This window comes from Lepidochelys olivacea (genome assembly GCF_965140295.1).
Source record: "Lepidochelys olivacea isolate rLepOli2 genome assembly, chromosome: 10".
Taxonomy (NCBI): Eukaryota; Metazoa; Chordata; order Testudines; family Cheloniidae; genus Lepidochelys; species Lepidochelys olivacea.
In genome coordinates this window covers 66705391-66993748 of record NC_140420.1, presented here as the reverse complement: position 1 = coordinate 66993748, position 288358 = coordinate 66705391, and the positions used below count along the sequence as shown (strand labels likewise).

Here is a 288358-nt window from a genome sequence, read left to right as displayed (position 1 = left end):
CCCCGCCCAGGAGTCTGTACCCTCCGCAGGGCCTCCTTGGCCCCAAGCAGGTGCCCCTTCAGGGCCTTCCTGCGGAACTCGTGCAGGTTCTCGAAGTACTCGGCCTCCTGCTGCTGGTCCTGGGCGAAGAGCGAGTCCAGCACCACCCTGCGGCCGCACAGCTCCAGCGCCCACCCCAGGTAGCGCTCCAGCCCGCGGCACAGCGCCTCCAGCTCGGCCTCCTCCAGCTCCGGCCCGCTGGGGAAGAGCAGCGTCCACAGGCTGCCGCTGCTCTGGCCGGGCAGCACTGGGGGCAGCTGGGGGAAGCAGGGCTCCAGCCGCTCGCTCAGCGCCGCCAGCTGCTGGTGCACGCCCAGCAGGGCCTGCGCCGAGAACAGGCCGGCCCAGCTCTGCTGCTGCTCGCGAGCCGGCGTCTCCTCGCCCCCTTCCCCGGCTGCCCGGCCGGCCGCCCCGCGCTGCTGCTCCTGCAGGGTGCGGTTGTGGCAGGTCACCGCGAACTTGCTCTCGACCTCGTTCCAGCCCACGAGGAAGCGCAGCTTGTGCGGCTCGGGCTCGGCGAACGCGTTCTCCCGGATGGCCACCCAGCCCTCCAGGCTGTCGGGCTGCGGCTCGGCCGCCATGGCCCAGCCCCGGGCAGGCGGCTCAGAGCCCGGCCAGGCTGCCAGAACCGCCGCCCGCGGGCTCCTCTCGCTGCCCCCGCCCGCGGGCCCCAACGTTCCGCCCCCTGCTACTTTGTATCACCCGGAGCGAAACAGAAAGTGACATTTCTTAAAGGGCAGCGCGGGGAGGGGGGAGAAGTATGCGGGAGGGATAGACGTCACCGGAGCCGCTGCTTTTGATTGGTTTCTTGGCCTGGGGGAGGAGCCAAAGAGTTGCCCTAGGAAGTGGAGCCCATTGAAAAAGGAGATGCTCCTGGGAGGCGTAGTCAGCCCGTGTCCTTTAAAAGGAGGGGCTGTGAGGCTGGGATAATTGGTCCCACTTGAAAAAAAAATAAACAGGCAGGCCTGCACACACTCCTCCCTCTTAAATGTAGTTCACATTCCCTGATTTAAACCAGAATCAAAATTGCAGTTGATATGAATAATTAGGGTGACCATATTTCCCTATGCTAAATATGGGACACCGGGTAAAATTACTGGTATTCAAGTGAGTTCAATGGCAATCAATCAGAACTATGCAGTAGAAACGTTCAAATTAACATCAAGTTGACTGAGCCCCTGCCAAAAAGAAATACTGTGTAATTGGATTCTTTTTATTTACCTTCTTATCTGTAAGGCTTTAGGGTTCAAAAGAGGAGGGGTGACACACACACACCTACACACCTCACACACACAGGGAGCGGTTACACGCAAACACTCCTGTACTCCTCCCTCATGCAGGGGGAGTGACAGACCAACTCGACCCTCCCTGCCTGGCGCTCTCCGTTCTCCGTACCTGGCTGGGCCCCTGGGACAGACCTGCCTAGGCTGACCAGATAGCAAGTGTGAAAAATCGGTACAGGGGGTGGGGGGGGGGTAATAGGAGCCTCTCTAAGAAAAAGTCCCAAATATTGGGACTGTCCCTACAAAATCGGGACATCTGGTCACCCTAGACCTGCCTCTCCTGGTACCTGGCGCCACGTCTTCCCAGGGCAACGTGTGTGTGTGGGCACATAGGGTCACATGCCCCCGCCCAGATTTCTGCCAGGGTTCACACCAGAATGTGGCCAGCAGCAGCCTTTCGGCACTATGCAGGAGGGAAGGGACAGGAGCTGCTTCCAGGCTGCAGGGGAGATGGAGGGAAGGGATGACCTCGCCCATGTCTTTGCAGAGCTCATCTCTTCCCTCCCTAACCCTTGTGACTGGAAGCAGCTTGTCTCTTCCTGCCCACACAGTGTGGAAAGGTAGCTAACACCTCCAGGCTGCTGCTGGCCACTGACACAACCCAGCCACCTCCTGTCCCCTGGCTACAGCATGGGCAGGAAGGGGTTAAGCCCTAAGAATGCATTGTGCACCAAGGCCCAAGGAACCTGACTGCAGGGGCTTCAGCAAACCTGGCCAGAGGGGTGGCTCAGCAGGGGATGGTGCCTAGTGGATGGAGCAGCCCCAGGCTCCCTGGGGGCAGGACCCAGGGAGTGGGCGGGGGGGTGGGGGAACAGGTGAAGAGGGTAATAAGCCCCTGCCTGGGGGGACTGCTGTGGAGCTTGCAGGTTTGGGGTGTGAACAGGCTGGAAATCCCCCCCTCCCCCGACACTCCAGAGCTTAGCTGAGGGTTGGAGAGGCTTCCCCATCCCAGCACTGTGCGGGACTTTGGCACATGCTGGACTTGGCTCCTCCTGGCCAGTGCCTCGGGACAGAGGGTCTTGGGCTTTCCCAGGGTGCCAGCCCAGCCAGAGGCAATGAGGGAAGGAAGGAGCCTGCCGGCCAGCCTGTTGATGAGCGCTGGGAGCAGGATGCACCATGCCGGGGAGGGGGAGGGGGCGATATAGAGGAACAGCAGGGATGGGGGCGGGGGGACGAAGGGGCAAAGCCGGGAGAGGACAGCTAGAGAAGGAGCACATAAAGGGTCGATGGGTGGGCAGCAGCCAGTGCTGGCCAGAAACGGGATGGGGGCGGTGCCATTGATAAGATGCCAAAATCTTAACAACCGGTTCCCTCCTCGCCCCACAAGGGGGTCGTTGTCCACCCCCGCCCCCAGACTTCTGCCCCATCCAACCCCCCGCATTCCTTGATGCCCCCCCCGGACCCCAGCCCCATCCACCCCCCTCCGCTGTCCCCTGACTGGCCCCAGAACAGGGCAGGAGGGTCTCATGGACCACCGTAGTGGGTGCCCACTCCATCCCTAAGAGCCGGAGGGACCTGCTGGGGGGCGAGGTGGGGAGTCCCGGCGGTGCTTACCTGGGGCAGCTCCCAGGAAGCATCCGGCAGGTCCCTCTGGTTCCTAGTGGTGGGAGAGCGTAGCTAGCGGGGGAGCAGACGCTCCCCTCACTGATCACATTAAAAGTGGCGTCTTAGGCGCCGACTCCATGAGGTGAGCTGGGGTGGGGAGCGATTCTCCTGTGCGGTCCCCGCCCCCCCCCCCGGGTTACCTGCTGCAGCGTGGGCGGCCCTCCTCGCGCCCCCTGCCTCATCTCACCTCCGCCTCCCTGGGCCTGAGTGCGAAGCTGCCGCTTGCTTCTCAGCCTGTCCCGGCTTCCCGCGCGAACAGCTGATTCGCAGGAAGCCTGGGGGGGTGGAGAAGCAGAGTGGGGTGGCGCGTTCAGGGGAGGAGGCGGAGTGGAGGTGAGCTGGGGCCGGGGAGCTGCCGGTGGGTGCTCTGCACCCACCAAAATTTCCCAAATTTTCCTGGAGCACCCATGGAGTTGGCGCCTAAGGCGCCACTTTTGGCCAGTTAAATTTAGAAGCCCTTTTAGAACCAGTTGTCCCTCAAGGAACAACCGGTTCTGAAAGGGCTTCTAAATTTAACAACCGGTTCCAGCAAACTTGTTCCAGCGAACCGGCTCCAGATCACCACTGGGCGGGACCCTGCTGGCTGAGAGCCGGCACACAGTGGGGGCTGCGCTGGTGGACCAGCAGGGGGAGCAGCTGGTCCCACGTGCTGCAGCTTTGCCCTGCCACCAGCCTTGCACACTCACCCCCATTGTCAGCCACTGGACCCCCCACTCACCACTGTTGGGCGGGCAACTGGCAAGCAGGGATCCGGCCAGCAGCAGGACCTGCCAGTACTGATTGGGGGGGTGAGGAGGTACAGAGAAAATATGGGACAATTTGCCTGTTTTTAAGAAAAAGTTGGGACACTTGCAGGAGTGCTTAAATACAGGGCTGTCCCTTTAAAAATGGGACATCTGGCCACCCTAAAGATAATGAAAGCACCTGCAGTTCCATGGTACAGTCACTATAGCACAAACATATAGCACAGATAGCGCAAACGATACTCAGTTTAGGAAACAGAGAGATTTTCATGCTATGCATTGTGAACGAGTGTGTCATAGAGAATTACGTTAATGTAACATTGAGAAATTATGCTCAATCAAGAATCATGAAATACATAGTCACTTCCACTTTCACAGCATCTTAGAATTAGTTTGCCCATAGTTGAAACACAGCCATCTCTGGTTCTGGGCTCACCCACTGCCTCAGTTTCTTCTCGAATTGTCACCTGACTGTCTTCCTCTCTAGTATACTACCATCTTTCCCTGTGACACAAGTAGTAGGCCTTTCAGCAGAAACTATGTAATCTGTTTGCCAATAACTGTAGTATTTGAGACCCAGATCCTCAAATATATTTAGATACCTAATTCCTCTTGCTTTTAACGTTGTTGTAGCCATGTTGGCCCAGGATATGAGATACTAGGTGGGTCAGGTAATATCTCTAACTGGACCAACTTCTGGTGGTGGAATAGACAAGTTTTTGAGCTAATCCTAAAGAATAATCCTAAACCTGAAAGCTTGTCTCTTCCACCAACAGAAGATGGTCCAGTAAAAGATATTACTTGACTGGAATATCTGGACCCATGGGAAGGAAACCCTGGAAGAATTCCACCATGATTTCAATAGCTTCCACCCCACCATCAACCTCAGCCTGGACCAATCTACAAGGGAGGTCCACTTCCTAGACACCACGGTGCAAATAAGTGATGGTCACATTAACACCACCCTATACCGAAAACCCACCGACCGCTATGCCTACCTTCATGCCTCCAGCTTCCATCCTGGACACACCACACGATCCATTGTCTACAACCAAGCGCTGAGGTACAACCACATTTGCTCTAACCCCTCAGACAGAGAGCAACACCTACAAGATCTTCACCAAGCATTCTCAAAACTACAATACCCACACGAGGAAATAAGGAAACAGATCAACAGAGCCAGACATGTACCCAGAAGCCTCCTGCTGCAAGACAAGCCCAAGAAAGAAACCAACAGAACTCCACTGGCCATCACATACAGTCCTCAGCTAAAACCTCTCCAACGCATCATCAGTGATCTACAACCCATCCTGGACAACGATCTCTCACTTTCACAGGTCTTGGGAGGCAGGCCAGTCCTTGCCCACAGACAACCCGCCAACCTGAAGCATATTCTCACCAGCAACTACACACCGCACCATAGTAACTCTAACTCAGGAACCAATCCATGCAACAAACCTCGATGCCAACTCTGCCCACATATCTACACAGTGACACCATTACAGGACCTAACCAGATCAGCCACACCATCACCGGTTCATTCACCTGCACGTCCACCAATGTAATCTACGCCCTCATGTGCCAGCAATGCCCCTCTGCTATGTACATCAGCCAAACTGGACAGTCCCTACGTAAAAGGATAAATGGACACAAATCAGATATTAGGAATGGCAATATACAAAAACCTGTAAGAGAACACTTCAACCTCCCTGGACACACAATAGCAGATTTAAAGGTAACCATCCTGCAGCAAAAAAACTTCAGGACCAGACTTCAAAGAGAAACTGCTGAGCTTCAGTTCTTTTGCAAATTTGACACCATCAGCTCAGGATTAAACAAAGACTGTGAATGGCTCGCCACCTACAAAAGCAGTTTCTCCTCCCTTGGTGTTCACGCCTCAACTGCTAGAAGAGGGCCTCATCCTCCCTGATTGAACTAACCTCGTTACCCCTAGCCTGATTCTTGCTTACATATTTATACCTGCCTCTGGAAATTTCCACTACATGAATCCGACGAAGTGGGTATTCACCCATGAAAGCTCATGCTCCAATATGTCTGTTAGACTATAAGGTGCCATAGGACTCTTTGCCACTTTTACAGAACCAGACTAACATGGCTACCCCTCTGATACTTGACTCACCTTCTCTCCGTCATTGATTTCAATGGTAGTTAGGCAACTAGATACCATTGAGGAGCTGGGCCTCATTGCTTTCCATATAAAATCAATAGCAATTGTGAAGTCAGTAATGGAGAGAGATCAATACACTTTACCCAGGATATGTGATAAATATAATTGCATAGATAACTGATACTTTATTAATAAAAATCACTAATTCAAAATGCATTGTCTTTTAGACATAGAAGAGAAAATATAAAGTGGTATAGAAGTGTATAGCAAGTCTAGAACCTGATTCTGGAAATAATGGGACTAGTTAGGTGAGTACAATTGCTCACATGTGAAAATGTTTAGAAGGTTATGATCTTCAGTTGCAGTCATACAACACTGTTGTGAAGTTATCAGCTCTTATAAATTAAGGCGGATAGGGCAGGTTCATTTGATGGACGGGAGATTACAATGATGTAGTTAGAAAAGGAGTACTTGTGGCACCTTAGAGACTAACCAATTTATTACAATACCCACACGAGGAAATAAGGAAACTTAAGCTTTCGTGAGCTACAGCTCACTTCATCGGATGCATACTGTGGAAAGTGTAGAAGATCTTTTTATACACACAGACCATGAAAAAAATGGGTGTTTATCACTACAAAAGGTTTTCTCTCTCCCCACCCCACTCTCCTGCTGGTAATAGCTTATCTAAAGTGATCACTCTCCTTACAATGTATATGATAATCAAGGTGGGCCATTTCCAGCAAAAATCCAGGTTTCTCCCCCCCCCAACCCACTTGGATTTTTTTTCATGGTCTGTGTGTATAAAAACATCTTCTGTATTTTCGACAGTATGCATCTGACGAAGTGAGCTGTAGCTCACGAAAGCTTATGCTCAAATAAATTGGTTAGTCTCTAAGGTGCCACAAGTACTCCTTTTCTTTTTGCGAATACAGACTAACACGGCTGTTACTCTGAAACCTGTCAATGATGTAGTTGCAATTCGGCACTATGTTCTCTCAACCTGAATGTCTCAGCATGATATTAAGAGGATGCTGCTACTAGAAATGGTAATTTTTGGATGAAAGATAATACTGGGCTGGGGTCAGAATGATGGAAAGGGTGATAGTACTTTGCCCCCAATCCCAGAGCTGCTAAATGTTTCTGCAAAAATCAGCAGCAAAAGAGTTAACAATGTTGATATTTAAATTGTCATCATTAGCATTCAGCATTAATACCCCTTTGATGTAAAAGGAGGAAACCCACACCTCTCTTAAAGCTAGTGTCCCTATCTACTGTTCTGTAGACCGAAACAGCACTGCATCAGTTCAAATTCTGAAGATTGTCTCAGCCGTCATACTTTAAAAGGGAAGCACAAATTATAGAGAAACTTACGGGGTCACTAGGAAAGTGCCGGTATAGCACACCAATGCATAAAAACTCAATCTGAGCCCTGTATTGAGGCCTGACCATTTGTGATCATTGACACAAAACAGTGACAGGATCAAGTGAGAAGAGCAAGTATAGAACTTGCCTACTTTCGAATGGATACATTTACCTCATCAACAAAACACATTTCCCTCCAAATTGAGTAATTTGAAGTACGCAAAAAATGAACCAGAGTGAGTGCGGGTCAAAGGCAGCTCTGTGCAGAGGGTAAGCACAAGGCTTAACTCCCACTTACAGCTCCTTTTTTAAAAGGTTAAGTAGGACTTAGGTAGTACAGAGCCCTGCTGCAGGCACTGTACAGTGGTGAATTTCAGCAAATATTCTGTTGTGGCCTTCCAAAATAACGGCATGCGCCATGAGTGCCAGTTTTGCATCAGGATGACCCTAAGGGGGTTACTCCAGATTTACACAAGATAACCAAGAGCAAAATTTGGTTCTAATCTGAAAATTAATACAGACAATCTTGACAAAATACTGAGAATGGCTGCAACTAAGGCTGCACCATTAATGTGGAAATATTTCCTCTCTGACTTCAAAAATACCAGAGGAGATGCCAGGAGTCTATGCAGAATGAGCCTCGCCACACTGGGAGTCAGTTCATAATTCATCACTTAGTGGATAAACAGCAGGAGTGAGAGGAAGAATGAGAGGAAGAAACACAAAAATAATGTGAAGTAGAGAATTCTCCTTTGTGAGCCTGTGTGGCCAGTGAAACACAAAATAGATATTTCTGAGGCTACAATAACTGCACTGTCCTTTTAAACACAAAACTGCCAGTCGCTCAAGGCTTATACAAGAGAGGAAATGGGTAAATAATTTGCAAGGCATTCAAGAACGTCTGCAATTAATGCTTGCTCTGTAGCTTGTCTGCAAGCTACAGAGTATTACATACTTCAGTTTCAGTTGATTTGTTTGGACACATAAGTCACAAGGGCTACTGCAATCTAAATAATTTCTAATAATTATTATTAATGATATAGGGGCTGTTCTTTGATCAGATATACCAGTGCACTCCACTTACCTATCTAGCAGCTGCTTTCTTTGTCATTTTCAGCCTCCAGATAGTCTTAAGATGTATGTACTGGTACAGTATTAATAGAAATAAATGTATTTAAAAATATATATACAAATTAATTACTTGTACCATAATGTTTTCTAAGATCTGATCTAGCTTCCCATTGAACTAAATGGCAGTACTTCTACTGGCTGAAGTGGGAGCAGGATTGTGCCTTTTAAACTTTTATAAAGAAGCTAACAGATATTTAAACTTAACCAGGTCAGTGCATGCATGCATGAGTGTGTGTGTGTGTGAGAGAGAGAGAATATATGTTCCCTACATAAGGTATAAGAAATGTTACTTACTCTTGACTCACTACCTTGTAAAACATGTCTAGGTTCACCGACAGACATCTCAGACACTTTTAATAATATCAGCAGAGTTCTCTATTTTTAAGGGAGCATTGCATAATTGTTTAAAGTACTTCAAGCCTGGGTACCCCACAAAATTTTTGGAGTCATTTTTTCAGTGTATGACATTCTTCCTGGTGACACTTGAGTAGTGTGCAGCTGAATGACAGCTGGGGCAGACCTATATTTGTCACTGTTGCTCATAGCTGACATGTCATTTGAGAAACTGTCTAGAATTACTTTAATATGTCTTCCAGCTGCAGTCACAGGAAGCTGGCAGGGAATTACCTTCATGTGAATAAATTTTTGCTAGGAAAAATAGATGTGATGTTTGGTTCATCTCGGTTATAAGAAGAATTTATGGATTCTTAAGATAAGAAGGCAAGTTTTTAGGTAGTAAGAGTTCATCTTTTCTTATAAGTTTTGTATTGTTGAACCTCAAGGACTTTAAACATACTGCACTGTAATTGTATCTATGTTTGTAAATTGAGCAAACCACATAATCCAGAAAGTTTTTTGGCAGGAGAGTTCCAGACACTTTTAATTATACTTGTTTTAATTTATGTAATTGAATTACAACATACTAGGCAAAATACTTGCTATTTTGGTTTTGGATTTAGCAGCAGATAATTTATAGTTTGTAAAACAGAATGTTTGGTTGTTAAATTATGAAAAACCTTTGCAGAAGTTAGACTTCTCAATATATTTCAAAACTATTGTCCTGTTTAATATTTTAATATTGCATGACTCCCAAGATATAAATGTGATTTATTTTATTGCCTGTGCCATATATAATATGGTCTGCCTTTTATCAATATTTTTAGGTACCGTAAAATGTGTTAAGTCAAAGTTCAACTTTCATATCTTCAATGACTGTGTTTGTATATAAAAGCAGAGGCTAGACTATGTTCTCAGTTACACCAACGTAACTCTGGAGAATGGAATATTTTCCACAGAAATTCTCACCAGTTCACCTCTAAAGTGATAGTAATATTTAATGTCTATTAAGCCAAGATCCCTGTGAACCAATCATTTTGCTGGGAATTGGCTGTTATTCCATGATACATGTTTTAAAAGGGAAAATTTAATCTCTCACAAAAGCAGAGAAAAAAAGTCTTAATAAAACATTGTTAGCCAATTAACTGCCAGGAAATCAATAAAATCACAGAAAAAAATGTGAATGAATAGGAGCTAATGGAAACTGTAAGAGCTTTAAATGGCAATTTGGAAACCTCCCAAAGGTTGTAGCTTCTAAAAGAACAGTACTTGTGGCACCTTGGAGACTAACAAATTTCTTTGAGCATAAGCTTTCATGAGCTACAGCTCACTTCATCGGATGCATGCAGTAGAAAATACAGTAGAGGGATTTTATATACACAAAGAACATGAAACAATGGGTGTTACTATACACACTGTAATGAGAGTGATCAGGTAAGGTAAGCTATTACCAGCAGGAGAGAAAAAAAACCTTTTGTAGTGATAACACTTCAATCTCTCTGGTCACTCAATTACAGACCTAAAAGTGGCAATTCTTCAACAAAAACACTTCAAAAACAGACTCCAAGAGAGACTGCTGAATTGGAATTAATTTGCAAACTGGACACCATTAAATTAGGCTTGAATAAAGACTGGGAGTGGATGTGTCATTACACAAAGTAAAACTATTTCCCCATGTTTATTTCCCTGCGCCCACACTGTTCCTCACACATTCTTGTCAACTGCTGGAAATAGCCCACCTTGATTATCACTACAAAAGGTTTTTTTTCTCTCCTGCTGGTAATAGCTCACCTTACCTGATCACCCATTGTTTCATGTTCTCTGTGTATATAAAATCTCCCCACTGTATTTTCCACTGCATGCATCTGATGAAGTGAGCTGTAGCTCACGAAAACTTATGCTCAAATAAATTTGTTAGTCTCTAAGGTGCCACAAGTTCTCTTTTTCTTTTTGCGGATACAGACTAACACGGCTGTTACTCTGAAACCTGTCATTATGCAAGCTTCTAAAATGGCTTCAATAAGCTTGATGATGACTGACAGTTTTGATTCTTTCTGTGAGAGGAAGAAACCCACATTGTCATTTTAGGAGCCTTAAAATGCCTAATTGAGGTGTGACTAGATAGAGAATGTAACTGTGATATATGTTCATTAACATGCAATGGAAATGTTTGAACTAACACTTGAAGCATTTCTACAAACTCTTTAACCATATCAATAAACCGCTGGAGACAAAAACAAAAGTATTTATGCTCTCCATGGCCATGATCTTATTAGTGCTGATGAGCTGCATGGTGTTATAGTGAATTTTCAAACCTGACAGAGCACACCAAATGTTCTCTGAATATTAACATAAATTCTTATTATGATATTAATTCCAGGCTTGCTAGAAGACCAGGGGTGGGGACTGTTCAATAAAAGATGAGAGGACTTTTGCAAAACACAGTAGGAGGTTGTGAGGTGGAGTGCATTACTTCAGTAAAACAGGATGCTTTTATGCCATGATGAACAACATGTACATACAGCTTCAGTAACTGGGTGTCTCCATGCCTCTACGTGTCTATAGATACAGAAATAGTTTGATACATATGTAGGAATCTATACAAATGTATTTAGAAAATTATACTTAAATTACATGCAATTCCTCCAACCCCCCAAAAAACCCAACGTTAAAAGAACATTATGCACGTTGTAAAGTCAAGCACTCAAAAGTCAACCTCTGGGCGGACCAGCACTAGAGGTGGGTGAGACACTCTTTGCTAGATATTTGCTGACAGCAGAGGGATGCTGAGACTCAGGAATCTTGGGTTCCATTCAAGGCTCTGGTGGGTAGTGTGCTCTGGTGGGCACGGACTCTTCTGCCCATTTCCTCCAAACACAACCCCCTTCTACGCAGTCTTCTTCAGTATGTCTCTGTCCCAGGCCTGTCTTTCCTCCACCCAGACAATTCCACTCCACAGGCTTCTCATCCCAGTTCTCCCTTCCTGGTTCTTCATGCAGTCTGTCTCTCTTCACCACCCTGGCCTCTGGTCATCCCACCACTTGCTCGCATTCTTTATCTGCACTGCTTCCCAGTTCCAAGATCAATCCCCAGGCTCCTTGTCCAATTTCAGTATGTCCCCTCTAGCTCTTTGTCCCAGTCTCTTTGCCCAGCCAGTCCCAGTTTTCCCATTGCACTCTGGCTCCTTATTAGATCTGTCTCGCCTTCCCCTTCACTTCTTTCCCCTTGCCCCACAGATTCTCAGTCCCAGTCTCCTCCAGGCACCTCATCTACCCCTCCCCATCCCACTCCCAATTACTGGCTCGTAGTCCCCCCATGGCTTCCCTCCATGGCTCCCAGTCCAGTCTCCTTGCCCAGCCAATCCCAGTCTCTTTGTACAAATCTACTCCTTCCTTCATCCTCACAGGTCCATCTTTTGTCCTCTCTGCATTTGATTCAGGCAGTTTTCTCCTTTGAGCTGCCTGGACCCAGCACAGGGGTCACCGAGAGCAAGGAGAGACAAGTTCCCTCCATGCACTCAGTTCAGGGGCATAGAGCTGGTGCGCTTCACAGCAGCCCACAGCTGCAATTGCAGGGAAATTCCTTTTCAGCCCCAGGCTGGAGCATGCCCAGCGCAGATGGGCATTTAGTTGTTAAAATCTAAGAAGTCTACGGAGCATGTCTTACAGTTCTCTACTTGACACGTTGGTTCATTAGCACAAACTGTGGAGTTACACTTTTAGCTCTGGAGGTCCCCCAGTTTAGTCCCTGGTATTGGCCCCACCTGGCAACTGACACGTTACCATTATCCAATATAATAACAGAAGGATGTGACAAAACTGCTTTTCAAGATGTTCGTATTGTGTCACTCCTGCATGTCACCTTGACTAGGCTGTTCTTCCCCCTGTTCTGCTGGAAACTCTGGTTGCCACTAGCCACTTCCGCAGAACATCTTTCTCCATTTTTTCTTTCTGTCCCCATGCAAACAAGAGGCCTTAGGTGTGTTTTGGATCAGCCATGGCAGATCCATTGAGAAAAGTGGAGCCCTGCTGGGAAATCCATCTACTAACTCTGGTATTTTCTAGGCAGGGCCTAGGTCCAGATCAACAGCAGTCCTAAACACAACCTCTTCTGTCTGTGCGTTTTAAAGCAAACACCTGACTAATTCTTTTCTTTTTATTCTGAAGGACTAAAACACATTTCATCTGGTCATCTGGAAGGCCTTATTGGGGATACAGTACTGCTGTCATTCAGCCCTGCCATTGCAATGGAGAATGAAATTGTTTTCAGTAGTGATACAGCAGCTTTAGATCCAGCCACTGATCCATCAGAGTCCATGATGTTTCCAGAATCTAATGAAAATGAGCCTGAAGGCTTAACGTTTTATCACATGGATCTCTATGAATCAAATGGAAGATTAGAAATCTTTCCTGAAGAGCCAGCTGGAAGTGGAGATGGGGCTCTGGGCGAAACCAGCCAAGAGTCAACAGGGCCAGGGGAAGATTTCTGCAGTTCTGACCAAAGTGCATATGACTTGGAAAAGGAAGTTGATGAACTAACAAAACTATATGGACTTGATGAGGATAAAGAAATAGAGCAGGAGCTTCTTGGTGGGAATATAGCTACGTCTGGGATTTTAGAGAGCAAAGAGACACCAGCTCACAAGGAAGGCGTAGCAGCAGGATCATATGACTCCACATATAATGCACCAAAGAGCAGTTCACCAGTAAACGGCTCTCAGCATAAAAAACATATGGAAAGCACAGAGGAACAGGAATGTCTTGGCCACGATTCTGAAGATGAATCTCAACACCTACACAATGGGAAAGCGTATGATGAGTTGCATAATCATGAACATTCCGAAGAAGAGCTTAGGAGGGCTGGCTGGCAAGATGAGAAAAGTATTCAGCCAAACAGTGAAGAGGAAGCTGCTGATATTTATTGTGCTACCTGCAAGATTCCAATTAGAGCCTTTGACAAATTGTTTGGTGACCATAAGGACCATGAGGTGACCCAGCTTGCCAATGCAGTGGAAAGTGCAAAGGTAAGAATTATCCAAGTGGTCTCTTCCATTATTCTGCATATCTGTTAAATAGTATTCAAGCCTATTAATAACAATGCTTGGTTTGGTAGGAGGAGATTCAGAAAAACATGTGTAAATTAGAAGAACAAGTTACTGAAATGGAAAACTTTGCCAGTCACTTGGAGGAAATTTTCATCACTGTAGAGGTAAGCAATTTGCTCTTTGGTTAACTCCACAATGTGGGACCAACTGAGTACACAGCTGCTTTGACAAGACTGCAGTGTTCACTTTTACACAGGATGAGAAATTACAGCAATAGAGGCCATGGTTACCGAGCACAAAATGTAACATGATACAATGCACTGCAGTATCCTGGCTTATTCCAGCACATCCCAGGGTGCCTGGCCCCGACAGTGGAAAATCTGAGTGAAGGGAGGTTGCAGTAGCACAAGGTAGCTGAGGGTGGCTACAGCCAGGCAGCGCTGCCTAAACAGTAAAAAGCTGCTGGCAAGGAAGCCCAGATTTCCACTTAAATCTTCCCTCCTACTGGACCCCCCACTTCAGGAGAGTAAGGATACAAGCATTAGCTGCTCAGCTCCCCTAGAGTGAATGCATGAATCCCCAATGGGGTGCTACGGTTCCCCCCAGTGCAAATATATAGGTGGAAACACCTACTTATTATAACTGGAATGTGCACCTATTTGTGTTTCTAGTTTTTATTTTAGAGGCTAGTTTTATTATATTTTTTGTATTATTTTTATTATACTTTCCTATGTTTGTATTATATCTGGAATGAATGTCTAACATCCCCAGTGCATTGTCGGGGGTGAGGGAGTTTAATAAATAGCGGTTATAAAATATGGTCATTATTTATAATCTAATGATAATATTACAGTCTAGTAACTATTTATCTGTAACAAAATTGTCTCCATTGTAACAATCACTTTGATTTGATACCAGCAAGATTTTCCTTCTTACTGACCTCAGTGGGCTTTGGCTCGGGCTTTAGATGAATAAAATAAAACCCAAATGACTTCCAGGAGAATTTTGGGCGCCAAGAGCAGAACTTCGAGATGCATTACAATGAAGTGATGCAAACGCTAACTCAGAGATATGAAGAAAAGGTAGAAGGCCTTGGGGAAGAGAAGAAACAGAAGCTAGAAGCCTTGTATGGGCAACTGGTCAGTTGTGGAGAAAATCTTGACACCTGTAAGGAGCTGATGGAAACAATTCAGGAGCTGTGCAAGGACAAGGAGAAAGCTGATTTTATAAAGGTAAAGTAATTAAACTGGCATGACCCCTTAAGGATGGTCTATTTCCTCACAATTCTGTCTAGTCAAGAGTCGAAGGCTCCAGCACTAAGATCATGAGTGATTGAATTTCCATAGAACATTCAAAGCTGGTCATGCACTCTACTTGCCAGTTTTATGATGATGTGAGTGCTCCAGGTGCTTTGCACATAGTACTAACTTAATCATGATAAATTCAACATTACTAACATGCATCAGCAGAGGTCTGTCACTGGTAAACTCAATGATTCATGAGTATCATTCTGACTTGGGGAAAATACTGTTTGTTCTCCAGGTCTAACTACTTAGGAAACTTTTGAAGTGCTTAGCAGTGTTCATTGCCGCATGCAGTCTTAGCTTTCTAGCTCTAGTTTGGGCTCACAGAGGCAGATTAATGCTTCAGTAGGATGTTGTTCCCCCTCACTCTGTTTTGCTCATTTTGCCAGGAAGTTCAAATATGCAGTTAAATAGGAGGCCCCAACTGCACACACTAGGGACTCCTGCAAAATGATTAATGAAACCTGCCGTTGAAGCAACTTAGAGAAATATTTTTCTTTGACAGGTGCTCCTCCTCTAACCATATATCACTTGAAGTCCAACCTCATGGATCTCTTCTATTTTGATCTGGCTTATTGAGCGCTTTTCATGATCTGACATTCCCCTTTTCTGCTGCTTCATTGAGAATAGCCTGAAGCAGTTTTGCGTTGGCCCTAGTAACCATTTTTTCAGTCTCTTCTGAGGTCAGCATGCTCCCCTTATGTAGCGTGGAGGGGAGGAAATTGATGTTGATCACAAGCTCATGCAGCCAGCAGGTTCAGGCATGCTGCTCAGATTGAGATGAGCAGCACATGCTGTGACCTGGAACCTCCCTGGGCTGCATCTCTATATTATAGATGAGAGTGGCCACAGCCTGCCTCACTGAATTCAAATCAGGGTGGCCCTCAGACTCCTGGAAAATCACCAGCCTGCCCTCAGTTAGGCAAAGTTTGGGCAGCTTTGTCTTTTATTAATGGGTGGTGCTCAGTCTTCATCAAATAAGTGTCCATCACAGGGAGTGGGGAGCATTGTTATTTCTACGGGAAAAGGAGCCAGATCGTTCAACAAATGTATCTTCCCTTCATATCTGCAAAGAACATCCAGATCTCTCCACAGATTTTCCCTTTCACCTCCAAGATGCTGCTTGTTCCTGCTTGAGACAATCTGTGGGCATGATAGCAAGTCTTGATTTAGTAGAAGCTGGGTATGTGGGGACGGAGGTTGGTTGGTGCTGATTTACATCCCATGCAATCCTACTGCAAACTAGCTCAGGATCTGGTCAGCTGAAAATAAGAGTAAGCCTGAACTTCATTCTTGGGATCAGAAGTGTTATGAGAAAACAAGCTCTATAGTTCTATGTGGCAGCATTTAGAACAAAATCAGTCAGACGAATCTGGTGTTGTATAGTCTGCATTTGGGTTAATAAGCTAAATTGGTCCTGCATCCGTGGAAGACTTTCTCTTTTTCTCTCTCTTTTTTATAGGCTGCAGTACCCGTGGTGGACAGGTAATATCAGTAGTATTTTGTTTTGCTTTTCACTCCTTCTCTTCCAAAATAATTTTCTGAAAATGCTAATGTTGGGCATCCTGTGTTCTCAAGTATTTACTGATTTTGTGACAACGCTCTATCTTTGGTAAGGGTGCACTGAATGTTACTGAAGCTCGGAGTTAGAGGTCTGCAAATCTTTCATCATTCTAGTTTAAACTGCTGCTGGAAAAGTCTCCAAAACAAGATTAACAGCTTGAAACTGATTCTGAACTAATTTAATAAAGCACATCTATAAGAGACATAGCATAACTAAATCAGTGTCACTTTGCTTTAGTGATAGAAAACTGATTGCAGTGACTGAAAAACAGGATTGCTCAAGTCTTACAGAAATGCTCTGGATACAAAATCTGCCTAAACTGGGCTCTCTACATTCACAGATTCGTAACAAGCTTATTTATACATTAATAAGGAGGTTTAGTAAATGCAGCCGGGGTGCTCAAAACTGATAGCATGAAATATAGTAATGGTCAGAAAAGAGCCCTGGGATATGCCAAATCAAATGCGAAATGTATGTTTTAATTCATTTCAGTCCATCATAAAAACAAGTAGAAGAAAAAAGGGTCGCCTTCTTCTTTTTAACAATTGTATACCACCTAGTCCAATGAGGCCCTGTCCTGACTACTGTAATATGAATAATAAGCAAGAATGCAGTTTTTGGAGGCAACAGCTCGCTTCCTTCAGAATTAGAGCTTTAGTGGAAAATGTTCTCTATCACCTGCTTACTGGGACCACCCTATCTAGCATGCCAGCCAAACCAATGCAAGACCAAGAATGACAAGGGGATGGACTGTAAGAACGAGCTGCAGGATTTGGCCCAATTTGGATATAACGAAATGTGAGCACTAATCTTATGCAGGTTCGAGAATACATTTCTGAATACATGATGTGAGCAAGTGACAAATGGAAGCCAAGGTATGTCTTGTGCAACCACCTAGACATTATTTAAGAAAGGACTTTGCTCTCTTTTAAGTGTGTCAGATAAGGCAGCTTCTTTATTGAATGGTAAAATAAAGAGCTCTCTCTTCTTGTTAACACTGATGTTGTAGCCTGAAGGATCTCTCAGAGAGGATGGTACTATCATCTTATAGGAATTAGACTCTTTTACACTTACAGGCTGAGAGAATTTTTAAAAAAAGATATGGATTTAGAGCTTTCAACACTGCCAGACTTTGAAGACACAGTCATAGATTTCTCTGATGTTCAGCAACTAATGGATTCCATTAATACCATCGCAGGTATGCATTCTATTTGATCCTTATTTCAATCCTATTTAAAACTCATTATCAATGTCATGTTGAATGGAAGCCTATTATTTACTCCTGGGGGAATTCTGCATCACTGCGCATGGGCAGAATTCATGGCCCCCGCAGATTTCTTTGCTTGCCCGCAGAAGAATGACTTCTGATGGGGAAGCAAAGGGAAGCTGCAAGAGCAGTCATGCGCCCATTCCCTGGCAGTGCAGACAGGTTGGTTTGGGCACCTAGAGCAGACACATAAATCACCACCTCGGTGCGGGGGGTAGGGCTGGGCAGTCGTGTGTGAGAGAGAGACACACACACTCTGTCCCTCTTGCTCGCTCTTGCAGCATGCTTGGTGTGGAGGGGCAGGGCTTTGGGGTGTTTCTGACGAGGTAGGTATGGGGCAGGCTCTGTTCTCTCAGGCAGAGGAGAATGTAGCAGCCTGTCTGCTTCGTGAATTGTTCCCATTGTTCGTAGTGAATTCCCTCAGGAGTATAAAACAGGTGTAAAAATTTCAAAATTGGTGTAAAGGAGCTTTATTGTAAAGGACAGTATAGCCTTATGCTGCTTTAGTGATTAGAACTGGTCTAAATTTTTGCACTGAAAAAAATGTGCTCCATGAACTGTTTTCTATTGACCTTTTTGGAGATGGTCAGTTGCCACTATAAATTGTGAGTTTGATCCCCAGCCCTCACTTGCTCTTCAGTTGCCTATGATGTAACAGTGAGCATATGGCTGTATATATTGGTTGACTAATAATTAGAACAGGGGTCTCAAATATGCGGCTCGCGGGGTTATTTTCGCGGCCTGACAGCTCCCCGTGCCCCCCAGCATTTACCTAGAGCAGCTCTGGCCCGGTGCGCACCAGGGGCAGGGCAGGCTCCCCGCCCTGCCCCTGCGCCGCTCTGGGAAGCGGCCAGGACCTGAGGGGGAGCACAGGGGTCTGTGTGTTGCCCTGGCCGCTCCTCCAGATACCTCCCCCAAAGCTCCCATTGGCCGTGGTTCCCCGTTCCCAGCCAATGGGAGCTGCGGGGGGCAGTGCCTGGAGGTGCGGCCAGGACAACACATAGACCCCTGTGCCCCCGCCCTTCGCAAGGTTCCAGCCGCTTTCCAGAGTGGCGTGGAGGCAGGGCGGGCAGGCGGGGAGCCTGCCCTGCCCCAGTGTGCACCGGGCTGGACCCCCTGAACCCCTCCTGCAGCCGAACCCCCTGCCACACCCCTCCTGCACCCCGACCCCCTGCTCTGAGCCCCCTGCTACACCCCACACCCCTCCTGCACCCGAACCCCCTGCCCTGAGCCCCCTGCTGCATCCTGCCCCCCTCCTGCATCCCCTGAGAAGTGGGTTCAGAGTTTTCTCAGCCTTTCCTTGAAGTAGCAGTGGTGCTGACTCTGTAACAAACTTGTCTTTCCTTCTAGCTCATTGTACTAAATGGAGATTAATAAAAAAACAAAAAGCAAAAGTTTAAAACGGTCTGAACCACTTCTCTCAATTAATCAGATATCAGTTGCCTGCTCTCCTGATGTTACCCTGTAGTTCTCCAGTCATCCCTGGACTTCACAAAGGAAAACAGGGTCCATAAGGTTTGACTTTCTAATGATTAAAAAAAAATCCCCTTTGAAAATAAGATCTTTCAGGCCTTCTTTATATATCATAAAGAGTCAGAAAAGGCATGGCCCTTTTTTTTTCTTTTTGCTGGTCACCTTTAAAAAGTTTTATTGAAATGTTTGTCATGTAACCTGTTTGCCCTTGAGCATTATGCAAGCCAAGTGTTTGACATGTTCCCTCACATTTGTGCATTCAACATTACCTCCAGAGGCTCCTAAATACCAGAACTAAAAGCTTTATCTGTGCAGATCACTACAGACTTCTCTGCTGCAGCATCCTTCATCCTGTTAGCTCTGCATCCTGTGTGGTATGAGACAGCTTCCAGTTTTCGCTCCCTTTTTCACTAAGAGTAAAATTCACCTATATGCACAGGCCCAGCGGCTCTCAGGCTAATGCCTGAGACAACCAAGTTTAGGGAGCTGCCTTAGGCTGAGGTTTATGTTTTTGTTGATTTAAAGCAAATCCCAGGAAGTGGGCGAGTTTGGACCAAACACTAGGGGCCTGGTTCTCATTCCCACTAGTTTTACACACCGACTTTAATGGTGTTACGCATGATGCACACCAATGTTAGCCCTGGTCTACATTGGGGGGGGGGGGGATTGATCTAAGTAACGCAACTTCAGCTACGTGAATAATGTACTTAGACTGACGTACCGTGGTGTCCTCACCGCGGTGAGTCGACTGCTGCCGCTCCCCCGTCGACTCCGCCTGCGCCTCTCGCGGCAGTGGAGTGGAGTACAGGAGTCGACGGGGGAGCGCTCGGGGGTCGATTTATCACGTCTAGACTAGACGCGATGAATCGATCCCCGCTGGATCGATTGCTGCCCTCCGATCTGGCGGGTAGTGTAGACATACCCTCTGTGAGGGTAGAATCAGGCCCAGTGTATGTAGACTCTAATCAGAGTCAGGGCTCTGTGTTAACATGGGGCTGGTTTATGCTGTGCAGGTGAGTGTGTGTGTGTGTAAACTGTAGCACGTTCTAAGTGTTGCACTCTAACAGTTCCGTGTAGACCCTGCTGATGGGCTCTGAAAAGTTCCCTCATCAATATAGTACTGTTCGAAATGGGACTATGTCAATGCACACTAGGTACCTTTTTGGTTTTTCTCTGTTAGTAAACTACCATGCTTCCACAGAGGGAAAGTACCCTCATGCCATTTAATGTTAAAGAGGGAAAGATCCTGTTCCTCTCATCACTGTTTTGGGTTCATAAACTGATATATCTGTCTTCATTTCAGCTCCTTCTGCTCCGGTGATAAATCCCCAAGCTCTCAACTCAGCGACTGGCACCTCTGTGAGAGTATGCTGGGGCCTATTCTCAGATGACACTGTCGAATTCTACCAGCTATATTATAAACAAGTCAGTGACGACACACCTAGTGAGGAGCAAGCTGGTAAGATGGGACACATGTAGATTCCAGTTCAGAAAGCAAGTGGCTTCTGAAACTATTTTCTACACCAGTCTCAAAAATGGTTTAAGTCAACACAGCTCTACCTGCTGCTGCTAGTGCTCCGGGGATGGGTAGCTGATCTAACTTGAGGTATTTTAGAGCACAGATCACCAGATTATCTATGTGTCAACTTAAAAACCCACAATCATTTTGCAGTTTAGCTCAATACCAGCAATAAGCTGCAACTCTCCCCTCCTGCCCAGCCACCCCAGTTACAAAACTGCGTTAGCTGATACTGTTTGGACCACTTGTCAAAAACTGTTCCAGAGCACTGTCAATTTTCCAGCATAGATGGAGGCCTGAGAGTGCTGAATGGGCTGTTTAGAAAGGAAAGACAAACCCATGTAAACTTTACAAGATCCAAATTACGAAAACAACATTCTTTGAATGGCCTCTGCACATTTCCACTGTTCGGATAAATTGACAGTGCATGGGAATGTGTACAGTCCACTCTGAAGAAGCTCCAGTGACCAGTGAGTGACCTTCATCTTTAGCCATTAATTTTTGTTTTGTTTGAGTAGTATTAATACTAGAGAAGATGATATTTCATTGCATTAATGTACCCATATATGACAGATGGATGAGGGCACCAACAACTGTACCACGACTGAGTTAGCAATGTGATCTCAGAGCTAGTTGAATGGACAAGACCGAAGGATGGTGTGACACGCAGCTCAGAGGCACAATAAAAAGCAATGTTTTCCAGCAGTCGGGGCGGTGGTTCAGAAGGATGATTGTCTGTGTAAAGGAACTGCATGAATACCTGGTGTTTTTCATTTCAGAGCTTATGCTAAAGGTGAAAGAAACATACTGCACAGTAACTAACCTGGTGCCAAATACACAATATGAATTTTGGGCCAGTGCTTTAAATACCGCCGGCGTCAGCCCAGTGAGTGAAAGAGCAGTTTACGTGACAGGTAAATGTACTTCATGACTATAATATGAGTAAATGACTTTAGTATTGAAGTTAATGACAACTCTCTGGACTTTATAATAATAATAATAATAATAATATTTTATTCAAAAGGATTCTGCTGGCTTGGTGCCTTTAGTGCGGTGTAACTCCATTGGCTTCAGCGCCGTTACTCCTGATTTACACTAGAATAATAGAAAATAAGCATGAGGCCCATTATACTCATTTTAGAGACGGAAAACTGAAGCTCAGAGGTTAAATGACTTATTCAAATACACAAAACAAGGTATTGGCTAAGCTGAGAATGGAACCCAGCTTTGCTGATTCCTACATCTAAGTAATGGACAATGCTACTCTCTCTTTACAGGTTTGTAAAATGTTTGCCATTTTGTCCATCAAGTCACACTTCGTAATTGCAGGGCAGTAAGGTAGATTTTGATTAGCGATTAGACAGAGCCACAACGTTCAGATCCAGATCTGAGCATCCCTAAATATTGGTATGTTCAGGTCCAGGGTTTTGGTTCAGCCCATCGTAGAGTGAGGCAGCCAGTCATAATAGCTGGATTTGGCTCCTAACTCCACCAAAATTCAGGAGTGCTTAGGTTTAATTTAAACATTTTTTTAAAAGTAAACGTGAGTGCAAGGAGCACTTTTGAATAGGCAACGCTGTCAGACTAGAGGCAATTTAAGTAGAGTCTGTGTAATGCCTCATAAAATCTGAAATGCATCAGAATCAAGCACAGTCCCTGGTTTGCTGTTCTGTTTCCTAACACATTGGCATCTAACTCCCCAAGAGCAATTTAAAGCGAGAAGTCCTCTCTCCAGAAGATCTCCTAGGACCTTAGGATAGCTGGCTGATGCTCTGTTGTTTTAAATTAATAATCCATGCAGTGAAGATAAAGGACAATGGCAAGGATAAACCAGCATGAAAAAGAACAGGAGTGCTGGACCAGCGAGCATTCACATTTCTTTCTGATCAGTTGTTTCGTGGTTGTTATCATAACTTTAACAGGTCAAAGAACGCTTCTGACTAGCACCAGCATTTATCTACCCGAGAGTTTTCTGTACATTGGGGAGGTCATGAATGAGTTTCTTTTAGCATTTAATATCAATTCTGTGGAAATTAAACAACAACCTAAGAATGTTATTTACAAAGCATGCTTATAGAAAATCCCGTAACAAAATGGCTTAGAATCTATTTTATTTACATTTTAGCTCCTTCACCTCCTATCATTAAAAGAAAAGAGAGCCGAAGCTGTGAAAATGCAGCACTGGTGTGCTGGGAATCTGGAAACATGAATCCTGTTGACTCCTACACAGTTGAATTGTCCAAACTAACAAATGGAGAGAATGGAGATATCATTACAGAGTGAGTCAGCCATCTATCACACAGACTGGGGATATGAAACAATCCCTTGTCATATGGCATGCAGTATATTTCAAAGCACTTTTAGGTTGAAAAGATGAGACAATATACCCTGAAATATACGAGTGGATGATGCACAGCACAAGCGTTGGAGAATCATGAGCGTGTTCCCTGACTGGATAAATTCTACGCCTATTAGTATTTTGGTGTGAACACATACAGAAAGCAAACTTAAAATTTGCTTTCCATAGAAGAGAGGAGTCACTTTCTGTGACGTTGGTAAAGTTGATTGCACAAATGTCTATGCAAAGTGAATTTACAAGGGATTAGAATGTGGGTGAAGTGCAGTAATTTTAAAATCTGAATAAACAGGCATTTCCCCCTCCTATATTCACTTGGGTAGCAGCTATGCTGGAAAGAGTAAAATAAATGGTTCTAGGTTTAAAGAGAAGCTAACCATTTAATTGTATTTTTTGGAAAATAGCTTCAAAAGAATTTACCTTTATTTTGCATCTTATAATTTTCCATTTATTTATTTTCTACAGATCTATTGTTGGAATTCCTAATTGTGAAGCTCTAATTCAGCTGGAGCCAGGACAAAGTTATATTATCTCTGTAAGAGCTGTAAACATGGGTGGTCCCAGTGAGAGAAGTGAACCTGGCTCTATCCACACCACAGGTGCTGTGATAAATCTCTAATTAGCTTTAAGAGCCTGATCCAAAGCCCACTGAAATCAATGGAAAGATTGCCACTGATTTCAACAGGCTATGGATCAGGCCCTAAATCTCTTGCGGCTAGTTACACTTCTGGTAATTCTTGTGAACTGAACTTCTTGTAATAGTAAACATATCATTTTAACTCTACATTTCAAAATGATGTTTGTGGATTATATTTGTTGCTTTAAAATTACGGAGGTTTTAAAATGCTGCTGAGAGACTAGATCAACCCAGTGACCCTGGGTATTGCCCAACTATCCATGAACCTACACCATGTCAAATGTTGACATGCAGACAAACCAGGAGGGCTAGTTGGTAATTTTACTTCACGCCTAAAGTTACTGCCTCATAAAAATGGCACTTCTGGGAATTACGGAAGAATCAGTCAATCAGCACTTTTCATAATAGTTACGCAAATCCCTCCTGCACAGAATTTCTATTATTGGCCATGAGGATGATTATGTGGTCTGGTTCCCTTTACTCCACAATCGTAATCATGTTATTTTCAAGTGTGTGGCATTTCAACCTCTATAAATCAATCTAGGCTTGACGTCTGTTTGCGCTGCGTGTTTGCTTTCAGTAACACATACCAATAATTGCCATGCTGTTGCTTGTATTGTATATGCATTGAAGTAACTGCATTTTGATTATGCTGATTTCTCTTGGGATTAGTGCCAAGAGATTTATCTTCACAAAGTCTACATTATGCAAACTCCTGATATTACTGGAAACTGGAAACACAAAATTGGAATGCTAGCAATGTCATTAGCAGTGAAAATGGATTCCCAAGGTTATCATCAGAAAGTGCTTTTGCTAGCGATGAAACAAACACTTTCATTATTACCCCTGCAACACATGTTGCTCTTCTCCAGCATGCCTTGGACACAAAGCATCCCTGCTGCACCAATGCCAGGATTAGGGGCTGGCTCATGGGAGACAGGGACAAAGGTTGTTTTATGCTACTTATGCACTTCCCCTTTGCTGGGCTGGCCAAAAGCTGCTTTGGCCCCTGATCAGGTTAAAGCAGCCTGAGGACTGCTCTAACTTACATCCAGTTGCCTATAAACTAGGCATTGTCCTGGAGTCTCCAGGAATTAAAGATTAATCTTTAATTAAAGATTATGTCAAGTGATAAAACCTCCAGGAAAATGTCCAACCAAAACTGGCAACCCTACTACAAACTCTAGGTGCCATGGTGGTAGTTAGGAGTAACTGGAGCTCAGCAGCCTTCACCATCCCTCCATACTCCCTAAAATATCCTGGCATACCCCTTGCCCTGAGTGTTCCTGCAGCCAGCTAAGCCTTCTCCGCAATTGCCAGTGAACCTCCTTTCCCCTCCCTCCCCCCGCAGGTAGGAGTTCCTCGGGAAGCACCTACCATTGCTGGATAGCCACTTCACACCAGTGGAACCAATGTACAGTAGCTGCACTGCAAAAATGAACTGGGCCCCATGTTTCTCTCTTTCTCTGCTGGTTATAACAGCATTAAAATAAATACAGAAAAGCATCCTTTTGTTTCTGCTGGATGGGCAGCTTCAGATTTGCTCAGTTTTGTTAGTGTGTCATCTGTGCAGTGGCAGTGACCCAGCAGGTCTTACCTGCTACCTACAGTAAGATTCTAATGCAAAAAGTTCTTGACCCTACTGTGAATTTCTGAGCCCTGCTTGGGCCTCTCTGTGCTGTTTGTGGATCTCCCCAGCAGGAGATTCTCCTTGCATAGGGGAATTCCTAGGTGGTCCAGTGCACCGTCTAGCTCCAGATTCCCAGAAATAGGACAGCAAATGCATTGTGCTCTGGTGATCCCCTGCTGGCACACTGATCCATTGGGGCCATACTCAGTGAGGACTAGTTTGGAGCAATCCTACATTAGGGGCCGAAAAGACCCTGAACTGGGGAGTTTCAAATGGCTCCACTGCAATTTCTGCAACCAGCACTTACAGGTAGCAGTTGAGGATTGAGGCCATACTAAGGTGAATAATTTAAACCTCTTTCCCAAGTCAATATTTTTAAAAAATACCTTTTGGATTATGATGGAGATGAGCCAAAACTGGAACTGCAAAACCCACTCCACTGTATTTCTGAGAGGGTGTAACATCTTAATACTCGGTTCTCAACCCAAATCCTGGCTTTCAGTCCTAGGCCAGATGAGGCCTGTTTTCGGTATCAGGGTGGCTGTGGACAGAGATGTGTTGATAAGCTTTTGGCCCGTAATGGAGGAAACTCACAAGATCAGCCTCTGACCCATTTCCAGTTCCCTAATTAACCCTAACCTGGATCCAGACACTGCTCTCTAGCCTGGTGCTAGTTTATGTATATGTTACTTAATGCAATTTCTAGGTGTTGAGACAAATAAATTACAACCATTCTGCTCTCTTGTAGGCACTTACTTTTATCTTAATGAGGACACTGCCCATCCTTTGCTGTCTGTTCTAGAAGATGGATTAACAATTGCTTGCAGTGAAATAGAAAACCTGGAATGTGATTTGCCCTTCCGTGATAACGGTTTTACAAGGTACATGTAAGAATTTAGCACTCACAGTAGATGTACTTTTTTCATAGCTGGTTGTTTCTGTTTACTTGCAATCATTTTAAATTCTCTTCAAAGGGTTTACTGACTTGATATCCCTTTTTATGTTCAAATTAGGCACAGATTAACCTCTACCATGCCAAATGAAAGCCTCAGGGCTGCATGTTGCTCTTTTAGCGCTGTGTATATAATATATAGTGGTCTCATTTTTCAAAAGTGCCAATAGATGCCTCCATTTTTGGGTTCCAAACGCAAGGCACCTTAGAGGGGCCAGATTTTTCAGTGCTGAGCACTTGCTCTTTGAAAATTAGGTCCCTTTATGGCATTTCAAATTGGGCCACCAAAATCACTAGTCACTTTGGAACGTGGTGAATAAGAGCCAGTGGTGGGTGAAACTTATCACACAACTTTTTTTCAAGTATAAAATGCAGATTCAGCAACACTGAAGCATCTAGTAAATTAATGTGGATTGCACAGAATTGTCACAGTAAATACAAATGAAACCATTTAGTTTAGATATTTTCAAAACAAAACACTGATTTTTTTCAGTTAGAAACAACTTTGAGTTTAAAATCTCCTTTAGTTATATTTAAAAAACAATAACAACGGTTACAAATGGTCAAAGTTTAAAAAAAAATCTTTAACAAGATTTTGTCAAAACAAAATATTTCATTCAACCCGAAAGGCAATTTCTTCTGATTTTTCGATTTGCTGAACATTTCAAAAAATGTCATTATTGATTCAACATGAAATAAATGTTTGTTTCGATTTTATGGACTTGCCTGTGAACCACAAAATCAAAAACAAAATTGTTTTAAACTCACTTCAGTGTTAGCTCTCCAGCACGCCCAGAATAGGGGAGACAGGTAGTGTCAAGCCACCTTTTGCCTCTACACCATGCATGGGCTGAGCATAGCTTGGGAACTGAGACTCTGACCCTCAGACATTCTCAAAAAGCCCGAATTTTTGGACTTAGTCCCTTTTCAGAGCAGAACTCCTTTAAACGGCTTCCAGGCTCTGTTTCTCTGCCCCAGCCATTCAGAGGGACGTTGTTATTGAACTTCACATTTTTTTGCTTGTTGTTCATTTTGTAGCATCATTAGAATTTCCTCTATGATTGCTTCAGCTTGTGTTATATAAATTATATCATCCTTCTCATTGCATGACACTTGCGCACCGAGACTGATCTCTTGCCTTGAAACTCATTTCCCTTTTAATTCTGCACAGAGCCCAAAGCCCAAAGATGAATGTCACAGAAACTACTCAAAATCATACGCTCTTAATCCGGCAGCAGTGGGATTTGAAAATTAGCATAATTACTAGATATTTTTTTGAATACAGTGATCCAACATTTGCACACTTCATAGGCTTCAAGAGGTAGTGGGAGTTCCCTTCCTCCCTCCCCTATTACTAAACACTGCCAAAGTTGCCATGGCAATGCCACCTCTCACGTAATGGAACACAGGGATGTGTCTATGAGTCCTCATTCTTGCTTTTCATGGATAGTGATATTTGGGGCTGTTTTTATCTGTTGCTATTGAAAGGAAAACACCTAACCTGCTTCTTACTAATGATTAACTATGCCTAAAATTTTCAAAAATGCCCAATTGACATAGGAGCCTAAATCTCATTTTCAACACTGACTTAGGTACTAAGGCCCAGATCCTCACAGGTATTCAGATGCATTAGGGCCAGATTTTTAAAGGTATTAAGTTGCCTAAAGATACAGAGGTGCCCCTAGTAGAATTTTCAAAAGTGCAGAGGTGTCTAACTCCCACTGATTTCAACATCTTTAGGTGCCTAAATATATTTTAAAATCTGGTCCTTAGGAACCTAAGATTCATTGAAAATTTGTGCAATTTAGTAGCCTAAGGGCCAGATTTACAAAGGTATTTAGGCACCCACAGATGAAGATAGGTGCCCAGAGGGACTGACAAATGTGCTTAAGCAGATTAGGAATTTTCAACTGGAGTTAGGGTTCAGAGTGGTAGCTGTGTTAGTCTGTATCAGCAAAAAACAACGAGGAGTCCTTGTGGCACCTTAGAGACTAACAAATGTATTTGGGCATAAGCTTTCGTGGGCTAAAACCCACTTCATCAGATGTATGGAGTGGAAAATACAGTAGCAGGCATATATACACAGTACATGAAAAGATGGGAGTTGCCTTACCAAGTACAGGGTCAGTGCTAACGAGACAATTCAATTAATAGAAGAATACCACAGGAGGAAAAATCATTTTGTAGTGGTAATGAGGGTGGCCCATTTCAAACAGTTGACAAGAAGGTGTGAGTAGCAGTAGAGGGATGAGTCATTACAAAAATTAATTTCCCCATACTGTCCCACAAGGACTCCTTGTTGTTTTTTTTTCAATAGGAGTTAGGTGCCTGTCTCCCTTGGTTTCAGTCGAGTTGACCACCTAAATATATTTGAAGATCGGGGCCTAAGTACTTCTGAAAATGGGATTCAGGCTCCAATTGTTCCCCTCTTGCTTAAACTACAGCCCAAAATATCTATTTTTATTAATAATTCTGAGATTCATTTTTAAAAACTGGAATCTAGAGGCATTCATTTAAATGACATTAGTCTTAGCATTTCAACTCAGCCCAATCAGGAGTCCGGAGTGCTAGGCCAAATCTGAAAGATGTGTCACTGGCCACTCTCAGAGGCAAGATATTAGACTATACGAATCACTGGTCTGGTCCAGAATGGGAATTCCCATGTGCCTGTGCATATGTGAGGGCCCCCCCATCCTAGCACCCTCCTCCCATGTGCAGAACAGTAGTTAGCCCAGAGAATTTGGACCTCAGTGTTTTGATTTCGAGCCAAAAATTAGGCCTTTTTATATTTAAAAGAACCAACCCACCATTGCCCATGTGAAGCATGCATTTGGTACAGCCATACAGAGTCCATTTCCAGGAACTGTCAGGTAAATATCACAGAAGCAGTTTGGACACTGCATTAGTACTGGGGGTGGAAGCACAAAACTTAGCCCTTTTATGGAAAATATCAGGTCTTTTTGCCCATAGATGAGTGTGTAACTAGATGGCACAATGGTAAAGGAACTAGGAGCTAGAAAAAAGAACAGGAGTACTTATGGCACCTTAGCGACTAACAAATTTATTAGAGCATAAGCTTTTGTGGGCTACAGCCCACTTCATCGGATGCATAGAATGGAACATATAGTAAGACGAGAGAGTTTTTTTTTTCTCCTGATAATAGCTCATCTTAATTAATTAGCCTCTTTCAGTTGGTATGGCTACTTATATATATATACACACATACAGAGAACATGAAAAGGTGGAAGTAGCCATACCAACTGAAAGAGGTTAATTAATTAAGATGAGCTATTATCAGGAGAAAAAAAAAACTTTTGTAGTGATCATCAAGATGGCCCATTTAGACAGTTGACAAGAAGGTGTGAGGATACTTAACATGGGGAAATAGATTCAATATGTGTAATGACCCAGCCACTCCCAGTCTCTATTCAAACCCAAGTTAATGGTATCTAGTTTGCATATTAATTCAAGCTCAGCAGTTTCTCATTGGAGTCTGTTTTTGAAGCTTTTCTGTTGCAAAATTGCCACCTTTAAGTCTGTTACTGACTGACTGACCAGAGAGGTTGAAGTGTTCTCCTACCGGTTTTTGAATGTTATGATTCCTGATGTCAGGTTTGGGTCCATTTATTCTTTTGCGTAGAGACTGTCCGGTTTGGCCAATGTACATGGCAGAGGGGCATTGCTGGCTCACAATGGCATATATCACATTGGTAGAGCCCCTGATGGCGTGGCTAATGTGATTAGGTCCTATGATGGTGTCACTTGAATAAATATGTGGACAGAGTTGGCATTGGGCTTTTTTGCAAGGATAGGTTCCTGGGTTAGTGTTTTTGTTGTATTGAGTTTTGTTGAGTATTTGCTTCAGGTTGGGGGGCTGTCTGTAAGTGAGAACATCTGTGAGAGTGAGGGATCATTTTTCAGGATAGCTTATAGATCTTTGATGATGCGCTGGAGAGGTTTTAGTTGGGGGCTGAAGGTGACAGCTAGTGGCGTTCTGTTATTTTCTTTGTTGGGCCTGTCCTGTACTAGGTGACTTCTGGCTACTCTCCTGGCTCTGTCAATCTGTTTCTTCACTTCAGCAGGTGGGTATTGTAGTTGTAAGAATGCTTGATAGAGATCTTGTAGGTGTTTGTCTCTGTCTGAGGGATTGGAGCATTTGTGGTTGTATCTTAGAGCTTGGCTGTAGACAATGGACCGTGTGGTGTGTCCTGGATGGAAGCTGGAGGCATGTAGGTAAATATAGCGGTCAGTAGGTTTCTGGTATAGGGTGGTGTTTATGTGACCATCGCTTATTAGCACAGTAGTGTCCAGGAAATGGACTGCTTGTGTGGATTGGTCTAGGCTGAGATTGATGGTGGGATGGAAATTGTTGAAATCATAGTGGAATTCCTCAAGGGCTTCTTTTCCATGGGTCCAGATGATGATGATGTCATCAACGTAGCACAAGTAGAGTAGAGGTATTAGGGGACGGGAGCTGAGGAAGTGTGTTCTAAGTTAGCCATAAAAATGTTGGCATACTGTGGGACTATGTGGGTACCTGTAGCAGTGCCGCTGACTTGAAGGTATATTTTGTCTCCAAATGTGAAATAGTTGTGGGGGAGGACAAAGTCACAAAGGTGAGCCACCAGGTTTGCCATGACATTATCGGGGATACTGTTCCTGATAGCCTGTAGTCCAATTTTGTGTGGAATGTTGGTGTAGAGGGCTTCTATGTATCCGATGAAGTGGGCTGTAGCCCATGAAAGCTTATGCTCAAATAAATTGGTTAGTCTCTAAGGTGCCACAAGTACCCCTGTTCTTTTTGCGGATACAGACTAACACGGCTGCTACTCTGACACCTGTCATTATGCTAGGAGCTAGAAGATTCTCTCCATTAAAGTCAATCTGATGATTCTGAATGCGAGTTCAGACATCATCCAAGGGGCTCTTTTATGCTGCACATAAACAGCTGGCTCTCGCACATTAATAATTCTGAACTCTGAGACTGAGTTTTGGAAGCTGCTGTGAACTCTCTAAACCCTTTATTATGCCAGGAACTGGAAATGGCGCCTGTGCCAAAATCACTAATACAAATGCTGTAAGGAAATTACGCAGCAAACTTTTTTCTGAAAGTTTATGTAATCTGAAACCAAATAACGCATGTCCTAACCCTCTACATCAGACGGGCTTGCCATGCTGGCTTCTCAACCTGAATTACCATGGTAATATGTTGTTCCCAGGTGCTTGCACACCTTTTCTGGCATGTCCTCCCCTTCTCCCCTCCCCCACTCCCAAACTCATACAAAATGCAGGAGCAAGAATACTTATCTGAAGTCAAATTTCAACAGTCTTTCTCTGGTCTTGAGGCATTTACTTGAGCTTCTAATGAACTAGAGAACTACTTTAAGTAGTTGCTGCTTAGGTGTTGCATGGCCTAGGAATCTCTCTCACGGCTTATGCCCCTCTTCATTCATTAAGCTCCCAGCATGCCGGGATTTTAATCATGCCTAGAAGCAGCTGAGTTCTGTACTTTTGCCAGCTAAGCCCTTTGCCTTTGTAATGTACTTCCATAAAATAAAAGCCCAGCCTCCAAATCCGCAATTAAAACTTATTTGTGTGATTTATCACTAGCTCTGCTCTGTGACATTGACATGAAGTGGGCTACAACATTGATCTTTCCAGGGGAAGACTGAATACAGTTGGCTAGCCCTTCAGGACTCACTGCCCTTGATTAAGTGTAGTTGAGAAGTTTAAGTAAAATACACATTGCTAAAGGCACTAAACAAATTAACGGGGCCTCTGTGTAGAGGCCCCATGGGCCAATGAGATATAAAGACAAGTTTAAGAGGGAACAAATTCAGAGGCAGTTTTGACACCCATTCTGCTCTGCATACAAATATGGGGTTAGAGTCTGTCACTCTGACTCTTACTGAGTCTTATCCTATTAATTAAATAGCCCCATTACTTCTAGAGTGAGTGTGTGTGTGTGAGAGTGAGAGAGAGAACTGGAAGGTAACAGTAAAGCCCTGGCTGCATGGGAAGAAATACACATTTGTAGCTAAGGGTTAGCTTGGCCACGTCCCCTTTTCCCTGCTACACTGACAGCAAGGATTATATTGGAAGGGTCCCAATCTTGCTTCCAGACTACAAGCAGATCATGACTGCTCTGGGCCAGTTAAGCAGATGTCGGACTTGATTCTGCTGGCAGTGTGGCACAACGTGGCTGTGCCATACTAGAGGATTAGACCCTGGGTTTCTGTGGATTTTACCTTTACTACAATAACCAGCCTGTGGAATTTTTAGCTAAAAAACACCCTGATGGAACTGTGGCTCTTATAAAGCCTGATCCTGCACCACTACAGTCAAAGGGAGTTTTGGTATTGACTTCAATGAGTGCAAGATCAAGACCCCACGAAAGCACATTTGTCTGGCTCGATGCTGCTTGCTGTATGCGCTCCTGGAAATGAATGCACAGTGAACAGAAACTGAAGCTTATTGCTAAAACAGTCTCTCACACGAGCCTGATTTATCTGGCCTTTTAGTTATGGCATGTTAAACTCCATCATGTTCACTCTGGTAAAACAACGGTGTGTGCAACCTGTATCTTGGGTCTCTGTTTCTAGCAAATTACTATTTGGCCTACAACCAAAAAATATATGCTGCTGTTCTCTCTCTTCCTGTAAGATTTTGGCATACACTTTTATTGTATGCTATAAAACACATAGACATACATCTAATGAAATGTTAAAGGTTTAATAGGATGAGTAAATACTTCCTTTGTATTCTCTGCGCCAGATCCTCAGCTGGTGTAAACTGGAATAGTTCCACTGACTTCAGGAGAGCTGTATCGGTTTATGCTCGCTGAGGAGCTAACCCTCTTTGTTGACAAGTCAGTTGGATCCACTTTTATTTGTAAATATTTAATATTTGTGCGGAAGAGTTAAGCATTTTAAATAGTATGCATATAAAACCACATGCTCCAATTTTCCTTCCCCAGATGTATCGCTATCCTGGGAAGCATGATACCATTCCAAGGGAAACATTACTGGGAGGTGAAAGTTGATGAAAATATGGAATACAGAGTTGGCGTGGCTTTTGAAAATACTCACAGACACGGATACCTGGGGGCAAACAGCTCCTCCTGGTGCATGAGACATATTGTTACACCAGCAAGGTAAACACTCTAGGCTGCATCATTCCAGATCCTTCAGGAGCCATAGCTAAGAAAGTTGTATGTGGCATCCAGTGATGGGCAGATTAAAAGAAGCCTAAGCCAGCCCTTGAACAGTGTGGTTGTGAATTTCCATCTTTGGCTCTGTGAACCAGTAATGGAACAATATTTTGGAAACTTTATACAAAGGTCTTTTAAGCTGCTTAATGGTTCTAGTCATCAGCAGCCACCTCTCCACGAAGTGGGCCATCCCACATTTAAATCCAAACAAAACCTGTGCTGTAAAAGTTCGTCACAGACCCCCTTTTAGGTTATTCAAACCCCAACTGGAAAGAGCCCAGGTGACGGATCCCATTTAAACTGTAAATGATGCAGGTATTTGGCTAAACCCGGAAGTACAAAATTTATTTGATTCGTTTTCCCCGCCTTCCCTCCAGAGGCACTTAATGGACATAACTAGATGCAAGGTGTCTTTCCTGCTCCTCAGCTAAGCCTGCAGATCAGGACCCAGAGAGAACCCAGAGTGCTCCTGAGCACAAGGACCATTGCCTGGGTAGCACTTCCAGTGGTATAACATGGCTCCAAGGAGGCTGTGACAGCTGTAGTCTAGTGCCTCCTTTGGGCCACTCACCAAACTGCTGTAAGGGGATCCAGCCGCTAGCTCCCCATGTATTCAAAGCCTCTGGAGTCTCAGCAGAGCCCAGGCACTGTCCATTTCTTGAGGTCCCTAGGCATGCTCTCAGGGTGGAGATCCTCTATCTAGCACGTCCTCATGAGAGTTGCAACCATGGAATCCATCCCAGACACAGCCTCACCCCATAGAGTAAACACAGACTCTCCCAGAATCCACCTGAAGGTGTAAGCTTTCTGGTTTACCTCTTCTTCAAGGCAGCACATGACAGGCATAGCATATAATAAACAGACTCTTTGCACAGGAATCCATGCACTTTTGCTCCTTAATAGCATGAGAAACAGGCAGATCTATACAAAAATAATAAAATTTACGCACATTTCCCTGCCTCATTTTACTCACCAGTCCAGAGCATTCTTTGGGCTGGGGCCATCCAGGGTTCTTCTGTTGCAGTGCATGGCTTGGACTCCAAAACATAGAGCTTTCTACCCCCAGCTTGCCTATTCCGACTGGCCAGTCTGTCCCCTTCCCCTCTCCTGCCCCTAAACTTCCTGTGTGTGTCTCTCTGAGTCTTCCCCCAGCAAGACCTTCTATCACCTCCTGCTTTGGGACCTCTCTCTCTCTCTCTCTCAATTTGTGCTGCTTGGGGAATTTCAACTCTCTCTACTCCCCCACTCACTTCAGCCAAGGGGATGAAGCATCTGCCAGCTCCAGGCAACCTCCTTAGCAAATCCAGTGCCCCATGTTGCTTCATCCTGACTGGACGGTAGCTGTGTTCTAATGACCCATCATTGCCTCTGATCTGGTGGACACATGACACAACCCTGCCAGCCAGTGGTGGATACACAGCAACAGAGGGGCATTCATGATACAGCAGTTTTCACAACAACAACTTTGCCATAAGAAAAGGAGTACTTGTGGCACCTTAGAGACTAACCAATTTATTTGAGCACAAGCTTTCGTGAGCTACAGCTCACTTCATCGGATGCATACCATGGAAAGTGTAGAAGATCTTTTTATATACACACAAAGCATGAAAAAATACCTCCTCCCACCCCACTCTCCAGCTGCTAATAGCTTATCTAAAGTGATCACTCTCCTTACAATGTGTATGATAATCAAGGTGGGCCATTTCCAGCACAAATCCAGGGTTTAACAAGAACGTTGGGGGGGGGGGGGGGAAACAAGGGAAAATAGGTTACCTTGCATAATGACTTAGCCACTCCCAGTCTCTATTCAAGCCTAAGTTAATTGTATCAAATTTGCAAATGAATTCCAATCAACAGTTTCTTGCTGGAGTCTGGATTTGAAGTTTTTTTGTTATAATATCACAACTTTCATGTCTGTAATCGCATGACCAGAGAGATTGAAGTGTTCTCTGACTGGTTTATGAATGTTCTAATTCTTGACATCTGATTTGTGTCCATTATGCAAGGTAACCTATTTCCCCTTGTTTTTTCCTACCCCCCCCCCCCCCCCAACGTTCTTGTTAAACCCTGGATTTGTGCTGGAAATGGCTCACCTTGATTATCATACACATTGTAAGGAGAGTGATCACTTTAGATAAGCTATTAGCAGCAGGAGAGTGGGGTGGGAGGAGGTATTTTTTCATGCTTTGTGTGTATATAAAAAGATCTTCTACACTTCCCACAGTATGCATCCGATGAAGTGAGCTGTAGCTCACGAAAGCTTATGCTCAAATAAATTGGTTAGTCTCTAAGGTGCCACAAGTACTCCTTTTCTTTTTGCGAATACAGACTAACACGGCTGTTACTCTGAAACTTAACTTTGCCATAGCAACCAGAATTCATAAGTCATAAACAGGTTCCATAAATCATCCCCAAGACCTTTGCTTCCCGATGAGCAGGTGGGAGATGCAGCACACTGCACTGGTCTGCAGCAAGCGTAAAGAGCACTCCCTGAGGCATTCCCCCTGCGTACCTCGCCCAGGGCACCACTGCTGAGGGAGTCCCCGTGCTCACCACCATTCAATGGAACAAGAAGCTTGATTTGGACCCCAGCTAGGCGAGCACCTCTCACACAGAAAGGGCTGCTGCTCGCTCTTAGGCCAGACCTACCAAATTACCTCTTCTGCTCCTGCAAGGAGGCTAGTTTGATTTCCCTGCTAAATGTGGCTAATACGTGCAGTTAGTGACTCTGGAGGAATCTCATGAATAAAGACTTTAGGGGGTGGGAAGATAAACTGACATGGGCAAGGCTCTTTCTGAGTCACTTCCAGGCCCTGCTTCTGGGAACACTTAGGGAAAGCAGGCTGCCTTCGAGAATGGGCTGGGAGGAGCGGGTGGTGAGAGAAGAAGCTGTCCCTTCTGAAATGCTGCATCACTTCACTGCTGCTACTGAAAAACAGTTCCCATTTCACTCCAAAGTACTCCCACAGGAACAAAGGCTGCGTGCTCTCAATCTCGACAGTTAAAAGGCCTGTGTTTCTGGGTGCAGCGCTCTGCACTGGGGGTCTGATATACAAGTGTCTGAGCAGCTGTTAAAGGAAGTCTCCTTTATTTGAATGTGACTTAATGGAGGAGAAAAGGTCTGACTTCGTTACAAACACCTGACTCAGTAAGCACTGAAATCAGAACACCATTTGCTTGTGATTTTTAGTTGTATCTCAGGAGTCATGACTTAAAGAGATCATCATCTAGTAAATGAATATGCACAGCTAGAACTGAGTGGGTTTTCTCAGCAGCACCATTCTGGTTAAATTAGGAGTTCTTTTGGGACAAGTGGCCAGAGATGCAATTTAGAAAATACAGCTTTACAACCAGAGCTAGTTACTTTGGATGCCATCAACCCCTCCACTAAATTAGACAATCTTTGCTCAGTGGGCAAAATTCCTCCATCTGCTAACAGGAGCGAGCAATATCAGTACCCCCAAAGGAGCAGGGAACATAGTTCAGCATCATCTACATCCCTGGAGCACCTTCTACAGGACTTGGGATCTGGGGATAATAGGGCTGGATCTAGAGAGGGTGGAGTAGCACAACAGTGGTTCTTTAGACCATGCTCCTTGCCAGAGCCTGCAGCTATCCAACTGCAGAGCTGAGCAGGGGATAAAGCTGCTCTAAGCAAGATTAACTTCTAGTGGATTCTACTGTGCAGCTGGAAGGAAAAGTAGCTGGTACCGCATAACTCCTGTATGGAGGGGGCGGCTTCTGAAGTTGTACACATGCCTATTGCACCTCAGGTCAGCCGCTCATTTGAGGCCAAACCCCTGCGCATTTAGTAGGGATGGGGGAAAAACATCAGAGGTCATAGCCCCCACCTTGATTTTTCCCAGATGGGGAGAATTTGGGCCTGTGTAAAGATTGTAAGATTGCAGCGGATAACTATATAGGTCTGCAATTTTAAAGAGACTGTTCATGCTGTGGGTGGGGTGAGACAGTCTGTACATAGTGTATGTACAGCCCTGCTCTACCCAGTGTGCAAGGAGGGACGGTCCATACATTGTGGGGTGGGGCCGCCCACAGCTATCCTGTGGGCAGAATGGGATGGTGGTGCAGGGCTGTCTGTACATTGTGGGTGAGGCAGGGCTGTACATACACTGTGGGAAGCAGCTTCCCTCTACAAGGGGCAGGGTGCAGACAATTGTTCATTTCTTCCTATTTTAATTTGCAGGCACAAGTATGAATTTTTGCACAGTGGGACAACGCCAGACATTAGGATTACAATTCCCCCCAAGAGGATTGGCATTCTGCTGGACTACGACAACTGGAAACTGTCTTTTTTTAATCTGGATATTGCACAGCACCTTTATACATTCAACAGTCACTTCCAGCATTACGTGCACCCCTGTTTTGCTTTAGAAAAGCCTGGGTTCCTAAGGATATGTAATGGCATTGCGATGCCCACATCTATTACTCTTTTATGATCTATGGCTTGAGTGGCAGCTGCTGAGCATGGCACATCTGTGCGTAACAAACTGACAAAAGCCTTATATCACAATCATTTTCACCCTTTTATGTACATACTGTTTATGCTTCAGCGAATAATTAAAGGCCCAATACTGCATGCAGAACTCCTATGGAAGGCACCATCAGCTGAAGGCTTGCAGAATCAAGCCTGCAGACCGCGATATCTGTCCTATGTCATTCAGAGGCTTCATAAGCTCAGAAAGTTTCTCACTCACTGGAGGAGGACAGGCTCCTGCTAGCACACTAAAAATAGCAGTGTGGACACTGTGGCTTGGGCTGGAGCTCATGCTCTCAGGTCTAGGTAGCAGGAATATTTCTACCTGAGCTGGGAGCTCAGTCCCACCTGTAGTGTAGACATACCCTTATAAGCTTGTGATTGTTCACAGAAAGAGAGGAAATAGCTCCAGGGATTGAGATCCTGGGAAACGGAAGTCTCTTCCTTTTAAAGGCACTGGTCTGAATCCAGCCCAAGCTAATAATGACAAGCAGTTGGTCAATGGGAAGTTAGTCAGTAGGGTCAGCCCTGTTCTTAGTGGAGAAAAATTCAGATCACAAGAGCCATCACACTTAGCTCCATTGTCAGCTATCTCTAAACAGGCATGGAGATTTACCTTCCTTGACCTTTCTAGAGGTGATCGCATGAGCTGAGCTTTGACCCCCTACTCGTGTAGCTATATCCATGCTAACTCACTAAAACATAGCAGGATAGCTGGGGGAGCACAGGCGGTGACTCAGGCTTGACACTCAAGTACACACCCACCCAGACACTCTGGGTATGTCATGAGGTGGCTAGCCTGAGGCACCATCCGTGTTACCCCTGCTACATCTATGCATGCACACCTACCAGCTAAAATGCAGAGGTACCCAGAGTGAGGATGGCAGTCTGCATTGTTTTTATGCACAAGGAACTCCAGTATCTTTTGACGATTGTTTCTTACACAAAAGCAAGTGATTTCTATTCTCGTTTATGTTTAACAAAGAGCTAGGAAAGAGCTGTACAAAGATGACCAGAAAAGCAATGGGGTTAATCACCACACAGTTGTCAGATGAAGCCAAACATGCTCATAATTTACACAAATACCATAAAGCTAATCTTAAAGTCAAGTATTTTGCAGCTGCATGAAGTCTATGAAACAAGATAATCAAATATGTCTCACTCTCAAGTGAATCGGCAGCTTTTGCCTCTGAGGCCTTGTGAAATAATCAACCATGCATTATACGCTCAGTCATTAAACATTTTACAAAATGCCCATGCTTCTCATTCAGTTTTTCAGCAAAACTGCAGACTAGCACTTCATGGCACTATGCTGCCTGCAAATAAAAGCCGCAGGCATCATTTTTAGCATGCGCTACCTAGCCACACTCATCCTTAGATGCCAACTGTACTGCCACTCACAAATCTATTCTTACTTACACACCTCACAACTGCAGCAAGGGGGAATAGAATCGAGGAGCTTGTCTTTGATGTTGTGCCCTTGGTGTGAGGGCTCCCCAACCCAGGTTTGAAATACTCTGACCCAACATTTGATTTCAGTTGCAATTTATTTGTTTGGACTTCACTTAGGAATAACATCAGGCCTTCCAGTACCTTAAAGTGTGCTTTCTATCCAGCTGTAAGACCTGGAGGGATTCCAGCTTTAGGTAGCTTCACAAGTGCATCAAAGCTATTTACATTAAATCAAGAATAATTAGCTGAGATGCAGTAATGCAGATTTATTTAGTATTCATATTACAAAATAATTGGTACAGCTTTACATACCAGAGAATGCTCCAAGAATGAAACAAGTCTGTAAAATACACATTCCATAGGAATAAATATACACCTTGAAAAACCAGATACCAGCATTACAGGAGTTAGAGAAACAATTCAGATGGGTGCTGACAATTTAAGATGAAGGCAATGACTGCTGCTAGCTCCTCTCTGAAGATGTCTGGTAATACTAATCTATCAAGGCACAGTACCACCTTTTAGCGTTTATCCTAGCAACAACCCACAGATTCTAAGGTCAGAAGGGACCATTGTGATCATCTGATTTCCTGTATAATACGGCTGGAGAATTTCACCTAGTAATTCTGGCATTAAGCCAAATAATTTGCAGTTGGCCAAGAGCACATATTTTAGAAAGACATCCAGGTCCAGATTCTTAGCTGGTGCAAACTGTCTTAGTTCCATTGATTTCAGAGCTATGATAATTTACACCAGCTGAGAATCTGTCTCTTAAATCTTGATTTAAAGACTTCAAGTGATGGGGTCTCCATCACATCCCTTGGAAAGTTGTTCCAATAGCTAATTACCCTCACTTAAAAAAGTGCGTCACTTCCAGTTTGAATTTGTCCAGCTTCAACTTCCAGCCATTGGACCTTGTTATGCTCCTATCCGCCAAATTTAAGAGTCCTCCACAATCAGACATCTTCTCCCATGTTGAAGGAAAAACTAATCAAAATCTGGAAGGAGAAAAAAAACAAAACAAAAGACAACATACGAGACGTATTAAGATGACTGAATAACCTCCTAAGGAGGCAGCATTAACCATGTCACTTAAGGCAGAAGGAGAAGCTTTCCCAAAATAGGCCTTCTAAATGACTGCTGGCTTCCATCCAGACACAGGTGTTCTCCTTGTCCTAGGCTCGAATGATGCCACTCACCACTAACAGCTTTACATCCTAAGGAATCTTTCATCCAGATCTACTTTCTTGCACCATCCGTGTATTCTTTAGTCCACAGCAATCAAGAACCTGGCCCAGAACATATTCCAGCTGGTAAGCAGTCATCAGAGTCCATAACACTTCCCTACCTCCCCAGGATTCATCTTTGTGAGGGGCTCAGATTGCTCTGGCAATGGGGGCCTGGGGAAGAACAGTACCTAGGTCATTGTGTTGCTTGCTTTATGACTCTGCAGGATGGAGCAAGCCTGCTGGTTTACTATTGAATTGGATGCTGAGCACAATAAGATTCTGTGTTCACTATAGGGGATGGCACACGACTGGCAAAGACAGCCACAGAAACATCTAAAAAAGAACAAATACACAGCAATTAGCTACCAGGTTACCAACAACAGAGGAGATGAACTTGCTGAGTTTTGCTTAATAAAAACGTCAGCGGGTGGCTGTAGCCCAAGCATCTTTCTCAGGAATCCAAAGTGATTTGTTGCTTGCTTAAATATTTATAAAGCAGAAGAAGAGGCAGAAGCAACCTGAGTTTTTTAAAACCAGCTGTCACTATGAGTAATCTTTAAACACGTCCCTCTGTATTTAAGACACCATTTCCATTACAAGATCTATTGAGCTCTAGGAAGTTTCACCAGCCCAGAGTTTTTGCACATGTGCTCGCTGCAGAAGAGACAGTTCAGTGCATCTTTACACAAGATAATGAGGGCCCGCCCCCCTACAGACTGAAACCTGCATTTGAAAATAATGGATGAGGTTCCCACTGGAGCTAGAATGGGTTTTTACTTGTTAACCATGGCAGTCCCACAGAAGGCTAATAACACTGCCATTCAGGTTTATTTGATAGAAGAATGGTACTGTTAGAACATTTGCTTACTTATTGATTTAAGTGCCCGAACCATTCCTTTGGGCAGGAAGATTATTTGAATAAAGCAAAACCAATTCTCCCCTCTGGACTGGCTAATGAAAGTTTGGCTCACTGTCAGAATAGCCAATGTAAAAGAACACCAGCAAATTTAAAACAAGCCGTGCTTCTCTCTGAAAACGGCTTGCTCACTTCTCTTACATCACCACCCAAGGCTAATATCTCCTGAGCTACGTCGATATTTTCTTTACAGCCTCAATTTACTTTGTGCATTTGACAGCACAAAACCAAATTCATCCTCACACAAGTGCAGCACTGAAGGACGGTGGTTTGTGCCCTTCCTGTTTAGGAGATGGTGCAGTCCCCCGCATAGGCTAAGCTCAACCCCAAAGGCTACCCTAACTTGTATTCCCGGTAATATAGCAGGAAGGAATTGCCAGCGTGTACAACCACCCCAGCTCTTCCCACCTCTGACCTGCCCCAGATCCACCCCAGAATGTCCCTGGACTGGGAACTTCTTCCAGGGAAGCCCAAAGGCTCCTGTGCTGGTGCTGTTTACCAGGGGCAAGAGGTACAGCCCCTTTGGGCAAGCATAGCAGCTGCAAAAGACTGTAGGACAACACTGACCGTGGCCCTTTATGGCTAGGAAGTGTCACTGTATACTCAGTTAGCTTCCCCTTTTGGTTCATGAGGGGGTCTCTGCAGAGCAAGAGGGGAGGAAAAAACCCATTTTGATGAGCAGGAAAATGACAGTAAGGCCACAAACCCTGGCAGGAGGCTGAGAAACAGGGATAATACCCAAAGCTACTCCTTTATTCTTTAATTGACTAGATTACAAGCTTCCTGTAATTGCTAAAGAGCAGGCTGGATTCATTCTCGCTTTAAATGCAATAAATGCTCTGTTGAGCACATGACTCTCTGGGCTGGTATTTGGACTAAATTTGTGTTAGGATTTTAGAGAATGTCAAAATAATTTTACTTTTTAGATTTCTCTTCACAGTTCTTCACAGGGATATTTTACTCTATTACTCTAGAATGACAAGGATGTGATCAACAATATGGGATTAGGTTACTGAGAAAGCATATTTATAACCAACAGATGGAGGGGGATCTCTTTTCTAAAAATCTATCCCCTGAAGTGGCTCAATTTTTTTTTAATAGCACCTCCTCATCATTGTAATATTTGAGTACTTCACACATATTAACAAATTTACCCCCACACTACCCTCCATGGTAAGGTAAGACCAACACCACTTTGCAGATGGGAAAACCGAGATACACAGAGGTCCTAGGCATTACAATAATACAAATAATAATGATAAATAAGTTACCCAGGGTCATACAGGGAGTCTATGGCAGAGCAGGGGATTAACTCCAGATCTCACGAATCTCAGAACAGTGCCTTAACTGCAAGAGTCTCCTTCCTCCCTGATTGAGCACACTAAGAGTATGTCTTCACTACCCATCTAGACATGATAAATCGACCCCCCCGAGAGCTTCTCCCGTTGACTCCTGTACTCCAGTGCCGCGAGAGGCGCAGGCAGAGTCAACAGGGAGCGGCTGCAGTCGACTCAGGGTAGTGGAGACACCACGGTAAGTCGATCTAAGTATGTCGACTTCAGCCACGGTATTCACATAGCTGAAGTTGCCTAACTTAGATCAACCCCCCCGTGTAGACCAGGGTTAAGGCGCTAGGTATTTTTGTTACCAATGGTACCAAATATTTAGTGCCAGTCAATCTACAGTAACTGTTGCTATTTCATCTGAATTGTCCACTGCTAATTCAAAGCACCAGTACACAATGTCGCTTGAGGGCATCAAATGATGCTGTTTTAAAAGACTGCATTTTGTGGACATGAAGCACGAATCTCAAATCCAAGAGACAGTCACTAACCAAGGCTACTAAGGAAACAATTACAGCTTGCAACTGGTTAACAATCTTTTTTCCATCCCATTTCTGTCACCATCCAGTCAGACGAGGAGCCTGGATTAAAGGGCTCTAGAATGCTACAAGCAAACAAATCCAGGTTACACAACATACAAAAGGCCAATAGTGTAAATTTAACAACGTGTAATGTGACAGGCTTTAACACAATGCCACTGGTGAAAGGTAAATGGAATTTTAAAATTCCTTCTGTTTTAACAAGATAATTAGTTCTTACAGACACACACAAGGGCACTTTCTTTACAATACTTGATGTTTTACTTGGCAGCATCGCTTTAACTGCCATAAGAATTTCCAAAATAAAGTGAACAGTCACTGTTGGTAGCTTAAGTAGGTCCTGACTCCATCTCCGAGACAGGCCCTGTTCTTCTACCATTTGATTTAGGAGGATAGTATCAGTAGAGTCAACATGACTTCACTGGCTCTACTTTCTTAGTCCTCCCAGTGAACATCAGTAAAACTCCTCAGAGCAGATCCAGGAATTGAATCCAGCTCTCCTGCATCAGAGGCCAGCGCCATAACTCACTTGCCTTCCACACTCCCCTTGGGAGCTGCTGCTTAACCCTCCTTTTTTCTATAAAAGAATCAATAGGTTTGAAGCCCATAGGCATTTTTATACTCACTTGATCAATAATATTTACCTCTGATAACCATATTACAGTATTATGCTTTGGAGAGATATATTAAAACAGACATAAACTGTGCAGAAGGCACCATAGTAATGGAACAAACTCTTATTTAATATTCAGATTTAACCCATAGTCTGCATCCCACTAACAGCTGACCACATAAATTTCACTGAACTGGTTTCACGGTCATTGGAAAGGCCCCGTCTACACAGAAGTTTTTGCCCTCTTACAGTTGAATTAACACTAGCGTAGCTCCACTGGTGCTAGAAGGAGTGTATACAGGGCTCAGGTGTTTTCCCTACTGCATCACCAACACATGCTGTAGGAGTTATAGCCATGGTTATGGTGGTTAAACCTCCACTGGCCGGTTTTTACTAGTGCACTGCATTGCTACCACAAGTGGAGCTGGAATGGAGCTAGTCCTATAGCATGAGAGTTTCACAAAAGCCTGTGTGGACACAAGCGTGAACTTAGTGTGAACTGTAACACCTGAGACGGTGCAGTGATGGCTGCATGGACACCAAGCCAGTCTGAGCGTCCCCTTGACATTGCTTCGGTCTTTATGAGTGCTTTTCTGGACCAATGCACCCCCAACAGCAAGAACCCAATAGACATTATGAAGAATAATTGGCTCCTGCAGCACTTACCTTTCCAATTTGAGAAAACAGTGAGGTCAGAGAAGCTTCTATACTAGCTGGCAAGGGGCCCAGTGCAGCCACTGTTGGAAGCAATGCAGAGACATTGAAGTGACAGAAGGGATTTCTCCAGCGTGTCTACAAGTCATGTGGGCAGATCGCATCAATTGATGCGCCTAGAATGTATACCATAAAGACAGACAGTTACAAATAAGAAGGTATTCTAAGTCTTACTATACAGCAAACTTAACAATCACACAATCACACACAGCCTCTTTACCACACAAGAGGGTGCTAGAGACTGAGCAGCAGTCACCATCTGTCTCAAGATGAATGCAGTTTTATTGCTATTAAAAGGCCAAACCTTTAAGCAAAATTAATTTGACTTACAAAGCGTGGTTCTTTTTCAAGCTCTTTTATGGTGGTAGACCGACTTGCAAAACTGCATTTATTTCTGTAGCTCATACAGGGATTAGTTTTGCTAGCAGAGAGTGATGGGTGGATAAGTTCAAAAGAGGCATATTCATCCCTGTGCTGGAAGGGACAGAATGAGATGGTTTGCACCACCCTTATTCTATAGCTGGGGGGCTGGTCCATCTCTCAGTTGAGCTCCTCCTTCAATGGTCCCTCTGTGACTTTGCAAGGTGCAGAATTGTTGAGGTGCAGGCCCCGCCCATGCCTCTTCCTTCCTCTAATCTGCCCATAATTCACTTCTGCCTGGGAAAAATGAAGAGAGCCCACAATTTTTACTGTGTTACTGTGCGCCTGCTATTACTTTCCTGTGGACCTTCCCCAGGTGACAGAAGTTGCTCGGCAGAAGATTCAAGGCTGCTTCTTGTCATCACTATCTTTAAGGTCATTTTATTTCTAGCCAGTTTCAGTCATGCTTAAGGAAAACATACACATTTTGTTGGTTTTTGATAGAAAGAAGAGTTTAAAAAAAAAAATCCTGACCAAGTTTATTTTTCCCTGTACCAGGATAAGACAGTAATTACTGGGATGATCCTCTATGTGCCTTGCTGCCCTATTAATTTTCTAGTAAAATTAGCACAAAATGTTTCCTATGATCAGTTTATGCCCAGGTTGCTGAGACTACCCCCATAATTAAACCCACTCCATGCCTGATAAATCCTACACGTTTTTGTTATGGATAGGCAATCACCTGGAACAAGAGATTACGCCACCTCTGCAGAGTTAAGACAGATGCTGTTGTGACATAAGGTAACATTTTCTGTGATTTAGGAGCATAAGTCTTACTGAAAGTCAGTGGGACTCAGGCTCCCAAGTGACATCTGAAAATACGAATTAGGCACCTAAGTCACTTAGGCACTTCTCAAAATTATACTCTTTGGCCGGAACACACAATTTCTTAAATATGCGCCTTTAATAGGACAAACAGAACTACATATTAGAATATAGATGCACCTATGCATGCTAGATAGCCATACACTGCCATTATCAGACTTGTGGTGAAGCAGAGCCCAGTCTTTTCATTGCTTATTTCAAAATCTAAAAAAAAACCAAAGAACACCCACACATTTCTGGACCTTCTGGTTGCGTGCATGACTTCATTCAAACCCTAACTCAAGACAGTGTCTGGCTGCAGATTACAAAGACTGACTCAGACAGGAACACTTATTCACACTTTCACTCAGCACTTTTCAGCGGAGATTCCATGCTGGTCTTTCCAGGAGTCGCAGTCCAGGGGGCCTCCAGGATTGTGAGCTGCTGTACCAGAGCGCCCACCTTTATACTACGTCCAGTGTCCACTGACGGTAAATTCTAGGGAAGAAAACCCCAGTGAAGACAAGGCCTGAGTGTCACTGTGAAACTAAGAGCATGGACAAAAAAAAATTTTAAAAATAAGACAAGACCCCGTGAAAGCTACACACAGAACTACCACGATCCAGGTAGATTTCCCGCCTCCCTAGCAACTGTCTACACCGTCAAATTAACCGTTTCAAGGGCCCACATTAAGCAATACTGCCCTGACCTCTGCGAGCACAACACCAGCTAGAACCACGCTACTGAACGGCGCGCAGCCACGGGAGGGCCAGGCCGCCCCAGCCCGCTCACATGGCCGCCCCCCAAGGCGAGAAGGCTCCGTTACGCCAGGGCCGAGCTGCAAGGGCCAGGCGGCTCCTCCAGCCAGCCGGCCGGCGGCCTCCGAGCTCACCCAGCGAAGGGGGCAGCTGCTCTCCAGCGGATAAAATACCAGCGACCTAACGCCCAGCACATGCGAGGCCAAAAATACCCCCCTGCGCAGAGGTGGGGCCACGCTTTCCCCCCCGTCGGTGTCGATCTCCGGGGCAGCCCCCCGGCCGGCCCCTCCCGTACCTCGATCCCGCCTGGCCTCGGGTCTGCGGGAGCCTGGGGCCCGAGGCCTCCCCTCGTGGCCAGGGGCAGAGGCGAGGCCTTTGTGGGGCTGCGCAGAGCGGGAGGCCCAGGACTGAGCTGCAGCGCGGCCTGGCACCCGGGGAGCGGGGGGGGGGGGGTCCGGAGCCACCGCCACGGGCGCTCCGCGGGGGCGGGGGGGGTGGCTCCCGTGCCGGGGCGGAGACGCGCAGCCCCGCGGATCCAGAGCGCGGCCGGGCCGGAGCCCGTCCCTGCTGCCGCCGCCCCGTCACCGCCGCCGGTGGGGGAGACGCGGGGGCGAGGAGGCCGCGGGGGCACTTACGGGGGCCGGCTCCGCTCGCTCCTGCACGCGCGGCCGGTTGCAAAGGCGCCGCGCGCTGCAGCGACTTCCGGCTTCCCGCCGCCGGGCCTCGCGCGCTCGCCCGGCAGCCGCCCCCCCCTCCAGCAGCGGCGGAGCCCAGGCGGGAGCCGCACGCGGCCGCTCCCGGGGAGGGGAGGGGGGATGCGAGAGAGCCTTGACTCGGGGCGTGACCCATTCCCCACCTCTGCCTGCAACAGCCTGGTCCGCCAAGCCGCGACTGGCCCTCGGGAGGGGGGTGGGGAACGTCTTTTGTGAACCCCCCCGCAGCAGCCTGTTGCCTGCCGGAGCGCTAGGGCCCGTGGGAATTTGGTCCCTAAAGCCCCCCAGGGCCGAGGCCGCGTGCGGGGCGCTGTTTGGGTTGGCGCGTTAGCCGTGATCCCGGGTGTGGGGGGAGCTGTTTTTGTTCGTTTTACACACTGTGGTGACTTTAAAAAGTGCAGCTTCTCGGGGTTGTGTTCGGGTTAGCTGTAAATCACTGTAAATGCCTGCACCGCCGCCAAGATTTCTAAACTTGAGTGCCGCCGGAAATTTTTCAAAGGTGCTGACCACACACAGCTGTGATTAACTTCCAGGGGAACTGCATACGCAGCCCTTTGAGAAACGGGCCCTTGGTCTAGGTTCCTCAGGCCCGGATGCGACAAACCCCGAAAACACACGTTTAATTTTATGCAAGTGCAAAATAAACAGGCTAGAGGAGACTTAAATACGGATTGAGGGCACATTTTTCAAAACGCACCTAGGGATTTAGGATGTTACAATTAGAGAGCCACATGGGCCTTGTTAAGGACCCACCCTCTGCAAATCAGCATCTTTTGAGGTGTTTCAGGTTAGACACCCAACATCACTACTCACCTTTGAAAATGTTGGCCTAGGAGCCTAATTTTAGGGACCCAGGTTTGACATTTTTGCTCTAGATAAATAGAGCTGGGTGGGAAGGGTGCTCAGATGGACAGCAGTAGATGGACCTGGGTAGCTAGATCGTTTTCATTCTCACCTTTGCTGCTGCAGTTTGTCTGGCCAGGGCAAAGGTAGAACAGTTTACACTGAGCATTTGATTAAACTTAATACAGGAGCTTAGATTTTGTCAGAAGAGCCTACCTTTTTGGCAGCCACAATTTCCTTGTATAGTTCTTTTGGTGTTTTAGCCCTTTGTCTACAAACCTCACAGGGGCTTAACCGTAGTTAATGAGATCCTGTCGTGGGAAGGAACATTACAACTGCTGCTCACATGTATTTTCAGAGAAAGGCATCCGTACGGCCCCATAACTAAAGTAAAACATTCCCCAAGACAGGATAATTATACATTTCATGCCAATTCTCAATGGTGGCACCGTCACTGGCTTTCTGATAAGCATCTGCTTAGATCTCACTCCTTCCTCCTTTATCACATTCTGTGGGAGGCTGCCAGGGCCCACGTAACAAATTGCTACTGTTCAGACACCACAACCAGTAATTAGAAAAGTTGATTTACAGTGGAGCACAGCGGCAATCTCTGACTGCAAAGGAAGAGGCAGCTAAGTTTAGAATTTGGAGAAAGCCAAAGGGCAGTCACACAGACAGTTCTTCAAGGATAGTGCAGGTTCGAGCAGAGAGGGAACTATGAGTTAGACAAATCCAGATTCTTATTTCTGCACCTACTGGTAGAGTTCCTGATCTTCGTTTCCCTGGCAGGCCAAGCTTTTTGTTGCTTCAAAACCAGTAACTACAGCGTCCAAGACTGCTGACAGTTTCAGGTGGATTGGGTGCTAAAGACCATTTTGATTTTGTTTTTAAACTTTGGGTAACTTTTCTTTTGTGAATACACCCACAAACCTTTCTTCTCAAGATACTTTTAGATCCCTAGAGAATAATTCCCTTATTATATTTACAGTATTTTCTTTGTCATAAAATTGCAGAGAGTCACTTTAAATCTTTGCTTTGATGCTGAACTGCACGTAGATGGCAGCAATAAATCCATTCATATATTGTGCTGGTGCAGAGTCAGAAATATTTCATGATTTCCTATGTTATAAAACTCTTGTTCAAATAAATATGTCCCATAAGCATTGTGCTTGTCTATTTATAGTCTGGATTTGTAAAACTTCCTTTTAGTAGGGGTCAGTAGCAGAGCTGCTCTTCCCAGTTCTCCTGTGCTGTTTTATTCTGCCACCAGCTCCACTACAAAGAGAAATTCATGAACACAGAAAGTTTCATTTTGAAATCCGCTGGGCAGTGCAGAGCCAACTGAAGCAAACAGTGAAAGGGAGGAGGGCGTAGTGCTTAGATAAATCTGAACAGACTGAGCCTTGGGGGTACGTCTTCACTAGCTGGCCCAGGTGGGAATACGGGTTAGAACCCCAGTTCTGCTTTCATTTGGGCTAGTAACTTGCCCACCTTGGAATGAGGATGCAGGCTAAATCACTTGAGTGCTGATACTCCTTCAGTGTCTTCCCACAATTCCCTGTGTGCCCAGAGGACAAACAAGTGCTCCCACAGTTCACTAGAAAAGAATCAAAGGGCAGGTCAGCTTAATGAGCACAAAACACTATGAGATATACCCAGTGGTGAGCTGGAGCTGGTTGTTAAATTTAGAAGCCCTTTTAGAACCTGTTGTCCTGCGAGGGACAACCTGTTCTAAAAAGGCTTCTAAATTTAACAACCGGCCAAAAGTGGCGCCTTAGGCCCCACCTCCGTGGGTGCTCCGGGGCTGGAGCACCCACGGGGAGAATTTGGTGGGTGCAGAGCACCCACCGACAGCTCCTCGCCTGGCCCCAGCTCACCTCACCTCCGCCTCTGCCTTCTCCCCTGAACGCACCACCCCACTCTGCTTCTCTGCCCGCCGCCCCCCCCCACTTCCTGTGAATCAGCTGTTTGTGCGGAAAGTCTGGGAGGGCTGAGAAGCAAGCGGCAGCTTCACACTCAGGCCCAGGGAGGAGGAGGCAGAGCAGAGGGGGCGCGAGGAGGGCCGTCTGCGCCGGAGCAGGTAACCAGGGGGGTGCGCAGGGCAACCGCTCTGTGCCCTAGCTCACCTCCGCCGCCCTGGGCCTAAGCGCGAAGCCACCACTTGCTTCTCAGCCCTCGCAGGCTTCCCGCCAAACAGCTGATTTGCGAGAAACTGGGGGGGTCGGGGCAGGCGCGTTCAGGGGAGGAGGCGGAGCAGAGGTGAGCTGGGGCCAGGCACAGGGCGGGGAACTGCCGGTGGGTGCTCTGTTTAATCAAATTTTCCCTGTGGGTGCTCCATCCCTGGAGCGCCCACGGAGTTGGTGCCTAAGGTGCCACTTTTGATGTGATCGGTGGGGGGAGCGGCTGCTCCCCCACCCCTAGGAGCCAGAGGGTCCTGCCGGATGTTTCCTGGGAGCCACCCCAGGTAAGCACCGCTGGGACTCCCCACCTCGCCCCCCGACAGGTCCCTCTGGCTCTTAGGGGTAGGGCGTGATGGGCACCCACTACGGTGGCCCACGAGACCCTCCTGCCTGGTTCTGGGGGCAGTAAGGAGACAGGGGTGGGAGTGGATGTGGCAGAGGTCCCAGGGGGTGGGCCACGACCCCCTCCTGGGGTGAAGAGGGAACCTGTTGTTAAGATTTTGACAGCTCATCACTGGATATACCCCCTGAAGTCCTACTGACACACACAGGTGAGTGCAGCACCAGTGTGTACAGAGTAACTTCAGTGAGCTAGGCTAACTTAGGTTCTGTGCTGATTGCCCCAGTCCCTGGTATAAGCAAATTGCACCTGCAGAAAAGGAGAGTTGGCCATCAGCCTTCTGGAAAATGACTATTGCTCCAAATGCTGCTGAAACCTGATACAATAAACACTTTGCTTCCCACCCCACATGCTAGGCTATCAAAGAGCAAAGGCTCTTTCAAGCCTGTGCTAACTATTGACTGTTCTATTATTAACTTGCGGCAATTTGAGGGGGGTGGGCAGGGGCTTTGACTGCTCTGATATTAAAGCTTTAAAGAAGAGAAAGAGGCCACAGTATTGACCGGTGATGACGCTGCTTGCAGATAAAATCTGTCCGTTTTGTCTGCAGACCCTCAATGTAACTTCAGTGGCCTGACTTCACTGAAGCTTAAGTCTGATTTATGAGTTACAGCTTTTTCCACTCTGATCCCTCAGAGCTTGAACTTTGTTCTTCAGCAACACCCCCTCATGAGCATGGGGGAAAAGGTCACTTCTCTCCCATTCCCTTACATGGAAGTGCAGGGCCTACAATGATTTTTATGCCAATTCCACTAAGCCCCAATCTTCTGAGCATGCTCAGAGAGCTCACTCACATCGACACATGAGAAAGGGCTCTCAGATGCAGTCTAACTTCCTTACAGTCCATCAGTCTTAGAAGAAAACTTGTTTCTGGCTCACGTCTACCAGAATTTTACAAGCACCATTTTCTAGACCTAGCATCGTGATGGCTGCAACCTGCTCTCTTGCTCTGCAGGCATCTCTATATTAACTCTCGATTTGATACATATTCTTAAATATGCCCATCAGGCAAAAGGGGCACCCCCTCATATAGATCAATCTATTTTATCTAGCAATAGATGTAGACTTTTTAGCTTTTTCCATGTGTGACAAAGGCATCACACACCCGATTTCTGAGGCTGTTATGTCTCTTTGATTGGTTGCCTTCTTTATGATGCCAGTATCTCTTGAGTGAAACTGTGTAACTGACTTGGGATTCAGATCTTCCCAGTGCCTTGACATGACTTTACTCCAGTGTCCAAGGCCAGTGTTTGGATCCCTAACATAATAGCCTTTTCGGTTATGGGTGAAATAATAGCTGTATTTCAAGCTCTCGTAGAAGGCTCTAACTGCTGTCACCTTTATTTGTAGCAAGAGCAAAGAGTTAAACTTGTATATACACATGTACTTTTATAGACAATTTTGGAGAAAAACGATACCTTATTATTTATATACCGTAGCACCTAGAAGCCCTAGTCATAAGCCCTGTTGCTGCCCCTTTGTTTTGTTTGTTGATATTAATTATTGCCACATAACATGCATTTTAAATGGCTCACCAAAGGTAACATGCATTAGACAGAACGGTTCCAGAAGATGGGGGCGGCAGATCGGGGAGCATTTAAACATTAACTGGATGGGAGCCAATAGAAAAATGAAAAGGTCAGATTGTGCATGGTAAAAGGCCTTAGGTGAGAAGAAGGAAGATTAATATTAATTGGAGGACTGGCCTAACCTTTGGACAGTCAAAAGCAAGCATTGCATGGGGGTAATAACAGCATGAAAAGTACATTCCTAGGTAGAAACTTTCCTGGTTCTGAGACAGTCTCTCGAGCACTGTGGTCTACCCCTGTTTGGGGTACAAAAAACTTGACAACTAGTTTATTGTGGAAAATAGTGTCTTGTTGATGTGAAACCATCTCAAAATTTCCATAGTCTCAGGGATGTGTTATAACACACAGATGATATAATCACAGTGCCCTTTTTGTATGATAAGAAGTGAGGAGCTAATTCTCAAATGAAAAGCAAACACAAAAACCAACCAACAAAATAAGGCACCTTTTGTAAAAGGACCTTATCTGCCATAGGAAAAGTTAGACCAATATTTCACAATTGGTGCAGCTCCACCAGCAATATCAGTGTTGGAAGTGCCAGAGTAGAAAGAGCACAGGTGTTTGTACCATTGTAACGCTGCAGGGTTAGACCAACAGCAGTAAATACACTTCTGGCCTGTCTGTGCTTGGTCTCACACCATTGCTATCACCAGAGGAGCTGCACCAATGGTTAAAAAAGGTCCACTAGCTGCTAGTGTAGACATACCACAGAGGCAACTGACAGTCAAGTAAAGCTACACATATCCTAGGTACTTTGTTTTTGAAGGTGAAGCCATTGTCTTAGAAAATCTGCATAATTTCAGCTAGACCAGGCTTCATAGTTCCTTTATGGCCTTTCTTCTCTAGAAAGTGTCCCACAGTTCTGAGACCAGGTATGTGCAAGACACACCTAATGAGTTCCCAATAGGACTGATTCGAGAAACACCAATTCTGAAATCTGGGAACACAAACCTTAAGACATAGAAGTTAACTGGAATGTATGGGATGGGTCTGAACTTTACTCAGCCTTGATATTTGCAGGCTCAGGACAGAGCTATGTAAATGTAGAGTCTGTGTGTCAGAGATCCGTCTAATGGCAGATTTACCCTAGGAAGCCAAAAAGACCGAAGAGATGGATCTGTTAGTAAGTAACAATGCCCATTGAATCAGATTCTGAGCTCAGCTAAAATCGCTGTAAAAGTGGAGGCCATGTTAGTCTGTATCCGCAAAAAGAAAAGGAGGACTTGTGGCACCTTAGAGACTAACAAATTTATTTGAGCATAAGCTTTCGTGAGTGAAAGGTGCCACAGGTCCTCCTTTTCTTTTTGTAAAAGTGGAGTATCTATGTTAAAATCAGTGGAGTTAACCCCCAAGTGACTGAGCTCAGAATATGGTCTGATATAATTGGAAAGGTATTTTGCTTAGGGAAATTGGGGATTGTATGTGTACTTCTAAGGTTGATCTAACTTTTTCAACCCCTCAGCTAGGAACACGACAGCCTCTGGTTTCAGCAGGGGCAACACAAATATTACATTGTTAAGATTTACTGAGCCAGCATTAAATATGTCACTGATGTTTAACTAACTAAACACAGTTAGACATATACTCTGATGATACTCTGATGTGGTTCAAAGAACATTTGCTATTAAACAGCTTATTTTAAAATACATACATGTTTTTTTCCTTTCTGCCTGTGATGATAGAGTGGGGAGAGCTTTCTGAATTTGGCTTGTCAGATTTTTGTCATAACACAGGACAGTACATTCACACTGATACTGCCAGTGATTTTGTGGTGAGCAAAATTTCAATCGGTAGTGATATTTCACAGGAAACTTTCTATTTGGACACATGGATTTTTCTTTCTCTGAAAGTAACATCAAAAGCCAGTTCTTCTGATGTACTGTACTTCACAGAAATACTGTCTAGGTTGAGCTGCCTGCTTCTGTTCCTGATATCTGTACTCACAGGTACATTATTACAGTCTCGTTTTCTCATAAATTTAAAGCCAGAAGGGAACACTATCATCTCCTGCATCACACAGGCCAGAGAATTTCACCAAATGAATCTTGCAGCATGTCCACATCTGCTGTTTGAGCTACAGCATAACTTAAACAACATAAAAAAACCAACGAAAACATTTGTAAACAGAATACTTAAAGGCACTCCCTCCGCAGTTAAGGTTATCTCCATGCTAAATTTCAGCATTCAATCCCAGCTGTTTTAGCTATTGAACTGTTTAAACATAGTTACAAGAACTTTTTCATTACCAAAGCATTCCTGTCCCCCACCTTAAGGTAAAAAATGGTTAAAACATTTTTTCTCAATACTTCCCCCCAAAAAATCAACAAACAAAGGTAAATAGCTTGTTTGAAAACCTGGAAGGGATATAAAACCTCATGCTTCAGGGCATATACCAGACTCTTTTTGATGGGGTCAGGAAGAAATTTTCCCAAGGGTCAGGCTGATCAATAATTGTAAATTTTGGGCTTTCTTTCATCTCATTCTGAAATAGCTGGTGCTGCCCACTGCTGCAGATAAGATACAGGGCTAGATGGGCCCCTTATGGGTTTTGGGGAGGCAATTCTGATGCTTCCAAAATTCTTGTTGTAGATAATATTGGCTGCAGGAAGGACCGTTTGTTTCTCTGCAGCTTTTACCATAGCTTTGTAATGCTGTTGTGACAAACAATATGAAATTAATGGTCTTATAAAACTCTTCTCCCTCTTTCTTCATGAGGCAACATGGCTTGGTGAAGAACACACTGGGCTGTCTCTGCCGTTAACTCACTGTGTGAATTCAGGCAAGACACTTCACTTCTCTGTTTCTCCATTTCCCCATCTGTAAAATGGGGATAACACTGCTTACCCACCTGAAGATTGCTATATAATTGCTAACGCTCAGAACAATCTGCAGAAGGCAGAGCCATGTGTTTCTAGGCATATAATACTTTCCCAGCTGCAGTAAGAGACTGATATTCCGAGTGCATTTTATGCTTTTACCAATAAGGAAAGCCAGTCTGACAGATTTTTATGGCTGAAGACACAATATGCCACCTTCTAGGAGCTAGAAAACTGTGTGAGGACTAGGATGACATCATTCCACTTGTACTCCAGGCTGAAACTTGGCATTCAGCGTATTGGACAAGTAGCAGGCTGAGCTGAGAACAGTTTATGTAATGAACACCATTGAAAGATTTACATGAAATACCACTTTGGAATATTAAAGCGAGACCAGACCAAATTCTCACTTGAGCATTTACTAAGCTCCCTCTTTGGTTTCCAATGGAGGTGGCAAACTTTTTCATTTCTTGTCCTTAACTGTTCAATATCATTGTTGAGAGATGATGCAGTCCATTCCAGAAGAAATGTGTTTGATTGGTGGTCGAAGTGATGCCTGTTAATTACTGTGGAATGAAAGCTAAATTATCTTATTACTAGCAGTAATAGTTACATTGAGCCTTCCCCTTATAAAGCTAGTGGGGAAGAGAGGAAATCAAACTACGACAGAATCAGACTTCAGCAAGTGTCCATGGTTCACAATATTTGTTAATATTCCCCATTATCCCCTCAATCACATTATCATAAAGGATCAGTATACACAACTCACTCAGATTTACCTCCATGAATCCAATACACAAGGATAGTTTAAAAGACTCTCCCACTCTCCACCCCAACATACACACGGACCAATGACAATAAACTGCTCATGAGTTGCCCTTCCCCCCCAGATTCCAGGTTTAAGGGTCCCACCCAGTACATGGCATTTCTCCATCCTTACTATAGCTTGGACATAAAAACCAAAAACCCAACACACTTGTGCCAGCCTATTTGGTAACTGACTTCCCCAGACACACAGCAGGGTGTGCCACATACTGGATGGCAGGATTCAGACCCAAGATAACGCCAGGGTATTTGAGCTTTGACTAGCTCCCATTGGAGTTAATGGGAGTCTTTCCCCAGAGTTGAATCAGGTCATATAAACAAAAATAGCAAGCAGAGAAGCTGAGGGAGAAATTTGTTCCTGAGGCACAGGTTGGAAAGTCAGAAGACCTGGGTTCTGTCTCTGGCTCCGCCTGAGTCACTCGGCCCACTCACTCAAAGATATTTAGGTGCTATCTCCCACTGAAATCCACTTTCTGTATCCCAGATGCTCCACTTGTAAACTAGGGAAATAATACATATCTACCTGATAAGGGTGCTGACAGGCTAAATTCAGTAAGGTTTGCCAGCCGTTTTGAACGTCTCAGATGGAAGATGATAAATAAGGGCAAAATATTCATATTAATTTGATGGAGATGCTTTGTACTTATAACATTCAGTACAGGTAGCTGCAGATACCAATCAGTGGAGTTACACCAGGGATGTGTTTGGCCCACAGCTTCAGCAAGACAAAACCATCTGAAACCCTCTGAAATCCTTTTTCCAACAGCATAGGCCACACAGAAGCGCAGCACCAACGTAAAAGCTTGTTTTCTGCCCCCAAACGTTGTCAGAATGAAATGCAATAGTTCCTGGGATCGTTTAACAGGAGCCCCTGGGATCGCCATACCTGGGAGGCATGATGTCACACATCAGCAAAGAGATTATTTGTTTTCAGTTTGTCACTAGCTCTGAGACTTTGTTTCACAGTGCACCTCACAGAATGAATCAAACCCTCCGACCCTCAAAAGAAGAGCATGACTGGCTGCAGATTCTCTTGCAGATTTCTTTCTCTGCCACCCCCCCTCCCCCAAATGCATTGGTGGATTAGTAGATAGAAGAAAACATAATAATTAACTTTTTCTTATAGAAGAGCAGCATCATTTTTGCTTGAATTCCTTCTTGCTCACGCTACGTCTCCCCGAACGTAGTAACACTGATGTCTATTAAGACAAGTAGAACATACACAGAAAGGCAATGGAGCAAAACCAGGCATCCATTCCATTTCAGGTGATTTTTATTTTATGTTCAACCACTGAAAAATTGTTGCACGAAGGACTGTTTTGTCCATAATGAAGAGTTTGGTTGGACAGCTTCTGCCTTGTTTCTTTTGTTGTAAGAAACAAATTTACTTCTCACCGTACTACATCTGTCTACTGATAAGTCTGAGATTTTCCTCTAGGCTGGCTCATTGATGGATACAATATTTTTGCTACGTAAGATGGAAGATCATAATAGTTTCTCCTGTTCTGCCTTATTATCCTCCGGTATCTTAAGTGGCTCGTCAAAGTTAACACAGGCGTAAGCAGCCGTGTTGTTAGACTGGAAAGCTGCATCCTGCAAGCTGAGCAAATCATTCTTAAGGGGTGAGTTATTCACTGAATTTTTGTGCTGCATCCTGTTTAAAGACATGAAACCCTGAAGATATAAAAAGAACCCTTCATTGTTCTGTCTACATTAACATTTAGTTGTGTTTATTAACATGTGCTAAACCATGGATAAAAATTCAATGTAGACAGACTCTGCATTATTTAAACTTGCTCAGAGCAGGCCTAGCCATAGTTGGGAATAATTTCAAACAAGTTCTTGAATTTATTCCAATGTAGATACATGCCCGTGGCAGATAAAAACACCAACAGTCAGCTGGAGCCTTGCCACACCAGCATCTTTCCTGCCACCAGTGGAGAAGCATCAGTGCAAGCATCAATGGCAAAGTACTCAGGAAAGAGAATGGTGGCGTCACAGCCGAAAAGGTGTCCAGAAGCCAGGGAGTTTGCAATGACGTTGTATAATCTGGGAAATCCACAAAAGCAACTGGATGGCTCAGGAACTGGCATTGGGATGCAGAGCTTTTCACCTGTAGGTCACTGGTTCTAGACCAGTTGAGTGTGACTGGAAGTTATCACCCGCTGGAGATTTCACATGGAGGACTTCCAACTGCATGTCAGCCTGGAGTCTCCCCAGCACAAAATCCCATCTTTTTCTTCCAATAAGGAATAAGACACGGACATTTGTCAGAAAGCGCTTTACACAATGTATGTTTCACACATCCCTCTGAGCCTCAACCTGCTTCCCCAGCAGCAAACACATGATGTAACTCTCAGAAGTCTTTTCTGTGAAAGTTTGTCCCTGGATGCAGAGGCTTATGGGACAGTAGGTTTGTCTTTGGTTTTCTGATAGGAACGTATTGTTTGTTTGAGTGGAACTGAAGTTAAAGTTGTCTGGATTTAATTGTTTTTTCCCTTTGTGAAAGGAGTTTGGCATTGTGTGGCTTAAACTGCAGAACCAGAAAGAAATGGAGATAGTGGGAAAAGTGAAGCACTACAAGGAGATGCCAAAAAGACAGAGGCTGAGACTAGGAAGATGCTGATTTTACCCCAACTCTTTTAAAAATTAAAATAAAATTGGCCCCGTGGCCCCTTCTGAATCCAGGTTTTTTTATTAAACAAAAAAAAACCAACAACACCTTCCTCTGTGCCCCTCCAGAGCTAACCAATCGCTATCTTCTGCCCTGCATTTACAAAACTGCAATAGAATCAGTTAGGATCATCTATTCTTTTCTAATACAACTAAGGGCCCCATCTCTGATCTTGGGCTTTCCTGATCACTTAGCTGCAGACAAGGGAGAAAATCCCTGGGTGGAGGTTGAAGAGGGAAGGGGCAGAGAGCTGGCAGCAATGGGCTGAAAGATAGAAATAGTCTCAATTCATAGGCCCCGATTCTTGGGTCTGGCTGAGTTGTGCTTGCCACAAGTTCTGAAAGGAGGTGTGGGACGTGGCGGATAAATGCAGCTTTGTGCTATCTTCGCATCTCTTTGATCCTGGGGCTCCTGGCACAACTTTAGAGCAGCCTCAGGACGGCATTAAGTTTTGCTGAGCTTCATATGGCTCCAAGAGATCATTCCAGAAGCTGGGGATTGCTGGAGTGCAGTAGCATTCTAGCTGCATCCCCCTGCACTGAAGGAAGCTTTCGACATCTGGTCTTTAGGACTGAGATGGCTGTAGGGCTAGGGAGGAAAGAGGAGTGGGTACTGCAGAAACAGAGTGAAAGAGAATCTTGCGGTTGACGGAGAGAAGGCGTGAACTGCCAGGCTGGCGAGGAAAGGAGACTATATTCAGTGGGTGCCTGGGGTGGGAAGATGTTTTAGGAGAGGGGTCAGACACAGTGGTGGCTGTGGGTCACATTTAGCTGTAACCTACTCCTGGTGACAGTAAGTCTTAGATGGGAAAAGGCAGGAACAGACCTGCATTCAGTGGCTGCAAATTAGGTGATTATGAAGGATTGTTTTATATCAGATTAAATTATTGTACATCAGTATGGCTGTAAATCTGTCTGGTCCGGTAGGCTGGTTAGCATGGCTCCATGCACGATGGTAATGGTGTTAATGACTCAGTGTGAATTTCAGGGAATTAAATGTATTGATCAGATCATTTCAGTGATGATGCCTCATACATTTATAACAGGAAAGCAAATTAATCATTTTTACCAAACGTTAATACAACTCAGTGCCTTAACTATGCTTATGAAGAAATACTGACCCTTAGATGTTAAGATGCTGTTGACCCAGGTGTTGTTCTTGTTATTACACTGCAATTACTCCCTCCACATCGTATGCTTTCCACTGCAGACGATCTGATGAAGCCATTATCAATCTTTTTGCTCATGTAGTCAGCATGAACCTTTTTGCTGAATCACCCACATGAGCCCCTATGTAATGGGAGGGCCGTGAACAAACCACAACAGAATCAAAAGAAACCTTTATATGAAAAAAAAGACACAATATTACCAGGAAAACAAGTAATCTGGCAGCTGAATGGCCGCCTTCTCTTCCAGGCCTTCTATGCAAAAGTAGATGATGAATGGGGTTGCAGATGTCTTGGTTCCTGACAAAAATAAGAGGCACAACTCCTGATCCCTCTGCAGGAAGCATCCCTGTCCCTTAAACTGGAATCATCAGCAAGTTTTACAAGGACCGGAATCACTCAACACTATTATTATTAGCATCTAGGAACCCCAGTCAAGATTCAGGGCCCTCCTGGTACTAGGCACTGTACAAGCATATAACAAAGAAGACAATCCCTGCACCAGACAGCTCACAATCTACACATGCAACGGGTGGACAACACACATAGGCAGGGGTAGGCTGGGAGGAAGATGTGACAATGATGCAGAGTTTAGCAGCAAAGCAGAAGTCACAGCTCTTCCTTGGCCTAGCCAGTGCCTGAGGGTAGTGACCTGTAGGCATCACAGCAAAGGCAGGTTTTAAGGTGGAATTTAACAAAGAACAAGGTGGAGGCGCTATGAATGTTCATGGGAGTTTTCCTCATGCATGTGGGATGGCACAGGAGAATGTGGGCCATCAAGGACAATGGCTCGATAAGTTAATATGTCTTAGGTAGGATGGAGCTAGCTGGCAAAGGGCCTTAAAGGCAAAGACCAGGAACTTGTGTTTGATTCGGGGGGGGGGGCAGGGGGGAGCAGCAGCAACATACAAATGGGTGCGTGATGTGGTTGGAGCAGCGAGCCAGATCCCTCCTTTATACTTCTCTGCAGCTCAAAATATCCCACCTCAAAAGCATATGTGAACAGGAGCCTTTCCCAACCTGTTCCAAAATAGAGTCCACCCACACTGTGGGCAGGGTCAAATCTCACCCCCTCCCTGGGCAGTGACTGTAGTAACTAAAACACAAAGTCACCAATAACATAACAAAATTCAGCTCAAACCCCTCCCTCTCAGGGCTGGCTGCTCCCAGGATGCCACCCTCAGGACTGCTCAGCCCACGCTCTCCAGCATCACTCCTGCCTCCATTACCTCAGGCAGGGTAGGAGCTGCCTCAGTCAGCAGAACCTGATTAACTCTTGCCTGCCAAATGAACACCTGCTAACGGAGTGTTCCAGGCCAATTCTACCCACCTCTTACCCTTCCTCACCTGAAATAGGCAACTACAGCATCTTAAACCAACCATCAACAGCAATAGCCAATTAGCAATATATCCTATATCCGGCACCAGGATCAAAAGGCACCCCGCCACCCTCGCCCGCAGACTGAACACATGTACACCAAGCATTTCTGGTTTGGGCTACGTGCCCACTGCAGACTGTATTGATGTAAGTCACAGCCTCCGGTACCAAAGCTTGGCTGTCTGCCTGGGCATAAATTGCTGCAACTCCTGCTATCTCCTTTCTCCATGGCATATTCAACACCTCACCCCTGCTTTCACCGATAATATCCACACTATTGCTCATAGCATCCCAACAGACAGCACCTTGTCACCTTCAGCCACTCGAAACAAACCCGAGCAGAATTGAACCTGGATCTTCTATTGCCCAAGTGAGCACCCAGAACAGGGGACAATCCGTCCTCTGCAGGGACAGAGCACAACATGTGCACAACATGTGTTCTCAGAAAGCTGTGATGGGCACAGCTCAGTCACACAGTTCTCGATGGCAAATTCTGACTCTAGATGGCAAGCCAAAAACAAAACAAAACAAAACAAAACAAAACACGCCCCCCCAAACCCAGCAAGTGATACTTTTAAAAGAAATTGTTTAGTTTCACATATCTACCTGATAGTGTGCAAATTAAAAAGAAAGAAAGAAAGAAAATATTTCAAATAAAATTGCTAGAACTTTGACACTTCTTAAAATATACATTTTATTATTTTCTGGTGTTTGCTGTGAATGTTTCATTCAAATGGTGAAGGTATACAACCTTTACAAACTTCTGGAGTTAAAGTTTTGGGTTTTTTTTTCACCGCAGAGGAAAATATATTGGCTATAAAAGGTTTAAATTCATTAAATATTTAGTTTTACCCCCCTCATCTATGCTGTGGAATGCTTTGTAGAAATACTGTATAAAATAAGGCAGACTTTTGATAGGGATTTTAATTAGAAAATTACAGGGAAGAAAAAAAAATTAACATCCCAACTTATTATTATTATTATTATTATTATTTTACCAAGAATAGCAACTTTGGGAAGATCTTGTGGTCACTAGTAGGGAGTGAGAGAGAACTGCTGGAGTTCTGGTGCTTATACAGTATGCATTTCTTGTTTATTTTACTACTCTCCAGTGAGACCTTTTAATAAAACTTATTTTAATTAACATAAAATCAGACAATATTTAAACATACACATCTATCCTTACAGTGCAATAAAAATGTGTCATTGTATAGTATTTTGTATTTGAATTATGAAAATAAAAGGTCTGTACATCAATTAAATGTATATTGATGAGTATGAATCATGTAAATTTGTAATGCATCTAAAGTTGGCTTTGGCTTTTAAGTATTTATAAATTCATAGAAAATATTGAACATCTAACAAAATAAATAAAACATATTTTAATAATAGATGCTAACGATCAACTTCAAAAATTCTTGTGTTATTTTTTACATTTGCTACTAAATTTCTTTAAGAGAACTCACTTTCAGTAGTGCTCAGAAGTGAATGATTGCACCTTCTGTGATGTGAAAAAATAGAGTACATCTATTTTTCATAGATCAAAAACTCCTTCATGAAGAGTTGCATTTTAAATGTCCGACTGGTATATGTAACTGTTCTTAAGTGCTTATAAAAAGCATGGAGCTTTCTCATAAAAGCTGTGAGTCACTATTAACAGATACTTCTCCTTCACTTGCAGATTTGAGGACTAAGCAAAATCTTCTATAGGACACCCCTTTTCATGAGGATATCTTCAAGCTTCACGTACTGGTATGAAGATAATGCAAAAATATGTTCACTAGTAGACCCTCTTCAGTACAGGTACTGCAGCAATCCAGTGTAATTCAGCTTGATAAGTTCATTTCATTTGAGTCCATACACGGCAGTTTGCAGGAGTCAGCTGCTGACCTCATGTTCTCTTGAATGTGAAAGGTCCATAAGCACATGGGTTAGCCTTACTGTAATACTGAAGGGATCAAAACTAATTTGAAATCACATGAACAAAAGTGAGCTTGAGTAAATAGGCATCTGGACAGGTAAGTTACACTCTGTGGTCTAATTGCTCTTCAGGTGGTGGTCGAACGCTCCGTAGCTTTTTGTCATCTAGACCTTTCCAGTATTTAAAGTTATTGTCCAGATGCTGCAGCAAATTTGGTAGGTCTGCAAATGCTAGGAAAGAAAAGACACAATGTAGTCAGCCAGCAGAACTGAAATGGTTCCATGATTCTACTTGCTTAAATATAATTTGAAATATGTGAGGAACTGTATTAAGTGGGATGGTTTAAATCTGTTACATTGATATTGAAATGGTTCTTGTCTTAAGCTCTCATCATTACTTCTGCATCTTCCCAGGAGAGTTACAACAATACTATAAGTATATTTAGCAATTGTATTGCAATCAGGAAAGCACCAATTTTCTATCAAGGACATAGTTACTGTGACTGTAACTATTATGCTTAATAAAATTCCAGTTACATGCACAGCTGATTTGCCATTTATGAGGCCTGATCTACGCCGGGGGGGGGGGGGGAAGGGGGAATCGATCTAAGTTACACAATTTCAGCTACATGAATAACGTAGCTGAAGTCGAAGTACTTAGATCTACTTACCACGGTGTCTTCACTGTGGTAAGTTGACTGCTGACGCTCCCCCGTTGATTCCACCAGCGCCTCTCGCTCCGGTGGGGTACTGGAGTCAACGGGAGAGCGCTCGGCAGTTGATTTATCGTGTCTTCACTAGTCGCGATAAATTGACCCCTGCTGGATCGATCGCTCCGGAGGTAAGTGTAGACATGCCCTGAGTGTGTCATAATTCTGACTACTTTTAATCACTAATGACAGCAATGGAGAAGAAATGGTTGATATACTGTAAGCAGTTCTCAAAAGGAATTCAACCTGTTTTTTCTATAGCATTTTCAAGCATTAGAAAATTGTTAAAAATAATTCAAAAAAATATGTGGGTCAGGTGAATATGCATAGTGTGGTAACAAAGTGAGCTCACTTAACATGCCCTGTTCCTTTATGGAAAGCAAGCTAGCCATTTAATAACTGAGAAGAAACTAAATTTTGCCTGAAGTTCACCTATTAAATGAAGTCATAAGAATTATTCATAGCAATGTCAAAATACATGTTAGCATTAATTAAGCTATTGGGTTTACTTGAAATGTAGCAAATTTCCATATTTTTTTTCCATTGGAGTCACAATGCAGCAGTTTTATCTCATAGTACTCTCAAAGGCTTATGATACAAAATATATTGTAGAAGCTTGCTTACCATCCCAAGCATCAAACATATCTGTGATGAAGTAATCAATGAAGGATATTTGGGATTTGGGGATGCTACAAGTATTTCTGTCAAAAACAGGCATCACCACAGGTAAACTCTGTCTTTTTTCTTCATCAGTCTGCAAAGAAAAGATTTTGTGATTATTTGGCTGACAAGTTATACAAGTGAACTCCTGCTAGCAGCAGACTGCTGGCCACCAACTAGTGCATGCAGCTGCTTAATAAAAGGAGTAGCATCGTATGAACAGACTCAATCTAATCACGTATATGTTCAGGAGCAACAGAACACTGAACAATGCCTCCTATTGGCTCCCACAAAGTGACACAGTTACCACCTTCCAGATCTATACACAAAGCTAGTTTTGTGGCACTTTGAAACTTTTTTTTAAAACTATGACTGTTTTGGAGCCAAAGATGCTCCATAATTGCCAGTCTCCACCAGAAATGGAGTTTCAAACTTACCATAAGGCAGGAAAATATCTTACAAAACATTTCTTTTACTTCTGAGGAACACAGGCCTCAATTCTGTAATGACAGAAGACCAGACAATCCCCACCAAAACCTCAGCCTCCTAAGGGCTTGCTCCAACATGACTTTATTCCTTGCTGTCTCCTTATGTGCTCCCTCACTAACACTTGTACTCTATCATAATATCCATGAGATAGAGCCCCGCATAAGGCCCTTTTCCTCCACAAGCCACGAATGGAGTGCATTTTTAGGCAAAACAAATTGCAAATTGAAGAATCTAGAAACTTAATTTTTTTCAGATTATACTGCAGTGCAGTCAGCTTCCATATGTTCACAGATATGGGGCCCTGCGTTAATGTATATTGGTGAGCAACTAATATAAAATATAAACAAATTAATAGTGTAGCCTTAAGATCTTGTTTGGATATAAGTAGAGTCAGTTTACTGATTCCTCCCATCCTATCAAAAGAAGTGCTCAGGTAGAATTTCTAGCCTTCTCCAGCTATCTTACCTGTGCAAAGTACTCCTCAGAGATGCGACCAGCCCACTCAATGCACTGCTCTAGAGGTCTGCATGGATTGGAAATGTCAGCGCACTTTATCAACATACGTTTGATAAGTATGCGATTTTCAGGAGACGTGAGAACGTTTTTGACTGAATCTCCATCACCATTATTACTCTGCAACATTTCAAAATTAAAAACAACAAATCAGCATTTTCTGTAAACAGACATTAAAACATTTTCTACTTCACGAATGTTTCCAGTGTATACCACAGGGACCCAGTCCTGCATTCCTTTCATGCTTCACTGAAGACAATTCCGGGTGCTCAAATGCATCAAATCAAGAGGAAGGATGGTTGTGTGGTTAAGGCACTGGACTGGGACTCTGGAGCTCTAGGTTCCATTCCTGGCACTGTCACAGACCTAGTATGTGAGCTTGGATAAGTCACTGAGTCTCTCTGTGGCTCCAGTCCCATCTCAGGAGTGCTGTGAGGATAAATTCATTAATGTGCAGATAGTACAAAGGCCATGTAACTACATAGACAGATGTATATCATTTTCCATTGCAGGATTAAGATGATAATTGAAAAAACCTCCACAAAAACACACAGAGTTACATGTTAGCAGTGGAGCAACCAACTGTTTAGGAAAAGGCGAGGATTAGATGCATGCCCGTTCAGTGCTAGCAGGTCTCATTATCATGAGTACAAACTACGGTGACAGCAGTACTGAGCCCAGGGGCCAGCTCCCACTTCCCATCCCATGCACCTTCCGCCTCCCTCCAGTCAGCCCTCCAGTCCCTGGCTTGCTTGGCCAATAATGCAAATTATCTGCTTTTTGATTTCATCGCTATCAGATAAATTAATTAAGAAATGCTGCTTTTGATTAGCTTTTTCCTACCCTGCAGTTACGGCAAGAGTGGCTAAGGGACACTTGCTTGGAATATGTGCATAGCCTGCACTATGTATGTTTCTGTCCTGTGGGACAGTTCACACAATTGACAGCTGCAAGACTGGTTCGGCCTTTTATGAGCTGGGGCTGAAGCTACCTTTACTGTGGAGCTCTGATTAAAATTGTTTCTAAGAGTAGGGTATCAAGGCTGAGATGCCTAAAAATCCACCTAAAAGAGCACAGCATAGCTTGAGCTGTTGCCTGGTGGTAAGTCTACACTGCAAAAAAAAAAAAAAAAAATACTCGCAGCAGTGAATCTCAGAGCCCAGGTCAACTGACTTGGGCTGGCACTGCTGGGCTAAAAATAGCAGTGTAGACCTTCAGGCTTTGTCTGGAGCCCAAACGTCTACATTGCAATGTTTAGCCCTGTAACGCTAGCCCATGTCAGTTAACTCAGGTTCTGAGACTCACCGTTGTGGGTCTTTTTTATTTTTTGCAGTGTAGACGTACCCTGGGTTAGCTGCGGATAATGGATTAAAATGTCGTGCCATCAATAATAATAATAATAATATTTAGCTATCACTTCCCATGCATAAATCTCCAAGTGCTTCACAAAGGAAGGGACGTCACAGTATTTTCCATTGATAGCTGGGGAAATTAAGGCTCAGAAAGGTGAAGTGACTTGCCCAAGGTGACACAGCAGAACTGGGAATAGAACCAAGTTATCATAGGTCCTAGGCCAGAGTCAGATTCACTTGTCCACCATGTCTCCCAAGAAACAAGCTTTTGTTCTGTTTTCCTAATTTTGTACCTTGCCCTCATTTGATCTCCATTGATCTTTAAACACAAAGTGTGGCTGCTGCATATGGAGTAGTCACTTCAGCTGTTCCTTCACTGATCTAACTCTACTTTGGGCCCACTCCAACCCCTGCTGAAGTGAGTGGAAAAACTGCCATTGACTTCAGCTGGAGTTGGATGAGGTCCTTTGTGAGGAATGCAAATGTGAAGCATGGTAGCACATCTTCCTTCACATCCCTCTTTAATTCTCTCCTTTGCTGAGATGCCTACAAAATACTTGACAATGGCTAGGCTGCTAGTGTGCTAAGACGATAGCCTATCATGTTGACCAACATTGTTTCCTTCTACTTCTCTGTCTATCTGCATCCATCTGTTATATCTTACCTTATATTTTGATTGTAAGCTCTCTGGAGCAGGGACCATCTTTTTTTCTATGTTTGCACAGTGCCTAACACAATGGGGTTCTGGTCCACTCCTGGGGCTTCTAGCATTATGGTAATTGTGACAATTAAACACTAATAATTCAGCCAGCTCCTACATCTATTTGTACAAGAGGTACCAACTAGGCAGAATTCCACACTCCATTGCACAAAAGTAAACACCATGTTGAGGTCAGCCAGGGTGAAATCTGAATTTCCCACTGTTCTGATCTTTTACTAGTGCACATTGTTAATTACAGGGAAGAAAGTTCTTCCTGCAGGGCCACACTGATAAACCACAACAAAACCAAATTAGACACTGGTGCTTTTAAAAAAATGTTAACTCCTGAAAACGATTAGAGATCATTCAGTAAATGACAGCAGAGATCAATAGGTACATCTCCAGGAGCTGAGAAAGGATTTTTGCTTCTATGATCTAGAACCTGTCCAAACCAAAGCTATGGTTCTACTCAGAGGATGCGGCTGTCTTGGGAATAGATTCTGCTAACAGAGCTCAGTTCCAGCGTCCTGCTGAGAGAACAGAGGTGTCTCTGCAGGCTAGATCTAGGCTTCCTGTCACAAGCTTAAGTGACATCATAAAGGGAAATAGGAGGATAAAGGATGCTGGAGCTGAGATGGATTTTGTCAGTTTATGACACAAAAGAAGACAGGAAGCAAACCTAACAAGTTCTCATCATGGCCCATTGAACAAACACGTACAGAAAGGACTACAAAAGGGGAACTGTCCCATATGGAACAAACAGTTGGCAGCTCGCCAACAAACATTCCCTTGAGTCACAGCTGTGATCCAAAGCCAAGCTCAGAGAATCACGCTGCCATTGCTACCAAATACAGGACCAAACTCAAGAGAAGATCTGCTGGAGTGTAGTGTCCTGCCAATAACAAGCCCTGCACATGAGTGGTTTTACCCACTCAAACATCGCAAATGTTTTTACAGGAGTCTGCAGGATGGAGAAATGCACAGCTTGAATGAGGGAAACACTTTGATTTGATTATTTAAGTAAAACAGCTGATTAAGCCCTATTTTTCTCCAGAAAATGTGCATGCAGGTCAAACTGCTAGGAATGAGACCAGACCCTTTGGCACAGGTTTTGCCCCTGAAATCAATGAGGCTGCACAGGATGTAAGCTAGGGCAGCATTTAGACTTGGTTTGACCTCAGTCTAACCTGTATGTGTGTAGGGCTTGTCACTGCTGCCATTTGATCTCACAGAGGTGTGTGATATTGTAAGCCCCTTCCCCCCACCCAGACAACTTTCTTCCCAGCTCAGACTGTGACTGTCGCTGCAGAAGCGGTGAGTGAAGTGGAGCCCTAGCTCTGCCCTCCTTGCTGCTGGGCGAGGCTCACAGGAAGGAATAAGCTGCTCCATGCAGAGGTGTGAAGTACTTTACTCCTCCTCAGAGCAAAGGAGCAGCAGCCTGGGAGGAATTGTGACTGTCGAGTCCGTTCGTACTCTGTTCTGCTCCCGGGACCGTGCAGCTGTGCGCTACACTTTCCTTTCTCAGAGCAGCTTGAAAACCTCAGACTAGCCCTTAACCTCATTACATTTCTGTTGCATTCGTGGATGCTAAGCTAATATAACACCTGGACATTGTGTAGCCTAACAGATAAAGGGCCTGGCTTATATTTCACAGGTGTTTATTTAACATCCACTTGGGGGTTGTGTTATTATTTTAAAAATTCTTTATCTTTTTATTTGTAGTGTCAAAAGGATCCTATGTTCCAAGCACTACTTATAATTACCTTTATTATCCAAAAATACTCCGCAATTACCCAAAACATGTTAATAATCCCTTTACTGGAGGAACAAAATAATATTCAGTATCTAGTCTGTGCTGTACAACAATTTGCAGAAGTGTGTTTTTGCAGCTTGATGCTTCTTTTATCAAAAGTTTTGACTGTTTTGACTTCTGTAACTCTGCCAGAGGTTCTGGGTATATTACAGGAGTGGGTGGGCAAGTTTCTCTGGCCTGCAATGTGCAAGAACTAAGACTAGATGATCACGATGGTCCCTTCTGGCCATAAAGTCTATGGAAGTTATTTTTTCATGTTCATTAAATTCCTGGAATTGAATAGATTGGGTTTTAGCCTAAAAATTCTCTATCGGTTTTACTGGCCATATATGTCTATTAAAGTATCTATCAGCATTTTCCAAATAAAAACAATTAAAGAGAGTTTGATTATTTCTTACCACAGTTCCTAAGTAAAATATAAGTTCTGATAAAAAACACTGTGCAAAACATAAATTACTAAATAAATTACAAAAAAGGCAAAATGGAAGAGAGACTGTTTGATAGTTTAAAGATATAATTTTAGCCTGGGCTGGTACTGCTGCCCATTATTAAGATTGCCTGACGCTATCTATTATAAGACCCTGTGTTTTCAGTTGCTTGTAACTTTGCCAAACTTTAATCGTTTGGTCTGAAATATTTCCTAGCTGGTGTATGGTTCAGGCTGAAATGTTTTGGAAAATTCCAGCCATTTCTAAAAACAAGGTAAAGGAAAAAAATGTTGGTTTTGCCAGTATTCAAAAATTCTGGCAACCTTTTCTTTGAGAAGCTCTAGTTCCCCCATGCTTTGGAGCAGGGATTTGAAATTTGGCAAGAGGTGGCCTTTGAGTCAAGGATATGCCTTTGCCATCCCTGTGAAAATCCGCCCAAATTTGGCCAAGTTGTAAGCATTTGAAAAAAATCACTGTTCACACAAGCTCAGTAGAGACTTGCTAGAGCTTCACAGCTTAATTCCTCACAGACTCCGTCTACGCTGATCTTGCTCCAGCCTAGGGCTGAGCAGGTCTTTCCTTGTAATTGAAGTTCCTGGCTGCTCTGGGCCATGCCAAATCCAAGTCCAGAGCTGACAGCAGGGAGCCTGCCTCTCCCCTGCTATCAATGACACCCCAACTCCTCACCCCTGCTGGGCCGTGCAGAGGAGAAAGCTGCATGATTTAAATGCAGAGTGGACAAGAGCCAGGTCTGGGATCGGGTAGGCAGGTTATGCTTGGACAAGATCCAGGGTGTTTATGCTTGGGACTGCAGGTTGAGGGAGAGGGAAACTGGGACAGGGAGTTTATGGGGGAGACTGGGACTCGCTGAACAAGGCGATTGGACTGGGAGCTACGGTAGGGCAGAGGAGATTGGAACTGGTTGGGCAAGGAAACTGGGACTGAGAACCAGTGATGGAGTGAAAACAAGTGAGCAGCGAGGGAAGATAAATCTTATGAGGAGACAGGATGCGGGGTGAGGGAAGAATTGAGACTGGCTGGGCAAAGAGGCTAGGACCAGGAGCCCGGTGGTGGAGGAACACTAATTGGATGAAAAAACCCCACCAGTATGTGATTATGTAAATAAAGACCATATCACAGCGTAAAAGGGTCGCATGTGTGAATTCAGGTTGTACATGTCATGGCATTCTGGTAGTTCTTAACTTTTGAATACTTGACTTTGCAACCTTAATAATGTTCTTCTAATGCAGTTTGTGTGTGTGATATATCTATAGAAGCAGCCATATTACAAAATATTTAGTTACTGAAATGATCAAACTAAATACACAAAATTATGTGAACTTGGCCCCCTTGAGATACATCTGTGAGCTAGTTTTGTTCTTTTCTTGGGTCTGGTAGCAGGAGACAGGCATCTTGATACACATGGCTCATGGACAGTCAACTTGTTAAGTACATAAGGCCTGATCCAATGCCCACTGAAATCACTAGGTGTCTTTCTATGACTTCAGTAGGAAACGGATCAAGCCCACCATTGATCGGAGTAAGCTGGCTGGGAATAATACCGATTTACCAGCATTTCTCCTGCTTTATTCAGGACAGCAGTATACTACAGAGACTTTGGCTTCACACTAAAAATTCACCCAGTTCCATTTGCATCATTAGGATGCCAAGAGCAGAGCTAACTCCCACATGACAAAGCTTGCTCTCTTCCCCCTTGCTCCAAATACCTTGAGAGAGAGCATGACTGTACAGATAGCATATGGGTGAATACCAGACCTGTGTCTCCCCTAATCATAGAATATCAGGGTTGGAAGGGACCTCAGGAGGTCATCTAGTCCAACCCCCTGCTCAAAAGCAGGACCCATCCCCAATTATATCATCCCAGCCAAGGCTTTGTCAAGCCTGACCTTAAAAACTTCTAAGGAAGGAGATTCCACCACCTCCCTAGGCAACGCATTCCAGTGTTTCACCACCCTCCTAGTGAAAAAGTTTTTCCTAATATCCAACCTAAACCTCCCCCACTGCAACTTGAGACCATTACTCCTTGTCCTGTCCTCTTCCACCACTGAGAATAGTCTAGAACCATCCTCTCTGGAACTACCTCTCAGGTAGTTGAAAGCAGCTATCAAATCCCCCCATTCTTCTCTTCTGCAGACTAATCTCTTATGCCACAGAAGCACTGCACCCACTGTTCAGCACAGAGGTCACAGCTACGGCTTTATAAAAACTGCTCTGACTACATCAGGAAAACATGTTTAAAACCATTTCAGCTACTGTAATGGGGCTTTGCCAGCTGTGCTGTTGGGGTATAAACTTTGATATAAGAGCTTTTGAAACTCTTCTCTTTGCAAAAACCATTCCAACAAAATTGCACTCCGCACACCCTGGCAACAGAACGACTAGCTGCAGCTGTTATTCAGACTGGTTTGTTTGTTTTTGTTTTTTAAAGAATGATTTCCTAACAGGCAATTTTGTAGAGTCCACAGGATTCTAGTTGGCTACTGATTGTGCCTATATGATACTCAATGCCACAATCGTATCTTCTGCCCACTTTCTTTTAAAAAAAATCTTTAAAAGACTCAACACTGCTGCCAGACTGACAGCACTGAAAACGGCTGTCTTTTATCTACAGAGCACGTGCCATGTGGTCAGCTCAGCATACACATCCCCACACTGCTCCACAATGGGCCCACATCCTGACCCTGAGCATCCAACTCTTAAGAATGTAATTCAATCTCTGTTCCCACTCAGTCCTTGGCAGGGCCAGATTTACACCTTGGGCGCCCCTAGGTGCAGGGGCTCAGAGCCCCACCCCACCGCCTGCGGCAGCTCGGAGCAGCAGGGTTACCTTGCTGCCCACAGCAACTTGGAGCTCTGGGGGTCCCTGCTGCCCACAGCGTCTCAGAGCTCCTAACCGCTGCAGGCAGTGGTGGTACCCCGACACTTTTAACTTTTAGGTACTCCGCTGCTCACAGAACCCCAACTGCCCAGCACCCTCACACAGCCCCACTACAACTTCCCAGTGCCCCACACAGATCCCCCACTGCCCAGCACCCCGCACCCCCTCACCGCCTGGAGTCCCCCCCCGCCAAGCCCCCCCCCAGAGACCCACTCTCCCAAGTCATGCCCCCGGGCCGCACTCATTGGCCCCACTCTGTCCGTCGGGCTGAGTGAGGAGCACTTCAGCTGGGCTACATGGGGCTGTCTCCCCCTCAACAGGCCCCACCCACTGCTGGGACCCGGGAGCAGCAAAATTTGAAATTTTAGGTGCCCCTAGAATGCTGGCGCCCCATGGCACATGCCCACTGTGCCTAATGGGAAATCCGGCCCTGGTCCTTGGCCCCTTTGCAGAAAAGGCCAACAGTGATACCAGTCACTGCCAACTGTGATGATGGGACACTTGCCATCTTTCCAGAAGGGACACTTGCCATCTCCTCTGGGTGCTGGAGGGGGACCCACACTATATCTCATAAAGCAGGGGCTCCAGGCCGGGGGGGTGTGGAAGGGGATCCTGGGGCATAGGCATAGTTTTACTTCTATTTTGGGCGGGGCAAGGGCTGTCAGGGCTCGAGCCACCTCCGCACAGCAGGGTCCAGGGAAGCAGTGCCACCTACACCCCCTGACTCACTCAGGAGGCCACCCAGCCTGTCTGGGCTACGGGGGGACACAACCAAAAAATACTCAAAGCGGGGACTCAGTTCAAAAAGTTTGAAAACGGCTCAGGGTGCAGGGAGGGGGTAGCTAGGGGCTGTGTACAGGCAGGGGGGCTCCCAGTGTAGCTCCCACCTTCAGCAGGCAGGTGGGGGTGCTGGGGGTCCCGGCTTCAGTCCCCTGCTGCTCCTAGCTTGGGGAAGGGAGGTTTGCCGGCTTCAGCCCCACGTCACTCCTGGCTTTGGGGGCTTGGGGATGGGGGTCCGCCTTCAGCCCCACACCACTCCCGGCTGGGGAAGGGGGAGGTGCCGGCTTCAGCCCCGCGCCGCTCTCGGCCTCAGAGCACCGGATTTCAGCTGCAGGGCTCTGCGGCCCCCCCGAAAGGGCTTGTAGACCCCCAGGGGGCCACAGACCCCTGGCTGAGAACCGCTGTCATAAAGGTTACTACGCAATCATCAAATGTTAGTAGCCAAAAGGTGTTTGGATTACCACCCATTTCACTTTTTCTGGAATCATCCCATTTTTAACAAGAAAATCTGTTTCCTATAAGCACTCTGATGCATTAATGGGTCCCAAACACACTGCTGGCTCTGAGAAAACATCACCATATTGCAGTGTAAGTGATGTCCAAATTAGTCCCATTAACCTGCAAAAATGTGATGACTGGGCTAGACTTTTGTGCATTCAGACCAGTGACTTAGAGGTGAAAGACTCTCTCTGTATTTCCAGTGGGCCAATCACCATACTGTCTAGGTCAGAGGTGGGCAAACTTTTTGGCCCAAGGGCCACATCGGGGTTGCAAAAATGTATGTAGGGCTGGGTAGGGAAAACTGTGCCTCCCCAAACAGCCTGGCCCCCGCCCCCTATCTGCCCTCTGACTGCCCCCCTCAGAATGCCCGACCCATCCAACCCCCCTGCTCCTTGTCCCCTGATTGCCCCCTCCCGGGACCCCCCCGCCCCTAACCACTCCCTCGGGACCTCACCCCCTATCCAACCCCCCCTGCTCCCTGTCCCCTGACTGCCCCGACCCCTATCCACACCCCTGCCCCCTGACAGGCCTCCTGGGACTCCCATGTCTATCCAACCCCCCTGCTCCCGTCCCCTGACCAACCCCCCCCGAACCTTTGCCCCATCCAACCACCCCGTCCCCTGACTGCCCCTGGGACCCCCTGCCCCTTATCCAACCCCCCACCCCCACCCCGCTCTCTTACCATGCCGCTCAGAGCAGCAGGAGCTCACAGCCCCGCTGGAGCCAGCCACGCTGCCGCGCTGCCTGGCAGAAGCGGTGGGCCAGAGTGCCGGTGGTGTAGTGCGGTGAGGCGAGGCTGCGGGGGAGGGGGGCAGGGGTTAGCCTCCCCGGCCAGGAGCTCAAGGGCCGGGCAGGACGGTCCCGCAGGCCGGATGTGGCCCGCTGGCCGTAGTTTGCCCACCTCTGGTCTAGGTACATCCTGTTACCAGTAGCTCGAGTGCCTCAAATCCCTTTTGTCTGCCTGTTAATTAAAGGAGAATTTGTCGTTTTACTTACCCCATTTTCTTCTAGTGCTGCCAAGGGTTTATTAATGCTGTTGACAAATTTGTTGACATGCTCAAAGTGCTTTGTCATTTCTGTTGCTAGGACCATGTCAATAATGGCTTGACGTAGGGTTCGATATTCATTCCTGTTTAAAAAAGGAAACAATTAGACATGAGGACTCATTCACTAAGGGCTGCTTGCTTAAACTAACCGAATCCCTCTGAAAAAAATACTATAGAGCAAATATACCAGAGACGGGTAGGGGAAGGGAGAGACAGAGAGAAGGGGCTGGTAAGCTGAATCTGTGCTATACAAATGCATTCCTTTTGTACAGTGGTGCGCAGTGAATTATATACCATAGGGGACAGTTTTGTCTCTCTAAGAGCTGCACATGCTGGATGGGAGAGGAGAAGCCAACTCCTCAGCAGCGCTGCCAGGAGACACTATGTCTGCACATGCCTCCCATGGTGTTCTGGCAGCACACTTAGCAGAGGGTCTTGCTTCAGCCAAGCTTCCCCCATCACTTTCTTGCTAACACAGCTAGATGAGTAGGAAGAGTGGAGCTATGGCCATGCTCCCACCCCAAAATGCAGCAGCCTCTACATTTAGCCATCAGCCAGCCATATTACACCTGCCAACTGGTCTGGTGTGCTGAGGGGAAGGGGCTCCCCTTTCCACCCAGCTACGAGCACAGGTCAGCCATTGCTTGACCCTAGATGTAGAATGACATAAAATGGGTTTTAAAAGGGGCACTGACACCAATTTACAAGCAACCAGATTCGCCCTTATTTTAAGGCTATAAAAACAACGAAAAGTGTTCATATTGAGAGTGACATTGTAAGCTCCTTGTTCTGTGTTTGGGCAGTGCCTCGGACAGTGAGGTCTTGGTCCATGCCTAGGGCTCCTAGGTTCTGTGGCAATACAAATCATCATCATCAACATTATCATTTAGATTTTGGCATTCTCTGCGGTATGAGAGAGATCGGTATTGTTTCATGAGCAAACCGATCAAGGGGCTAACTCCACCCTCCAGAAGCTGTGATTTTCCTCTGGCATTTTTTTATGTTGCCGTAAGATATGTAGAATAAGAATATTGTGGTTAATGGACTGATAAATGTCCCATATTTTCAACTCACCTCTCCATGTTTTTAAAGATATTGCATTTATCATCCCGTGTGGTGAGCTGGAAAGCCAATGCGGCATGATGGCTCTCTAGCACCGCGGTGTCATTGTACAGGATTGCTAGTTCACTCCCCGCATTGCACAGGAAGGAGTTTGTTCTTCCTGGGTGATCCACGTCATGGACAGTGGCAGCAATGAGAGCAGCAACCTCATCAATTGGATCCAGAGTTTGCTGAAAAGAGAAGCCGGGGACATTTAGGTTTCCTGGAAGAATCACTAGAAATCCTGCACTGGTCCTTAAAGGTTAAACTGAACTGCTTAGAGACAAAAGGCAGGATTCTGCAGATTGCTTAGGGATAGATGTTCTAAAGAGCCATGGAAAGTTCATTGTATGCTTCATGCAACTTTGCATGACATTTTTGGACATTTTGTGCCCTCCAGATCTTACTTTATTCACAATTTGGACAAAATGCATCAAACTTGGAAAACTGAGATTCCATGTTCTGCCATGGCAGAAACCACCTTCACTAAAAAATGAGTATTCTGACCTGGAAAAAGGTCTGTTGCTGCTCAAAAATAGTTCGGTTTTGACAAAAAACAGGCCCATTTTTGGCAAACAAACAAACAAACAAACAAATAATCATGTACTATAGGCCCATTTTTGCTGAGTTCAGAATCAGCTATGGCAGATGGGTTCTGCAGGATGAGTGAAGATGTACTTTCCTGTCTAAGAGAAGTCTCAGTCCCATGGCCGGGCCAGCAGCCTGACTAAGTGGCAGGCTATGCAGTGCAATAGTTATCTCTGTTAATTTTGACTACTGGAGATAATTACTTTCTCAATGATGCTTTGAACCCATTCCCATGGCCCAGGTGCAAGACATTCCTTATTTTCTGGTGGAGCCTCAATCCTTCTCACTGGCTCTGGGGCTGAATTTTCTGGAGTTAATATGTTCTGATCTTTTTCCTACTGTAAGGCTGGGGGGTTTGGGTCTCTTTACATCTGCAAGCTTCTTGGGATGCACCATCCACTGTGCTTTATGTCTAAAATTGTGCAGCTTTTGTTTCAGCCTTAGAAGGTCTTTAGTAGCAGAGAGCAGGAAATCTGCATGTTCTCAGCACTGCCCTCTTTCATATGGTACAGCAGTCACTTTGACCCATTTTGGGCATTTATGGGAAGTGTGAGTATCTACAATTCACTCAGTTCTCTTACTTCAATGGAAGTTCAGCCTGAATAGAGACTTCAGGATTTGGTCCTAAAAATTAGCCATCAAAGCAATGCATTGAATTATCCACCAATATACAACAGTCCTCCATAAAAAAGCCACAATTTCCCAAAGAAATATGCACTCCATTAAATGTGGTTCTATTGACAGCGACACAAGCATGTGTTAACTTGGGGTTTGTCTATATGGCCCTGGTGTGCAGACTACAGGAGTGAGAGCTGCAGTGTGCAATAAAGTTTTGTGCTGTAAACTGCCCTGCATGGACACGGTTTCAAACAGGACTATGTTAGCATGAATTAGGTGCTAGCAGGGTCTACAGGGGTAGTTACAGCGCAACACTCTAGTGTGAGCTGCAACTTACACTGTAGGGCCATATAGACAAGCCCTCAGTTGTAGCAGGTCCACTTGCATTGCTAGCGTTAACGGGTCCTTCTACGACACACACCAATTGTAGAGGTTAATTAGTACTTGCATCAGCAACCTATGGAAACCAACAAACCAACCACATTGGGGCCATCAGGAACAGCTTATAAACTCCAGCTTTATTTGGATTATCAAAATTTCAGATCAACAAACCAGCACCTGCTTGCAATACTTCTTTCATGATACCTGGACATACAGCGAGAAGAAGAACAGTGTAGCCAGGGCTGACACAGTCCAGGTGGAAATCCAGGATGCTTTCTTTATCTATGTACTGTCCCTTATAGACACTATGGGGCAACAGCAATGTGTCCCAGGCTTATTCCCTTTGTTTGATGAGATCGCTATGCTCTGTCCAGTTTTGGATGAATTTACAGTCCATCATACATTGATGTCACATTGCTAATCTTAGTTCTATCATGCTAAACCCTACTGCACACCACTGAAAACACAGTTCTACAAACACTGTTTCATTATTTTGGGGCTCAGATATGACTTTTCTTAATGCTCAATCAAGAATCTGGCCCAGAAATACTGCAGTAAAGTGACAACCCTTATTCACACATGACTTGGCATGTAGACCCAATAGGTCTATTCAAGGAGTAAGATATTACTCAGTGTGAGTACGGGTGTCAGAATCCGGCATTCTTCTACTAGGTTAAGCTTGAATTGCTGTTAACAAAACTGGGCAGCCTGTAACTGCTCAGATACATGCAGTATCTCCTTTGCTTTTGTTTATTACAATTTTTCTTTTCCTGTGCATCCTGCAGATGAATAAAAAACTTTTTCAAAAAGGGAAGGGCAGTCACACTTCTTTGTCATTGGAACGATTCCAGATCACATCTGTTTGTCACAGATATTCACGGGAAGGCAACCAAACCTTTGGCAACTTGAGGATTGAAAACTTCCAGTGAAATTCTCTCTCCTCCTTGGGGTATATTGCCTCAGAGTTGGCCTCTGGAGAGCAGGTTAATGAACTGCAGCTCCAGGTTATAATACATGCACCAGTTTTAATGAGAGGTTAGAAATTTGTTTACAATCACAAATGATGCCCCTTTGAGCAAGGTTCCACCGCTAACAATAGGCTCAGGGAGACCAATTCAGGATAGGAAGTTTGGTCCAAAGCTGTGGCAGAGAAGCACCCAAAGCCACAGGGCATGTGTATGTAAGTGTGGCTGTAGTTTACCTTTGCACTCCCCAGATCCCAGGCCAGCTGTATGCCAGTCTGTTCCCCCAGTATATTTTAGAGCAGTTCTAAAATATTGCACTAGCAGCCAATGGTCTTGTAAAGGATTCTCTCACCGCAGGAGCACCTCTGCTGGCTGGACATGGCACAGCGGCTGTCTCCCTGTAAGGTGCACCCTGCTGATAGTTGCTCTGTTGTTGTGGTGGTCTCTCTTCCCGCAACTTGTCCCTCCAGCCAGGTTATACTTTAGTCCACCCCTTCTGGTGTAACAAAGAGTCCAACCCAGCTGCAGTCCAGTGACCTTGCAGCAGGTCTTCCGCCTGTCTCTGGGCTTCACAGTCCTTACACCCATTACTTCAGGAGGTTTCACCTCATCTTATTCAGTGGCTAGTAGGGGAATCCAGGCCCACCCTCTACTCTGGGCTCCAGCCCAGGGACCCTGTAACTGGAAGTCAAGGTCTTCTCCCTCAGACTTCTTGCTGCCTCCTTGTACTGCTGCCTACCTCTTCTGTTCCCCCAGAGAGTGACTGCAGACTCTCTCTCCACAGCCCCTTTCTGCTGCAAACATCCTGGCTTCATAGTCACTAGCTCCTGCCCAGCTGATCTTCACGTTCAGTTAAGCCTGGCTTTCCCTCCACATGCAGCCAGGCTCGTCTAAGGCCCACACAAACCCTGTCAGACATACCCAATCACAGGCCCCAGTGGATCAATATGATCACAGGGCATAAAGAAACCCCAGACATGTTTCCTTTTTTGCTGCCACACCACTCATGTTCGCAATAGCAAAGGGCCAGGTTTGGCATTGGAGCTGCTATGCTTTCTCCATGACACCTGGGTATCCCCTAGATGGGGGTGATCCTCCTGGGAAAGGACAGACAGGGAACAAGGCTGCTTTGTTCTGATGGTGTGGTGCAAAGCAGCCTTAAATGGGCTTATATTTTAAAGACCTATTGGAGAGTGTATTCCCAATGGGAAAATGTTGCTCACCCATTTGACTTTCACACTGCTGGGGTGACTGTAACGGATGGTTTTCTTTTAAAAGAAGGCTCTCTCTACCTCCTTCCAAGTACAGCCCAGCTCTGTGGTGCTAGAAACTACTACCAGACATAATTTCTCATCTAATATAATACAGGTCAGCTCCTCAGCTGGTGTAAATCCACATAGCTTCCTTGACTTCACAAGTGCTATGCTGATTTACATCAGCTGAAGACCTGGCCCTGTATATCAGTTATTAGGGTTGATTTCTGCTAATGTTCCCACCACTCATGTATTTTCCACCTCTACTGTATTTCTTATAACCCTAAACTTACCTTTACCCTTTCTTTGGATAAGAAATAGGCAGTGGCATGCAGGACATCTGCAGAATGAGTAGAATTATGATAGGAGTTGGAGGAATGGTAGTTGGCTTCAATAACTTGTAACCACGACCTCAGAGTTGATTCTGAACAGTTTAGGAATTCACAGATTCCAAAGCGAGCAAACATTTTGAGACCAAGATAAACCAAAGGCCTGGAGAGAAAAACAAACAGAAAGTTTTAAAACAAATGAGTTAGATAGAAGGAAAACTAGACAGAGCAAATGAGACTAGCAGAGAAAGCATTTTTAAACTGTTGATATGTCAGATTAAGTATAAAAGTTCAACTGTTCATAAAAATATACTCAAGATTTGTAGAAAGCTTCCGCCTAACCACAATGTTTGGGACTGATACTTCTGGAAGTTCCTGAGAATTATTAAAATACTGAACAGGTTCTATCCTCCTGGTAAATCCATTTGCAATTTTTGTTTCAGGGGGTCTTCTGCCTCTCTCAGGGCTCTGTACCCCCCCGCCAGCCTACCCTCAAGATTCCATGGCTCATCAAACTTCCTGCAGTAGAGAGAGACTAGAGGTGATGCAGTGCTTGCTGCTCAGGGAGAAGAGGCGCTACTCATGCCCCTCCAGTCTATTCACATTGTTCTTCAAATATCCCACCGTTGCTGTATCAGGGTTACAGCTCCACCAGAAGGAGTGCTAGAGCCCGCCAGTCAGTGGTACCTGGCTTCTGTTAGAGCTCCCACTCTTGCTAATGTTGGGGGAGCTGCAGCAGTGGTAGTGCAAAGGTGGGACATTTGGAAGATCGAGATTAAAACTAACACCACAGTGCAGACAAGGTCAGAGTGTCAGCACGCTCTCTCCAGCACTCCTTGCTCATGCCAGCTCAGGAAGCAACAGCTGGAATGCAGGAATCAAGCCCCACATTGTACTAGAGAACAAAAATCACAGGGCAATTAAAGCAGCCTGGAATAATGTCTAATCCCAAAGCAGAGAGCAAGCAGTATTTTCGATCCAAGAGAGAGGAAATATTGGTATAGAGGTGTACAGCCTGTTCAGGAAGGCCAGACAGAGAATGAAGGGAGGAGGTGTTGCATTATACATCAAGAATATATATACAGGGCTGTCCCTACCCATACGCAAAGTACGCAGCTGCGTGCTGCTCCAGACCCCTGCTCTGCCTCTTCCCCATGGCCCGCACCCCTGCTCCACCCCCACCCTGCCTCTCCCCACCCCTGCTCCGCCCCAGCCCTGCCCCCACCCCCCTGAGGACTGCAGCAGGGTCGGGCTGCACTCACTGGCTGTGGGAAGTGCAGCGACCCGGACCTGGCCCCAGCCCCCTCTGCGCCACCGGTGAGTGCTGGGGGGCGGTTTACCCTTGCCCCCCCAGTCTCAAGGCTGGGAGCCAGGGGAGTAGAGTGGAGCAGGTTGGGGCCGGGTCGCTCCACTTCCCGCCGCCCCGTGAGTGCAGGGACCCTGCACTCATGGGGCGGCGGGAAGTGGAGCGACCCGGCCCCAACCTACTCCACTCTGCCAGCTCATGCGGGGGGGCGGTTTCCCCCTGCCTCCAAAGCCTGCTCCTGCCCCCCGCAGAGGCTGGGGGCTGCGTAGGGCACCAAAATGGCTAGGGATGGCCCTGAATATATACACATGTTCTGAGGTCCAAAAGAAGGTTAGAGGCAAACCAGCTGAAATTCTCTAGGTAAAGATAAAAAGGGAAACAAAATAGGGGTGATGTCATGGGTAGGGTCTATTACAGACTACCAAATCAAGAAGAGGAGGTGGATGAAGCCTTTCTAGAACAAAAAGAAAGAGCCAAAACACAAGACCTGATAGTAATGGGGGCCATTATCTATACTGATATCTGTTGGAAAAATAATATGGCAAAACACGAAATTTCCAATACGTTCTTGGAATGTATCAGGGACAAATTTTTGTTTTCAGAAAATGGAGGAAGTAACCGGGGGGGGGGGCGGGGGGGAGACTTTTGAGACTTGATTCTAACCAACAGAGAGGAATTGGTTCCGAATTTCAAGGTGGAAGGCACTTTGGGTAAAAGTGACCATGAAATGATAGATTTCATGATTCTAAGCAAAGGAAGGAATCGGAGAATCAGAATACAAAGAATAGCAGACTTCAAAAAACAGACTTCAATGAACTCAGAGAACTGGCAGGTAAGGTCCTCTGGGAAGAAAATCTCAGCGATAAAGAAGTTCAGGAGAACTGGCAATTTCCCAAGGACATAATATTAAAGGCAGAACTACACACTATCATGATCTGAAAGAAAGACAGGAAGAACAGTAAGAGGCCAATATGGCTCAATCAGGTGCTCTTTAATGACCTGAAAATCAAAAAGGAATCCTACAAAAAGGGGAAACATGGATGAATTGCTAAGGAGGCATATAAAAGAATAGCACAAGCGTGTAGGGACAAAATCAGAAAGGCTAAGCCACAAAATGGCAAGGGACATAAAAGGCAATGAGAAGAGGTTCTTTAAATACATTAGGAGCAGGAGGAAGATGAAGAAAAGTGCAGGTCCACTGCTTAGCAGGGAAGGAGAGCTAATAACTGATGACATCAAGAAGGCTGAGGTGTTTAATGCCTATTTTGCTTTAGTCTTCACTAAAAAGGTTAATGATGACCGGATACTCAGTAGAATTAACATTAACAAGGGGAAGGAACACAAACCAAAATAGAGAAAGAACAAATTAAAGACTATTTAGATAAATTAGACGTATTCCAGTTGGCAGGGCCTTATGAAATTCATCCTAAGATACTTAAGGAACAGGCTGAAGCAATCTTGGAACTATTAGCAACTATATTCACAAACTTATGGAGGAATGGTGAAGTCCCAGAGGACTGGAGAAGGGCAAACATTGTACCTGCAGCATTAAAAAGGGGAACAAAGAGGACCCGGAGAATTATAGACCTGTCAGCCTAACTTTAATACCCGGAGAAATACTGGAAACACTCATCTGTGACAGGTTTCAGAGTAGCAGCCGTGTTAGTCTGTATCTGCAAAAGGAAAAGGAGGACTTGTGGCACCTTAGAGACTAACAAATTTATTTGAGCATAAGCTTTCATGAGCAACAGCTCACTTCCTGTAGCTCACGAAAGCTTATACTCAAATAAATTGTTAGTCTCTAAGGTGCCACAAGTCCTCCTTTTCTTTTTACTCATTTGTGAGTACCTAGATCAGTGGTTCTCAACCTATTTACCATTGTGGGCTGCATATGCAGCTCTCTGTGTGTTATGTGGGCCTCATCCACACAATATATATACTACCTGCACATCTACAAAAAAACCCCAACATTTAATATTTGTCATATGACAATAATATGGTTCAAATCGATATAGCACCTTTCATTTCAACACTGGCAAATGTCTACCACAAGCATTTTAAATGAGCAAAATAAGTCAAAACGTTACCTGTTAAAATGAATTAGTTTATTGTGAGGGTGGTATGGCATATTGCCACCCTCGCTTCTGCGCTGCTGTTGGGCTGAGTGCCTGGAGAGCACAGCTTCAGAACCCGCCTGCCAAGTGGGGGTACTCCCCCAGCCAGAGACTGACCCTGCGCACCCAGTCCCCACCATGCATCCAGCTCCCCATGAACCCAGGGACTGTTCCCCACCTCCACCCCAACCCCCCCCTCCCCCTCCAGCCAGGGAATTCCCCCAATCATGCAACCTCACTGGGACTGTCCCCCCGGCATCCAGACCGGCCCCAACACTGGGCTGGCACACTTGCCTTTCCTGCAGAAATAGGGTGCTCTGACCAAGGCAGAATGGCTCCCTCAGAGACTGTCCCCTCCAGCATCCAGTCCGCCACCTAGGAATTGCTCCCCATGCACCCAGTATCCCCCCCAAGGACTGCCCCCCAGCACTCAATGCCCCCATCCAGGGAGTGTGCCCCAGTTTCTAACCCCCTATCCAAATCCCTTGCATTTGCTGTGATGCTGGGAGCATCTTTCCCAGACCTGAAGAAGAGCTCTGTATGGCTCGAAAGCTTGTCTCTCTCACCAACGGTAGGCATGTTTGAAAGTTTTGGTCTACTTAAATACTATCACCATAACATGCTACAACATCTGGCCTTTAAATCAAACTATCCTCACATGTGTGGAAGCTAGGAGAGTTATTACTATATAGCATTAGTAGGCAGAGAGCTCACTATGCTTCTGTATCAGGGAACTGTCACTCTTACAGCACTGAGTTTAAATTTAATGAGCTTTTTGTCTTGGCACCACTTCCATATGACTACTTGGACTTGAAAAAGAGCACTAATAACTTATTCACAGCTGTGATTCACAGAACGCTCACTTGAATTTTCTTAACAAATGGTTAGCTTTTATTTAAACGTAGAAAGGATATGAAAGAACATGTGAGCAATCTAAATTATAATTCTTTTAATTAGAGAAAGCTGCAACAATCTATCACCTTTTGCCTTTTCCCAGTAGAAACACAGAAACTACCTAAAAAGAAAAGGAGTACTTGTGGCACCTTAGAGACTAATACATTTGTTAGTTTCTAAGGTGCCACAAGTACTCCTTTTCTTTTTGCGGATACAGAGTAACACGGCTGCTACTCTGAAACCAGAAACTACCTAGTTAGCCTATACATATTGACGGTGACATAATTAACTCTTCATTAACTGCAAAGTTCACATGTAACACATTAATTCACATCGACTGACTACCATTTGTTTAAAAGTATTTGTATCTGTAACCTCTTTACTTATGGAAACATAAGGCAAAGGAAAAGGCATAACATTTTGGACATAAGTTTCTCCATTTGCAATAAAATATAAAGTTACAATGTCATTTTAAGGAATAATAAAACATCAGATTTTTTCCAAATGCATATGTTTGTTTTTTGGTGTTTTTTTTTTTTTGGGGAGGAGGTGGATTTTGTTGTGATGTGTTTTGGGGGATTTTTTTGTGTGTGGCTTATGCAGAAAAGAGCTTAAATAAACCTGGGTAAAGATAAAGGGCTTCAACCTGAAAGTAAGATAATCAGTACTTTGCAGGATCTAGCCCCTAAATTATAATCTTTTGGAATCTCAAATCACATCAGAAGAAACATAGAACAGATGTAATAGATTTCCAAAAGTATATTTCACCTTTAGGCCAAGACAAAGCATAGAAAATTTCAGCCCCACAGGGAAATTTTAACAGGTATCAACAAGTAAAAACAGAGATTTATAATGAAGTTATAGGGTTAATTATTGCATTTACTGCTACTGAAGTATATTAGAATCTGTTACAACTCTTGCAATGACAGATAAGGAGTCTGTACGTTGCAGTATGAACAAAAGTGTAGTTTGTTGAGTTTATAGAATTGGGGCCCTTCTTCTACTCCCAGTTGAAGTCAACGTTTTTAGAAATAGATACACTCTGGCTACAAGGAACAGAAATAAGGTGTGATCTATCAACCCTTTCTGTAAGCTCAGTAAACTGACACTGCACGTAGTTTGTAGTTCAAAATGGATATAATTTGGATCCCCAGACTCCAACAGCCAGATCTGTCAAGATTTTTTCTAATAATGTGAAAAGAAAGGGACGGCTTGCAAAATGGCGTTGCCTTTTTTCAAAGCCTCATCAAAAGATATATGAGGGCTTCAGATCCAGCCAGTATTTCTCTGTAGAAATCTTCAGAAAATAAATTTGTGATAATGCAGAAGGTACTTAAAAGTATGGGAAGCAAGTAAGAAGGCAAGAGACATGCGCAAATGAGGAAGTTACACACGTTCTCCTTTTGAAAAAAGGGATCCCAATTTGAAAAGTAGAGAAAAAGAAATTAAAATGCTGAGTATGATGATGAAGCAGCAGCTAATTCTTGGTAGCTTTAACTGGCAATTCTTTTGCCTTACTAACCTTTTATGGGTTGCAGCCTCCAGTTCAAAGATATCAAAGTCCCAGTATTCTTCATTTTCCATTGCTTGTGCTATCCGTGGTGGGATGTCATTAAGGGAGATAGGGGAGATCAAACTGCCAGGAACCTGATGAGTTTCTGTTAAGGAATATATTTGGGGAATAAAATTAATTTACTATGATACAACTTTTACTAAACACTGTGGCTTCTCTTCTCTGAAAAACCTTAAACATTCTGAGCAATTCCGCTGCTGCTGTTTGTAATGCAGTAGAAAATTGCGTATAAATAAAAAAATAAAAAGTCCTTGGAACATTTGATCAAACCATTTGCTATGTTTCTGAAATCTGTTAGATCACAATTTTTAGCATCCCCAAAACTGCAAAGAGAAAACTTACGTTTTGCTGACAATATGTATTCATTCCCTGATAATCTTCGTAAACCATCCTGTTAAATAAAAATTGATTAATCAAAAAAGTTCTCATGTACTCTCTGTTCCAAATGTAAAGTACTGTTATCTAACATGGCACTAAGTAATAGTGCAACGATTCTACATAAGCTTGACTATGTCCTGTTTCAGCCTTAGAAGCTATCTTATCTGTCTTTGTCTAGATCAAAATGTTTTAGATATGCCTATACAAATACTTCGCCACCTTGGTAGATCATAATGGAAGGAAGATAGCAAGATGCAGATCACAAAATTAACTAGGTTCTATCTGAGCAGTAATTTCTTAAGCCCGGTATTGTGGTTTCAGACAATATGCCCAAAGCAAAAAATCTGCTTCCATCTTTTTGTATGTGCTATCTGGACCTTGGGTCTGGATGTGTCCACGCACTACCTGTAGAGCAAGTGGGTGAGCAGTAGTAGGAAACAGGCAGAGGGTTGGCTCCACCCACCTCTCCTGGAAGCCCAGTACAGTGGCTCTTGTGACTTGCTGCTAGTTCAGGCCAGCAACATTTTACTGTGGGCAAGGAGAAAGCAGGAAGGAAATGTGCCTCAGAGATATATACCTGAGTGTCAGTGCCTCCCTTGTTTAATTCTGGGGTGGTATTTAAAGACACAATCTTGCCCTTAGTGGTTAAAATAAACAGAATTATGTATTTGATATTTACCCTTAAACTCATCAGTTTAACAATATTGGATCAATTCCTGCTTGCTTCACAGATGCAAGCAGGATTTAGCCCAACATCTTTTAGATGTAGTGAATTAATGTTGGCCCTGTATGTATAAACTAGTTGTTAAAAAAAACCCTTTATAAACACACCTTTCTAACTTACTAATAACATTATATGACTAGTGTACAACAGAGGCAAATCTAGATGCCATATCTGACCTGTGTAATGTCTGCACTTATAAGAATTATTACATCTAGTTTCTATTTTAAGGTTTGTAAGTAAATTAGTCTGGAGTTTTGTGACTTATGGGGAAGGCTGTCCTGCTGTTAAAGCAAGTTAAACATTTCTTCAATAGCACTGCTGTGACACAAATATTCAAGACACCAGACTCAGAGTGTCCTTGAGAATAAAGGGCTAGATTTTGTTACAGTTGAGATACCAGATCCGATTACAGCTGGCAAATCTATGTTCTGATTTTGAATGCCATTCCCACATTGAGTTTAATAACATTCAAATAATAATAGCCTAAATGACACACAGAGACAGTCTCTTGTACATGAGATCATCATCATATTCCTATTATGCCTCTGGCATTTAGGGCAGTGATGAAGCTCCTCCACTCCTGTCTGTTTCTGGCAAGTCTTTCAATGGTTCCCCAGCTGTGCCCCAGGTTTTTCAGCTCGGCTTCCACAGCTCTTTGCCATGTCGTTTTCCGGCAGCCTCGTTTTTCACTTGCCTTCAGGTGTCCATCTTATTGCTACTCTAGTGATGGAATCAGTTTCCATCCGAAGCACATGACCAATCCATCTCCAATGACTCCTGGCAACGATGGTGCTCAGATCCTCTTGGCTGCACTGTGTCAATAGATCTAGGTTTGAGATTGTTCTGGTCCAAAAGATACGGAGGATTTTTCGGAGGCAGGTTGTATGGAATGAAGACAGTTTGGACATGTCATATTTTCTCATTCCCCAGCATTCTGCACTATAACGTAGTGTTGAAAGTACGCAGCTCTGATAAATCTTGAGTTTGGTTCTGGTGTTGTATTTTGCTGATTTCCAGACTGTATTTAAACTCCTGAAGGCATTCCTGGCTTTATTGATTTTGTTCCGGATGTCCTAGCTTATTCCACCTTCCTGGCTGATGGTGCTGCCCAAGTATGTGAATGTTTCTACATTGGTGAGAACATAGTTCTCTATCTGTACTGGTGATAGTGAGGCAATATTAAAGGTCATGATATCTGTCTTATTGCGATTGATGTTCAGTCCAATTTGCTGGCTGAATGGGTTGAGTCAAGGTGTTTTTTCTTGTATATCATGTTGGGTATGTGATAGAAGAGCGAAGTCCAGGTCTTCAAGGGATGAGAAGAGTTTTTTGCCATGTCTTCTGTTGTACACCGCATTACCCAGTCGATGGCAATATTGAAAGGATTGCAGACATGACACACCCCTGACGTACTCCTGTTTTGACTTCAAAACTGAGCTCACTGCAATCAACACTGCATGTAAAGTTGAAATAGAAGCTTTTGATGACATTGATTATATGGAAAGGAATTCCGTATGCCTGCAGAATGAACCATAGGCTGGTCCTGTGAATGCTATCAAAAGCCTTCTCGAAGTCTATGAAATGTATGTAGAGTTGCTGTTGCCATTCTAAGCACTGTTCTATTTATGCTTCGTAGAGTGAAGATCTTGTCTGTGCATCCACGCCCTTTCTGAAAACCAGCTTGCTCTTTTCTGAGAACACTATCAACTGCCTATAATATATGCTGGACTACGATCTTACACCAGGGATCGGCAACCTTTGGCATGCGGCCCATCCGGAAAATCCGCTGGCAGGCCGGGATGGTTTGTTTACCTGCAGCATCTGCAGGTTCGGCCAATCGCAGCTCCCACTGGCTGTGATTCACCATACCAAGCCAATGGGGGCTGCGGGAAGTGGCGTGGGCTGAGGGATATGCTGGCTACCACTTCCCGCAGCCCCCATTGGCCTGGAACGGCGAACCATGGCCAGTGGGAGCTGTGATCGGCCGAACCTGCGGACGCTGCGGGTAAACAAACCGGCCCAGCCCGCCAGTGGATTTCCCTGACAGGCTGCGTGCCAAAGGTTGCCGATCCATCTTACAACCATACTTCGCTTGGCAGAGATAAAAGTGTGATACCCCGCTAGTTATTACAATCACTGAGAGTTCCTTTCTTTGGCATCTTCACTATAACCCCATTGGTCCACTCATCTGGCACTTTTTCCCTTTCCCAGACTGATGTAAATAGAGGGACCAGGATAGATACTGCTAATTTAGGATTTACCTTGAACAATTCTGCATTCAAGTTATCCTTGCCAGGAGCTTTCCTATTTTTTAAGGATCTGATGGCTTGAATAATCTCTTTCTTAGTTGGGGTGTCTGTGTTGATATCAAGATCTTCTTCTGCTTCCTGGATGTTTGCTTCCTCTTTAGGCGACTCCCTGTTCAGCAATTCTTTGAAATGCTCTGTCCAGCACATTTCTTGTTCTTCTTTGGTTATTAGTAGGTGTCCTTGTTTGTTCCTGATGAGAGAGTTTGTTGGTGTCTGCCATTTACCATGGATAAGCCGTGTCATTTTGTAGATGGTTCCTTGTTCACCATGAGCAGCTGCATCCTCTGCTTGTGTTGCCAGATTATCAATATAATGCCGTTTGTACATGAGATGGAATAATTTAATCTTTCATCTTCAACTCCTTTGCTGAACAAATGTTTCTTGTAGATCATTTTCAAAATCAATATATACTATACATTCATCCTCTGAAACATCCCTTCTCTGACTCTCCCTTTGCCTTGTAAAAGTTTTTGTTCTATATCCAGTGAGGATTTTGTATATTATGGTACACTAACTTTCTGTGAATCCTTATGCCATATGATCATGGACTGACGTTGAGGGTTGTGTGGGATCAGAACACACATTTGCAGAGGTTGGTTCAGATGGAATGAAGTGAGCAATGAGTCAGTGATATGTACCAATTCAAAGAGTAGATGCAAAGGCCACTTAAGCTGTAGGCAAACTAGACAACTGCCTCAGGGTGGCAGATTTCTGGGAGAAGCAATTTTACATGGGGATGCAGACTGGTCTACAGGGGCACGAAGTGCAGAGAGCACTAACGTGTGGTGCTCTAATGCCCCATATAGATCCTGCTGGTGCGAGCTACACTGATGTAGTCTGTTCAGGTCAGGCAGGCCGCAGGGCAGCTGGGCTCAGAGAGACCTCTGTGCGTGTGCACTACAGGAGAGCCAGACTTGACAGTGGAAAGCAGCCTCCTGTCTCACTGGGCTTGGAAGGGAAGATGTGGGGTTGACTGGGCACCAGCCATCTGGCCCCGACAGGGAGTGAGAGTGAACTGGGGGCACCCCTGCCTTCCAACCTCCTGCAGGCAGCCACTACTCCTCCCCAACCTCCCTCACAACCCCCCTCCCCCGACCTCTGTAGGCACCTGCACCCACCCTATGCCTCCCCCAGAAGCCTGCCCCCTCCACCTCCTGCACAATCTCCCCTGCCTCCCATGCGTGCATCATATGATAAAGTTTGGGCTCCCAACTTACGCACAGAACTTTAATACGTATACTTGAGTAGTCCATTAATAAAAAGAATCAAGGGACCTGATCCTCCTTTCACTTGTAACAGTGTAAATCAGGAGTGATTCCATTCAAATCAATGGAGTTACACTGATGTAAACTGAAGTAAGTGCACGGAGAATCCAGGCCCCAGCATTTATGTCAGCAATTGTTTGCCATCATATGTACTCACTGTCATTAATCCTCCAACGAGATCATTCGTATGTGGATCTTCATCTTTTGTCCCAAGTTGTGGAGAGTATAACTCAGTGGTTCTTAGAATCTCCAACACTCGATCTAAAGCTTCTGCGACAGGCATGGGACTGCTTTCTTGTGCAGCATTGATAATATTTATTACCTAGGTTAATATAAGAAACTCTTGAAATTTAGAAGTGATTGAAGAAAAGAGAGATTCTCAGTGACTAATATGAGAAGTCATCGCTACTAAACATAGCAGTATTTAATCCAGATCGTGTAGAACTACTGTGAAATCTCTAGGGGATCAATAGTGAAACACTGAGTTTTTTTATTGACTTTGGGAGCAGGATCAAGGTTTTAAAGAGGCCATTCTTATTAGGCAACTTCCTGTCTTAAGATACTGGCCCAAAGTATCTCCAAACAGATCCAGTACAATCCTCTTCTATCTTTATCAGAAAGTCACTTTATTAAGCAACTGATATTTGTTGGTCTCTTGAGTGGTTTCTTGAGATACATTACAACACAGGCACTGACTCTGTGGGTGCTCCGGGGCTTGAACATCCACAGGAAAAAAATAGTGGGTGCTCAGCACCAATCAGCTGTTTGGTGGCTGGGGGAGGGCAGAGAGCAGGGAGTGTCAGGCAGGTGAGGGCCTCAGGGGAGGGGTTGGAGTGGAGTGGGAAGAGGCAGAGTGAGAGTGGGGCCTCGGGAGAGGGGGCAGAGTGGGGGCAGGACCTGAGGCAGAGCACCCCCAGGGAAAAATAAAAGTCAGCCCCTATGCATTACAATGAATATGTATGTAAGGGAAATCCAGTCCCTTCCTTTGCATGGGCAGAGTGCTTCCAGGCAACAGAACCAGTGTGACTGTGCTAAAGTGGGAGCTGAATGTGGAGAGAGATGCAGAGGGTGCACACCCCTATGTGGCAGGCAGAGGGGACAGGCAGGGGACAGTATGGGCAGGCAAGGGTGGATTGGGAACAGAGCATTTGCCACTTCCTGGATCTTCCCAGTCACTCACTGTGGGAGATGGGAGGAAGGGAAGACATGGTGTAAGGGCCAGCATAAGCTTCTACAGCCATTGCATGTGGCCCAGCTACTCAGGCCAGGTGTTGTGCAGAGGGTTTCTGCCATAGTATTTCAGAAAAAAAATCCAAGTAAATTCTGATTGTCTGACTTCATGAACACCAGCAATGGTGCATTACCTTGGTGATGGGTGCTTCAATAGTCATGGAATGTATCCTGGCCATTGAGGAGTGTCGCCTCTGTGAACTGCCTGTGCAGAAAACAAAGCAAAATGAGCACCCTGATTGAAATGACAATGCATGACATCCAGAGTTAGCCAAGAATTCCTCGTTTGCCATGACCTTCAGGACCACCTATAACAGCATGCATATGCACACATGTCCTGCTATGCTGATTAGGATGCCCACATAGATGCACGCTGAATCACCAACAAAACAGAACAGAGATAAGTAGCCATAATGGCCTGGCAAGATAGTTGCTGTTTTTATATTTTAAATATTTTATAAAATGTTCAGCCACAAGCGCCATATGTACGTTGCTTTTGGGGGGGCGAGGAGGGGCCTGTAATACTACAAGGGTGTAATACATGACAAGACACAATGAGTCAGATCATCAACTGGTGTAAATCAGTGTAGGTTCTTTGAACTTAATGCAGTGATGAGGAGCTATGCCAACTGAGATTCTAGCCCGTAACAACCGATGTTATTAATCAGGGACTGGAAAACATACATCTTTTGTGTCAATTAGCAATTTTTGGCAGCAAAGACCAATCTAGGCTACTTCCTGTTTTGTAACCTGTAAGATGTGGCTACTTCTCTGCTACTCTTTGTGCTGAGCACATCTTCAGCATCAGAATCCAGGCTATTTTTGTAGCAATGGTCAAAGTCTGGTGAAAATTAGAAGTAAATCTGTTACTTCAAATTTTCACCAGACTTTGACCGTTGCCTAGAATGTACTGATACACGTTTTAACAGAAGCTTTATAAACACCAGCAAAACCCTGCAGTATGTGAAGGGTAAAATGCCATGATGAAGTGTAACTCCCTGATGTATGACACAACACAGTGCAAATAAAGCAAACAAAAAATAAGAAGAAATTTAACTTTGACTTTCATGGGAAGAATAAGTAGGGAAACTAGAACAAACCCCAATACTTGTGGGGGCCCCAGAATCTGCTACCTTTACTAATGATGAAGAGTAACTTACTTTGTGAGTAGCTCTATGAATTCTATGGGATTACTCATGACAGTAAGTGCTACCCAACGTTAGTAAGGGGTGGCGGAATCTGGCCTTTCGTTTCTAAAGGTTTCAAAAAAGTAGTATAAAAAATATTGTTCAGAGGCAAAACACATGGGGTAGTTGCATAAATATGAAATATTCATGGCTTGGGGGTTTTTAAAAGCCATGTGAAAAATATACAAACATCCACTTATCTAACATACCATCACTTCCTCTTGAGGTTGTGGATCTGACATCGAGCGATCCTTTCCTCCTATCTTTGTGTCGGCAAGTCTGAATATCTGTGGAGACATCAATGTTATACAATGACTGCAACAAAGGCTCTTCCCAGATTATATGTTAAAGGAAACTAAAGACAGGTAAAAGCTTGGTAGCAGCGGAACAACATGCATAATGCTACAGTTGGTTGGAAAACAGCTTCTTAGAACTGTATTCACACTGGTCTTGCCATGGATACTCCCACGTCATAGTCTCTGAATGCTGCTCTTGCCTCAAGCAAAGACGCAAAAGTATATGGCCTTTGTGTAGAGGATCAAAGAGCACCGAGAGTCCTCTCTTAACCCACTGCATTGGTGCAGAATGGTGTTCAGCCACAGCACTGCCAGTAATAGAGCTGCAGAAGTCAGAGGGACCCTGAAAATCCATTACGGATCTAGAGAGACAAGGTGGGTGAGGTAATACATTCTACCGGACCAACTTCTGTTGGTGAGAGAGACAAGCTTCCGAACTACACAGAGCTCCTCCTTAGGTCCTATGGGTTTACACAGTGGTGAAGCTGATGATCATTTCCCTATCCCACCCCTACCAACCCCTCAAACTCCGGGCGGAGTCTGCATTGTCTTTAAGGCTACCCCCTGAACTAGATGTGTTTCATGCCAGAGGCAGAAAGCATTTGGCTCTAAGGCAAGATAGAAACTTCAGTAGACAAGAGTTCTCTGACGTCTGAATATTCCACATCTTAGAAAATCACCACTAAATGGCTTCATGCAAGAGTTGTTGGACTGTACAAATAATAATACTTAGTAAGCCAACCTTGACATATGTATAGACATTACCTACTTAATCCTCAGAACAGCCTATGGGAGGGAGTCTGTTCTCCCTGTTTTACAGATGGGGGAACTGAAAGGCAGATAAAGTGACGTAAGTCACTAGGGCAATTTCTGAGCTCATTTAGGCCCACACAGTCCCATTGCATGTGGGTTAATTAGCACAGTCCCATTGCATGTGGGTTAATTAGCAGAGAAAGTGGTTACACAAGGATAACTGAGGACAGGGTTTGGCCCATTGCTTGTTTTTTAGTTTTAATTGACTCATACCAGTTAAATGTTTGTCTGTGAGCTGAGATTGCCTAAGGCAGGGGATGGGGGCATTACTGCTGAGTACAACAAGGAGCAGACAGAGAGTTGCAGTTTAGGACTCTAAGTGTGGGTGGACATACTCCTTCATCCCTTCAAAGGAACTAGTTTAGGCTGGGAAGATCAAAAGGGGAGCTGAATTATAAGCAGAGCCCAAGGGCTTGGCAGAGAGGAGAGGATGAACAAAGGATTTATTTTAAGTCCTCTAAAGTGCCAATACTGGAGGGGCAAATCCCAGCACTGATGGGGTATGTGTGTCTGAAGACCGCCAGGCAGGAGAGAGTAGAGTTAGACAGCAAAATCCCCTGTGGCTGCTTGTACAGAACGCCCTGGAGTGCTAGGGTGTTGCTTTCTTCTGATTTACTCCCTAAGCTACCTCATTGTTCCCCCACACCCTCCAATGGAAGATGGCTTCCACCAGAGGCACATGAGGAATGTGGGTTTGATCCCTCTGCTTTTCTGTTTGTAGCAGAAAGTGGAATAGCATAACTTGGTCCCACACACCTCCTGCTTCAGGTGGAAAGGAGGCTAGAGGCACACGGGCTATATGGGTACCTTTGTTAAAATGTACTGCTGTCTCCTGCAGCACTGCCCCAGATCCTGAAGTGGCATTACTGGAAGCTGTAATGTTTGGGGCAAATCCTGCTAGAATACTTCAGTATTTTTTTTAAAGGGGAGGAGGCAGTTATCTGGGTTTTAATTTAAATTAAATAAAAAACCAACTGGGAGTTTCCTAATCATAATTGTTCAGAATATAAACAGATTGATTTGGGATTGAAACCACCCTGTAAACTCTGGAACTCTAAGGCCCATAGAAGCCCAGGCGAGTTTTGCCATGAACTTCAATGGGAGCAGGACCAAGCCCTAAATGATGTGCATTCATCATCATATCCATCCATGTGCAATATCCCAAAATAGCAAAAGCAACAGATCTTTAATAAAGAAGCAAAAGGTGCATGCCATGAATTATATTAGCCATGACGTAATTCCATCTCGATGGTGTCCTTGACATTTCTAATCTAGTCATAGAGATTGCATCAACTACACTACCTACGATTGGAATGTGAAATAGAGCCAAATGTGGTACCCACTCTTGGTTCTAACACAGACACATTACATTTTCAAGGTTTGTTTGATTTATGTTACTGCTGAAACAAATTTGCCTGGCATAGATAACTCGCATTTATTTTGTCTCCCCCAGGAATACATTTTATTGCTATCTAAATATTATTGTTTTCACTGCGCTTTGTAACCCGTGTTTGAGTCTGATCTTAGCGAATCTATCTAATCTTTTCCTGCATACATCCCATGCTTCTTGTGACAAAAATGCAATCACGTACCTGTCTGAGATTCAGCCTGAACACGTTCACATATTCTTTCTGCCTACAAATCAATATAAGAAAATCCAGTTAATCAATTTCCTGATCACGCTGTGATATTTTCTGCTTAAACTAAAATGGACAAGTCACCTTTTTTCTTACCTTATTGTTGTCATTGCACAGTCTACTAATTGACACATAGTGTCTAATCTTTCTGTAGGCAAAAAACAATGCGTTATTGTCGCACCAATTCCCAGCTCTGATTCACATCTAGCGGCATTTTAAATTTACAAGATCCATACTAGCAATAAATCCATCCAGAACAAATCGTACTCTGTGAGGGCATGGAACCAATGCAGTTCAGCTGCACGGGAGGGCAGGAGGGAGGGAGGGTGGGTGGGATGTGTGTGCTGTATAGCCATGCTATGTGGGCTCATTCTCTGCTGCTGCTGGGGGAAGTTTAGGTGTATGATGTGGCTGGTGCATCTGCAATGATGTAGGTCCAGACAGACAGATTATAGGGATTAGGGGTGGAGCAGTCACCTAGGCTAGTACCATCCTAAATGCCTCCAGATCGGCATGACACTCCCTGTGCCAACCACATTTGCTTTGTACTCAGGTAATGTATACATGAGTATGGGTCCATCTCCTTTGCTTTGTATCACAAGCTGCCAGATGCTTTTGCTCCACTGATGGAAAATAGAGAGTATGAATTACTACCGAGGGATGCCAGCAATTTAAAACATCCCACTTCTTCTGCCTATAAAGAGTGGAGTTTCCACTGCTCACTTAATTAACCTATAATGTTTGTTGGATAGGAAAGAAGTTGCATATAACCTTTCCTTCATGGTAAGACAGATCAACTGAGAAGGGAGGGACATACAAAACTGGGGGTTTCCGGAGGAACGTGTACTCTTATATCATCAAGCCCATATTATTTTAATAACTCTGCATGTTTTCCACTGGCATCACCTAGGAAGAAGCATCACAACTAGCAAGTGATGATAATCAATGGAGGAACTGGACTGCCTGATGCTTCAGTAGAATAGGAGGAACTAAGGCATAAGGTAAGGTGCATGTTTGGAAAATTCCCAGAGAGTTTGGGGATTGCTACAATATGTGCCAGCTGGTCCCCCTTTCTTTATTGAAATTGCATAGGTGGACTTACCATAAATGTTCTAATAATCAATATTTACCATTCTGCTCTAAACGTCTCAGTCAATGGCCGAATGGAAGTGCTGGAAAACGGGAATTTTGCCTGAGTAAGGAATGTTAGCTCCCTTTGGGCCAAGTTCACCTGGGATGTAAGTGTAAAGGACCTACACAGATCCAGTCGCTGCACCACAGAACCAGTCTGCACACCAGCCTTGCATAGGCCAGCATGGATGGAGATGATGGGAGGGAACACAGGCTCTAGGTTTATGTGGCCCCTCCAGTGGCCTCAACACAAGGCATAATGGGAGCACGCACCACTCTATCCCGCAGGCTGGAATAATAGTCACAGGGAGTTTGGCCCAAACCCTGGCTCTGCACTGGGGTTTGGATTTCACTTCCCTTGCATACAGTGCAATTAGCAGAGCATTATGTGAGTAAAGTGGATTTTACCCTGAGAACTTAAGTGGTGGATCTGTCCCACTGCAAGCTTCCAGCTCTGCAGGGATGAATTTCACTTAGAAAGCAATAAAGACTGATGCAAGACCCACTGAAGCCAATGGGAGTTTCTGACTTCATTGAGCACTGTATCATACCTCAAATACATATTGACAAGGTACTTAACTTTTGCACTTACCCTCCCTGTCCGACGACAGGTATTATCTTCACATTTTGTTGTATGCTATCTCCATTTTTCTTTTTGGCGTAATACATTCCTTGCCATTCCTGCAAAAGTAGTCCAAGGATAATTACATTCAATTAAGTAATTAACAAACATAAGGCTATTTTTTACAAATTCCTCTTCATTTATTACTGCCAAGAGAGTCAGGAAAAAAATAAAAACAAATCTAAATTTGATATATTTTCATTTAAATCTGCTTTGCAATCCCAGACCTAGACATTCATTCTTGGGGGTCGTAGAGGCAATGCATGTGTCAGAGAAACATGGACGCAAAAAGAAGAAATATGAAAGAAGAGGAACTGAAGATGCAACTGGGGCTGAGGGTTCTCACTCCACTTACAAATGACTCATTCTTTTAGCTCATTGGAGAAATTATCCACCTCTCCAGAAAACTCAGACAGCCTCTCCCTTTGCCCAAGTATGTTATTTATAAAAACAAATTTAAGAAAATTAAACTCCAAAATAATTTCACACAATTTTGAAGCTGAATTCCAAAGACAGAAAACATGAGACATTTTTTGTATATATAATAGCACACTGACCAGTGAACTAGTTGATGGGCTCCAGAGGAGTCCAACTCTGGAGGGGTTGAAACATGCTTACTTCTTGATCTCTGAAGTTAGCATTGTAGTTATAATAGATCCACACTCTTGGGTTTCAGGCTAATGGGTGAGTAGAGCTTCTCAGAAAATGCCTGGGTTTTTTTCTGCCAAACATTTCAACTTTTTGTCAAAAATCCAAAAAATGGAAAGCTTTTGGTTTTCAGGATTTGTTGTTGTTTTTTTTAAATAATAGTCAAAAATTTCTATGGAAAGCAGAAACTTCTAGTGAAGGTTGCAGTTACTTGAAAACCCAATTTTCTGTCAAAAAATAGCTTAGATGTAAAATTTTTGGTCAGCCCTGGATACAATTTTCAGAAACTGACTATTTGCCCTCCTGTTTTAAACCTATATTTTTAAAGGACATCCTGTTAAAAAAATCTTTTTTTATTCATTGATTCTAAAGACAGAAGGGACCATTATCTGATCTCCTGTATAACAGGTGGCAGATTTCACCCAGTTACTCCTATTATTATTATTTTCATATATCTAACTCAGCAACTTCTACTTAAAGCAGAGGCTGTTCTATGTATTGGGGAATAGAAGAAACTCCACAAGTGAGACTGGCACAAACAGATGTTGTACATCCCATATTTGTCCAGTAGAATTCTTTTTCTTTCTCTGTAGCTTTCATCAGTCTTCTCCCACAATCCTGTCCCCATTCTGTCTGCTTTCTGTTCCACTGTTCACTTGACTTCTCTCCCACTCTCCTCTTTTTGTTCCTTTTTCCATAGCGTAATGCAAAACCAGTAACATTCAGTATGAAGCAGTCTGTGGACCCATGATATCTGAGTGGATTCAAAGTCATAACGACAAGTTTGTCCATCCTAGCATAAATTTAAAGAGAAAAAGAGTCTAGAAAATCTGGGTCCAAGAGCGTCCAACAATGAACTGATCATAATGGTCCCTTCTGACCTAAATATCTATGAATCTATGAATCTATGAACAACAATTTGACTGCTTACTGTATATGGGCGTCATCCAAAGCCCAGTGAAGTCACAGGGAGTCTTTTAATTGATCAGGTTTTCTATGCATATGTGTATCCATGTTAGGGTGACCAGATAGCAAGTGTGAAAAATTTGGACCGGGGGGGGGGGTAATAGGAGCTATATAAGAAAAAGACCTAAAAATCGGGACTGTCCCTATAAAATCGGGACACCTGGTCACCCTAATCCATGTGCACATACACACAGTACAGAATACTGTATATACACACCTACATTTATCCTTATATCGGAGAGAAACCAATAGACAGATGGGCCAAGACTGCACAGGCATAACTGAGGGTAGAATTTGCCCTACATTTTAATGCACTTTGCACTGGGGAGGGAGAACCAACAAGTAACGAATCCAGCATGCATAAGGACTGCATAATGACAAGCAGTGTGGGGAGGAAGTTGAGGAATGAAAAAAAAACAAAACAAAAACCAAACCTGAAAGGTTTTTCCATGCCTCTCTCTGAGAAAAGAACCGTGCACAACAAATTGGGAATCAAGCATAATATCTTCTCCCATATGTTGCATGAGGAATATAAATGAGGACTAAGCAAACATTACACAGTTCTATGCTCTTGGAATTAAAATGATACATAGCAATAGTTCCCTGACAACCAGGATAAGGGAGAGAAGAGTAATCAATCTCTAAACCCAGATAATAAGGTCAGAATATGCATAAAGGGATGAAGTCATAATGCATGGATTGAATAATTGTAGAGTTGCAAGTGCCTTCCCCTCATGTCAGAATAGAAGTAGTCACTAATGGATTTTGCTTCATATTTAAGAGGCAAAATTCACAGTTGTAATGTCTGAAAAAAACAAGAAAACCTTGAAAGGTAACATGTGGAGGAGAAGGGTCAGAAGAATTCAGTTCTGGTCTAAGACAAACACCAGCCATTAGGTAAAGTTCTTATAAGGATATTACATAAACATATTTTAAGAACTCCATATGCTTTCTCCAAGAACCTCTGTCAGCCAGCTAAATAGAGAATATGTACCTCTCGACATATGCCTTCAACTGAGCTCATCCTTATGAATGAATTACTGTCCTAGAAATACGGTGTCACAGTCACTTCAGCGTGGCCTAATGTTCTGGTGTTAAAATAAAGACTAAGAACGTCTGGTGTAAGTAGAAAAGAAAGGATCAATAACATCCTTGATATGATAATCTGCTGCTCTACTGATACCTTTGGAAGGCAATGCTTCATTACCCAGTAAGACACCAAAGCTCATTGTAAACCAAAGCTCAATGTCAAGCACAAAATCTTCCACAATGTGATCTGAGTCCAGGGAAGGGCCACTGAGTTTGGTTCATTTTTCATATAAAATTGCACACAGTGTGCACCCTTACAAACTACTCACTTGCCTTAGACAACTAAATAACTTCCCCTATAGTTTGCAGGATATATATTCCTCTGTGGAGTAACTTCCAAGCAGTGAGAGAAATTGGGTGCCTTGTCTGAATTATCAAAAGGTATCTCATGAGGGCTGGTCTACACTACCGCTTAAGTCAATGTAACTTACGTCACTCAGGGGTGTGAAAAAGACATCCCTCTGAGCAACGTAAGTTACATCAATCTAAGCGCTGTCCACAGGGACACTATGTCGGTGGGAAATACTCTCGCTGTGGTGTAGATTTGTCCTCACTTTATGAAAAGTGAAAATATCTCAAATAAAGATTTTTTTGTCCCAGATCATAGGGATCAGATGCAGCAAAACTTCTAGTCAGATGTGATCAGCTGGTTCAGATTTCACCTCAGTGGATCTAATTTGATTCATTCAACGAGTTAAGAATATGCAAGTGTTGTGTCTTAATTTCTTAAATTCGAACAGAAGGAAAATGCCCTTTTATAGCGCTGGTCTCTTGTGAGTACAGCCAGCATATGTTAATCAAAGACATCTTTTTACTTGGCTCTACAATATCATTCCTGATCACTGTATACTACATGGATTGTCCAAGTCCATTTGCTAAAACATCCCTTGCTTTACTGTGTAAAATGCCAATCAAATACTGTTTGAAGATGCTAAACTTGGCCACAGATTAATGTTTCTCAACAAAGGAGTTAAAATGCTACAGGTGTGGATGAACAGGCATAGATCCATCTTGGATCCCATTGTACAACTAGAAACATTTTCCCCAAATCTCTGGCGCAGCTCTATCAAAAATTCTGGTTTGTTACTGTGTTTGTTATGATACCATACCACGTAGTCTCAAACTGGGAAGGGTTCGTCTCATCATGAGATAAGAACTCCTACTGTGTGCTGGATGATCAGAAAACATCAGAGCACGGGTTTTTGTCTGGGCTAGAGAAATTGCTTGGTATATTGTAAGCTAGTGTAATCAAGTTACAGTGCTCACATATTTGGTTGCTAACAGGAAGCAGTCTTTTTTCATATGTACAAAGAAATCACAAACATGGAGGGAGACAGATAAATCAAATCAGATTTATCTTGACACAACCAAAACTTTTTGGAGAATGTTATTCCTTCCGGACACAAGTTTGTTTCAAATTCTCCTGGAACAATTCAGTATAAAAAAACTTTCAAAGTATTGTGATCTTTCAAACGTTGAACCACACAGTAAAATTGCATCCGCAAATGTTGTCTGGAAGAACTCTTTTTGTGTTAATAGGTAAAATTCTACATTTTTACAATCTCTATAGATTACAATCTGTTAAGTGTCCCAATGGCAAAGAAGAAGACATATGTAACAAATACAGATCTACATCGAGGAGAGTTCAAGACCTTCCAGAAATGCAGGCTTTAAAGTTTAATATCTCATTAATATTCACAGAGGGGTGTCCTGAAATCAGTATACTAAAACATGAAAATCTTGACAGCTCCATACTTAGAGGAAAATATTACTCAGTATTAGTTGTTGTTTTTTTACCATGAGTAGTCTAAAAATACATTTCTGTTAGAGGCATTTTTGTTATTACATTAAAAATAACTGAAAATGTGATAATTGGATATCTTGAATAGTAGATGCTGTAGTCATGCGGCCCAATAGAACTAACTGATCTGTATTCTTAACTTAATGACCACCACATAATGGTATCAGACCTGTACCACGTGCCTTTATTTGGATGCACCTTCACAGAGGCAACAGAACTGTGAAGTACCATCATTTTAGCCCTTGGATGTCTCTTGGATCCGTTCCAGCACTCCAGTCAATATCCAGACACTTGACAGTTTCATGTTCAGATGCACATTCCATCTGCACAGAGACACATCATTGCCTTTCTAGACAAATACTCATGTTACTACCTTGATGTACACAGTGTGACTAATCACATCTTTGTGCTGGTGTCTTGATGCATCAATGCCTAGATGTAAATAACACTAGTAATTCATTTTAACATCTCACCACACTGTCAATAATGTGGTGTTTCCCAGCAGACAGCTAGTGTGACCCAATTAGCTACCCTGACTCAGCCTTGTGTATATGCCATGGCACATCTTTGCAAATGCATCTGATTCAGAAAATTCCTCATGTTATCACCATGAACAGTGTCTCCTTAGACAGGGTACCATGACATATCTTTTCACTGGCCTCAGAAGGCATTTAGGCTTTGCTGTCAAGATGCAAATGTCAGCTCCGAGACATGCTAGGATGCACACTCACATAGTGCCACAACAATAATACAGTCAAAGGAACACCATAATGCTATGAGGCAGTCTGCAAAATCTCTGGTATCAACCTCCATATCTGGACTTTGAAGCCATCTGACTTCCCTGCACTTCCTTGGTGCAACAAATATTTCTAATGGAAATCCACTAGCGAGTTCCTTAGTCATTAGAGAACTACCTCTCTTGGGTAAGAAAAGAGCCTAGCAGTTGGAAGCTGATATGTCCCTTTAGGGTGATAGCAATTACATGCCTCTCTCCCAAGGTTTCTAAATTCTGAGCTTGCTAATCAGCTACAATGTATCATGTTGAAAATGGAGTGTGGTTCTGTTCTAATCTACCGGCCACTGGACAACTTGTTCTTTCATATCAAGTTACCTGATTTTCCTTATTCTCCACCTCCCTTTTAGGTTTTCACACCTTTTGGTGCATGCAGCATATGCCCCAAATATGTAAAGCGAGTAATACACATACATGTAACACACGTTACATAGAAACAACACAGGAGAGTGTTTTACTCTCTTACTTTTCCATGCAACTTAACTGAAAGTAACCTTTACAAAAAGGAAAATGTAATTCTTGATGAGATCCAAACCTCTTTAAACTCAGTTCAGTTCCCATTCTAGAAATGCATTACTCCATCTTATCACTTTCTTACACTATACATTACACAGCTTTATGTTTTGACAATGTCAAAAACATTTTTTTACTGCTGATAAGAATTTTCCCACCAACATAGAATATTTATTGTTCTCAGAGATTTCTTTTAATTGTTTTTCACCATTATTAAGCATACCAAATATGGGATACAATGAAGGGGCGCATGGGCACATATGTACTCGCACAAACACACCTACACAAATTGAATGAGAAGATTTAAATCATGTGGGATTCATTTCTTTAGCATCAGTAAGATTGTCCACACCCTCAGACCCACAATTTAAAGCATTTGGAGTTACAACAATGAGAGTGAGATAACACACAAGATTGGTTTTCAACGCAAGTAAAATAGAATCTACAGTAAGGAGCAGCGCTCCAAGACCCAGTGCAGCAAAGTACCAGTGGGAGTTGAGGAGTATGTGGCTCTCCTCTGTACCTTGCAGGATTGAGCCCATAATTATTGCAGTTGAGAGGACTAGACTAAGCCTGCTCCCACTGAAGTCAATAAGATGAATGCGATTGACTTCAGTGGGAAGAGGATTGGACCCCAGGTTAGTATGTTAGTGCCAAATCCTGCTAGTCACAACTAGTCTCATTGACTTCAACGGGATTACTTGCGTGAGTAAGCAAACAACACAGGTTACATACCTGTAAACTCCTTGTTGTGTTTTATGCATGGACAATTATCACTCATACAGGCAGTGTGTAATAATATCATGGAATGATAAATGATATTATACGGCTACTTACCTTTCCTATCTTTATGCAGGAATTAATAGTATCTAGGAAATCAGCTTTTTTTTCATTTATAGGCACTTCAGTTAATTCCTTTCCTATTAATTCACCTATCTGATAGCCCATCGCTGTTTCAAATGCAGGATTTACGTACTGTGAAATAAAACCAAAGCTCATTAAACACAATACTTAAAGGAAGAAAGTCAAGACAGACCTGCATTTTGACCTACCTTGTTAATACCTAGTGGTATGTTTACTAAGCTGAAATAAACGTCTTTGTATGTATTATTCATAAAACATACACTTCAATTTTTTTAGCACAACAAAACAAAAATCCAGTCCAGAAGCCTGGCGCTCTTACAAAACAAGCCTGTGTGCGCACATGAGCAGAGAGAGGGGGAAATATATTTTGTTATGGAAATACAACATAGTTTTGCATTTCTAAGAAGTTATTATAGACAACAAATACTCTTGAAAAATTAATCCTTTCAAACTGAGACCAATCTCAGTGTTGTGAAAGACACAAACAGGATGACGAGATTTTGTAGGGCAGAGGAGTATTAACCAGTAATGTTGCTAAATTCTGTCTTTTCTTTATATGAACCAGCTAAGGACTGGGGGGGGGGGTCTCTGGGCCCCACACAAAGCTCAAGAAAATGGGCTGTGTGAAGGGGAATCTAAGAGTGCTGGGAGGCAGGAATCCTTCTCCATAAACTGAAGGTGCTTGATGATGGGCGGGGGGCACAATTTAAAGGTTTGGCCCCATCCAACAGCTTGAGTCATGTCTCCCCAAGCACCCACCCCCTCTTACCCTCAGCGGCCCTTCCCTGCAGCTCCCAGATATTAGCTCTGCATGGAGAGGTACTGGCAAACAGCTGGGAGCTGCAGGGCAGGGCTGCTGCTTTAGCTCTACAGGGAGAGGCAAAAGCAGCGGCTCTCCCTGCAGCTCCCAACTTGCTGGTTTGAGCCCCAGTGTGTACAGAGGGATGGATTCAAGTCTTCAAGGACAATGAGCTTCAAGGAAATGAGTTTTGTGATTTTATTCTAGTCACTTGGGGACATTTGCTGAAACTTGACTAAAACTTACACTCAGGGGCCTTGCTGCACTTGGAATTAGCTTCGCTTGCCGTTAGGTTTTAAAGAAAAATTAAATTAATTTACAACACTTTAGGAAAAGAAAGTTTATAAAACCGTGGCTGTGTTCACCAGCAGTTATCAGCAGCATATGAAATGAGCATCACAAAAAGACTGAGAGCCAGATCTGCAGCATAACCGCAAAGATTACTTATTTTTTAAAATGTACTTGGTTTATACAGGATATTTTAAACTGAGGAAATTGTACATGAGAGCTGAATTCGTCTCATCTGTTTAGAACTATTAGGTCATATGCTTGAACCTCTTTTAAAGAAAGAGTACATATCATTGTGGATGAAATAAAATTTAGTGAACCCACAGAACAATATTTTATGCTTATAAAAATAACTAGAACAAACCTGTATCACATGGTCTTCACTTGTGATCTCAATGGCTTCTTGACTTTTTTCGAGTGCTGTAAATATTGAATTACAAGCCCTTGTAGACAGAAAAAAACCCAATGAATTAGATTTAATTTACGTGTCTCTTACAATCTATATAAAATATCATACAAAGAAAAAACACAAATTCTGGCAGGAGTTTGTGCTTTAGGGATTAATAGGGACATACTTCTTTGGCTAACTAACTTTCTGTAATGAGCATCCATACAGTAAGAAGAAATCTTCTTTTTTGGATGAGAATAAATTTGGCCTTTTTTATTGTTGATGTTTTCTCGAAATTGGTACAATTACCTTAGTTTAAATTGTGCCCGCACTTCTCCAAATTCCAGCTGAATTAGCTCATTGTAACAGGCCATGATATTGGAATTTTCTACATATCTCTGTAAATGAAAAGTTAGAAAGTTGACTTTTCTGTCAATAAAGATATGCTGTTTTAAAGAAAAAATAAATTATGAATGACAGCAGGGATGCATAAAATTAACACATTCACAAGTAAAGAGCTCTAGAAACTTTTATCAGGGATTTAACACTAACATTAACATTTCCTCCAGGTGTTACAGTTTGAAAAAAGCAATAGAAAATAAAATGTAACAACAAGATAAAAACAGCATGCTGTGTCAATGTGACTATCAACAAAGTTAATAAACAGGATCAAACTAATTTCTGTTAAAATTATTTGTCTTCATGCTGTTTAATTTAAATAACAATTAAATCATATTGTTAATAAAAAAAAGTCAAATTTCAACACTAAGTTTACATGGTGTTTAGCTTTCTAGGTCATAATTTCCTGGATAGAAACAAACAATGTTACAAACAAACAAACAAACTGTTACATGACAAGATATTAGCCCTTGCCTGGTGTGTATTCATTTTGGGCCTGAAGCAAGGCCTAAGGAAGTCAACAGAAAGACTCCCATTGACTTTGGTGGGTTTTGATTCAGACTCTTTATGTGTTTGGCCAAAGGGCTTTTCTACACATGAAGCTGTTCCTGATTAACTGTTCCCAGATAACTCCATGGGTGGACACATATTCTGTAATAAAAGTGCCATCTTCCTATTTAATTTAACCAAAGTGGGTTAAACTAAACAGGTACAAGGAACTCTTATTCCAGAATAAGCCTGTCCATGCATGGAGTTATGGCACTTCAAATACATCCCCTACGTTAATCAGAAACAACTTCCAAGTGCAGACAAGCCCTTTGAATCTTCATTCGTGCTAAAGTGCCATGGACTTCAAGGGGAGTTGATGAGGAGTAAGAATTGCAGGAATGGGTTCTAGAAAGATAATGCCAAGGCTGTCAAGCCCCTAATCCTGAAAATACTTAAGCACTCTGCATAACTTTACTTATCTGAGTAGTCCCTCTGAAGTCACTGGATCTACTCAGATGCATAAAATTACTCCCATCCTTTAGCATTTGCAGCATTGAGGTCTAACTACAAATAAGGACAGGGATGCAAAAGCGCTATGACAGAGTAGTAAACAAACTAGTGAACATGCACCATGCATCTTACTATAAATCATGCACTTTTTGTTCCATTGTCAGCTTAATGTACTGAAGAATCCACCTAACTTACACACTAATAAGCACCAAGCCTGCTTAATTGGGATAGTTGCCAGGGAACAGATTCAGTGTAATGCATTCCAGATGACTCTAAACCAGTGGTTCCCAAACTTGTTCTGCCGCTTGTGCAGGGAAAGCCCCTGGCAGGCCGGGCCGGTTTGTTTACCTGCCGCATCCACAGGTTCGGCCGATCGCAGCTTCCACTGGCCGCGGTTCGCTGCTCCAGGCCAATGGGAGCTGCTGGAAGCGGCGGCCAGTACGTCCCTCAGCCCGTGCTGCTTCCAGCAGCTCCCATTGGCCTGGAGCAGCAAACTACTGCTCTAAACAATAGATAAGAGCACCTGACAATGTTTGAACCCAGTTTACAGGTGAGAATTTGTATTTGATAGAACATCCTATGGGAAATTGATGCTATGTTCACTACAAGTTACTTCCCTGCTCTGTTACCGTATGGCTACTAATGGGTCAGTCTGGCCCATATATACTTATGAAATGAAGTGTAATGCTTTTAAATTTCTTTTAAAATCAGCATATAAAAAGTCTCTGATAGTTAGGATGATCTTGGAAGTGGTCATGTTTCTGTTTCCATTGGGATATGCTAGCTCAGGAGGAGACAATATAGAACAATGGACTAGAGAAGGTGAGGCTTTGCAGACTGGACTACTGACAAACTGGACCACTGAAAACCAAACCGCAACACAGCTTCTCATATTACATCATAGTTCACACATTACAGAACGATCCAGGGGATGACAATACATACGCACCCTTGTGAAGCCTGCTGCAATCAGTGGCAATATTGATGACTCCTCCCGATCACTATGTCTGTCAAAACAGAATGACAAAGTCAGAAATGCTTCTTTTGCTGATTCAGTCTTGGTCCCACAAAGAATCCTTAGCAGGATTGGGGCCTAAAACACACACTATGTAGCCAAGCATTACAGTTTTGTTATTGTAAATCAAATACACTTCTTGTGCTTTGATAAACATCTTGAATGTTAAGTTTAATTTTCAGTAAATGTTACGTCAAAATTATCATTTCCATTTTCAAGTATGCTCCCTAACTTTTTTGCAACACAAAAATCAATGCTTCATGCCAACAGACTTAAGAAATCGCTTGACTAGTCCATGTTTTTCTATACTCGACTCTTTACTGTTGTTGCTACCCTTGGCTAATGGAAAATATGGGGAAATTGAAAGTTGACATGGCCAACTGGTTTCAAAAGGTGACTAGTGATTTTGGGTGCCTCAAATCTTGGATGTCTAACTTGGGACATTCAGTAGGGCCTGGTTTTCCAAAGTCAGGTGCTCAGCACTTTCTGAATATCAGGACTCTTTAAGGTGTGACAAGGTGGATACCCATAAAAAGAGGCACCAAAATCACTCATTATTTTTGAAAATCTTGGCCATATAATCTTTCAATATTTAAAAAAATATGTGTATATCTTGGGATGGGAGAAGTTGGAGGAATGGCAATTGTTTTAGGTTTGGTTAAAAAGTATATCAGAGGTAAGGGAGGCTGGTGAAGCAGGTGATGTAATTGCTTGCATTTAAATAGTTCTTCTGATTTGAAAACCTCAGGGCACTCTAAGTGGGTATAATTCCTCTCTTTTACAGATGGGAAAACTGAGGCATAGCAAAATTAAGGGACTTGCCCAAGGTGAGACAGAGTCAGTGGCAGATTAGAGAATAGATCTAGGTATCTTAGCTTCCAGTGAGACAGCTGCTGGAATAATGTGCTCAGTTCTGGTGCCCAGAATTCAAGAAGGATGCTGATAAATTGGAGGGGGTTCATTGGCACAAAAATGGTTTTTCTACAGTAAGATAATTGACACATGATCAATAGCTCCCAGTAAAATCCTAAATGGACATAAGGCATTTGCATTTACCGTCAGGTTGCTAGGCGAAGTCAAGCACTATACTCCCTGCCTGTGGCTGGCTCACTTTGTTTATCTTGCGCTAAAAGTCCAGTGCCTTGTCTTGCCACGTTCTTACGGTGGGATAGCTAACATGTGTTAGTTATACCATGGTAAAAACACACCTTTATCTTTGGTCAGTGAAGACACAGCCGTACAATGTACTATTCAGTAGAAAATCGGTCCCATGGCATGTCTACACTGCAATAGGAGGTGATCCGCAGCTTGGGAAGGCATATCCACGCTTGCTTTCATCTAGCTAGCATGGCTAAAAATAGCAGTGAAGACCTGGCAGCACAGGCTTCAGCATGGTCTGTATAAGCCTGCCCCACACCCTGGATATGTATTTGCATTGCTAGCCTGTGCAAGGGTCCATGCTGCTGCAACATCCCTGCTAGTTTTAGCTGGGCTTCCTAGATTAAACCTTGCACAGGTACATAGGCACCGACTCCAGGCATGCTCCGGGGCTGGAGCACCCATGGGGAAAAAATTAGTGGGTGCTCTACACCCACTGGCACCCAAGCTCCCCTCCCCACCCTGCCCCACCTCACCTCCTCCTCCGCCACCTCCTCCCCTGAGCGCTCCGCATCCCCGCTCCTCCACCTACCTCCCAGCGCTTGCCGCCGCCAAACAGCTATAGCAAGCCCCAGGAGGGACGGGGGAGGAGCAGGAAAGAGGCGGGGCTGGAGTGGGGATTTGGGGAAGGAGTCGGAATAGGGGCAGGGAGGGGTCGGAGTTGGGGCGGGGACTTTGAGGAAGGGGTTAGAATGGGGGTGGGAGGAGCTGGGGCAGGGGTGGAGTCGGGGTGGGGCCAGGGGCAGAGAGGGGTCGAGCACCTCTCTCTCTCTCTCTCTCTCTCCCTCCCTTATTTTCTTTTTTCCCCTTTAAATTACTCGCATAAAAGCCAATCCAGCTTTAAGGACTGCCATGGCTGTGTATGTGACCTAGTTGTCACAGTCATAAGATTTGCCAGCAGCTTCCTTTGCCGTGGCCTAAAGTGCCACCTGCCAGCTTATTTTTCTTTTGGCCAATGCTTCTTTCTGCTAAGATTGTACTCCAAACACAGTGCAGTGGAATCAAACAAGAGAAAAAGAGGAGGAAGTAGTCAAGATCAAGACTGTCTAAGTGGGGGGGGTGATTCATTAGGCCGGGACAGAGGCAGCCATTGGGCCTGACTTCAGCAGAAAGGTAAGGAATACTAACAGAGCTGGATCTGTAGTGGAGAGGAGGAGTTGGAGAGACTAGAACAGAGGGTGGGTAAAGGTGGCTGGACAACCCTCCCAGAGGCTTTCACTGAAACAGCAACAAAACTAGTTTCAGGAGAACAAGCAAGACTAGCAGGACAGGACTTCAGTACAGGGGTAATCCTAGCAAACTAGGACAAATGGTCTCCCTAGACAGCAGTGAACAAAGCATCCACTCAAAGAGGTCATGGAGAAGGGATGAGAGGTGACAGGCCTACTGGGCAGTTTAGTATCTAGGGATACTGACAGCTACAAGGAGGGTCTTCCATGAGTTGTAAAACATTCAGCCTTGAGAAGGATCCACAGCTTGGCACACAGTGCTATGTTTTTTGGTCAAATCATGTTCTTAAAAGTTTCAGTGATATGGGGGTGGGGGGAGGGAATATCTCGTGCAATGCAGAAATCAAAAGGCAAGGCTACACCCCTCCTGCAGCAGAGGATGGTGAACACAGTACCCAGTAGAAATATAGTGTCACCAACACAATAAAGTGTTCTAATTTAGAGCTATTGTTCTAGTATTTACAATGATTAGATTCACATTCATTTGATTGTTTATGTTGGAAAATAAAGATATTTGCAATTTACCTTCGTACTACACCAATTATGACTGTATTTTCTGAGGCTTTAGTTGTTCTGATAGACCTTAAAATAAAGAAACAAGATCACTTAACATTTCTGTAGTTCATCTTCAATAAATCCTACAGTGTCTTTAGAAAATCCCTTTCTTAAATGCTTAATTCTAAAAAAACCAAAACCAAATCAAAACTGAGTCCCCAGCTTGTTTGGTAATTACAAAAGAAGACTATGTTGAGCAGTTTATGAGTATCAGTGGAAAAAACAACATGCAAATTGTAGATTAGTCCAGATTTTGGCCAAGCCCTGGTGAGGAAATAGCAAATATATTCCCCTCACAAATGACATGAAACCCATATCGACACTACATTCACAATGCTCCATTCCAAAAGAAGCCATGCAGTTATGCATGTTTCAGACTTGTCCTCGATCAGTTATTGAGCATTTTACTCTGCTGAAGAATTGAGTGGTAAAAATTTAACCAAGGGAACATCAGTGCTCTCCTGCCTTCTCCTGACAGATCTTAAACTAATTCCTTTATTTTAACAAGAAGTAAAGCATTTGTCCCAGTGCCCTGACCCCACTGCACTCACCTGCAGTCAGAACTCTGACCCCTGCACCCCCATCCCTATCAGATATTTAGTCTAGACATGCTCCCAGGGAGTATTTCACTAGAAAGTCAGTGAAAACAAGACACTGCTGCATTTTCAGACCTTGAAGAGCTATGAAAGAATATTTCTCCCCCTATTCATGTGCTATAGTAGTTGGTGGGGGTTGTTTTGGAGTAAATTTGTAATACAAGACTTTTGAGAAAGATTATGTATTTCAGGCCAGATTTGCAAACACTGTAGGTGTGCAATTGTGCACACAAAATATTGCCTCATTTGCACATGTAGTTGCATGGGAAATTTCAAGAAATTGAGCATACAAACAGAGGTGCTGGAACAATTTTTATAGAGGGGGTGCAGAGAGCCATTGAATCAAACTGTACATCCAGTATATAATGGAAATCACTTTAAGCCAAGGGGTGTGGCAGCACCGCCAGTTCCAGCACCTAGGCATATAAATGGCTAATTAAATGAATTTATGTATGGAATTCCCAGATTTCTGTGTACAAATTAGGCATGCAACTGTGGGTCTAAGCGTTTGAAACTCCAGCACTTCAGCCTCACTTTGTCTATAAAGTCTCAGCAGTTGTTTATTGCTTTGCAAATGACAAATCAATTGTGTACACCCCTCAGGTATCATTGCTTTTTGCACCTTTCTAAATTTTTATCAAAAAGCTAATATATAAATGACAAATTTGTGGTGACAGATTCACTATAATTTTATACATTCTTCCTGCCTAAAATCACATTCTGAGTTTTCCATCTATTCCTTTATAATAAAAACACTATTTTTCAAATTCCATTGTTATGGAACTTACCTGCATAGAGCTTCTGCATCAAAATATCTGGAATGTCTATGGTCGATAATAATAATTTCATGCTGTTTATCCAGAAAACATTCCAGTGCAGATTCAGGTGTCCTGGCAATATTACACCGAAACCCAGCCTTCTCACAGGCCCAACAGAACCCGTTACTCTGGTTATCTTCTTTGGCAAACACTAAAAGTACCTGAGTCAAAGAAACAGAGTGAATCACGTTTAAAAGATCTTTAAATATACAGTACAGCTGCTATTTCTACAAGTCCTAAACCACTTTATGAAAACTTTAGTGAAGTCCATTTAGAAGATTTATGTACAATATTTAATAAGATTGTTTTTGATAGAGCCAAAGGAATATTTTAATGGGAACACTATTAAAACTAGAATACAGTTTGTGTAATAAGACTAAACATATGGTTTATCATAGAAATAGTCTGTGATATGCCCTTTTACAGATATACAAGTAACTTTCATTCATTTTGCTTGCTTTGACCCCGTTCCAGCAAAGTAGTTAAAATGGGTGTCATTGTAAGCATGTGAGCAGTCCCAGGCACATGCTTAAGGGCTTTGCTGGACTGGGCCTTAGTACAGGATGTCCACTTGCTAACACTGCTGGAATCACAGACTAAATAATTTGTGGGGAAATCTGCACAGATGCTGCAGTGGCATGATGGAAAACAAGTTGTGCCTTCCATCTCATCCTGACTCCCCTAAAATATTGTGACTAGCAAGAACTATGGGAGTCCTGGTGAGCTCATGGGGTTCTGAGGTCAAGGACGGTATTCCTATGCATGCAGCTTGCCCCAGCTATGACTCTTGCAATTCATTCCAAAGGGAGTGTGCTGTGGTTAAAATAAAAATCTGAGAGTCAGGAATTCTGGGACCTAGGGCTGGCTTGGTCACAAACTCATGCCGTAACCTTTGGCAAGGTTAGTGTCTCTGTGCTTCAGTTTCTTTTTTCTTTGAAATGGGGATAAGAATGCTTACCCACTTCATATGGGTGTGGGGAGGCTTAATTCCTTCATGTTTGTATGGTGTTCGGATAACCACGATGGAAGGTGCTATAGAAGTTGAAGAGGGCCAGATCCAAAGGTCATTAAAGTCTACAGAAAAACTGCCATTGACTGAAACAGGCTTTGCATCAGGATGACACTGTGTAGGGAGTGAGGAAGAGGCTTTATTTGGGCTGTTTGCAGACAGAATACAGGCCTTTAATTAATGCTGCTTTTGCAGATAATACAACGTGTGTGTCCATTTTTGGAAAGGGGCAATAAAGTCACTTTCAGAATTTGGCTATTGTCACACAACACCAAAACTTTCAGTAATTTAATCAAACTACAGTAAGATATGTATACTCTGGTCAAACAATAATGTATAGCTTCTGTAACTCACACCACATCCTGCTGAACTTTATACTTCTGGGCTATTTTAAGAATTCCAGCAGTAGTTACACTTTGGACCCAGTTGGCGGAATGTCTATCAATAAATCTTAACAGTTACATGTAGTGCATATTTTTGTAAGAGTGAAGGACTTTGTGTTCATTTAACTCAGATTCCTTTTATAGCAACCAATAGTAGTTTATGCTAAACTCTCTGTAAAAACATGTAATAGTTTGGGCTATTTTTAGTGAAAGTTAATTTATAACAATCTTAAGAAAGGAAGGATCATTTTGTAGCAAAAAGCACAGAACAGCCATCAGCAGATCTGGGTTGTATTCCTGGCTCTGCCATAGATTTGAAGTCGTTTAACCTCTCTATACCTCAGTATCCCTATCTGTAAAATGCAGATAATAATATTTAGCTACCTCCCCTGGGTATTATGAGGCTTGATTTATTGAACCATTACTAGATGGAAATGGTAGAATTGTCAACAATAATGCAGAAAAGATGGACGTGTGCAAGAAATATTTCTGCCCTCGTTTGGGGCAAAAGCAGGATGATGTATTCAGTCATATGATGATGAAATACTCTCCAGTCCAACTGTAACCAGCAAGGGTGTTAAACAGCAGCTACTGAACATTAGACATTTTAAAATCTGCACGTCCAGCTAACTTGCATCCAAGCATTTTAAAAGAGATGGCTGAAGAGCTCTCTGGACCATTAATGCAGATTTGCAACAAGTCTTGGAACAGTGAGGAAGTTGCAGGGGACTGGAAGAAAGCTAACGTAGTGCCAATATTTAAGAGAGATCAATGGGACAACCTGGGCAGTAGTTCTGTCAGCGTGACATTGATCCTGCGCAAAATAATAAAACAGCTGATATAGGATTTGATCAATAAAGAATTAAAGGAGTGTAATATAATTATTGCCTATTAGCATGAGTTTGTAGAAAACAGATCATGTCAAACTAACTTGATATCTTTTTTTGGTGAGATTATTAATTGGATTGAAAAAGGTAATAGTGTTGATGTAATATATTTCGATTTCTGTAAAGCATTTGACTTCATACCACACAGCATTTTAATTAAGAAACTAGGAAGATACAAAATCAACATGACACATATTAAATTAATTAAAAACTAGCTAACTGATAGGTCTCAAAATGTTATCGGAAATGAAGAATCATTATCAAGAGTATGTATTTCTAGTGGGATCTCAAAGGAAGCACTTTTTGGCCCCACACACTAACATATCTATCAATGACTCTGGAAGAAACTAGAACATCATTACTGATAAAAATTGCAGATATACAAAGATTGAGGGAGTGGTGAATAATGAAGAGGACAGGTCACTGATACCGATCGATCTGGATCACTTTGTAAGAGGGACACAAGCAAACAATATGTGTTTTAATAAAGCTAAATGTACGTGTATACATCTAAGAACTAAGAATGCAGGTAATACTTACAGGATGGGGGACTCTATCCTGGAAAATGGTGACCCACAAGTCTTTTTCAGACTCATGATGGCTTGACGGCTAATCAGTTGAACATGAGCTCCCATTGCAATGCCGTGGCCAAAACAGCTACTGTGATCCATTGGATATATAACAACAGGGGAATACTGACTAGAAGTAGAGAGGTTACATTACCTCTGTATTTGGCACTGATGTGACCAGTACGGGAATAATGTGTCCAGTTGTGGAATCATAGTTCAAGAAATACTGGAGAGTTTTAGAGAAGAGCCATGGCAATGATTAAAGGATAGAAGAACATGACATCCAAGATACGGTTACGGGGAACTTGATCAAAGTCTATAAGTACCTATGCGGGAAACAGAAATCTGATAATGGAGGGCTCTTCACTCTAGAAGATAAAACTATAACAGGATTCAATGGCTGTAAATTGAAGCTAAGCAAATTCAAACTTGAAACAAGGTGTAAAATTTTAAAATGAGGGTAATTAACCAATGCTGTGGTGGATTGCCCATCACTGGAAATTTTTCAGTCAAGATTGGATTTTTTTTTTCTAAAAGAGATGATCTCATTCAAAGAGTAATTAATACAGGGAAGTCCTATAAAAGTCCTGGGTTATGCAAGAGGTCAGATTAGATGATCACAATGGTCCTTTCTGGCCTTATGAGCTATGAATGAATCTATAAATGAATCTGTGCAGCAAGAGAGGTAGTGGACTCCAGGATGACACTAGGTTATAGGCTTGAGTTACAAGGAGAACTGTGGTGTTGTCAATGGTGACAGAGAAATAGGGAGTAGGAAGGACTTGGGAAGATGAGTTCAGCCTTTGCCATATTATTAAGTATAAACTGATACCATCTGAATGGATAATATTACTTAGAGATGGGGTGTAGAGGGAGAAGATGCGTGGAGCATTGATGGACCCCTATGGGATACCCATGGAAAGGGTGAGGGGGTGAAGAGGTGGATTCACCAAGAGAAGTACTGATGGAACAACCAGAGCAGCAGGAGGAGAACCAAGGGAGGATGGAGTTGCACAAGCTGAGAGAGGATGAGGCATCAGGAAGGAGGCTATGCTCAGCAGTATTAAGTGCAGTCGAAAGCTCAAAGAGGATGAAGGATGGGGCAGAGGGTCTGAGATTTGTCCATTTAGATTATTAAAGAGCAACCTTGTTCAGAGCAGTTTCAGGAGAGTGAAGTGTAGTGGTTGAGAACCAGATTGGACTGGAATATAGGTGGAAGTGGAGAACAGAAACGAGGAGAAATAGTTGTAGATATCATGTTCAGTAAGTTGAGAGATGCCGGGGAGAAGGGAGAGAGGCTGGAAATAGGGTGGGGATTTATTTTAGGATGGGAAAACTTACAGAGTGCTGTATCTGTTAGATAACATGCTTGTTGCCTGGCACGCCAAAATGCCCTGGGGAAGGGTTGTGCGCACAAAATGGATCCAGTCACAAACATTACCCTGCTGAAAATTTGGTCTTTGGTTTGAGCTGTGAAATATTTATTTGAACATCAATGTGCATACCATAAATTACAGGACAAATGCAGTGTGATAATCATGAAACTTCACCTTAGTTTCAGCATTTCCTAAAGTGTTACCTGAAGTTGATCTTGGTGGAGTCTCATAGGGCCAAACTGCACATCTGTCACTGCTGCCTACAAAAAAGAAGAGAATTTTTTAACACGTACCTGCTCATGGAGGAAGGAAAATCAGCTCTCTAAAAGAAGAGCTCTCTTATTTACCACTGGGTCACAAATATATTGCTATCATTATCAGCCCATCTGTCTATAAGGGTTTTGTGTTGCTTTTAGAAATTCCTATTCAGTGTAACAACAACAAGGTTACAAATCAACGAGCAGGTTACAGTCACTTTCTTATTGTCATCTGAAACATAAAGCTGTGTATTAGTCTTGTGCGTATGCTAGACAGCTCATTAATTTTCTGTATTCTCAGTATTATTTAAGCTGTTCCACAACACAGGCAAATGTTTAGAAAAAGCTTTCTTTTAAAAATGTAAATAAGCATTTAATTCACAAAAGAAAAGTAAAAGTATGTAACTGGGTGATGGGTGTCCACCCCACACAGGACTGGAAGGGGTTCAGAAGACCAGGCAGGCCAATTAACTGCACAGACTGCACCTGGAGGGAGAGCTAGAGGGCAGGGAACTGATAGAAAGCAGGCTCAGCTGGGCAGGAACAGGCAGGGCCTATAAAGCCAGGAAGCTGGCAACAGACAAGGGCTGCTGAGAAAGAGCAATCACTCCTTGGGTAGAGGGAAGAAGGTTTGGAGCAAGTACACCCAGAGATCGTGGTGGGAAATGAGTGGTAGGAAGCAGTCCAGGGAAGGAGCAATGAGGGCTGGGAGAATAAAGCCCAGAACTGCTCAGTTGAGGCAGTGAATGGGAATACTGCATAGGGCTGCTGAAGGAAAGACTTTGATATATCCCAGTAAGGGGAAAAAATGCTGAGCGACCTGCCCAGAGGGCTGAGTCATGAGGAGGACGCTGTGCTTCCTGGGACAAGAGAGGAGCTGCAGACCTGAGAGAGAGGGAGTGTGACTGGGTACGACCGTGGTGATGGGCATTGACCTGATGAGCTAATCCCCAGAGCACCCAGGAGGAGGTGCCAGACTAGTGGTGAGTGGTGTGGCCCATCACACTCTGCTTTAGAAACCTTATCAGTAATGGATTTCACTACAAAATGAGGAGAGCTTGAAAGCTGTACAAATAAATATGCACACTTCACTTCCCAAAGTATGCTCTGATGCATTATTTCCCAAGGCCATGCTGGTGGAGACCATGAGAGCCTTCAGAAACTGAAGGCTGCAGAACTCTGAGATAAGTATTTAAAGGCACGTATGTTTAAAATTCACTTCTACTCTGAAAAGTGATTGTAAAATGCCACTGCGGTGTGCTATGTACACTGTGTGTCAGTGATTTCCATATTGAGTGTACATGGATTACACATGAAAAGAATAATTTTCTAAGTGCCAATTTAGCTTGGGATCCGAGAGTCAAGCTAGGATCTTTCCTTCTCTTGCATCATTACAAGTAATGATGATCAGGTGTGTCTGCTGCTCTTACTAGCTCTACCTACTAACTAACTGTCTTTGATACTATAGACTATTAGCAAAAAGAAAAGGAGAACTTGTGGCACCTTAGAGACTAACCAATTTATTTGAGCATGAGCTTTCGTGAGCTACAGCTCACTTCATCGGATGCATGCCGTGCAGTTTCCACGGCATGCATCCGATGAAGTGAGCTGTAGCTCACGAAAGCTCATGCTCAAATAAATTGGTTAGTCTCTAAGGTGCCACAAGTACTCCTTTTCTTTTTGCGAATACAGACTAACACGGCTGTTACTCTGAAACCTGTCATTATGCAAGGCACTGCATTTAGCCGTATGGAGTGGAAATCTATCAACTGCATGAAAAAACTTGTACAGATACAGACAGACATCATCTTCCTTTCCAAAGGCAGTTTCCACGGCATGCATCCGATGAAGTGAGCTGTAGCTCACGAAAGCTCATGCTCAAATAAATTGGTTAGTCTCTAAGGTGCCACAAGTACTCCTTTTCTTTTTGCGAATACAGACTAACACGGCTGTTACTCTGAAACCTATAGACTATTAGGCATTATTGCCTGAAGACGGGAACAGGAGTAAATGGAATGGCTCTTAAGTGGCTTTGGGCTAGATTTTCAAAGGTATTTAGGTGCCTAAAGATGTACATAGGTGCCTAGTGGGATTTTCAGATGTGCTTATGCACCTATCTGCATCTTGAAGGGCCAAAATACCTTTAAAAATCTGGCCTTTTGTATTTTTGGTCTCTGAGGGTGCATCTACACAGCAAAACCAAAACATAGCAGCAGCAAGTCTCAGCGCCGGGGTGAACTGACTCGGGCTCTCACTGAGGGACTAAAAACAGCAGTGTAGATGTTTGGGCTCAGGCTGGAACCTGGTCTGCAAGACCCATCCTCTCCCCCTCCCGCAGTTTCAGAGCCTGGTCTCCAGCCTGAGCCATTTTTAGCTCTGCAGTGCAAGCCCAAGTCAGTTCACCCAGGCTCTGAGACTTACTGTCGCACGGTTGTTGTTGGGGTTTTTTTGGCTGTTGATGATGTATCCTGAGAGAGAGAACACAAACAATTAATAAAGAATTCTCTTGATATAAAAGGGGAACTAAAGTCCAGCTGGTTCTTGCTTAGCTGCCGAGCTAACTGGGGTAAAAAAGCAGAAGAAACTTATTTTTGGCAATGTAGTAAACAAAGAGGACTTGGGATCATATACACCCAAGGAACAGATCTGTTGAGTACAGAGGTGGCATTTTTACATTGTTTTTTTTTTTTTCAGAGTAAAACCACACTTTAAGATCAGATTTAATCCTTTGCAGTCTAGAATTTTTCCAATAAGTAATTTTAAAGAACCATCATTACATCCCATATACCACATAAAAACCTTTTAAAATTACATGCTCTTTTCTCTCTATGACCTTATTGCTCCATTGCATAGCCTGTAAGGCTCTTCATGTGAGCTTTTATTTATCAATTTGGAAATCACCAATATAAATGTAAATGAGAGAGAAATATGAGGCGAGGAAAATGCCAGTGCAACACCTGAGAAAACAATACAGGAACAGTTTATGCCTTTGTTATTAAAGTGGGGCTTTAACAGTGACTGTAAAATCGACATAGAGAGGGTTCCAGATTTACTTTCTCAATAACTTCCAGATCAGATTTATTCACTTTAAACACTCCCGAAAGGTGATTCTTCTCATTGCAAACACTGAAAATTCTTCCTGGGATGTGAAAAATCAAGCTGGTTTGTTCTGCTTCTCACCTCATCACCACTTAAGGATTTTACACTAAGAAATTAGCTGGTACTGTAGTTGTTAATGCATGAGGCAGATGCAAATCCATCTTTCTGTGCCATCGTTTTATTGGCTTTGTGGTGCTAACAGCCGTAACTGTGGTGCTAATCAGTAAACTCAGCAGAAATGCCTGGAGGACATACAGGGAGAATATCTATAGAGGAAGAGTTGCCATATTTACAGTCACTTTTCTGAGCATAACCACACTTTACATTACATTTTGAAAGATTTATTTTTGTGCATTCAGGCTGCCAGCAGAAAGTGTTTTCAATTTTAACTAACAACGGCTTTGAGCTGTAAGGTTCAGACCAGAGCTGAACTTTCCCAAAGTTTACAGGTATTTAGAACCCATGCCAAGTCTAATGTTAAACAGTAAGATACAATTACTGCTGCCAGCTATTGCTTTCATTTGCTCCTTTCTTCTACAAGTTTGAGTAAATTTAATGCTCATAGAAGCATTAAAAGACCAACAGTCTGATCCTGCATGGAATCAGGCACACTCAACTTCCGTTGACTTCTGTGGGGGTTAAAGAAGCCCAGCATCTCTCAGGAGGTGTTCTGCACTTAGCAGGATTGGGTCCTAATAGCAATGGTTGGAGCCCGGCACAGTCAGAACTGTGTTGGCAGGCTCTGTGCAGTTTTTCCCATACAGATCTCCCAATCCATCACCTCAATTTCATCTGAAACTCCTGATTATTTCAGGCCAGAACTTCCCTTAAGTAGACACTATCAACCACGATCAGTTATGTCCTATTTCACCGTAGTTTTGAAATGGGCATGCATGGAACGAATTCCTGTTCACTCTGCTCGAACAGATAGTCTCATGAGAACAATGGAACTAGTCACTACAATAAGCCAAGCAGGAGTTGTCCAACAGGGAGTTAGCGGAGTCTACAAAATACCTTTTTTGCCAAACTGATGTTTAAGCTCCACTTACAGACACCACCTGCATGTGATAAACTATCTTGTTACATGTTAACTTTCTGTCCCAGGTGGAAGAAAAATCCTCTTCTGCATCTCAGCTGGAAAATTTTGGTGCAGCCTGGTTAATTCTTAATCTGGTTGAAATCTGTTCAAATAACTTGATTAATCATTTCAATTCATTAAAACCAGTGAGAGTCTTTCAATCGACTTTAGTGGGAACTAGACTGAGGGCTCTGTGCCTTACAAAGCACTATGCTTGCTATGGAGGGTTTGCAAAATCTGGACCCTAAATTGCTGTCACTGAAATTGCTGGTAAAATAATTCAGAAATAAGTGAATGTTCGGTAAACACACAACTGAAATAAGCTTAAAACAGACTGGCCCAAACAACTGTGACTGCTCTGATTAAAGTACAACCAACTAGATGGTGACCTGATGTAACCTATTAAAACATTTCAGATTTCTTCTTACTATGAGTCCTCCTTCACAACTCTGCCAGAGCAGAATCTACAGGGAAGACCTACTCATGTTTTTTCATTCCTACAGAGAGAAAACCCTAATATGAACTTGCTCATGGAATACTTCTCGTAAAGAACAAAGAGCAGAAATGGCAGGATAACTCTATGTGCTAGTTATGGTGATATACTACTTGGTTAGAATGTAGGACACATCAAAAGTGCCTACATGCCGTAGGGTTCCTGCTTACCAGATTTCTCATATCTTGGCTGAGTCTAAAATACCTCTGTTGCCATTCCTAATTGGAGGGCAGAGCTAACCCTCAAAAGAGGCAGAGTCAGCTGGAATAAAAGCCTTTGGCTATTAACTACCAAACAGTATTCACGTTAAAGAGACGCAACTATATTATTTCTGCAGGCTGATTTTTTTTTAAAATATTTCCTGAAGTTTTTGTGTGATGCTTTAATCCAGGCCCCTGGCTCGCCCAATGTATCCATGGCCTTCAGAGGCATGGCTGCCGCCTCTGCTACAGACCAACCTGTTCAGGAGAGGGAATATTGGAGCAGCGGAGTAGTAGGGAGAAAAAGTGCTCATAAAAATGAATCCGCCACAATCTGCAACTACTCTATCACTTCCTTTCAGACTCTCCACCAACAACTGGCTGCACATTCAATGGAAGTTACTTTTTGCCCCCACACAGTCCCTGTGGACCACATAGGCCCACCAGTAATCTCTCCTCCCTACTCATCTCTGCAGGAGTCTCCAGACTGCTGCTGATCTCCCCCTCCTCAAAGGTCACAGCTTTCATGAGGACACATGGGAAGCCGCAGGGTTTGGTACTAGATGATTACCTTTATTGAGAATTTTGCTGTCTACTTACGTGAATAAAGAAGTGAGACACACTTGCTCGATATTATCAACCGTGCAGCCACTTTTATTAAATGGACTACATATGGGCAGTGCTTACAGGGAACCTAGGGTTTAGGATTCAGCCAATAATGAGGATATTTCTGATAACAGTTTAGCACTAAGTAACTGTTGGTTCATCTAAGCTTTACTACAAGTCTCAAGCCTAACATTTGTTCCCATTAAAATGTCTGATAGTGATACAATAATGAGTGGTATTTTAGTACTAAACCATAATATATTAATTGTATAATATGCCCAACTAACAAGTAGTCTTTCCTAAATACAGCACTATGACAAATTAGAACCATAGAATCATAGAATAACAGAGTTGGAAGGGACCTCTGGAGGCCATCTAGTCCAACCTGCTGCCCAGAGCAGGACCAATCCCAACTAAATCATCCCAGCCAGGGCTTTGTCAAGCCTAACCTTAAAAACTTCTAAGGAAGGGGATTCCACCTTAAAAGACCAACAGTCTTTTGAATGGTAACGCATTCCAGTGTTTCACCACCCTCCTAGTGAACAAGTTTTTCCTAATATCCAACCTAAATCTCCCCCACTGTAACTTGAGACCATTCATTATTCCTTGTACTGTCATCTGCTATCACTGAGAATAGTCTAGATCCATCCACTTTGGATCCACCTTTCAGGTAGTTAAAAGCAGCTATCAAATCCCCCCTCCTTCTTCTCTTCCATAGACTAAACAGTTCCCTCAGCCTCTCTTCATAAGTCATGTGTTCCAGACCCCTAATCATTTTTGTTGCCCTTCGCTGGACTCTCTCCAATTTCTCCACATCCTTCTTGTAGTGTGGGGCCCAAAACTGGACACAGTACTGCAGATGAGGCCTCACCAGTGTCGAATAGAGGGGAACAATCACGTCCCTTGATCTGCTGGCAATGCCCCTACTTATATACCCCAAAATGCCATTGGCCTTCTTGGCAACAAGGGCACACTGCTGACTCATATCCAGCTTCTCGTCCACTGTCACCCCTAGGTCCTTCTCTGCAGAACTGCTGCCTAGCCATTCGGTCCCTAGTCTGTAGCGGTGCATTGGATTCTTCCGTCCTAAGTGCAGGACTCTGCACTTGTCCTTGTTGAACCTCATCAGATTTCTTTTGGCTCAATCCTCCAATTTGTCTAGGTCCCTCTGTATCCTATCCCTACCCTCCAGGGTATCTACCACTCCTTCCAGTTTAGTGTCATCCGCAAACTTGCTGAGGGTGCAATCCACACCATCCTCCATATCATTAATGAAGAAATTGAACAAAACCGGCCCCAGGACCGACCCTTGGGGCACTCCGCTAGATACCGGCTGCCAACTAGACATGGAGCCATTGATCACTACCCGTTGAGCCCGACAATCTAACCAACTTTCTACCCACCTTGTAGTGCATCCATCCAGCCCATACTACTTTAACTTGCTGACAAGAATACTGTGGGAGACTGTGTCAAAAGCTTTGCTAAAGTCGCAGAATAACAACTCCACTGCTTTCCCTTCATCCGCAGAACCAGTTATCTCATCATAGAAGGCAATTAGATTAGTCAGGCATGAATTTCCCTTGGTGAATCCATGCTGACTGTTCCTGATCACTTTCCTCTCCTATAAGTGCTTCAGGATTGATTCCTTGAGGACATGCTCCACGATTTTTCCAGGTACTGAGGTGAGGCTGACTGGCCTGTAGTTCCCAGGATCCTCCTTCTTCCATTTTTTAAAGATTGGAACTACATTAGCCTTTTTCCAGTCTTCTGGGACTTCCCCTGATCGCCATGAGTTTTCAAAGATAATGGCCAATGGCTCTGCAATCACATCTGCCAACTCCTTTAGCACTCTCGGATGCAACGCATCCGGCCCCATGGACTTGTGCAGGTCCAGTTTTTCTAAATAGTCCCAAACCACTTCTTTCTCCACAGAGGGCTGGCCACCTCCTCCCCATGCTGTGCTGCCCAGTGCAGTAGTCTGGGAGCTGACCTTGTTTGTGAAGACAGAGGCAAAAAAAGCATTGAGTACATTAGCTTTTTCCACATCCTCTGTCACTAGGTTGCCTCCCTCATTCAGTAAGGGGCTCACACTTTCCTTGGCTTTCTTCTTATTGCTAACATACCTGAAGAAACCCTTCTTGTTACTCCTAACATCTCTTGCTAGCTGCAGCTCCAGGTGTGATTTGGCCTTCCTGGTTTCACTCCTGCAAGCCCAAGCAATATTTTTATACCCATCCCTGGTCATTTGTCCAATCTTCCACTTCCTGTAAGCCTCTTTTTTGTGTTTAAGATCAGCAAGGATTTCACTGTTAAGCCAAGCTGGTCGCCTGCCATATTAACTATTCTTCCTACACATCGGAATGGTTTGTCCCTGTAACCTCAATAAGGATTCTTTAAAATACAGCCAGCTCTCCTGGACTCTATTCTCCCAGGGGATCTTGCCCATCAGTTCCCTGAGGAAGTCAAAGTCTGCTTTTCTGAAGTCCAGGGTCCGTATTCTGCTGCTTTCCTTTCTTCCTTGTTCCAATTATTCCAATGCTTAAAAGCAAGTATGTTCTGAATATAAATACTTCATCATGCATGTGTTGTTTTTACCAGACTTGCTCTAGCAAAATTGAAATATAGTTTATTAATGGAGCACAATAGGCTATACTACCTCATACACAAACATAGCAATGCTGTGAGTAAACTTACCAAACTGGATGTACAGGGTTACTAGTGGAGAGTTTTAAAATGTATCCAAAATGACTGTATATTAAGTCAGTGGGCTTGCAATATCAGAACTTATTCATCACATATAACATTTCTTCTTTATAGTCTTAATAGTCTATTGCCAGCAATATTAATCATTTTACTGATATTTTAAAATTGTATAAATATATTTTAATTTAATTTTGAAATATACTCTTGAATATTGCCTCTGTGTATATGTACATTATTAATCATCACAAATAAGAATTGACTAATTTCATCTAAATTTATAAATATTCAATCCCAAAATTAAGATGTAAGCATACGGGCCAGTTCAAATGTTCCAAATTTGGTTTTTCGATTTAAAAACCTGGATTAATTTTACATGAACTCTTTACATTTTTTTTTAAACCGGCTTTAGTAAGCTTAAACATACCCATCCCATCAAGCAAAAGCCCAAGTGAACAGACAGACTTCAGGTCACACCCTGACAGCCAACTGATCCAGGATCAATCAACTCAAGAGGGTGAAATGAATTCCAAAGACAAGAGCTGTCCCCCCAAAAATCTCAGCCAACACTTTCAGCATCATGGGTCTGTTCACATGAGTAGCCCTCCTGGATCTCAACTGACAAGACAGTATATTAGAGAGCTCTCGAGACAGCTAAGATCCACACTACATAGGACACCAGTATATGGATTTTACCTGCAAGTGGAAAAGGCGTTATGCTGTCTGTGGCTAACACCTCCAGGCAAGCAGTTCTCCATGGTCAATACCAGCTGTAGCTTCTGACTACTGGATTTTAATCCATTTTTTTCCTGTATAACATTTCCTTCTCACCTTCTGAAACCTATGTACACTGCTCGTATCCTGAACTCTGCACATTTACACATTCCTTGCAAAATTCCCATTGAACTTGAATGTGTAGGGACTTTAAGATTTGTCCTATTATTTTCTGTACTCATTCTAAGTATTTAACATCAATATTGTGCATTGTAGTACATGATATCTTTTTAATATAACAATACAAAATATTAGTAAAAGCTGCACGCCAACTCTGGCGGAGTTGATGTTCTCAAACACCATCATTAGTGCTTAACAACATAAAAGGAGCCTTACAATACATTGGCTGAATTCTGCAGTGTAAATCCAGAATAACTTCATGGACTAAAATGAAATCACTCTAGAGTACAGTGTAAATCTAGATTTACACCACTGTAAAAATGAGGTCAGAATCTGGCCCCCATGCACATATTCTCTTTGTTATTTTGAGGCAACAGTATTCATAAGAGAGAACAAAAAGGGAACAAAAAGTCCCAGGTTGTTTTACCTTAGCTCAACAGATTCAAGGACCAAGATAAGAAGAACCCTTGGAGTTAAGATGAATGCTGTCAGTTATTCTTAATAGAATTCCAGAGACACAGCCCTGAGAGGCAATTAGTTTACAGAAAACTTCTGTTCAATGTAGATCAAGTGTGTTAATTTCAGCACTTAATTTAACTTTCTTACATGTATCTTTCACAAAAGACCTAGACAAATGATAAAGAATCTCAAATATTCAGACTGTATATTTTTGACCCAATACAATTTGCTTTGATAAAATCTAGAATTTACATTAGCTTGGTCAGTTCCCTATCTGGTCTATGTTGGCGCTGCTCCATCAAAAGAACAATGACAATTAAAACCAGCTGAATATCTGAGGATCAGCTGAGGATCTGGTCCAATGTCTTTTCACTTTAATATACCATATATTTTAAATCATTCTTAATTTAACATTCTGATACTAGTGTTTAGCAACATAAACGACAATGTAGGCAGGGTGATGCATGAGCCAACTGAATAATATGGGCCTAGATGAGGAGTTATTCCCGATTAACTATTCCTGTTTAACTGTGTGTGTGGACATTCAGCGTGGATTAAGCTAATTTGGAATAAGGCACTCTTATTCTGGAATAAGAGTGTCCACACATGGAGTTAATCAGAAATAATTAATCCACTTTAAAATAATACATACCTTATTCCAGATTAATTTTCATGTGTAGACAAGCCCTTGATTTAATTTTCACTACTGTTCACTTACTCCATTTTTAAAATGTTATGTACAATTCAGAGACCCTTTTAGTTTTGTATAGATCAAGAGGGCCAAAGTCTGGCCTCAGATCAACACACTAGTACATCATTAACAGTAAGTGATATGGCAAACAGAAACAGAGCTTTGTTGAATGTCCCAAGAGGGAATACTGAGTGGGAGTCATGTGCATGGATATGAGGCAAGAATTTGGCCCTAAATGATTTAAGAAGCCTATTTAACAGATATTTATTAATAAATTGTGGACAGTCCAATTGAAAGTCTTTAGTAAGTCAATGCTTGTACATCACGTTCCATATGTAAAGCATTTTATGCATTCTAACTATTATAAGTTTTCTGTTTGTTTTTAAATATTCTGTGACTGATTCCAGGTTGCACTACTCCAGTTTAACACCAGTGTCACTCCAATGAGATCAGCAGTGTTACAGTAGCCCAAAGTTGGAGTCATGCAATGGTAAATTAGGGTCTTGTACACTTCTTGTACACTTTTGGGAAACTGAGAATGCTGAATTTGTTCCTTATACATTTCCTCCGTGTGGATTCAGGAACTTTCTCTTTATAGCATTGTAAGCTTGGAGCTAATAGAAATGAATCATTCCATTTTTGTCAGGAAAAGTTAATTATGCTATCCAAACTGACTTATTATTTGTAATGTGATAGCACTTAGGGTCCCAGTCATGGATCAATGGCTCATTATGCTAGGTGCTGACCAGACACGCTTCATAAAGACAGTCAAAGTTTATTATTTAAAGGTAAGAACTGTTTCACAAAGCAGGCTAGAAGGTTTCTAGAAAGCCAATTACTTGTAAAGTTGTGCAGCAGAATACTTCATAAAATAAAATGCAACAAAAGAACACTTAGCACCTCTACAGCACTCTTTATCCATAGATGTCACAGATGATATTTATGTGTCTATACACAGCATCACCAAAATGTTTCTGTTGTAACTAGGTATTTGTCCTGTAGCAAGGTGACTAGGTCTCTTTCATGCAAATGTACCCCATGGATGGAATAATTATTCATAATGTACAAGCCAGAAAAAATCATCCATTAATAAATCTAAGTGAAAATCTGACAGGCACTTGTCTGATCAACTGCACCTCCCTTTCCACCACAAGCCTTTATTTGAGAGGTTATTCAAATGGAAACCCCACCTTTGAGTTATTATTCACCTTAGCCATATTCTTAAACTCCACAGAAAGTCTGAGAAGATAGTTGCTGTATCACTGTGCTTTCAAACTCGAAGGGTTACACTGTGCTTTTAGCCTCAGCCTTGCCCAAGGGGGTGGTGCACAGAATGCTCTGGGGAAGCACAGTTCCCTCCCTGTTAGTCTTTAAGGTGCCATCAGACTCCTAGTTCCCTCCCGGTTTCCCCCTTGGAATGGTGCTGCTGACCTATACCACAAATTATGACATCCCCTGCACGGACTCAGCTCAGGAGTCTAGTAAATTGAGGGCGTGCAGCCATGGACCTGCTCCTTTCCACATTTCTGCTCCAGTGACGGTTAAGCAGGCACACAGCACTGCTTACTCCTGTGCTCCAGGACCCAAGATCCAGGTAGCCCACACAACACTGGTGGGAATTCTGACTCTCCCTTACTATATGTGGGCATGTAGCCAAAGCCACAAGGTAGCCCTAAGGAATAACACTGATTTTCTCTCTATATAACAGCAAGGATGTTGAGCAGCGAATAGCATTCTCGCAAAAAGCAGCGTTCAAATCAAATGTTGGATTTGCTTCAACATCTGCCCAACCTGGAAGCCCTTTACTGATCTGTATACAACACTCCACTAAACATTAGCACTTTGCATTTAAAGCAAGAGAAACATGAAACAAAAGCTAGCTCACACTTCTAGAGATCTGACCATCTTTTGGGCTGCCTTCTTAGGCAAGTTAACATTGTTGCATTTAAAGTAGAAACAGGCCTGACATGCAACATTCAGATCTGGATCTGAACAACCCAAAAGTTTGGGGTCTTAATTCAGGATCCCACTGAGAAGTGTGTGTGTGTGAGAGAGAGAGAGAGAGAGAGAGAGAGAGACACACACACACACACACACACAGGGGTGTGAACTTTGTACATTCTGGATCCCTGGAATACTTAGTACACTGTGGCCACATATTTCTATGTGGTCAGGCCACGCTGAAAAGCATTTGGAGTTAAATCCTGCACTAAAGAGAGAAACAGCAGCTCAATGACCTGTCTTGTATTTTAGAAGAAAATTTAAAACCCTATAATAATGGTTTTCTATACATAGGCTGCAGAAATAGCTGTCACTATCAATGCAAAAACAGCCTTAAGGACACTTTTAGCTCTACAGAGTTCTGCAAAGTCAAGTACACTTCAGGGTATAACTTCTGAAGAAATATCTCTGAAGACTCTAGAAAGCTGTAAGGGCAACATGAACAAACAATGCACACTACATAGAAATGTAATTATTTTAAATGAGAAAAGGACATTTATGGGAAGGAGTGCCTGCCCCTTATTTAGATCACATTGAAAGAATGCCAGATAGGAATGCGCCAGATTAGTTCTATTTTATAATCGTGCTCATCTCCATAGCATCTAGGCATCTTTGGTGAATAGGGGCTGCTTGCAGGAGCAAATCATAGCTGTTGACCGTTATCATGAGGTCATCTTTTACAAGCTGCATACCAGTGTCTCGCTGGAAAACCTGCCTAGCTCTCTGAGAACTCTATTCTCTTATTTTCCCGGAACTCAGAGCCCTTCTCTGTTTTTTTCTTTGCATGCTGGATCAAGAGCTCTCCTGCTGTCTGAGTGTCACACAATGCTTCAGAGGCAGCTGGATAACGGTGTGTGGCTAGAAATTCCCATAGGCATCTAAGGCCTACTTCCTTCTCTCTTTTTCCTCCTCATCTGACAAGGCTAGAGCTGCTCAAGGCTCCCACTAGGTGAAGACACACATAACTGAGCTCTGGAAGCTAGCAAACCCTTATATATGGAGGATGACATCACTAAAAAGTTTCAAAATACTGTCCTTCTGTCTCCATCTGCTGGCGAGGAGGAACTATACCCAACTATCTGGACAGGAATAGAAGACTGAAGAGAGATTAGTGTTTAGTTTTGGCTGGTGATGAACCAAGAAACCTTTAAATATAGGGTATTAAAGATGTTTGGGACCATGGCATTCTGAACAGTGGAGAATAAATCCAGTGAGAGTTTTCTCAACTTTTGTCTAACTGGAACAGTACTTTTCATTCACCTTCCACTGCCTTAGGTGTATTAATTTTACAGGCAGATTGAGAACTGCCCTTTCCTTCTTCTTTTGCAGACCCTCAGTACAAACAGTACATTCTTTTGGCCCTGAGGAAAATTCTTGCTGCTTGCATTTTAACAGTTGCACTGCACTGCACTCTGGAAGATTTAAATATGTCACAGTAGTTCTATTGTTTAATAGTATTAAAACTGTTTATCCTCTTGTAATTCTGCAGATGCCTAAAGATCCTGGAGTACAACAACAAGCTCTAATTTGTTTCAGATCCACCTACTATATTTCTTCTTTCTACTGGGGACCACTTGCTAGCTCTGTTTTGAAGGTGATCACAGAGTTGCCAGGATGCAAAAGACCTCTGCTACCATCCTGGTGAGTTTTAAGGTATTCATTTATTATTTTTTATATGCATTTCTATGGCATTCACTGTCATAGCACTTGTACTTGAATGGGCTTCACTGACTACAAAAGACATTTTCAAGTCTATGAGGGAAATTTACAGTTATTTTTCTATGCCAGGTATATTTTTCATGCCTTAATGCATCAATAGTGCAATAATCATAAATGAACCAGGAAAAAGAAAGAAAGATAGACATAGCTCCTACGCAGAAATAGCAAATACTGGTCAAAGCTGACTGTGAGTCAGCCAGGCTCTTTTGCTGTTTTTTAGTTTGTCCTAAACTAGGAAGCTTTTCTTATTTAAGGAACAAACCTGATTCCCAAGGTGCTGAGTACCCATTGAAGTAAATGGGTACTTGGCATATCTGAAAAGCAGGTAAACAGTACATTTAAAAAAAAACATAGGTATGTCCATATATAGAAAAAACAGGTCTAACACAAACTGCCCCAGGTGGGGGACTATTGGGGCCAGAGCTCTTTTGGGGCTTGCAGGCCGCTGATCAGATGGCACTGGTGGCCAGGGGATCTGTACACCCCTGACAATACTTCATGGGGAATCACCATGAGGAAATCTTTGAAAATTTCTTCATAAAAATTCACCTCCTGAGGCTTTGACTGTGGGAGGACACAATCCGGGCCAATGTCTAAACCTGAATGTTTTCTACATGATGGTATATGGCACCATAAGGCCACAGCTTTGGGAACAGAATTCATTTTCTGACCAATTGGTAAAGGCCTGCTGCAAACTGTAATCTGCTAATAGCCAGGCAGGTGGCTTGCTGAGATCGCTGGTCCTGACTGGCTGAGAACAGCACAAAACCTATGATTATTGTTACCTCCTCGCTGGCTCACTTGTTTTGTCTCACCCACCTATACCTTGACTTTTAAACTGTAAGCTCCTTAGGGCAGGGATTGTCAGCTGTGCATGTAAAACACCTAACCAAACAGAGCCCAGATCTCCTTGGCCTCTAGGTACTACCACAATGCAAATGTTAAATAGCGATAATAAACACTTCAAACTTCAGGATTTTTGTTTAATTAAACCCTACCTTTTCTGTCCTAAGCACAACATATAATTGCTTATTTACTTTGGAAAATAAAGAATACTTTAAAGAGTAGATTTATTATCCTCTAGAACTACGGCTTTTTAAAGAAGCATATAATAAAAAGTTGAGAATTATTTGTACTTCTGAATTGTCCTTTCATTCAAAAATAGGCAGATCTTTTCTGTTTGCGGCAGTGTTGTTCTACCACAGGCAAATCCAGATGGGGCATTGTTGTTAGAAAGAAGATAGACAGGGATCTCTTCCTCCCTTGAATGGCTAGAGGCTCATTCTCTAACCAGGGGAAAGAGGTCAGATTTTTAAAGGTATTTAGGCATTGCCAAACTCAGTATGGCAATGCCTTACTGATGTAGCAGGCTACATCAGTTCAGCATTACAATGTTGAGCACAGCAATGCCTAAATACCTTTAAAAATCTGTGTCTGAGTTACTAGCTTCACCTTATGCAGATGCTTGTTCATTTCTGTGGACTACAGGGGAGTTTGAAACAGGACACTGGTCTTGTACTCAAGTCTGATACAGTAGCACACAATGCCTCTGCCAGCCCACAGAGCTGGTTAAATATTACACTCTGACATAACTGAAAATGGTATCATTATACTTTACTGAAGGTTTTGATCCCATTTATTCAATCCTCCTGCACTCTAAGGGAAGGTTCACTATAATTAGAATTGCAGTCAGCATAGTTCAATACATTAAAGCAACTTGAGATTTTCCTTCTACTGCTCTTATAAACAGAATTTTACTCTATTTGAGTTTGTCGTAGGCATACTCTACTTTTAAACTAAAAAAGCCTTTGCTGAAGAAATGCTTTAGCTATGTAGCTTTTGACTCTTAACTAGTTTATGTACATTCTGTATACAAGAGATGTTCTGGTACAAAAAAATTGCTGGCTCCGCAGAAGAAGTGGCTATTCATGTAAGATGATGCATTATTCAGCATGTTTCTTTCTAATAAACAGAAATTCCTACCTGGCCAATATGTTACCATCCTCCTGGTGAAGCCTCACAGAAGGACTTGTATCTATAACAACTCAGCTCTCAGCAGACTTAGTTTCCCTCTAGACCTCTCCTTCTACTAAACAAGTCATCAGCAACTTAAAACACTACATACTGGTACTCCGAAAAACAAGTTCAGCTAATAAGATTGAATAGTACCAAATAGACATCAGTAAAGATTATGGGTGAAATACTGGCACCATTGATTAATAGCAAAACTTCCATTGACTGCAATAGGACCAGGATTTCCCCATACGTGTTACTGCTGTGTTTTCCGTGGTAAATACATGCAATAAGTGTATAAATAATATAGATATGCTGAACGCTACTGATATAACTTATCAGCTACACCATTATATAACATCACATTGAGGCATGAAGGAAAGAGAGGTCAGTTTTCCAGCCTGAATAATTTGGAGGTATCTTTACTGATGAGATGCTTATATAACCACCCATTATACTTTCAGGACTGCCTCTAGTGTGGGGCCAGAACCTTCATAAAGACTCTTGGTGCAGGTGGGAAGATCCCATTCAAAAATGTTAAAGGAAATAAAATAAAACAAGAGGGTGCAGAAACCTGCCACAGGCCCTGCACATGAAGAAGTGTAGAGCATCTTCACTGGGATGAACTGATTGTATGGATTACTGAATTTAGAGATTTTTAGTTGCATCCATGTAAACTGCACAGGTATACAGGTGTGCAAAATATCTAGCATGTGTTTGTGTGCAGGGTAGCCAGGTAAATGCAGGATCCATTTGTGTAATTTACACAGCTACATTTGAAATGGTTCCTTCAGGTACTTTATCAGCTTTTCCAAGCTGTGAGTCCACCTGAACCATCCAGAGGTTCTTTTCAAAACAAACTGGCTGAGTTAAATCCTACACACTGTTCATTTTTATAAAATGGGCCTTTTCTGTCCCCGTGGGAGGGCTGTAATATTTGTACTTGTCGTTGCCTAGACTAAACTTGTGCAGCAAGGCAGCTTTTTAAAGTTATTACTACCTACTGCTTTCAGCACAATCTTCCACGGCATGCATCCGATGAAGTGAGCTGTAGCTCACGAAAGCCTATGCTCAGATAAATGTGTTAGTCTCTAAGGTGCCACAAATCCGCCTGTTCTTTTTGCGGATACAGACTGACAGGGCTGCTACTCTGAAACCAGCACAATTTTGTCAATCTTGTCCATAAGATCATTTGCTGAGAAACAAGAATTCTGTTCTGTGAAAAAGTTCAAGGTTTTGGAATTTGTTTTCATTCCACATCAGGATGAAAGTGAGACCTTTTGAATTTTTTTTGCAACAAAACAAGAAAGAGAAAGCTATTTGCCCCAGAATAACAAACGGCCCAGTGCTTAGGGCACTCACCTGGGAGGTGGAACCACATTCATTTCTTTACTCTGCCTGATTCGGAGTGGGGAATACAACCCTCATCCCAAGTGAGTGCCCTAAACAACTGGCCATTCTGAGTTCAAGCTCTCTCTCTGACCAGAAACTGCCTCCTGGACCTGAGAAACCTTCCCTACTAAAGTTTAGTCAAAACCAATGTGTCTGTGAAAAGTTTCAGTTTTGACAAATCAGCATTTTCTAACTAAAACTATAACATTTTGACAAAAAATTCATGACCACTTTTACTAAATTTGCAAAGTTGGGTCTTATGCTGTTTTTACATAATAGGAGACTTTGGAAGCAACCTCCTGTGCATGCAATAGCTAAAAAACCTGAAGAACTCACACACTGCAGAGTTCACACTGCAGATTTAACAATGTGCTAGGAAAAGTCTATGCAATTCTGTCATGTCCTAAAAAACTCCGTACTACCATGTAGCCTAACAATGAAGTTTTAATTAGCACAAATAATGGTAAATGAGGAGGAGAAGAAGCCATTAGAGAGAGAGAGAGGCTTCAGCACACAGAGTATCATAAAATGGTGCTAACATAACACATGCAATGCATGTCTAGCTTCGGCGACAGAGGGCCACTGCCCAGCAACCATCTCCTTTGAGGCACATATTCTGATAAGATGGAAGAACTTTGAATCAGTTGTGAGACAATCCAAAATATTTTTCCAAACTGATCATTACTGTCTCACTTTGCTGATTTTTTTCAAAGTCAGGATGCAGTGGGTCTAAGAATACTACTGGAAGTGGGAAAGAATGACACCAAAGTATGAGAATAAACAAGAGAAAATAGACTTTAAAGTCCCGTCTGGTGACACCATTAACAAGTTCACAGGCACCATTTCCTCCTTCCTCTCCTGCACCAAGTGTTTCTTCCTAGACAGTGATCCAGGCTGCTGATAGCTTTGGAAGGGAGCTTTTACCAGAAATTTTAGCAGGAAACGTTTCACTGTAAGCCTCAGTGTCTTCCCTTGGGCAAGACAGAAGTTATATCTGCCCAACTGAACATAGGAGACTCAAAGCAGCTCACATCTGCCTGCAACAAAAGGAGAAACTTTCAGATCTCTCTCTAGCAATGCTGAGTAAGATAACAGCTGTACTGATTTCTGTCTTTTAAAGCAATGGTATATTACAGCAATGTGTAGAGCACCCAGCAATTCTGTTCCCAAAATATCCAGGCTATTGGAGTTCTCTTGGGTAATGAAGAATTAGACCTGATTTCACATACTGCTGTTATAACCATACAGCTAAGGGTAGCCTACAATTCCTCCTTACCTGTAAGGGGTTAAGAAGCTCAAATAATCTGGCTGGCACCTGACCAAAAGGACCAATGGGGAAAGAAGATACTTTCAAATCTTGGGGGGAGGTTTTGTTGTGTGTGTTCTCTTGGGAAGCAGAGAAGCATCAGGTCAGAAAACTTCTTCTCCTATAAACCATCCTAAAAGTCTCTCATATTACAAAAATTGTAAGTAAAAGCCAGGCAAGGCGTGTGAGATTATCTTTTGTTCTGCTTGTGAATTTTTTCTCTGCTGGAGGGAGGTTTATTCCTGGTTTTTGAAATTTTGAAACTAAGCCTAGAGGAAGTTCTGCTGTGTTTTTGAATCTTTTGTTACCCTATAAAGTTATTTTCCACCCTGATTTTACAGAGGTGATTTTTACCTTTTTTTTTAAATTAAATAAAATCCTTCTTTTAAGAACCTGACTGATTTCTCTATTGTCCTAAGACCCAGGGGTTTGGGTATGTGATCACTTTGTAACCCATTGGTTAGGATATTATTCTCAAGCCTCCCCAGGAAAGGGGGTGTAAAGGCTTGGGGGGATATTTTGGGGGAATAGGAACTCCAAGTGGTCCTTTCCCTGATTCTTTGTTAAATCACTTGGTGGTGGCAGCGTACCCTCCAAGGGCAAAGAATTTGTGCCTTGGGGAAGTTTTAACCTAAGCTGCTAGAAATAAGCTTAGGGGGTCTTTCATGCGGGTCCCCACATCTGTACCCTAGAGTTCAGAGTGGGGAGGGAACCCTGACAACGGCAAAACCTAATGTGACATTTCTTCAGCTGGATATAGAAAAGGAAGCCCATTAGTGTACATTAGTTTTAGTAAAAATATTACTGCATTCCTATAAGCCAATTTAATGGGAAAAGAAGCCTGCGGGAAACGGTAATTATAACATGAAAGAACTACCCAGATATTAGGGAGAAATAAAGAGTTTTCTTTCTTGAATGAAGTCCAATGTCACAAGTCAAGGAACAGAAAAACTGGGACAGACTAAGGAGTCTATCACCAGTTCCAATAAGGGTTGAGGCTGCCCAGCTCCCGTGCTGTTTTGAAGAATTAAAAGAAAAATGTATCTACAAACCTGTTGAGGAATTACCTAGATTAGACTCTTAGGAAGTTATTCTGCTTAGATGGGTCACCAGCTCATCTCTTTTTCTTCTGCTGCTAGGAGTTTTAAACATAAGGCTGTAATAGTTATCACAGCCAGAGGAGAGAAACAGTGTTTTGGTTGTGAAAGTTTTTTTTTTTTCAATCACAGGAAATTTCATTTAATATGTTTTATGCACTTGTATGTTTCTTTGAGCCAGGAGAAATGTCCTGACCCCAATGATATTGGCAGTTTTTTCTTGATCTCTCTGTCCTTCTTACCCAAGACAAAACAGATGGTGTTCTGCTGAACGGTTTTGTTTTCCGTTCTGTAGTGCTACATTGCATCAGTCAGATATTTTGACTAACTATTAGAATCAGTAATGTGTATGGTCTACACAGCTGCCCTGAAACTTTAGGAACAACAGACATTTGCATTGAGCACAAATTGACTGAGAGTTTGGGATTTGGACGTTCTCTGCACTTTTACTACTTTTTCATTTTTCCTGTTTAATTAGAGCCAATATGTCATACTCTGGGTGACTTCAAAATATGTTATGAAATGCATCATTTCATCCAGTTATTCTCTGTAACGTAAATTTGTTAAAAAGCAATGAATGGCTTGTTTAAATACACTACCTCCTGTAAGATTGTAGAAAAAATTAGGGGTGGCACCAAATAACCACCCATTACACACAACTTGCTCACATGGTGTTCTTAACAAAACAAATCAACAAAATCTGCAGGCCATATAATAAGGGTGTCTGCAGAAATACTTTCTGGCTGAAGCAAGTATGGTTTTCTGTGGTTTTGCCATATGTTCAACCATTTCATTCTTTTGCATGGCTACTTAGCAGCCATGGACCAGAGAGATTATCAAGAGCACTTCGTGCACTAATTCTGTCTCCATGTGTTCATCCTCCTTTTCCTTAGCTTAGTCAAAATAAAAAATGTTGAAAAAGACCCTAAGCGAATTTGGCTGCACATTTCCTTCCATCACCACTCTGAGTTTATAGTCTCCATTCTGTAAAACTGGTTTTGAATGCTGAATCAACAAGCCATAAATGGGTAATTTTTTCAGGTAACTGGAAGTACTAAAACATGAAATGTATTTTGGATACCAGGTGTGTTAGGTATTTCCATCTCACGGACCCTTCTCATTATGCAATCCTGCTACCATGGAATAAGGTATTACGCAATGTGAGGGGGGCAGAGATGGGTCCTAAATTAATATAGTTTATGCCAGTTAAGACTGATTTTTATATTTTAAAAAATCACATCCTAAGTTTGAGAATATTTTTGATACCATAATATAGACATATAGGATCTCTATTCATATACCAAAAACTTAATTTTACATTTAAACAAAAAGTAAAACATAGCAATGTTTTTATATGTCCACTATGTACAGTGTATGACATTACAATTTCTCATGTTATGATCAATTAATAATTTGAACAATCAAAGATTCTGTTTTTTATTTTCAGCCCATCCTTCTGATAAAATATTGGATTAGTGAGTATAGGATTTATGGCTTCATGATTTTTTAAATTAAGAATTAAAGTAGAATTAGCATTGTAAAAAATAAGCACCATAAAACTAAAAATAAATCCGTCTGAAACTAATGAAAAAATGTGTTTTGTTGCTCAGAATTTGACAACTAAATTCTCATCTAGATTTTTAGATAATTAACTCTATTCAAGGTAAAGTACTCCAACTCAGAAGAAGTACAGGAAACCAAACTCTAAAAAGTACAGACCCATTTTTTAAAAGTACATTATTCTACATTTTTCATTATGACACGATCCATTATTTCTAACATAAGATGTGAGTATATTTTTACTCTTTCTAACTTAGTTCTCCCTGTCCCCTCACACTGCAATATGAATGAACTATTTTCTTGACAGATGACTCCCACGGTCTATATTTTACCAGGTTGGGCAAAAACAGGCCTACTCTTTCAACTGTGTTCCTTTGACTGCTGATTACCAGTGGTGGTGGTATTCTTCATTTTAGTCTCTACTCTGTCGTCTAGCACAAGATTGAACAACTATAGCCTCAAGCGTTATTTGGCAGCTCCAGTATACAGAGGACAACATTTAGAATGTATTTGTCAGAAATAAAATAAACCATCTCTTTTTAACAATTTTAGTATGCACTTGTGTATATATGAATCTCTTCCATGAGGTCAGGTTGTGAATAAATTTAATTATAAGGGCTAAATTGAGCATTTAGGCAATGGGGTCCCCGTAGGGACTGTACCTCAAAAGACACAGTCCAGAGCACCCCTTTGCCAATGGAGGAGGGAAGTACGTTGTCTCAGCCCTTGTGGGGCTCAGCATTTTGTACAGCCAGCTCTGCTGACCAGTGGAGGGTGGGGTAAAATAGCTCTGGCTCAGCTCACTTCCCATCCCCTCACTCATGGGGAGTTGTGAGACAACTTTTGACCCCCATGTCCCTTGTCTGGTGGGGTGAAGAGGGAGCTTTATCCTCCACGCTGACACACAGGGGCAAAATCTAGCCATAAGTTCTTTTTAAAAAAATACAAAAGTGCAATACTCAAATACTCAAGCTACAGCAGAAGAGGTGGAACAAGAACAGAAATGGGGAATCACAGCAGACAAAAGGGGAGAGCTGTCCAGCACAGGAAAAAAGAATCCCCTCCCACCCCACCCTATTATCTGATGGGAGAAGCCACAGGGAAGAAGAAGAAGAAAAATATGGAGAAGGGAAAAAAATACCGCAATCTCTCCAAAATGCAAGGCAAAAGGTAAGGTTCTGTGGTACAGACAGATATCCACTAGGAACTAGGGTTAGATCATCCAGCATATTTTCACTTGTGACCTATGCAAGGTATCCTAGTATAATTTTAATTAATTACACTAAGTTGAATTTCTCTGAAGAACCAAGCTTTAGCCAGGCAGCCTATATCAGAGAGCATTCCATGTAGGGATTGATCCAAAGCTTATTGAAATCAGTGGACATACTCCTTGATATCAATGAGCTTTGTATAAGGCCCTTAATGAAGAGAGTCTACTGAATGATAGTTATGAAACAACACCATATTTACTTGTGCATAGAGGCATAGATGAAGATCAAAAGCAACAGAAAATGAGGAGCAATAAAGTTTTCCCATTTTTGTTCTGATTTGACTTGGCCATGTGTTTCTCTGTGGCCTATGGATGCCTGTGATCACTTGGATATTGTGCCAAGTACATTCTTGTGTGCTTGCCAAATTGGGTGCAAGTAGTCCAGGAAGCCTAAAGGGGAAGGGGGCCAGTTAATTTATTTTCTTCCCTTGGGAGGGTGCTAGTCAAAGGGAATCAATGTTTTCTGTCTCTGCCTCATCCAAATGAAAGGGTTAGTCCATCATTACAATGAGGTGAACACCACAAGATTTTAGAGAGGCAGTGTGGGTGAGGTAATATCTTCTGTGGGTGAAAGAGATGACCTTTGAGCTTACACAGCACTCTTCCTCAGATCTGGGAAAGGTACTCAGGGGATTTTAGAACATACTTCAGGCTCAGTCTGTAATTCACTAATGCTGAAAATCCCACTCACTAAAACCACTACTGAGTCAATGTGACATAGTTGTAAGTCTAGAAGAAGTAGGCAAAGAAGAGGAGAAGAAAACCAACATGTTAGTTTTCCATGAGCTGCTCTTTCTATTCCTTAACACAGAATTAAGCAAAACAAGAAAAAACAAACGTGACTAATGTACAGTCTCTAAAATGCTGAAGACGGTTCAACTCCCTCATGCCACTTAAAGTAGCGTTGGCCTAATCCTCATCTGCACTCCAATTACTTTCTTACTGCAACTCAGGGCAACTTCACGTATTTCAAACATTTTTTGGTCTTTTTTTCTTTTTATAGAAAGGGCTTTAAAATACTCCTCACAAAAACTGCTTTCATGAAGTGATGAGCTGCTCTGAGCAGAATACAGAAGCTGTTTTGGAGGAAGGAAAAAACAGGATATGGGAGGGCAGAGTAACGGTGGGGGAAGAGCTGGCTTGAGCAAAAGACATGTGCAGCAGAGACAGGGACGCATGAACCAGATCCACAGTCGAGTCTATTGAGTGCTTTATTTTTGCAGAGGGGTATTTTTCCAAAAGGAACTGCCTTTCATGGTGGATTTCAGAGGGCTAATACGATGACGTTGTTAATATTACTGATGTGGGGTTGCTGCCACATTCTCTTTTGGAGAACACGTTGAACCAAAGTCTGTTCTGCTCATTCCTGGTTGCTAACCAAGAGGAAGTTAATAATCGCATGGCATTGGCCAAAAAAAAGAGAGGGGGATAAGACCCCAGGCAATGTTCCAGCGTTCCCACTCTCAGTACGACAGGCTCTATTGTTCAAGTCAGTGCGTGAGATATTGATTACTGCAATATGGCTGTTCCACTGTCAACAAAATCCCATTGTCTACAAAACTATGGCACTTCCAGTATTTCTGTAATGCCTTGATATAGGTGGCATTATACAAAACCAAACTGTAATGTATTCCAAATTATATTAGAAAGAAATCTGCTGACAACATTTAAAGAGAAACTTCATTAATAAAAGAAAAACAGAAGCAGTTTATATTTCTGATTTACAAAAAAATCAATGAAACAAACGTGGGTTTTTTATGACCCAGTTCAATGTTTAAAGCTGTCAGTTTTATCCTCATGGTAAGCAGACAACTATAGTTCACATCTGAACACCTACTTTATTTACTTAGCTATGCTGCATTTAACCTTACATCCTGTCTGCTGGGTGCATCCGGCTCCATGGATCTCCATGCAGCAAAGCCTTCGCATAAGGTGGGGGAGCTACTTTCCACAGGCCAAAAAACAGGAAATTTGATGACATTGTTCAGTGAGCAGACGTCAGCAGAGAGTGATACAAAGAGTAAACAACTTCCTAGCAGCAGCAGACAAATGGCCCGGAACTACTGGAATCCTGTGATGTCTGGTGCGTTTTGCATGAAAATTTGTGTCTCAGTGATATAAGGCTAGATCCTGAGCCTGTGTACACTGGAGCAGCTCCACTGAAATCAGTGAAGCTATGCTGATTTACACTGCTGGAGGAGCCAGCCCCAAATATTTAAATTTAAACAAATACATTTCATTTGACTAGAAAGTGATTTAATTGTAAATTCCAATCAGTGCACGTATAGCAATGCCAGGAATGTAGGTTTCATTTCAATATGATCACATCATATAGTGTCAATCTTAAAAAATATGACAGTAAAATATTTTAATATCAAACAAGACCAGCACTGTGACTGTGCGATAGTGCAGCAGGTCAGAACGATTTCTCTCTGGATTCCAATGTTTGTTTTGTAAAATCTGCTTTAATATCTTTCAGCTGTAGGCAAATGACAGATAGGCCCTGAAAAAATAACCTGTTAACTAGACGTTGGGATGACTCAAATCCAGGTTCTGCTAGGCAGGCAGAGGCAATATGTAGCACAGAATTTTTGTTCCAATGGAACGCCAGGCTGCACTTGTCAAAGCAGCTTAGACAACGTGTAACTGTAAAGAGTAAAAATTGAGCATAAAGACAGAGCTTTATTCCCGCTTCCCAAGCGTCATGTTTCAATAAAAGGCGCCCCCCTTTGAACAAAGGCAGCATCCTCCTATCTCTTCCTTTGCCCTGCCAAACAAGCTAATGGTCGGTAAAGAGGTTGCTGGATCTAGTCCTTTCTTCTGCCTTGTTAGCTACCACTGAGCTATATCTGCCCAACAAATATAGAGAAGTGATTGACTATTTGTTATAAGATTTAATCTGTCAAACTGATACAGACCTGGAAGCTATGATCTCTTTGGGAATCTCAGAGCAAACACCTAGGGACCTTTCCCAAAAGGCTAAGGATTCAATGAGTACAATTTCAGGCCTCTCCTGTCATCTAGGTATTCCTTTTAGCCAGTGCTGACAAGAATGAGGAAAGGGACCTCCCGCACAAACATCTGTAACTGCGGTGAAATGTAGGGGCAGTGAACACGATATACCAGGGCCTTAAATTTCTCTCGACAGGCCTGCTCATAGCCACAGTCTAAGGAGAACAAACGCTTAATTAAGACAAAAATCAGCAGCTAAATTTGGAACAGTCCAGAAAATCATCTTACTTTTAATAAAAGAAAAGGGAACAACAGGAAAGAGCCAGATGCTCTTCAGATCTCCTGGCCAAACTCTTCCTCCACCGAGAGAGGAAAAATGTAATATAAGATCTAGGGAGAAAAACAGTCCAACAGCCATGTTAACACTGCATTCAAGCAACAAGGCAAACACATTGGGCCCAAAGCATCTTTGATGTAACTCTAGTGACTTCAATTGACTTTGTTCTTCTTAATGCTGGCAAGCAGCTACAGGACAACAAATAGCTAGACAATAAGAACACCCAAAGACCAACATATGCCTGCCCCTTCACGAATAAATAAATACAAATTGCCACTCATCCCTTACCCCCCCCCTTGGAATTATCTTATTTCCATTAATTTGTGGTTTCAATGGAGTTACACCACCAATAAAAATAGATGTTTTGCCAGATTAAGAGGGAGGGAAGATTATGCCCCCCCATCCACTTCTACAATCCAACACACCAGCATAGGAAGATATACTATGAGTTCATGGCTCCATCTGAATTTGGAGGCTGGGGCAGGATGTGGGGGAAGCTGTGGAAGATTGCTCTCCTGCAGACCATTTGGATACCTATTTGGCATTCAGACCTAGGGTGACCGGATGTCCTGTTTTTTATAGGGACAATCCAGTTTTTTGGGACTTTTTCTTATATAGGCACCTGTTTCCCCCCCACCCCCTGTCCCGTTTTTTCACAGTTGCTATCTGGTCACCCTATTCAGATCTGGAGTTAACACAATAGTTCAAGCACAATTCAGTCTTGCTAGCTCTCCTCCCTAGATGCTATGTAGCTATTAGGGGAAGCAACCAACAGTAAGGAGAGTGGGGGCACCAGGGAAGCTTCACAGAAGTATTTGGAAATGTGCTGGCTTGGGAGCCAAGTTAGAAGACCTCTGACAACATGGTATGTTCTAACCAGATTGCAGATGTTTAAGCTTCCTCACACCATCCAACCTGCTCTGGAGGTAGTTTAATTTCTATACTCATTCAAGTCTTAGGTCTTGTCTACACTACACAGTTTTGTTGACAAAACAGTAGAGGTGTACATACTAAAATGCTCCTTCTGCCGACAAAACTGTCCTGCTTTGTCAACAAAATAAAACCACCTCGACAAGAGGTGTAGAGTTTTTGCAGCAAAGTTATATCGACAAAGTGTCAGTGTAGGCACCGTGCTTGGTTATGTCCCTGCAAATGGCCTCCAGGAGGTGTCCCACAATGCCCATCCTGAACACTCTGGTCAGCAGTTTGAACTCTGCTGCCCTGCACCCAGGTACACAAGCATCTACCCCTCCACCATTAAAGGCCCGTGAATTTTTGAAATTCCACTTCCTGTTTGCTCGGCATGGACAGCTCACATCGCATCTCCCCAGCTGACCACGGCAGCTCCATGCAGCAAGCACTCTCTGCTTGGAGCACACCTGAGTTGTCGTATCTGCTGGCGCTGGGGAGAGGAGGCTGTGCAGTCTCAGCTCCGCTCCAGCTGTAGGAACTGAGATACCTACGGTCAGATTTCTCGTGGCACGCTGGAGAAGGGCTACGAATGGGGGACACATCAGTGCTGTGCAAAGATAAAGGAGCTGAGATAGGCATACCAGAAGGCAGGGGAGGCAAACCGTTGCTCTGGTGCTGCGCCGAAGACGTGCCGCTTCTATAAGGAGCTGGACACTATCCACAGCGGCGACCCCACCTGTACCGCCAAGAACTCCGTGGATACTTCTGCAGGGCTGGAGACGACAGACAGTGGACTCAAGCCTGAGGACAAAGTCATGGACGAGGAGGTCAAGTTGGAGGATGATGTGGAGCACACGGCAGGGTCATCCGGTGGCACAGAGAGTCAGGACCTATTTTCCATTCCAAAGGGATCTAGCCAGTCTCTGGCACACATGATGCAGGAGAGGAGAGCCCTGGTAAGCGAACTTTTTGAGTTGATGCTGCTCGGTCATGAGGCAGAGCTGTCCTTTGCTCTGTATATTGCAGAAGTGGGTGAAGGGATAGAAAGGTACAAGACCAGCTGTGTTTGTGTGTGCTCCACATTGCCCTGTGCAGCTAAGCGGTGCAGCGGAACAGTGTGTTACTGCACACCAAGATTTCACAGGAATCCTTCAGAGAGATTTTTAGGAAACTTTCCTGCAGGTACAGTACTCGCAAATCCTCTGCCGAAGGTTCCTTTGAAAAGCTGCTTTGTTCCTTCCCATATTGTAGGAAACTTTCCTTCACCAGTCGTCCACCGTTTGTCATCCCAGACCTGCAGAACAATGCGATCCTACCACTCAGAGCTCAAAAGCAACGGTCCACCGTGTCCAGCTGCTCTATGAATGCCAAAAGTAATCTGGTGTTGTTTCTTTCCAGGATGCTCAGCAGGTCAGGCAACTCTGATTTCTGTTCAGATTGGGATTTCATGATATACTGCATGACCAGCTATCACATGCTCATAACAGTGGCCACAACAGTAGAGAACAGTGAGGGATCCACCCTTTCAGATGATGGGCACACAGTAAACACGGGCCATAGAAAAATGCCAAGAAACACAGTCAGAAGCCCATGGAATGATGGGGTAGAAAAAACTGCATCATGGGATGTTGAGCCTGCACCCAGGATGCACTGCAATCTACTCTGTCTTCCCAAAACTCCTAGCTGCAGAAGGTAGCGAGTAGCACAGTGGGATAACTACCCACAATGACGACGTCAATGCTAGAGCAGCGTTTCTCAAATGCAGCCACTGTGCCCGCATGCAGCCACCAGGGGCTTTTCTTGCGGCCACAGCCTCCTAGGCGGTGATGGGGTGGGGGGGGCAAAGCAGCAGCCCCTCCCCAGGGGCAACCAGGAGTGGTTGGACCTTGACCCCCTCTGGAGAGAGACAAGCTGGAGGAGCAGGCACCCAGTGAGTTCCCTACCTTTCTGGGGGCAGTGGGATCAGGCTTCAGCCCTTGGGTGACAGGCTCCAGCCACGGGGCTTTGGGCTCTGTCTCCTGGGTGTGGGGCTTCAAGCTCCATTCCCTGGCTCCATGGTGACGGGCTCTAGCCCCAAGCCCACCCCGCCATCACCTCTGCCCCCTACTGTCTCCCCCAGTGCCCTATCACCACTGGCCCCTGCTGTCTCTGTATCTACCTCCCCATCCAGGGCTTAATTTGTCTCTGGGGCTTGCCAGGACTGAGTAAGTCTGTGGTGAAAAGTGATACTTGTATGCTTGTTAATATCACTTTTCACAGCAAACTTACTAGCTAGCAAGTCTTTAAAAAAACAACCAGAAACATCAAAAGAAACAATAAGAAAAATGAAAAGCACTTTATTTGTGTTTCTATTCTGTTTAGGTCCAATAAACAATAGAGACAACTGTACACTATATATATTACTGAGTCTGGAAAAAATCCCTACATAGATAGATTACAATGTATCTGTGCATATTTATTTGTTTTTCCTAAATTTAATTAAGTATTTTAGGAAAAATTGTCAGAGCGGCCACCAGCAAGTGTTGGTGGCCGCACTCTGAGGCCACCAAAAATTTGTCGTGAGAACCCCTGTGCTAGAGCACAAACTGTGGACGTGTCCTGCTGACAGAAGACGTGTTATGTGAACATGCACAAGCGATGTAATTATACCAGTTTTTGATTGTGGGCATAACTTGCACTGACAATACTCAGTAGCGCAGACAAGGCCTTAGCTTCTCTGCTGAGTCTGCTAACAAGGGTGCTGGCTGTTTCATGCAAACCAAGGTAGAAGTTTGATGGTACAGCGGGGCAATAATTTACTATGAATCAGAACAAGAACCCCCAACGCATTTTATATTGAGCACTGAATAGTCAAACAGAAAAAAGTTTTGGCTACTACTGAGCTGGGTCAGATCTGAAGAGGACCTAGACATGTAAGTGGGAGACGATTCAGGCTCTGTTTTCATATTTTCTCTCAGTCATACCCAGGTGTTAGTTTCTAACAGCAATAATAGCATCACTGATTTTTAAAAAATCCCTGAATTTAACACAGGCCTCATATATAAAGCTGGAAATGCCAGGCATGTTGTTCTTGTGTTGATGTTTTTTCCAATTTTATTAAAAATGCAAGAATTCTCCCATATTTGAGGGTGGGTAATAAAGTCTGTGTGGGCTATGTAACAAAAAGCCCATATTAGTTTCATTGGTGGAGCTAAATCTTAAGTATGACATGGACATCTGTATGTATAAACATAACATTCTCAAGGCCAAAATCCTCTGATGGTATAAATCAGTGATTCTCAAACTGTGGGTCGTGACCACATTTTAATGGGGTCGCCAGGGCCAGCATTAGACTTGCTGGGACCCAGGGCTGAGCCTGAGCTTCGCCCCCACCTGGGGTAATGGCGATCAGACTGCTGCACCCTCCCCCCCCCTCCCAGGGCAGCAGGGCTCAGGCTATGACCCCCCCCCAAACACACACACACCCCAGGGGTCATGTAGTAACTTTATTGTCAGAAGGGGAGTCACAGTGCAATGAAGTTTAAGAACCCCTGGTATAAATTAACATAGCTCCACTAAAGTCTTCTGAGTTCTATCAGTTTACATCAAATGTGGAGTTAGCTCTCATTTATCTTTTTGAGTATAACAAAGAAAGAGCACTCTAAATTAAGGGCATGCTCTCATGACATGTTGAGTGCCCTAAACCCTCCTTTCACTTTGGAGACATCATAAAATTCCACAAAATATTGCTAGCTGATCTTCCAATAATAAGCAGATTATCCTGGAGAAACTCCAAAATATTTACCAGAGAATAATATTAATGTGGGTGTGTCAACCAGTCTAATAAATTAATCTGTTTTATCAGAAGTCTGACTTTTTGCAAAACTTTTGTATCTGCCATCTTATCACCATTCTTTGCTAGCATAGTCCTTTTATTTTCAGGCTTTTAAGCCCTGGTGTTTTAATATATGGATAGTGAAAGAAGTTGTGCTCTGATCTGATGGCTTTATAAAACTACTGGATTTTAGATGACCATAGATCTCTTATCTATTTTTGTGTATTTATTTAGGGCCTTCCATTGTCTCTTAGCAACCACCAAACTCTAATTTATTTCAATGGCCGTTGCACATGGTGACTATGGCCAGGCAGTGTATCACCTTAAATATGAGGGAAGCTGCTGAATCCTATTGTTTGACAGCACAAAGGCCAGCATAGCAAAGGAAGGGTGGGAGGCTGGGTTGACCAATCTGTTGATAAGAGTTTACTCTTTTATTTTTAATATTTCTTGTCAGAACTATTATGAGGGACCTTCCTTCCCCCACCTCCCCTCTTTAAATTTCTGCAAACTGAACCCTTATAGAAGCATCTCAGTTGAAGGAGTGGAGATAGCTATAATCGGAGGAAAGTTCCTGGAAAACGGCTTTCAAATTTTCCCTTCCACTTAAGAAAAAAAAACAAAACATCCTTTTTCTTGAGCGCTGGTATTGCAGATGTTGCGATCCAGTGGTGGGAGAAGAGGAAACTGTGCCAAGGTTCTATTCCTAGACAGGCTCTGACAGTTACTTGTTTTGTGACCTTGAGCATGTCACTCGATCATTTTTAGCCTCAGACTAAGATCTGTAAAATGGTGGGAACACACACCTACCCACGTACAGCGGTGTTGTGAGGCTGATTTAACGTTTCTAAGGCACTTTGAAATCCTTGGCTGGAAGATGCGATATAAAATGAAAAGCACATGGTCAAGCATTTTCCAATTTTCTGTACAGTAGCAGAGCAGTGAGATACACGTTGTAAACAAGATTGCTATATCTCCCCACATCTTATTTCCAAATAGGCTATTATGGATTCCTCTTTTCTAATTTATTATATATAGATGTTTGTCATTCTCACTTATATTATTTTGAAAATTTTATATACAAATATTTTATTTCATTGATTATTCTGAAATCTTTACAGGTTTCATTGCTTGTCCATGTAATGGATTTAAATAATCAGAGAGAATCTAAGATGAAGTTTCATAAAGCCATCCACCAATCTGGAGGAAAATGAATATTTTGTGTTTTTTTTTTTTAAATTACACATTCTTAGATCATATTACATTAGATTAGCCAACTGGCCAAAACCAAAAATCTCAGCTTTACCATCGTAAAAACAAATTAAAAAGGAAAAGAATGTTTTCTGATGTTAAAAAAAAAAAGTACTTGTCTGGAAAAAAATAAATCTAAAGCTCCAAAGATTAGATGCACCTACTACTAGCCCATCTACAAAGGGGAATGTGTTTCTTATGGGATCACTACACAGTAGTAAGCTTTGTTTCCATAGAGATTTTGACATATGGCCGAAGTTAGACCTTAAATTAGAATATTCCTCTTTGAATTGAGAAATGATCTTTTTGTGTAAATGAATAGTGTATTCAATGTGAATAAAGCTTCTGCTATTGCATAGTTCATCTTATCTACTGATGTCATTTCCTCTTTCTTGCTTCTGTAATGATTAATAATCACCGTATAGCCAAAGAGGTCATAAAATAAGAATGTATACTTTGAAATACTTCATTTCAGAAGTGCTTGGAAATGTTGAAAACAATGCAGTGTATTTCTACTGGCTGGGTGGATAGAATTGCCTATTAGGAAATAATTGTAGGTTATCTGAAGGTGGGGATGGAAACATCTAGATAAATGGGGAGAATTACCCCAGATTATGAGAGGAATGCAGAAAACTGAAGAAGGAAAGGAGGGAATGGAAAATCATTAATGAAACAACGAAACTTATGAAACTTAAATTTCATAATCAGCAAAGAATCATGAACCAAGTAACAGTGTTAACGTAATCAAAGGATCACACAAAATAATGCACACTTGTTTTTACGGGTGTTAAGGAGAGACCCGATGCAATTCTCGATAAGATTCTTCTTGGTCTAAACTGATTCTTAAGAGTGACTACTTTGTTCCTTCCAGTGCAAGAATGCTGCCTAGGTAGCAAAATTTCAAACAGCCAAATATGGAAGGCAAAGACATCTTCTAAAGAGAAGCAGAACTTCTAAAATATTGGGAAGTCTGTCTTGTGATGAGTACTATGAGTGACAGGTCTGCAGCTGTCTCCATTTCCTACGAGGAAAGACCACTGCACACGCACGTGTGAGAAAATGTATTCCCATTTCTTGAGATGTTTTATACGCAATTCATGGATTTAACAAGCTTTTACTTATTAAATTATTGTTAATGAATCCAAAGAAGATCTTAAGGGCTGGAGAGCAGTTTTAATCCCTCAAAACATATAGGCCAAATCTTCAAATCTGTCCCAAATTTAGGGCTTGTCTACACTACCACATGGGGTCGATCTAAGATACGCAACTTCAGTTACGTGAATAGCGTAATTTACTGCGGTGTCTTTACTGAGGTAAGTCAAGAGCTAACGTTCTCCCTTCAACTCCGCTTGCACTCCTCATTCTGGTGGAGTACCAGAGTCGACGGGACAGCAATCGGCGGTCAATTTATCGCGTCTACACTACCCCGCGGGATCGATCGCTGCCCGCCAATCCAGTGGGTAGTGTAGACAAGCTCTTAGGCACACACATATCCTGATGTGTGTGTCCACGTTGGAATTTTTGCATACACATAGCACTGTGTGCACATATAATTCAGTTGCCATGCAGCAGGGTATGGTTATAAACTACTTGTGAGGTGCTTACAGAATACTGCGTGTGTGTGATATAAACTCCCAGATAAATGAATGAGAAAATACCAAGATCTGTAAAAAGTTAAAAGTTAAGTATATGCTTAAGTGCTTTTCTCAGTTGGAGCTTATGTGCCACAAGGATGATACTACATATTCATATTTAGTAAAATCAGCTCAGGTTTATAGGAGTACATCTCGCCTTTAAGACAACAATAGGACTGGCTTTGACAGACAGCCTTTAAAAGAGAATTGAAATATAGGTTTAGTTCGTATTAACTAAGTACTGTATTAGAGACACCAGAGATCTGAGGACGAGAGGGTTTCTGTATAATTATATTCCACATGGATAGGAGAGCATGAAATACAAGTCAAAACCAACCCTTAGTGATACCTCTAGAGAATATAAGCTTGTTAAAGAAGTTTGCAAAGATTAGCAAAAGAAAAAAAAATGTTTACTTCAGAACTGAAAAGAAAACAATAAACTAGCTGCACTTATTTTATTTAACTTGAATGAGGCTCTGGCAGACCAAAAAGCAAAAAGGAAATTGTTGTGTAATGCCTAATGATTGCTTAGAATGGAAAACTGCTTCTCCTTTTATCTTGGCTTGTTACAGGGGCATGGCTCATAGTATGACACAGCTTAAATAGCAAATTAGGCCCATAGTCAACTAAACATTTTAAAAGCTTTGTGCACATACTGTACAATATCAGCTAAGCCGTTAACCATTCTGAAAACAGAATTTCCTTTTTTGGTGGAAACATTGTGGCACAAAAGTAATTAACTGTGTATTAAATCTTGTTTACTTTCAAGTAAGTCAAGGGAATCAGAGTCAGTGTCCTAATGGGACTAGGAAACTAACAGAGCAAAAGCAACTCTGATAACTGCAAATTCATATGCCATCTCCTTTCTCTCTTGCTTTCCATGCAATAGCAAATCTGTTGCATTAATAAGGAAATAGGGATTATAGTAAACACAATCATGGCAACTTTGTTGTTTTTAAAATTCACACTATAAAATTCCATACAGAAAAAAAGTTATTTTCTTAATTGTTGTTTAAACAAACCATTTGTTAATTTCACTTTGAACACACAATAAGACCATGAAACAAAAATTCCTACCCAATGGCTCAAGATGCCCTAAGAGATGGGACTGAAATCACAGCCCATAAAAACAGTAGCAACAACAGACCAGAGACCAAACCTCACCAGCAAAACAACTAGTGTCTGGTCTTATAACCAAAACCACCCAATCTCAGATACCACAGAACTACTAAACCCCACTGAGACCCTAAATTGAATTTTAAAATAAATAAATAAAAGCTTCCCATCTCACTTATCACAACCCCATCCCCCTCAACTGCTGAAATACATGGGCCTTTTCGCACATCCTGAAGGCCAGCAAACATGGGCTATTTCCTACCAAGTGAAATCTAAAGTTGAGAGATCCTCCTGGGCAATATTTTGCCAGCACCTTCCTCTCTTATAAAGGCAGCTCAAAATTCTGCCCTAACTCAACAAAAGTGTATTGGTTGGAGGAGTGTGGGGAAGATGCCATGGTAAGCATCTTTTAAATCACCTCAAGTTTCTGCACATACATGTGCATGAATATATGGAACATGAAAGTCTGTGGAGAAGGGGCTTATTAGCCTCAACCTCACTCAGGAGATTTGGTACATAGATTGTTTCTCTTGGCAGCTTCTTCAGGTGTTCAAATGGATAATCCAGAAACAAAGAGCCACACTCAGTCCTGGCATCAACAGGCACCACTCCCACAAACTTCAGTGACAGATGCACTCTTTCCACCAATGATGAATTTGCACTATAGTCTATACTGTTAAAAACAGACCATTTATTTGGAAAAACTATGCTAATTTTTCCATTTTAACATTATACCATGTATTAAGGAACCAGTTATTAAAGGTGGAAGGTAGTGGGTTACGTCCAGGCTCTTAAAATTGTATATTTGCCTCCCAAGAACACCATCTTAAGGGGCTTTTAAGTCTTGTTATCTTGAATTTCTGGATAATTTAATCTCAGTGTCATCTCTTACAGATAGTAAATTGTAGATACACCAGAAGTTACTTTCTGTTATTACCTTAATCCAAATGGCCAGTATCCGGAGCCAGTATCACGTTATGGACCAGATCCTCAGCTGGTGGAAACCAGCGTTGCTCCTCTGGAATGGATCTAAGCCAGTTGGCACCAACTGAAAAGCTGGCCCTTTATGTTCTATTCCATAGAGAGTTACAATTTTCCCAGCAGTGCTTATTTGAATAAATTCCATTGCCCACATCTCTGTAGGTGTATTAGAAAACCAAATAAATTCCTATCCAATAGTTCAAGGTTCTCATAGAAGGAATTAAAACAACACCCATCTCAATAGATTTCCCAAGCATTTCCCACAAACTGTTGACAATGTCTGGCGGAAATAGGCAAACAACTTATACTAGGAATCAGATTCTTAGTGTAGAGGCACTGAAGTCAATCAAGCTGCACTGATTTACACCAGCAGAGGTTCTGCCCTTATGTATTTAGCATCCTTTTCTGTTCATCGAAGATGTCTGTGGGCACATTTTCTTATTTTCATAGAATATCAGGGTTGGAAGGGACCCCAGAAGGTCATCTAGTCCAACCCCCTGCTCGAAGCAGGACCAATTCCCAGTTAAATCATCCCAGCCAGGGCTTTGTCAAGCCTGACGTTAAAAACCTCTAAGGAAGGAGATTCTACCACCTCCCTAGGTAACGCATTCCAGTGTTTCACCACCCTCTTAGTGAAAAAGTTTTTCCTAATATCCAATCTAAACCTTCCCCACTGCAACTTGAGACCATTACTCCTCGTTCTGTCATCTGCTACCATTGAGAACAGTCTAGAGCCATCCTCTTTGGAACCCCCTTTCAGGTAGTTGAAAGCAGCTATCAAATCCCCCCTCATTCTTCTCTTCTGCAGGCTAAACAATCCCAGCTCCCTCAGCCTCTCCTCATAAGTCATGTGTTCTAGACCCCTAATCATTTTTGTTGCCCTTCGCTGGACTCTCTCCAATTTATCCACATCCTTCTTGTAGTGTGGGGCCCAAAACTGGACACAGTACTCCAGATGAGGCCTCACCAATGTCGAATAGAGGGGAACGATCACGTCCCTCGATCTGCTCGCTATGCCCCTACTTATACATCCCAAAATGCCATTGGCCTTCTTGGCAACAAGGGCACACTGCTGACTCATATCCAGCTTCTCATCCACTGTCACCCCTAGGTCCTTTTCCGCAGAACTGCTGCCTAGCCATTCGGCCCCTAGTCTGTAGCGGTGCATTGGATTCTTTCGTCCTAAGTGCAGGACCCTGCACTTATCCTTATTGAACCTCATCAGATTTCTTTTGGCCCAATCCTCCAATTTGTCTAGGTCCTTCTGTATCCTATCCCTCCCCTCCAACGTATCTACCACTCCTCCCAGTTTAGTATCATCCGCAAATTTGCTGAGAGTGCAATCCACACCATCCTCCATATCATTAATGAAGATATTGAACAACACCGGCCCCAGGACCGACCCCTGGGGCACTCCACTTGACACCGGCTGCCAACTAGACATGGAGCCATTGATCACTACCCGTTGAGCCCGACAATCTAGCCAGCTTTCTACCCACCTTATAGTGCATTCATCCAGCCCATACTTCCTTAACTTGCTGACAAGAATACTGTGGGAGACCGTGTCAAAAGCTTTGCTAAAGTCAAGAAACAATACATCCACTGCTTTCCCTTCATCCACAGAACCAGTAATCTCATCATAAAAGGCGATTAGATTAGTCAGGCATGACCTTCCCTTGGTGAATCCATGCTGGCTGTTCCTGATCACTTTCCTCTCATGCAAGTGCTTCAGGATGGATTCTTTGAGGACCTGCTCCATGATTTTTCCAGGGACTGAGGTGAGGCTGACTGGCCTGTAGTTCCCAGGATCCTCCTTCTTCCCTTTTTTAAAGATTGGCACTACATTAGCCTTTTTCCAGTCATCCGGGACTTCCCCCGTTCGCCACGAGTTTTCAAAGATAATGGCCAATGGCTCTGCAATCACAGCCGCCAATTCCTTCAGCACTCTCGGATGCAACTCGTCCGGCCCCATGGACTTGTGCATGTCCAGCTTTTCTAAATAGTCCCTAACCACCTCTATCTCCACAGAGGGCTGGCCATCTCTTCCCCATTTTGTGATGCCCAGCACAGCAGTCTGGGAGCTGACCTGGGAGAAGACAGAGGCAAAAAAAGCATTGAGTACATTAGCTTTTTCCACATCCTCTGTCACTAGGTTGCCTCCCTCATTCAGTAAGGGGCCCACATTTTCCTTGGCTTTCTTCTTGTTGCCAACATACCTGAAGAAACCCTTCTTGTTACTCTTGACATCTCTTGCTAGCTGCAGCTCCAGGTGCGATTTGGCCCTCCTGATATCATTCCTACATGCCCGAGCAATATTTTTATACTCTTCCCTGGTCATATGTCCAACCTTCCACTTCTTGTAAGCTTCTTTTTTATGTTTAAGATCCGCTAGGATTTCACCATTAAGCCAAGCTGGTCGCCTGCCATATTTACTATTCTTTCGACTCATTGGGATGGTTTGTCCCTGTAACCTCAACAGGGATTCCTTGAAATACAGCCAGCTCTCCTGGACTCCTTTCCCCTTCATGTTAGTCCCCCAGGGGATCCTGGCCATCCGTTCCCTGAGGGAGTCGAAGTCTGCTTTCCTGAAGTCCAGGGTCCGTATCCTGCTGCTTACCTTTCTTCCCTGCGTCAGGATCCTGAACTCAACCAACTCATGGTCACTGTCTCCCAGATTCCCATCCACTTTTGCTTCCCCCACTAATTCTACCTGGTTTGTGAGCAGCAGGTCAAGAAAAGCGCCCCCCCCAGTTGGCTCCTCTAGCACTCACTCCATAAGGTGTTCTTTTTTAAACTCTTATTATTTAACATTTATATTGCAGAGGCCAAACAGGTTGAGGTCCCATTGTGTGAGGCACTGTACAAACTGTACACTGTATAAATGAAAGTCCCTGCCCCAAAGTGCTTACTCTGTGGATTGATTGTGAATGTGTGAGTATTAGAGAGTTCACCAGTAGTGAACTGTATGGTTTGACTGTGATTAGTCTCATTGTATTGTTTCTGGTCTTGGTTGGAGGAGTGTAACAACCTCAGAATGAGAGCTTGAAAAAGCTACTGGGGCACTGAATCTCTAAGGGCAGTGGAGCAGCGAGGGAAATTAATCAGGTAAACAGAATTAGGGAGTTAAATTCCCGCAAAAATTTCACAGAAGACAAACAATTCCTAGTGAAAGGCTGCTTGTTGGGCAAAGAAGCTCAGACTACAAAAGAGGCTAATTCTGATCACTTCTGGGTCTTTATTCCAAAATTTTGCATAGTTCTTTGCAAGGCCCCAATGCTTTTACACAGGATACATGAGACTAAGGCTGCCACTGAGGTGATCCATCCTCTTGCTCATGCGGTATATCTCTTCCTGGACATTGTTCTGTGAAAGAAGGAATCCCTCCCTTTCTTTTGTTTCAACAACAAACTTACACAGAGTCAAAATGTGTTCTCTGTAACAATTCCTTATGGTTATTGCTCATTTATACTGTTTATATTTTTGTTGCCATAGTAATAATGCAGACAGTTAAAAAGGAACTTGCATGAAATAAATCAATGAAGTCTGTTGACTTGAAAAAGTACTTACTCAATTAAACAATGGTTTGTGTGGAGGGGAGAAGGGTGGAAACCAAACTTGTAACTGCATGATGATTGGACAGTTTTTAATCATTACTAGCTAGCTGGTAACTGATGAGAAAATTGACTGGTCTGGTACAACGTAAAACACATACAGGAAAGATGACCTGAACAAGGTGACTATTATTATTCATTACTCTTGTAACATATTCATTTGTTAAGTGCTGACGCTGTGTACAAACTACAGAAAACCCAGTCCCTGTCACAATGATTCTGCAGTCTACAGTCCTGCAATCCTTATTCACCCAAGTAGTCCCACTGAAACTACAAGTAAGGATCACAAGATCAAGCCCCAAAGAGACAGTTAACACAGAAGATCCAGAAGAAGATTCTGTCTTAATGGTAATCAGCAAAGGATTTTCCAAGATTGGTATTGTGCTCTTTATTCCTGTTTCCAATATATAAAGAAGACCTGGTAGGTTTTTTCAAATATCAGGAATGTCAAACCTGGTCTTCCCTCATTTTACTAGAAGTTTCAAAGCATATTTAATTGAATGTTTAACCTTAATTGAAAGGATGGGGCAATTAAAATGATAACAAAGAAGTTTGCTCTCCAAACTGTTAATTGGACACTGAAGTTAAATGCGTGTTAACAAAAATACAACAAAACCAAAGTGTTTTAAACAATCTATCTAAAAATCCCTCCATTCCTTAGCTGTCCAGCTTTGTCACTTCTCTCTTGTGATGTCATCATTCCTCTAGTGCTCCTGTCATCTAATGCCTTGTCCACAGTCGGCTTTACTCTGAAAATATAGTGCAACCACATCATTGGTATCAACACTGGGAACACTAGCTCTCCTAGAGTCAGCAGCCACTGGCTTTCGTATCACCATAGCATGTAGACTTCCTCTGAGCACCTTGTCCACACCAGCTCGCACACCACTGGTATTTATTATTATTATTATTTATTATTTGTATTGCAGTAGCACCTAACAGCACCTGCCACGGACCAGGACCCGACTGAGGTAGGCGTTGTACAAATAAAAAGATGATTCCTGCCCACAAAGCTTCTAAACTAAGCGTAAGACAAGAGATGGAGAAAGACAGATGGGGATACAAGAAAACAATGGGAAGATACCGGTCAGTATGATAGGCAGGGGACTCAGCACACTAGCTGCCTCACCACTGTCAAGTTTGTCTAGCATTCCTACCACCAGTGGAACTGCACCAATAATAGCATCACTGGGGAAAAAAAATCAGAAAAAAAAATTGTCTAGGGTGGATAAAACCACTCCTAGCATGGAGTCCCCAGTGGCAATCCAAATGTGAATTTCTAATTTGAAAAAATAACTCTTGTCTGGGGAGAGAAGGTATTAAAAAAAGAGGGGAAAAACTTTCAGATCTTCTTTATATATCATAAAGAAGCAAAAAAAGCCCATTTTGTTTTTCCTTTGCATGAGTGTGTGTCTTCAGCTTCTTCTTTTCTATAATTAGCCAGTGGGGTAGTCGGATAGACTTCATGAAAAAGTATTAGTACACTAAAAAAAGTATTTAATAAAAAAATCTAGAAGTCAGGATATCAAAACTAATGTGCAGTTTAACTTTCTTATTCTACCATTCCTAACTCAGAATCAAAACAAATGCAAGAGTGATTGAAGAATCAAGTCTTCTGGTTTCATGTTTGGCATTAAACAGGTCATAAAAGTTATTGACTTTGGCTCTTTAGGCCTTTAATACGTTAAAAATAATTACAAACATGCCTGGACTGAAAGGCAGTCTCAAAAGTCTACATGTGAGTTTTGGGCCTTGAAAAAAGTGACTACTTTCCCCAGAAAAGGTGCATACCTTGAAGCACAGCATGGTACTATAGTTTCTCTCCTCTCTCACACGTCTGCATTCTGTACAGAAAAGCAAAGAGTTTGCAATCACAAGGTGGGGGGGGGGTTGATTTTCAGTAAAATAGGAGACAAGTGTCAGCCGGCACTATGGTCTCAGAGTTGTATGTGCAAAAATGTAGGGAAAGGACAAATCACCTACAGTTTTTACAGAACTGAGTTTTTTACAGTTCTGCTTTTTCTAATTCTCTTTCCCTAACAAATGCAGAGTTCAGGGCTATACTGAAAGGTGAGCTTAGAACAGAGGTGGGCAAACTATGGCCCGCGGGCCCCATCCAGCCTCCAGGACTGTCCTGCCTGGCCCCTGAGCTCCCGCCAGGGAGGCTAGCCCCCGTCCCTCCCCCACTGTTCCCCCTCCCCTGCAATCACACCACCAAGCGGGAAGCGCTCTGGCCCACTGCTCCTGTCGGGCAGTGCGGCAGTGTAGTTGGCTCTGGTATGGTAAGGGGGCCCCAAAGGGCAGTCAGTGAACAGGGGGAGCTGGACAGGGGGTGGGGTCCTGGGTGGCGGTTAGGGGCGGGGGTGTGGATGGGGTCGTGGCAGTCGAGGGACAGGGAGCGGGGGGCGTTGGATAGGGGGTGGGATCCTTGGGGGTGGTTAGGGACCAGGGTCCCGGGAAGGTTGGGCCGGGGACAAGGAGCATTGGATGGGTTGGGGGTTCTGAGAGGGGGGGCGGGAAGTGGGAAGGGGTGTATACGGGGTGGGGGCCAGGCTGTTTGGTGAGGCACAGCCTTCCCTACCTGGCCCTCCATACAGTTGCGCAACCCAGATGTGGTCCTTGGCCCAAAAAGTTTGCCCACCAGTGGCTTAGAAGAACGGAAGTGATTAGTTAGGCATTAGGGGACACATTTTTGAAGATGACCTTTAATTCTTGGTCCCTTGGTGTTTGGGTACCCAACATGCACAATTAAAGCTTGATTTTCAAAGATGTTGTGCACCTACTGTTTGCTGCTCACCCACACAACAGACTAAAATTGTTGTGATCCTTGTAAATGTCCCTGTCTCCGGGGTACTCAACAGCTGCAGTGAAAGTGGACAAGAATCTGGTCACTTTTCACGGTGCTGCATCATGGGATTTAGATTCTGCAGAAGTTGATGACTTTGGGCCTTTCATTTACCACGGAAAGCTTCCTGTTTATAACTAGCAAGTGAGTATTATATAACATTTCAAACCCAAGTGCCCAAAGTTAGGCTCCAAAATCCATATTTAGGCACTCAACTAAGAGTGAGTTGATTTTCAAAAGTGGTAAGTACCCAGGTTTCCATTGATGTCAGTGGGAATGTGGGTACTCAGCACCTCTGAAAATCAGACCAAATTATTTATGGGTAAAATTTTCAGAAAAGTGCCTTAGTCCCATTTTCAAAAGCACCTAATTCACTCAGCAGCCTAAGTCTTGACTTAGTGTGCTTTAAAAATGTGTACCTATGCAACTAAATATGCAATTAGGAGCTTTCCTGTGGGCATCCAGTTTTGAAAATTTTGGTCTTTTTTTAAAAAAACACTGTCGTTTATCTAGCAACCCTCTTTGGATGTGTCACATACACAGGGCCATGCAACTCTCTGCTCCGGTTCAGGGATTTGTGATCTCCTCTTGTGCAAGAGAACTTGGACTTTTGGCAGGTAAGGGGAAAAGGAACTGATTTTCAAATACTTTAAAATCCAAATACATTTCTGACCTTCAGCCTACATGTAGTTCCCAATTTAGTTTGTGATTTGGGATTTTAAAGGTGTTTTCTATTAAATTTAATTTAACTTTAATTATGAAAAAAATCACTCTTTACCTTGAATGTTATTTTCTTGTGTCTTTCTGAGCGTTATTACCCAGACTATAAAATGACTAAGCAAATGAAGCAATACATTTGGCAACGATACCCATCCATGCAATTCTTTCTTTGTAACTGTATAAATATAATTACATTAACCTTATCACAGTGTTACCACATCAAAGGCATTCATTTATTATCAACATAGAAAAGCACTGAAACATTTGGTTTTTACTAAGCACAGATATAAACAAACATTCATATGAATTAATAATCAACATTTCAGTGCAATAAGTTGAAGTAGTGGAACTACCGATAACAGTGCTTTGCTGAGGAGAATATGGACAATTAAGATTGTGGACATTTTTTTTGTCATGCACCCTCACGTTTGGAACATGTGCATGATCATACCACAGCCAAGCAGAGCTCCATCTAGTCTGGTATCCTGTCTCCAGTGGTAGCAAATACCTGACATTTCAGAGAAGGGTGAAAAACCCCTCAGTGCACATTATGCCTTGCATAGCATATTTAAATTATGGCTAAATGAAGACAAGATATCTTATGCACCTCCCTAATACTACAGCCAGCTCTTAGCACCTCAGGCTAGGAATGAAGGGAGAGGAATCCTTTCTAAACGAAATTATTGGTTCCTCAGAAACTGTACTTCAAGAAAATCTTGAACTGGGACGCATTACACGTGGGTTCAATTCCAGACTCTGTCACAAACTCCCAGTGGGACTCTGACTGAGGTACTAAATCTCTGTGACTCACTTCTCAACCTTCTTCTTCTCTGTCATATACCCTTCGTCTGTCTTGTATATATCTAGGTTGTAAGATCTTCAGGGAAGGAGCTGTTTCTTACTATATAGGCTATGTCTACACTACGAAATTAGATCAAATTTACAGAAGTCGGTTTTGTAGAAAGCGTTTTTATACTGTCAATTGTGTGTGTTCCCACAGAAATGCTCTAAGTGCATTTAGTCGGCGGAGTGCATCCACAGTACCGAGGCAACCGCTGACTTCCGGAGCGTTGCACTGTGGGTAGCTATCCCACAGTTCCCGCAGTCTCCGCCACCCATTTAAATTCTGGGTAGAAATCCCAATGCCTGATGGGGCAAAAACATTATCACGGGTGGTTCTGGGTACATATCATCAGGCACCCCCTTCCCTCCCTTTCTCCATGAAAGCAATGGCAGACAATCGTTTCATGCCTTTTTTCCTGGGTTACCCGTGCACACGCTATACCACGGCAAGCATGGAGCCCGCTCAGCTCACCGTCACTGTATGTCTCCTGGGTGCTGGCAGATGCAGTATTGCATTGTCTTTTGGCAGCAGACAGTGCAGTATGACTGGTAGCCATCGTTGACATACTCCAGGGTGCTCTTTTAACCAACCTCGGTGAGGTCGGTCAGGGGCGCCTGGTCAAACATGGGAGTGACTCAACCAGGTCATTTCCCTTTTAAGTTTCGTCTCATGGCGATTCAGTCCTGCCAGCAGTCCTACTGCACCGTCTTCTAATGAGAAGCCAGGAGACGACGATGGCCAGCAGTCATACCGTCTTCTGCCGAGCACCCTGAAGATGACAATGGTCAGCAGTCGTAATGCACCGTCTGCTGCCAGCAAGATGTATAAAGATAGATAAAGTGGATCAAAACAAGAAATAGACCAGAGTTGTTTTGTATTCATTTTCTCCTCCCTTCCTCCGTGAAATCAATGGCCTGCTAAACCTAGGGTTTTGAGTTCTATCCTTGAGGGGGCCATTCTGTTTCTCCTTGACGCAAAGCCACCCCCTATCTTGATTTTAATTCACTGTAAGCCAACCCTGTAAGCCATGTTGTCAGTCACCCCTCCCTCCATCAGAGCAACGGCAGACAATCGTTTCGTGCCTTTTTTCAGTGCAGATGCCATAGCACTGGGAACATGGAGCCCACTCAGATCACCGCGGCAATTATGAGCATTATAAACACTGCGTGCATTATCCAGCAGGATATGCAGAACCATAACCTGCAAGAAAAGTGAAACCAGGCGAGGAGGAGGCAACTGCAGTGCGGTGACGAGAGTGATGAGGACGTGGACATAGACTTCTCACAAAGTACAGGCCCCTGCAATGTGCACATCATGGTGTCAATTGGGCAGGTTCATGGCGTGGAACGCCAATTCTGGGCTCGGGAAACAAGCACAGACTGGTGGGACCGCATAGTGCTGCAGGTCTGGGACGATTCCTAGTGGCTACGAAACTTTCACATGCGTAAGGACAATTTCATGGAACTTTGTGACTTGCTTTCCCCTGCCCTGAAGCACAAGAATACCAAGATGAGAGCAGCCCTCACAGTTCAGAAGCGAGTGGCAATAGCCCTGTGGAAGCTTGCAATGCCAGACAGCTACCGGTCAGTCGGGAATCAATTTGGAGTGGGCAAATCTACTTTGGGGGCTGCTGTGATCCAAGTAGCCAACGCGATCACCGAGCTACTGATATCAAGGGTAGTGACTCTGGAAAATGTGCAGGTCATAGTGGATGGCTTTGCTGCAATGGGATTCCCTAACTGTGGTGGAGCGATAGACGGAACCCATATCCCTATCTTGGCACCGGAGCACCAAGCTGGCGAGTACATAAACCGCAAGGGGTACTTTTCAATGGTGCTGCAAGCACTGGTGGATCACAAGGGACGTTTCACTAACATCAACGTGGGATGGCCGGGAAAGGTACATGACACTTGCATCTTCAGGATCTCTCGTCTGTTTGAACAGCTGCAGCAAGGGACTTACTTTCCAGACCAGAAAATAACCTGTTGGGGATGTTGAAATGCCTATAGTTATCCTTGGGGACCCAGGTGCTGGCAGATGCCTTGGCTCATGAAGCCGTACCCAGGAACCCTGGACAGGAGCTGTTCACCTATAGGCTGAGCAAGTGCAGAATGGTGATAGAATGTGCATTTGGGTGCTTAAAAGCACGCTGCGCAGTTTACTGATTCGGTTAGACCTCAGCAAAACCAATATTCCCATTGTTATTCCTGCTTGCTGTGCGCTCCACAATATCTGTGAGAGTAAGGGAGACACGTTTATGGTGGGGTATGAGGTTGAGGAAAATCACCTGGCCGCTGATTACGTGCAGCCAGACACCAGGGCGGTTAGAAGAGCACAGGAGGGCATGGTATGCATCAGAGAAGCTTTGAAAACCAGTTTCAGGAATGGCCAGGCTATGGTGTGAAAGTTCTGTTTGTTTCTCCTTGATGGAAACTCCCCTCCCTGCCGGTTTCACTCTACTTTCCTGTTAGCTAAGCACCCTCCCCTCCCCCCTTCAATCACTACTTGCAGAGGCAACAAAGTCATTGTTGCTTCACATTCATGCATTCTTTATTTATTCATCACACAAATAGGGGGATAACTGCCAACGTAGCCCGGTAGGGGTGGAGGAGGAGGAAAGGACAAGGCCAGACAGCACTTTAAAACTTATTGAATGCCAGCCTTCTGTTGCTCTGGGGTGGAGTGGCTGGGTGGCCAGAGGCCCCCACACCGCGTTCTTGGGCGTCTGGGTGAGGAGGCTATGGAACTTGGGGAGGAGGGTGGTTGGTTACACAGGGGCTGTAGCGGCGGTCTGTGCTCCTGCTGCCTTTCCTACAGCTCAACCTTACAGTGGAGCATATGAGTTTGATCCTCCAGCAGCCCGAGCACTGACTCCTGCCTTCTTTCAGCAAGCTGACGCCACCTTCCATCTTCAGCCCGCCACCTCTCCGCACAATCATATTGTGTTTTCCTGCACTCTGAGATTGTCTGCCTCCACGTATTTTACTGTGCTCTGTCAGTGTGGGAGGACAGCATGAGGTTAGAGAACATTTCATCACGAGTGCATTTTTTTCGCCTTCTAATCTCCTTTGCTCTGGGAAGGAGAAACATATGCAGTTGGTGGAGGGAAAAGAAAGGGAGAGTGGTAGTTAAAAAGACACATTTTATAGAACAATGGGTACACTCTTTCACGGTAAACCTTACTGTTAACATTACATAGCACAGGTGCTTTCATTACAAGGTTGCATTTTGCCTCTTATTGAGGGTATGCTGGTTTGGTGTGAGAGATCACTCACGCAAGGCCAGGCAGCAGAATTTGGCTTGCAGGCAGCCATGGTAAGCCAGTCTTTTGGCTTCTTTAACCTTCATAACATGTGGGAATGGTTTCAAACAGCAGCGCCATCATTTCCTATACAAAGTAGCCGTTGGGTTGGCCATTAAAAATGGGTTGGCAATTTAAAAGGAGGGGCTGCAGTTTCCGGGTTCACGTGCAGCAGAAACCCAAATACTCCCCCCCCCACGTGCACACACACAATTCCCTGGGATGATGGCTTCACCCCTTCCCCTCCCCGTGTGGCTAACAGCGGGGAAGATTTCTGTTCAGCCGCAGGCAAACAGCCCAGCAGGAATGGACACCTCTGAATGCTTACTAAAACCACCCTATTTCAACCAGGGGACCATGAATGATATCACTCTCCTGAGGGTAACACAGAGAGATAAAGAACAGATGTTGTTTGAATGCCAGCAAACACCGGGACCATACGCTGCAATGCTTCGTTCTGCAATGCTTCCCAACTATTTGCTCCTGGCCTGGCGTGGTAAAAAGTGTCCTATCATGGAGGACAGAATAAGGCTGCCCTCCCCAGAAACCTTTTGCAAAGGCTTTGGGAGTACATCCAGGAGAGCTTTATGGAGATGTCCCTGGAGGATTTCCGCTCCATCCCCAGACACATTAACAGACTTTTCCAGTAGCTGTACTGGCCGCAAATGCCAGGGCAAATTAATCATTAAACATGCTTGCTTTTAAACCATGTATAAGATTTACAAAGGTACACTCACCAGAGGTCCCTTCTCCGCTTTCAGGGTCCGGGAGCCCACCTTGGGTGGGTTCGGGGGGTACTGGGTCCAGGTCCAGGGTGATAAACAGATCCTGGCTGTTGGGGAAACCGGTTTCTCCACTTCCTTGATGTGAGCTATCATCATCTTCCTTGCCCCCAAAACCCGCTTCCGTGTTGCCTCCCACTCCTTGGACGGAGTCAAAGCACAGGGTTGGGGTAGTGGTGGCTGCACCCCCTAGAATGACATGCAGCTCATCATAGAAGCAGCATGTCTGGGCTCTAAACGAGAGCGGCTGTTTGCCTCTCTGGTTTTTTGGTAGGCTTGCCTGAGCTCCTTAATTTTCATGCGGCACTGCTGCGGGTCCCTGTTATAGCCTCTGTCCTTCATGCCATTGGAGATTTTTTCAAATATTTTGGCATTTCATCTTTTTGAACGGAGTTCTGCCAGCACGGATTCGTCTCCCCATGCAGCGATCAGATCCCGTACCTCCCGTTCAGTCCATGCTGGAGCTCTTCAGTGATTCTGGGACTGCATGGTCTCCTGTGATGATGAGCTCTGCACGGTGACCTGTGCTGGTGAGCTTGCCATGCTGGCCAAACAGGAAATGAGATTCAAAAGTTTGCGGGCCTTTTCCTGTCTACCTGGCCAGTGCATCTGAGTTGAGAGTGCTGTCCAGAGCGGTCACAATGGAGCACTCTGGGATAGCTCCCGGAGGCCAATACCATCGAATTGTGTCCACAGTACCCCAAATTCGACCCGGCAAAGCCGATTTCAGCGCTAATCCCCTCGTCAGTGGTGGAGTAAAGACATCGATTTTAAGAGTCCTTTAAGTCGAAAAAAGGGCTTTGTCGTGTGGACAGGTGCAGGGTTAAATCGAGAGAACGCTGCTAAATTCGACCTAAACTCGTAGTGTAGACCAGGCCTACGTGTATGTGCAACACCTAGCACAATGGGGCTCTGATGTTGGTAGGGGCCCCCAAGCGCTACTGCAACACAAATAATAATAAAAATTAATATTCTCTCTTTTGATTCTCCAAATCTACTAATGTCTCTCCTGTAGGCCATTGCACTCTTATGTGTGTATAGTTTGTGTTGCTTTAAACTCCTCTAGTCCTAGCAGCACTCTGACCCCAAGCCATTAAAAACAAGGTCCCCCAGACCCATTGCTTCTTTTCTCCCACTCTAGCTTTGGAGAAGTTTCACTCAGCATCCAATCTACCACAGCGGAACTCTCCCTATTAGCCCTTTAAATGCTTCCCTCCCCACCCAATCCACCTAGACAGCCCCAAAGGGCTTACCTTCCTCTTGATTTTGTCCCACCTGAAAACTGATTTTCTGCTAATTCTGCTAAAGGGTTAAAGATTCCTTGCCAGCAGAGGAGAGATGACTCAGAGGCTTAGGTACAGTTTGTGCTGCTTTTTCACCCTTTCTTGGGTCTGAATAACTCCGTATCTCTATTCACTTTAATCAAGTTGACTCAAAGCTGGTTATCTTTACCCTCTTGCATTATTAATTATTATTAGTAGTATTTAAAACGAGGAACTGTTCCCCAGGTCAGCAGCATACAGTCCAAATACTGTGTCCCTACAGAAAGCGTGTTCCTAGTTTAGTGCTGGAAACTAATTTACAGTGGAGGATGAAATTCCCTTTACTGCAGCATAAGTTAAACACTGAAGTCTCTAGAATCTAAAGAAAACCTGATTGTGTGATACAAACAGCAGGCCATACAGATAACGCCATACAGGACTCTCCTACTTCCTCACTGGTCAGAAACAGACACCCAATTAATAGTCTCTGGCAAAGTATGGACAGAGCGCCACGTTGCAGTTTTACATAGATTATGTTATTGTTTAGCCAAGCTTTCAATGGACTATTAGATTATTTTTAATGAGCAGGAAGCAAGGGGCAGTTTGTTATTGGATTTTATTTTGAAAGACTTTTTTGTTAAACACAGTGGTAGTTTTAATTGGCAAAAGGCACTCAAGTGCCCAGGCACTGAGCATAGTGCTAGTTACACCTCTTTAACTAACTAACATGAAGGTTTGGTGTTCGAAGGGTCACATTTTCAAGACGTGCACGTGGAGTCCTTTCCCTGGAGGCTGCAGAGCTAATAAGGTATCAGAAATAAGAACAACCGTGTATTCTGAGGTCAAGACAAGCCCATGGGAGACACAGGCATGTGCTGTGGGGTCCAGCTTTGAAAAGTTAATGATGAAAGGTCGTCAGTCAGAGCCATGGTCCTGCAAGCCCCACTGACAATGGGAAACCAGTGTGTTGAAATATGGGGGAAGGAGGGGGAATTCTCCAGAGCCAGCCAGGGTAAGGAGAAGAGCCAATAGCAATCCCAGCAAAGTCCATGCTGCCAGAACCTTTCCCAAGGCCAAAAGACAAATGGGAGGAAACTGACATAAGCATACAGGGAGGTTGGGAACTTTCTAATGCCTATGGACTCTAAAACCTCTTGCAAAATCTTTTAAAGCCATGGAAACCAGTTTCAATATTTGAAAAGCAAGTTCTTTGGATCCAATTCACACCTAACTCCAGTGCACTCAAGGGGGTCACAGCAGGGATGAGCGTGGCCTTTTGTATGTATGTGCTTGTTTACTGAGCGTGATGCTCTACAGACTATATATTTGACACATATATAGTCCCCCGGATCATTTTTCAGCAACCTAAGCCACACCTATCATTTCTATTTTATGAAAAAACAAACAACCTAAGCTTTAATCCAAAGGATTTGACCATTTTTAAATTGTAGAACACAGGAAACTGACACATGAGAAATCCTAAGGCACTGTCACGAGGTGAGAGGTTGGTTCTTTAAGAAAGAAAAAGGAAGTATGCGGCCATGGAATGCTGACTGTCTTGGCAGCCCTCACACCCCTGCACATACTGAGACAGAGGGAGTGGAATAGTCAAAGTGAGAAGGCAGATATCTTGTGCTCATTTTTGTCCTCGGTTCATTGGGAGCAGATCATTGGGAGCTGTTTTGATGGGGGTCAGAGAGGACTTTTTTAGCAGGCCCAAGGAGTGAAATCAGAATGACCACTCCTCCCTCTCATTGTGGTCTATACTTAAGTTTCCTCTTTTCCTCACTGCCTCTGACCTTTTCTCCCTTTTCCTGCCTCGTGCTTCAATCTTCTTCCTCCTTTCATCTTCCCTCCCTTGCTCTCACCTTCTTATCTCCCCCTGAGGCTCTCTGCCTCACTTATTCATTCCTCATAGTTCTTCATTTCCACTCTTTGCTCCCTTTTGTTCCCATACTCCCTCTCTGCCCTACTGCAGTCAGCACCCACCTGGGGCAGATGAGAGCTGGACAGAAGGATGGATGAAAGTCCAAGCTGGACCGGTAGCTAGTAGTGGTCCAGCTGAGTAGCCTGCAGGCTTTCCGCTCACAGGACTGCCAAGAGTTTCTGACTACCCACGGGGGTGGTCCTTAAAGTTATTCTATAACATCGACAGTCACCTTTGCCCCCAATCCCTGATGGCTGTGGAGCTCACCAGCGCATACTGAGGAGAATGTAGTCAGCTTGAAGAATCAGGAAGAGCTGGCCTTCACGGCATGCTCCCTTCAAAGCCTGTTGTGACTTACAATGCATTTTAGTTATCCATCCACAGAGACTTGTAAGACTTCCATTATTTAGCATGGTGCATTACATTACCACAACTTAGGAGTAGTCCTAACTCCCGCTCCATGCATGTCCCCATGCCCCCACTCCCCATATTGCAGAGGGAACGCCTGCAATCAGGGGAGTTCAGATGAGACAAGAGAAGTGCCACAGGGCAGGGCAGAGGTTAGAAGTGCACAGGTGGGGTCTGACTGTTTGCAAAGCCAGACAGAGTTCACCGGGGATTCCCCCTGTCTGATCGGCAGCAGACTGCCACTGACACGATAGCTATCTAACTGCCCCCATTTTCTGTTCCTTTCAGCATGATTTGGCCCTCTATTTATAATCCCTCTGCTTGAGAGCTAAACAGCATCTCTGCCTCTGGGAATAACAAACAATACCATTTCGCGTATATACCCAAACTGGTGTAAAGCTTACATCTCTACCTCAAAACTTTTAATACATTATAAATCATTTTTAACAGCCTATACATTATTATTGATATTTGTACAGTCCCCAGGCTCCACAATCACAGAAATGTTTCATAGCTCTTCAATTGACTCTTTGGTCTTTTTCTTTAACAGGAATGAACACAGGATAATGTGAACAAAACATTGCTCCTATCATTATAACTAAATTTTCAATAAAAAATATTTTCTGCAACCTACCAAAGCAAAGGGTTGTGTTTTTTCCTCCTTGAAAGATATGAATGCTGGGATTTGTTATGGAAGAATTAAACACAAGCAACAACATTTTCACCTTGTATCTTGGATGCTGTGGACTACACTGAAATCCTAAAAGATTTGAGGCTAATAATAGAAAATGGATCTAGATTGAGAACTCTCTCTGTTTAGGTTAAACATGAAATTCCAGTCTGGCTGAATGCTACAGCTTTCCAGTTTTCTCCATATCTAGATCACATTTGTTCTGGGGGCCCTCAATTCAAGTCACTGAGACAAAGGGAGCTTTGCTCTGGTGGCACAAAGTACTTGTGGTGTCACAGTGGTAAATAACCACTATGAAGTCAGACTAAGCTGTGACTTAGCACACTGGGTCTTTTTTCACTGCCTAGCACTTTCACAAATTGCCACATGATAACCTGATTTCACTTAGCTAACTTTGCCTCACTGTTTATGGATTTATTTAGAAAATCATAAACAGCAATAATTATCTATAAACCCTGGGTATCTGAAGAAAGCTGCATCAGAAATGCATGGCCTATTTTCACACATTCAGACTGTCTCTGCTCCCTAGCATATGGATTCTGAAAACCTCTGCCATTCGGTTTAATTTGTCCAGCAGAACCTGTTTCGTTGACCCTCAGGGCAGGTTGCAGGGCCTGTTTTCTGACTCTCTGAGGGGTGGGGTAGGCAGGGTGGAGTGGAGAATGTCTTATTTTCTGTGCCTTGGGAAGAAGGAGGGGAGGGGGTTACTTATTGCAGACATGAGGTCAACTTGAAATCTATAATAAATGCAGTTTTGCGAACAGCATTATTCATGTTTTTTGTCTGAAGTGGTCACAATGTAGCAGCTGGGCAAAAGAGAGAGAGAGCAGACTGCGAGGTCACATAAAACTGGATTATGACAGTGAATCAACCAGCATTAGGAATAAGCTAATTAGAAAGGAAGAAGCTGCTTGTACACGCGTCTTGCTAATCAGTGATTATGGGAATGAAAATGTGGAGAAAATACATGACAGCTAAATGGGGTTTTAATAAAATATTAAAGAGACTAATCATCCCTTCCGCCAAGGAGCACAGGATCAAATGAGTACAAATACTGGCCAGATATAGCTAGTGAGCACAGTTCCCATGCCTGCAGAGGGTCCTTTGTGAGAACATAGCACGGTGGGCTCCTGTGGGGTCTGGGTGGGACTGATGGGCTAGACCGTCAGAGCCAGGGAACAGCCACTTAACGTGTCACTGCTCCCTGGGAAATATGCACTATTCTGGGTGCAGTTCCCATCAGAGGCCATTGACAGAAAGAGCAGCAATGACTTCCAGTCCATAACGGATGTCCCTGGGGAGGGCTAGCGATCCACCAGCAAATTCCAGAGAGCCAATGGGAGCCCAGCCTGAGAGAGCCATCCTGTCAAATTTAAGGAGAGGAGCAGGGGGATTAGTTCTCTGCACAGATGTCCCAACCACAGGGAGGATGGATCCAGATTTCCCCGAGTCTTGGGACATTTATGCAATTGTTATTTTGGCCTCTATCCTTTCAATATGGCTACAAACCTCTCCCCTAAGGGAATGATGCCTTAGAAACAGCATGCAGTAAATTGTAAAAATGTCCCCTTCATGAGTGTGTTTTTCAGTGGAAGGGCGTGGGAGGGCCTAAAGTGATATTCTAAAGTGAGGTCCTGTTTCTTTAAAGATTTCTCCCAAGCTGTAATACAAAGGATAGATCTAATGCCATGTCCGTGGATATGACAGTATTTGACCACTTAACAAGAACAGAATTCAAACCTCTATTAAATATAATCCAGTAATAACATGTTGTTGGCATCAGCAAAGGTAGTAAAACTTACAGTGAAAATTAAATGGTTCAAGTTAATTTTAAAGTTGAGCATTCAAAGCTAGATGTCTGAGAGTTCAGTTTGTATACCCTTTCTCACCAATAACAAGCACTGGCCACGGAGAGAACTCATGCCGGCAGTTCTGATGCTGTTCACAAACCACTTTAGCCACACTCATAGTTTACAACGTCAGCCCAGGCCCATGAGTGTATCCACTCCAGGGGACATCTGTTATCCTTTGTGTAACAGCCATTGTTAACTCATTGTCACTGGGAAATCATTTACTTAATAATATCTTTAGCTGGCTATCATCACTGGGCAAAAAGAAAATTGGTCCTTAAACATAAGAGTGTTTCCAAAGATTGATTACTCTACCACTTGCCTTCCAATCTATTCTATTTGTGATTTAAAAAGAGGGGTGAAATCTGTTTCTAGTTCTCAATAGGCTTGTTTATGGCTTTTTAATAGTCTTAGCAAAAACAAAATACTCTGGATTGGTAAAAGTATAAAATCAGTCTTTCCTGAACTCTGATCACAGTGGCCAGGAAAGTTAAAAACACAGCCACACTATATACATATTTGGAATAAGTGCTCTCTTATTTACTGTACATCTTCATTACCCCACTGAAAAACATTCAAGATTATTGTAACCATTCTGATCTTGGCATACTTGATTATATTCGATGGCCCTGATCCTGCAAACACTTACATATGTGAGCAGTCCTATTTGTTTTAGTACAACTACCTCACACGCAGGACCAGAGACATAGATATAAGATGCCTTTGGAATATATAAGTTGCGAAAATGAGAAGTCACAGGGTCAACAAAAGCTCAAGTTCGATTGACTCCTGTCAGTTATTGGTTGAACTATATGTCACTAAAGGAGTATGAGATGATGCACAAACTACATTTCCACTAACATACAGAAGTGTTTGCAAATAAAAAGATACAACAGCAATATCTGGTTAAAATGTAACTGAGATTCCCCAGCACCCATCAAAAACAAACAAACAAACAGACAAAACAAAGCAAAATATTAATTTAAGCTGACCTTGCAGTATTCGACTTGCTTTCAAAACCATTTTGTGTTTTTAGAAAATACTGCGGGTTCTGTACTTTCTGTGGTATTTCCAGCGGACACAGTTCTTCCTGTGGTATTAGACCTGGCACTGCCACAAGAACATTGCCCCTGATTGTCTCAAGGAAAACACCACAAAAAGGAACACTTTCCACAACTGACTGAAAACATCTAAAAGAAAAAAAGGATCAGAATGAAAAGGAGAGAAAGAAAGCCTAGAAAAACTGGAAATAAAGAAAGGGGTGGTTAAAAAAAAAATAAAAAGAATTTTGGGAAGGATTTTTGTTTGTTTGTTTTTTTAAGAGAGATTCCAGTCAGACTCAAAAGCTTTGCTCATTTTTAGCTAGTGGATTCAAGCCAGAGCCTGGCCTTGGCTCTGGCTCAATTCTTCTCTATAGCTTTGATTCATTAAAATCTCATTCGAAACGGGGAGGAGTGAAATGTTGACATTGCTGCCGGAGGGGTGATGAGGAGAAGAAGGGTTGGTCATGCCCACCTCTTCCCTCTCATCCATTTTTTGGGTGGAGGGTCTCTTGTTCTTGGAATCCATTCAGATTTCTTTCTTCCCAGAGAGAGTTATCAGCTCCTGCAGCCTTTTCAGTTTTGGGGATTTTTTTTTTTTTATGTACAAATGTAGAGTCAAGGGGGAAAAACTAGATCATATATAGATTATGTATACTACAAATAATACATAGACATCATAAATGTTCATAGATAACGTTCCATCAGAATCTAATGTTCAGACATGGATATATTCTGTTCATTTAAAGGAAATTAAGTACTCATTTACATTTCCAGTTTGACAGAAGAGAGACTGACATTTTCTATCGATCCACACAGCCAGTACAGTATGAGTGTTGGCAGTGCACGCTTCCCAGCACTGCTCTGGCAATGTGCCGCAACCCAGCCCCATAGGGGCCACCTCTAGAGATGAGAGGGTTGCTCAGTTCCCAAACAGTCAACCATGGACTCTATGCGGAGACTCAACAGAGCTAATGCTGATGGTGGATGACCTGCCTTATAGGAACTGGTCTGATTTATTGCACATATGCTATACGAATCAGGCGATAATGTGCTCCTAAACTGAGCTAGATCTAAAGCAATGATCTAAAGACAGCACCTTCCATTAATCAAATTAATTACCTGAGTTCCCCAACCCCTCTGACTAGGAATTAAAAAAAAAAAAAAAAGAGGCAGAATTTTTGCACACAAAGGGTGGGTCTCAAGAAGACCACATTCAGAGTGGCAGGGGAAACGAGACAGCTAGGAAAGATGGATAACGTGAGCTGCTGTGATCATTTTACTAATACAAAACAAGTGTTCTCAAGCAACATACTTCTGGGAAACCTATATTGATTTCCCGAACAATGCTAGAAGGTCTTGTGGCTAAAAGTTGTCAGTATAGTACTGGCAGGATGGAGTGGAACTTGCCATAATCCACTAGCTGCACCCAGTGACAAGAATATTGCTGCGCCAGTTAAGTTAGAGACTGTGGGTTAGAGCCCCAGATAGGCTCATATCTGCTTGGCAGGCCTGAAAGAGGGAAAAGTCCCCAACTTTCCACCCCTTCGATCAAGAAGCAATGGAAAGCCAGTTTGGCCAGTGCAACCATAGGGCTGCTCTAATTCGCACTACCCTGAGCATTGGCCCAGATTACCACAATGTAGCATGCTCTGGCTATCTCTCTCTCTCCCCCTCCCCCCACCTCTGGCACATTACTTCCACAGGAAGCCAGAGGTGGGAATGGATGACACAGAATCATCTATACTGACCATATACATCTGGGGATTTCCCCATGCAAGGAAATTCCCTGTTAGAGCAGCTTTCCTTCTGCCTTTATGCTGTGGGTGCAGTGCAAAACGGGTAGAGCTAGGAGCCACACACATGGAGGATGTCTTCTCTTCCCTTAAGACAAATGATTTATAAATCTTTTCAGCCTCATTCCTCACCACATGAATAAATAAGCTGACCTGTATTTTGCTGCTCTCTGGAGTAAGCGTCATTGCCGTTCAAAATCTGGTAAAGCTCCTTCCGCTCATGTCAGTCTTGGGCTTCCCAAACTAAATGTCTTGCAGAGGATTGGTGTTTGTCATTTGCTTTTCCTCCTCTTTATACTGGTTCAAAGGAGTTGACTTCTGACACCATGTCGCAGGACAATGGCGAAGAACCACAGAAAACGACTTTCACACTGAGCAAGGGATTTTATCAGAATAATACCATTATCCCTAAACCTATGGCAACCCATTGCTCTGCTTCACTGTACAGCTTCTATATAAAACTTTCCACAGCCCCTCTCTGACCTGCCTTCCTGCTATATTTTTAAAGAAACAGTACTCATATTCCCCACTCCTGGAAAGTAAAATATTCCAAGAGTGTCTGTATAAAAGACTAGTGAGTAAAAATAACAAATGCAACGATCAGATTACAGAGTAGCAAAATGGTGAGAAACTACCACACTGAAGAGGTAACTAAGCGACAACCTTTTTGTTTTGAAATCTATGAGGAATAAAAATATCACAAACCAATAAATGAGTATAAAGTCAACCTAGACAAAAATTAATTATCTAGTTTGAAGGAGAGCTAGGGCACACTCAACCCGGAAAGAAGTTTTCAAACACCATTTAGACAAGAGTTGATTCACACTTCAAACTTATATTACAAGTAGCAGCCCTTTGTAAAGATGTGTTAGGAACCCCATATTATTACCCTGCTAATCTCCTGAATGAAAAAAAAAGGTCTGAGGTTGGCAACAGATGCCAGCATACCACTGTATGTTACATGTGTGCATTAGTATGACTTTGAAGCTGCAGTCCTGCACCAATAGAGAAACACTGAGAAAGGTATTCAGCCAGCCATTTAAACAGCTTCTTTGGAGATACAGTAGCTCAAGCTACCAGGGTCAAAAGAAACAAAGCTAGATGCACCTCCAGAGCCGGTGCTAGCCCATTGGAGACCCTAAGTAGGAATATTTGCCCTCTCCCCATCTAAAATAGGCAAGTGCTGATAATAAAAAGCGAATAGGGAGCCCCCCTTGAGCTGCTTGGGGACCTAAGCAATTGCTTAGTTGGTTTATGCCTAGCACCGGCTTCAGGGTAGATAAAAATCAATGATTTAAAAAAAATTGATTTTTTTAATTTAAATTGGATTTTTTTATAAAATGCTTTTTGAGGAAAAAACCTATCTAAACCATAGTTTTAATTAAGATACTTTATAGCTCAAAGATATCTCATTATGGAATAGGGATTATAAATTCTAATTCTATAGTATGAGACAATATATTCATGTAATGTTTAAGAAAAGTTTTGTAAATAAGTTGCAATAGTTCATGGATTAGGGACCCAGTTTTATAGGGTTCCAGGGGCTTCTGTATAGATTATTTAGGTTAATCTTTCTATCTACCCACTGGGACTCAGTGCTCAGTCTAGACGATACCATCAGAGATGTTTAGTTTCGCAGTTCTCAAACTGTGGATTTGTGTCTCCAGAGGTAACATGCTTGTTAACAGCAAAAATGTTTTAAATAAATAATTATATAGAGGTAAGACACAACACAGACCTCTACTCTATTGTCCCTCTGCAAATTTGTGTACACAGAGTCAATACCTTACCTCTCTCTAAAAGTGCAAAGTTTCAAAAAGTTCAATGAATAGGAGATTGTTGGGGGCGGAACAGATCTGGACAAGGAGAAGAAGTCTGGAGATAAATGTAAGAAGCGAAGGACATATGCTTGTTTTGTTAAAATATTATATGTTTGCCGTTGAAGAAAAAAATCCAAAATACTTAACGTTGTTGTTTTAATTAAATAAAACAATTTAAATGTCTGTCTGGTGATGCTCTCCTCCTAATACAGCATGGCAAGAAAATCCTCCAAATATTAATGATTAACCTGTTGAATTGGAGATAGTTCACCTCCCAATGACTTCATAAATATCTGCTTCAATTACCTTTGGTAAATGAAATAACCAATCATTCATTTTCTGATATAGCTGTAAAACTAATCTGAAAAGTTTTCAAAATAAATCACTGTTTAAAAATATATAGTGTGTACCTTCTAAAAATGAAACCTACATCTATCTCTGAGTTGAGAAGAACATGTATTAAGGTTATAACAACAAGAATGTAGTTTTATGTGGAAAACCATGATTAAATCGAGTCTCCTTGACTAGTGATTTAAAAACTAGCTCTGCACCTCCTAAGGAGAACTGTACAAATAATAAGTTTTTTGGTTTAGTGGCCCAACCAATATAATCAGGGGAAAAACCGACCATTCATTTAAGGGGTTTTTTTTATTTATTTTTTTAAAAAAACAACATTTAAGGAAATTTCTAAACAAAACCTCTTTCTGAAATTAAGTGTAAATGTTTCATTTCAGTAATGCCAAAGCAAACAATTTCAACATTAGCAATTTAAAAAAATTATTATTTGACCAAAGTCGCAAACTGTTTCAGTCAACCAAAATCTGCATTTTTCAGTTAAAAAATTATTTGCATGAAAATTTTGCATAGTTCTATTCTTAAGATCCTCCAACTGCTTTGTCAAAAAGCCAAAGGATCAAAAATTTACAAGATGATTAATTAAATAAGGCGGAATCCAGACAGCATGTTTATGCAGAATAGGAAGTTTTCTTAGGTAGGGTGACCACCCCACCCTCAAAAAACCTCAATGTAGGGTTAATTAACCTTAGAGCCTTGAGCTCATTCACTCCCAGAAACACCTTCCATGGAAGAAATCTGAGGTTAACAGGACGTTTTTATCAACTTCATTAGTTCTACATTAACATCCTATTAAACTAGGGGCTTCTTCATGAAGAGGAAAGGGATCGCTTTCGTTAACCTGATTTTCAGGGTTGAGCAGAAGCCAGTCTACCTTCATGTTCCTGAGAAGCCAAGATAAATTAGCAGCCAAATGAATTCTGAAGGATGACGTTAGTAAGACAGACAGAGATAGGAGAAGAAGGTAGTTATGATGTTCGTGTATGGAACAAGTGAAAGGAGCTACTTGGGCAACAGACAACAAACCTTTAACATTTACAGTTATATATCTTTCCTGAACATCTAGGAAGACTCGGAATACTACATACTTCTGTAGTGCAGAATGTCACAGCTACCACCACCACCACCTCTTGATCATTACTGGAGTTTGAAAAAGGTTTCAGGAGATTGTTCATAATTATTTTTCTTATATTCATTGAAATTTCATTTGGATGGAAATGTTCTGACCAGATCTGCTATTGCAGAAGCCATTCTGAAAGCAAACAATTCCCAAGATCTGGGCCTAAAGGTGCTCCGGAGCTGTATGATGCAAATGCAATGAGACCCTCAGTGTTGGATTTAGCCACTGCCACTTCCAACAAGAGTCAGATATGCCTCAGGCAATAAGAGACTCTTAGGATCAAGGATAGCAGAGGGAATGAGGGAAAGGTATGCACAAAAGTCCTTCCTTGGGGAAATGGAGAAGGCATCAGTCATCACCACAGCTTGAGTGCAGTTTATTATGAACTTTGTATTCAGAGGTGTGTCAAAGACGGCCATATGGAACATGTCCCCATTCAAAACATTAGTGACTCTGCATCACCATCTGCTTCCTACTCTGCTCCAGGGACAACACACCACCACAATACCCTTGCTCAGGGCTCATTGTAAAACCACGGAGGGTAAATTAAGGCTTCATGAATCACTGAATCCAACCTGTATTATGTGACAGCAGACTACTGCTTCAAAAACAAACAAACAAAACCGCAAACACACACACACACCCCCACAGCCTGACACGGCTGAAGGTAGAAAAGGTAAAAGAGGAAAAGCTTGAGAAAACCAGCCAGTAGCTGGATATGGACTTTGAGTGACACACAGGAGTGCTAGGCAGAGACGAGCTCCACCTAACGAAGAGGGGGAAGAGCATCTTCGCAAGCAGGCTGGCCAACCTAGTGAGGAGGGCTTTAAACTAGGTTCACCGGGGGAAGGAGACCAAAGCCCTGAGGTAAGTGGGGAAGTGGGATACCGGGAGGAGGCACAAGCAGGAGCGCATGAGAGGGGAGGGCTCCTGCCTCATATTGAGAAAGAGGGGCGATCAGTGCCTATATACAAATGCACGAAGCCTGGGAAACAAGCAGGGAGAACTGGAAGTCCTGGCACAGTCAAGGAATTATGATGTGATTGGAATAACAGAGACTTGGTGGGATAACTCACATGACTGGAGTACTGTCATGGATGGATATAAGCTGTTCAGGAAGGACAGGAAGGGCAGAAAAGGTGGGGGAGTTGCACTGTATGTAAGAGAGCAGTATGACTGCTCAGAGCTCAAGTATGAAACTGCAAAAAAACCTGAGAGTCTCTGGATTAAGTTTAGAAGTGTGAGAAACAAGGGTGATGTGGTGGTGGGAGTCTACTATAGACCACCAGACCAGGGGGATGAGGTGGACGAGGCTTTCTTCCGGCAACTCACAGAAGTTACTAGATCGCAAGCCCTGGTTCTCACGGGAGACTTCAATCACCCTGATATCTGCTGGGAAAGCAATACAGCAGTGCAAAGGCAATCCAGGAAGTGTTTGGAAAATGTAGGGGACAATTTCCTGGTGCAAGTGCTGGAGGAACCAACTAGGGGCAGACCTGCTGCTTGACCTGCTGCTCACAAACCGGGAAGAATTAGTAGGAGAAGCAAAAGTGGATGGGAACCTGGGAGGCAGTGACCATGAAATGGTCGAGTTCAGGATCCTAACACAAGGAAGAAAGGAGAGCAGCAGAATACAGACCCTGGACTTCAGAAAAGCAGACTTAGACTCCCTCAGGGAACTGATGGGCAAGATCCCCTGGGAGAATAACATGAGGGGGAAAGGAGTCCAGGAGAGCTGGCTGTATTTTAAAGAATCCTTATTGAGGTTACAGGGACAAACCATCCCGATGTGTAGAAAGAATAGTAAATATGGCAGGCGACCAGCTTGGCTTAACAGTGAAATCCTTGCTGCTCTTAAATACAAAAAAGAAGCTTACAAGAAGTGGAAGATTGGACAAATGACCAGGGATGAGTATAAAAATATTGCTCGGGCTTGCAGGAGTGAAATCAGGAAGGCCAAATTGCACCTGGAGTTGCAGCTAGCAAGAGATGTTAAGAGTAACAAGAAGGGTTTCTTCAGGTATGTTAGCAACAAGAAGAAAGTCAAGGAAAGTGTGGGCCCCTTACTGAATGAGGGAGGCAACCTAGTGACAGAGGATGTGGAAAAAGCTAATGTACTCAATGCTTTTTTTGCCTCTGTCTTCACAAACAAGGTCAGCTCCCAGACTGCTGCACTGGGCAGCACAGCATGGGGAGGAGGTGACCAGCCCTCTGTGAAGAAAGAAGTGGTTCAGGACTATTTAGAAAAGCTGGACCTGCACAAGTCCATGGGGCCGGATGCGTTGCATCCGAGAGTGCTAAAGGAGTTGGCAGATGTGATTGCAGAGCCATTGGCCATTATCTTTGAAAACTCATGGCGATCGGGGGAGGTCCCAGATGACTGGAAAAAGGCTAATGTAGTGCCCATCTTTAAAAAAGGGAAGAAGGAGGATCCTGGGAACTACAGACCAGTCAGCCTCACCTCAGTACCTGGAAAAATCATGGAGCATGTCCTCAAGGAGTCAATTCTGAAGCACTTATAGGAGAGGAAAGTGATCAGGAACAGTCAGCATGGATTCACCAAGGGCAAGTCATGCCTGACTAATCTAATTGCCTTCTATGACGAGATAACTGGTTCTGTGGATGAAGGAAAAGCAGTGGACATGTTGTTTCTTGACTTTAGCAAAGCTTTTGACACGGTCTCCCACAGTATTCTTGCCAGCAAGTTAAAGAAGTATGGGCTGGATGAATGGACTATAAGGTGGATAGAAAGCTGGCTAGATTGTCGGGCTCAACGGGTAGTGATCAATGGCTCCAGGTCTAGTTGGCAGCCGGTATCAAGTGGAGTGCCCCAAGGGTCGGGCCTGGGGCCGGTTTTGTTCAATATCTTCATAAATGATCTGGAGGATGGTGTGGATTGCACCCTCAGCAAGTTTGCGGATGACACTAAACTGGAAGGAGTGGTAGATACGCTGGAGGGTAGGGATAGGATACAGAGGGACCTAGACAAATTGGAGGATTGGGCCAAAAGAAATCTGATGAGGTTCAACAAGGACAAGTGCAGCGTCCTGCACTTAGGATGAAAGAATCCCATGCACCGCTACAGACTAGGGACTGAATGGCTAGGCAGCAGTTCTGCAGAAAAGGACCTAGGGGTTACAGTGGACGAGAAGTTGGATATGAGTCAACAGTGTGCCCTTGTTGCCAAGAAGGCCAATAGCATTTTGGGATGTATAAGTAGGGGCATTGCCAGCAGATCGAGGGACGTGATCATTCCCCTACATTCAGCATTGGTGAGGCCTCATCTGGAATACTGTGTCCAGTTTTGGGCCCCACACTACAAGAAGGATGTGGAAAAATTGGAAAGAGTCCAGCGGAGGGCAACAAAAATGATTAGGGGACTGGAACACATGACTTATGAGGAGAGGCTGAGGGAACTGGGGATGTTTAGTCTACAGAAGAGAAGAATGAGGGGGGATTTGATAGCTACTTTCAACTACCTGAAAGGGGGTTCCAAAGAGGATGGCTCTAGACTGTTCTCAGTGGTAGCAGATGACAGAACAAGGAGTAATGGTCTCAAGTTGCAGTTGGGGTTGGATATTAGGTTGGATATTAGGAAAAACTTTTTCACTAGGAGGGTGGTGAAACACTGGAATGCGTTACCTAGGGAGGTGGTGGAATCTCCTTCCCTAGAAGTTTTTAAGATCAGGCTTGACAAAGCCCTGGCTGGGATGATTTAGTTGGGGATCGGTCCTGCTTTGAGCAGGGGGTTGGACTAGATGACCTCCTGAGGTCCCTTCCAACCCTGATATTCTATGATTCTATGATTCACAGGCAGTGATGAACTGGAAATCCTCCCTGATATTTGGAGTGAAAAAGTGACATGACAAAACAGATGGTAAAGGCTGCTATACTCAGTTTGACGGTGAAGTGCTTGGAACCTCTGAAGCCATGAAAGTTCCTTCCAGACACACAACAAAAACCCAGCAGTTGGAGCTCTTTTATAATGAGAAGAATGATTTTAACCTGGCCACAACAAATCCCAGGCTCTACCACTATTAACTAGCATCTAGACTTGGTGAAGAGACTCCACTTACTGTTTTTCAGAAGCCTGTACTCCAGCTATTGAACTACCTGTACCTCTTGACATCTTCACTTTGCAGTGACCGTGGCTATATATTCTGTACAAGCACCAATTGTATACAATCCCACCAATCCCCTTTGTGGATGAAGTGGAGTTATTTAATGATTAATGTCCTTGATAGCGTATAAGAAATATTAAGTGATTGTTACAGTTATTAAAAACACCACAAACTATTGCAAGAAAAAAATCATAGTTGAAATTCCTATGTACCATGTATGACAATACAGAAGATGACTCAGTAAAACATAATACTCAAGAGAAAGAACTGTTTTTGTCCTACCAACGCCTGAATTGTCTTTGTTGTTTACTCAGAATTTGTACTGATGTTAGCTTAGGATATGTCTCCACTGCAGCTGTACTGCACTGTACAGTGTACTGCACTACACTGCACTGTAGACACACACACATTAGCGTGCTAAAAAAATAGCAGTGGGGACCTCAGCAAGGGCAGGCCAGCTGCCTGAGCATGGGCACCAGGGGTTGGATGGGCTTGTATTCAGGCAGCTAGTCTGTACCATCCACACTGCTATTTTTAGCACACTAGCTTGATCAGAGCCACCATGTGTATACACGGGCTGGGAGGCTTGCTCCCAGCTGCAGTACAGACATGACGTTAGATTCAAGGCTTGGGTGAATTTAGGGCTGATTCAAAAGTGAATAACATCTAAGCCATATAACTGGAATGACCTAACTGAACATATATAGGGCCAGACTTTTAAAGGCATTTAAGCGTAGAAAGACATTTTAAAAAGTGCCTAAGCACCTAAATCCCATGGGCGGTGCCTATGTACCAGATAGGCACTTTTGAAAATCCTATTAGGTCTCCACCTGCATTTTAGGCATCTAAATACCTTTCAATATCTGGACCTTAGTGCCTCCAAGCATTAAAATGTAATTGGAGAAAGGATGTTTGATTTCTGTGTTTCAACTGACTGAAATCCTTTTCTTGTTCTCTGATGATGAAAATCCTAATTGAAACTTATACATTAAAAAACCCAAAGAAGGAATTCTATTGACATCAGTCAAACGAGAGGCGAATATGGCCTGGTATCTAGAGATAGAATTCTCTGCCTGTCATAAGAACAGCAATATCTTATGGCACACTTTGGTTAACATTTCTGAAATATGTTTAGTTCTATTTTAAAATCCATCAGAGAGTCCTTCCCATCAGCTCAAGAACACAAGAACGGCCATACTGGGTAAGACCAAAGGTCCATCTAGCCCAGTATCCTGTCTTCCAACAGATGGCCAATGCCAGTATCCTGTCTTCCAACAAAGTGGCCAATGCCAGGTGCCCCAGAGGGAATGAACAGAACAGGTAATCATCAAGTGATCCATCCCCTGTCGCCCACTCCCAGCTTCTGGGAAATAGGGACACCATCGTCACCCATCCTGGCTAATAGCCATTGATGGACCTATCCTCCATGAATTTATCTAATTCTTTTTTGAATCCTGTTACAGTCTTGGCCTTCACAACATCCTCTGGCAAAGAGTTCCACAGGTTGACTGTGCATTGTGTGAAAAAAATACTTCCTTTTGTTTGTTTTAAACCTGCTGCCTATTAATTTCATTTGGTGACCCCCTAGATCTTGTGTTATGAGAAGGAGTAAATAACACCTCCTTATTTACTTTCTCCAAACCAGTCATGATTTTATAGACCTCTATCATATCCCCCCTTAGTTGTCTTTTTTCCAAGCTGAAAAGTCCCAATCTTATTAATCTCTCCTCATATGGGAGACACTACATGCCACTAATCATTTTTGTTGCCCTTTTCTGAACCTTTTTCAATTCCAATAATCTTTTTGAGATGGGGTGACCACATCTGAACACAGTATTCAAGATGTGGGCATATCATGGATTTATACAGAGGCAACATGATATTTTCTTATTATCTATCCCTTTCCTAATGATTCCCAACATTCTGTTAACTTTTTTAACTGCTGCTACACATTGAGTGGATGTTTTCAGAGAACTATCCACAATGACTCCAAGATCTCTTTCTTGGGTAGTAACAGCTAATTTAGACCCCATCATTTCACATGTATAGTTGGGATTGTGTTTTCCCACGTGCATTACTTTGCATTTATCAACATTGAATTTCATCTGCCATTTTGTTGCCCAGTCACCCAGTTTTGAGAGAGCCTTTTGTAGCTCTTCGCAGTCTCCCTGGGACTTAACTATCTTGAGTAGTTTTGTATCATCTGCAAATTTTGCCACCTCACTGTTTACCCCTTTTTCCAGATCATTAATGAATATGTTGAATAGGACTGGTCCCAGTACAGACCCCTGGAGGACACAACTATTTACCTCTCTCCATTCTGAAAACTGACCATTTATTCCCATCTTTTAACCAGTTACCAATCCATGAAAGGACCTTCCCTCTTATCCCATGACTGCTTACTTTGCTTAAGAGCCTTTGGTGAAGGACCTTGTCAAAGGATTTCCGAAAATCTAAATATACTATATACACTGGATCCCCCTTGTCCACCTGCTTGTTGACCCTCCTCAAAGAACTCCATTGTACAAAGCAGGAGTTGTCTGATGGGCTGCGTGCCAAAGTTTGCCGATGCCTGCTGTACAGTGTGCTGGGGTTCTTCTCTTGACCAGCCCCAACAGTGAATATTAGAATCCTGCAGTGGTGCTGCCCAGTTCCTGATGACTCACTGCAACTGTCAAGACCCTTCAGAGTAGAATAGAAAAATATTAAGTTAATGAGGAGAAGCCATAGCCCTGGCTAATGTTCTAAAAGCATAATTCTTAGACCTTAGATCTAGGGTAGAAAACTGGAGGCAATGAGTAAAGATATATTTTTTAAAAAGAAGTCTATTTCTTTGTTTTGAATTCTCAGACAGCAGCCATTTCGGCTCTTTGGGTTACGACCTCTTCATTCCAACAGATGACATCACATCTCAGTCTCAAAATCTGAGAGTTGAGAGTTCCCCCCACTTTATTAAATGGAGTCCAAAAAACACACGCATTCTCAAGCAACTTGCTAGCAGAGAGAAGTATCATAAGGAAGGCAATTAGTTCAAAGTACACGAGTAGTTCTAGAACGGAAATTTACAGATAAATTAAAGATATATATTTCTGCCCTCATGTACATTACAATATTTCTAAACTAAGAAACAGTCTTGAGTGAGAAGCAATGGGCCAAGCAATCTGTCTACTTAACTTGTATCCAATTAATTTGAGTTTTACTTGTAACAATGGCCTGATGGCTGATACAGGAAAAAGTATGGATACCAGTTTTCAAAGGGGTCCACTGTTTGGGGTGCCTTTATTTTTGGAAGGTCTGGAGCCAAACTTTCGGAAGTGCTGAGTGCCCCTGACTCCAAAAGAAGTCAAAGTGGGTGCTCAGCACCTCTGAAAAACATGTCCTAGGTGACTTAGGTTGGACTTCCAAAATTGGCAGACACTTTTGAAAATTTGAGCCTCTCTAGTTTGGCAAATAATGGCAATTTTTTGTCTGCCCTGCTTACTTTGGTTTTCTAGTGAGCTCTAAAGGAGAAGGCACGTCTCTCAGTAGTGCAGAGCTCAGAAGACAAGATCTGGTTGGATCGAGTGGATTATTGAACATAATGTCTACATTTTGAAATAACTGATCTTGGTTAATTTTTTAAAAACTGTATTTATTTATTTAGAGGTGCTGAGATATGTGCACAATCACTGGCATTTGGAGCGATTTGTGTCCCCCTATCAATGTGCATTCCAGGAAAGGCTAACCTAAATGTGTTCTGACTAGGGCCTCCATTCCAACAAGCTGCCATTTTTTACCCTCTATATACTCCCATCTCATAATGTTCTTTTTCTAGCAGGTGGTACCCTTTCCTCCCTCTGAACACAAGTGTTTCTACAGGATGAGAAACTTGAGTTGGTTCCTGTACTCAGCTTTACTGAGTCAACAAACATTACATTGTTGCCTAGTTGCTGGGCTGGCCATTTCAATCTCTAAATCTAGTACTATAGTGTTGCTTCTCTTCAGTCACTTGCACACAATTACATAACTGGAGGGAAATCTACAGAAACCATATGTGACTTTAGCTTACAATGTGAGAAATGGTTGCTTATAATTCTGAATATTTGCACAAATTTCCTGAAGACCTGTGTGCAGGACTGAAGTCTTTTGCATGATCTAGCTGGATTTCATTCAGCAATGTCCTAGACCATGACAGAAAATAAGCAAAGTTTCTTTTAAAACATATTGATTTTAACTCTTAAACCAGGCTTAACTTGGTCAGGCTGGGAATTTAGGGCTTCTTCAGAAGAAGTGAGATTTTACAATTTTGACACTAAAACCAAACAAGCTTTTGGTTAGATTAGAAGATGAAACTACAACCTTTGTGGTGTTTACCTTCTCTGTATTGCAAAGAATAATAGCGAAATTTACAGCTGACTGTTAATGACCTACTGTTCTACTGTCATCTAGCACATGAATCAGTAACCTCTAAAAATTGCCCTAAATAAAAAGATTTTGCAAGCAATTCCTTTGCTCTATGTATACCTCTGACCATCCTAGACTCATGAAATTGCTGTTATATCTAAGATATGATCAGTTCAAAGAGTTTGATCCACTTTTGACACTATCACACAGGTAAGCTACTTTAATTTTACACATCTAGGAAAAGAGACATTAGTATTTTACACAGTACTAAATTATGTGTATTTTAACTTGTTTTTTGTAAAACTGTAACCTCTCACTCCTGACACAATGCTATTTAGAATTGAAGGCTATTGCAGGGATTTGCTAATATAAGTGAATTTTCAAAAGCATATGACTAATTTCTCATACTACCCCTTTTCCTCCATTCTTTCAGGCCTCCTATCATCTCTGGGTACTTAATCACCCCCTCTTTTGCATTTCATTTCCCTGAGCCTTCAAACACATTTATGTATTTCCCCCTTCGCTTGAAGCCGCTTCTGTCTTTAACTCTTGTCCCCTTTTCCCTCCTCCCATTTGCCTCCAGCATACCAATTAGTATAGTTTATTCACACTGCTATCACTTCTTACCAGTGATGACCTCCATCCTCTCTACTCCATCAGAAACACCCTGACCTTCTCCAAGACAAATCAAAGGGACTTTTCTCTCTCCTTACTCTTCTTGATCAGTCCTCTGCCTTTGGTACTCTTGTGCATTCTCCCTCTCTCTTATCTTGGCTTCTGTAATTGTGCTCACTTGGGACCTGATCCACTCCCATTGAAGTCAATAGCTAAAGTTCCACTGACTTCATTGTTGCAATTAGGGTTTTCAGCTGCCTTCCTGACTGCTTCTCCGATTTCTGCTTTAGTTGTGACTCATCCTTCAATCTGTTGACACTGCTCAGGATTCTCTCCTCTGTACTCTCCCTCTTGGCAACCTCATCTGCTCCCATGGTTCAGCTACTTCCTCTAAGCAGATAATCCCCTAATCTGTTTCTCTCCCCTACTCTACCATCTCTACCTCTGTCCAATTGCCTCGCTGACATTTTCTTTTAGACATCCCACTGCCATTTCTCACTCAGTCCTTCCAAAATTCAATTTCTTGTCTCTTCTCCACCTCCTTTCTATATCTCCATGAACAGCAACAGAATCCTTAAAGCCTCTTTAAGTTGCAATCTTTCCCTCCTTTCTTCTTTCCCCATATCCAATCTCCAACTGTGTCCTGTCACTTCTTCCTCTTTAATGTCTTTATCTTTAATGTCACTTCTACGCTTTCCTCACAGCTAAAACCCTTCTCCATTGGCCCACTGTCTCTCATCTCAATTACTTTAAACCTTTGTGGTCTGATTTCCCTGTTTCTCAACTGTTTCTCCTTCATTCAGTTCAAAAAGCAGCTACTAAAATCATCTTCTTCTCCCCCATATTACTTCAGTCCCTGAATACCTCAATTGATTTCCAGTCACTTACCACTTCACATTCTGGTCCCTTTCCTACAGTTATAAATCCTGCAATCCCTTGGCCTCACCTACGTCTCTGTACCCCCTTCACTCTTCCCCGTCCTCTCTGCTTACTGCCACATTCTCAGCTTTGTGCTTCCCATCATGCTGTGGCCTGCTCTTGGAAACAGTCTCTTGAGTTCTTCTTCATCAAGCATCCTCTCTCTCAAACTCATCTTAAGTCCATTCCCTGCAGGAAACCTTACTTCCTTCACCTCCTCACTCACAAGCTGCTCCAGCTCCCTTTCCTTAACTACTTTCTCTTGTCTTGGTTCTGTTTGTCTTGTCTATATTAAGTTTTAACTCTTCAAGGAAAGGGACAGATCTTACTTGATTCTTCTAGAGTGCCATGTTAGTGTAGTCTTTTAATAATACATACAGTTTGAAAGATCTTTGGGGTGTATTCTCCGACTGAGGCATGGAAAATTTACCAGCATAAGTCTAATTATACATACAAGAGAGAAAGGCTGGTCCTGGGGTTAGGGCACTAGCCTAGACTTGGGAGACCTGGGTTTAAGTCCCTGCTCTGACACAGCCTTGCTACGTGAGCTTGGGCAAGATTCTTGGCGCCTCAGATCCCCATCTGTAAAATGGGGACTACAATACTTCCCTGCTTCACAGGGGTGTCACAAAGACAAATACATTAAAGATTCTGAGGCCCAGGCCCTCAGATCCTAAAGCGATGGAGTCCATATAAGTACCTTAGATAGAGTCAGTTACTTGTGTAGAGGCAAGACTCACATAGTATGGGAAGAAGGGGAATTGCATGTGGATGTATTTTTATTAGGGCTGTCGATTAATCACAGTTAACTCATGTGATTAAATAAAAAAAATCAATCACAATTAATCACCATTTTAATCGCACTGTTAAACAATAAAATACCAATTGAAATTTATTAAATATTTTGGATTATTTTCTTCATTTTCATATATATACTGTATTCTGTGTTGTAACTGAAATCAAAGTGTATATTTTTATTACAAATATTTGCATTGTAAAAATGATGAACAAGAAAAGCAGTATTTGTCAATTCATCTCATACAATTACTGTAGTGCAATCTCTTTGTCATGAAAGTGCAACTTACAAATGTAGATTTTTTTTGTTATATAACTGCACTCAAAAACAAAACAATGTAAAACTTCAGAGCCTACAAGTCCACTCAGTCCTACTACTTGTTCAGCCAATCGCTAAGACAAACAAGTTTGTTTACATTTACAGGGGATAATGCTGCCCTCTTCTTATTTACGTCACCAGAAAGTGAGAACAGGCATCTGCATGGCACTTTTGTAGCCAGCATTGAAAGTTGTTTATGTGCCAGATATGCTAAACATTCACATGCCCCTTCATGCCTTCCAAAATCTGAGAGGGACGAGGTGTGGAGAATGCTTTCAGAAGTCCTAAAAGAGCAACACTCTGATGTGGAAACTACAGAACCAGAACCACCAAAAAAAGAAAATCAACCTTCTGCTGGTGGCATCTGACTCAGATGATGAAAATCAACATGCATCAGTCCGCTCTGCTTTGGATTGTTATCGAACAGAACCAGCAATCAGAATGGACGCATGTCCCCTGGAATGATGACTGAAGCATGAAGGGACATATGAATCTTTAGCACATCTGATACGTAAATATCTTGCAACACCTGCTACAACAGTGCCAAGAGAATGCTTGTTCTCACTTCCAGGTGACATCGTAAACAAGAAGCAGGCAGCATTATCTCCTGCAAATGTAAAAAAACTTGTTTGTCTGAGTGATTGGCTGAATGGACTTGCAGGCTCTAAAATTTTACATTGTTTTATTTTTGAATTCAGTTTTTTGGTACATAATTCTACATTTGTAAGTTCGACTTTCATGATAAAGACTGCATTACATTGCTGCTCCAGGCCAATGGAGTCTGTGGGAAGTGGCGCAGGTCGAGGGATGTGCTGGCCGCCCTTCCCACAGCCCCCATTGGCCTGAGAAGGCAAACCGCGGCCAGTGGGAGCTGTGATTGGCCGAACCTGCAGACATTGCAGGTAAACAAACCGGCCCAGCCCACCAGGGGCTTTCCCTGGCAGGCCATGTGCCAAAGGTTGCCGATCCCTGCATTATACAATCTCATTGTGAACGAGAGATGCTATAAATTCTGATATTCCTAGTTTCAAATTAGCTCTTCATTGTCAATCTACAAAACTCAAGGGTCTTTCACTGGATAAATTATACCAACTTTGATGCTCCATTGTTTGAAGTGATCAAAATTACCATACAGGCCCAAAGCAAAGCAGAAGATTCCAAAAATGCTTCATCAGTCATATGAAGAAATCAGAATAGTCTGGAAACACAACAGACTATGTTACATTCCTTATTTGGTCCTAAGAAAGTGGAGGAGGTGGTTATTTTTTTAAGTACGTGAACAGTACAGGACTTTAGGCCTTAGAATTTATTATAGCACTATATCCCAACTGTAGAACAGCAGGGAAGAACAGTTTATCTGTAGGTGGGTTTTGCCACACTGTGGCTACCTCATAAAATGTCTCGTTCTCATCATCTGCTTTTCTGTTTTTAACAAGACTATTATTTCATTAGAAAATCCTACCTCCTTCTAAAGAGCTAGACAAAAATTCAACCTGCAAAGGTTAGTAGCAGAGGAGCATTCTGCTCTGTCTTCCGAAAGGAGCAGATCTGCAGCTGGTGTAAACTGTTACAGTCCTATTAAAGTCAATGGAGCTGTGACAATTTACCACAGCTGAGAATTTCTAAGAGTATTTCTAGGGTTTTTCTGCAGCCTCCTCCGACATCAAAAACACATTGTGAATAAAGTAGAGTTGCTTGATACTAAGTTGCCCTATTTTAAATCTAAAGTAAATCACTAAAGGGAAAAAACAACCAGAAAAAACAATATAAAACAAACAGTAAAACCATACAATCAATCCACTGGCAAAGAGAGCCAATAAAGATTATCCACAAGGTTGTAAAATGACTGTAAAATAATAAGAATGATGCAGCATTTTGAACAACTGGCAGCTCATAAATAGGGAGGTTGTAATAAGCTAACATTAAAAAACCCTAGAAGAATTAATCATCATAGGCTTCATTTGATCATCCATGTATATAGAGACTAGAGAATATTTTAAGATTTTAAAAAAACTTTCAAAATATTTAAAAACTAACTTGGACAACAAGACTGTAACGAAACTATTGAATCACTAAGTATACCATGCTGTCACTCGCAAATGTATATTAAATCCACTGAAAACATTGACAGCATTCTAAAAAGGGATCCAGGAGATCAGAAACAGTACTTTGATTTTTACTCAATCTAAGAATAAACAGCCATCATTTCTTACATGTTAGAAACACACATTTCCAAAATTACCTTTGTTTTCTACGTTTGTGAAATATCACATTGTTTTTGCAAAGGAAAGAATTCAAACCCAGAGAGAAACAACATTAAAATATTTCACTTGACCTCTCACCACTTGTAGTGTCAAAAGGATGAAAGAGAGACCTCCATCTATGTATCAGTCACTCAATGTATCAGAAGTCTTTGGTTTCCTGACATGGTGCAGAGTGGTAGTAAACGCATTTTAATACAATAATGTCAAGTTTATATATAAAACATTCCCTGTCAACAACACAGAATATTATGCAAATTTCTTCACATCCATTATAAAATTCAAGATCAAATTAGAGTGAGGATCAATGACTGGATGCCTTTCCAGAAGAGATTAGCAGTGGTTCAAACAAGATCTTTTCTAACTGAAACAATTTAAATAAAGAAAGAGTGTATATAAAATTATGTCATATAACTGCAGTAAAACCAGAGCAATAATCTTTGACTGAAGTCAAAGGAACTATGACAATCTATATCAGCTGAGGAACTGCCCTTCAGAGTATTGCTAAATTCTCTCTGCAGCCTAGTGTACTGAATCTTACATCTCAGAAATCATTTACTCCAAATTGCACCTCACCCACTCTCTTGAAATGGAAGGGGTAGAAAAGGTGACTGGTAATGGCAATGGATATGAAGCCAATCACTGGCTCATATTGAGCTCAAGCTGGTAGTGACTGAAGCTGACTGTTCACAGTAACTTTTCTAATTAAGTTGATGGTCATAGTTGAGCTCTTAGTAGATGCATGCTCCCATTATGAAATCTCCCAACATCACTGGAACCTTGTTGGCAATCTCAGATGAGAGGCCAAGGACTGAACAGTCTCTGAGGCCGAAAGACCCTCTCATGCCTGGGTGTGGTCCCTTCTGGCCAGAGTTGAGGCACATTGTCCTGACAATGAGAGGAAGTTTGCGACGCTGCCAGCCATGTTGTGCCTGTTACAGGGATAAAGGACTTCAGTTTCCAGTGCTTCGTAAGCCAGTACAACTCTCCAGCACTCAGAAAATGTCCTGTGACAGTCTTCGAATGGGTAAGAAGGGATACCAACGAGAACAGCAACTTTATTATGAGTGGTTTCAGAGTAGCAGCCGTGTTAGTCTGTATTCGCAAAAAGAAAAGGAGTACTAGTGGCACCTTAGAGACTAACAAATTTATCTGAACATAAGCTTTCGTGAGCTATGGCTCACTTCATCGGATGCATTCAGTGGAAAATATAGTGGGGAGATTTAGATACATAGAGAACATGAAACAATGGGTGTTACCATACACACTGTAACCAGAGTTATCACTTAAGATGAGCTATTACCAGCAGGAGAGCAGGGAAGGGGAGGAGGGGGGGCTTTTGTAGTGATAATCAAGGTGGACCATTTCCAGCAGTTGACAAGAACCTCTGAGGAACAGTGGAAGGTGGAGGAGGAGAGCAAAGCACAAGAACAAATCCGCACAGACACACCCCTGGAACTCCGACGTGGGGTATTCTATCTGCTATCCAAGATCCACAAACCTGGAAATCCTGGGCACCTCATCATCTCAGGCACTGGCACCCTGACAGCAGGATTGTCTGGCTATGTAGACTCCCTCCTCAGGCCCTATGCTACCAGCACTCCCAGCTACCTTCGAGACACCACTGACTTCCTGAGGAAACTACAATCTATCAGTGATCTTCCTGAAAACACCATCTTGGCCACTATGGATGTAGAAGCCCTCTACACCAACATTCCACACAAAGATGGACTACAAGCCGTCAGGAACAGTATCCCCGATAATGTCATGGCAAACCTGGTGGCTCACCTTTGTGACGTTGTCCTCACCCATAAGTATTTCACATTTGGGGACAATGTATACCTTCAAACCAGCAGCACTGCTATGGGTACCCGCATGGCCCCACAGTATGCCAACATTTTTATGGCTGACTTAGAACAACGCTTCCTCAGCTCTCTTCCCCCAACGCCCCTACTCTACTTGCGCTATATTGATGACATCTTCATCATCTGGACCCATGGAAAAGAAGCCCTTGAGGAATTCCACCATGATTTCAACAATTTCCATCCCACATCAACCTCAGCCTGGACCAGTCCACACAAGAGATCCACTTCCTGGACACTACGGTGCTAATAAGCAATGGTCACATAAACACCACCCTATACCGGAAACCTACTGACCGCTATTCCTACCTACATGCCTCCAGCTTTCATCCAGACCACACCACACGATTCAGTGTCTACAGCCAAGCTCTATGACACAACCTCATTTGCTCCAACCCCTCAGACAGAGACAAACACCTACAAGATCTCTATCAAGCATTCTTACAACTACAATACCCACCTGCTGAAGTGAAGAAACAGATTGACAGAGCAAGAAGAGTACCCAGAAGTCACCTACTACAGGACAGGCCCAACAAAGAAAATAACAGAACGCCACTAGCCATCACCTTCAGCCCCCAACTGAAACCTCTCCAACGCATCATCAAGGATATACAACCTATCCTGAAGGACGACCCATCACTGTCACAGATCTTGGGAGACAGGCCAGTCCTTGCTTACAGACAGCCCGCCAACCTGAAGCAAATACTCACCAGCAACCACACACCACACAACAGAACCACTAACCCAGGAACCTATCCTTGCAACAAAGCCCATTGCCAGCTGTGTCCACATATCTATGCAGGGGACACCATCATAGGGCCTAATCACATCAGCCACACTATCTGAGGCTCGGTCACCTGCACATCTACCAATGTGATATGTGCCATCATGTGCCAGCAATGCCCCCTCTGCCATGTACATTGGTCAAACTGGACAGTCTCTATGTAAAAGAATAAATGGACACAAATCAGATGTCAAGAATTATAACATTCAAAAAGCAGTCGGAGAACACTTCAATCTCTTTGGTCACTCGATTACAGACCTAAACGTTGCAATTCTTCAACAAAAATACTTCAAAAAGAGATTCCAATGAGAGACTGCTGAATTGGAATTAATTTGCAAACTGGATACAATTAACTTAGGCTTGAATAAAGACTGGGAGTGGATGGGTCATTCCACAAAGTAAAACTATTTTCCCATGTTTATTCCCCCCCTCCCCCACCCCACACTGTTCCTCAGATGTTCTTCTCAACTTCTGGAAATGGCCCACCTTGATTATCACTGTAAAAGGTTCTCCCCCTCCCCCTGCTCTCCTACTGGTAATAGCTCACCTTAAGTGATAACTCTGGTTACAGTGTGTATGGTAACACCCATTGTTTCATGTTCTCTATGTATATAAATCTCCCCACTGTATTTTCCACTGAATGCATCCGATGAAGTGAGCTGTAGTGCACAAAAGCTTATGCTCAAATAAATTTTAGTCTCTAAGGTGCCATTAGTACTCCTTTTCTTTTTATTATGAGTGTATTTTTAACAGAGAAAATTAGCAGAACAAAAAGGAAGTCAGGAAGGAATATTAAAATGCTCCAAAATTCAATTTCCTGATTGTGTGACAAGGAAGGCTGGGTTTGTCAGTTAGCTCTTCATCCATTAACCAAAGTGATATGGAAATGATGAGGATTATGGGGTCTGCCTAAGGTACTCACACCACCTAGTGAAGAGTTAAATACATGATATGTAGGCTCCAGTGCTATGTTAATCCAGCCAGAATATATCCTAAATATTCATTTTTATAAAACAAATTCCTTCCCAATAACACAACATGCATTTAGTGACACTCATGTGATCTGATACATAGCAGTAATTAGAGGACGGTTGGCCCACCCAGTGATTAGGGTACTAGCCTAGGAGTTGGAAAACCAGGGATCAAGTCCTGCTCGATCCCAGACTTCCAGTGTAACTCTTGGCCAGGCACTTACTCTCTCAATTCCCCATCTGAAGAATGGAGATTATAGCACTTCCCTGCATCACTTGTGTGTTGTGAGGATAAGTACCTTTAAGATTATGAGGTGCTCAGGTTCTATGGTAATGGGAGATATAGAAGTAGCTAAAATATCTAGAACTAGCAAATTTATCAGATGCAGAAATAATTAAAAGGCAACAAATAAAACTGCAATAATGGCAAGATTAATACATTTATCTTAAGAGCAAAGGACAATGAACATTTAAGCAATGACAAAAATTAAGAAACATAAGGAGCTGTGGTGGAGCCAAGTATCTAGCCCTAGAACTTAAAATGGAATGTTCTTACAAATGTAAACCCCACTGCTTTATGGGAAATTTGGCTGTTTTTATGCCAATGGCACAAATGTGCTTGAATATATAAGGCATTGCATACAAGACCTGTAACAACTGGATGCTGCTGCAGAATAATCTAGTGGTCTTGTGTGGATACTGATCACATTAACAGATACATCCAAATTTATAAGAGAGAGAGAGAGAGTGAGAGTGTGTGTGTGTGTTTGTTTTATTAAATTCTTTTACCTTACCAGTACAACAACTCCTCCTTAAATACTTCCCATCAGTCAAATCCGATACATAAGATCACATTCACATTGGAATACTGTGAAAATTACCATTATGCTGAACACAGTTGAAATGAATAAGGGATAAATGTAGATTATCAAATATTGCTGTGAAACTAAATAGTACAAATCTAACTTGCTTGCTAATGAAAAGTATGAGGAGACTTGTATGACCTTATATCCAGCAATTTAACAAGAAATAGTAATTAGCATGGGGACAAGCTTAATTCACATTGCAGAACTTCACCTTAATAGCTCATCATGGGTCATTTGAGCTGAAAAAACAAGAAGCTTATATTTTATCAATACATATTAATGACTGCAACCATCTACAGCTTTCATTAAAAACATCGAAATAATGATTTCAGTTTAAATATCCAATAATTTAAAACGAGAAAAAGATTTTCCAGTTTAAATATTATAACTTTCCACAGTATAACTCACTTGCAAATATCTTTTTGCTTAAATAATTAATTTTAGCTGAAGAATGGAAAGTTTTTAAACTTGAAGAGCATTTCCCTCAATTCCTTTTATCTGTGTGATGTGCATGAGTAAGGGAAAGTCAGTACAGAGAAAAATGGTGTGAAAGTAGCTAGCATATTATAAAAATAGCTCTTTTGGGGAGGTATAATTTATGCTACAGTTCTAAAACACAGGGAAGTTTAATGACAGGTTTCAGAGTAGCAGCCCTGTTAGTCTGTTTCCTTGATATCTTCATCTTTGGTCGTAAGCCAAAAGAACACGGTGTTAAATTCCACGCAAATATCGCACAAACCACAGTCTCTCGTGGTGTTCTTGAACTGTTTCAATAAGCCTTAGAGCTATCACACATTATCCCATGATTCAAAGCTTTAACCTTGAGGGAAAAATAAACAAAACAGCTTCTGATTTTATCCTACTGAATATAGCATTGTAAATAGTAAAACACTTATTCGATCAACATGATAGAACGGCCCTTTAAAGTGAGTACGCCTCATTTGCCATATTTATAGTATAGTAAATGACCTCAGTGAAAACTATTTTAAGATGCAAAACACCACTAACTACGCTAATATTTTTATGGAATCTATCTGTAAGGGTTTTTTTTTGTTTTTGTTTTAAGACAATACAGGGATGGTAGTAGTTTTATGGAAAGGAATAACTTGTTTACTATGCAGGAGGTATAGAGTTTTTAAAACTAAAATATTTGTTTTGGGTCATCTATTGATATTAAGATTTTTTTTTAAATCAAAGAAACTTGCTAGGACTTAAAAATAACACTAGGAGTTTATAAAGTTCAGAAGGCGTGAAGTCTCCTCCTGTTTCACAAAGAAAACCTAGGTGTGTGTACAAAAACCCTCCCATCAACACTAAATGTAACCAGTACCGGATGGCATAGATTTACAGTATGTAGCAAACATTCCATAGGACACAAACTCTTTTCACAGCATTGAGCAAAAGATCTGGTTCATTGACAAAGATTCCAGTGTGTGAATATGCTGAGATACCTGCAAACTTCAGAATATTTTTAGCCAGAGTCCTCTGCCTCCTTTTTATAGGGAAAAGACTAGGGCAGGGGGGAGGCGGAAAAAATCTCACCATTTTTCTCCTCCTATTATGTTGCTTTTCAATAAATTTCATTTTAGGACAAAATACACCATAAGCTACAGGAATCAAAACCTCAGCTTTCCACTATGCCAGAAAGTACAAAATAGCAAATATCCCGAAAGATGACCTACAATAGTTATGATCAAGAAACATACATGTTTAAAGCATACAGGGATGAACATATTGCTAATCTGATAGCATCACTGTCAGGACAGTTCTATGGAACACAGAACTACTGACAAAGAAGAAAAGGAGTACTTGTGGCACCTTAGAGACTAACCAATTTATTTGAGCATAAGCTTTCGTGAGCTACAGCTCACTTCATCGGATGCATACTGTGGCGATGAAGAGAATCACATACTATTGTAGATATCTATTCTTCCTGAAAATCTTTAACCATTAGCCAAATCTTGAAGTCCTGACTCAGTCCATTGGGAAACTGTGGAGTCAAAACTGGCCGACAAGCCAACAGGACATAAGAGACACCTAGCTCTACACTTCCTTTACATCAAATGTTATCAGCACCATCTCCCAGCTCTCTCCATGCCTAGCTGACATGGGCACCTAAATGAAGAACAGCTGGCTAAAGCTGAACCCAGGCAAAGCGGTGGTGATACTGGTTGGAAATTGTAGACATTTCAGAGAACTTGCCTCTTCTATAACACCCCTCACTACCACGGGCTTCTGTCTTCTGATGAAGTCAGCCTGCAGCCTTGGAGTCCTTTGGATTCCTCAATGCTACTAGACTGCCAGATACTCCCAGGCAGCAGAACACACCCAGTTCATCCCAGCTAGCCAGAGGAGTGAGCCCCCAACCTATCAGAGCCCAAAATGGCCTTGCTGATCCACACATTCATGACTTCCAGAGCTGGTTACTGCAATGCATAGACACAGCTAGGAATGAATCTACACACTCCAAAAGGCTCCAGCCACCACAAAAGGCAACAGCCAGTCTGCTTAGCAACACAGTCTCCATGACCACATCGCCTCAGTGCTCCATTGACACACAACCTGTCTATTAAATAAAGTCTCATACACGATCTCTGTCCTGATACCCAACTCCTTCCATGAGATTTGCCCTAACTATCTCAAAAATCACCTCTGCATCCACGACCTACCAGATCAGCTACTTTCCATTAGAATCTTAAATGTGAGAACCCATATATGAGGTGGCTTGGGAGTGCAAGAGAACGAACTGTCACAGGAGGAGAGACACCTGGGACTGCAAGAAAAGCCCCCAGTGGTCACATTTGAGAAGCGCTGACCTACACTATGGCTATCACTCCTACAAGAAATAGAAATCACCCCGGCTCTCCCACTGTTAGAGCTAAATGACATACTCATGTCTTTCCTCAATAAACTCTTTACATGGACACACAGCCATTAAACTATTTCTCCTGCCAGCTGGGAAAAGAGAAAGTATCTTTAAATATTTGGGAGCTGCTCATGTTATGGTGATGGGCTGAGATAAGTGCCTAGAAGAGGTATAGATAGATAGGACTTGATTATCCCTCCTAGCAATAAAACCCTGCAGGAGGGTGGTAAGGAGGAAGGAAAAATTCACAAGGTTCCCCCTCCTAGAAATTCCCCAACATTGTTCTGTTGATGGGCAGGGATTGGAACCACACAGTGGTGGGTCCCAGTCCCCAAAATTCCCAGAGGTGCCCCAAAGGAAGCCCGTGCTTCTGAACCAGCTCTGGGCCCTTCCTCCCCACACACATCCTGACACAGGCTCTACCATGGCCTCTGCTGGACATAGCAATCTCTAAAGACCCCCTCTGATGGGGGAAGGGATAACTCATTCAAATCCAGCCTTTACTACCTTTCCAGTGAATTTCTGCAGAGCTAGGAGGGATGATGTGCTTGACCTACCCCCACCCTGCTCTGCCCCATCACGTGGATTCCAACCCAGCAGAAAACACTTCAGGCAGCTTTGGAAGGGAAGGAAAGGGATGCTAACAGGGTTGAGGAGGCATCTCAGAATCACTCTCTGCGTGGGAGACATGGGACCTGCATATAATTCAGTATAAGTTATCAGGCTTAGTCCACAACTTCTGGGGAAAGGATTGAGGAAGAAACTTGCATACATGCATTCCATTTCCTAGTAACCAAGACATTGGAGATCCATTACCACATCAGCCTCCTCCTCATAATATTAATAATGTCCCTGTTTTATTTTAAAAAGTACCAGTGGAGCTGCATGTCCATCCACTGCATTCCAAGTAGATTATAAGTATTCACACAGGTGTGTATTTTCCTTTGTAGCTTAGTTTAATCAACATTTCAGGGCCACTGCGTCGTCTAGATATCCCTGAAGAAAGCCACTGGGAATGAAACCCAGGATTGTACTACGCTACAAAGGAAAATCAACAATATTAAACCTTGTGTGAACATTTAGAAACTTTTTGAAGAGAGAAGAGAAATGTGCAGCTCTAGTGATGTGTTACAGGGTTAGGGTTCAGAAAGAGCATTCCAAAAGTGATGCAAAAAGTGAAACAGTGAATCTCAGGGCTTAGATAATCCACTTGCCCATTCACTGGGGACAAGTAGGAGCTTTCCTAGAGAGTGCCATCAACTACTGCAGAAACTAAGGTCTCTCTCTCTCTCTCTCTCTCGGGTCTAGCCCTTACGGTTATAAAGATAACCTTCCAAATGTAAACTGAGCATAGTCTGATGCAGTGCTGGCTTCCTAAATCTGTGAACAAAAATCTCCAGCGCCTCTGCTGCTTCTCATAGCTTTTCTCCCCACAAGTTGCAACAGAGTAAACAATGACCAGGATCTTGTCAGTTATCACTAGTAACACTGGTCACAGTGGTGAAACTCACAACCACCACTACGGATTTAATTTCATTGCTGGCTGGGAAAAGTTCTGAAGATCAGTAGCAGAAACAGGTATTGAAATCTATTCATTGGAGAGGAAAGCCCAAACATGGAGCCCAGAAGGGGGTATGGTAATTAAAACCTAATGCCACCATCTTCACAGCAGACAGGTGGGAAGTAGGGGCAGGAGAATACTCCTACTCCCATCTAGCAGCCAAGAAACAATGGAGGCTTCAAGTTTATCAGACACCTAACAGCCAGACTAAAAAAAAAAAAAAAAATTGAGCCCTCCACAGGGTTCAGCATCAGCATTTGGTGATGGTCCAAACACCCTCTCTTTCCCCCACAGCTGCCAAAAGTAAAAGGTGGTGGTGGTTTGGGAGGAAAGGGGGGACTTGTATACAACCTGATCTATTATAAGGAATGAAAAAACGGAAGAAAAAGGAGTGAAATGAAAAAATATAGCACAGGAACAGGTGCAAAAGTTACAATTTGACAGTGTTACAATGGAGTACACAATAAACACTGTACAACTGTTTAATTCCTTTAAACTGCAGGGCATGTGGCAGTACCACAACCTTAGAACCTGGCTACTAGGCTTAGTCCTCAGGATAGGTGGTGTTGAATGACCTTATCAAGTCCTGATGGTTATGATCAAAAGAAAAATAATTTGAATATTTATGCTAGTTTAAAATGTTTTAGGTAGTGAATTACTATTTCATTTTTTCACACTCTAGGAAGCATGTAAAGTAAGAGGAAATGGTTGGTGCTGCACATATTTTGCTAATGAATCTTACAAAGAAAGACTGTTAAAAGAGGAAATCATTTCCGATTCTGCACATTTTTATTTGTATCCATCATAGTCCAGTACTGAATTTAATGACGCACATTTTGTACAGAAGCTGGTGCAACAGTTAGTATCAATAGCATAGTATTTGCGGGGGGGGGGGGACGACTAAGGCTATTAGTATGTAATACTTTTTGGTATGAAATTTCATTAGCAACACTGGGAGCTCTAGTGTGAAGAGGCAGCTGATTTGTAATTGTAACCTTCAAGGTGAAATCCTGACCTCATTGAAGTCAATCACAGAACTCCTGCTTGACTTCAATGGGGCCAGAATTTTGCCCTTACTCCTGCTCTGAGCAGAATCTCAAGATAGTGTTAACACCTGTGACAGTGGATGCCCCTTCTAAACCAGTGCCCAACCCTGCCAACACCAGTGGAAATGGTATTAGCAATGCTGATAACATTTTAGAAAGTTACCCTATTGTAGACAGTGTAGGAAAGTTTACTAGTGTAGGAAAGATTTTTTTCCATTTGTGGGGGAGATTTTTCCTGAACTGACATCAGAATTGTCTCATTTGCAAATATATGCAGAAGTCTCTAGAAGGAAACTTAAACTTATCCTTAAATTCATGAAAGCTCATTATTTTCTCATGAAAAAAAAATATGGATGTGTTGGGATCCTTCTTGTTCCCATCTTCTAAAGTTGGAGTCATATTGACCGACAGAAAATCCTGGGAGTTCTCTAAAATGGGAGGTAAGGGAAAGTTTTGAAGCTGTTTCAGATTTTTGGCCAGGATTTTAGAGGTGTTTATCATAATCAGGTGATTCCGGACTTCTTGGGATAAAAAGGTGTCATGTCCACAAATTAGGTGGGAAAGCTTGAGGGGGTGGGAATAGATGCTCCCATGTTTTTCCAAGTGAAGATGGTACAGTACCTCATATTTCTTTCAAGTGTACTGCACTGTGGTTGACCAGTTACAAAAAGCTCAGTTAGGGAGGTGAACTCTCAGATTGCTTTTATTTCTTTGGAGTCTTAATAGTCTTAACATTGGGGGAGGGAGTTTTTTTGAGGGTGTAGGCCTTGCCAGAAAAATTAAGTATAGTTTTTCTATGCTTTGTAAAGTGTCTTGTATATTTAGGGCTTTATCTAAAGCTCATTAAAGTCAAATCAATGACAGGCTTTCCAGGTATAGGATCAGACCCATACATCACAATATATATATTTCATATCATTAATTACAGTTACATTCATGCAACCCCACTACAGTCTTCAGATGGGTGGAACCATAGGAATCTAGGTGTAGTGGGGCAGTTACCCCGCTCCTGTGAAAAGCTAGGCTGATTGGGGAAACAGCCACAGCTGGGGCCATGCCCCAATCAGGCCACAGCTGGCCCTATAAAAGGGCTGTGAGCCAGAAGCTGAGTCAGTCTCTCTCTAGTAGTGGAGAGAGAAGTACCTAGCTGCCTGGGAGCAGGGTACCAGGGGTAGAGGAGTGCTGGGGAAAGGCAAGAGGAGCTGGGGAACTCCAGCCTGGCAACTCCCCAGGCTGCAGGCCTTGTTCAAGGCCTAAAGAGAGGTACTTGGCTGCAGGTCCAAAACCCCCCTTGCCAGTGATGAGTGGTTTACAGACTGCAGTCTGCCCCAGTGAGCGGGGGCTAGATGATGACTGGCAGTAGCTACTGAGGCAAAGTGGGGATAGAGGGTTGGCGGGAGGGGAGACCCAGATTGTGTGGGGTCACTACCAGGGGGCAGCACCCTAAGGTAAAGGGGCATCAGGTCTGGGAGGGACACGGGAGCCAGTGGCAGGCAAGATACCAGCCTGCAGAGGGTGCTCTGTATGCTGGAAAAGAGCTAATTCCCAAGACAAACAGCAGGAGGTGCTGCGCTGGTGTGTCATCGCTTTGCTACACTAGCCCAATACATACAACATACCCAAGATAATGCTGCTGTAGGACTCTTAAGTGTTTGTTTTCCTGACAGCTGCATGGTTGTTTTCTCAACCAGAATATTGCATTTAAACGTCTCTCAAGATGAGCTGGGTAGGAAATGCAGAGAAAGTGACTGAATTATAAGCGTTTCAAGTAACCACTAAATCTGGTCATTGCAAAAGTTTTCTGCATTTTGGCCTGAACTACAAATGATATGCTAAGGAGTTAATAAGTGGCCGCTTTTATTAACTCAATCAGCTCTGGCATCATCACTCTATTAGCATTCCACTGATGTCTGTGGAATTTCCACACAAAACGATACATCCACCTGCAGAGAAGGTGTGTTCTCCCTGGGGTACATGTGGAATGTTTGGCATCTTTCAAAGGTCAGTTCAAAATACAGATTCTACCAGAAAACTGGAGGCCAGGATTGAGAACACAGGTAATTGTCGTACCTCATCAGCAGACAGATGTGTGCCACCTATTCTTGAGACAATGTAATTAGTTTTTAATGCTACATGCAGGAGCTTCAAGCCAATAACATGGCCCTACCCAAGTATTTATCTTAAGAAAATGTGAGAAATTTGTATGGTAGCAAACATACTGAAAAATTATTTGTATATCACTGCATAGCAACATTCTTTTTGTAATGTGTTTGTACAACTTCTGGCACGTTGGGGTTCTGACCTATGACTGGGACTCCTAGGCATTGCTGCAATACAAATGATTTATGATAATATCAACATATAGACTACTGCCACATCTGGAAAATCAGCTGCAGCTTTTTTTTCCGATTCACTTTCATTACAAGAGAGGTCCATTTACATTGCGACACAGCATTAGAATGAGCAGGAGCAGTTTATGTAGGTGAGGAGATCTTACTTTAGTGATATTACAATTCATGGAAAATATGTAAATATATCAATTTACCATGTGCATACAAAACCAGTTCATGATTACATTAGATAATTATACACCCAATCTCTCGTACAACAAAAATAAATGATATAAGCTCAGAAAATTGCATGAAACAAGGCACTGCTTTTTTGCCAAATCAGTTGGTAAACTGACTCAACAAGTCTTATCTCACTCTTATCAGACCACCTGTCTTTGCCCCTTGAATGTAAGGCTTAAAAGGAAATGAGCACTTAACTGATCGGGCTTCTTCAAAGAAAAGATTTGCTTCAGTTACCTTTGCGTTTTTTTAATAAGATTGTTTAGTCAAAGCAATTCACGGTGTGCATGACGTCAGAGCTTCCAGGTTTTCAAAACACAAAGGTCAGGCCCTCAGTAGTTTGAGCCAGAACCAGTGAGACTGTTCCTGCTGAAATATAATTTTGGGGAAGACATTTACCCTGATTAGTTTGTCTGGGAAGAGAGGGAGTTAATGGAACGAGTTAAGTAACTGCTTTTACAATGTAGGAAAGAACTCACAGTGGTCGTAGCTGTTTAAAATGTACAGCAACCAAGAGTGCTCTGTAATTAGATATTTTCCCACATTTATGTTCCATCCAAAATACTCCTTTCTTACTGTTTTTTCCCTCTACATTCTGATTGCTGTGACATCTTGTGAGGGCTGTTTGCAGGCAATTCTTTGCTATTCTGCCAAAACTAAAGTGATGAGGAGCAGAGTAGACTGCAAATACACTAGCATTTTAAACATGAATAGGGTGTCTTTGAAGTGGCCTTTGGGCACAGACGCTCCATAATTTATCATTATATCGCTGGACTGAAGAGATCAGCGAGACACTGTACTATGTGGCAATGCAACTTGTTTGGCTTTTGTTTGTTTAAAGAGCATTTCAAATATTTTTATTGGTATTTTCTATTCGTCTCTAGCTCTTAGATTGTTTTTATTACCTTGTCTCTGTGTTCAGCATACTCTTTTTTGACAATCAGAACATCTATCAAGTACAGCGTAAATAAAATTCCAACAGAACTGGCAACATTTTCTAACTTAAAAGAATTTTCTGACTTAAAGCTGCTTCCTCCACCACATGCTAATCTCCAGCTACCACTTAAAAAAAAAAAAGTTATGAGCCTAGACGCTATTATTTTTGAGTCCATATCTATGATCTTGTGATTGATTGCCTAAAAACACACTACTCAAGTGTTTTAGACCTCTAATCAAAATATGGTTCTTCCAAGTTCTCCCTTAAGGGACAGCCTGTTCCCATTTAAATCAATGGCAAAACTCCCACTCATTTATGAGGCCAGGATTATAACATGAAATAAGCAGTACTGACATTACCTTGTTGCAGGATGTAGAAGATATGCCAGTGCTGGTGTTTGGGTGGGAAAAGATGACAATAAATCCTACCGCCCTCCCCGAATGGGATCATATTGTATGATCCTCTTTGCCCATACCCATCCGATCCCCACTCCCTTCTTTCCCCAGAATTAGTGAGAACTTGGTGTCTGGAACAGCACCTATAGTCTGCCTTTTGTAACCTGGTGAAGATGAAACATAATCCTGTCTTCCAAAGCAATGGCACAAAATGAACAAAAAGGCATTTTCTCACTTATAAATTAACTACTCCAGGCAGGCAGTCCTAGCACCATTGCGGGTTTAATCCCTCTGGAAGAGATCTCAAAAGCAGAAAAAATTCAAACACTGAATGGCACCCTTCACATATTTTCTTCCCATTCAAGAAAGGAAAAAGTGTGAAGTAGAGCTCAGAGAAAATCAGTTTGAAGGAAGCAACACTTCCCTTTTGCTCTTATCAGTACATCAATCAGGGTGTTATCGTCCTACAAGTACAGCAGGCAGGAGAAAACAAAACAAGAATCACAGACTACAGAATGAAAGAGGAAACAGTTCCTGCAACAGACACAGGAGTGACCCATCAGGATGCTGAGTGCCTCTTTAAGAGGTGCTAGAGATGAGGTTACTTGGCACACCACAGGAGGCATTCAGCACTCTGCAGGATCCAGCACTTAAAGAGAAGAGATTTCTCAGACTCAAAATAGATTTGACCTTAGGATTCTCTTCCGAAAGTCCAGAACAAATGAAGTCATCATATATAAATTCTTCTGCCTCATGAATGTCTCTCTTGAACTCTGCACTGGGGCTAGGCGGCCTAACTATCCAGAGCAAACACTTATCCTTCCTTAACCTAAAATGTTGATTACAGATCAGACAAAGACTCCTAGTACAAAACCTGGAGCATTTCAGACACTGACATTTTACAACTCCTTGTTGAGTAAGAAGTGCTGTACTTGTGAAAGTCTCTAATTTTCTTGGAATAGAACGCAAATGGCCGTTTTGATTAGGAACAATACCCTCTCTAATTATCTAGTTTAATTCTCAGCGAGGAACTATGATGTCCAGATTATAATGGAATTTAGAGTTCACATTCAGCATGAATTTAGTGCCTATTTCTGTCAAAATGCATTCCACATTTAGAAGTGAATAGCATAATGTACCAACTTGGAAATTAATTATTTCAATGATCACAGGCTGCATTGGAACGGGGAAAAGGTTGCAACAGCATTCAGATACCACCAATGGCTTGTATTAATGCAGTTAGAAAGATCCCTAAGAAACATAACAATGTGTACAGGTTTCAGAGTAACAGCCGTGTTAGTCTGTATTTGCAAAAAGAAAAGGAATACTTGTGGCACCTTAGAGACTAACCAATTTATTTGAGCATAAGCTTTCGTGAGCTACAGCTCACTTCATCGGATGTATACTGTGGAAAGTACCAAAGACGTTTTTATACACACGAACCATGAAAAAATGGGTGATTATTACTACAAAAGGTTTTCTCTCTCCCCACCCCACTCTCCTGCTGGTAATAGCTTATGTAAAGTGATCACTCTCCTTACAATGTGTAGGAAGCTCAGAACAACACAGCATCATTGCTTCCAAAGAGTTACAGGTTGTTGGCCCCACCATGCTTTTCAGTCTCTACTCCCTGGCATTCCATTCTGGCAGTGTTTTCCCCACATTTACCTAATCCTGCAATAATTCCAAAACAAGTAACTTGGAGGCCTTTTGTCTTTTAAAATGTCCAAACGTCTCTTAATTTTTAAGACAGGCACTCTAGAATTGCCCTTTTTCCCTTTCCCAAAGCTTGGGGCAAACTCTGCACTTAGTGTAAAAGCCTATCCTTAAGAAATACAGTTAAGTTTTCCCATACACAACCTGGGCATTAGTTTTATTATGTTTTTACACCAGTATCCTAGTCTGGGAAGGGAGGGAGAAGATATTGTTCGTAAAAAAGAAAAAAATCCATCTAGCAGTAGAACTTATTCTGAAATACTCTCAGATACGTGGGCCAAAAAATTCCTCCCTGGTTTAACTCCACTGGAGCAATATCCAGTAACCTAGAAAGCAGTATCAATTAACCTAGGGATTAAGGGCCTGATCCATAAACCACCGAAGTGAATAGAAATACTCCCATTTACTTCAGCAGGTTATAGATCAGGCAATAAATAAGAGGGAAAATAGATGGGCTAAAATAGATCTCAAATAGCTAAAAGTGTAAAAATAAACAAGAGATTCCCCAAATCATCATAAAGGCACATGGGGGAGAAAAAATAAATTATTCATATGCCTTACCAAGGGTCTAAAATAACTGTACTGATTCAAAAAAGGGATCCTGGCAGATAGCTTGGTGAAGACCTCTGCTTGATGTGCAGCTGCCTCCCAAAAAAAGAAAAAGTGTTAGGGTTGCATACAAATGGAATGACAAGTAATATGCGGACTGTTGTGCATTTATTTAAGTCAATGGCTTGGCCATCACCTGGAATAGGGAATGCAATACTTGTCACCTCATCTCAAAAAAGAAATGTGTGTGTGGGGGGAGGGGGTTTCAAATAAGGGCAACGAGAATGATCAAGGGCCTGGAAAAAAAACTGTCATATGAAGAGAGATTGAAAAGTTTGGCATTGTTCACCTTAGAAAGGTGATTAATATGAGGGGACATGATAAAAGCATATCAAATCACGTGTGGTCTATAGAGAAAGACTTGAGAATTTCTATTCTCCTTGTCTCCTAACAAAAGAACTAGGGCAATGAAATTAAAAACTAATAAAAGGAAATACTTGTGCAGACACTGTGTGATTAGACTGTAGAACTCATTGCCACATGAAGCTGCTGAAGCCAAAAACAATCTGCTCCAAGAAGGGATTCAAATGACTATGAAGAATATCCAGGAGTATAATTAATGATGGATTTTATGGAAGGCATATTAAACCTCATGCTTCAGAGCATAATACAATCTCTAACTATTAAATATAAGAATAAAACCTAATGTGGGGGGCAGATTATTCCATATCTTCCTATTGCATGGTTCTTACAACCTCCCTCTGCAGCATCTGGTGCTGGCCACTGTCAGGGTACTGGACTAGATGGACCTTGGGTCTGACCCAGTATGGCAACTCCTATGTTCCCATGTAGACTATGGAGTTTATGTCAAGATACTTTCACCTGATCATCAATGCTTCTTTACCACAGAACTCCTAAATCTCTTTCATTTTGTATAACATGTATTGAGAGATTTAGTAAACTGCAGGGAACATAAAATCAGAGAGCTTTGCAGTTAAATAAGTTAGCACTCACCATGCAAACACTTAGTAGGTGCTTAACTTTAAGCACACGATTAACTACAAAGGACTACACATGTGCTACACAAATTAAGCACCTATTAAGTGTTTGCAGGCTCAGAGCATTCACCTGTAATAACAGGAACGCAAAATTGTTCTCCCTTGTACAAGCCCGGTTTTGGGGGGTATTTTGCACAGCTGAGCAAAATATGTCCTCATTTTTCATTCTTACCAGGCAGCATGTGCTTGGGTTAACATATGTTAAGTAGAGGTTTCAGAGTAACAGCCGTGTTAGTCTGTATTCGAAAAAAGAAAGGGAGTACTTGTGGCACCTTAGAGACTAACCAATTTATTTGAGCATGAGCTTTCGTGAGCTACAGCTCACTTCATCGGAGTTAAGTAGAGTTGTTAAAAATACTGTAATAAAAGGTAGGTATAACCTTACAGGTGCCAGAAAAAGAAATAGTCAAAACCACGCAGATATACAGCATAGAAAAAGTTTTAAACCTGATGTCAGTCAGCAATGGATTTTTATTTAGGTTAGTGACAACCATGTCAATATTAACTTACGGGCACAGAGCCTGTAAACACCCTCACTTGTGCTTAGCTTTTGTAGGATCAAGACCTTAGATACTGTAAGCAACTGAAGTGGAATCCCTCAAGGAAAACAAAGGTATTTCATTTAGAAGCTTATGTCAAGGAAATTCCAACACTGAGATCCACAAAAGAGGAGTTGAGATCTCACAGGGCAACCAACCCACTCCATCACCACTTTATTAACTAGTCATTTGTTCTGTGGCAATGCCTATGGACTTCAGCCACAGCCCGGACGCTTTTGTGCTAGGCGCTGCACAAACACAGAACAGACAGCCTTTCCCCTGCGAAGCTTACAATCTAATCTTTGTTTAGTCAAAATATTCAGCCCAAGACACTTGCTTTAACATTCCTGGCAACACATTACTTATTTGTATCTCCTCCTAGGAGGATAGTGCTACCATGGAAATCATGAGCTCCTGGATTCTGATTTAGAAAAACAAAACAAATTAAATGCTGCCTCCACCACCTGTAACTACAATAAAAACCTTCCTAAAAAATCTCACCCAGAATTGTGCACATATTGCAGCCTGGCAAAATCCTACTTTCCCACTCGCCTTGGGCGAGTTACTTTTTTGACATGAAAGGAAATCATCGATAGGTTTTTTTCGCCATTATCAATCACCACGGTAAAGAGCAGGAGTGTAGAATTTTTGCTCAGACCATATATTTTTATGAGACTTTTGAAGGCTGATATACCACTTGGTTGTAATTCTTCTCAAGACAATTCACATTAATCACTGATGCTTCATTTGGGCAGTTTATGATGTGATTAGAAACTTGCAATGTAATTGCACTTTTATTCTGTACTTGATTTGAAGCTGTTTCATTCCATCCACCTCTTAAACAGATTTCTTACTCCTACCCAGAAATATTTCTTGAACTTTTTTCCAACTGCTCTTATTAGATAACTCGGTTCTTCAACTTAGAATAACTTTCAGCCTTGGCAAAACAGAACAATATATCTCTGAATCAAGGAGTCTGTTTTACTATTATTCCACTCAAGCAGATTTAGAAGAATTAAAATAAATATCATCCATGTTTATAGGCATGTTTCCTAAGGTCTCAATCCATCTTAAAATGAATCTCCATAGCTGCCAACATGGAGGAAAGGGGCTGACCATGGCAAATCTTCAGAGAGAATGAGTGTGATCTGTAGCATTCAAAGGAAACAGGTTCTGAGGTCTCCTCCCTGACCAAAAGCCAGGAACACTCAGATTTATTTCTAGAAACAGACAAATCCTCATCTCGTTATGTATGTTTTAGAAGTCACAGTCTATAAAATATTAGTGTGTATATAATATTTACTCTCTCTCACACACACACACACACACAGATTTTCCCCTACCTTCCTTTTTCTCTTACCAGTCCTCACTTTTCCTGCAGTATCCTAATTTTTTTTAAATCATTCTTGTCCAGTGTCCTGATTTATCCACTTTGACACTAATCTTTTCATTTTTCTTCTCTTTAGAACACTTTCTGGCTTTCCTGCAAGGCATTTTGCCTTTTTTGATTTTTTTTGCTCTGTTTATATCCACAACATTTTCCCCTCCCTCCTCCTTTCCTGTGTCTGTCCCAGGCTCTCTTCCCTCCATTTCTATCCACCACTTTATCTGGTAAACCCAAGTAACTTTCAAATGCAAGTGATAAGGGAATTTTGGCAAGCATTTTGTTGACGGAATGAATTTGAGGGGGTCACTATCCAAATGTGAGTGAGTTGACAGTCTGATGGATTAGGGCTTTTGGGCTTCTACAACTGGACAGTTTTCCCTACATAAATCAGCCTCCTATGGCACTAAGATCTGCAACCTTCCAGGGCTTCAACAGCCTGAAAGACCTCAAATATTTTCTGGTGGATAGAGCCCTCAGCAAGGGCTCTATTCACCTGAAATCTGATGCTGTGGGCTTCCACAATCCAGCGTCTGAGCAGACTACTATTGATAAATGCCTGTTTATCGTAGCTGCAAAAGTCAGCTCTGCTTTTCCAACCTCCCTCTCCCTAGAGATTAAGAAGGTAAAGGTCAACAGTAAAAAAAGACTGGCCTTTGAAACTATTTTTTTTTAAGTGTTAGGGACTAATCTGTGTGAAAATATCCCATCCCCAGCTACACTAAATCCAAATAATTTAGTCTAAAACGCTAACACAATCCTGTCAATTACTTAATAACTATATAAGTATGGCAACTATCAGAAAAAAGCAACCCGTTTTTAAATAGAAAGACTGAAAAATACAGATGTGATAATTCCACCCCTGGATCCAGCTCAAACACTCACAATAATGCAAGTGATTTTTATAGTTTAAAATCTTTCATTAATTATATTTTAATTTTCAGAACTATTATGGTAGTCAGAATAGAGGGATTTTTAGTCTTTAGAGAACGTGTTAGTCTTTTCAACTGAGTACTCAGACATCATTCTCATTAAACTGAAACAACCATTGTCAACATTTCCCCCTCCCCCCTGCTTGCCAGCAGTTTTTGCATTCACCTTTAAAGAGATACAACAGTCCTATCCTGTGCCATCACAACTGGCACCCTTGCTCGACATCTCCTCAGAGAGGTCAGGTATGGAATGAGAAAGGAGGTGGAACTATTTTCTGGCCCTTAGAGATTAGTCACTCCAGAACAGAACTGAGGAACACTGATGGGCAGTAGAAGGGAAGCTTGCATTGCTGCCAGCGTAATGTCAATTCTGTGCATAAGAGGAGGACTTCAGTCTCCTTTACCATCTCACTCGCATCTTCCATTAACACCACATTTTAAAAAAAATTTAAAAGTTCTTGTGGACTTTCTTTGCTCTCAATTCTTTCCCAAAAACTCTGATAATAAAAATATTGTATTCATAAGTAAGAGGCAAATTAATAGTTTGTTAAAAAGTAAGGGTGAATTTAAGAACTGTAATAATGCCATATTATGATGCTCTCGCTCTCTTATCATAGAATCATAGAATATCAGGGTTGGAAGGGACCTCAGGAGGTCATCTAGTCCAACCCCCTGCTCAAAAGCAGGACCAATCCCCAATTAAATCATCCCAGCCAGGGCTTTGTCAAGCCTGACCTTAAAAACTTCTAAGGAAGGAGATTCCACCACCTCCCTAGGCAACGCATTCCAGTGTTTCACCACCCTCCTAGTGAAAAAGTTTTTCCTAATATCCAACCTAAACCTCCCCCACTGAAACTTGAGACCATTACTCCTTGTCCTGTCCTCTTCTACCACTGAGAATAGTCTAGAACCATCCTCTCTGGAACCACCTCTCAGGTAGTTGAAAGCAGCTATCAAATCCCCTCTCATTCTTCTCTTCTGCAGACTAAACAATCCCAGTTCCCTCAGCCTCTCCTCATAAGTCTTCCCCCCCTCCTCTTTCATTAAATTGCATCACTTCAGATGTTCTAGATGAAAATGTATTATCTGAAACTATCACTCTCCTCCCCGTGCCTTGGGCTCTGGCAAGGAGTAATTGATAGGAGATGAAATTCCGCATATTTATGCTGAAAAGACAACCATGCAGAATGATGTCAGCTCTTATGCTGACCAATCCACAGAGCAACTATTACTCCATTTTTCAATGGAGTTGCTGTCCCACCCAGACTGTAAGGTCTTCACTAAAATGTTCAAGTGATCTGAAGAAAGATATTAACAAGGAGGAGGGAAATATGAAAGAACCACCCTTCCCCACCTCACCACTCAGTCTGTTCTTTGAGTTCACTATGGCCCCAATCTTACATGCGATCCACTAGCATGAACTCCTGCGCTCGCTCAGAGCCCCACTGATTTGACTACCGCGAATGGACTACCTTACAGGGTTGTGGCCTACGAGCTGAATCCTGGAGTGTGGCCTGCTACATGTGGCATAAAGTTATAAGGGCCAAATGCTGTTCCTATTTAAGTATATGGCAAAACTGCAATGAGAGCAGGAATGCACCCAAATTCTTTTCAGCCTAACAGGTCTTAGAAATGTTACTGCTCTTTTCTCTCGGAGCACAAGCTCAGAAAACTTCTGAATTTGACTTTTTAAAAAGAAAGACACTGTAGTTAGTTCACAAGTTCATGGTAAACAGTGGATCCAGCCAAAAACAAGATACTACTCATTGTGACATGCTAGTCAGTTTATCCCCTCTAAATAAACTAACTATGATGTAAGGTATTTCATTTATCCTAGGCTGCAATGCTTTCTGTTACTGTTCCATAGTTCAATGCTTCACATATTGTAGCTTTCAGCAGAGGGGATGGGAGAGACAGATTCCTGAAAATACTGTATATATGAAGAATAGCTGATTATCTGGTTGAGTCATTGCTCAGTTTTCCATAATATAGTTAGCCAATTTAAGTTGAATGATATCTGGAATAGAGTCATAATATTTTTAATAAATCCAGTTGGTATTTTCTTAACCAGATGGGCATACTTTTGATAAAAGCAGTCCACAGATCCATGATGGTATCATGTATTATTATTATCAGCCTACATTTAAAATGACTTTCAGCCTTTCTATTACAAACTCAGGATTTTAGAAATTTATAACTCTTGGAAAAAAATCTAAGCATTTACCCTGAGTAAGGACTGAAGGGTCAGATCCTACACCAGCATTTTTAATTCTTCCAATTAAAATAAATTGGAAGCATTAGACAGCAAAATGTATAAGCCAGTAGCGTGGAGTGCAAAGCCAACTTCTTTTGGTAATTTTAAGCAATGAAAACATGGGACTTAGTAATGTTTAAAGATCACTTTCTGTTTAAAGGCAATTTTTAATGTACTTTGAAAATACAGTAGCACTAAATATCTCTAAATGCACATTTATATAATGCAACATGTAGTAGTACAGATTGCTTTATTAACTGCAATGCAAAGCTGAGCAAAATCATGGAAATTAGGTTAGACACTTATTATTTAAAATATTACCCTTTTGTAATTATATGGTGCACACCAGCTGCAGAGACTAGTGAAAACTGATATGAACTTGGTTTCTTTAAATTATTTTTTCCTTTTCTTCTTTCTACCCACGTACCGTTTGGGATTTCCTGAAATGTATAGTATGTAGCAACTTCCTCTTTAACAAAATAATCTAATTTAGCATTTCTCCTACTACTGCAGTACTTAACATTTCTTCCCCACCTTCCCTGCCCCCCATTTTCCAAGACACTTGTTAACATGAAGAGATGTGGAAAGATTTACATTTTTTAAAACTCTAACAAAGAGAACTACTCATCAAGATAAAATTATTCCTTAATATAACGTGAAATTGGACACTTACCATGGTCTTACTTCAGTATGAGTTTTAAAAGGACACAATCAAAGGCAACACAGCAAAGTAGAAAATGTGTATGCATTTTGCAGGCTAGTCGAATCCTTCTTGACTTGTACCCAACTCTTTTGTACCGTTCCCACAAAATAGTAAATAGAGAGTAAATAGATGTCCTATCGAAGCAGGTACTGTTACAAGTATACAAGAAGTTATGTTAAAAGAACATTAAGTTTGCAAAGTAAAGTGCCTTTTAAAAGTTAGGACATGCCAGCATTTAAGCTGCCTGTGCAGCCTTAATTAGGCCCCCTTGTGCCTATGCATTTTGATACAACCTTTAATTACATGTTCACATTTTTTCCCCACAGGACCCCCAGCCTCATTCAACACATAGAACAGACAGTATTCTGGGGATGAATCAGGGTTGTACAGTGAAGGAGACTGTTCTTTAGGTCCCCTGCTTCATTTGCTGCAGAACTCAGAAGGTGCGTAGTGAATGAGGCAGGGGACTGCAGAAAAAGAACAGATAGTCTCAGCTCAAGGCAGCGGAATGCTGCCCCGGAGAACTAGATTCTGTCGCTGCCTCTGCAACAAGAGTTCTTACGTGATGGTGGGCAAGTCACTTAAACCAACATTTCGCAAGAGTCACTAGCTGTGTGTTCCTCATTTTTTGTGTGCCTGACTTGATACCATGGATTCAGATTTGCAGAAGTGCTGGGCATTCACAGCTGAAGTCAATGGGAGCTCTGCTTTGAACATATAAGGTTTGATACATTGCTCAGTACTCTGAAAAATCAGGTCCGAAGCTGCTTAAGTGGGACACCCAAAATTAGTGGATACTTTTTACTTTAGTCACTCTGTACTTCAGTTTCCCATAATAATACCATTTCACCTCACAGGGGTGTTGTTAAAATAAATTAATTAATGCTTGTGAAGCACTCAGATACTATAGTGATGAGCACCATAGAAAAGCCTGTGAGGAAATTAATAATTCTACATTCAAACCAGGGTGTGACTAAAGTGCAGAAAATAAGGTCGGGGGGGCACACATTGAACAAGAAAAAAGGAAAATATTGAAGAGCTGCTAATTAAGCGAGCACCGTGCATCTATGCACTGTATGAGACAGTGGTCCTGTGGGAAAAATATAATGTAACAAATGGCTATGATAATGCACATGCACAAGGGGACCGAATGAAGGTTGCACAGGCAATCTTAATTCTGGCACTTCCTAACTTTTGAGTGCTTGAGTTTGCAATCTTTAATGTTCTCTTAATGTAATTTTTGTGTGCGAGATTTCATAGGTTTTTTAAAAAGCAAACTGAAAAAAAACCAAATTCCATCTTGTGGTATGATCTTGTCCCTATATTGTTCATCAGCAAGATTGAAACTTTTAGATCCACTGCACAGACCTCCGCCACTTGAGCTAACGGAGTAATTGATAGCACTAGTAGGTTGTCACCCTCTGTGTGGACTAGCATTAGAGAGGGGATGGGACACTTCGCCAGTGGGGTTTCACAGATATCTGCTAACAGCAAAGCAATGGTGAGACTCAGGAGTGTTGCATTCCGTTCCAGACTCTGGACAGGAGCGTGCACTATTGGGCACAGACTCTTCTGCCCATCTCTTCCTACCTTCCCTCACCCACTCCTGCCTCTTTTCCACCCCTGGGCTGCTCACTCCCAGCTGCAATCTTCTCACCTCGACAGTCCTATGCTCCACTTCTCCTTACCCAACTAATTGCCCCCACCCTGGCCTCCTGTCACCCCCCCTTCCCAAGTTCCCCATCCCCTCTGGCTCCCAGCTCCAATCTTCCTCCCCCAGCTCCTCACCCAATTGCTGTGTTGTGCCTCAGGCTCCTTGTGAGTATCTTTGCCCAGCCAGTCCCAGTTCTCCTCCCACACCCCAACCCCTGTCAGATCTATCTCCCCTCCCCCACACATCTCCTTCCCTTCACCCTACTGGCTCTCGGTGCCAGTCCTTTTGTCCTCCCAGTCCCGGTCTCCACCCTCATATCTTTATCCTATCTCAGTTCATCTCCGCTTTCCCTCCCTCAGCCCCAGCTCCCAGTCCCCTGGCCCAGCCAGTTGCAATCTCTCCCTCAGCTCCCACTCTAAGCATCCTTCTCCAGCTTCCAGTCCCCATGCCCAGCCAGTCCCCGTCTCCCACCCTCTCCTCTGGGATCCTATAATCCCAGATTCTCTTCCTCTCCCCAATTCATTGTGGAGACTGGTTCAGAATATTGGGAGGGGGGGAAAAAAGAGGATTCTTCATATTAGTGATATTGCAAACTGGGTATTTTAAAAAATAAAATTATATTTTTAGTTCACATGTAACAACTATAGTTCTGGCTCCTCTGTGAGATTCTTAGGTCAGAGTTAGAATATCATCAAGTGTCTACAAGTCAAACAGCACACTATGTTGACTCAACTTTGATATTTGCAATTTCAAAAATGTTTTGTTGTTGTTAAAAGAAAAAAGGGAGTTGTGGGTTTGCTATGAAGCACCCAAAAGCCCTATATTACAGAATCAACTGGATAAAAAAAAAAAGAGAGAACAAGACAGAGTTAAATCCAGCCACTTAAACCCTCATTGAAAGCCCTTAAACCTTTTTTGGTGATAGTTCAGAAGATGAGTAAGAATCTATTTGTGCCACATTCCAGTGCCTTAAGAAAGCAAAGAGTTCAACCTATCTGATCTTTTTGTTAAAAAGGTGTTGAGATTGTATAGGAATATGTAAGAGTATAAAATAGAAAAAAAATGGAACAAAAGAAAAAAAACAAATCTTTAGATAGAAACAACAGGAAAACAAACTACAATTTAAAAATGTAATTTGCATGCAGGTAGCATTAGCTTCTGTTTCTAGTTTAATTTTTAAACTAACATTGCTATTTCACAATAAGAAGGGGAAAAATCAATTTTAAAAGGTCTGGTTTATGGATATACCTACAAGATAACTAGATGAAAGCTCCTCAGGGTAAAAGTGTCACAAATACTCAGTAACCTGTATAAAAATAAATTATTTGCACTCTCCCTAATTATTTAATCTTCATAAAATTTAAAGGTAATTGCTGCTGGAAACACTTCGAATGATCTCCAAGACCATACTGCTTCACTCTGTAGATAGACATTGATTCCCATGACTTGGTTCTTAGTTATAAAATTAAGGGTGTATATTTGCTAAATGACAGCCTGATCCTGAAAGGTGCTGATCGCCTCATAAGAAAGGTCATACTGGGTCAAACCAATGGTCCACCTAGCTCAGTATCCTGTCTCCAACAGTGGCCAATGCCAGGTGCTTCAGAAGGAATGAACAGAACAGGCAATCCTTTGAGGCATTGAGCACTTTCAGCTCCCACTGATTTCAAATTAGTTAAGCCAATCAGCACCTCACAAGCACCTCTTCCTGCACTGAGCTCCTACTCTGCAGAGTAAAAGCTCCACTCCAGTGGGCCCACTCCTCTGAAATCAAAGTCAAAACTCCTACTGATTTCACTGAGAGCAGGAAAGGGCCAAGAGTCAATTATTACATCTCAGTACTGCTGCATCATATTGCTCTAGCTAGACTATAGTTAAGACCAAGAAAGGATTATTGTTCAAAACTCCATTTTCAACCAGTTATTTTTCGCAAACGTATTGGTACTCCTCTCCAGTGAAGCTTTCCATTCTTGTTTTACAACAGAAAAAAATATTTCATCAAAATTAGATTGGTTCAACCACTTTACAACTTGAAGGGCTGTGAAAAACCCGATACTTTTTTTTAGTGTAAGATGCTTGTGTTATTCCAAACTCAGAAAATTTAAGAATGGCTTTGTTTCAAACCCCAGGGTTGGCATATTATGATGCCTTACTTCGCTTATTATTAGAAATATAATTTTGAAATGGATGGAGATTGTCATTTTTGAGGACAACTTACTGATTTTTCCAGGAGTTTATCATTTTAACATCTATAGTGTTATTTAGATCTAACTGCAACAAATAAAATGAATCCCCATCAATTTGGCCATGTTGAAATTGACGTTTTATATGTTTTAAAAGTCAATGACTAGGAAACATGTTTCTTATCTTGGAACAACTGAGCTTGGCTTTTCCAACTTTGCCTGTTTTCATACAAGTTAAATGTTTTCAATCAATCCTTGCTATACCATATGTTCTGACATTTTTCATCTCCTTTGTGTGTACACCAATACTTAACCAGACTGGAGTTACCTAAAGATTCCTTAATTTTTCTCAGTGACGTTTCTTTAAAAGTAGAATCCTTTTTCTCCAGGGCCCATTTTTGAAAAGCAAATTCACTTTTCTAGAAAACATACCACTCTTGCAAACCCTCTTTGTTCCCCTCCCTGTACATAAAGGAAAAGGGCCCTACTTGCCACAAAAGGGCTGTGGTTTTCATATAGCTGAAGGGTACATATCTTGGCTCCACACCCAGCCAAGTGACTCATCAGAAGCTGGACTTGGCTGCAGAATGTCATTTTTCTTTAGAGCCACATGTGCTTGACACAGACCGGCAATCATGGGTAGAGGGATCATGCTAATCAGCTCCATACACAAACCACAGAAGTTTGTCCACTTTAAAAGGGTCAGAAATTAGTTTTTCCATGTCCGGAATGTTGACTTTTTTAAAATGTAATCAGAAACCATGTTTATGTCCGTGACTAGAAACATGCAGGAAACTTCCATTTACAAAAAACAGCTTATTTTTATGCCCAGCATTCATCTCTGTTTGATCAAGAAAAACTGGTTCCATAGTACAACTCACTCTATACTTTTCAGAGTAACAGCCGTGTTAGTCTGTATTCGCAAAAAGAAAAGGAGTACTTGTGGCACCTTAGAGACTAACCAATTTATTTGAGCATGAGCTTTCGTGAGCTACAGCTCACTTCATCGGATGCATACTGTGGAAACTGCAGAAGACATTATATACACAGAGACCATGAAACAATACCTCCTCCCACCCCACTCTCCTGCTGGTAATAGCTTATCTAAAGTGATCATCAAGCTGGGCCATTTCCAGCACAAATCCAGGTTTTCTCACCCTCCGCCCCCCCCCCCCAAACTCACTCTCCTGCTCGTAATAGCCCATCCAAAGTGACCAGTCTCTTTAAAATGTGTATGATAATCAAGGTGGGCCATTTCCAGCACAAATCCAGGTTTTCTCACCCCCCCACCCCCCTCCAAAAACCACACACACAAACTCACTCTCCTGCTGGTAATAGCTTATCCAAAGTGACCACTCTCCTCACAATGTGTATGATAATCAAGGTGGGCCATCTCCAGCACAAATACAGGTTTTCTCACCCCCCCACCCCCTTTTTTCGTGTGTGTTTTTTTGAAAAAAGGGGGTGGGGGGGTGAGAAAACCTGTATTTGTGCTGGAAACCCCAGGAGTGTGGGGTGGGAGGAGGTATTGTTTCATGGTCTCTGTGTATATAATATCTTCTGCAGTTTCCACAGTATGCATCCGATGAAGTGAGCTGTAGCTCACGAAAGCTCATGCTCAAATAAATTGGTTAGTCTCTAAGGTGCCACAAGTACTCCTTTTCTTTTCACTCTATACTTCAGGTTTTAAGCAACTTTGAAGTCACCATGACTTCAGATCCTGAAAATGGCAGTCATCAGTTAGCTTTCTGTCAGTCAGCTGTAGAGGGCCTTAACTCCCCCAAGACACTTAAAACCATTTTAAGGGCAACCTCTGTACCCCTGGAAAGGCAGCTCTAAAGTATCCACACAAGCATATACATAAACTGGTCTGAAACACCAGACTGGCAGTTTGCTGCAGCTTTACACAGACAATTTTATCTCCTGAATCAGCATTAGGAGCTGCACATTTAATTCAATAAAAGTCAAATGACCTTGAGTGGACTGGTCCAGATCATGGTACACCCTATAAATTAGGATTTTGTTCTATTTCATAAGATGTGGGAGCCTGTGAAGCTTCTACAAGCATAAGCACTTTGTAATGATTTAGGAAGGGGGTAACGGGTGACTGTTTCTTTAACCACTGAAGAGTCTTACAGACAATGTCCCCTTCCTTTCAGGGGAGGGGCAGTCAGTCCAAGTGAGAGTCATGGAATGATTACGCACACAACAGTACAACACAGCCTGAGCCAGAGAGTTTCACTGAACTCCAGGCTTTAACTGAACTATGCCAGAAATATATGGGAATAAACAAACATATCAGAAGACTAAGAGTAACAGCCTTTACTGCGAAGCATGGAACAAATGTAAACTGAAAGCGACTGTGTGTAACAAACAGAGTCTCTAAAAGGAAGACTGTCTAGGGCAGAATCTGCTTTGTGCGGGCTTAAGAAAAATGTCACATTATCCATCCAGAAATATCATACTTGGTGCCTGCATGAATTTGGTCCAAGGGGAAATAAAAATCTCCCTCAGAACTCTAAAAATGGAGACTTTTCAACTGATATCTTAAAGAGAAGAAACTAGCAATGTTAGATCAGTGCAAATAATTTTCTTTCACCAAACTTGCAAAAATTGCCACGTTGAGTCGAAGAAATTACACACTTCTGACTGGTTAGGAGATCGCCGTGGTAACAAAATCCCCTTGATTCACCGCTTGAGCCTATAAACCACAAGGGGAAAAACCACAAACTGCCAGCATCTCACTTGGTTTTTGTTTATGCTTCTGTATTCTCTATTGATCCAGACAGGGTTCAGGATCAACAGCAAACATTGATACACCGTCTCTAATAAAGACTTCATGGGCAAAATAATCTCAGGGTGATGCTTCTTCTTCCAAATTAAAAGAGACAGTTGGATCCAAGAGAGGGCAGTTGGGAAGTGGTTTCAAAGTCAGCTCAGAGCAAGTTCCTGTCACAGATAAGTGTCTATTGTAATTTATTTTCCTGACATAAGCAGTTGGACAGAGTAGTTATGATAGTCAAGCGGAATGTGCAGTGTTAGTAGATGTCACACATAAGCCTCGTAAAGAGGTGACGGGTTCTTAATGGAACAAACAGACTGTGGGGAGGAGGGTCAGGAAAAAGACACGTTTGAAATAATCCTTCAGGAGTTGCTTATCCCTCAATTGACTGTTACCATATCTCACTAATGAATTGATATGCTGCCTCCAAAACAATACACTGGTGCCTGCTCTCCAGTAAAGATGTAGAAGAGGTAGCTCAGATATGACAGATGCTTGGGGGCCAAACCAAAGGCCAGTTGGGGGGGGGGGAGGTACTGTATCCCCCACCAAAAGAAGAGATCTAGAATCCCTCATTCTTAGACTCAGGGAGACTACAAAAGAATAGCATGGAGGTACTAATGGCTCTAGCAGGAACCTCAAATGGAGAACAAAACCCTGTTCCTGAAACTTCTACCCTTGCACCAAATTAACAACCAACTCCTTCATCACACACTTAATTTCAGTTACCTAGTGGATCCCCATGTACTCCGTTATAGACAGAAGTTATTGAGAGACACTATAGGCAGATGTTAGAAGACAACCCTTAAGCTAGGGCCATCAAAGGAGAAATAAGTTATGAAATGTAACCAATGAACGATACGTCACAATAGGCCTAATCAAGAGCCTTGACTCTTTCTTTCATAGATGGTGATCTTTCTTTCATATGTAGAGTAAGCCTTTAAGGTAGAGGCCACATCATCAAACCATGTCCAGACACCGGTGCCATGGAGCATGACATGCACAAAAAGTAATCATAAAACAATTGTTCGCACAATATATTGTACATCTTTTTTTTGCTAGTATGCCTACAACAGATTTCAACTTTGCACACAGACTTTCCATTACCTACAAATACCCTGCCTCTAAAAGTGAGATATTGTTATACCCAGGGACTCAACAATCAGCAAGTCAGAAGGTCTCAGAACTGTCTCATGCTCTTGAGACAAATCAAAGACACTAGATTAGACTTTTATTGAGATCCAAGAATAATCGTAGATCTTCATGTTTTCAGTCTAGAGATTTTGTCTGGTCCAAAAACCAGTTGATCTTGAACTAGCAATACATTGAATAAAGATTGACTAGAGAACACAAGACACAGTAAAAACTGTGGAGATCTACTGTAATCCTACTCCAACTCTTCCACACTGCAAGCTCAGAGATACGCAATTCAGAGTCATTGAGAAATAAAACAATGGCCTAGCCTTCTTCTCCAAAATTTACTACCATTGTTACTACCAATGTGTCAGGCTCTGGGTTCTAGACAGTCAGGCCTGGTGGCTGGAGTGGTCATCAGGAAGGAGTAGGTAAGGGGATCAAGGTTTGATATGGGGGACCATCATATGGCAACATACTTTGCATGAGTCGATGTATGATCTCATGGAGGTATGCAACCTGGGGCACAAGAAATGTCACATGATCAGTTTTATGGCCTTCAAATATCCCAACTGGCCAGCCAGAGGTGAATCATGGTACAGCTGGGGGTGGGGATTTGGGGGCATAAACACAGTCTTTGAACAGAAGAAATGAGAATGTCTTTCTCATTTCTGACAGAGAAGCCTGGGTCACGTTCAGCATTAAGTGACATCTGTTGAATCACAAATTGGTCGCTCGGTAGAGAGGATTTCATTAGGGCTAACAGGTCTGTTGTTCACTAGCCCATGGGCTTCGGGGTAGTGGAGGGTTCCAATGCTCCTTCTGGGCTATCAAAGCACCCCCTCTGGTGGAAGAGCATGTCAGGCCTGCTATTGCAGCTTCCAGGCCGACAATGTAGCATTAACTCAAGAAAAACACAGACTAGGGGATCTGGCGCTGGTTGAGGGCCCTTGCAGATAGCAGGTGATCTAAGTTTTTATGGTCGGTAAATACCTAGACAGGAAATACACGCCTTCCAAGTGGTGACACCATATAGGCAGCCAGGAGCTGGAATGGGGCTGCATAGGTGGAGATAGATTGTGAAGCCTCGGTGAGAAACTGTAGGGTTGCTCTGGCAGTGCTGATTCTGCTGAGGTCATCAAATGTTAACGAGAAGGAGTGGATGAAGTCCTCAAAGCAGCCAAGCATTGAGTCAACCTGTTCCAGGATTGGTGACGCTCCATCTAGGACTTCTCCAGATAACCAGTCCCACCTTCGTCTGACCATCTGGGTACAAGGATGGCTGCATCAGGAACAGCAAGCAGTGTTGGTTAATAAACCCTCAAAACTTGGGGTGGTCGCCATTAAACCACTCTGGCAAGGGGATTTTTGGACCATGCTGCAATGCTGCTGCTATAGGTGAGTCCAAGGGTCCCAGAGCGGACCAGACCTGCATTTGGAGGGAGGCATTCTCTAACTGCAGCTGGGCAATTTGGTTCTGGAGTAGAGATGCTGTCTCCAGGGCACACCTGCTATGCAACATACTGGTTAACATGCAAAGGGCTGGTCTGCACTAGCACTCCCCACACCATTGCTATCAATGGACCAGGAATATAAAGTGCCAAAGTCACTACTGAAGCAAATGCAACTCTGCCAACTTATTGCAGTTGCATCCCCTTACACTACTGATTAACTTTGTACTGAATCTTCAAATAACCAAGGTCTCAAATACTAAATGATTGTATCTGATAGCAATCAATGACCGACTGTGTTTTATAGGAAAATACTTGCCTTGTAAATATTCACATTTGAAAGTTAATGGTGAAAAGAGAGAAGAAAACATGTTAATGTTAACAGGAGTGTTACAGAGTGGATTTTTAAATGATTTTCCCAATTCAAAGGGCATTTGATACAACCTCCATAAAGGCCGGAAAATAAACAACAGGGGATTGGGAAGACAGAAGGTTAATTCTGATGACAGAATGCAAAGTAACAAACAAAGAAATACACAGATGCATTTTTCCTCCTTTAAAAGAAAGCCTTCGCTTTAATAAATAAACTACAACAGAAAACGTATAAGGTTCTCATAGTAAAGAAATAATGATAAAGAATGGACTATATCAGGCCATCTGTTTTAAACAAAATCTTTGCTGGCTACAATGGTGAATTCTGCATAAAAATTGACTGAGAAAAATTCCTGCTGATACTAAACTGGTTAACTGCAAAAAGGTTCAAGTTATGCTCCTGAAGCTAAGGAAGAAGAGGAAAGCTGTTTTAGGAATGACAGTAGGTTCACCAACAGTAAGAGTCGCCAACAGACCAAAGGTAATGATTAGAATAAAGCAGGGGTGGGCAAACTATGGCCCGAAAGCCATTTTAAGCCACTCTGTGAGCTCCCGCTGGGGAGCCGGGTTAGGGGCCACACCACACGGCTTGGCCTGCTCCAGCCGGGGCGTACTATGCAAATCGGCCCAGCTCTAGCGCTCCAGCCAGGGCACCGGGTTGGGGGCCATACCACGCGGCTCAGCCCTGCTTTGGCGCTCCAGCTGGGGCGCTGGGTCGGGGGCCACACCATGCAGCTTCTGGAAGCTGCAACATGGCCCCACTCCGAGGGCCGTGTGTTGCTCCATGCCTAGGAGCCAGAGAAGGGACTTGCCATTGCTTCCGGTAGCTGCTTGAGGTAAGTGCCGCTCAGAGCCTGCACCCCTGAGCCTCTACCCCTGCCCGAGCCCTGATTCCCCTCCTGCTCTCTAAACCCCTCAATCCCAGCCTGGAGCACCCTCCTGCACCCCAAACCCCTTATGCCCAGACCCGCACCCCGAGCCGGAACCTGCAGCCCTTCCCGCATCCCTTCCAATGCCCCGCCCCAGCCCTGATCCCCCTTGGTCCCAACCCAGAACACCCTCTTACACCCCAAACTCCTCGCCCCCAGCCCCACCCCAGAGCCCACACCCCCAACCAGAGCCCTCACCCCCTCCCACACCCAAACCCCAATTTTGTGAGCATTCATGGCTTGGCATACAATTTCTATTCCCCGATATGGCCCTCAGGCCAAAAAGTATGCCCACCCCTGGAATAAAGCCTTACAAGTCTTCCCAAGGATGGGCTATACCCTTTAGCCAGGGAAGGGAATGCAGAGTGATGGAAGGTACAGCAGATGCTTGTTTGTTTCAACAGTGTGATATCAGCTGGGAGGCTCGCTAGAAAAAGAGCACTTTCCCATACATCTGCTGTCTGTGTTGTCTCTTTGAGACCTGTTTGCCACATGTAGTGACAAAAACCAGCTTTTACTATGGTTAGCCCCGCAACACCAATACAGCTATGGTTGCATGAGCTGGAATTTTTATTACTGGAAATGAAGTAAGATGCAGGCAGAAAGCAGCTTGATTCTGGTCCTGATGTGAGACACAGCAGTATTGGCTGTTAGGGGGGAAAAATCACCTTTTGACTTGTAAACTAAGCAAGTTTGACCTGAAAGTAGTTGAGAGAGAACAAATATGGAACCCCATGTTGTCATTTTTACAGAGTTACTTTTGGAAACTCCTCCACCATTAGGGGTAATGACTACCTGCTTTCGTTACAGAAGCAGGCAGTCCATGTGTAACAGATGCATGCATAACTGTGAGTGACAGGCAGACTAAGTTAAAAAGCTCTACAGAACTCCAGGCCTTAAATAAGATACAACAGAATCATATGGGAACAACCAAAGAGATCAGAAGATACAGGGCTCTGTCCAGAAGAAAAGGAAAGAAAAGGTATAAAGCTTTCTAGAATGCACAAACCTTGCATGGTCATGTACTCTGGATGTGCTGCTACCCTACTAATGATACATCGTGTACCCACCGTGCAAGACCAAAAATTTGCACATATACAGAGACTCCATCACAAAAAGTTGCTGAGCTCCTCAGTGTGTTCCCACCCCAAACCTAGATGATTCCAAGGGACCTATATGTATCTAGGGGAATATATGGGAGCGCTGTGCTCCCACACTAGCTCTGGCCTCTGGTGACCTACCTGCACTACCAGGGACTCCCCTAAACGGCAGCTGCCTCCAGGACACTGCATTTTGTTCAGGTACTTAGACTACACTCATAATCATGGTCTCTTTTCTAGCTAAGATACATGGAGCATGCAGGGGAAAGGTGTGCATTCTCACCAGCTTTGGTGCTCGTTTGCCTACTCCGTCCCCAACTAACCAGTCTCTGCCTCCCAACACACACATGGACTTCAGATCCATGAGGAGACTGCTGCAGGTCCTTGAGAAGATGGATGGTACTATAAATGCAACTTCGATTATGGAGAAGACCCAGTGTGTCCAAATCCAAGGCAAAAATCTCTCCCACAGCCAATGGTTCCCTGGTGGCAATGCCATTTGGTTCAACGATTTGTTTCATGTGCAGCATTTGACTGCGTTGAGTAGAGAACATTCAATTCACCACAGCCACTTACAAATCCAACTTAATCCCTGTGGATCAATCATTGCAAAAGTTTTTATCATACCAGGACATTAGGGCATCTTAAAGTCAGCTTTTACAAAGGAAATTGCCCAACATCTTTGGGGGCTACATTCTTTAGAACAGATGTTGACTTCGTACACTCAGCTGGGAAGGGAAAGATTCTTAAGAGAAGTTAAACATCTACTTTGTAAGTGTGGCAGTCATATTATTGGCTGCTATACCATCAGGATCTACTACCTTCTCCTTTATCTCCTTCTTAAACTTCTGATTTTAGAATCAGACTCTAGATCCAGAATCTTATCTAGGAAGTTGCAGGGAATTTAAAAGGTGGTTTATTTCCTAACTGCTAAAGCTGCCTCAGAAGCATTCAGATTTCTACAAAAATGTAAGAACTTCGATTATGAGAGTTCAGTTCTATGCTTCCAACTCTTGCTATCATCAGAATTACTGGAATAGAGGTTCTCTTAATCTTACCAGTGCTTCATATGTATTGCTTCCCTTTTTAAATAAAAATAATAGTTTAGCAACATAGAGAGTTTTTTGTTTCATTCATTGCTATCAAATTCCCCTTGCTCCTGAGTTTTAAGATTCTTGTCACTTCAACCTTCTCCCCAGAAAATCTGTAAATGTTCTTTTACATTCCTTCTGGCTCAGAGGATTTTTGAGAAGTAGGTAGCTCTTAGACCAGCCTATCTTGCTTGTTATATAGTTGGTAACAGTTAGCTCAAAATTGACCAAAGCATGGTCAAGTAAGATTAGGATTACTAAATCACAGTTTTAGTTATGGAAGTAAGACTTTCATCTACCCCAAAAAAACACACACACAAACGCCCAACAATTGATTCATAAGGGTGTCTACACTACGAAATTAGGTCAATATTATAGAAGTCGATTTTTAGAACAGTCAATTGCATATGTCCACACAAAGCGCATTAAGTCGGCGGAGTGCGTCCTCACTACAGTGGCTAGCATCGATTTAAGGAGCGGTGCACTGTGGGTAGGTATCCCACAGTTCTCGCAGTCTCCACCGCCCATTGGAATTCTGGGTTAAGCTCCCAATGCCTGATGGGGCAAAAACATTGTCGTGGGTGGTTTTGAGTACATGTTGTCAGTCGCCCCTCATTCCGTGAAAGCAACGGCAGACCATCGTTTCGTGCTTTTTTCCTCACAGAGGCCATACCACAGCAAGTGTGCAGCCCGCTCGGCTCAGCTCACCGACACCGCCGCTGTTGTGTCCTGGGTGCTGCTGGCAGCAGACGGTGCAGTAGGTCTGCTAACCATCGTCATCCACCGCTTCCGCTTCAACTCTGCTCTCCTGCAGCTCAGGGGATCTGTTCTGGTCTTCCTGGGTGCTGCTAACCGTCATCATCCACCGCTTCCACTGCAGCTCTGCTCTGCTGCTATTGTCTCAATAGCGAATTTCTCCATGTTGTCTGTCATGAGATCCCGGGTATGTGTGTTCTTCCTCAGGAAACGTGCATGGTGCTGTCGTCCTCCACCGCTTCTGCTGCAACTCTGCTCTCCTGCTCTCATGAATCCACCTCACAGGTCCTCTCGTCATTCTGTATAAATATCTATACTCGTGGCATCCATCTTTAGCCACCGCTTCCACTGCAACTCTGCTCTCCTGCAGTCGCCAGACCACAGCAAGCATGGAGCCCGCTCAGATCACCACGGCAGTTACGAGCATTCTAAACATCTCGCACATTATCCTGCAGTATGTGCAGAACCAGAAACTGCAAAAGCAGGCGAGGAAGCGACAGCAGCGTGGTGACGAGAGTGATGAGGACATGGAAACAGACTTCTCTCAAACCACGGGCAATTTGGACATCCTGGTGGCAATGGGGCAGGCTCATGCCATGGAATGCCGATTCTGGGCCTGGGAAACAAGCACAGACTGGTGGGACTGCATAGTGTTGCAGGTCTGGGATGATTCCAAGTGGCTGTAAAACTTTCGCATGCGTAAGGGCACTTTCATGGAACTTTGTGACTTGCTTTCCCCTGCCCTGAAGCACAAGAATACCAAGAAGAGAGCAGCCCTCACAGTTCACAAGTGAATGGGGACAGCCCTCTGGAAACTTGCAACGCCAGACAGCTACCGGTCAGTCGGGAATCAATTTGGAGTGGGCAAATCTACTGTGGGGGCTGCTGTGATCCAAGTAGCCAACGCAATCACTGAGCTGCTGCTATCAAGGGTAGTGAATTTGGGAAATGTGCAGGTCATAGTGGATGGCTTCGCTGCAATGGCACTCCCTAACTGCGGTGGGGTGATAGACGGAATGCATATCCCTATCTTGGGACCGGACCACCTTGGTAGCCAGTACATAAACCGCAAGGGGTACTTTTCAGTGGTGCTGCAAGCACTGGTGGATCACAAGGGTTGTTTCACCGACATCAACATGGGATGGCTGGGAAAGGTACATGATGCTCGCATCTTCAGGATCTCTGGTCTGTTTGAACAGCTGCAGCAAGGGACTTACTTCCCAGACCAGAAAATAACTGTTGGGGATATTGAAATGCCTATAGTTATCCTTGGGGACCCAGCCTACCCCTTAATGCCATGGCAGCCTGGACAGTAGTCAGGAGCTGTTCAACTATAGGCTGAGCAAGTGCAGAATGGTGGCAGAATGTGCATTTGGACATTTAAAAGCACGCTGGCGCACTTTACTGACTCGGTTAGACCTCAGCAAAACCAATATTCCCATTGTTATTGCTGCTTGCTGTGTGCTCCACAATATCTGTGAGAGTAATGGGGAGACATTTATGGCGGGGTGGGAGGTTGAGGCAAATCACCCGGCTGCTGATTACGCGCAGCCAGACACCAGGGCAATGAGAAGAGCACAGCAGGGCGCGCTGTGCATCAGAGAAGTTTTGAAAACCAGTTTCATGACTTGCCAGGCTATGGTGTGACAGTTCTGTTCATTTCTCCTTGATGAAAACCGCCCCCTTGGTTCACTCTACTTCCCTGTAAGCCAAGTGCCCTCCCCCTTTCGTTCACCGCTTGGGCTGTCCTCTGGGGTGGACTGCTTGGGTACTCGGAGCCTCCCCCAACCTGTGAGGGTGAGGAGGCTATGGAACTTGGGGAGGAGGGTGGGCGGTTACACAGAAGCTGCAGCGGCAGTCTGTGCTCCTGCTGCCTTTCCTGCGGCTCCACCAGACACCAGAGCATATCAGTTTGATCCCCCAGTAGCCTCAGCATTGCATCCTGCCTCCTCTCATCGCGCTGCTACCACCTCTCATCTTGCTTGTCCCTCCTGTCCTCACGTTCAGTTTCTGCTTTCCTGGACTCTGACATTGTTTGCGTCCACACATTCTGCTGAGCTCTTTCAGTGCGGGAGGATTGCATGAGCTCAGAGAACATTTCATCACGAGTGCGTTTTTTTCACCTTCTTATCTGCGCTAGCCTCTGGGACGGAGATGATAGGGGGAGCGTTGAAACATTTGCAGCTGCGGGAGGAAAAAAAGGGAGAGTAGTATTTAAAGACACATTTTAGAGATCAGTGGGTAGACTCTTTCATGGTGACCCAAGCTGTTAACATTACATAGCACATGTGCTTTCAGTATAAGGTTGGATTTTGCCTCTTATATTGAGGGCCTGCCGGTTTGGTATGAGAGATCAAACATGCAGGGCTGGGCAACAGAATTCGGCTTGCAGGCAGCCACGGTAAGCCACAGTCTTTCGGCTTCTTCAACATAACATGTGTGAATGGTTTCAAACAGCAGCGCTCTCCTTTCCCATACCAAGCACCCGTTGGGTTGGCCATTTAAAAGGAGGAGCTGTACTGGCCGCTAATGTATCCCAAGTCTTCAGGGCAAATCATTGCTTTTAAACCACATATTATATTTACAAAGGTACACTCACCAGAGGTGCCTTCTCTGGCTTCACGGTCCGGGAGCCCGACTTGGGAGGGTTGGGAGGGCATTGACTCCAGGGTGATAAACAGTTCCTGGCTGTCGGGGAGAATGGTTTTTCCGCTTGTCTGCTGTGCACTATCCTCATCATCATCTTCCTCGTCCCCAAAATTCTCATGCTTGTTGCATGAGACTTCCCCCTTGCAGGCGTCCATGGACAGGGGTGGGGTAGTTGTAGAGGCACCCCCTAGAATTGCATGCAGCTCATCATAGAAGCAGCATGTCTGGGGCTCTGACCCAGAACAGCCGTTTGCCTCTTTGGTTTTTTGGTAGGCTTGCCTGAGCGCCTTAATTTTCACATGGCACTGCTGCGGGTCCCTGTTGTAGCCTCTGTCCATCATGCCCTTGGAGATTTTAGCAAATATATTGGCATTTCATCTTTTGGAATGGAGTTCTGATAGCACGGACTCATCTCCCCATATAGCAGTCAGATCCAGTACCTCCTGTTCGGTCCATGCTGGAGCTCTTTTGCGATTCTGGGACTGCATGGTCACCTGTGCTAATGAGCTTGCCATGCTGGCCAAACAGGAAATGAAATTCAAAAGTTCCCGGGGCTTTTCCTGTGTACCTGGCTAGTGCATCTGAGTTTAAAGTGCTGTCCAGAGTGGTCACAACTGAGCACTCTGGGATAGCTTCCAGAGGCCAATACCATCGAATTGCATCCACACTACCCCAAATTCGACCCAGCAAGGTCGATTTCAGCACTAATCCCCTTATTGGGGAAGAGTACAGAAATCGATTTAAGAGCCCTTTAAGTCGACAAAAATGGCTTGTCATATGGACAGGTGCAGGGTTAAATTGATCTAATGCTGCTAAATTCCACCTAAACTTGTAGCGTAGACCAGGGCTTAGACTTGTGTCTCTACAACAAGAAATATTTTTGCCATGTTGTGGGGTACAACATTCTCCCTAGATCCGCCAGTCTTGCCTTGTTGCATTCTGTGAATCTGGCGTCCACTGTGGGAGTACTTCCTGAACTACATGCCCTAAAGGAGGAAGTGTATACTGAAATCTCCTACGACGACTTGAGCAGAAATCAAAGTAGAAAATATAAATAAGGGGAGGTTGCAATTTTGTTACAAACTTCAATATTAAGGGCTAAACTATGGCTAGGAACCATAGCCATAATGTGGACTAACAAAGCTTCTACAGTTGCATTAGACCTTCCCAGATTGTGGTTCCAGGCATGGGGCAAAGAAAGCAGGAGCTGTATGCCCAATACACCCCAATGGACAGAGAATCAGCAAAGCAATGGCTCCCCCCACATGTACTAACCAGCAGAGCTGGCTGATTGCATTGAGGAAGGGGGAGGATTAGGCTGTGCCCCACAAAGGGATGTAGCTGATTATGGGAAAGCTGCTTCAGAAGCTGTGTCAAAAGAGCACAGTCTTACACTTTTTTCACTGTTTTGTTCCCCAGGTTTTGGTTTTTCAGGAAAATTAGTCAGCTTCTTCAACCCAGCCTTTGTTTAGCTTTTCATGCTGCCGCAGGAGACGTATGGGCCTCCTAAAGGAGCAAAAAAATCCAAAGCACCCCAGCTTTAGGACATGTCTACACTTACCGGGGATCAACACTGCAGTGATGGATGCAGAGGGGGTCGATTTAGTGAGTCTAGTGAAGACCCACTAAATTGACCGCAGATCACTATCCCGTTGACTCCACCAGAACAAGAAGAGTAAGATAAGTAGACAGGAGAGTGTCTTCCTTTGACCCAGCGTGGTGTAGACACCGCAGTAAGTCGACCTAAATTACATCGACACCAGCTACATTATTCACATAGCTGGAGTTGCATAACTTAGGTAGACTTACCCACATAGTGTAAACAAGGCCTTAGTTTCAGATGTCAGAATGTTTGTTTTAGTAGAGCTTTTCACTCCCCTGTGATTTAATGCCACAACGTCACAAATTCCCAACTATACAATAATAAAGGGATAAACTCATCTACCTAGAAGACCTTTGAGCTATCAGTTCTCTGTTAATAGAGTGGTTTATGTACAGGGTCCTACCAAATTCACGGTCATGAAAAAAGTGTCATGGACAGTGAAATCTGGTCTCCCACTGTGAAATCTGGTCTTTTGCATGCTTTTACCCTATACTATACAGATTTCATGGGGGAGGCCAGTGTTTCTCAAATTGGGGGTTCTGACCCAAAAGGGAGTTGCTGGGGGGGTGGGTCGCAAGGTTATTTTAGGGGGGCTCCGGTATGGCCACCCTTACTTCTGCACTGCTGCCTTCAGAGCTGGGTGCCCAGAGAGCATCAGCTGATGGCCGGGCACCCAGCTCTGAAGGCGGCGCCCCGCCAGCAGCAGCACAGAAGTAAGGGTGGCAATACCATGCCATGCCACCCTTACTTCTGCATTGCTGCCTTCAGAGCTGGCCGGCCAGAAACTGCTGACTGAGGACCCGACTCTGCATCCAGCAGCACAGAAATAAGGGTGGCAAGAGTATGCCATGGCATCCTTACTTCTGCGCTGTTGCTGGTGGCGGCTCTGCCTTTAGAGCTGGGATCCCGGCCAGCAGCCGCTGCGCTCCAGCTGCCCACTCTGAAGGCAGCGCCGCCGCCGCCAGCAGCAGCGCAAAAATAAGGGTAGCAGAACTGCAACATCCCCTACAATAAACGTTTATGACCCCTTTCCCTGCCCCCCCAACTCCTTTTTTGGGTCAGGACCCCTACAATTACAATACCCTTAAATTTCAGATTTAAATAGCTGAAATCGTGATATTTACTATTTTTAAAATCCTATGCCCATGAAATTGACCAAAATGGACCGTGAATTTATTAGGGCCCATTTATGTATCCTCAGTCGCAACTGTGTCAGCCTTACTCGCATTAAGTAATACACATTGATTTCAGATGGGACTGCTCACAGAGAAAAAGTACCACTTAGGTTTGAGAATCAGGTCCTCAAAATATAATACTCTTCAGTACATTTGGGGTGTCTTAATAATCTGGACTCTCACTTTAAGGCACCAGAAATTGAAAATTCATCAGTCAATCCAAACAAAGTCAAAAAAACACACACACACACACACACGATCAGTGAGAAAAGCATACTTTTGCAGCAAGCTGTCACCCTTCTCTTCTTTTTCCCTTCCCGTGTTGAATCTGGTGATTTTAATTTTAAATTCTCTTTTACCATCAGTAAAGGGGAAACTACTAATTAAATAATTAATCATGCCAATGGAGGAGCAAGTCATCTTTCACTGACCTAAATGACTTCTAACCACACATACAACTGTTAATTCTTATTTATCCATAAAGAGAATGTATTTTATAATATAGCTTAAAAGAAACAGAGGACATTAATTTCCTGGTAACATTATTGGGACTGGGTTTTGGGCTTTTTTACATTGTGTGTGTTCTGGTAGTTCCAACCTGTGCTAGACACAATACAAACATAGAGGAAAATATAGTCCCTGGCCCAATGAGGTGACAATCTAAAATGGTGTGGAGATTTCTTGTTAGCACTTTAGTGAAACAATATCTATTTACATCTTAGCACCATTAACTGGTCACTTCTGATCAAAGCAGGACAGAAAGAAGAGGGACAATCATACCATTAAGTATGCTATTGCAAGTGTACTCCTTTTCTTTTTGCGGATACGGACTAACATGGCTGCTACTCTGAAAAAAAGATACTGTGACAATTTTTTTCTCAGTCTGATCCCAGCTCAGGGACCCTCCACCAACCAGTCGCCACTGTCCTCCGTCCCCTCCAACAATGCTTTATACGTGTATAACAACAACATTTTGCACTAAATGTACAGTTAGTTCATTCTTGAACATTTCTACAGACATCTGAAATTCTCAAGCTACTGGAATGTGAAATGGTTTCCAGAACTTTTTTCCTAGTACATAGTCCTCATTTCTTTTAAATACTACATTAATTATGCTTTGAGTAGTACTTGTCGGAAACAAGATTGAAAATCCCCTGGTCTCAGAATAAAAGGTAAAACAAAAAAACAAAAAAAACCCTGAGTAACTGTCTAGTCAAAGAAAAAAAGGTCATTTAATTTAGACGAAGCTAGACATGAATTTGCAAACTAACAAATGGAAGTAGTCCTTGCACTATAACTTATCTTTCACTGAGCAGACAAGCTATAGGATGGCCTTGACTAACCATTATACATCACTCAACAGTTAACATTGTTGTATTTTACATCTTATCTTTATGCCTGAACAATGTGAACCCACAAAGCACTAACAAAAAATACCACTTTATAGCAGTAACATTTCTATAGATGCAAAATGCAATCAATTTCAAGTTGTTTTAAGAGGAATTGGATGGTTGTAAAGGAATAGCTAAGAGCACTAAAGATATTTTCTGTACTTCATATAATAGGCAGGTCTCCTGGTTTATCTGTGCAATGTTTGCTGTTGTAACATAAATTTCTTTCTGCTGTGCAATTTCTAATCCTAGTGTGCTAGTTTCGGCCAGCAGAGGAACAGAAAAGTTTAGAAATAGCTAACCACGGCCCACATCGACAAAGCTGTGATTTTAATCAGGGCAGCTAGAATCAAGCAATTGCTTTTTCTTAGAAGAGAAGTATTTTTTTAAAAACAAAGAAGTGCTGAGCCACTGACGTACCCTGAGTGTAAGGCAACATCATGCGAGTGGCATGAAAACAGACTCTTGCTAGGATACTTGCATCATGTGAGTGGCATGAAAGCAGACTAGGGCATATGAGGACTGAGTGCACCACAGGGAGCAACCAGTTTTTAGTTGGAAGGTGTTTGCCCTGCAATTCACAGATCCCCCTGCCAGCTAATCTGTGGGAAAACACTGATATTGGTGTCAGAGAGAACTGAACAATCTAATGCTCAAGGAAAATACCCCGACTAGATAAATGAAGAAGAAGGGGGCTTGAAGGAAGGTGTACAAATGTCATGGGAAACCAAAAGTAAATGGCCAATAATTTAGATTCACTTTATTTGGGATGAACAGGAAGATCTCAAAGTCGGAGTAGAATGTAAGCAGAGAACATAATATAGCAATAAAAATATTTAACAAAAAGAATAAGACAGGTGGATCAACAAAAGTCTCATCCACAAAACAAGTGACCGGATAAAAGGATTTCCAGTCTAAAGAGACAGATATTTTGTCAATACGTTGAAACATGTCCTTCTGTGCTAGTTTAGTATAGAGTTAACAGTTTTTACCAATCCATGCTGTAGTATGACTACAGGCTGAGCTGCAAAAGGCCAAAGAGTTACTACAGTTGTAAACATTTTATACTTCAACACACACACAGTATGGCACCAAAGCCCTGATTTACTCTAGCATTCCTGAAAGGCCCAGTAAAAAAGATCCCCACATGCATTCTTCTCAGAAACCAAAGGGAGATGGTTGATGACACAACATACAATAAAAACAACAAGGAGTCCGGTGGCACCTTAAAGACTAGCAGACATACGATACATACTGTGGGGCAGCACCTAGAAGCTCCCTGTGAATAAGTGGAAGATTGTAAACTGTTTTTCAATAATTGAATACATTACAGCTCTGTACAAGTGCATCAAAGAGGAGGAAGCCAGAGAGGTAATTTAAAGAGATGGAGAAACGATTAAGTTGATGAAAAAGGGCCTTGATGAGCATGGCCCTTTTCAAAAAAGAGAAGAGATTGAGAAGAGTGTTTGGGAAGAGGTGGTGGTGAGAGAGGTGTTTTAAATCTTAGATTCTATTCTCTACCTTTATATATTTTATCCCATTTCTACCTTTTGGTCCCTGTAATAGATGTAATTGCCAAAAAAATCCACCACACATACGAAGTGAGGCTTTAGGTGTTTTCCGGCAATGTCTACAAGAACCATAACATTCTGCAGACAAAGGAAATTCTAAATTCTATAAAACAAAGATCGATATGGAAGGAGTGTATGAGCTATTATCATTTTGCCATGAAGAATTCAAAGCCATGCGCATATAATGGGCATTTGCCATTTCCCATCAATATTAAGAATTTTGATCAAAAATATATACACAGTTATACTGGTTAGTGCAACAGGTATCCAGGGCTGCAAGACAGATGAATGTTACAAATTAATACTCTAAGCTTTCTTTACGAAATCTGTCAGCATCAGTTGTCTAATACAACACCAAGAGTCATGTTTAATGTCACTGATGACATAATTAAATCAAGTAAATGCCACATACACAAATGGTAATTAAGGAACACAAGGTTTACACACCATCTGATTATTTTTGTTTTACCCTATGCAAAAGATTTTCCTCAAAATATAGGTTCTTATTTTATTCTGGTAAAACAACACAAGAACAAATTACAGTCTGAAGGGTCAATAAGAAAAACTTAAAAACAAAAACTCTAGAAGTAAGGAAAAAACACTACAATTATGAAAACCAATGAAAAAATGTGTTCTAAAATGACAACACAGATAGAGCCTTGCACGGACACAAAATTTCTATCCACAGCCAATCCGCGATCAGCAAAAACTATCTGCGGATATCCTCTGATTTGCAAGGCTTTAGATATAAAATTTGGATCCACATCCATCCGCAATCCACAAAAATGGTCGACAGATATAAAGCAGATATCTGTGGATTTGCGGGGCTTTAAACCTAGAAATAGATTTACTGTATTTAGCAGCCATTAGAGTGAAATGGACTTTTGGCTTCTATGATTTTGTTTATATTTTTTACCAAAATAGTTTATTTTTTACTATTAGATTGATCTGTAACAACAGTGTTTTGAAGGCTATTGACCTTGGCATCAAATGCACTGTGCGCGCTAAATAAAGAATTAAAATGTAAGATATGTTTACCAGCTATGACTCTTCAGAAACAAAACATGGCATGTTAAGGATATATTCTTTTAAGCAAGTTGCTTTGGAGGAAGCTAGAGTTGATGGAGTTCTGTTTGAAGATGTTCCCTTTGCCCAAGAGAGGCACTTCCATTTAAAACAAAAAACAAAAACAAAAAATACAAAGATTTTAGTTGAGGGAAGGTGAGATGAAGGTTATCAAGACAGGCTGAGTGAAAGAGCAGGAAGAAACTATTTACCATGTTGAAAAATATGTACAGGAGGAGAAAAATGGTTGTTAAGGGTAAAAGATATTGGAAACAGGACAAGGGAGGTACCATAGACAAAAAAGAGCAGTGGCCTGATATTTTAATTGTAAAGGCTACATCTCAGAGGAGAGGGTTCAGAAAGGAAATGCAAAAGCAGAACCAAATACTAGAAGAATGGCTGCCAATGAAGTCTAACCAAGTACCAAGTCAAGGAGAAGGAACCAGCACCAGCCAAAAGGCCAATAGTTACAGAGGAGAGCAGTAACGCCACCATAACCAGTGTATAATTTTAAAATGTGAACAAAGTATTCCAACTCCGTGTTACCTGCACAGTGTCACAAAACCATATCTACTAGTATCTGTATTAACCATAGCCCCTACGAGCCCTAGGCGATGAATTTCTCACAACTGGTAATTTACTCTAGATTCAAATAAAGATTTAGACAAGTTTCATCTGATTATGAATTTTATATTGGATATTTAAAATGATGCAGCTCATCAACTGAGATGTCAACTTTGCTCTAATATTTTAAGTTATTTCACAGAACAATGAGTCAGGTTAGCACGGAAAAGTCTGAAAAGCAACTTTTCCTAAAGTGAAAGGCACAATAACACTTCAAGGGAGATTGAGAACAAAACCCTTTGTTTCTCCTAATTCAAGAACTATACAGTTGTGCCTAGCCTACACTAGAAAAGATATCCTTGTATAACTGTACTGGCAAAACTTCCTGGTGTAGAGACAGCTTATAATGAACAAAATAAGCTATACCAGTAAAGTGCTCTTCTGCTATTATAACTGCATCTACACCAGGATTTTGGTTGGTATTAAAAAAAGTTGTAAAAACCCACCCCTAACTGACATTACTTTCCCAGCACAGGTGTCTAGTGCAGACTTGGCCTTGATTTAGTACGGCCTTGTCTACACTAGGAGGTTTTGCAGAGATAGTTGCACCCTTCTAGCTAAACTGGCATAGCCTTTTAGTGTAGTTATCGCCATATGAAAGTGCTTATACCAGTTCTTGAGGCCAGCATAAGCTATACCAATAGAAACACAGTTATTCCAGTAAGACTTCATCTACATGAGGGCTTTTACCAGCATAGCCACATCCATAAGAAATCGAACCCCTAACTGACACAGCTACGGTTGCAAAACTGTAACATGTAGACGCAGGCCTTAATTATTCAGATGTTGGCATACATGACAACAGTTGAGTGCCTGATCCTATGAGGTGCTGAATCTCTTCTGAGAGATACTGAGCACCTGGGATCTCTCAGGACTGGGCTATTGAGCAGCACAGACTATTAAGCACAGTAAAAGTCTCATGTGTCTTTTGAAGTATTTGCTTTTCATCAAGCCTTGTAGAACCATAGAGCCAAATACAGCCTGCAAGCGCAGCTCCTACTGACTTCAGTGGGACTTGTACCAACAGTTGCCAAGGCTTAATTTGCACCACAGAGAATAAAAGTGGGGAGAGGGAATGGACCAACATACAGGAGCATAAAAGGAGGATAGGGTAAGAAGGATATGTTTCAGAAACAAGATGATACACTGGAGAAAGGGAGGAAGACTAAAAAAGGATTAATTCATTTATAAGGGGAATAAAAGGAACTAGACTATGTTGTATTTTTAAAAAAATCTGAATAACGAGAAAGTGCACTTATAGGATCATTAAAACTAAAAAAAAAAAAAAAAAAGCCATGCACACACCCACACAGTGGACTCCGTATCAACGGCAGCAGCCACAGTCCATAAAATCAGGCTTGCAATTATCTCAGCCATTGTGATCAGATCTTTCAAATACCCCCTTTTGATTTAGCAGCATAATGGCCACATCCTTAATCTGTGAAGCGGTGTGTACATTTCTCCACAGCTGGAAAAATCCATCGACTTTCCAAAGGCAAAGAAATTCCCACTGAGTTAAAGACCAAGATATTTTCAAGATCTGTGATGGAGAGGAGGAGGACTAAGCTGGAGGAAATATTTAGGTTTCAGTAACAACACGACTTCAGTAATGAAAAGCAACAATCCTGATCTCACAAAGCCCAAGGTGGAACTTGCATCTGCCCATCAGTGGATTTCCTATACTGCATTGAGGGGCCTTGGCAGCAAAGAAGCTGTAGCCCACAATTAATGAATTGTTCAAATCAGCTGTGAAACTTGTCAGCTGAATTAAGCCAAAGTTCGTTAACAGTCATAGTTTGATAATTTTGTGCAAAGAAGCAGGCTCAGGACATGCACAGCTTTATTTCATGAACAAATCTGCTAGCTGCCATATAGCAGAGTGCACTGTCTATCTGTGAACTCAGAAATTAAATGCCCGTGCAATGAAAGATAGCGACAAAATGTGGCGACAAAGCATCTTATGAAATCTTGCTGGATATTCTGACATGTCTCGTGGCCTCACACTTTGTCTCTTTGTTATTAAATGGTTAAGTAGTATGTGCATTTCAAAATAATCAACATTGTGAAGGGCTACATAAAATATCTGGACATCTGGAATGATCCAACTAACCTGGAGAGAGCTTGGGTAGCCTGCGTAGGGAACTTTCCTATGAACCTACAGACTTGGGGCCAAATGGGGGCATTTGAGTAGCCAAGTAGAAGTGTTTTGAGGCATCACACACAGCAGATGCAGAGAGAAGACTTCACGGAGCAAGATGAGGAAATCTATGCTCCTTAAAATTGCTTCAGATAGAACAGCAACGTACCATCCCAGCCCTACACTTCCTGCCAAGCATTCATGTATGACAGAGTGCAAATTACTTAGCCTCCCTTTTCCCCCCCATTTTTAATTCCACCATTTTAGCACATGTTAAAGACGGTGTGTCTTGCCTAGACTTTAAAACATGTCCATTCCTTAGTATATATTAGCTAGCATGTGCTATCATCAAACCTAAGAGTTTAGCCTAGATAAAGCCTGCGGGTATATGGATGGGTTTTTAAACTAAAAGTAATTGCTAGCTAATTCACCCTAACTGGCAAACATTTGTACTTGCTATACTGGACACTCTACAAACATTTGGTCCAGGACACAAGTACTTACAACAGTCAAACTGAGTTGCGGCAAACAACGAACCTGAGTTTAAGAACTCTAAAATAAGCAAACCCTTAACACTGGGACCAATTCATCCCTACACTAGAGTGGACCTCAGTGTAAATGCTTCCCTAACTTGACCCAGGCTGCCACAGCCCCTAGCAGCTGTTGAATCAGCCCACAATAGCAGACATGGTACTCCAGCCACGCCTTCTAGGCTGAAAATACCCCCTAGACTCCGCCATGCAAGATAGCTTAGAGACTTTATATTAACTCTGGACTTGCTGGAGGCAGCCCGTACTTGGGGGACTTTCTGAGGGCTGAATCTGCTGGCTTTATGGCCCCTTTATTCTGGCAGAGCCAATGCAAAAAGCCAAGAGGGCTGGAGTGAATTGGGCCTTCTGTTCCTCTGTAAAACATGAGTAATAATACAGAGCTACCTTGCAGACTGCTGGAACTCTTACAAAGAGATGCAAGGCTAAATGAATGTAGTCAAACACTTAGAGATCCTCAGATAATATTTCACATGTGTACATGGCATGGTTTGTTTGCAATGAAAAAAAAGCTTGGGTCTTGAGCCAGTCAGGCTGAACCTTTGCAGCCAAAGAGGCTGTTCTCTTTTGAGAAGGGCACGTATCCCCTTTGTGGTGAGATCTGATAAACAGACCATAACTTCTTAATGCATTTGTATTGATAGGGATGTCACCAGCACAGCGAGTCCTAACACGGCTGCTTCAAGGGTACTTCTCAGACCCTGTCAGCTGTAATGTAAGTCAGCTGGGGAAGAATTTTTAAGGGATCACATCCTGAAAGGATCAGGCTTTCTTGAGCAAATTCTGCAAGTAAGTCGTGGAGAGGCAGCAAGAGGCCAGATGGCCTGATCATTAAACACACAGACTTCCAAAAACAACTGACTGAGATAGTCTCCATCTCCATATCAGTCAAGGGAGATTTGAGGAGGTTTCTCAACATTTTAGGACAAATTAGGGCCACTCTTTCCTGGCTGGAAAGGAGCCCTGTAGCAAAGTTGGTGTGGTTCTGCTGCGTAGAGGGGACTGAATGCAATGGAGCAACACCGCTGGTGTTCTTGGGGCATGGGTGGGCCCAGGAAAAGGGTAAGACTGAGGGTACACTGCTGTGCAGATCTTCCTGGTGTCTCCCTTGCCTGGGGGCAATCGAGACTACTCTGCAAAATCATTCCCTATGTCAACACAGGGCCAGACGGCATGTGACCCTTCTGCATTACTTGAGCCCTGCACTGGTCTACAATGTTTGATCCACACAGGTTGGCTTAGAGAGCAATGACGGAGCAGTTCAGTAGATCAGAGGAGAGATCCACCTATATGTTGATCTATTAGTCCTAATATTCTATGCAAGGGGAGCAGAGAATTGAATTTACCTACCTTCCAGCACTGTAGTATCTGAAAGCCTATGGGCTGGAGTTGCAGCTGAAAGGCTGTAATAGTAGTAAATGAGGGAGAGAGCTGCACTGCAATCCCAGGCCTTGGCCCCATGTTGTGGTAATGTTGATTTTCTTTCCATAGTCATGGCAACTGTACCTGTTGCCTCAGGTTTATGCGGGTGAAATGAACTTCATCACCTGAGCACAGGGAACTGTGCCCCAGAACTCCAGTGAGGCATAGCAGCTGGCTGGCAGTGTACCATGACCCTAACAGGGCAGGGACAGAACCTTGCAACAGCTCCTAGAAGTCACAACAGCCAAGACCAAGTTAGGACTAGCCTTCAGGCTCCCCTAACCTCCAGTCAGGGCTAAACGGTCATTTGGCTGGCCCAGGACAGGGTGGTGTACAAAGATTTCACTTCCCACAACACTTCTCAGTCTTGTGCCAAAGATATCTCTTCCAACAGCTCACAGATCAGGGCCAGATTTTGAAAAGTGTATGCTCCACGCCAGTCACTGAAATACATGGCCAGATAGCAGCATATGGGGTGTTGAGTTTTTTTGATAATCCAGCTGCAGATGTCACTGTGGGTGCTGCTGGTCTGGCCTCAATCATGAGCACTCGAAAGTCTGGCCCTGAGCGCCTTTGAAAATTTGGCATCATGTGACTGCAAATCCAGTGAGCGGCAAATCCAGGATTAGGACTCAAGCCTTCCATACTTCCTCATACCTTATTCTAACCACTAGACAATGCTTCTTCCCTTCAGCTTTCAATCTGTAACATCTAAATTTTGTGCTTTTATAAAGCAAAGGTAAAAAACCCATTACTTTCAACTATTGTAAACATGAACTGTGATAGCGGATTTATGGTGCTCAGTAAAAATCATGAGCTAATACATAAACATTTAGTCTTATGAACCAACATAAAAAAAACCAGACTCTTTTAAAATGAAAAAGCCTATTTTACATTTGCTAGCTAGAGAATATGTTGTAGCTCATGACTGCCCTTCGGAGCAGTCACTGCCCTTCCTCTCCCACCCAAGCCAGGTGTGAGAAGGATGTGTCAACTTCAAAACAGAGAAGAGAGTTTCAGTTAATGCCAAAAGTCATTTGAAACTTCTTTTGCATGGAGAGAGTGACGTTCTCTTGACACTCAGCCAGTTTTTAAAAAGTTCGTTCTTTCTTTTTTATTATTATTAACAAGGTCCATAAAAACTAAATCCTTTCTTATCCCTTGAGAAGCTGGTCGTTGCTGGTCAATGCCAAGGCCAGCAGCAGTATACTGTGAGAAGGCTGCAGCACGCTCTTTTCTGGCTTATGAACGGAAAGCTCAGTTCCCAGCAAGCTAATCCTTTAGCATTCATTAGTACACATACACTGGTTTCAAAAATCTGTAACAAACCGTGATATTTATGAAAATGAAAATCGCTCATACAAAAGTAAATAACCTCTCCAAAATAGAGTGTTCCATTCTTTGATGAAGGCCAAATGCTAATAATTCATCAGGAAAGGGGGGAGAAACACAGGACTGATCCTATGGGGTTGGGGGCTCTGATTCACACTCCTTGCACCACTGATCAGCACTGAATTTGACCGGACTGTTTTAGTGACAGGTTTCAGATTCACAGCATAAAGAGGCAAAGAACTGTCTCATCATTTCTAGTACAGCTGGAGGGTGAAGAAGTACGATAACAAAACTAAGGAGGCTAGATAAGCAGGGCTGCCTATTATCTGCAACTCTGCAGAAAGAGTATCATTTCCACAGAGAAAATGAGATTGTGTGAAAACAGTGACCGGGGGATTGGGGAAGGGGGCGATGCGCTAATTAAATTAAAAGTTACAGAGTCATAAAAAATAGGTAGCAGGATCTGAGTTCATACTGTGACAGGGTCGGGCCGGATGGCTACAGGAGAGTAATAGAAGGCGGATATATTAGCCCCAGGTTAAGTAGGTCCCTTTTCTCTGGGTAAGGTAACAGGGAAGGTTCCAGAACAATCAGGAACCTTCTGGAGACAATTAAGACAGACAGGCTGATTAGAACACCTGCAGCCAATCAAGAAGCTGCTAGAATCAATTCACGCAGGCTAATCAGGGCACTTCGGTTTGTGGTGCGCATGTAAGGAGCTGGGAGCAAGAGGCACTCGGAGCTGACAGTGAGAACGCATACTGTTGGAAGACTGAGGAGTACAAGCATTACCAGACACCAGGAGGAAGGTCCTACGGTGAGGATAAAGAAGGTGTTGGGAGGAGGCCATGGGGAAGTAGCCCAGGGAGTTGTAGCTGTCGCCCAGCAGTTCCAGGAGGCACTCTAGACAGCTGCATTCCACAGGGCCCTGGGCTTGAACCCAGAGTAGAGGGCGGGCCTGGGTTCCCCCCAAACCTCCCAACTCCTGGTCAGACACAGGAGGAGTTGACCTGGACTGTGGGTTCACGAAAACGGCCAAACTGAGGGCTGCCGTGAAGCTCCAAGGCAAGCAAATCCGCCAATAAGCGCAAGACCCACCAAGGTAGAGGAGGAACTTTGTCACAATAACAGGTTTCAGAGTAACAGCCGTGTTAGTCTGTATTCGCAAAAAGAAAAGGAGGACTTGTGGCACCTTAGAGACTAACCAATTTATTTGAGCATGAGCTTTCGTGAGCTACAAGCTTATGCTCAAATAAACTGGTTAGTCTCTAAGGTGCCACAAGTCCTCCTTTTCTTTTTGTCACAATACATAGTCACTTACAAAATTCTCATTGACTTCAGTGGGGCCTGATGCTGCACCACTAAAGTGAATGGGAGTTTTGAAAATGACTTATGTGGGAGCCAGACTACGCCCATACACTGTAAGATGAAAGCAGCTTGTCTTATTCTATTTTACGCATTACTAGTTTTTCTTGGACCCAAACAGACATATGGGAGATCAACAGCAGCATTTTAAAAGCAGCTCTTTGAATTTGCAAAGCCTACGTTGATAGGTTCACCAATTATTATTTTTTTGACTCCCTGACTATCAATGTTACCCTCAGCTTCTTTATACATAGTATATATTTCTTATACATAAAGTAAGTGTCTAGCCCTTTGGGCCATAAAGATCCTCTTTAACTGTAAATTGATTACTAGGATAGCAAATTTGTTCCACTAGTTTTCTTTTTAAAACTATCACGGGTTATTCTCGGCCACTGCCAACAGCGTTTGCAGAATTGGGGTCATCTACACATCCCCAATGCCTCCCCCAGCAGTAGATATTACTGCAAGCAATAACACCACTATTTGTAAACAATTTCTCCACTCAAAAAATTCCATTCAGTGTTGTCTTATTCTTGTATGGCATATATCTGTTCAGCACCCCCACTGTGTCTTGACAGAGATAGAGCTTTATTAATAAAATGATATTATATGCCAAAATTGTTAGACAAAGTTACCTTCAACTCTGTGATAAAGAATTAAATGGATATGCCCACATTAAATCAATTAGACAAGCAATTAAGGAATAACAAACCTTTAACCTATACAATTTCCTGCCCCTTCCTCTAAAACAGGCAGTACTGGCCAACATGGGGACACAATACTGGACTCGGTGGACCCTGGGTCTGATCCAGCCTGGCATTTCCTCAGTTCCTAAACAGATTAATGCCCTTATCCTGTATTTACAGCCACAATTAATATTAAGCAATGAGTAGAGCAATGCAGTGACTTGTCCAAGGTGACACAGCAGGTCAGTGGCAGAACCAGGAACAAAACCCAGCTTTCCTGACATTAACCCTGTAAACTAGATTATGCTGCCTCCCACAATGACAGAGTTACAATATGGTCTTTTAAATGATCACAAACCACTGGGCAATGTAACACACAGTTTGACAAATAATAAAAACAGGTATAGCTTGAGGATTATGAATATCTGAACATCCAGAGGTAAAATTCCTCTGGTCTATTAGGAAGTAATAGTTTGCCTTTTAAAGGCAATTTTCTCTGGATTTGCAATAAATTCTTGGATGTAACCTGTGACCTGAAGTCACAACGTATCCATTCTTATATACCGACTGCTCAGATTAATACCTCTGCTAGCATAATATAATAGTATGAAAATACACATTCCCCCTCAATTCTACTCCTCCTGTAAGACTAATATTTTTTGTCTTCAGATTCATCTTTATCAACGTAAGTACACAAATGTAGCATTTTGCACTATTAACAACATGTAATTCCTACAGCATATATAACATCAAAATTCAAACGCAGACCAAGTTCTGCCCTCAGCTACACCCAGACAGCTCAGTGACTTCCATGGGCTTCTACTGTAAACTGGGGGGTTGTAACTAGAGAGAGAATGTGGCACAGCAACAAAACTCTTCAGTATTTTAAAAGTATTATTTGTTTTGCAAAATCAAATAAAAACACAGGCATTGTTCAGAACCCAGGTCCAATCTGCTATCACAGAAGTGAGTGGTAGACCTTTGATGGACTTCAGTGACTTCAGAATTGGGCCCTCATGTTTATTCTAAGTACTGTGCTCATTTATGGTGAGCTTCTTGTTTGTGAAAAAGGGCAATTTTATCAGCCAATTAAACTATACAAGTGTAAAAGGGAATGTATTTCTGCTTCAAGTTACCAAAGTATCATGGGTGATGTTCCTCAGCCAGCTGTGCACTTTCTAACAACTTTTTTTGGGGGGAAAAAATACTGAATACTGAAAGGAAACTGCATACAAGCCTAGATGGACAGTTGTCTAGAAAAAAAAAGACTCACACATGAATACAAACTCTAAGTTCCTGAGGGGGATGCATGTATATCAAGCACCAGTTAAACTATGCATTTAGAACAGGGGTGGACAAACTATGGCCTGTGGGCCACATCTGGTTCACCAGGTGATTTAATCTGGCCCTTGGGCTCCCACTGGGGAGCAGGGTCTGAGGCTTGCCCTGCTCCCATGCTCCAGCCAGGAAGCGGGGCCAGGCAGGGGTGGCAGGTTTGTAGAAATTTTGGTGGTGCCCAGAACCCGCTCCCCCAAACTCCACTCCCCACCTGCCTAAGGCTTTGGGTGGGGGGAGGAGGTCTGGGATGCAGGCCCTGGGCTGGGGCAGGGGATTGGGGTACAGGAGGGGTGCAGGCTCTGGGAGGGAGTTTGGGTGCAAAAGGGGTGAGAGGTTGGGCTCTGGGAGGGAGTTTGGGTGAGAGGGGGTCTGGGGTGCAGGCTCCGGGCAGGAGAGGGTGAGGGGTGCAGGCTCTGGGAAGGAGTTTGGAGGCAGGAGAGGGTGTGTGGGAAGGGGGTGGGGTGCAGGCTCTGGGACAGAGTTTGGGTGCAGGCTCTGGGCTGGGGGTGTGGGTGTAGGAGCGGGTGAGGGGTGCAGGCTCTGGGAGGGAGACTGGGGTTGGGAGGGGGTGCGGAGGGAGGGGGTGAGCGGTTTGGAGTGTCGGAGAGGCTCAGGGCTAGGGCAGAGGGTTGGGTGCGGGGGTGAGGCTCTGGTTGGGAGTGCGGGCTCTGGGGTGGGGCAGGGTTGGGGATGAGTTTGGGGTGCAGGCAGTCTGACCCAGGGCTGGGGCCAGAGAGGAGGACTCGCCCCAGCCCTCTCCCCACCGGCAGCAGTGAGCTCTGGGGGAGGGGGCCCCCCTCTTCCCCCCAGAAGCACACCCACCCCGCACCATTGTCACTGCACATGCTCCCAGGGCCCCTCTCAGGTCCAGGCTGGGAACTGCAGCCAATGGGAGCTGCAGGGGTGGCACATGCAGACAGGGCAGCGTGGAGAGCCACCTGGCCATGCCTCTGTGTAGGAGCCAGAGGGGGGACATGCTGCTGCTTCTGGGAGCTGCTTGAGGTAAGCGCCACCCAGAGCCTACCCCGCTTAGCCCCTCCTGTGCCCCAACCCCCTGCCCCAGCCCTGATCCCCGTCCCGCCCTCCGAACCCCTCACCCCAGCCCCACCCCAGAGCCTGCACCACCAGCCGGAGTCCCCAACTCTCCCACCGCACCTCAACCCCATGCCCCATCCCAGAGGCCCCTCCCACTCCCTGAACTCATTTCTGGCCCCACCCCAGAGCCCACACCCCCCGCCCGAGCCCTCACCTCCCCCCATGCCCCAACCCTCTGTCCCAGCCCTGATCCCCCTCCCACCCTCTGAACTGCTCGGTCCCAGCCAGGACCACCCTCTTCTACCCCAAATCCCCAGCCGCACCCCAGAGACCTCACCCCCCCCACCGCACTCCAACCCCCTGCCCCCTCCCGTACCCTGAACTCCTCATTTTTGGCCCCACCCCAGAGCCTGCACCCCCAGTCAGAGCCCTCACCCCCTCCTGTACCCCAACCCCAATTTTGTGAGCATTCATGGCCTGCCATACAATTTCCATACTCAGGTGTGGCCCGCAGGCCAAAAAGTTTGCCCACCCCAATTTAGAAACTTAAAACTAAAGCCATACATTTGGAAATTCTGTGCTACTACTGAGAAGTGTCAGAAAAGGAGAGTATCTGGTACTTGGTACACGTAAAAACTGTGTTCTCAATGATGAGGCAACTCTCCTATCTGCTTCTTAATATAGGAAAGATGATATCCAAGGCAAATTGGAGTTCTTTTGTTTTGCTTTTTAAAAACAAAGCATAAGCATAGCTTTTCCCAAATAAAATTCTTATAAACTAGGTTTATGTTGCAATGTCCTTTTAAAGTCTATTTCTCTGATGGAATTTTATTAAGCATGATACAGCCCAAAGTTAAAGATAGAAAGTTATGGCAAATATGCAACATTAAAAATACATTGTCTTCTAGTGGCAAGTAAAATAGGGCCTCAAAGTTTCCACTGCCCCAGTAGGGAGTTAAAGGTCACTGCTAACTCAAAATTAAAAACAATGGGAAGTAGAGGATGTCATTCTTTTATATTTGCCCAGTGATTCTGTGTTTTTTTTGTATGAATTTATTTAGGAAACTGGGAACTCTAACAAACAATGAAGTGATTTCAAGGCTGCCTTGTTCCTCCTCCCCCCGACCCCTCATCAGAAATCAGTTCATTCCACTTTATAAAATGTTTTAATGTATAAAGAAAAATATTTGTTACTTCAAAAGGTTTGAACTTTCCAAGTATGTAAAAAACAAACATTTTCCAGAAAATTGTCACTTTCATTTTAAAGGTATTTTGTTTGTACTAAAAGAGTGAATTCCCCTCCTTATTAACAAAAGAACAGACAATAAAACTCAACTTAAATCAAAGCAGCTTAAAGTTATCCATTTATATATAGCTCAAAATACCAACAAACAAAAAACTTATTTGAAATGTACAACTGATAAATTCATACAGGAATGAAATATACATCTGAACAATTCGATGATTGCTATTAAGCCAGCAAAAATGTGTCACTCTCATTTTTAGGGGTCAAATTAAGCTGCCTCTGATACACATGTACACATGGGAAGAGGCGCACCCAGGCAGGGTGTAGGCTTGCAGACTGTTCCCCATACCTCCATAAACTCTGAAGTTTACACTTGTCCAGGTAGGGAGGGCAGGGCCTGGGACCAGAAGGCTTATTAACTCATATGCTGCCACACTACCCTAGCAGATTTTTTGCCCCATGTGCTGGGGCGGTGTGGGGACACTATAGTCTGGCTCCTCATGTAAGAGCTAATATTAACACTGCTTTTGTCCTCACATCCCACTATGTGAACAGGAGTTGAAAATGCTCTGCAGCTAACAGGAAATGCTTAGCACCTCAAAGTATCAGGTCCTGCAGCAATACAGGTGATCTGCAAAAGCAAAAATAGGCTCTTTCAACAGCTGAAAGTGAAAGTTGGAATGGGGAAAAGACTTTTACTCAGAGCGTTTAAATAATAACTTCATTCATTTTTGTTAACACCTATTTAATTTTGATCACTGACATTTTGAAGAAAAAAAATTTGTTAGAGATTCAGTACCCTCTACCCTTCCACTAAAATATGAAAGGAAACAAGCCATGGTCCAAAACACCCAGGAGTTCCTTCAATAAAAGTAGGGGAAAAGAAAGCAAATTTTATCTTCCTGATATTGCTAAAGAACAAACCAAGCAAATTCTCACACATGAAAAAGGGCACAAATCCAATTTAGGGGACAAGAATCATTTGCCGTTCATCTTTAAGGTGTTCTCTCACATGTACTCAAGAAACCAAAATCCAAATTCAGGGTCTAATAGCCAAATGACATCCATTAAAATTAATGGACCCTATCCTGATCCTACTGACATTAGTTACAGAACTCTCATTGGCTTTGATGGGATCAGGCCAAATAGGAGCTGAGTAGCTAAAACTCTACAAAGGATCTTTAAGATGTAGCAGCTAATGAATAAAAATTGGCCACAATGTAATTAACTAAAACAAATTCATATTTCCTCTGGGCCCAGTCCAACATTGAGATCCTCCAGTGCATCTCTTGGGTCCATACATGGAAGATATGGGGTTCTGTTATTGTTGTTTTTTAAATTGGCAACATCATTTTATCCAAATACTGCCTTTAAATCTTGATAATCCTACAACAATTTGTTCCAAAATATTTTGCTTTGTTAAGGGCAGCTCATCACATTGTCAGTCTTTAGATGTTGAAAAGGTGCCAATACACAGACATACAATATTAAAAACATTATTTAAAAAGAAGAATTTCAAATTAATTTGTAAACCACACTGAAACAGGAGAGTAGTGAGCATGATGTAATTTCAATTAATTAAAAAAGTCACTTTCTAACACTTTTCCTTTCTCTGGAAAGGCATACATACATGTGGAAGCTGCAACTACTGGTTTATAAAACACTAAACTTTTATGGAATGTTGAGTGACATATTTACAGATTTTACAAGGAAAAGGAGAAAAGGGCCTGGGAGTTTGATTCAGGGTCAACAGTTCAGCCCACAGCAGAAGGGGATGAGCTGGAAGAATGCAGACATCAGAGACTTCACTGTTTAATTTCGTCCCCTTCTGTAATGACCCGATCAACATCATTTACTGTGCTTTCAGGCGGGCATTTTCAAAAGGATCCTAAGGCAGTTAGGTGCCCAGATCTCACTGAAAGTCAAGGGGATTTGAGTGTATAACCTCCTTGGGTGCCTTTAGAAAAAAAAAAATCACAGCCTTTCTTGTTGAGTGGTCAGATTATTTAGAAAACATATTTAAAAATTCAGTATGCATCTTGTCACCCTTACCAGTTTCAGTTATGGTTAAACCATGATATCTAATTATTTTACACCAGAGATAGTTACATACAGAATGTCATAGAGGCAAATTAATCCTTGGTCAAACTCCATTAAAGTTATGGATGAATTTGGCTTATAAAGCACTGGATGCAATTCACACAGAAAATTCAAAATTGGACAGATAACAAGAAATCACATTTAATGAAGACTCTTCTAAACTTTACTATCAACATTTTAACTCCACTTATATTTAATAAATATGTTTACAATTTGACTCTATTAAGTACATAGGACTAGATCATCTTCAAAAAATGGGGGATGGGGTGGGAAGGACAGACGACAAACTTATGAAAAATTTCTGTTGAAATAATTCTGTTTAGAACTCAATCTGCTCATCATATTTGCTTTAGGTTTCTTCCATTATTCTTTGGATACAAACAAGGGCTTTGTGTTTCTCTATCCATTGTGTTTATTTCCTAGCCGAGGGCCAATTTTGAAGTCAATGGGATGTTTGAGCCCACGAAAAGTACCAATCCAGGCACTTAATTATTATTGTTAATGGGGCCAATTATACAGCCCTTACTCTGGTAAACAGTCCTTAGCACTGAAGACTAACATGGCCCCTTCTCCTCCCTGCCCTGGGCTGCACAATACTTTAGAAGTGTAAAGTATTATTATACTCTTGTTCGGAATATTATAAAAATTGCAGTCGGTAATGCTGTAAGGTTCTGACTTGGTTTTCTGAATATGGATAATTACTTGAACAAGAATGGCTATTAAAAACATAAGCAACGTATGAAAGTAAAATGGTTTCTAAATGGAATAGCTTCAAATAAGCTATGAGCAACATTTAAAAAAAATATTTGGTTACATAAAAAGCTGGAAACAATATGCCCTTCATAGTCATATTGTTTGTAAGCTTATAGTGTGAAATAATGTTGTCATTGAACATGATCCAGGAGCAAGTATCTACATCTGGTGGGACTGTTTCACAGCAATGATCATTATTTACTACTTGTGCTTATCACTTCAAATTTTAAAAACTGAACTGTTGACACCTTAAATACTAAGGAGACCGGTGCCTTGAACTATAATTTCATACCATACAATACTGGGGAGGGACGGCGGGCGAGGGAAAGATACTATATAATGAACTTACTGATGAATTGGGGGTTTGGGGGAAGGTTTAAAAAAATGTGAGCAAGTGTATTGTATCACTAGGATGTTTCTTACTGTAGATTTATCCAAATATGTTTACACATCCCTCTGTTAACTAAGATTTTAAGAAAACAACAAGCACCGTGTGTTAAGCGAAATGACATACTGCAAAGAGAATGGAAATAAATGTTTATTTTCAACACTTTCCACATCAACACACAGGTGTAAGGAGAGAAAGAGCTAAGAAACTTGCCACAAAGCCTGAAACCAGCAGGAGACGGACACACAGGAAGTTCCAGCCAGAGAGGATGAGGGACATGGCTGCAGGAGGCACAGAGAAAAGAGTGTTTCACTTCTGTCAGTAAGGTATAAGCTGAAAAGAATCATTATGGAGTTAACATTATCCACTCCAAACATTCGGGGCCAAATCCTGCTTGCCTCCGCCACACAAGAAGCTGCACTGAAGTTCAGAGATACAATTTTTGTATGTTCCTATTCTACGTCAAACTCCTCTGGCTAGTCTGAATGATTTAAAAAAAAAAAACAAAAACCACACCTCATGATATGTTCCCAGCAGAGCAATTTATACATTGTGAGTGGCCTCAGGACTGCTCTTTGAATTGCTGCTCTTCCACCTTCTATTCAAACCAAAATCAAATCAAATCATATCGATCAAAAAAAAACAAACCCCACTTCGATGTCAGCATGCAAGGCTGAAGTAAAACTGAACATACCTCTCATCGCATCAAAGGCCTAGTTATTTAAGTTTGCTTCATATCAACTCAAAAGGAATCCACAGTCCACGGGCAAAGAAAGGGTTTGTCCTTTGCAACAACAGAATCAAAAGGCAGCCTGGGAGTCTGGCAGCCGCAGGGAGTGAGAAAGGTTAGAGTGTCTCAGCGTGGGAAGGATCATCTCAGTGGGAGCAAGGATTTCTATACAGGAGGGCTGATGTCAGTGAAAGTGGGAGGGAAATGACAGTGGGGAGGGTTGTCACGGGAATGATTGAGAACTGGCTTTGGAAGGAGCAGAGAGGAATCAGAAGAGAGTTGGATGGACTCAGTGGGAGTGGGGACACTACATGTGGGAGTTTCAAAGAGAGGGAGAGCCCGCCGTGTGTTCCCAGGGGAGGGAATGCCCAGCCCAAGTAGGGCAGGAGCAGGAGAGCATGGTAGCCTCAATCATGTGTGATTAAATACATATAGATTATATCTGATTAAATGAGAAAGTCAGTGTATATTGTAGTATTACAGAGCCATTAATTAATGGACTATTATAGATGTTATTTCATGTTTGTTAAACTACCCAGGAAAGGACAGTTCAACAGGTTTTGAACTAAGAATGCTTAGTGTTTTTAAATGCCTTCGATTTCATCTGCTGTTCCCCAACCAGCAGATAAATCAAACAGCCTTTTACAAAGTGATCTGCTTCTATCTTAAAATGCCAGAACCTTTGGTTTACTGGCCGTTCCACAAACACACCCCTTGGCATGTGTATATTGTTGAAAATACATCTTGTCAAGAGCCATACAAGAAAAAGAAAATATTACACAAGTAAATTAACTGCGGCATGAAATACAGAGCGAATGATTGAGAGCATGGTGAAGTACAAGGGTTCGTTGACATGATGTTTGGACAGCATATTGCTCACAAACAGCAATGCCATGAGCAAGCTCTGCAAGTCATTCTTCACAAGTGCAAGTAAACATTTACACCATATCAACATTTGCTCTGCTTATGCCACATTTTTAACTGAGCAAATATATTAACAATGTTTTAGAGAGAGTTTTTTTAAACTTATGGGATTTTTAAAAATCCTCCTTTCTGTAAAGCCAGGTATTTTAGTACCATAAGTCCAATTATATAAACTTCTGAGGGAGAGAAAAAATACAGTTGGTACATTTAAAATGTATGTTTAAGTATCACATCCTTAAAGTCCAAGATCTTGGGACCTTTTGGGGCTAAAAAGCAAGTGCTATCCCATTGGTACCCTGTAAATCTGTGCTTTCCAATAGTACTCTATAAAGCTCCATTTGCTAGTTTGGATGGGTTGTGTGATAATCAGACCTTAAACTTGTCACTGTTCTAGGGCTAAATATTGCAGAGCCTGCCCACAGACCAATATAATTTTGGACTGAAAATTCTATATTTGGGGGGCAAAAAGGCAGGTTTTTTGTGGCAGGTTCTTTCTTTTCTTTTTTTTTTTCTTTTTTTTTTCTTTTTTTTTTTTTAAGATGTGACACTTATTTGAAGCTGCTCAGAGATTAGCAATGTTAAATGGGGACAGGTGAAGCCACCAAATTCTATTTATGATATGATTTCTTGGCTTATTACATGGATATCACCACAACCATATATGCCAGATACAAATATTGCTACATACATGTGTGCCTACACATACTACGCAAACAATTCTGCTAGATTACTTTGGAAAAGGTTTGATTTTTTTCCTTATTAAGAAAGAAATGTTAATCTTTGTAGCCATATTTCATGGATGATGGAAGTCACAAAATACAGTGGGAAGACACTTTACATTTAGTGATTCCCTGCCATCTGCTCATAATGGATATCTGACAACACTCTAGAATAGATATAGAGTAAATCTCAGTATCAGCTAGCAGGAGAGAGAGTCTTCTTTTACAGCTTGGATTTGGTTGGTTTTTTGTATGATGCTTTTTGACTTGAAAATCTTATGTATTATAACCAACATACTGGTCCAAGGAAAGGGATTACATCATCATAAACGTTTTTACAAATGCTAGTGAAAACAGATGATGCACACACTGTGGGCCAAATTTTGTTCTTCTGTATAACTGTGATTTTCCTGACTTCCGTATGTAACAGAGGAGAGTTTGGCCCAGGTGTGAATATTGCTGTGAGACAGAGAAAAAATGTCACTCAGGCAGGTAACTTTGCTATACACACAATGAGAGGTGTTCCAACTACAGTATCACATGATAATCATTGGCTCAAGCTCATGAGAAGCTGACCATCTTCTGCACAGTGCTGAGTGCCACTGAAGGTGTCCAAGCACTTCAGAGAAAGTTCTCAGCCCTTAGCAAATGTTTAATGGTTTGTGGTACCATGCTCATTCCCACAGTTCCTCCTCAAGTCAGAGTCCTACTAACTTCAAAGCTGTATAATTGTATGCCCTTGCAGCAAACCATACTCCCAAACAGAAGCAGGACTGGGCCCCTTAGTCTCAGTTTTCCTGTACTTCGTTTCTTTGTAAAATAACTTTACTGTATCACTGAGAGTAGGTGACACAGCAATAGTACAATTCACTTTCATACACAATACAATTTCAGTGACAATATAGTTGTAAACTAACATAGCAAGGGTAGTAAATGTGATAACATACAGGCTAATAATAAACAGCAGAGAAAGTACAGTTCTATGCTGTTTTACATATCTGAAGGATAGCACAGGATTTTAAACAGAAAAAGCCATGGAGGTGAAATCACATTTAGTATTAAATTGATCTTGCAAAAAACCCACTCCCATTTAGGAAAAACAATCATTTTGCTGCAGTGTTGTCAGAGGGAACCTAGCATCACAGCTATGAAATACGACTTTTTGTGAGAAAAGCCTATATACAATTATCAACAAGATTAGAGGATGAATGTGAACTAAGATCAACTGCATGTCTAGCTGAGTTACCTCTGATGTCCCAGTCCCACTAATGAGCAATGTATTCACAAAAATAAATCTGTTTTCTTCTTCCCTGCATTCTCTAACAATAGGTATTATTTAACATAGTAAACACAAAGACGACTAAGGCATCTTTAATGTGAATATTATAGTATTTCCTTGTTTAAAATGCTGTGAGATCCTTCAAGCAGATACTTAAAAATCGGAAAGAAAAAAAAAGCTACACAAACAAATCTCAGAGTTCTGATGACAACATAAATAACCTGTATTTCTTTATTGTGGTTACCATGATTTCACCAGTATGCCTTGGTGTGTATGCAGCCCTATAGCTCAGTTTCTTGTGTCTTATTTATAACACAAATAAAAATGTTAATTTGGCATATAATTGCTTTAGTTATTCATCCTATTACCTATATAGTTTCTTCTTGCATCCCACATTTTTTCAACTCTATGAAGTGACATTGCTATATTTGGGGGAAAGTAATTTAAGAGAATCACCCACATCACAGAAACAATTTGCTGGAGTTCACAATCAATAACCTAGACACATTCTTAATATAGATTGTAAAAGGTTCAGAAAACTGTACAAATGATTATAGGTATTGCAAGCTGCAAAATGTTGTGACCTTTTGTTAGTTCCTTCCTGTATGTCATACCTATATCTTAGATTTACAGCATGTGTATCTCTTAACCGATATCACGGTAAGCCAGGGATCAGCCATGTTATATAATCGCTTCTGTGCATCCCATAACTTGTCTTTTCATTTGTAATTATTTATTTCTACAAAATGCAGAATGCTGCAAAAAAACAGAGAAAACACTCTACCACAAAAACTATATTAGCAACTTAACAAATATAAGCCACTCACAGAAAGTAAATATAAATGCAATTCTTCAGTTCTCCTAACTTATTTTACCTTTTTTAAAAATCACAATTTTTTTTATTTTTTCAGTATGTGTCTTTCTGTGAGGCATACTGGCATTATGCCATATGTAAGTATACACACACTAATACTCTACAAAATACCTTGTCTAGAAAAGCAAGCAAAGTCAACAAGTGGTTAATGTAAATCAGAACCCTATCCAAAAATTCCTGTCACTCTTGTTCCAGCTTTCTGATGGGAAGAAAGGGTTTAAAGTGACTAGCCCATCTACCAGATCGTTTTATATGGCATTGGTATTTTGCGCCCAAAAAGACAAGCACAAATAGCAATATCTGATAAGTCAATAACAACAGATGTAGATAAATACATGTTACTTGCAGTGCAGGCTCACACAAGCCTGTCCCACCATCGATGCCTCTCTGCTGCTGAATGCACAGGGCCTATCTGCTTGCCTTGCTCTAATGATTGACAAGGACATTTAAACAGCTCTCCTTTTCCACTACACCAAAAACTCTTCCTGGGGAATGAAGAAACAGGTTTGGGAACATCGACAAAGTAGTTTCATGAGACTGATTAGTTTGTAAACTAATTGCTCAAGCCATTAAAGCTTTCCAACAATCTATTACTCAGATAGCCTCCTTGGGTCAAATCACTGGAGACAACTTCTGTTCTGAGAGAAATAGTGCTAATACGTTTAGCACTCTTTTTACCTTCAAGCTGGATCTGCTGGTCTGGGTGTCTGGCTCCATGCTCTGGCTGTTCGCCCTCTTGTCTTTCTTGGAGGAATTAGTCCTCACCTTATAAGTGGATGTGTTGGAGGATTTAATGAATAATCCCGGGACGGAGTTGCCTTGCTGTTGCTGAGACATGGTTGTGTTGGTCTGGTGAGGGGAATTGGACTCCTCGGACTCTTTACTACTGTGATAAACCACCCTGCTGTCAGAGATGTGGATGCTTGGAGCACAGCCCATGCTTTGTGACCGCTTTGGGACGTTTTCTAATTTTTTTTCCTTCCAGTGGGTCTCTTCCCTTTGATTATGATTATTATAATTTTGTTTGTTTGTTTGTTAACAGGTTGAATCTCCTTCCTGCTTCTCTGCCACGCTCGGGAGCATTGTCATCGGTCCTTTCTACCCCCCGCCCCCCAGAACCGTGAGTTCTCTTCCTCCTCCAGGAAACAGGGCTCCTTGGAGCTCAAGCTCAGCAGCGGGGCGGGGAGGGGGTTCAAGAACTGGTCGAGTTCATGCTTTCACCGGTTCTCTCTTTCAGACGAAGCCATCTCAAAATCGCCGTAGGATTTTCCGTCAGCCTGGGGAAAGGGACCGGGGTGGATGGGGGGGGAGGGCAGCCACACCAGCGTCTCCTTGGACTAAGCGCTCAGAGCCCTGAACATTGGAACAGTTCCCTCTCTGCACTAGCCCACAGAACCGACTATTTTCCACTCGGGTTTGCGGAGTGTTACAAATTAACCTTGGGGGCCGGGAGGCGGGGGGAGGGGAGGAATTCTCCCCCCCACACACCTTGTCTCCCACAGCCCCCACGGGCGCTGCGTATCGATTTATCCCGCTCACCAAGATCAAGAACCGACCCTGTTAGTTGCCTGGCCTCTCTCCCTCTCTTTTTTTTTTTTTTGTTGGGGCGGGGGGGAAATCACACTCCCCTCCCCTCCGGAGCCAGAGTATGTTCCTCGATCACGCTCCCGTCCGATTCATGTTCCTCTCCGTCCTCCTCCTTCCCAGCAGCCGCCGCCGCCGCCGCCGCGCAGGCTGGCTATTGACATTCACAGGCTAGCCTCCTCTTGGCAAGGGCTTCGGAAGGAAGATTCCCCCCTTCGGAAACAGGGGGGCTCTATCCAGCAGAACATTCCATGCCGCGGGCACCGCTCCCGCCGCGGGGCGAGCCAGCCCGAGCTGCCGGCTGCACTGCACCAGCCCAGCAGCCGCCGCCGCCGCCTGGCAAGGGGCGGCTGGGTGGGAGGCACGGGGGAAGCAAGCTCAGAGGTTGAGTCGGGCAAGGTGGGGGTGGGCAAGAAGAAGAGCCACCCTAACAAAAATACTGCATAACTCGGAGGGGGGCTGCTGAGACCCAGAGGAGGAGCCGGCTCAGCTGGCGGAGGCATCAAAGGGCCTCCTCCATGTTTTGTGGTCACAGAAAAGATGCAAAACGTTGCTCACACACACACATAAAAAAAAAAAATTATCCTAGAGTCCCATCTCCATGGTATGCATTAAAATGGCGAGAGGTTTAATTCCCAGGCATTTGCTCTCCCTGCAGCTGAGGCTGGGCAGGAGGAATGCCTCTCCTCGGCGTCTCCTTTCCTTGCTCCGTGCCTGGGGATGCTGTTCTTATTGATGCTTCGCAGCAGCAGCAATCCCCCTCTTCCCCGCCCTCCAAAGCTGCCCGCTTGCCAGGCTTCCCCTTGCAATTCTGCCCCGGTGTTTGACAGCGGCGGCGGCGCGGCGGAGCCAATACAAGCACCCGCGAGCGGTGACCTCCAGCCTTTATTGGCGTCAATGCAAATGAGCCGGCGAGGGCCAATCTGCTGCGGCACGGCCGGAGCCAGGCGGCCCCGCCCGAGGGAGCGAATTTCAAACTCGTGCCGCCGCCGCCGCCGAGCCCCTGCGCACCCACCGCGGGCTGGTCCCGCTAGCGCACGCAGCGCGCTCGGGGCTGGCTCCCGGCTCTGCACGCCAGGGCCAGCGCACCAAGCAGGGGTAGCTTCACGGCGGGAAGCTGCGGCGCCACCTGGTGCGAGCCCTTTTGAGGGCTAGAGTAAGGGGACCCTGGCATTTTCCCCTTGGTTGCACCTGGGGCGGCTGGGAGCTACGACTGGCTCCATTTCCAGCTCTGCAGCTGTCTGCCCATACCTGGGCTTCACCTAGCTGGGCCTCAATCTCCTCATCTGTAAACTGGAGATGGTGACGCTCACCTACCCCAAAGGGGGGGTTGTTTGGTTCAAGGTCCTAACCCAAGGCAGAGCTTTGCAACCTTTTTTCATGTGCAGACTCTTACAAAATTTCAAATGGTGGCATGGACCGCTTTAGAAATCTTGGACCTAGCCTGTGGACCCACCGGGGTGTGTGGATCACAGGTTGAGAACCACTGTCCTAAGGGCAGGGGCTAGGTAAATTGCAAGTACCCTTGTGGATGACACACCACCACCCCTATGGAAGCTGCTCTGTTATATACATTATTCTCTGCACCTGCTCTAATGTGGAGTTTTATTTTGTCAAGCTGAGAGTCCTTGATTTAAAAACAGTTTTGTTTGTTAATTGAGATTTCAGATGTCTCATTAAAACACACTAAACTCCTTAAGTAGCAACAAGGGGGATTCTTTAAACTAATCTGCCAAATAAGACAGACCTGGCCCAGGTCTGCTCCCTTCATTATGGAATGCTGGTAAACTGAGGTTTTGTACTTAAAGAAGGGATTCCGCCTCCATATTGTATATGAAGAATATGGCATATCCTCCCCCAAATTGCAGCACTTATGCTGCATACAGAATTTTCTAAGAATTTACATCTAAATCTAGTTGAGTTAGTTTAAAAATGGGTCTTTTTGAAATGTAGCACTCTGTGTCATATCTTTTTATGTCTTGAATAATCTCAGTAAGGAACTAAGACTCTTCAAACTTTCCAGATAATTAACCCACTGAAATCTCATGCATAGGGCACATTTGAAGAAATTCACTTGAAATAAAGCTCATGTTATTAGTGACTATTTTAACTAGTAGCTATGATCATGGAGAGGTCCAAGAGCTTAGGTCATTGATTTGACATAACTGAAGCCCTGGTGACAGTTGAAATAACTCTTTTCCTCTACAGTAATTTGTATGTTTCAATTCTATTGGTTATAATGAGTCAGTGCCTGAGGAAGGACTCATGTCAAAGGTTCTCATTGTTACATTGCTTAGCCCAGTTGACTGTCACTGCTCATCAAAGGTTTTGTGGCCACAAGCTCTCTTGGGAATCAGTGTTTGAAAGGCTCCACTGCGCACCAAAAGCAGCACAGCCATGGGAGCTGAGACAGGAGCATACAAGGAGCCCTTAAAGCATAAGTGTTAACTCAGGGACTAAACTCTCTATCCCAGTTCTTCAATTTCTGTAGTATTTGTCTTCCTAAGAGCTCTCTTCCCCCAAGACTTCCTCTGTCTGAGGACCACCACAAACTTGCTTCCCTCTGCCCCTTCCACTCCTTCCCTGCCTGGTAGTGGTAATGAGTTGGTGGAGGGGAGGGGAAAGAGGAATAGTGTCTTTAAAGAACAATAATCTAATGTAGAACCTAGATACTAGTATGCACTAATCATAATTGTGTAATTATCACATGGCATCACTATAAAGCAGAGTTAAGCTTGTTTAGATGCCTTAACTATGAATTTCCATACCCTTGAAATGTTTGGATTTTTTTTTAACCTTAATTCTGAATTTCTTGGATTTGTAATGCTTGGTTTGGGGATTATTACAAAATCCCTGTAATGCTTTATACCTTTAACTATACTATATTTACAATATATACTTTCAGCCTTACTTTATCTTAATGTTAGTTTCTGTCTGTGAACATCTGTTAGTGGTGGGAGGGCTCTATGAAGTAGGCAATGAATCCAAGAGCACCAATGTCATGCATTTAAGCATATTAAAAAATGTTGCAGTAACTTTAGATGTTTGTACTATTCTATGTTATAGACAATGTTAACTGCTTAAATGCTCTTTATCAAGTAATAGATGTAACTAAATACAAAAAAAAGGAAGTGTTATATGAGTGTAATGCAAACTTCTAAGAATTCTCTTAAGGTCACAGATGTTCAACTAACCTGGTACCAATGTGTGAATTATGACAGTACAAATGCTAGACAGTTTCAGAACACACTACAAATGCTTGAGAGCAACTGTCTCTAATGGAGAATATTAAGTGTCAGCACAGCCAATACCCACTACCTAAAAATTATTTAACCAACAACGAACACTTCAGCCACAGAAAATAGAACCTACAACTACCTTCAAAACGTTGTCAATGCAGCGTTAAGGGCACTGAGTTCAGCTACGCTCAAACTTCTGTAGACAAGAAACTGAGAAGGCGGGTAATACAAACAAACTTCTGAAAACCAGGAAATCTGGAGTTGAAAGACGCATCACCCCCACAACACAACCTTAACTCTGACCTCTTCAAGTGATACCCCAGCACACCCATAATACGCAGACGAGCACTCTGCCTTTACAGATATTACAGAACACTCTGCGAACAAAGCAGATTAGCACTGTCAGACAAAGATTAACACCTTCACATTATAAGGCAAAATGTAGGTTTAGGTCAGGTATAGCAAACAGGAGCAACTGAACCTACTCCACAAAAGTCATCCCAGACCTGTAAAATGTTACCACCTCTTCACCCACGCCTTGAGGAGTCCTACAGATTGCTTTTACTTCCCCAGCACCAAGCCCTAGAAATCAGTCATGTATGCCACCAGACTGCTGACAATCCCCATGGCAAGAAGACCCATTGTGTCCATTACTGACACAATAACAGAACTCAGCACTGACATGAAGCATTCTCTGAAAACTGCCACGGGCAGGGCTTCACCTCACAGTGCACGGGTGCAGCTCAGGTCCGATGACCACAGCATGTCCCCTTCAGCCCTGCACTTATATAGTGACAACAGATTGCAAGCTGTTAACTTGCTGCATATGAACATTTCACCCTCTTAGGCACGTCAGGTTAGCTCTTGCCAACCCTCAATTTTTTCAGCATTGGTTCCCCAAAGTGCTGTGCACTAGCTGAGATGAATCCCAAGGGTCGATATTAGTTTGGGGAGGACCAGCACCATAGTTCAAGCCCCAGATCTGCACAAAAAAAGTTAGAAGAATCAGGCAATTTTGTCAATGGGTGGGGGTTTTATAGGGAGGTAGTATCTGAGGAACCTTTTGCTCAGATGACCCCAAATTTGGACCACTAACCCTATCCTGCACCCCCAAGAGGCACAGCAAACTTCAAGACAATCCAAATCAGCATGTGTATTTCAGCGCACTTAAAACAGCCATCTTTAAAAAGTAGGAGATTTAATTAGTATAGTGGAGCGGTAGCTCTGATATAATGAAAAACAAAATGCGTGTGCATATGGCGAACATAACAGCAAATATATTAATTCAATCAAAAGCTCTTGATATATTTATGTAAGTAACAACATACAATTGCATGTATGTGTTTATAACAGAGACAGATGGGTTATAAGGCACAAAGCTGATGGCCAACACTTTCAAGAAGTGTGGCTTTCCAGTATAACTACATTACTTGCATGGTTAAATAGCTGTTATTTATTTATTGGTGCCGGACGTACATCTATGGAGAATGAAGTTCTCTCTTTTTTCCTTACAGATCAGGTTCAAGCACTCGCAGTGGTAGCATAAGCTTCTTCCACACCATTGATCTATGACATCTTAGAGCCAGATGATCTGTCTTCATGCTCATTCAGACTTTTAGCATCTCTACAAACAAAGATGCCAGATAGCGATAACTGAGGATCAGGCAAAAAGTACTCGTTTCAAAAACTATCTATGGGCTTTAGAAATATCTTGTCCTCATTGTTCTTCCACCTCCAACTTAGCACACACTGTGTCCCATTGGTTAAAATGTACTGAAGTCTTGTTGTAAGAGGGACTTGAAGAAGATGACGATGTAATTGCTAGCTCTACTAACAAGTTGTTAGTGCCCTTAGCACTGCAGAACAACCATAGTCATGGCAGAGCGAGAGAGACTCTATTCTCATGTATCACCAAAAACCTTCAGCTGAATTTCTACTGTATCTTTATTACTGGTGGTGGTAGAGACAAGGAGCACAACAATTTTCAGAGATCCAAGTTCAGTTTGCAGTGGTGACACCTAGTGTGAAACTTTCTTACTAATAAATTGACCAGGTTTGATCTGGAAGTTACAGATCGAATAAGTGCAGAAATCCATGGTGTCATTTTTCTGACTATATCGACTTTAAAGTTAAAAATCTTAGATTTTTTAACATGAAAAATAGATCTTTGCTCGCCCTTTTTTAGTTGCCAGCAGAAAAATGCTACTGAATTGATGGCTCGGCCTGTCCAAATCAGACAAATATAGGTAGGACCCTACCAAATTCACGGCCATGAAAAAAGCGTCACGGATTATGAAATCTGGTCTCCCCTTGTGAAATCCGGTCTTTTGTGTGCCTTTACCCTATACTACACAGATATAATGGGGGAGACCAGCGTTTCTCAAATTGGGGATCCTGACCCAAAAGGGGTTTGTGGGGGGGAGGGGTCACAAGGTTATTTTAGGAGGGTTATGATATTGCCATCCTTATTTCTGCACTGTCTTCAGAGCTGGGCAGCCAGAGGGCGGAGGCTGTTGCCTGGGCACCCAGCTCTAAAGGCAGCGCCACACCAGCAGCAGCACAGAAGTATGGGTGGCAAGACCATGCCAGGCCATCCCTACTTCTGCACTGCTGCTGATGGCGGTTCTCCCTTCAGAGCTGGGCTGTCGGCCAGCAGCCGCCGCTCTCCAGCTGCCCAGCTCTGAAGGCAGCGCCGCCGCCATCTGGAGCGCAGAAGTGAGGGCAGCAGAACCACAACCCCCGCCTCCTACAATAACCTTGCCATCCCCACAAAACTGCTTTTTGGGTCAGGACCCCTACAGTTACAACATCATGACATTTCAGATGTAAATAGCTGAAATCATGAAATTAATGATTTTTTTAAAATCCTATGATTGACCAAAATGGACCAAAATTGACGAAATTGACCAAAATGGACCATGAATTTGGTAGGGCCCTAAACATGGGGGGGGGGGAGAGGAGAATCATTTATACAGACAACAATAGAATATCAAACTTTATATACACAGACACAAATGGACACACACACAAGCACAGCAGTATCCCACTTTCTCCAAAGCTTTTCCCACCATGGCACTACATAAAAAAAAAAATCCAGGTATTTTTAAGATAAGTCTCCCACATTAGTGCCCAACCCTAAAAGCCCTTCATAGAAGAATTCTCTTTGCTTTCAATAGGAGTTTGGGATGCACATGGAATGCATGACTAGGACCTTAATATTTTAAAAGTGAGTGGAAAAACCCTACTGAGTCAGCGCTGCACCAATGAAAATCCAACTAAGAGGGGAAATATTTTTTTTAAACAAAAGACATTGGCATGGGCATTGGTTTTCAGGCACTTGTTACCTGTGGCCATGCCATGTTTCCCATTTTTATTTAAAAAACTGCTGCTGATATATCAGAAATAGCATTCCCTGCTGTTCCCAGAGTGTTATGATATTGTACTAGACCCAGCAATGACAGTTGTTACAGCTGTTCTTGCATAAATTAAGAATTTCTCTGTCGTGAACTGCAAAGCTTTTAAAATACAAAACTATTCAAGATCTAGAATCTGCAACAATATGGGTAAAAGTTTCAAAATTGTCTGAACTAGCCTGTTACAGCACAGCTATTTCACCTTGTGTCATGATGATTTTGTTTTGGAAGGGGAGGGGCTTGTTTTCGTTTACTTGCTGCAGTGCAGTTGAGGAAACTGTGGACCTTGCTATTTAAGAGAGAATGAAAGAGTGCAAAAGAGCAAAGGAAAATATAATGTAGGCACTGACAAATGGACTGGGGGAAAGTATAAGGTCCATATAGACTCAGTAAATGAGGAGTCAGGAGAGATTGTTCTGTTGATAGAACTCAGAGGTTCACTAGTTTTAAGGGATGACAGGCGAACAAGGCAGGTTGTTTACAGAGCACAAAGTTGAATTTCACGAGGGAGGGAGTGATCATGGATTGCCGGGTACAAGAGAGGGCAATGAAGGAACTTGAAATGATTAAGTGAACAGTTTGACCCCTGGATGGGTGGGAGCTGTAACACATTCCAAATCATTTACAGACTATACATGTAGGTTTAAAATTTAAAAGTGCAATTACATTTCAAAACATTAAAATCAGGTTTTTTTGGTTACCTATGTGTCTAGTCTTGTTTTTTCTTGCCTGTCCTCTGTCAGCTTCCAAGCCATCTCAAAATCTACTTTAGAATGACATCCCCTCCCCGCATGATCTTTGCAAAAGATTATACTACCTTATACCACCCTATTCTGATCTACCTCTGTTCCTCAAGTTGCATTCCTGCATACTTCAGGGTAGAAGTATTCTAGAATAGGGAACTGAGAGGTGACCTGAAACCGTGGTAGAAACAGCCTTCTCTGGCAGGGATTTGTCCTCCGCTCAGAGAATGATCTCCTAAAAACACCCCTTCCCCAACCCCCAATAAAAGAAACTGTAGATTTTTGTATCTCATAACTCCTCTGTGGCCTTAAAAATTGAAATCACCCTGATTTGAAAGTCTGGCCTGTAGGCTCACTAGTAGCTGCTGCAAGAGTCAGACAATTATCTCTACTGCTAGAGAATCCAAGAGGGCTACAGAAGAGAGAGTAGATCAGCAATTTTCAGACTTTAGTACCTAAAGTCCTATATCGAAAACATAAAAATACTTGTTGTATGCACCACCTTCATCAGTTTAATTGGTGCAGTTAGAATAGATTCTTGATGCAATATAATTTACATAGTACACTCACCAAACCACAAAATGATCATTGGGATGGAGACACCTGATTCTATGAGCACAACTAGACAATGTCACCCCTTCTCTACCCTCACCTCCTCCTCCACTCCCCACCAAATTTATCAGTCTCTCCTACCTCTCTTCTCTAGCATCCTCACTCACCCCAGTCTCCACTCAGTGCCATCTCTTCTCCTCTTTTCCCTCCTTCAAAACCCCTTCACTCTCCATAGTTCTCTGCCTTCTTTTCTCTCCTGTCTCCAGATTTTCTGAGTCCCTCTTCTCCCAAACCCTCCCTTTCCTCAAACATTTCTCCCTCTCTTTCCAGATTTTAGTGTCTCCTGCTTCTCCCAAACCCTTTCCTCAGAATTCCTCTCTCCCCACTCACTCCTCCAACACTTGTTTTCCCTCCCCCACGCTCCTGACTCACTCCTCCAGCTGTACCAACCCCATTCTCTTCTCTTTTGTCCCCTGAGAACCCCCCAGTCATCCCTCTTCTCTGTGCTCTTCCAAGGCCCCTCCCCCATCAATCCCTTTCTGCATCCTCCACTATTCCTCTGTCCCAGGGCCTCTCTAAAGCTTACATCCACATCCCCCTCATCCATCCCTGACCAGGTCCCCATTCCTCCTCTCTGCCTTTTGTGGAACCCCTCATGCCACAGGCCAGCACCAGTGGTGTGAAAGCCAATCCTGCCCTGGAGCCCTGATTGGTTAGGGGATAGGAAGGGGAGGAGGAGCAGGTCTCTCTACTCTGCAGCCTTTGTTGGCTCTGGAAACCACTTACCCTGGGATGCAGAGGTAGGGTTGCCAACCCTCCAGGATTGGCCCGGAATCTCACAGAATCAGAATCGATCTCCCGATGACTGTTGAAAGCAATCCAGGAAATTTTAATAGGATATTTTAAGAAAATGACATCAGGTCATGTTGGGGGGTGGGGGAAATCTCCCAGAATAGCTTCAGTCAGAGTTGGCAACCCTAGGTGCAGGCTGCAGTTGCTGAGACACAGCAGGCCTCAGTGGAACTAATATTCAGGGGAGGGAGATAGGCCCAGGGGGCAGTGTGAAGGTGTGGTCGCTGTGAGCTTTCACCACATGTAAGGACTGGCCACCACCCAAAGGGAAGGAGGTGGCTGAAGCTAGAGTTGAGAGACAGAGTCTGGAGGGGCAGTCGAGACCATGTCACCAATGGAGCTACGGTTCCTTTTCACCATCCTGAGATTGTGTTTTACTCTCATTAACTCTCTTTCCAGTGAGTGCATAGAATAGCTCTGTGCACTGACCTGATTCTGGTGTGATTCCTGCCTCCCCAGGGTCTGGAACAACCTAGCAAAGAGGAACCCGCACCACATTCAAGGTCCTGCTGTCTTCCCTCTGTCTCCCAGATCCCCTCCCAGGAGATCAGCTACGGGAGGCCAACAACTAGACCTCCACATACCTATCCCTGCCAGTTCCAGACAGAAGATCCAGGCACAGCCTCCTACCTGCCCAGCTGCGGGCCAGAGCATTCTCTAGAGACAGGAAACTACACTGCAGCTGCCTCCTCTCTACCTGGCTACTCAGCCCAACTGCTGATCAGCCGCACCAAGGAGGCCCAAAGCAGCCTCCGACTGCTCTCTTTGCCCAGCCCAGTGGTTCTCAACCTATTTACCATTTTGGGCACAATGGTATGTGTTATGTGGGCCGCATCCACACAATATATATACACTACCTCTATGGCCCTGAGGATGTCACATGGGCCACAGCTGGGTGCTGATTGGGCTGCAAGAGAGCCAAGGGTTGAGAGCCACTGGCCTAGCCCTCTCCTTCAGCCAGCCAAACGTTTGTGGGGAGGGGAAAGACCAAAGTCAGTGTTGTCTCCCCCCACACACCCCCAACTCCTATAATTACAACAGTGTTTCAAAGGCAGCTTTGTCTATATTGCTCCATGATTCCATGCAGCCACTTATGATCACGGAGGATTAATTCTCTGTTAATGTTGGTGAGTTTCCCCTGCTCTCCTCCTATTGACTCGATACCAACCTATCCTTAATTCAGTATGTGGAGCCCCTCACGGGCCTGTCCTTTCTGCATGACTAGACATGTTTGATTTATGGAGCCAATTATCAAAGATTCCCCTCCCATCCCCCCCAAGTAAACCAGCCTCGCTACTCTGACTGCGGCTACATGCACCGCAATTTGAGACCCTCTGTCCGAGAAAGCTGGGGTTACATTTTATATGTTTTTCAGCTGCTTTTGATTTATCCATTTTTTGGCCACATTAGTTCTGTTCCTTTAATGTTTATAAAAGGGAATTTTATATATACACACCATTATGTTGGGTTACCCTGATTATTGTAAATCAATTTATACAAACAGGACCCCGCGGCTATCTTGTGCCAGCTTGGAGAGATGCAAAATTAAAGTGGAACAGAACAGAATCAGACACACACTCAGCTCGGTGGCAATAGAAATGAATGTAGGTAACATGTCAGCATTAAGAAACTCAAAAGCTCTCCAAAACTACTTTTAAGGACAGGGTTGGTCCCTGTGGGACAGTGGGCCCTCATCAGTTGCTGAAGTTAATGATTAAGGGCCAGATCCTTCCAACCTTATTTCTGCTGAGTAGTAACTTACTATGAACATAGGAGCACTAATCCCATTTACTTTCAATGGGACTTGTGCACCTATATCATAGAATCATAGAATATCAGGGTTGGAAGGGACCCCAGGAGGTCATCTAGTCCAACCCCGGCTCAAAGCGGGACCAATCCCCAACTAAATCATCCCAGCCAGGGCTTTGTCAAGCCTGACCTTAAAAACCTCTAAGGAAGGAGATTCCACCACCTCCCTAGGTAACCCACTCCAGTGCTTCACCACCCTCCTAGTGAAAAAGGTTTTCCTAATATCCAACCTAAACCTCCTCCACTGCAACTTGAGACCATTACTCCTTGTTCTGTCATCAGCTACCACTAAGAACAACCTAGCTCCATCCTATTTGGAACCCCCCTTCAGGTACTTGAAAGCAGCTATCAAATCCCCCCTCATTCTTCTCTTCTGCAGAGTAAATAATCCCAGTTCCCTCCGCCTCTCCCCACAAGTCATGTGCTCCAGCCCCCTAATCATTTTTATTGCCCTCCGCTGGACTCTTTCCAATTTTTCCACATCCTTCTTGTAGTGTGGGGCCCAAAACTGGACACAGTACTCCAGATGAGGCCTCACCAATGCCAAATATAGGGGAATGATCACGTCCCTCGATCTGCTGGCAATGCTCTTACTTATACAGCCCCAAATGCCTACTTATATACCCGAAATGTCACTTAGATACTTTGAAAATCCCACCCTACATGCATATGTGAAAGTAAAGATGGCAGGATTAGGCCATATACTTATTAACCAATGACCAGATTCTGAGGTGAATTGCTTAACTTTGGGTCAGATTCTTATATGCTTACTCACAGTTCACAGCTTCTTACTCAGATAGTCCCATTGATTTTAGGACTTCTTGTGGAATAAGGCACTACCCTTACTCATGTTGAATATCAGAAGCTGTGCATTTAATTAAATGGGTATTGTCCCAGAGAGGTGTATCCTACCATCAACCAGATAAACCAGAGACAATTGAGCTCGCGTTGTTCTTATTAAAAAAAAAAAAAAAAATCCAAGTAACGTTTCAGGTCCAGGTATTTCTTTCAGTGGAGTCACGCTTTGCTAGTAAAGTCCATTTGTGATTCACATGATTATTCACATTTTATTTCAGATACAATAGCGGCCGCCAGAGAAGTTACTCTCTCTGCCACTGGACTGCACTTTGCTCCATGTGCTGACAGCTGTAAAGAGAAATTTACAAGAATCCTGACCTCTCAAGTGCCATGGCAGAGCACTCACAGATCATGATTCTTGTTAATTTCCTCTCTCAGCTGTCAGCGCATGGAGCCGAGCAGCAGGAAGAGCAATACAAGAACTGCAAAAGAAGAGGACAGCTTGGGCGAGGGATAAGGAGAGAACACGTTCAGATTAGGTGGAGGTGCAAGATCATATAAAATGTATGATGGGGAGAATCTCCATTTTTATAGCTATCTCAGGATGTGTGTGAAGTCAGTCTTCTGATTATAGATGATTAGCAGGAGCTAACCCACATCTCTGTCCACATTGGCACCACTCCTCTAAACCATGCTAGCTATACTGCAAACTGGTTCTCAAGTAAGTGTTTATGATATTAAGCAGAATAGCGTGTGTAGTATTTTTAAATATAGTTGTATTTAGCAGTTTGATGCTCCAGCAGTTTTCAGGGCTTTGTAATATACAGCCAGGTTAGCCAAAATTATCCTCAAGAATTCCCCATCAGTGTGGTTTGGGAAGAACAGAATTCAAAAGTGGTTTTCATCCTTAGTGTGGACAGACTTAAAAATAAGTTTGGGTGTTTCTTAAAAAAACCCAGCCAGTGTTGGCTAGGAAGGCTCATCCCAACTCCACCCCAATATTTACACATGCTTGCAATTCCCATCTCCTTCCAGGGTCATGGAACAAGCACATTCACTCCTTCATCCCCAGGAGGTTATGCAGAGGTTCGGGGGGAGCATAGATCCCGCTCCTTTGCTTACAGCAGAGGGAACCTTCCTTTTCTCTCCCTGGCTGAGGTAAGCCGTGCTTCTGCACACATCACTCTCCTGTTTGGTTGGCATGAGGAGAGCTCCCTCTCCTGTTTCAGCATACTTTAGCCACTGAGGCTAGGGCAACTCCAACCGCAGCAATGCCTCACTGGGCTGGGCACAGAAAGCAGCAAACTATGCCTCAATCCAGGTTTAGGCAGAAACAGGCGCCTGCAGAAACTGGCTGCAGTGTGACCAAGAAGTGAGAGGGGCTGAGCTGTGTGAGGCACTGAAAAGAAGCAGCTATTGCTACCAGAGATTTCCTCTAGCCTCAAACCTCCTCCTAGGGTGGGGCCCAAAGAGAGGACCCAATATAGTGAGGTGCTGGGCTCCCAAGGGTGCCAATTAGAGTTGGGTACCTAGCACCTCCCAAAGCTGGGCTCTTGGTGCTCCGATATTGCTTTATAGTGAGGCTTGGCAGAATCAGAGTTTTATTTCTTTATCATGTCAACATATAACATCAAATGTTTATTTTTAAGCATTTTTTCCCAATTTTTATCTCTAGGTTTTCACACTTGAGAGATTATGGGGGGATGTCACCCAATAATTATTTAATGATGTTCAGATTCAAGACCTAACCATTAAAACACAAATTGTCAAAATATACAAAGTAAATATCCTTAAATCAAACTAACGTTCTCAAGCAGCATTTTTCTTTCTTTGCCTATCTGTACGTTTCAGTTATCAATGGAAATATTCTTTCATAGGTTTGTGGATGTAAATAGAGAAATAGATATTTACTGATAAAAGTCTGATTCTTCCAAGCCTATTTATAGTTCAGACTTGGCAGTCCTAGTTCTCAGTGAGGAATTCCTTGTGCTGCATCTGTGTCAGTAGTTCTTGTTATAAACACAGGGAAAGTCACAGTAGACACAGGACATTACCCATATGCTGGCAACAAAGTTAAAACCCTGGGCTGTTCAAGGCTTTAGACCAGATACAACTTTTAACGGTCTTGTAAGCAGATGAGGGGAATAGAGTTACTGGGACCCCTGAATCATTTATTTACTGCTCATGGGGCACATATGAAAGATGCTATGGAATTTAGCCAGTGGAATTAACATACTGTGCATGCACATTAAGGAATATCATATTCCTTGCTGATTTCTGGGCACTTATCTCACCTTCCCACAGAAGCTCACATAAGAGGCAATTTGCTTTTTAATTGCATGACATGGTTTTAAAAAAGTAAATTCAGAATAATGAATATGATGGGCCAACCTGTAATGATAGGATTATAAAACTAAACTAAATACCATCGCCAGCTCTTTGAAGGATACCTTTAGAATAGAAAAGTGATTGCCGGGAGCAGTTATAGAAAGTGATACGTACGCACAAAGGGGCAATTTATGGTGGCTGTGGGAAACATAAATGCGAGCTTCTTGACTTTTGAGAATGTCAAATTTCAAAAAATTATTCCATTACAAAGTATTTTTACACTTAACATCCTCATAGCACAGTTACCTGCTTAATTCACACACACATGCACACACGCTCTCTCTCTCTCTCTCATTTTAAGAGATTATTGGCAGAGAGGAGTACACTGCCAGGAGGAAGCAAAATTAAGTGAACACAATTTTTATGTGACTATAGTTCTTATTTAACAAGCTTTGCTGCCAGGGGATGGCAGTGACCTCACAGGCCTGGGTGCTCTGAAACGCCCCCATCCCCTGATCCTTTTGAATCAGGAGGCTACATCTGCCCCTGTGGCTAGCCCCTAGGGTTGCCAGCACTGTAATTCAAAACTACGAGAGAAACCCAGAGGTTCAGGGGCCACTTAGGCATGATGGAGGGGTGGCTGGGCCAAAACTGAGCGGCAGTGCAACCCTGTGCAACAGGTCAAGTTGCCAACCAGTGGTACTACCCTGGTTGAAATATGGGATGAAAGGTGTCCTGCACTGATTTAGTATGGGACAGATAATATTTTACTTAAATAAGGGACATCCATTATAATGCAGGACCATTGGCAACCCTACTAGTCCCCTTTAAGGAGAGTCAGAGCAGGGAACTAGTACTGCATAAGTGCTTCCTGGCCACGCCCCCTGTGCTGGCAGAAGGGAAGAGGGTGGCACAGGAACCTGGCACTACACCATCAGAGAAACATGAACATTCTATAGCCAGCACCTGCAGGTGGCATGGTGAAAAATAGTAACCCTGCACCCAATAGTAGATCTGGTCCAACACAATTTCTAGGTCCCATCTCTTGCCAGGATAAAGACAAACCATGATGGTCGTTCTGCTGGCATGTGGGGAGGGAAGCCAAGAGATGGAGATTTAAATATTTCTCTGATGTACTGGAAGTTCAAAGACCAGCATGTGGCATTGTGCTAAGTCAGTAGAAGCAGAAAAAGTAAAGCTCTTTATAAATACCAGTGAAACTAGAAAGTAAACAGCATAAATGGGGGTGAAATATACTTGTTAAGGTTTATTTAATCATCACACATAAAGACTATAATCATGGCAATGGTGCCCTCTGCATTCTGAAATTCCACATTAGTATTGGCATCATGGTGGTACAGGACCTCCTGCCGTACAGGAAGGGGCAGATTTTCAAAAAAAGCTCAGCTTCCATTTGGACACCAAGTGGCCAGATTTTCCAAAGAGCTCAAGGCATTGGGTGCTGAGCACCTAAGAATCTGGCCATAAAAAAGAGTTGCTGGGCGCTGAGCGCTTGGAATCTGGCCCTAAGGGACTAGCCATCTTTTAAAAGGGATGGCTATATATTGCTACAGATTTCTATTGGTTTACTTGGAAGAAGCCTGCTGGGCATTTTTAAGAAGTGCTAGTACATAACAGCCTTATTAAAATGCTCCGAATAATGTCCTTAACAAGGCCTTCTCCCAGCACACCCGTACTTGCTTTCCACAGGGATAGGAAGTCCCGGTAGAGTTAGTGAGCTTTCACTGGGGACAAAGTACAGGTATGGAAGAAAAAAGCTGGCAAGACTCAACTGCCTAAATTAATCCTACCCAGAGCAGGTCGAACTTGTACATGAAACAGTTATGCAAGAAGCTCTTGCAGGACTCATTACGCCACAGAGTGACAAAGAATAATCTCCCTTGTGTGGTGCGGACATGATATACACATAACCTCTAATTTTTTTGTCAATAAAGCCAGATTTGCAGGCAGCGTGGCACAATACTATGACCCGCCGCAATGATCTGCACCGCTGCCTTTCAGTAGCCTGGAGTCAATCTCTGATTTTCGTTCCCCCACAATAACAAAATAGCTATTGAGTTATGAATACTAGATTGCGTTCAATGCTTAAATATATAACCCATCTCCTTTAGAGCCAGATCCTGCCAATCTTACTCATTCACTTCATAAGCAGTCCCAATGGAGGCAGATACTATTCATCAGGAGTTTGGGTGGCAGAACTCTTCCTGGGCCTGATGCTCACATCCACCTGCACTGGCAAACAGGGCAAAAGCAGATGCAAATTGGGTGGGGGTTGCATGAGTTACACAGCATAGGTCTGTCACATGTTTCTCCCTGCCCTGAGCCTCCTTAAGCCCTCTGCAATGTTGGGCTCAGAAATTAAGAGCAGATATGTTAGCATCTACCTTATATGGCCTGAACCATTGGGGCTCACAAGAAAATTCCATGTCAAAGAACCATGGGAGTTAATGTTGGGAGGACCAGCTACCCCCTCCCCCCCCACTACAGGAGTAACTCTCAGCAGAGCGTGTTGCCATGTGCAGCCATGCTGGGTTGACTTCACTGGAAGTTCTGAGTACATCAGGAATGCTGGAGAGGGCCCCACATGTTAATATGATAAATGTACTTAAAATAATAGCCCAAACAAGACACCCAAAAGGTGAAACAATTCCACACTCAACCACAACAACCAGCTCACATATTGCTCTGGATCTCCCCAAAGGGCGAGCCCCCCGAATACTGGCACTCCCCTGTCCATCAAGGTAAGGCTTTCCAGAAAGCTGTATGAGACAAATACTGGGAAATTCTTGGCTTTGCCTGAGGGTTTTCCTTAGAGAGGATTTTCACCACTTCAGTGACAGATTAAGCAGGACTTGAACCTGGCATAATCTGCATATAACACATAACATTTCCATTGGTTCCACCAACCCCCAGCACAATAGAGACAATCCAGCTCTCTAGATTTAGTGGACTTTTAGGCAATATTTAACTCAGTAACAAGGAACCCAAACTCGATTTTCCTGTAACTCTAAGTTTCCATAGTCTTCAATGGAAGGATGTAGCATCAGGCCTCATTCTTGCACAAGATTTCCATTTCTCTTTTTAAAAATTATTGATTTCCTCAGCCTTTTGCCACAACCCAAGAGGACGTTACCAATAAGCTGGTAAGAGACTTCAAATAGCTGGAGTCGTCTTCCAATAGAAACTATAACCCTAATTGTGTGGTAAAGATTTCTCTTCACCAAAAAAACAACAACAAAAAAAACAACCCAAAACCTCAGCCAAACAAAAGGCAAGAAAACCAAACCCCACTCCTCACAGCATTTGTATGCAGGTTTTTATCAGTATTAGACTCAATATATACAAATAGGCATGTTAGGACTGTTTAGAAACACTACACTAGGAAATACCTATTATAGCTAGCTAGCTAGCTAGCTAGATATACACACACACATACAGACAACGGGCTTAGAGTGTAGTTGAAATATCCCAACTTTGTCCATAAAGGACTATTAAAAAATATGAATTGGAGAGAGGAATGGAAAGAGAGAGGGAGAGAAATGTACATTTTCTTCAACAGGTACAAAATGTGCTGTGCACATATCAATTAAATAAAAGATACTAACCTGTAGCAGGTTTCAGAGTAACAGCCGTGTTAGTCTGTATTCGCAAAAAGAAAAGGAGTACTTGTGGCACCTTAGAGACTAACCAATTTATTTGAGCATGAGCTTTTGTGAGCTACAGCTCACGAAAGCTCATGCTCAAATAAATTGGTTAGTCTCTAAGGTGCCACAAGTACTCCTTTTCTTTTAACCTGTAGCAGCAGTTCAAAGACAAACATTTCTAAGAGGGTTACATGCAACACTTACCCTGATAAAGGCCTCTCTCTCACACACACACAGCTAGAATTCTCATTTCTATTATCTTTTTATAGCACATCTTTTTTATGCTGGCACACTGCAATGATTGCCACTTAAATCTTCTAGTGTTGTGTGAGGAAGAAATTGTCACTGAAAACTGACTTAGTGAGATGTAAATTACCTTGCACCATGATTAACTCCAATCTTGCATCAGGATCTTCTTCAGTAGTCAGTGAAACTCTACTTGGGCACAGGGATCTATGACGCTAGTCAGGACTCCAAACCGGTGCAGAGGTCTTCACTGGCAGATCCCGGTGCAGGATTAAGACCTCAGGACTTGCTGCTGCAAGGTGCTGAGATCCTTTACTCCCATGAACATTAACGGAGTGGAGGGTGCTTATCATCTCACAGGAGTTCCCAGCAATTTGCTGGATCAAGTCCTCCATAATTTACACATTTTTAGAGCTGGTTAAACAGAGGGACACTGCTTCACAAAAATATGTTTTCCATTAAAAAAAACCCTATTTTTTCCTAATCAGCTCTATTTTTTACTCTTTTTAAAACCTTAAACGCCAAATAATCCCACCCATTTTGTCTTGCTTCCCAGTTTTCTAGGGGATGTTGTACCCATGTTTATAAATCATCAGGAAACAAAGTTGGGAAATGTAAACATCTGAATATTGTTGGGGATAACAACTCAGCTGTGTTTACTGGAGGAAATCAAAGTAGGCAACAGTGATGATGGATCCAAAGCAGTGCTGGTTAGGCATCAGTGTGGGATTCTGGAATGCTTACAGCACCACGGCCAAGATAAAAATAACAGGTAAAATTCTTGCTCCCACTGAAGTCAATACTCTGTACCATTGACGTCAAGGGAGTCAGGTTATCACCCAGTAGCTCTTTTAATATTTCCTTGTGCGTGTTACAAACAATAATGATTAAAACTGAAATTATTCAAAAATCTAATTTACTTCTTATTCTCTAACTGCTGATTTCGTTTTTGGATTTTCCTCAGTGTGGACAATTAATTTGGACTAGTCACTTTTGTTTACTGATTATTTTCTAATCAGTTTCACTTTGGGGTTCTCATGCCTTAGCACAAGGATGCGATATTCAGTTTACATACAAGAGTGGCATGTTTGGGATTCTTTTACACTTTTTAAAAATTTCTGAATCTACGTTTCTATGAATCTTGTGATTCTTGTTCATTAAAGTGGAGGAGAGCAATGTAAGTGCTGGTGGAAAACCAGTTAGGTATGAAGACGGCTTTGGAAATTATATTTAGATGTCTTTTTCTTGCAGATGAACGGTGGTGTGGGAATTTCTAAGCAACTGAGATGTCGTGGGCTGTGCACCACTGTATCTAGCTGTAATACCTCTAGTCTACAGTAGGTGCTTTCTTCAGCCTCCTCTCTCACTGGTGGACAAACACTGGTCTTTTCTATTTGGTTTTGGACATTACTAATTTACATTCAAATACTTGATTATTATAATATCCCTTTTTAGAAAGTTGTTTGGAAAATATGGTTTGCCTGTAACTCTCAGTTGGGGCCTATAGGATCTGTTCTGACTTGAGATGTGTTTCCATTATGGCTTTTGTGGTGTTAAACTATAAAAGCCAATTTGAAAAGCTGAGTCATCTCATGTAATTAGGTACACATTAGCCTCTCTTTTTTTCCCTCCTAGGAAGCAGCATGATCCAATGATCAAGGCTCCTGAGAGTCAGGAAGCATGTTCCATTCCCATCTCCTATGCTGACTTGCTGTCATGCGGACAAGTCACTTCACATCTGTCTTCCTGTGTGTCACCTCTTGTCTAGATTGTAATCTCTTTGGGCCAGAGCTTGTCTCTTATTATGTGTATGTACAGTGCCTACAATCTCAGCTGGGGCCTATTGACACTAACATATGTAAGCAGTGTCAGGATGAGCTCCACCCTGACATCTGGTGGTGAGGTGTGGCAAGTTGTGGAAAAGAACTTCAGGGGCTGATCTCATTTGCATAGGCACACCCACCACACCTAGAATGAGAACATAGCTGCCCAAATGGTCACTTTGGCTGCTGTGGGATCCCCAGTGTCTCTGTTATTGGGGCAGGAAGAATAAATTGTTATTACCCTGATTATGGGAACTGTGCTTGGAACTGTACGTGGCCTTTTGTTATGATGGAGGGATTCACCATCAACTAAGTAGCACTCGCTAGGCAAGGGTCATGGGTTCCAAAACTGTGTGAAGGGAGAGAGGCTGGGGACAAGTATTAATACTTGGTGACATGGGCCCCTTGGTGAGGGCCTTATATGCTGATTGCACTTCCTCCTCTCTCCACTGTGGAATATCAGAGCTAATTTTGGTTTCATTAGAAGTCTAGTTATAGGCTGCTGAGCTCACTTTGGGCTGACAGTGCACCAGCACTGGGGCTCCCCTACTACAAGCTGAATTCACCTAAGAGCTGAAATCACTGAGTGTTGTGTTAAGTAGTGGGGGAGCCTGAAGATATATTGTGGAGCAGTTTGCGGGACGGCTGGTGAAGCAGTTCGACGCGGAGCAGTGTGTGGATGGCAGGAGCTGCTTGTGGGCCGTGGAGCTGAGTGAAGGAGTTCGTGGGGCGGCTGGCGGAGCGGAGCGGAGCGCAGCTGAGCGAAGGAGTTCGTGGGGCGGCTGGTGGAGCGGAGCGGAGCGCAGCTGAGCGAAGGAGTTCGTGGGGCGGCTGGTGGAGCGGAGCGCAGCTGAGCGAAGGAGTTTTGTGGGGCGGCTGGCGGAGCGGAGCGCCGCTATGGGGCGGTCAGCTTCAGATCACGTAAGGTGCCTCTTACCTGCGTCCCATTTCCACCCAGGTTGGGAGGTAAAGCTCCGCAGATAAACTTTCGAACTCTGGGGCTGCCCTGACCAGGGACAGAGACTTTTGGGGCATTGGACTTTTGGGACTTTGGGTGATTTGGGGTTGCTGGACTCAAGAACCAAAGGGAAAAGGGCATGCCCCAATTTGCCTGGGGTGGGGTTGTTTTTGCTCATGGGTTGTGTTATGAATCCTGTTGGTGGTGTTTCCCCAACATAATGCCACATTGTTTCTCTCTGTTATTAAAAGACTTTTGCTACACTCAGACTATGTGCTTGCGAGAGGGGAAGTATTGCCTCTTGGAGGCGCCCAGCGGGGGTGGTATATATTTGTCCCAGGTCACTGGGTGGGGGCTCGAGCCGGTTTGCATTGTGTTATTGGAATGGAACCCCTAGATATTGAACCCGGCCCTTGTTGCTGCCAACTCTGACGGGCAGAAGGGTTACACATAAATACAAAGTGATTATTTGTAAAAATTATTAAGCACTCCTAGGGAAAAGGCAGTAGGAAAGATCCCCTAGGGCAACAACTTGTACTGTGTTATAGCGATCACCCACAGGTGACAATGTATGCACAAGTAGGGGACCGTTTGTGGTCAATCTCTCCTTGTCTATATGGAAGGGGATTCTGCTGTTCTAAGGGACTGTTCTCCCTTACTGCTCCTCCCCTTCTGAGGACTCCATGGAAGGGCCTCTGCTGTGCCTCCATAGGGAAGGAGGTGCAGGGGGCAGGAGAGTTGATTGGGAGGGCAGAGTTAGGGCAGCAAGTGGTAGAGCAAGGGACTGGCTGTATTCACAATACCATTCCCTGCTCAGTTCCTACATTTCTGCAAGGAAATCCAGGAGGGAGGTAATAGTGCTTTAAAAGCTTCCTTTGGAATCCGTTTTACATTTATAAAAGTCTGGGTCTGCACCTAAGCAGCCCCATGGGGCTCAGCCAATGGCTGTGCTGGAGCTGAGCAGCAGAGCAGCAGAAAGACCAGAGCTGTCTTTGCAATCAGGATCTGCTCAGGGGATCTGGGAGGGGTTTTCTTCTGCATGGATTGTCAGCATTCCCCATGGCTGGGAAGCTTTGACTCCTGGAAACTCAGATGCCCTCCTCAGACCTCTCCTCCTTCAGGGAATGCTGAGCAGGAAACTCCACAAGGAGCCCTCCAGAGTTCTACTGCCCCTCCTCTCCCCTCATCCCCCCAAGTTATTCCATGGGAGAAGATGATCTGGCCTGAAGTTATGAATGACTGAAAAAAATGCAGGACCAAACATGGAGTAGAAAACTTAGGTCCAATTGTGCAAAGAGCTCTATTCAGGTGGACCCCTGCAGAGCTCCACAGACTTCAGCAGGGCTCCATGAGGGTGCAAGGTCCACTCCTAAAGAACTCCTTTGAGGATCAGGGCCTTATATAGTAAGCCAGACATTACTTTCAGCTAGCTATTTCCTACTTATTGACCTATCATGAACAGTGGAACTGCAGTCAGAAGGCCAGTGTTCCCTGGTGCGACAGTTATTAACAGGACACCAGTGAAATGAAACGCTGGGGTGTTAGAGTGAAAGCAACTCAGCTACATGAACGGCACGCAGCATTGAATAAGTTCCACTTGCATTCATTTTCTCTCTTTACGAATGAAACAACAACGAGCACAGTTCTGAACCCAAGCAGACAGATCCTCCTGCCTCCACCCAGTCCCTTTATTCTATCACATTAAATCCAATTGCCTCAGGCATGTACAGGGTGGCAGGAGGAGTTCCTGGGGCAATTAGGGTTGCCACCCATCTGGCTTTTATGCAGACAGTCCAGTTTTTGGCTTCTGTGCCTGGGTGCCATTTCGGGTTGCCAGATGTACGGACTGGACACCAAAAGTCCAGTTGGCGTGGGGAGGTGCCGGGTCATTAATCCGTGCCAGCCCCTGCTCAGCTGGGGCTACCTCCTAACTGCAGGCAGGCTCCTTACCAGGCTGCAGCAGCTCCCATCTCAGCCCCGGAGCATAGGGAGCGCAGCTGGGAGGGGGAAAGGAGGGAAGTGGAGATGATCCAGTGAGCAACAGGGTGAGGAGAGAGCAGCAAAATGATGGGGTGGGGCCTGGGTGGGAAGAGGCGGAGCAGGGGTGGGGCCTCCAGGGTCTGGCTACCAGCAACTAGAAAGTTGGCAACTTTAGGAGTAATCCCTGCCTCGGTTGCCCTAATGGAGTCTAAATTCCTACAGCAAAGCACTTAAGTATGTGCTTCATTTAAAACATTTAAACAGTCCTATTGAAATCAATGAGACTATTCACATGCTGAAGATTAGGCACATACTTAACACTTTGCTGGATTGGGGCCTAGGTCGGCAAGTTGCCTTCTGGCAGATTTCTTAGAAGTCCTGGGGTGCAGTGGCAGATTAGCCACTGGACCCACAGGACCCCAGTCAACTGGGAAGCCCCCATGCCCCCTGACTCCGCCCCCAGCGGATGCTGTAGGATGAGGGAAGCCTCTCTGTCAGAAGCCCCTGGGCAAGGAAAGCCCCCCCAGTGCCCCCGACCCCAGCAGAGGAAGCCCCCCCTGTGTCCCTGACCCAGTCCCCATCAGAAGCCGTGGGGCAGCAGGGGAAGCCCCTGTGCCTGACCTTGCTCTCTGACAGAAGTGCCAGGAGAAGCCCCAGTGCTCCAACCCTGGTCCCCTGCAGAAGTGCAGCACCCCAACCCCTGCTCTGGTGCTGGGACAGGAGAAGCTTTCACTTCCCGCTAAGGCCCCAGGGCGCTGGCGTGGGGACAGATCATCTCTGGTCTTGGGGCTGCTGAGGGGGCCAGAAAGGAGCAAATGGGTTGTGGGGCGGGCAGAATGGGAGGGGACCCTGGGTGGAACAGGGGCAGAGTCCTGGGGAAGGGGCAGAAAGGGGTGGGGCAGTAGGCATGGCCAGAGAGAAGGGGTGGGAATGGGGGCGGGTTTGCAGGCGGAAGGGCTGGGGAAGGGCCCTCCCACTTTCTCTGGCACAGGGCCCTGGGAAACCTTAATCTATCTCTGCTGTGGTGGTTTTTGTAAATACTGCCCCAGTGTCTATTAAGTACACACATGTTCATGTGCATATGTATTAATCTAGTTAAAGGAGCATGTGCTTCATAGAGGTATCAGTGTGAAAGTTACAGGAAACATAGTTCTGTCTCCTAAAGTGCATGCCTGTGGGTTTCCTCTTATCTTTAAAAGAAAGATAAAATGCAGAAGGAGTTAGGGTAAAATTAATGTTGCACTGACTGAAGGACAGAAAATGCAAGAGTTAAGGTTTCCAGTGCAACCGTAGCTTGTCCACACTGCACTTGTGTGGTAGTATTTATTCCTGGTTTTCTCTCTGTGTAGCTTAATATGCTATTGTTTGTGTTATTAAATGTCTACCATAATTGTGCAAGATGTCCAATACAGCCAAGCTAATGTTTCCATGCAAACAATAACTTCTGAATTTCTTGACTTTGGGGGTTTTTATTGCTGCCAGTTTCACTAAGCGTTTCATTTGTTTACATTTAATATGAGTGACTGGTTTGAAACACGTCTTCCCTGTAAAGTGAGCAGAGGAAAAGTCACATATGCCAATAGATACAGGAGTGTCATCCTCCCAGGTTGAGATTTGTACTCTTACAGATATACACACAAATAAATGGCAGCTAGACTATACATCTGCAGTAATGAAAGCGGGAGGGTGGGAATGGATATTTTAAAACATTTATCTGCTATGGACTAGGGCTGATCTTATTAACATGTTTGTTTGCCTTCTTTTTCGCAAATAATTTATTTATAAATGTTCTAATGAGAAAAAAGATCGCAACAAGACAGACAGAATATCCAAATAATGTAACATTAGGGGGGGTTAAAAGTCAGTTCAGGTTTTTAAGGCAAGAGAACCAGTTATTTTTGCAGTTCTCGGTAACAAAATGTGGGAGGTTAACACTCTTGATCTGCTAAGAGATGCATGCTCCTAGACACTGAGTTACATACAATCTGAGAGACAACTACCAGTACTGTGCAGAAAAAAAATTAATCAGAAATATTCATCAGAGCTTCCTGTTTTCAGGCAAAAAATAAAATAAATCCTATTTCAATACCTCGTCCCATTCCCCTCCTTCAAAAATAACTGACAGGCATCTTTCAGCTGTAAATCAAGCATTTCCAGACCATTTTTTGGAATCAGTTTTACATTTGCTATAAAAGATGAAATTTTGCTAGTTTTTTTTTTTAAGTAAGTTTGTTTCACAGCTGTACTTTGTCCACCCCAGTGGCTTTGTTATGTATTAAATCGTTCATGGGGATTTTACTATAGCAAAGACACATAGCCCTGTCAGGGAGGAGATCTATTTAAAACTTCCCCTATTCAAAAGTGTTTGTAAAACAACAGAATGAAAGAGCTGCATTACCAAGAATAGAATCCGTGATAAAGAGCTAGTTTTGTCACCCTCACTGTAACATGACTATCTGTGTCCAGTTTCATTATATTGATACTATGCAATTATGAAGCATTAAATGACAAATGTAAGTGTGTAGCATCAATACATTAATAATCATATTGCATTTTCCCATCTGAGGCCCTATCTGATTCTGCCTTCTGATCTACACAGTCAGACTCTGAGTCCCGCCCTCATTGATTTCCGTGGGAAGCTGCATGGCAGACCTTTATGTCCCCATGGAGTCCGCCTGCAGTCAGTGGGGGTTTCACACTGGTGTAGGGATCTGCCTGTATGGATCAGATTGCAGAACTGAGGCCAGAGTTTGTTTTTATCTACATTTCTTTTGGTTCCAACTGGGTTATCTGAATTTGCCGTACCCTGCTTCCATCCAGTGTAGTTTACCAACAGCAGGCCAATATAGAAGCTGAGTGTTGTGAAAATGTAAGAGGGAGAGGAAGAAAATTAACTAGAAGCACAGACTGAAACAAGAATAAACATTCTTCAGATAGTTGATAGATTTCAGACACCACCCGACTCCCCCCGCTCCTGGAGAACCAGACCAGTTGCCTACCAAAGAAAAATTTGCAAGTACACCAGCAAAATTCTCAGAGACTTAAGAGAGCAAAATCAGGCCCATGCCAATACTAATTGTGACAGAAATAGTATCTATTAATAAGAGTAAAATGAAGAACCTTTCATTACAAGTACTGGAATTCAATCAGCTTAAATTAAGGTTTCCAGAAAACAGTCAGTCAGTCAGTCTTCTACAGAAGGTTGCACGGGCCCCTGCATCATGCAAATAAATCTTATGTGGCTTCTATATTATATTCTCCTAAGAGATAGCAGGGGTTAACCAAACGCTCATCCTCCAGCTGGGGAGAACATGAACTTATGAGATATAAAGTTTACTGTTATACGCACTGCCAGACTCCAGACCCAGAACTTTGGAGGATTAATAACAGGGACAAATTGAAGTCACATGGTTTAGCCAGACTTGTTTGCAATTCATCTCCCTAGCAGGGTACAGCTTGACCTTAGGTGACTGTGGCTAAAAGGAACAACCATGCAGTTGAGCTGTGGGGGGAAAAAACAACCTGTACAAAAACAGACGAGCGGCAGCCACATAATTAAAAGAATGTTAACTGCTGTACTAAATTATACACATTACAGTTACAATATGCCTGTGCCATCCAGGCCTTATTAACCAATTTGATAGAAAAGTTTCAAAATGTATATTATAGAAACCCTGAGTTTCTTCTAGAAAAGTGGATCAAGCTGTTGCTATATTCCTTTTCTACAAGTCATAGTAACAGGTTACTTGTGAATAGCATGTACAAGCAAAAATGAACTAGAAAGCCATTTACCCATCTAGGTACCTATATGCCCCTCCTCAGTCAGAGCAGAACACATCAGAAACATTGATTACTTTACAATTCATAAAAGGGAAATGAGGCCCATATAAATTAAGTGACTTGTCCTAGGTCATCTAGGAGGTCTTTGGCATGGGAGGGAATTGAATCCAGTTCTACCTAGTCCTTTAAACACAAGATCATCCTTTGTAAACTATAGATGTGTCTAAGCAAATAAAATGTTTAAAATGGTTAAAAAGGTACTTGCCCCATTCTGAACTTTTTATTGTATTTTTCGCATAGGATAATGCATCCATTACAGAAATGTGGCTACAGCTCAGCTATATACTAAGAATTTCTGAGTTGGTTTCACAAAATGGCTGGCATCAAAAAAGATATAAACCAACATATTTCCAATTGCTTAATCAGTCTGATAATAACTGAATAAGCTATAAAGAGCAGAACCATTGGGTAGTTATTTGAAACTACACATCTTTTGAGGTTAACCCACTAAAACCTTCAAATATCAAAGTAATATTTAATGAGGGGGGGGGGAAGCAAAGTGCCAGTGTAATAGTGTAACTACCACAAAGGAATGTCCTACTGTTTTAGAGTTATTGGAGTGGCTATTCTATAGTCCATGTAGACCTGTAGCCAGATTCTTATTTAGGATATACCTGTATAAGCCAACAGTTCAGAGGAATTTCAAACCTACTGTGAAGCTGACCAGCATTGTACCAGGAAAAATTTCCTATCTCCGTTTATTTTCTTAACTGTGCTGGTTTTAAAGATTTTATATTTTTGTTTGGTTGGTTTTGCGATCAAGATAAAAGCTAGAATCTTTTTCTAAAGAAAGAGAGAAGGAAACAGCTGTATTTATGGGGGAGGAGGAATGGACACAAAAATAGTGGGTATATACATCCAGAGACCCCATAAGAGATCTGCTGGATGTGAAGCTGGCATTTGAAGCCTGTGAAACCTATGGCCAGAGGTTCCTCTTAGTTTGGTGAACCTCAAAATTTAAGGGAGAATCTCAGGCTTTTATTTAAGAAAAAGTACATTTCTATCCCTTTTCTTATGGAGGGGACTTTGGAAGATGTATTCATGGTCTCCCTTATGTTCAACCACAACTGGCCTTTGACCATCTGTGGCCTTTGACCATCTGTGAAAGACATGGACACATGCCCCTTGACTTTGGGTTAGATCAATGGTATTGAAGGGGCACAGGAGCAGGAGTGTTGCCCAGGGTGCCCCCGATGGCCCTTGAGCCACCACAAGTTCCCTCCCAGCCTGCTTATTGCTGCTGGGAAGAGAAGGCTTCTCTGCTGAACAGCCAGCGTGCCTGTTTTTCACTTGGAAAGTCAGCTCAACAGCATGAGAAACTGACTGGTCTAGTGGACTGAGAATAAAAAACTCCCTGCAGTGGGATTTGCTGAGCACTCCTGTAATCAAATGCAACTCTACAGAAGCCACCGGGGATGAATCTGGCCTTCTGATACATCTTTCAGATTTCACTTTGTGGGCACAGCAAAATGACAGAGTCATGTCTTCAGAATATAGTCATCCAAAATGTTATGCAACTCAGTGTGCTTGCACAAGCCCAAAGAAAGCCAGAGAACATAGGTCTGCAGCCTGCTAATCTACTGTGGAGAAAATTGCTAGGGTTGAGGGAATTTATTTTGTTCTATACTTCAAGGGCCTCCTGCGGGGAGACAAAAGGGGCGGATATTACATTCGAATGCTCCCCTCCCCCCTCCTGCAGCAGAATGTTTGTGGTGGTGACACACACACAATGTTGCCCAATTCAAAGTGGACCAGAAAGGCTCTCTGCGTGGCTGCAGAAGCTAGTTTTAATACATGCAGTTTTACCCCTTTCAGAGAGGATTCTCAATCCTTGCAAATTCAGGATAGATAGTAAGAAATCTGGCTGTGGACACTCAGATATTTAGGCCCCCTTTCGACCCTGTGTTAACTGATCTGGCTTTAAGAAAACACTTTAAGACCATTTCACACTAAATCAGTTACTGATTTAACCAGCCAGTGTAGATGGGATTTACAACAGAGTTTAAAGGCCTTGTAGGGATCTTTCTATATGGGAAAATATACCATGTTAGGGGGATCACGTTATAACATGAAAGTAGCCCCTGATCCTGGTGTAACACATTATTTCCTGTGTAGCAGGGATCAAAAACTGATATAAGCTGAAAACTTAAATAATATAGTTATAACAAGATTTGGTGCTATCTATGCAGGCAAGACTAACCTGTGCTATAACAATATTTGAGCACTACAGCGTTATAACCAGGGCTGGATTATGACATTCTGAGGCCCTAATTATGTCAAGTGTAAGAGGCCCGATAGCCTAAAAAAATGAATTTATTACTTTCACAGAAAGGATATTGAATATATAAACACCAAAGCTTTATATCTGCATATATACAAAGGCAAAGTTGTAAAAATAGAATAATAATCTTCATTTTCAGCAGCCGTCTCTGTAATGACATCATGACAGAAACAAATTTTAGACAAATTCTTTGAACTAATTGCATATGTAAGTAAGTAAATACAATATAAAAAATACAAAACAAAAAAATTTACAGTAAATAATACAATTTACTAGAAAAGTTCTCAGGGCATTTTTCTTCTCTGTTGGGGCATCTAAATTGTGGAATTCCTTGTCTGAATATGCAATGGGACTCTTAGAGGATATAAGATGGCAATAGAGGATACAAGAGGCAATAGAGGATATAGGATGCGGATAACCCACAAGCTTAAAGCTCAACTATTAGTTATATTGCTATGAATTACCCTCAGGTAATAAGCAAACCATCAGAAAATTGTATGCAGGTTGTATTTTTCCAATAAAATGATTTGTTTTGTTTTTATAGAAGGTTATGCTGAATTACTTAATATTGGTACTAAAATTAGTAGCAGAAAGGTTTTTTGAAACCAGTAAAAAATTTAATTTTATGTTATAAATATTGAGATTTATATATCGATACAACAAATAATATTTTATTAATATATATGTATGCCAAAAATAGGTGTTATTTTACCAGGATATTTCTGTGAAAGTTAGTGCTATTTTGTCTGTGTTCTCACAGGAAAACAAGAGAGGATATCTAATTTTTTTTTACACCATGAAAAAGGAAAATTATCCTTCTTTTCATATGAATAAAGGAAAAATGTTTGATTAATTTTGTTAGGGAAATACAGCGTTTATCCAGACTATAATTAAAATATATTTACAAATATTTATTCCGATTTAATTTTTGCTATGAAACAATGAATTGTTGGGATTTTTCGTTTGCCATACTATATAAACACAATGTATTATACATATGATATGAGATTTATAAGTCTATATAGGAATTTTTACATAGCATACTACCTATAATAAAATATTATCTTGTGCGCTCCAAACCCACCGAGGAGAAACCACCAGTCGTTTTTCTAGGCAAACATCTCTCTTTGTATTTGCTTCTCTATCCTCTGTCTCCCCCAGGACCACTAATTAATCTAGAGTAAACACCTCGGACATACAGAGTGACAACAAGCTATGTGCATGAAAGAGAAAGAAATAATTTACCAGAAAAAAGACTGGTAATCTCTTGACTGGTATTGAGAAAGTGAGAAAAATTAACTATACTCAAGCAAATATAATGAATATTATAGGCTTTAATAGCCTATAAATCATATATGCACATAGTTTGCAATAACTTGCTCACCATAAGTACTCAGAATATTTTGATATATATGTGTAACACTTCTGACCGTCAGAGTTGGCAACAACAAGGGCCGGGTTCAGTATCTAGGGGTTCCATTCCAATAACACAATGCAAAACCAGCTCGAGCCCCCACTCAGTGACCTGGGACAAATATGTACCACCCCCGCTGGGCACCTCCAAGAGGCAATACTTCCCCTCTCGCAAGCACAGAGTCTGAGTGTAGCAAAAAGCCTTTTAATAACAGAGAGAAACAATGTGGCATTATGTTGGGGAAACACCACCAACAGGATTCATAACACAACCCATGAGCAAAAAAACCCACCCCAAGCAAATTGGGGTGTGTCCTTTCCCTTTGGTTCTTGAATCCAGCAACCCAAAATCACCCGAAGTCCCAAAAGTCCAACAACCCAAAAGTTTCTGTCCCTGGTCAGGGCAGCCCCAGAGTTCAAAAGTTTATCTGCAGAGTTTTACCTCCCAACCTGGGTGGAGATGGCCCAATGCCCCAATAACAGAGAAACTGGGGCTCCCACAGCAGCCAAAGTGACCATCTAGGCAGGATGGGTGTGCCTATGCAACTGAGATCAGCCCCTGAAGTTCTTTTCCACAACCCACCATGACTCGCCACCAGATGTCAGGGTAGAGCTCATCCTGACTCTGCTTACATCTGTATATCTTCCTTCACTTCTCTCAAAACCCTCTATTTACCCTTTCGTCAGCATTCTCTGTTTAC

General features: G+C 43.0%; 3 protein-coding genes across 5 annotated transcripts in view; 1 reads left to right on the top strand and 2 right to left on the bottom strand.

Annotated features, from left to right (window-relative positions):
• WHAMM (WASP homolog associated with actin, golgi membranes and microtubules) overlaps positions 1–780 on the bottom strand; it is a 21046-nt gene extending 20266 nt beyond the window's left edge. Inside the window, exon 1 of the mRNA XM_084641468.1 lies at positions 21–780. Within this exon, the coding sequence (XP_084497594.1) occupies positions 21–620 (600 nt within the window). The 5' untranslated portion in view covers positions 621–780. The remainder of the gene's footprint in view (positions 1–20) is intronic.
• A 12096-nt stretch (positions 781–12876) lies between these two features.
• On the top strand, positions 12877–41095 carry FSD2 (fibronectin type III and SPRY domain containing 2; the record flags this gene model as incomplete). The annotated part of the gene is made up of 11 exons (XM_084641262.1): positions 12877–13653; positions 13743–13838; positions 14673–14911; positions 17601–17740; positions 20586–20741; positions 21581–21715; positions 22927–23080; positions 23623–23756; positions 26173–26305; positions 33353–33529; positions 37791–41095. The coding sequence occupies 11 exons, from the start codon at positions 12877–12879 to the stop codon at positions 38041–38043; spliced, it is 2394 nt and encodes a 797-aa protein (XP_084497388.1). The 3' UTR covers positions 38044–41095.
• A 21764-nt stretch (positions 41096–62859) lies between these two features.
• Positions 62860–258536, bottom strand: PDE8A (phosphodiesterase 8A). 3 transcript variants are annotated; one of them, XM_084642182.1, is made up of 22 exons: positions 256812–258536; positions 117323–117379; positions 112866–113056; positions 111452–111508; positions 108474–108531; positions 106436–106524; positions 106103–106181; positions 104625–104762; positions 97948–98036; positions 96321–96372; positions 96180–96222; positions 93688–93765; positions 92426–92496; positions 91219–91383; positions 86728–86776; positions 86335–86470; positions 80463–80661; positions 76338–76555; positions 75214–75346; positions 65697–65864; positions 64707–64836; positions 62860–63603 (listed from the first exon to the last, which is right to left on the bottom strand). In XM_084642182.1, exons 1-22 carry the CDS (start codon positions 257070–257072, stop codon positions 63476–63478), a joined length of 2589 nt encoding a protein of 862 aa, XP_084498308.1. In that variant the 5' UTR covers positions 257073–258536; the 3' UTR covers positions 62860–63475. The 3 variants fall into 3 exon arrangements, with proteins under 3 accessions (XP_084498308.1, XP_084498310.1, XP_084498309.1); XM_084642184.1 differs by lacking the exon at positions 256812–258536 and adding an exon at positions 256469–256747; XM_084642183.1 differs by lacking the exon at positions 256812–258536 and adding an exon at positions 165010–165034.
• Positions 258537–288358: the final 29822 nt, after the last annotated feature.

What these genes read in the sequence shown, in the direction of transcription:
- PDE8A (XM_084642182.1), bottom strand. Translation starts at nt 257,072, where the DNA reads ATGGGCTGTGCTCCAAGCATCCACATCTCTGACAGCAGGGTGGTTTAT. An exon ending in ATCTTTAAAAACATGGAGAG is followed by an intron (nt 75,347 to 76,337) that starts GTGAGTTGAAAA and finishes TTTTTTAAACAG; the next exon opens with GAATGAATATCGAACCCTAC. An exon ending in CAGCACTAGAAGAAAATGGG is followed by an intron (nt 65,865 to 75,213) that starts GTAAGTAAAACG and finishes GAAATGTTGCAG; the next exon opens with AGTAATAATGGTGATGGAGA.